The sequence below is a fragment of the Caretta caretta genome, chromosome 15, assembly GCF_965140235.1.
Source record: "Caretta caretta isolate rCarCar2 chromosome 15, rCarCar1.hap1, whole genome shotgun sequence".
Taxonomy (NCBI): domain Eukaryota; kingdom Metazoa; phylum Chordata; order Testudines; family Cheloniidae; genus Caretta; species Caretta caretta.
This window is the reverse complement of record NC_134220.1, coordinates 4,922,781-5,211,138: the sequence shown is the minus strand read 5'-3', so window position 1 is coordinate 5,211,138 and position 288,358 is coordinate 4,922,781. Positions and strand designations below refer to the sequence as shown.

General features: G+C 50.1%; 1 protein-coding gene across 1 annotated transcript; it reads left to right on the top strand.

Moving 5' to 3' along the window:
- The first annotated feature begins 81,303 nt into the window (after positions 1–81,303).
- On the top strand, positions 81,304–218,047 carry RTN4R (reticulon 4 receptor). The gene is made up of 2 exons (XM_048821420.2): positions 81,304–81,677; positions 216,009–218,047. The coding sequence occupies exons 1-2, from the start codon at positions 81,656–81,658 to the stop codon at positions 217,436–217,438; spliced, it is 1,452 nt and encodes a 483-aa protein (XP_048677377.1). The 5' UTR covers positions 81,304–81,655; the 3' UTR covers positions 217,439–218,047.
- Positions 218,048–288,358: the final 70,311 nt, after the last annotated feature.

Below are 288,358 nucleotides of genomic sequence, written 5' to 3'. Positions count from 1 at the left end.
CCTCACCTCTGGCCAGCAGGGCCCCTCTAGGGATGGGGCTCCCGCATCTGTGCTTCAAATGCCGAAAATGGGGCTAGAATAGCAGTGTGTTTGATAACACACACAACAGTCTGGAGCAGCTGCCCCTGGAGTTGGGGTGAGCCAGCCCAGGGCTAGGGGAACGAATGGCCAGCCCTACCACTCCTGCCTTCGCTAGTTTGTCCTCCCAGTGCACTGGCACCTGTCAGCATGGTCATTTCACAGGGGAGGACACTGAATGGCTCACCCCACTGCCAGCCAGGCCCAGATCCCCAGCCTCCTGCACAACAGGCCCTGCTGTGGGCCCTGAGAGCCTCCCCAGGAGAGGTGCTAACCCCTTGCGGATCGGTTACTCCTGCAAAATGGTCTCATGCCCCAGGTTTATACAGAAGGAAACATGCCCAGTATTAGGGCTAGCCCCAGAGTACAGATGGACAGAGAGGAAGGGGAGCCCTGGGCGGCAGCAGACTAGACCCTGGCTTGAGGAGACATGATGGGTAGCTCTAGTCCTGACTCAGACAATGACCTAGCTGAGTCTGGCCAAGTCTCTTGCACTGAGCCTCTGCTTCCCCATCTGCCTGGGGAGAGAACAGCTCGGGGTGGTGAGGTGCAGAGCTCTGAGCTAGCAGCCCTCTCCACAGGAGGCAGAATAAACCCTCTGCTTTGATCTACCTGTGTGGCCTTCCACAGAGCCCAAGGGCTCAATGGAGAATGAATATGGGGCAAAGAGCCATGAGCAGGTATTGGAGGGGGTGCAAGCAAAGTAGGGAGGGAAAAGGTACCCTGTCAAGAACAAGAAATTGACATAGGACCTTTGAATGCTGGGGGGAGGGCAGCGAGAGTGGGGTGTCTGCGGGGAATCTATATGTATTTAGCAAACAACCCCATGTTGGCTCGGTGAAATTATATTCCATATTCCTTATGAAAATATGCTTATGATATGAATCGGACATAACTGATATATACTTCATGCAAGATGGCTCTTGTAAGGTATCATTGGAAAGGGTTTTTAGATGGGGTAAGATCCAAGTTACCCGGGAAGGAATTTTCTGTAGTATCTGGCTGATGAATCTTGCCCATATGCTCAGGGTTTAGCTGATCGCCATATTTGGGGTCGGGAAGGAATTTTCCTCCAGGGCAGATTGGAAGGCCCTGGAGGTTTTTCGCCTTCCTCTGTAGCATGGGGCACGGGTCACTTGCTGGAGGATTCTCTGCTCCTTGAGGTCTTCAAACTACAATTTGGGGACTTCAATAGCACAGATATAGATGTGAGGTCTTTTTTAGGAGTGGTGGGTGAAATTCTGTGGCCTGCATTGTGCAGGAGGTCAGACTAGATGATCATAATGGTCCCTTCTGGCCTAAATATCTATGAATCTATGAAAGGTTCTGATTTACTGAATGTGATTATCCAATTTGTATACATATATCATTTCTGTATCTAGAGTTAGAAATATGGACTATGTAACAATTTCAACTGGGTGTGTATTGGGAAGACACCCACCAGAGGACAGGCCATCAGGAAGGAACAATAAAACCATGAAGATACTAATCTCTCTCCCTTCTGGGAAGTGTCTGGGGACATAACTGAGACACTGCTAGCTCAGGTGGTCTTGTTACTTGATACTAAACATTACCTGGGACTTCTTGTAACTTTCCACTGGAAGGGAAGGGGCAGGGGCAGTTTGAGAAACAAAGGATTCCTGCCTTATGTAAATCCTATTTAACAGTGGGGAGGAAGGCAAAGGGGACTCCTTCTCTCCATGGCCTGTCTACCCAAGAGGAAAGACCGCTGAAGCCACCTGAAGGGAAGGGGGTGGGTGGGAGGAGTCCAGACAGACAGACGTCCAGTCTGAAAAGGACTATAACTGGAACTCTGAACCACAGAAACTTTGCAACCTGCCTAGAATAACATTTGGGTGAGAATTTACATTTTGTAATGCATTTCTTAAGTATATTGAGCTTAGCTTGCACACTTTGGCTTATTTGCTCAGTAATCTGCTTTGTACTGTCTTATCTCCTATAGTCACTTAAAATTCACCTTTTCTAGTTAATAAAATTTGTTTTGTTTATTAATATCACCCAGTTTATGTAATTTCTAACTGGGGGGTGGGGAAGAAGTTGTGGATATTTCCCTCCACATTGAGGGAAGGGGCAAATTGTGTGTGCTTGGCTAGAAGAGGCTTGTGAGCCTAGCCCAGCAAGGCCAGGTAAAGGGGACCCAAGCTGACAGAATAGGCTGATTGAACAGGGGAGGCTCAGTTAAAGTCCAACACATCAGGTGACTCCCCAAAGGGCCCAAACCTGTCACAGGCTCCATCTCCAGGAACAGAGCTGCAGTGTCACTGGGTCTCTGCAGGCAGCCTAGGACCTAGGCACCGGAACCAGCAGCAAATAACCCCACACTGGTGCTGGGACTTGGCTCTCACTAAAGAGAAACACCTGGAGGTTCCAGCACTTGAGGCTCCGGCCCAGCCATGGCTTGGCAGACAGCACTGGATGCTCACACAGCACATCACACCAACACTCCGAGACCCAGCTTGGAAACGGCTCATCTCTCTCCCTCCCTCTCTGGTCTTTGCCCAAGCATGAGCGCCCCGGCTGGACACCCTGCCCCAAAAGCCACCCTGTGTAGAATTTCAGGAGCTAGAGACCACCCTACAACAGCACTGGCTAGAGCTCCAGGCTGGAGACATGTCTGTTCCATCACTCAGTCTCAGATTCTCCAGCCCGTGAAGAGCCTGGGAGGAGCTGTCTCAATCAATGGTGGAGCCAAGTTCCAGTGCAAGATGGATGCTCATGCTGATGTGATGCGATCACCCTGCAAGGCCAGTCCAAGAACACTGGCTGGTAGGAGGTAACCCTCTCCCAACTCCCCCCACTCTTGGCCCTCACTAAGGGGGTGCTCTGGTGCAGAGATGGGGTTCAGGATCTCACAGCTTGCCGCATGTGGCCTAGACACGCATAGCCTGTGTGATACATGAAGGGGGGTAGCTTCCTTTTATGGACACCCAGCCAGCCAGCCAGCCAGCTATAAAATCTAGGGGTTCCATTTCAACAACACAACACAAAACCGGCTCGAGCCCCCACCCAGTGACCTGGGACAAATATATACCACCCCCGCTGGGTGCCTCTAAGAGGCAATACTTCCCCTCTCGCAAGCACAGAGTCTGAGTGTAGCAAAAGCCTTTTAATAACAGAGAGAAACAATGTGTCATTATATTGGGGAAACACCACCAACAGGATTCATACCACAACGCATGAGCAAAACCCATCCCAAGCAAATTGGGCCCTGTCCTTTCCCTTCGGTTCTTGAGTCCAGCAACCCAAAAGTCACCCAAAGTCCCAAAAGTCCAACAACCCAAAAGTCTCTGTCCCTGGTCAATGCAGCCCCAGAGTTCGAAAGTTCAGCTGCAGAGTTTTACCTCCCAACCTGGGTGGAAATGGGAGGGTTAAGGGGCACCTTACATGGTCCAAAGCCAATTGCCCCACCTCTCCACAGGGCTCTGCTCCGCTCTACCAGACATCCCACAAATTGCTCTGCTTTGCCAGCCCCCACACATGAGCTGCTCCAGCCATCCCACAAACTGCTCCACTCCACCAGCTGTCCCATGGGCTGCTCCAGCCATCCCACAAACTGCTCTGCAATATATCTTCAGGCTCCCCCACTACTTACACAACACTCAGTGACTTCAGCTTGTAGTAGATGCACCATTAGCCTAAAGTGAATTCAGTTCAGCAGCCTATAACTAATTCCTAATAGAATCAAAATTAGCTCTGACATTCCACAATGGAGGAAGAAGGGGATGGGAATCTGGGAGGCAGTGACCATGAGTTGGTTGAGTTCAGGATCCTGATGCAGGGAAGAAAGGTAAGCAGCAGGATACAGACCCTGGACTTCAGGAAAGCAGACTTCGATTCCCTCAGGGAACGGATGGCCAGGATCTCCTGGGGGACTAACTTGAAGGGGAAAGGAGTCCAGGAGAGCTGGCTGTATTTCAAGGAATCCCTGTTGAGGTTACAGGGACAAACCATCCCAATGAGTCGAAAGAATAGTAAATATGGCAGGCGACCAGCTTGGCTTAATGGTGAAATCCTAGCGGATCTTAAACATAAAAAAGAAGCTTACAAGAAGTGGAAGGTTGGACATATGACCAGAGAAGAGTATAAAAATATTGCTCGGGCATGTAGGAATGATATCAGGAGGGCCAAATCGCACCTGGAGCTGCAGCTAGCGAGAGATGTCAAGAGTAACAAGAAGGGTTTCTTCAGGTATGTTGGCAACAAGAAGAAAGCCAAGGAAAGTGTGGGCCCCTTACTGAATGAGGGAGGCAACCTAGTGACAGAGGATGTGGAAAAAGCTAATGTACTCAATGCTTTCTTTGCCTCTGTCTTCACGAACAAGGTCAGCTCCCAGACTGCTGCGCTGGGCAACACAGCACGGGGAGTAGATGGCCAGCCCTCTGTGGAGAAAGAGGTGATTTGGGACTATTTAGAAAAGCTGGACGTGCACAAGTCCATGGGGCTGGATGCATTGCATCTGAGAGTGCTAAAGGAATTGGCGGCTGTGATTGCAGAGCCATTGGCCATTATCTTTGAAAACTCCTGGCGAACCGGGGAAGTCCCGGATGACTGGAAAAAGGCTAATGTAGTGCCAATCTTTAAAAAAGGGAAGAAGGAGGATCCTGGGAACTACAGGCCAGTCAGCCTCACCTCAGTCCCTGGAAAAATCATGGAGCAGGTCCTCAAGGAATCAATTCTGAAGCACTTAGAGGAGAGGAAAGTGATCAGGAACAGTCAGCATGGATTCACCAAGGGCAAGTCATGCCTGACTAATCTAATCGCCTTTTATGATGAGATTACTGGTTCTGTGGATGAAGGGAAAGCAGTGGATGTATTGTTTCTTGACTTTAGCAAAGCTTTTGACATGGTCTCCCACAGTATTCTTGCCAGCAAGTTAAAGAAGTATGGGCTGGATGAATGGACTATAAGGTGGATAGAAAGCTGGCTAGATTGTCGGGCTCAACGGGTAGTGATCAATGGCTCCATGTCTAGTTGGCAGCCGGTATCAAGTGGAGTGCCCCAAGGGTCGGTCCTGGGGCCGGTTTTGTTCAATATCTTCATAAATGATCTGGAGGATGGTGTGGATTGCACTCTCAGGAAATTTGTGGATGATACTAAACTAGGAGGAGTGATAGATATGGTGGCAGGTAGGGATAGGATACAGAGGGACCTAGACAAATTGGAGGATTGGGCCAAAAGAAATCTGAGGAGGTTCAACAAGGATAAGTGCAGGGTCCTGCACTTAGGAGAGAAGAATCCAATGCACCGCTACAGATTAGGGACCGAATGGCTAGGCAGCAGTTCTGCGGAAAAGGACCTAGGGGTGACAGTGGACGAGAAGCTGGATATGAGTCAACAGTGTGCCCTTGTTGCCAAGAAGGCCAATGGCATTTTGGGATGTATAAGTAGGGGCATAGCCAGCAGATCGAGGGACGTGATCGTTCCCCTCTATTCGACATTGGTGAGGCCTCATCTGGAGTACTGTGTCCAGTTTTGGGCCCCACACTACAAGAAGGATGTGGAGAAATTGGAGAGAGTCCAGCGAAGGGCAACAAAAATGATTAGGGGTCTGGAACACTTGACTTATGAGGAGAGGCTGAGGGAACTGGGATTGTTTAGTCTGCAGAAGAGAAGAATGAGGGGGGATTTGATAGCTGCTTTCAACTACCTGTGAGGTGGTTCCAAAGAGGATGGATGTAGACTGTTCTCAGTGGCAGCAAATGACAGAACAAGGAGTAATGGTCTCAAGTTGCAGTGGTGGAGGTTTAGATTGGATATTAGGAAAAACTTTTTCACTAAGAGGGTGGTGAAACACTGGAATGAGTTACCTAGGGAGGTGGTAGAATCTCCTTCCTTAGAGGTTTTTAAGGTCAGGCTTGACAAAGCCCTGGCTGGGATGATTTAACTGGGAATTGGTCCTGCTTCGAGCAGGGGTTTGGACTAGATGACCTTCAAGGGTCCCTTCCAACCCTGATATTCTATGATTAGCATGTAGTACCCTTATCAGAGAACCCATACCACCAGACAGCAAAACCTATCCCCAGCCTGTCTCAATTCATTGAGTTTTGGAACCCTACTTGCCTAGCAAGTACTACTTAGTTAATGGCGAGTCCCTCCATCATAACAAAAGGCCAAGTACAGTTCCACTGTCCTTGATTCCCATAATCAGGGTAATAACAATTTATTCTTCTTGCCCTAATAACAGAGAAATTGGGGATCCCACAGCAGCCAAAGTGACCATTTGGGCAGCTATGGGCTCATGCTAGGCGGGGTGGGTGTGCCTATGCAAATGAGATCAGCCCCTGAAGTTCTTTTCCACAACTTGTCACACCTCACCATCAGATGTCAGGGTGGAGCTCATCCTTACTCTGCTTACACCCATAAAGGGTTAACAAGCCCACTGGTAAAAGGAAAGGAGTGGGCACCTAACCAAAGGAGCCAATGGGAGGGCTAGAACTTTTTAAAATGGGGAAAAATCTTCCCTTTGTCTGTGTGTTATGGTTCTCTGGGGAAGAGGGGAACAGGGCAGCAGTTATGCTGTGAGAAGCTGAAGGCCAGACATGAAAATCATCAGATCATATCTAGAACTGCTTATTTAACAGCCCAGATATGTAAGTAGATCAGGAATGTTTAGAAAGACGTGATTAAGTTTATTTCTTTATGGCTTGTGGACTCCCCTGTGCTAATCCCAAATGCTTTTTATTTTGCTTGTAATCTTTAAGCTGGACGTCAAGAAGATTACTCTTGAGGTTTAATTTTTATAAGCGGGGGTTTTTAAATCTAGCAAAAGCCTAAGTTCCAGAGGTATTTTTTTCTTTTTCTTTTTAAACAAATTTACCTTTAAGAACAGAATTGGATTTTTGGTGTCCTAAGAGGTTTGTGCATATGTTGTTTAATTAGCTGGGGACAACAGCTAATTTCCTTTGTTTTCTTTCTCAGCTCTTCCCCGGAGGGAGGGGTGAAAGGGATTGAGGATACCCCACAAGGAGGAATTCCCAAGTGCTCCTTCCTGGGTCCAAAGGGTTTTTTGTACTTGGATGGTGGCAGCATCTACCCATCCAAGGCCAGAGAAAAGCTGTAACCTTGGGAGTTTAATACCAGCCTGGAGTGGCCAGTATTAATTTTTAAAATCCTTGCAGGACCCCACCTTCGACACTCGAAGTGCCAGAGAGGGGAATCAGCCTTGACAGCCTGTAACACCCTCACCCTGCCCTTCTGCTGTCAGAGCCCTGGGGTTCCTTCCCCCTTTCTAGGCCCAGCAGCCTAGTCTTGGCAGGGAGAGTCTGACAGGAGACAGGACTTGCACAGTAGAATGGGCTCCCCTAGGAGGCCAGCGCAAACCTCCTCACTTTCCACTCAAAGTGCCAGGCATGTTGCTCAGGCCTATCCTCTTGAACAAACATAGAGCAAAACGTGTGTTGCTAGAAGGACAAGAATTCCAGCACATGCTTCTCCCCTGAACAGAGAAACGCAGGGCAGCTAGTGTTTAATGCACTCCTGGAAGGCACTCAAACACTACTGCAATGAGGACAGTAGAAGACCCTGCCTAGAATAGAAGAGACCTGATTATTTCTGTGCTGCTTCACAGCTTCAGTCAATTCCAGCTACAGCAGCTGAGCTGAGCAGAGAAAGGCAGAACAGCAAGCATTTGTCTAGAAAAGGTAGGGAAGAATTCCATCCTTCTCCCAGTGTGGACTCATTAGCATGGGGCCAGGACTCAGGCAGACTTCACAGAGTATTGTCAAAGGGAGGACTAAAACAAACAGCCATTGTCTGAAATCCAGGCTAGCAGGCTGAAGCTGCAGGGGGCTTCTACAGGTGTCAGCAGCTCCATAAGTAATATCTCCCCCCACAAGGCTGCCAGGAGCTCATCTGCTCCCAGAGACCCATCATGCAGCCCTGCAGGCTCTTTAAGCAACCTCTAGGGCTGGGATTCCCAGTTGCAGATACATGAGAAAAGCCAAATCAAAGTCCCCCAGGCCCACCCACTACTTCAGGTCCCAGCCCAGGGACCTTAAGAAAGCAGCCAGGCACTGCCATATCCCTTTAACTAAACTGCTTTCCATTCCCTGGGCCACTTCCCCATGGCCCCAGCCTTCACCAATGCTTCACTTTCACCTCAGGGCTTTTCTGTGTTCAGACCAAGCAGCCAGCCAGGAGCTCTTTCTCACTGCCCTGGTCCCTGCCAGCACTGAGCTGTCCATGGTGCTTCAGCTCCCTTTGAGCAGCTCCTTGTATACAAGCTTCCAACCCTCTGATTGGCTAGTGCCTTACAGCCTCCCCCGACTGGCTGTTTCCAATGCAGCCACTCTAGCCCGCTTGGAGGACTTCTCTACTGCTCCATTCTGGGATGGGGGTGGTAGGATCCCGAGGCCTCCAGCAGGAGGCCTCTGGGCATGGTACATCCTGCCACAGTAACATTTTCAAAAGTGCCTAAAACCCACTGATGTAGAACATTTTACTGTTGTAACCCTTCTGTCTGTCAGCAGCATGAGCAAAAACCCACCCCAAGCAAATTGGGGCGTGTCCGTTCCCTTTGGTTCTTGAGTCCAGCAACCCAAAATCACCCAAAGTCCCAAAAGTCCAACAACCCAAAAGTCTCTGTCCCTGGTCAGGGCAGTCCCAGAGTTCAAAAGTTTATCTACAGAGTTTTACCTCCCAACCTGGGTGGAGACTGGGGTGTGTGTGTGGTTAAGGGGCACCTTACATGGTCCAAATCTGATGGCCCCACCTCTCCATGGGGCTCCGCTCTGCCAGCTGCCCCATGAGCTGCTCTAGGCATTCAACAAACTGCTCTGCTCCACCAGCCGCTCCGCTCGCCATCCCGCAAACTGCTCTACCATATATCTTGAGGCTCCCCCGCTACTTAACACAATACTCAGTGACTTCAGCTCTTAGTAAGTTTAGCTCTTTTGTGATTTCAGCTTGTAGTAGGGGAGCCTCAGTGCTGGTGCACCCTTAGCTCAAAGTGAATTCAGCTCAGCAGCCTGTAACTAGACTCCTAATGGAATCAAAATTAGCTCTGATATTCCACAGTGGAGAGAGGAGGCAGTGCAATTAGCATGTAAGGGCCTCACCCCGGGAAGGGGGGAGGGCATGCCACCAAACATTAATACCTTTTCCCAACCTCTCTCCATTCACAGAGTTTTGGAACCCATGTCCCTTGCCTAGCGAGTGCTACTTAGTTGATGGCGAGTCCCTCCATCATAACAAAAGCCCAAGTACAGTTCCACTGTCCTTGATTCCCATAATCAGGGTAATAACAATTTATTCTTCCTGCCCCAATAACAGAGACACTGGGGATCCCACAGCAGCCAAAGTGACCATTTGGGCAGCTATGGCCTCATTCTAGGTGGGGTGGGTGTGCCTATGCAAATGAGATCAGCCCCTGAAGTTCTTTTTCACGACTTGCCACACCTCACCACGAGGTGTCAGGGTGGAGCTCATCCTGACTCTACTACACTGTAAAGTTACACTGCTCAAGTTCCCACAGCAGGTCAGTGGCAGAGACGGGGTTATTAGAACCCAGGTCTCCTGACTGTGGGTCTGGTGCTATAGCCACTAGCCCAGATCCCTGGTTAACACAAGTGTTTCAGGCCAACTCAGGTTACGTGGCAGCTCAAAGGGAGAATTGGTCCTTAAAGTCTTTGTTCTACTAGGGGTCTGCCAGTGGCAACCAACAGCCAATACTGTATGTGAAGCATATGGTTAACATGGGGTGTGGTTAGAAGACAGGCTGCCACCTCCTGCACTAGCGGATATTCCCAGGTGGCCTGCAGGGATAGACTTAGGAAGGTTTCTCTGAGCGGTGACTGATGACTGAGGGGAGGGCTTCATCAGAGAGCACAAACTTTTGACCAGATGAAAAGGGCAGGGGTGGGGGGAAGTCTCTGGCCATTTTTGTCATTGGGGAATCTAGGAGCAGAGATGGATCTGGGGATTCTGGAACACTCTCATACAGAGCACATGTCTGACCTCAATTGATGTAGCAGTCAGGGACGTGGATAGTTCCTCATTGCTTTCCCCTGCCAATCAACATCAACTTTGTCATGTCCAGCTTGTGCTTAAACCTGGCACTCTTCCAGGGCCCATCTGTGCCAGACATTGCAGGAGCTCAACACCACACTCACCCCACCCCAGGCTGATACAGCTTGGTAGTGGAGATATTTGACACACGCAAAGTCAGGAATGCAACTGTAAGGTTTCCGGGGCAGTGCTAAATCTCCCTAGCCCATCCCACACTGTGTGGCATTATATACAGTCCATTGTATGTCCATTAAAAACAGTGCTGTGTGTGCAGTTAGGGTGTTTTGACACTGCAGGAACCATCCCCTCCGGTATTTCCTCGCTTTCAGCCTGTTTACATTCTCATGCTTTCACTTAATTTTATTTTCACGTCCTTCTGCTGTTGCTTTTGGCTCGGCATTAACATTGCACATGTGGGGAGAGCACTTCCCACTGCGCTGGAACAGGGACAATGGCTCATTGCAAGGAGATGACACAGCAGGAGCATTTTCAAGTGGCAGCCTCCACTAAGCATGGCCAGATCTGTGTGGGCACATCCAGACCTGCTCTTCCTCCTGGCAGGTGCAAACGCTAGTCTGTGTCTAATGCCTCTGTGCACACTTTTGATAGCCCAACACCTCTGCCCATGCAAGAGCTAGATTTCCACCAGCTCACACTGGTGCTGGACTGCTGACAGCGCACAGACTGGGATTGGAATGCTGACAACAGGTGAGCAGCTGTTTGCGCCAGATGAGTGCAGGCACAGGTGAGCACCAGAGGGGCTCATCAGAGGCCCTTCAACTGCAAGGTCAGAATCACACCAATGATGGGGTTAAAACCCAAATCGGTTCAAGCCCACAAGGCCAGTGCATCCCTCATTTCCAGGGCATGGGGTCTTTGGGCATGTGCAGTGAAGTAAAGCATCACCAGGCTGTCTCCAACGTGTGCTGAGCAATGGGCCTAGGAAAACTGCATGACGTCAGCAATAGCAGGCGCTTTCCATGCTTGGAACTTTGCCCTCAAAAGTTTCATCGAAACCCAGGAGCTGCCAGACGGGATCAGACCCACTGCCCTGCTAGCTTCTCATACCAGCCAGTGCTAGGTCGTTCAGAGGAAGGGGCAAGAAAGCCAGCCACCCATAGGGATGGTCCTTTTGCATTGAATTATCTGGGGGCTTTTTAAATTAAATAAAAAAAGAGAAAAAGATGAGGGAAGAAACCTCCCTTCTGACTCCTCAACCACCTTCTCTTTCCTTTCTGCTTTTTTTTACCTCTGTGTAGCCTCCAACTGGGTCCCCATCTCTCTCCTCAGCAGTCCTTCCCCTTGCTTACCTCCTTTGTTCCCCCATGTCAAGATAGAGTAGCATCATGTAGATATCACCTCTGCCATCCTAGCCAAGGCTCAGAGATGTTCCCCACCCCCAATCAGCTGCTCAGTGGTGAGTGGATATAGCTGTTCCTGCCAGGGTCTGTTCTGGGTCCAATATCAGTCAATATTTCCATTAGCAGCTCAGAGGATGGAGTTGAGTGCATGCGAATCAAATGCTTGGATGATAAAAAGCTGAGGGACTGGCAGGTACGTTGCAGGAGACTGTTATTATACACAGTAGGAGCCTAACAAAGGAGAGAAATGGGCTGAAATAACATCCACATTAACGAGGCCAATGAGTGGGGGCTGCAGGGGCACGTGTGAGCCTATGAGAGCATGTGTATGTGAGCAGGGAGGTTTGGGCTCTGGTTTCTCACTGGCACAGCTGGTTTTCTCTCATCTCATGCAGAGATAAAACCATATTAAAGCAAAGGATCTTCATTAGGTGGTGGTTCTTATAGTGTTAGGTTAGGGTTCCCCACCCTCTCGCCTCCACCCCACAGAGAGCAGCAGAGAATGCAGTCCCACAGCCAGGTTGCTGGGGGTGCCACCATATGGCACTGCGAGAAACACCATCCCGGCCTTAGACTTCAGGAGCAGCTGCTTCTGTATGCTCGTCCCACATCCCCCAGCAGAGGGCAGAGTTCACTATGGCGAATGACAGGCAAAGGCTGCAACCTTGACATATGCAAGACGTGTTTTTTTCACACCCCTGCCCGACTTACGGACAAAAGTGCTAGTGTAGACATAGTCTAATACATACTCAGAGCAGATTTCTCACCTAGCCCGTCCTTCAAACTGCTCCAGGAAGAAGTGAGGGTTGATTTGTTTTGGTACCTTCCCTTTCATTTTACAAGTCCAGCTACATCATGCTGATGGAAGTCACAACCCTCTCGCAAAGGACAGCACTTCTAATAAACGCACAATGCTTCAAGTGTAAGCTTATCCCCTGAAAGACCAAAGCTGTTAACTTGCTCAAGTGATCCACGAACAAGAAGCCAGGCAATAACAGAATGAATGAGTTTGTGTCAGGGTCAGTCAGTTTTCTAATGAATACCCAGGAAGCTGTAAGAATGCTAAACGGGGCTCATTTATGCAGTAAGAGGTCACTATTACATGCCCTACATTACATGAAGTCTGTAACAGGCAAACACCTCTGCCTGTTATGCATGAAGGAAAAGAGAACAGACACTGATGCCACTCACAGTATTATCACTCAATAGCTACGGAAAAGTTCTTTGAGAAAGAAATGATCAAAACTAATTAGCAAGTGAATCTTTCCATTCTGAGTCTAACAATGAACCATTTCCCCTAGATATTGGTATCATAGGCACTGACTCCGTGGGTGTCCCCAGGCTGGAGCACCCATGGGAAAAAATAGTGTGTGCTCAGCACCCGCTGGCAGTCCTCGGATCAGTTCCTCCCCTTCCCCACCAGCACCTCCTGCCCACCATGGCCCTGCCAATCAGTGCCTCCCCCTCCCTCCCAGTACCTCCCGTCCACTGCAATCAGCTGTTCAGTGGCATGCTGGAGGTGCTGGGGGGAGTGGGCAGAGCAAGGGTGGGGCACGCTCAGGGGAGGGGGCAAAATGGGACAGGAAGACGTGGGGCAGGGGTGGGGCTTTGGGGGCAGGGATGGGGTTGGGGCAGGGCAGAGCAGGGATTGAGCACTGCTGAGGAAAGTGGAAAGTTGGTGCCCCTGACTGGTATTTTGCTCTTCTATTTGCTCACCTTCAGCCACTCCCAAAAGAGTGCTCACCCTAAACCTCGCCCTGCTAGAGCGCCACCAAACACTTCCAGCATGTGCTCATTTCAAACCACTGACCCCAAGTGCTCCCCCTAAACGTCTCCCCCTAGGGCTCACTCACTTGAGTGCTCATCCTAAACCATGTCGTGCTCAGTTCTCCCTGAAACTACTCCCATTCCCCTGGAGTGCTCCCTGAAAATCCTCCCACCCACCCCAGGCTCTGCAAAAACCGCTAACTCTCCACCAAGAGCTCAATCTAAAACACACCTGAACTGATTCTCGTGTGAAACTGCTCCCCAGTAACCAGCTGCTCTCCCCTCCCTGTTGACTGTTAACCTTACAGAGTCTTATGCTAAACACTTCCCCTGAGTGCAAATCCTAACCTTCTCCGCATTGTGTACATCCCAAACTACACCCAATTCAGTGCTCACCCTATAACACTCTCCCAAATGTTCCCCATTCATTGCTCCTCCCTGAGTGCTGACTATAAACTGCAGTGGATCTCATCCCAATCTACTCCCCTGAATAGCCCCTTAGTGCTAACACTAAACTGTTCCCGCCAGATTGCCCAACCAAAGCTGTTCCCTTTATGTCCTAACCTTAAACTGCTCCTCCCTTGAGTGCTTGATGATAACCACCGCCTGAGTGGTCTTCAGAACCTGCTCCCTGAAGAGCACTCACTGGGAGCTGTCTAATATGCCTTGAATATATTCTTAACAGCTCTTAATTTCTTCTGGCTCCTAAAATACAAAAAAGCCACATGTGTTCCTTCATCAATGACAGTCAAGTTTGCACCTCTGTTTACACCAAGATAGGGCTTGCCTTGTACTGAACTTTACCTGGAAACTAAATACAATGGGAAAACAATTCCCATTGTAGAAGACATCTTGTCAAAGGAATCCCAATGTTGGCACTTCTATTTTGCCAGGAATGGAAACTGAGATGTCTAAATGAAATCTTCAAGCTATTGTTAGTCAAGAGTCTCATAATTTATAAATGTATGGAGCTTTCCTCTCTCCCTGAATCTCACTAGAAAGAAACAGTCTCACCCAAACCCCTTAAAAAGTGACAAAGCAACGTAACATCTTGTTTTCCTATGGTGAGTGCCCCATTGTGTCCTATGGGTTAATCAATTTGCAGAGACAGGTGTGGAAACTATAAGGCCTTGTCTATACTACACAATTAAGTCGACCTATGTTAGACTGATGTACAGCCACCACAGTACTTACTGCGGTTTTTCATGTTCACACTACCCTCCTTCTGCCAGTGGTGCATGTCCTCTCCTCTTGAGTGGGGCAGTGTGGGGGGCTGCGCAGGGCTCTGAGCTGGGACCCCGCTGCTCAGTGCTGACAGCCCAGGCTGTTGACTCCACGCAGAGCTCAGAGCCGACAGCTTGGGCTCTCAGCACTAGGCAGGGGAGCTGGCAGGAGATGTAAGTAATGCAGTGTCTACATGGACACTGCATCATCCTAACTATATTGACCTAAGACTATAGCGTGGAAGTAGAATCATTAGGCAGTGTAGTGCGGGACTTACATTGGAGGGAGCAAAGCTGTAATATAGACACTTAGGTCGATGTAAGCTGCCTTATGTCGACCTAACTCTGTAGTGTAGACTACTATGTTAAACTGGTTAAGAACAGCTGGCAGAGTGACCTATGGAAAGATGAAGGCTATATGGATCAGAATTTCCTAATCCCCTAATTTCAGTCTAAATTAGAAATTTATTTATCAGAAACACATCTCTTTATACATATGTAGCAGGCTTTGTACCTCATCTACCCATTAAGTCAGGGGGGTGGGAGGTAACCCCGCTTCTCTACACCTACTTCTGTTTTCTAACACCCCCTCCCCCAGTAGTCAGCACAGTGTAGCTGAATGGACAGGGTCTGTCTACTGCCTCTTCCCAAGTGGGGTAATGTAGCCTAGAGTTCCTTCAATGTTCCCCTATGGCAGCACAGACCAATGGCCAGAATCCACCTAATTCCCCCTCCCCTAGTGGGATAGCACAGCCTAGTGGCCAGAGTCAATAGTGCCACCTTTGGAGGCAAAACAGGGGGCCTAGTGGCTGGTGGCCATCTCAAGGGGGTGGCCCAGGCCCACCCAACTCCACCAGGCCCTGACCCAGGGCCCTGCCAGTGACAGAGCAGTCCACCACAGAGTCAATGGGGAATCCTACCAAAACATGCTGACCTCATAAGAGTGGGAGGTACCACTCCCTTACCCTCCCTGGGTCACTTCCTACCAGCTCTCCTGCAGCAATGGTCTATATGGTACCAGGGTCTCCAGGCTCCTCAGCACTAGACACTCCCTGGGGTTCTGATAGCAGCAGGCTTCTGGCTCTTCAGCTCTCACAGGTAAGCGCTGTAACAGCTCCTGGGCTGGAGCCCCTGCAGAGTGTTCTTCCTCCTCAGCAGTCAGCCCTGACTAAGCAGCTCTGCAGGCTTTTATACCTGACTTCCAGGTCGAGCATGCCCAGCAGAGCCTCAGGGGTGGGACTTTCTCTGCTAGGAGGGAAGGATTAACCCCCTCTGTACCTGTGTGGGGCCGATCCGCCCCGTCACAAGATGGATAATCCATCTTGTTTTTTCAACATGATGTCTCTTGTTCTTTTGAAAGTCCTGAGGAATGTGAAACAAAAGGTATTAGAGACAATCAAAGAATGTACAGAGTGTGTCCACTAAATTTAGAGGAATGAGAAAGGATTTTGTTTGTTTTTCTTTCTAAATGTTTGCTGCACTCTAGAAGTGATATGGATTGTATAGCTCATGGAGGAAAAATAACATTGAAAGATATCAGCTCCTAGCATGTGCCTAGCTCTCAAGTACTAAAATAAATTGCTTAAAAGGGAGAGAGTCCAAGTAACAGTCTGGCTTAATACAGAAATACAATCCTTGAAATGAATAAAACAGAAAAAGCCTCCGATAAAAATAAATGATTAAAGAAATTTGTTATACACCAACACCACCTACTGGATAGCAATAAATCAATCAATAAATATCAAAGAAAATGAGAGCAGATATCTGAGAGCTGTTGGCAAGTGTCCAATAGAAAACAAGAAGATTTCCCTCCTCCCCCGGTCCCTGAGCCTTCCCCCTACTGTTATGGGTGGCCATGGCAGATTGGAGCGGTTTGGGTCTGAGTTCTCAGTGTAGGGATTTAAAAGTGAGACAAGAAAGAAGGGGTGGATCTTCAAGGATTCAGGCAGCTGTAACCTGAAGGCCATTGGGTTTTCCAATTCTATAATCTTGAAGGAACCCAGGTATTGGCAGACTAGTTTTGCAGATGGGAGCTCGATTAAAGGTTCTGGACTGAGAGCCACACATTGTCCCCTACGTCCAGACTGGGGGAGCCCAGTGGTCGTGGTCTGCATGGTGTTTAAAAGTTTCTTTGGTGGACTGCAAGTGTTCTGTGAGCTCTTGGTGCACCAGGTGTAGCTGGGAGGCTAAATACACAGTGGCCAGCACTGGGGAACTTATGAGTAAGTCTCTGTTGCATAGGGGCAAGGTGGCCCTCAAGTGCTGAATTGCAGCATAGTTTCAATACCTGAAGCCTAGATTGTCCCACCAGAACATAAATACAACCCATGCAATAGCAGAGGCCATTCTGAAATTGGAATTCAGAGTCAGGCTGAGTTCCTGAATCATTCAGGATCTGGCAAATCTGGGTTGTGAACTGATTGCTGGGGAGTGGATTGAGGACATCAGACAGCTGTTGATATTCCCGTTGACAAAGTTAGACACCTTGAGCATGGTAGCAGAGGGCTCTTCACCAGGTTTGAGATATTCATCTTTGAGGGATAGGGCATTCACTTTCCCATTTCTTGTCCCTGGGTGATAGGTTACCACAAAGTCAAAGAGAGCGAAGAAGATGGACTGAGCATTTAGCCTTGGTTAAGGTATCTAGCAGTCCATAGGTATTCCAGGTTTTTGTGATCCGTCAGGATTTAGACCAGGAATTGGTCTTCTTCTAGGAACTCGCACCACTCTTTGAAAGTTGCCTTTATAGCCAGTAGCTCTTTGTCCCAAATATAATAATTCCTTTCTGCCAGGGTTAGCTTTTGAGAATAAAAGGCACTGGGGTGGCGCTGGTTGTGGGGACCTACATGTTGAGACAATACTGCACCTATGGCAAAATTCAAGGTGTCAGCCTTGATCATAAATGGTTTAGTGGGATCTGGGTGAATCAGGATTGGTCCTGTGGTGAATGTCCTCTTCAGTCAATCAAAGGCTGACTGAGCCTCTGTGGACCAAGCGAACAAGGCCCCCTTTTGCAGGAGCACCATTATGGGTGCAGCCAGGCTAGATGATCCTTTAATAAATTGCCTGTAGAAATTGGTGAACCCCAGGAATCACTGCACCTTGCATACTTACGTGGGTATGGCTCAGTTGGATATTGCTGCCACCTTGTGAAGGTCCATGATAAATCCCTCGGATGAGATGATATAACCCAAGAATTCCACCGTGTCTTTATTGAACTCTCATTTCTTGAGCTTCACATAGAAGTGATTCAGCTGGAGTCTCTCCAAAACTGTGCACATAGGATGACTGTGGAGGGCCTGACTATCAGAGAAAATGAAGATGTAGTCCAGGTAAATGACAACAAATTGGTCCAGCATGTCCCTAAAGATGTCATTTATGAAATGCTGGAAGGTCTCCAGGGCATTACACAATCTCTTTGCCCCACAGTGCGCCTCACAAACCATTCCTCCCAGTGTGTGCCTGAAAAACCACTGTCTCCCAGTGTGTCCAGCAGATATGCCACCTGCTAGCATGCCTATCATATACCACTGCCCTCCTTTGTGCCTGTTGAACCCCTAGAATGCCCATTATATACAACCCCCCAAGTGTGTTCCCAATACCCTTTCCAACCCTCATTGTGTGTTAATAACTTTTCCCCCCAGTATGCCCACTGAATACCGCTCCTCTCTAGGATTGCATCTCTGAGTGTTTCAAATACCACTTACCCCAGAATGTGCTTCGAAAACCACGTCCCCTTGAGTGTGCCTCGAATACCGCTCTTACATGCCTGTCGCATAGCACTGCCCTCATTGTGTTTCAATTCCATTTCACCCAGGGTGACCATCGAAAACCGTTCTCCCCGGTGTCCACCTTGAAAACCGCCCCCTGTGTGCGATTTGAATACCCTTCCCCACCATTGTGCGCCTTGAATACCCCTCCCTGCAGCATGTACTCAAAAACCACTCTACCCCAGAATTTGCCTTGAAAATAATTTCCCACAGAGTGTGCCTCAAAAACCGCCCTCACCAGTGTGTGCCTTGAATGCTGCTCCCTGCAGCATGCATCTTGAATATTGCCTCCTTCCCCAGTGTGCTCCTCGAATACCCATCCTCGCCTTCCCCCAGAGCGAGCCTCTAATACTGCTCCCCCCATGTGCCCATCAAACACCATGCCCCCAGAGTGCTGGTCACACACCTGAGTTGTTCTTGAATTCTGCTCTCCTCCAGAGTATGCCTCAGACAGCCTTCCCCACCACTGTGCACCTCAAACACTGCCGCCCCTGAGTGCCTTTTGAAACACATTTCCCCTAGAATGTGCCTTGAAAGCTTCTTTCTTTGAGTGCATCTTGAACACCACTTGCACCAGCCCCCTAGAGTGCCACTGAACACCATGTCACCCAGTGTGCCCATCAAATACCTGATCCCCCCTATTGCCCACTGAACCACTCTCCCCAGCTGTGCCCATGAAATACTGCTCCTCCCAGAGTGCACCTCGAATGTGGTCCCTCCACTGGGCCATCGAATACCGCTCATTGTGCACTGCTACTCCCTTAAATACTCACCCTCAACTTTTCCCCAAGGGTGCTCACTCTAACATTCTCCTGGAGCGATCACTCTAAACTATTTGCTTCTGAACTCTGACTTTAAAGACCACTCCTGCATGCACAGAGAGAGTCACTCCACAATGAATATTCACCGTAAACCACTTTCAACTGCATGCTGCCCCCAAACCACTGTCTTTTGATCCTTCACCGTTTCCCCCACTAAGTGCCCACCAGAACTGTTCCCCTCTGAGCCCTTAAGCCAGGGGTGGGCAAACTATGGCCCTCAGGCTGCATCCGGCTCTCCAGCCGTTTTAATCCGGCCCTCAAACTCCTGCTGAGGAGCAGGGTCTGGTGCTTGTCCTGCTCCGGCACTCCAGCCAGGCAGCAGGGTTGGGGGCCGCTCCACGCAGCTCCCAGAAGCAGCGGCATGTTCCCCCTCTCACTCCTATGCATAGGGGCAACCAGGGGGACTCTGCTCCGCACACTGCCCCTGCCCCAAGTGCCACCTCTGCAGCTCCCTTTGGCCACTTGAGGTTAGTGCCTTCCAGAGCCTGCATCCCTGAGCCACCCCCCACAACTCCCTGCCCCAGCCCTGATCCCCCTCCCACCCTCCAAACCTCTCAGTCCTGGCCCGGAGCACCCTCCTACACCCCAAACCCCTCATCCCCAGCCCCACCCCGGAGCCCGCACCCCCAGCCAGAGTCCTCACTCCCTCCCACACTCCAACCCCAATTTTGTGACCATTCATGACCCACCAAACAATTTCCATGCCCAGATGTGGCCCTCGGGCCAAAAAGTTTGCCCACCCCTGCCTTAAGCCATTCCCCTGGCTGCTCAGTGAAAACTATTCCCTAGTGCATGCTCACCCTAAACCACTCCTTCCCGAGAACTCACTTAAACCACTCTCCCCCACTAGTCACCCTAAACCAGTCTCTAAGTAGTGCTCACTCTAAGCTGCTCCCAGTTAGGGGCTCATCTGGAACATCCTCCTTTTGCATGCTTAGCCTGTACTCTTCCTCCAACTCATCAGGTAAAATCACCCTCCACTCTGCACTCACCCTAAGCAGCTCCAAAAGTGCTCACAGAAAGTGCTGCATTTTTGCCAGAGGGAGCATTGTGTGCTATCCAACTGGAATCTTTATTCAAGCAAATTCACACAAGGGAACAGCTCCACAGTCCTGCTAATTGCTATCTGCCCTCCCTGGTTCTTTTCTCTGCATCCTCTTGTGTTTGTTCCCATGTTTCTTTTATATATATTTATTTATATACAATTATTTCTTTTGGCTCTGTCCAATTTATTAGCATCCATAGTTCTACATGAGTTTCCCCCATTTGCTTTCTTGAAATCGGCAGAATTCAGTAAAATTTCAAGTTATCCTCAAATAAAAACAAAGGAGGGAGCTTTAAGTCAACTTCTATCCTCTTTTTTGTGTGGATCCATATGTTATTTGCTTATTTTCATGTTTCTATCTATCTATCTATCTATCTATCTATCTATCTATCTATCTATCTATCTGTCTAATTTTTTCCAGCCCCTAGCTTCAGAGTATCTAAATACTTCTCAAGAATAAAATGACAACAACATTCATTCATTCATGGAGGCTCTGAGCAAGTCTATGAAAGTGCATTCAATGCCTGTGTCACACTACATACACCAAAGCTAACATGAATGTTAACCAAAAGGGTTATTATTGTAACTCAGGTGCTTTGCTTCCCCCCAAAAATGCCATATTTGTCCACTCAGCTCACTGAGGAGGTTTTTCTTTAGCACTGGGTGAATCCAGCTTTTGGGGCGATTCACTGAGAATTGCGGGATTATTCTTTTCTTCCACTGGCACAGCTACAGTTCTCTGATCTCATCCACAAACACACAAATATATGAAAGCAGAGGTTCTCTCTTTCATTCCAGGTTTTTATACTGTGGGGTTAGAATTCCAAGTTGCCTTCTCAGAGAATAAATTTCATATCCAGGTTTCAGAAAATACTGGAAACATGAATATATTCCCCATGTGCCACTGAGAGTACCACTCCTGCTGTAGCCACTTATGGCTACTCTGACTTCACCCAGCAGTAGAGGGCAGAGTTCATTTTTTTTATCTTTAGTAATTAACTGGCCCCCACTATTTCAGTTAGTGAGCATCTCACAATCATTAATGGATTTAGCATCACAGCCCTCCTGTACAGCAGGGCAAGGCTATTATCCCCATTGAACAGGTGGGACCAGAAGCCCATAAACATTAATCAATTGCCCAAGGTCTCACAAGGAGCCTCTGGTGGAGGAGGGAATATAACCCAGGTCTCCAATGTCCCAGATTGGTGTCTCTAGCACTGATTCTGCTCTAGCACAGCTGGGGCTTACAGAAATCTCTTTTCAGGATGTCACCTTTTCAAAAAGAGAGCAAGACATTGGCGAGCTCAGAGGAGCGCAACAAGCTGGGGAAGGAAGAGCTAAGGGGAGAGAATGATGGAAAGAGAGGAACTGAAAAGAACAAAAGAAATAGAAAAGGAGGAAAGAAGCAGAGAAATAGAACTGGCTGCATGAAAGGTGAGTCAGCTAGAAATCAACAGGGGAGCTGAAGGTAGGGAAATATATAATAAATAGAAAAGATGAAAGAGGAACAAATTCATCTGTGAACCACTGTGAAAAGGATCAGCTGATGCCCCTGGAAAATTAGAAACGAATACAATGACATTTAAAATATAAATAATGAAATCTGAAGCATTTCTGTGTAGTTCTGAGACTTTCAGTTGCTTCTTTGTAGTAAAGTTATTTTCTTGAGGTCAGGATTTTTGTCTCCAAGCTCACCTGCTCCTGCTTCTTTTTAGTTGCCCAATGTCTGAAATTTTCATTTGTTTCTATGGCAAACATCTGTGATGTCACAAAGGGAGGGTAACCCAGGGAGGATGACCACAAGAGACAATGAGTCTTTATGAAAAAAATTATTCTCTTTTATTCTAATATCTCACATGATAAAGACCAAGGTAGTAGAAATACAGAGCATTTAATACCAAATCTATCAATTGATCTATCTAATCTCCGTCCATGTAGTATCAGAGTACCTCCCAAGTGTTTACATTTAAAAATAATAACAATTTCTCTCTTTCTCCTCCTTACCAGTCTGTAGGAGAAATGGGTTGATTAGTTTATTATTTGTATTTTGTATGTATGTGTGCATGTGAAGCACATGTTGGGGGAAAGCTAAGTTAAACAGATGAGTTTGCTTATGGTTCTGAATATGGTTCCGAGGTCATGGTTATATCTTGTGGCAGTGAGTTCCACAGTCTTGGCCCAGCTCCTGTGAAGATTCTGTATCCTTCACTCATAAGCCCCCCTGATTGGATGGCAATTTCATTGCCTCAGGGAAGTGGAACTGATCCTCTAGAGAATGTTTTTTTTCTAAAGTCTCCAAGTGACATGTGCATCCCTTTGACATTCTTTGGCCCAGTTCTCTAGGACTTAGTTGGTTTATCTGGCTTGATAAGTATACAGGTTATGCATATTAGCTGCAGGTAATGGTGGAAAGGCTGCAGAACACAAAGATTTGAGGAGAATATCTAGCCTTACAGCTTAATACTTCTTTCTCTCTATTCCTTAGCCAGGAGCATTGTGTGTCTTTCTGCTCCTCTGGGAGCAGCTAACCCACCATCACCAATCCCAAGAATTCAAAAAACATGAATCAGCCCTCTAAAAATCATGGCATTGGCTTACAATCATGAGATAAAAAAACAACAGCAAAAACCGTGGTAATTGGTTTTGTTTTTGGAAACAGTGATACATCCTGTTTCCACAATGAAGTTCCATCCCAAAGCCTCTGCTGGATGAAATCAACATGATTCTTGTCAGTTTCATGGCTGCCCATCTGCTGAATAGCAGCAGCTGAACTGTCAGATGGAAACCTGCCTGTGGTCTGTCAGAAGTTTTTTGAGCTCTCTGTGTTTTCACAGAACATTTCGGGTTTGGCAAATCAGAATTTCCCAACAAATTCCCGAGCAGCTGTACTCTTATGCCAGGACTCGACAGTTCTGAGCCCAGCTGGGGTCGTCAGGCTGGAAAGTAAGTGAAAGCTTCCTTTTTGGATGCCATTCTGGGTGCTGCTCTCCTGTTAGCTACTTGATTCCACTTCTAGCCCATGCCACTGCACTAAATAACTGTTTTCTCCTTTGTCAAGGAAGTCCCCTAAGTGCAGGAGCAGGTACCTGCATGGGATAATTCATTTCAATTATTATTAGTTCAATTAGCCTCAAACAAAAAAGTTATTTCCTGTAATTGTATGACTTTTCAATGGTATTTTCACTCCCAACTGTTAACTACTGGAAGTAAAAATTGCATTGGGGCAATATATTCATTACTCCTTTCCCTGGCAATGGTCAGGAAAAAATCCCTTATCGGCATAGTTGTAACAAGTACAAATGACATGTTGTGGTTCCTCCTGGCAGAGCCGTGCCAAGCTGAGGTGCCTGCTCAGGATTCAGGTGGCAGCAGGCAAATGGCACCTGACAGCATCAGAGATACTCACAGATTCGCAGAGCTAGTGTAGAAAAGTGCTAGGGGCCTGCAGCCTGCACATGGAGGTCACTGCAGGAGGACTGCTGGCATGCTGGACATGCGTCCCACACACGGCACTGTGCACTGCATGCAGTGGCAGAGACCAGCAGCCCTACTGTATGTACTATAAAAGCAGAGCAGGGTCATTAACTCCACAAGAGCAGGAGGTGTTATGTCACTTTGGGGCACTGTGGCTGTGTCTCTGGTGGACAACAACAGCCAGGTGAGGAGAGCTGATGTGGGGAGTTTTCTCAGAGTTGGCCACCTTCTGTCCCTCTGCTGCCAGCTGGAATGAAACTCTGCACTCTACACTAAGCAACCTCTGACTTATGAGGAGAGGCTGAGGGAACTGACTTATGAGGAGAGGCTGAGGGAACTGGGATTGTTTAGTCTGCAGAAGAGAAGAATGAGAGGGGATTTGATAGCTGCTTTCAACTACCTGAGAGGTGGTTCCAAAGAGGATGGTTCTAGACTATTCTCAGTGGTAGAAGAGGACAGGACAAGGAGTAATGGTCTCAAGTTGCAGTGGGGGAGGTTTAGGTTGGATATTAGGAAAAACTTCTTCACTAGGAGGGTGGTGAAACACTGGAATGCATTACCTAGGGAGGTGGTAGAATCTCCTTCCTTAGAAGTTTTTAAGGTCAGGCTTGACAAAGCCCTGGCTGGGATGATTTAATTGGGGATTGGTCCTGCTTTGAGCAGGGGGTTGGACTAGATGACCTCCTGAGGTCCCTTCTAACCCTGATATTCTATGATTCTATGATCATCAAGCCCAAGTGTTCAAAAATCACGATTTAATGCCCCAAACTCATGAGATTTTTAAAACTACCAAATATTGCTTCTTATTTTTTGCCTCCTGATATTGGAGCCTGCAGGGGTCACATTTTCAAGAGTTTGTCCCCCACCAGGAGGACTAGACACTTCCATTTTAAAATGGAAGCTGACATTCTCGTGGAATCACATGACTCCAGGAGCTGGGGCTTTACGAAAAACACAAATATGGTGAGACTCATGATAAAATCACAAGAGCTGGCGAGGCTGAGTTTCTGCTACCTGCACACCGGGGTGGTTTTGAATAGTTCCAGAAGCAGAGCTGTTTAGTGAGCTCAGCATGCAAATGAATGACACAATTGTGTGTTATCTGTTCTAAAATTCAGCTCACTCTTTGCAATGTTCAGTCTGCTGCAGCTGCTCAGATTTGCAATGCATAAACATGCTGTAGCAGTGGGAGGCAGGAGATTTTGGTAGCTGGGTTGGGGACAGCTGGGACTTTTTCACCTAGAATGTTAACCTCACCCACACTGCCTCAGTGAGCTGGAGAGGGGGCAATGCAGCAAGACGTATGGCCTAAAGCGAGGGATGCCAGGCACTGCCACTGAAGAGGGCACTGGGCCTGGGAGAGGGCAGGGGAACTACAGAAAGGATGGTGATTCTGTGGGGGGAGAAAAGCCCCAGGTGGGAGCAGGTTCAGAACACATGTTCCAGGGCACAGCTGGCAGACATGCTGAAGATTGAGTGAGAAGGGCCCAGTGGCCTCTGACTATCCCCCACTGTCACCAGGGTGTGCTGAGAACTGCAGATGCACAGAGAAGGACACAGATAACCTCAGTCCCACAGAGGCACAAACTTCCTGCCTTCCTGGCAGTCAGCTGCAGTGGGCCCCCTCTGCCTTGTTTGCAGCTGCTGCCCCTTCTGCTGGTCTCAGCATCACCTCCTCTGAGCCCAGTGCCCCTGCCTCTCCTAGACCCGTGTCCCTGCAGAGCAGCTCTGCTTTTGTTCTGGATTGCCAAGCCCTGTATGCTGGATTTACTGCCCTCCCAAAGAATGCTGATTGGCTGTTGTAGATGAATTAGCTCCACTGATCCCTTCAATGGCTCCAGACTTAATATCAAAAGGGCATTTTGTAAACATCTGCCGTAAATAGCCAGGTCCTCACAGCTCCTCACCCAGGGAGTGATTCCAAGAGCTTGGACAGGGCGCATAGGCCAGAGCGGGCTCATCGAGTCATGGAGCTGGCTGGTGCATTGTGGAACTCAGCAGAATATGGCACATCCTTAATGCCACACGCAACATTGCCTTGTGTTGGAACCACCTCCCTGGTCTGCTGGCGGGCGGGAGGCTGCCATGTCCAGATAAAGTACCTGTGTGCTAAGCAGCCAGGTGCTGCCTATTCTGTGTGGTATAGGTGGAAATTGCCTTTGGCGATCAAGGGAGAGTCTTGCCCCCTTTGGAGGTGGGGGCGGGGGTTGCGAGAAGGGTGGAGGACACCAGCTAGAAGAGCAGGAAAGCAGGTTGCAGATGGGCGTGGGACGAAGAGGCTCTGAGTGGACCAGTGTGGGGCGAAGAGCATGGGGGGCATGGGAGATGCAGGCGATGGGAAGAGGGGAGAGTATGGGAGGGGAGAATGTGGAGAGAAGGGTTGGGGAGTATTTATGAGCTGCTCCTCCTAGACAAGCTCAGAGTGCGGCTGATCAGCAGTGTCCTCGCTCTGGTCATCCCTCCCAGGCCTGCATCCAACTGGCTACATGAGGGATGTGCTCTGTCCAGGGAGGACACAAGCCACAGCTGTCTCGGACCACCAGCTCCCAGCGACCCCGTTGCATCACAGGCCACCCTCTGCCCCTGTTTCCCCAGAGTCAAGGACCATCCCCAAGGCTGCCTGTGCAGAAATAGCTAGACAGGCGACAGCTGCGGGAATGCCTAGCCAGCGTCGGGGAACAGATAGCTGGTGCCATGCTGGGGTAGCTGGAAGCAGAGATGATGCTGTTGTCTTGCTAAGGTATGAGTAATTGACGGGCCTGGATCAGGCTGGAAACTGAGAGCCCTGGCTGGCCAGATGAGAGGGGCCATCTTCCGAGTCCCCGTGGCCATTGCAGGGTTGACAGAGACATTCTGGTAGCTGAGGGGCTACCCCAGTGTTACCAGGGGCCACAGGTTGCCCTGCACTGCTGGGGGGACTGGTAGGCAAAAGGTGCCCCTGCCTTGGGGGGAGAGGAACATCCCAGGGAGCTGCATGGGGTTGAGTGACAATGGCCTAGACAGGGATATCTGGGCCTCAGCACCAGGCTGCACAGCTGAATACAGGCCCTGGATGGCTTTGAAGTGGCAATCGCTGAACCTGGACCTCTTAGTGTCAGAGGAGAGGCACTGTTTCTGTGAGAAGCCATGAAGGTGGATGGGGGGCAGGGCTGGCTGGGCCATTTGACTGGGGTTAGCCTGGCCCAGCCTCCTCAGAAACATGCTCTTCTATTAGCCTTTGTCAACGAGCCTTTCACAGCTTTCCTCACCAGTGTGTCCAGGTGTGGTGGACCTGCAGGGATATTTATAATTTCTGGGTCTTTCCCATTGGTGCAGCAGTGCTGGGCCCTCTTCCCCCACCATAGCCCCCCCGCCAAGCAAATAACTATGTGGGGGTTGCAAGGTTATTGGGGTACGGGGTCATGGTATTGCCATCCTTACTCTTGCGCTGCTACTGGTGGCAGCACTGTGTTCTGAGCTGGGCGGCCAGAGAGCGGCGGCTGCTGGCCGGGAGCCCAGCTCTGAAGGCAGAGCCGCTGCCAGCAGCAGCGCAGAAGGAAGGGTGGCGTGGTAGGGTATTGCCACCCTTCCTTCTGCATTGCTGCTGGTGGGGTGCTGCCTTCAGGGCTGGGCACCTGGCCAGCAGCCGCCGCTCTCCAGCCACCTGCTCTGAAGGCAGCGCAGAAGTAAGGGTGGCAACACCACGACCCTCCTGTGGTTGCCTTTTGGGTTGGGACCCCCAGTTTGAGAAACACCTGTGACGTCTGTATAGTGTAGGGTAAAAGTACACAAAAGACCAGATTTCATGGTTAGACCACACTTCATGGTCCGTGCTGCATTTTGCGTGACTGTGAATTTGGTAGGGCCCTACAAATAGTACAACTCATTCATCGCCACAAACCATTGTCGCCTTTCCTGGAACAGCTTTAATGGCAATATTCTCCAAGACACACGGTGCTGCACTGCGACTCCTGGGGCCTGGCTCCCCATCCCTTACTCCTGGCTTTTCCACTCTCCCACTGGGTGGCCCTGGGCCAGGCCCTCCCTCCCTTGCTGAGTCTGTTTCCTCTCCTGTCCTGTGTCTAGAAATGATGTAGAGTGTAAGTGCTTTGAAGAAGGGACTGCCCCTTACCCACTGTTTGTACAGCACAAGCCCAGCAGAGCCCCCGTCGTGGCTGGGGTCTCGAAGTGCTACCGTAATAGACATAAAAAATAAACCAGTTAGAACTTTGCTGTAAAATCAATGACTCAAAGTGTTGATGCCACATCTCAGTGTATCACATAACTATACAGCATATCACTGGATCACAGAGCACTGATTACATCTCAGTCCCCTGTACACAGCCTCTCACTATATCTCATGCAGTTATGGTTATCACCTTTAGGGCTTGTGGTTCTAGATTCGATGAAGGTTATTTTTACAGACACATTTTTTTCGTATGTTTCCCCCACCCCCATGAGAGACAAAATATGGAAAGTCAAGTGGCTTTCCAAAGCTGGTTATCTTCTCTCCTGCTGTGTCCTGTCCCCGTGACATTGTCTGTACCTCCACTGCTGGAGGCCTGCTCATCCTGTCTGCTCTGTCCATTCCCCATCTGTGCGGCACTTCTGTCACAGCATTCTCTTCCCTGCAGCTCGCTGCTGCTTGCAGCCTAGATGGTTAACACTGTACTTCACTGCAGAGTGATGCATTGGGTGCATATTGGGTCCATAACCCAAAGGTGAATTGACAGAAAACATCCTGTGGTAGGTGCTGTTGCTCCCAGCTCACGAGGCTCTGGTAACCCCCTGGAGTTTGGCTGGGTGGTCTGAGAAGCCTCTCTCAACTCTGTCTTTGATGACTGACAGTCTGGCTGAGTTTTCTGGGATTTGCTGATGATGCTCCATTAGTTCATAAATGGCTGCTTTGAAAAATACAAATGGAAAACAATACAGAGACTGAGGGCCTTGGGATTAGACGCTGCTTTTCAGGTGCTCTTTTTTGTTTTGTTCTGGTTTAAAGGTCAGGTGCAAGACCCGGTGATGATTCTGACGGAGGGGAAAGGTTAACAATCTGAATTCCTTTGTTAGAATTCATGTTGTTCTTTCGCTTTTCTCGGGAAATGGAGAACTTCCGAAGGCAGCGAACCCCACCCCCCAACTCATATCCACATCTAACCTGAACACTTGTGCATGGCTCCTCCGTGCCCAGTCCTGCAAAGTTCTCCTGGGTTTGGAGAAGAAACTATACCAGTATAGTTTAAGTGGTACTATAACATTGCCCAGGGGTGCCCAGGGTGTGAGTCATGTTGCTTCTATCTGTCCTTACTATGAAGCAGTCTTGTCTGTTTGTTATGGTTTGGCTCCCTGAAACCGCACCTCTAGCCCCACAAGCATTGGCTTCCCTGTCTCTGCTGACCTTGCCTTGACTGTGCAGGCTGGTGTTAGGTACACACCAATCCCCGAGTCCTCAGAGCTCTCCCTTTAGTATCCAGCCCCTGTCACTGGCCACTTATAGTAATGACCAGGTTAACTGTTCCCAAAGAGAACCCCGGCCAATGGGAGCTGCAGAACCGGCACTTGGGACAGGGGCAACATGCAGAGCCCCCTGGCTGCCCCAACATGTAGGAGCTGGAGCGGGACATGCTGCTGCTTCCAAGAGCCACGCGGAGCCACAGCAGGTAGAGAGCCTGCCTTAGCCCTGCTGCACCGCCGACCGGACATTTAATGGGCATTCTGGTCGAAAAACAGACACCCGCCAACCCTAAGTGGGATGCTGGGTGCAGTTAGTTTGTCAGGCCTGATGGCGCTGCTGACCCAGAACCCTTTGCCTGCTGGTATCAATGGGCCACTGGGTCATAGGTACCACAGCACAAGGCAGAGTCTGGTGCCTGTCATAACAGCTCGGTGAATGGGAGACCTCGACACTTGGTATTTCACAGCAGACACATGAGAGCCAAGGAGTGACAGGAACAGCAGTAGCTGAGCACCACCACTGTGCACCATCCAGCGCATTGTAGGGCACTGCCCGTAGGACCCTTACCACGAGCAGCTCACCTGCAGGATTTGGGGCAGGCTGGCGCATGGATCTAGGAGGCCTGTAAAACTATTTCCTTTCCTGGGTCTCTCCTCCCCTTTCCATGAGGATTTGCTTGTTTTGCGGTTTGATGAACAGGAAATGTATCTTTTAATAGCTCTTCGGTAAAGAGGCCCCATTGTTTCCCTGGCCAAAACTTCAATGAAAGCGGCTCCATACTTCCCCTGCATCATCCTTGTCAGATCAATACAGTCTGGGCATCGGAGTTCCTGGGTAAATGAATCCATACTTATTTATTTAACAGTCAGAGTGAAAATCATTCTGCCAGCTTGTAAAGTGGAAGGCCAGTCTCAGGGCCTGATGACCCTGACAATAACTATATTAGATAGTTAGCTAGATAGATAGATAGATACCCTTCTGTGTGGCTATGACATCATAGCAGAGTTCTGGGACAGGCAAGCACATTCATAAGATGTATCTTAATGGAATCTTTTCAAACTTCAGTGGTCCACCCAGGTTTTGGGTTTTTGATTTTATTGGAACCAGGGTCTCCAGTGGGTGTATATGTGAGATGGGGGAGCAGAGACTTAACAGCAGCAGATCGAGTGCCACAGCTGAAAATTGTCTTTTCTTTTCCTTCTTTAATTTTTAAAAAGAAAATTCCACACACACAAATCTCACATGAATGCAATGTCCAGGCTGAGAAATGAAGCACTCAAAAGCCAAGAGATGTAGAGTTGAAGCAGAAAGCTCCAGTGAGGTCTCTAACTGAGGTTTCTCTTTATACACTGTGTATTATTTGGCAGATAATACAATAAAGAACCCAAGCTGCAATGTCTGATGCAGTCTCACAGGAAGGACACACATTGGGGGCAATTCTGCACCCTGTTACACTGGTATCAATGCAGAGTTGCTGCCCTGGAGACAATGGAGTTACTCTGGATTTACATGGCTATAAATAAGAGCACGATACGGCCCCATTTTTGAACTGTGCTATACTACTAGGCTGATCCAATGCCCATTAAAATGACAGCTCCATTCCCACTGGTTTGTAAACCCCTGGTCTTCGGTTGGAGAGCTTGGGGCAGATTGTCAATGGTGAAAATAGGCCTTAGGCAGCCACTGACTTCCAATGGGAACTAGAAAAGGAGTACTTGTGGCACCTTAGAGACTAACCAATTTATTTGAGCATGAGCTTTCGTGAGCTACAGCTCACTTCATCAGATGCATACCGTGGAAACTGCAGCAGGCTTTATATACACACAGAGAATATGAAACAATACCTCCTCCCACCCCACTGTCCTGCTGGTAATAGCTTATCTAAAGTGATCAACAGGTGGGCCATTTCCAGCACAAATCCAGGTTTTCTCACCCTCCACCCCCCCACACAAATTCACTCTCCTGCTGGTGCTAGCCCTTCCAAAGTGACAACTCTTTACATAATCAAGTCGGGCTATTTCCTGCATAGATCCAGGTTTTCTCACCCCCCCCCCACCCCCATACACACACAAACTCACTCTCCTGCTGGTAATAGCTCATCTAAACTGACCACTCTCCAAGTTTAAATCCAAGTTAAACCAGAACATCGGGGGGGGGGGGGGTAGGAAAAAACAAGAGGAAACAGGCTACCTTGCATAATGACTTAGCCACTCCCAGTCTCTATTTAAGCCTAAATTAATAGTATCCAATTTGCAAATGAATTCCAATTCAGCAGTTTCTCGCTGGAGTCTGGATTTGAAGTTTTTTTGTTTTAAGATAGCGACCTTCATGTCTGTGATTGCGTGACCAGAGAGATTGAAGTGTTCTCCGACTGGTTTATGAATGTTATAATTCTTGACATCTGATTTGTGTCCATTTATTCTTTTACGTAGAGACTGTCCAGTTTGACCAATGTACATGGCAGAGGGGCATTGCTGGCACATGATGGCATATATCACATTGGTGGATGTGCAGGTGAACGAGCCTCTGATAGTGTGGCTGATGTTATTAGGCCCTGTGATGGTGTCCCCTGAATAGATATGTGGGCACAATTGGCAACGGGCTTTGTTGCAAGGATAAGTTCCTGGGTTAGTGGTTCTGTTGTGTGGTATGTGGTTGTTGGTGAGTATTTGCTTCAGGTTGCGGGGCTGTCTGTAGGCAAGGACTGGCCTGTCTCCCAAGACTTGTGAGAGTGTTGGGTCATCCTTTAGGATAGGTTGTAGATCCTTAATAATGCGTTGGAGGGGTTTTAGTTGGGGGCTGAAGGTGACCGCTAGTGGCGTTCTGTTATTTTCTTTGTTAGGCCTGTCCTGTAGTAGGTAACTTCTGGGAACTCTTCTGGCTCTATCAATCTGTTTCTTTACTTCTGCAGGTGGGTATTGTAGTTGTAAGAAAGCTTGACAGAGATCTTGTAGGTGTTTGTCTCTGTCTGAGGGGTTGGAGCAAATGCGGTTGTATCGCAGAGCTTGGCTGTAGACGATGGATCGTGTGGTGTGGTCAGGGTGAAAGCTGGAGGCATGCAGGTAGGAATAGCGGTCAGTAGGTTTCTGGTATAGGGTGGTGTTTATGTGGCCATTGTTTATTAGCACTGTAGTGTCCAGGAAGTGGATCTCTTGTGTGGACTGGACCAGACTGAGGTTGGTGGTGGGATGGAAATTGTTGAAATCATGGTGGAATTCCTCAAGGGCTTCTTTTCCATGGGTCCAGATGATGAAGATGTCATCAATATAGCGCAAGTAGAGTAGGGGCTTTAGGGGACGAGAGCTGAGGAAGCGTTGTTCTAAATCAGCCATAAAAATGTTGGCATACTGTGGGAACTAGGTGCTTACCTGCCTTTTGTGACATTGATCTGCCCACAGAGGAAAATCCACATGTAAATGCTTACAGCGTCATTAGATCGACACCACCTTTCTCTCAGGTGGCTGAGGGCCCTTGTCCTTACAGGCGTCCAAGTCCTGGCATCTTACAAACATGCCATTGGCCGAGCCCACAAAAAAATGCAGTGTCTCCATGAGCAGTGCCCCTTTGGGCTCAAAAGACTCCCAAGAGGCCAAGAAGGTGTTCAGGAGGTTACAAACCACACTGGAACTGGGAAAGCCTGGTCCAGAGGGGAAATGTCTGAGCAGTGTACACAGACCTGAGAACAGCTGCTGGGGAAACACCTGGCCATCTCCGCCTGCACAGCAGCAACAGGCTGGGGGGAATCATAGAATCATAGAATATAAGGGTTGGAAGGGACCCCAGAAGGTCATCTAGTCCAACCCCCTGCTCGAAGCAGGACCAATTCCCAGTTAAATCATCCCAGCCAGGGCTCCCAGCCAGGAGCCCAGAGACAAGGCCACCCGCAATGGACACCATATTGGCATCGCTTTGGGGGCCCTGCTCTGAATCAGCCCCTGGGTGTGGTTTGTCCCACCTCCTCTCCAGCCCCCAGACCTGCAGGTGCCCCTCATTGGGTGCGCACCTCAGGACAATGGGGGTCTAGGGTCTCCTCACCTCCCTGGGGCAGCACAGCTCACTCTGGGGCTGCAACCCCTGGCAGCAGCTGCCCTGATCTCCCTCCCCCCAGCACAGAAGTGGTCACCACGTGCAGATAGCTTGGTGCAGAGGGTCCAGGGCCTGCTAACCTGCCCACCCTCCAGGAGCAGGGGTGAGTGGGGATGTGGGAGGGGATTTGAGGTGGGGAGCTCAGGATTGTGGTGGGGAGCTGAGGCAGAGGGAGCCTGGACCCTCTGCGCTAAGCCATCAGCGCATCGAAGACCCACCAAAGCATCAGCCCTTGGACAGCTGATGGCTCAGTTTTGAGGTGCTGAGTTCCTACTTTGGTGCTAGGAACCTTAGTCACCAGTGTCAGGGAGCCCCTCACCCCAGGGTTTCCCTTAAACTAGGGGAATGCTTATTTAACTGGCTATGCTGGCTTTCCAGCGGCTTTGCATTGCGGGGGCTGGCCCCAGCTGTATAGGGGATGCAAAGATTTCCTCTCATATGTATTTATACACTGTGTATATTTAAACCCTGGCAAGCCCATCCTCTGCCTGTCTCCCGTGGCTCCCAAGGGAGGGAGGCTGCCAGGGCTCTCTGGACCCTGTCAAGTGTATGAAATGGCATTGGCTGCAGCCGTTGACACTGATGTCTGCCTATATTCATAGCTCCATAAAGCTATTTTATGGTGATGTAATAACCCTAAATATGGGGCATATTGGCAACAAAGTGTTAGCAATTCTAAGCGGTTTATCCATAGTGAAATAATGCCTCCCAGACATCAATAGAGGATCTTGACAGAGCCAAGAAAACAGCCACTTTTCAATATTTCTCCCCACTGCAGAGTCACCAAGTATCAATAGACCTATTGGAGCCCCTTGTGAATAAGACATAAATCGGTCAGGTTTTTTTTCCTGGGAACTAGCGCTTTATTATTAGCAAATTATAAAGCAGGAGCTAAGCTATTTGCTAACAAGTGCCGCTATCTGCAATTCTAATGGTGGTCCCTAGCTTCTTTTTCTCACACCCAGCTACAGCAAACACCTTTGGAGGAGTGATTAGCATCTCCTGGTGCTTGATACCCTGTACATTCTTCCAGTGCTGATGTTGAAAATAAGAGCTGCGATAGCTCCAGGCCTGGCAAAGGAGCTTACGGGAGAGCTGGGGGATGCACTTCATACAGAGAGCGGGGTCAGAGCAGTTTGACTTTCCACCAGCTTCCCTGAAAAAGGTGGAAACAATCCATTTTCATCGGTTCTTTTCGGCTCATTGTTATAAGAAGTGTGCAGGGAGAGCGAGGGGAGCCCGGAGCCAGATTCTGCTTCTCGTCGGCTGTCTCATTCTAGCATGGGGCTGGCAGACTGGTGCCAAAGATACCTTGGCACTGTTGAGGTGCCCAGATGAACACTTGCCCCCTTTGATTTACAGTCTAAAAATCCTTCCTGTCCTGCCAGGTGAATTCCCTTGAATGACGCTGAGTTCCTGAAATCTAGGAAGCATCCACAAGGAGTTACAAGCAGTTACAGGTGCTGCCCCTGCTGGGGTCTATGAGGTCACAACCCCATTCTGCTCTCAGAACCATTGTGATCAGAATGTCCCTTCTGGCCTTGGAGTCTATGCTTTAAATCCTGTTCGCCTCCTCCCCAGCTGCTAGGCAAAAGACCCACCTAAATCACAGGGAATAGACCACACCTTCCAGAAAACTAGGGATGCACAGGGATCTTAATGACAGCAAAAACTAAAAGAGTGCTACACAGAGGTGTGGTGTTTAAATGGATGGTGTCCCTTGAACCTCTATGTCTCAGTTAACCACCAGGGAAATGAAGGTCTGAGCCCCTACCGGAGAGCTGGAAAGCAGGCTCCATCATTCTCTGATGGCTCAGAGCCACAACGTGTAAAATCCTGAATGTAGGTGTTAATGACAGCTGTCAGTCAGGTTCAGAGACAGCGTACCAGGCAATTGTCTTAGTGAACAAACAATCAACGTACCCACAATCTGTACAGGAACACTACTGAACACCTTCGGAAGTAAACCCATCAAGGTCAGGCTTGACAAAGCCCTGGCTGCGATGATTTAGTTGGGGATGGGTCCTGCTTCGAGCAGGGGGTTGGACTAGATGACCTCCTGAGGTCCCTTCCAACCCTGATATTCTAGGAGTCTATGATCAGGCAGTACATGCAGTGGTGCTCTTTTTTACAGATTTGCTCATTGTGTTGCTGTTACATATATTTCAGAGCAAGGTTTCAAGCAAGCACATACACTTTTCTACTTTGGTGCACACACACAGATACATTTCCCCTCTGATCTCACAGCACAGATCTTAGTCTCTTTAGTGCAACCTCAAAATGTAGGTGCATAATCTGGATTCTCCAGAGTCTGAGGAGAATGACAGCCTCTCAATCTTCTCCAAACGCTCCCAAACCTTCTCAGCAAAACAAGATCCCCAACGTACGCATAGCCAATCAGGCTCTGAGTAGCTACTCTCTGTGCCCAATAGTTTCAGGCTCAGATGGTCTCTCTTTAGGGCAGCAACAGAAGCTGTCACCTGTGTACATTTCCAAGGGGGTCCTGAAAAGATCAGTTCTTCTCCTTACTCTATTTAATATTTTTATCAATGACATGGAAGAAAACATAAAATCATCACTGATAATGTTTTGCAGATAAGACAAAAATTGGGGGTGGGATAGATAGTGAAGAAGACAGGTCACCAACACAGAGTGATCTGGGTTACTTAGCAAACTGGTTGCAAGCAAACAATATGCATTTTAATACTGCTAATGTAAATGTATATATTCTGGAACAATGAATGATGGAGGACTCTGTTCTGGGAAGCAGTGATTCTGAGAACGATGTTGGGGATCATGGTGGATAATCAGGTGAACATAAACTCCCTGTGTGATGCTGTGGCCAAAAGAGCGAATGCAATCCTGGGATACATAAACAGGGAAAATCTCAAGCAGAAGTAGAGAGGTTATTTTACCTCAGTATTTGGCCCTACAGTCACCACTGCTGGAATCCGTTGTCCAGTTCTGGTGCCCACAAGTCAAGAAGGATGTTGGAGAGGGTTCAGAGAAGAGCCCTGAGAATGATTAAAGGATTAGAAAACCTCCCTTAAAGTGACAGACTCGAAGAGCTCAATCTATTTATCTTAACAAGGAGAAGGCTAAGGGGTGACTTGATCACAGTCTGTAAGTGATTTATAAGGAGAGGCTGAGGGAACTGGGATTATTTAGTCTGCAGAAGAGAAGAATGAGGGGGGATTTGATAGCAGCCTTCAACTACCTGAAAGGAGGATCCAAGGAGGATGGATCTAGACTGTTCTCAGTGGTAGCAGATGACAGAACAAGGAGTAATGGTCTCAAGTTGCAGTGGGGGAGGTTTAGGTTGGATATTAGGAAAAAGTTTTTCACTAGGAGGGTGGTGAAGCACTGCAATGGGTTACCTAGGGAGGTGGTGGAATCTCTTTCCTTTGAGGTTTTTAAGATCAGGCTTGACAAAGCCCTGGCTGGGATGATTTAGTTGGGGATTGGTCCTGCTTTGAGCAGGGGTTGGACTAGATGACCTCCTGAGGTCCCTTCAAACCCTGATATTTTATGATTATATGATTCTCAGTACTTACATGGAGAACAAATATTTAATAATGGGACTCTTCACTCTAGTAGAGGCAGATCTAACATGATCCAATGATAGGAATTTGAAGCTAGACAAATTCAGACTGGAAAGTAAGGCATACATTATTAGCAGAGAGGGTAATTAACCACTGGAACTACTTACCAAGGGTCATGGTAGATTCTCCATCACTAAGGATTTTAAAATCAAGATCCGATGTTTTTTCTAAAAGCTCTGCTCTAGCAAATATTTTGGGGAAGTTCTGTGGCCTGTGCTATACAGGTCAGACTAGAAGACCACAATGATCCTGTCTCACTTTGGAATCTATGAATCTTGCTTTGAAACCTGCTATGGAAAAGCAGGGCCGTTGGTATAACATAGGAAAGCACAGGTAGATGAGTGGTTAATCTGTAGCAGGGGGCACAGAAAGGTCCTAACAGTTTAGCCTTAGAGAAGCGATAGAAGCACGGGCTCCTACGATGCCAGGGGAGGCATCAGTTGTTCCTGGAGACTGATTTCTTGTGGTTTTTCAGCATATTTTCCCCTCTCTCTTCATTCTCAGTAATTGGCTGAACTGTTTTTGTCTCCTGCATCCTTCACAGAAGAGGCACACACTGCTGGTCCTGTGTGTGGACGCGCAGTCACCTGGTCTGAGAGTCCTTGTCTGAGTTAGGGAGATTGTACAGTAAATTCTCCTGGCTGCTAATACTGCTCCCCCTGGGCTTCTGTCAGCATTGCCAGGAGCTCTAGTGTAGATAGGTCTCTGTCTGGCCACTGTCCTCAGCACTGTGGTAGGGAGATTTGCTCTGAGAGGGTGTAACGACCTGGCACCCACCTCTCACGAGCACCCCCTGCTGGTTGGGTGTGTCTGCACTTCTCTCAGGTTATGGTGAGCCCTTCCGGCAGATTCTCTGGTGGTTTCTAGTGACTCAGCCCTCTGGCCGAGTCACACAGTCTGTACAGAACACAACTCAAACAGACCCTTCTGGGGTAGACAGTCCAACAGAAACCTATCGCAAGGCCTCTCAGTCTTTAAGCAGTGTCAGTCTTTACACAGTCCCAGCCCTGGTACCAAGCCATACCCCCAGGGTTTCCTCCCTGGAGGCAATGGTTTCACCCTCTCCAGGCTTTTCTGGGCCCAGATCTCCAGCAGGGCTACTAAGTAGTTCATATCCCCTTCTGGGGGGTTATTGGTGTCCAGTTGTAGACCACTTCCCCAAAGGCCTGGGGGGAGAGAGGACCCAGGTCCACACACTACCCTGAGTCCCGGCCCAGGGACCGTAAAAATAGCAGCCACACACCACCATGTTCCTTTAACTAAACTGCTTTCAGTTCCCTGGGCCACTTCCCCCCAGCCCCAGCCTTCAGCAAGGCTTCCCCCTTACTGTGGGGCTTTCCTGTATTCAGGCCCAGCAGCCAGCCAGGAGCTCTTCCTTGCTCCCCCAGTGCCTGCCAGCACTGAGCTGTCCGTAGTGCTGCAGTTCCGTTGGCCACCACCTGCATTCCTCTGGCTCCAGGAGGGGAGGAAAGGCCAGGCAAGGGCTAACGGAAGGGGAGGAGGAGCTGGGCAAGGGGCAACGGGAGGGGAGAAGGAGCTGGGGGAGGGGGGAACTGGAAAGGTTGGGGAGGGGCAGCAGGGCTGGGAGAGATGGTAGAAGTGAAGAAGTGTCCAGGAGACACCCTCTCCCCTCTGGTGAAGTACACATGGTGAAAGGTGTGTGTCTGTGTGTGTGGGGGGTCCCTGCTGTTAGGGCCCAGGTCCATGCTCCCTGGGTCCTTAACTTGTGCTCAAGCCTTGACTCTCTCAGGGTGAACTTGGCTGCAGACCACTCACATTCAGCATTTCCCCTCAAATCTGAAATATTACCGCCCGTGTTTGTAGGAGCCAACGGTTGCCTGAGCCCATCAGCTGACCATGACGCTCTACACAGGGTCCAGGCTGGCCTGATGCAGAGAGATGAGACCCATGTGTGCACAGTACAGATTCCTGCTGGCCTTACTCAGCTGAGCCATCCCCTGGCCTCCCTGAGTGGGCATGGCAGAGTTTGGCTCTCCCCAGCCCCAGTGCAAACCTTGAGATTCAGTGGCTTTTACTGGCTTCCCAGAGGTCCATCAGTGGGGCAGCTGTGCGAAGGGCTGCGAGCAGAGCAAAGCCCCAGTGTGGACAAAGCCTAGACTCTCTGAATCTCAGTGAAGGACACCACTCCCAGTGTGGCTTGAGGGGGAGGTTCTGTTGTGGATGGGTTTGGGTCTGTCTCCCTCTGATCAGTGATGGCAGAGACTCCAACTCCACTGCACCGTCTGCTAGGGCTGAATGTCCATGACACCACCCTGCACCCCAGCTAAAGCAATTTGCTCTGGGCCACGCTCACAGCTGAACAATCCCTCCCCTTACCCAGAGCTCAAGAACTGGCTCATGTTGCTTTCGTTTTCCAGGCAGAGGTCAGCACTGAGAGCCAGCACCGCCGGAGTATTATGGGCCTATTGGCATCCTATGGGTGTTAGAGTGCCAGCAAAGAGCTAGGAGCTAGCCTTGCACACTGAAGAGAGCATCTCCTGCCCTCTGTCTAGGGATGGACAGAGAGTGCAGTGAGCAGAGGTGAGTGAGGGGAAGGGGGATGGCCGTGGTGACATGGGGAGTGGAAGACTTGAGTGAAGGGTGAAAGCCATGGCTCTGTACTACATCCTCCTAGTGACATCCCAGCATGAACCCTCCCTCCACAGGAGCAGACCATGTTTGGACAGCTGCCTAGCCACCCTGCACCCAAGGCTGAGGCAAAGGGGCAGAGATGCAAGGTACAAGGGAAGACGAGAGGGAGCATCCCATTCTCTTAGCCGCACCTCCCCTCCAGTTCCCGCATGCCCGGCCCTGCCTCCCTCCCCATTCCCCCTCCCCCGGCCCCGCCTCTGTCCTGTTCCCCATCGCCCAGCCCCATCTCCCCTTTCTTTCTCCCTCACCCAGCTCCTGTACCCCCTCGCCCAGCCTCCCAGGGGAGAGTTGCAAGTTGCAAATCACTGCTTACTGCAGTTCACCCCATCTACATCAGGGGCCAGATTCTCCCCTGCCCAATCCTGGGTATTCCCTTCCACCAACGCAGGGTGAGATCAATGTGGTGTGAAACAACCACCCTGCTCTGGGAGCATCTGCTATCTGCCTTGCACAGGAGTAAAGGGAGAAACCAGGCCGGAGACAGGGCATGACAGAGTCAGTTCCTGGACAATTTCACAGTGACCTAGGGGCTGGAGTCCCCTGTGTGGACAAGGACTAAGGGATCTTTCCTTCTCATGTCTTAAATTGTCATATATCTACCTATCTTCCATCCATCCATCTCCATAAATATCCCTCCATCCCTCCATCCATCTATCCTCCTAAATATACCTCTGTTGAGCCATCTCACCCTGTATCTATCCATCCACCAGTCCATCCATCCCCATAAATATTCCTCTACCTATTGATCCATTCCTATATCTATCTTTCTAGCTAGCGAGGGTTGTCTAAACTAGAAAGTTTTACCAGCAAAAATTCTGCTGACAGGCCGCTCCCAACAGAGCTATTTCGGCGGGCTGCATTCCCATTTGGCTGGTGCAACGTGTCCTCCTAGCATCAGGTAGTACTGGCCAAAGATGGGTGGTGCTGTGAGGTGGGAATCTCCTCACATCACAGTCTGGTGCACAGCCTTGTGGGAAACATTTGTGGCACATTCTCTGTTCAGGGAATTGGGGTGTTTGGGGTCAAATTCCCACAATTCTCTCTGTTCCCTCCCATGAGTTACCCTTTTTTGCTCTGCTTTTTGAAAGATCCGCGGTTCTCTCTGGTCCATCCTATAATCTCTTTTTGGCAATGTTTTTCATTCTGTTGTCTCACCGCAAGAGACGTGGATGCTGAACAGACCAGTGGAGCATTTTAAAGACAGGGCATCTGATTATTCTGCAACCTTGTTCCACTGCCAAATGCCCTGGATTGAGGACACTGACTCCAGTTATGAGGCACTGGCAGGGGGCAGCAGCTCCCACATCAGAGCAGCCCCTGGCACTCTCACTGTAATGGAGGGTGCATGGGAGGCTCTAGATTTCACGTGGTCCACAGGGAGCAGCTTGTTGCATGCAGGAGCCCTGCAGGACACAGCACATTGTATTTCAGTTCTCAGCACTGCAGAATTAGGAATGCCATTATCTCTACCCCCGACCCTGAGATGAGGGTATGAAGGTAATTACAGAGGGACTCACACTACATCATCACCCCCAAGGTCTATTTGGTGCCAGAGATGCACTGAGGGGTGAGTGACCGGCCAGCCCCAACTGGATAATTGAGGTCACAAACACCAGCTGGGCAATGGGTAGCAATGCTCCTGTGACAGGTTTCAGTCGGTCCTCCGAGTCCCTATGGGGCGATGGAGAGCTATGGTCCCACTGGCAGGCCTTAGTCACACCTTTCGGATGCTGGGAAATTAGCGGGGAAGGTGTGCCGGCCGGAGGCTGCGGCGTGCCCCTCAGGCAGGGGAGTGCCAGCACGGGTTTGTAGTGCACAGTTCTGCTACCCAAGGCAGGCTGGCCAGGGTAGGGGAACTCAGGCCCACCCAACTCCACTGCGTTCCAGCCCAGGGCCCGGTCAGTGGCGGGAGCCGAAGGTCCGGCTGTTGGGTCAGCGGGGCCATCCGCGCCCGCTGACCAAACACACCCACCCCACGGTGCAGTTCTGCCCCTGAGCTACTTCCTACCCGGTCTCTCAAGCGGGTCTCTCCGGTCCCTCCAACTCGTCCGGGTATTCCGCTGCTGGCAGCTCCAGCTCCCCCTCTGTGTCGGACTCACGCTGGCCCGGGCTACAGCCGGGCCCCTCCAGGTCCTCTGGGTATTCAGCGGTTGGCAGTCCTGGTTGCCACAGGCTTTCCTCCTGGTCAGGTTCCTCCTTGCCCAGGGCCTCACCTGGGTCAGCAGCAGATCGCGAGGGAGCAGCCAGCAGCCTATGTCTGTCTCCCTCCCTGGTGCTCTCTTCACTGGGCAAAGGGCCCCGCCCTTTGTACTTCCTGTCCCACCCCTCCCCTTCCGGGGACTGGCGTAAGCTTGGTCTGGCCCCGCCCACTCAGGCTGAGAGGGTGGCTCTTTACCCTCTGGTTCAGAGGGGAGCCACCCTGGCTCCCTACATACCCCACCCCTCAAATCCAGCTCCTGATCTTCGGAGCTGGCATCCTCACCTTCTCCGAGGCGGGACAGAAAATCCGCAATGGCGTTGTCTCGTCCCGCCCGTTGGTGAATCGTGAAGGCATAGGGCTGCAGAGCGAGATACCACCGCATCAGCCTGGCATTATTGTCCTTCATCTTATTAAGCCACTTCAGGGGTGCGTGGTCCGTATCCAGTATAAAGGGGGCCCCGAGGATGTAGTAGCGGAGAGCATCAACTGCCCACTTAACTGCTAGGGTCTCTTTCTCCACAACGGAGTAGTTCCGTTCTCTGGGGAACAGCTTCCGACTGAGGTAAACAATTGGGTGTTCCTCCCCGTCCACCTCCTGCGAGAGGACCACCCCAAGCTCGACGTCTGAGGCATCAGTCTGAACAATAAAGTCACGATGAAAGTCAGGGCTGAAGAGTATTGGATCGCTACACAGCCGTTCTTTGATAGTTTGAAAGGCCGTCTCGCACTCGTTTGACCAATGCACCCGGCGGGGACTGTCCTTGGTCAAGAACTCCATTAGCGGGGCCGTAATGCTTGCAAAATGGGGTACAAACTGCCGGTAATAACCAGCTAAGCCCAAGAATTGACGCACTTGCCTCTTCGTGGTCGGCACCGGACATTCCTGGAGTGCTTAGACTTTCCCGATGAGGGGGCGGACCTGTCCCCAGCCCAAGGTGTACCCCAGGTAAGTGGTTTCCTCCTGCCCGATTCAGCATTTTTTGGATTGGCCGTAAACCCGGCTGTGCGGAGGTCCCGGAGGACTGCCGCTACTTGGTTAAGATGTTTCTCCCAGTTATTGCCATAGATGACCACATCGTCCAGGTAGGTTGCAGCGTACTTCGTGTGTGGTTGCAACACCCGGTCCATCAAACGCTGGAAGGTTGCTGGGGCCCCATGTAGGCCAAAAGGCATCCGGGTGAAATGGTATAACCCTGAAGGGGTGGCAAACGCGGTCTTCTCCTTGAACCTGGGATCCAAGGGGATCTGCCAGTACCCTTTGGTGAGATCTAAAGTGGTGATATAACAGGCCTCCCCGAGCCGGTCGAGGAGCTCATCAACGCGGGGCATCGGATAGGCGTCAAATTTTGAGATGGCATTTACCCTCCAGAAGTCAATGCAAAACCGCCGGCTTCCATCTGGCTTTGGTACGAGGACGACAGGGCTCCGCCACTCACTCTGGGAGTGCTCAATAACACCCAGATCCAACATCGCCTGGACTTCCTCCTCTACGGCCTCCCGCATTCACCTAGGCAATGGCTGGGTTGTCTCTCGGACCACCACCCCGGGTTCCGTCTGGATCACATGGTAGGTGAGCGTAGTCTGCCCGGGTTTCGTGGTGAACGTCTTGGGGAATGCCCTTACTAAGCAGAGTGCCTGTTCTTGCTGCTCAAGGGTGAGTGTCTCTGCTAGCTGGGGCTCACCATTATCCGACTCCTCGGGCGGTTGGGGCCCCAGTTCCGGTTTGGGGGGATATGGGGCAACTAGGAACCCTTCCCGGTCCTGCCAGGGTTTTAAGAGGTTTACATGATAAATCTGTTTTTCCTTACGGCAACCAGGTTGCCGAATCTCGTAGGAGACTGGCCTACCTGGCGGAGGACCTCATACGGACCCTGCCGGCGGGCAAAAAGCTTTGATTCCTCCGAGGGGAGCAGGAGGAGTACTTGGTCCCCTGGCCCAAATGATCGACCCTGGGCGCCCCGATTGTAGTGCTGCTCCTGGGCTCTTTGGGCTGTGTTTAAGTTCTCCCTTGCGAGCTCGCCCGCCCGCGCCAGCCGCCCCTGCAGTTGTAAGACGTATTGCAAGAGACCCTGTGTTGCGGCTGGGTTGTGTTCTCAAGTCTCCCTCAAGAGGTCCAACACCCCGCGGGGTCGCCGCCCATAGAGGGGCTTGAACGGGGAGAACTTCGTGGATGCCTGTGGGACTTCTCAAATTGCCAGTAGTAAAGGAGGGAGCAGCTGGTCCCACTGGCGGAGGTCCTGGGTGGGGAAACGCCGCAATATTCCCTTCAGGGTCCGGTTAAACCATTCAACCAATCCGTCAGTCTGGGGATGGTAGACCGAGGTCTGCAATTTCTTAATCCTCAATAGGGCACATACCTGGCGGAACAGCTTAGACATGAAGTTGGTCCCTTGATCAGTGAGTATCTCCCGTGGGAGGCCCACCCTTGCGAAGATCTTCACGAGCTCCGCAGCGATACTGCGGACGGTGATACTTCTTAAGGGGACAGCCTCGGGGAAGTGGGTGGCATAGTCCATCAGGATGAGGATGTATTGATGGCCCGCCTTACTTTTTGGAAAAGGCCCGACCAGGTCCATTGCTACCCGCTCAAATGGTACACCTACGACTGGTAACGGGACCAGGGGGCCTTCCGTACCCCTGCCGGGGCTGCATGTTGGCAAGGGTCTGCAAGGGCCTGCCCACAGCCCGAATCAACTAGACCCACCACGGGGACCCCGGCGACTTCCATGGGAGCTGTCAGTTTGGCCACGGAGGACAGATGGGCCCGTCGCTCCCCGGTGCACACCAGGCCAAAGTTGCAGTCCATTGCAGGACAGCCCCGTTGCAGATGACCATACTCGCCACATCGGAAACAAGGTCTTACCTCTGGGTGCGCCGGCCGCGTGGGGGCACCAGTGGGGCCGCAGAGTGGGCTGGTGCCAGGAGGTCGGGTTAAGCGTCCAGGGCTGGAGAGTAGTGTGGACTCAGGGCGTCGGGAAAACTCGGTCCTGCCGCCATCTGGTCATCGGGAACGGTGGAGTGCGTTTGTTTGGGAGGTGGGCCCCCTCCGTTCAAGTTTCTGTGCACTGGGCCCAGGGTTTGGGGGGCGGGCGGCCGGTCCTATCGGGGCCTGTCATAAATATAAAGGGAAGGGTAAACCCCTTTAAAATCCCTCCTGGCCAGAGGAAAAATCCTCTCACCTGTACAGGGTTAAGAAGCTAAAGGTAACCTCGCTGGCACCTGACCAAAATGACCAATGAGGAGACAAGATACTTTCAAAAGCTGGGAGGAGGGAGGGAAACAAAGGGTCTGTGTCTGTCTGTATGCTGCTTTTGCCGGGGATAGACCAGGAATGGAGTCTTAGAACTTTAGTAAGTAATCTAGCTAGGTATATGTTAGATTATGATTTCTTTAAATGGCTGAGAAAAGAACTGTGCTGAATAGAATGACTATTCCTGTCTGTGTGTCCTTTTTGTAACTTAAGGTTTTGCCTAGAGGGATTCTCTATGTTTTGAATCTAATTACCCTGTAAGGTATCTACCATCCTGATTTTACAGAGGTGATTTCTTTACTTCTATTAAAAGTCTTCTTGTAAGAAAACTGAATGCTTTTTCATTGTTCTCAGATCCAAGGGTTTGGGTCTTTGGTCACCTATGCAAATTGGTGAGGATTTTTACCAAACCTTCCCCAGGAAGTGGGGTGCAAGGGTTGGAAGGATTTGGGGGGGAAAGACGTGTCCAAACTACGTTTCCCAGTAAACCCAGTTAGAGTTTGGTGGTGGCAGTGGAGATCCAGGGACAAAGGATAAAATTAATTTGTACCTTGGGGAAGTTTTAACCTAAGCTGGTGAAAGTAAGCTTAGGAGGTTTTCATGCAGGTCCCCACATCTGTACCCTAGAGTTCAGAGTGGGGGAGGAACCTTGACAGGGCCTCTGCCTCGAGCAAGTCCTCCATAAGTGCGACGGCCGTGCTCAGACTTTGTGGCCGGTGTCGTAACACCCAAGCCCTCCCCTGGGGTGGGAGGATGTGCAAGAATTGTTCGAGGATGACCTGTTCAGTCACCTCAGCTGTGGTTTGACGCTCGGGTTGGAGCTATCGGGTACCTGCGTCCTTCAGTTCCTGGGCCACTGCCCAGGGTCTGGCGCCCGGTGGGTAGACCTTTTCCCGAAACCGTCACCGAAAAGTTTCCGGGGTAATGTCGAAGGCATCCAAGATAGCTATTTTCACTCGAGCATAAATGCAGGCCTCATCATCTGGGAGCCCATGGTAAGCCTTTTGGGCCAGCCCCATCAGATATGGGGCGAGGAGTGTCGCCCATTGGTCAGGCGCCCAACCAGCCACTGAGGCAACCTGCACGAAGGTCACTAGATAGGCCTTCGGGTCATCCTCAGGCCCCATCTTGGCCAGACGGATCGATGCGGCGGGAGGGGTCGGGGTGGCTGCCCGCTCCAGTTGAGCACCACCATGGCCTGCTCACAGGGTTGCAAGCTGCTGGAAGCATTGGGTTTGTTGTTCCTGGTGCTGGGCCCCCAGGGTTTGAAGCAACTGCTGCTGGTGGGTGCCCAGCTGCTGTATGAGTTGGTGCTGCTGCTGTTGCTGGCTCTCAGCCGGGAACTTGATAATCCTTTCCATCTTTCCAGTAGGGGAGCTTCAGAGGCCCCCTTGCACTAACCCCTTTCTGCAGGGATAGGGATCGCTTGCCCACATTCTCCACCACTTGTGACAGGTTTCAGTCAGTCCTCCGAGCCCCTAGGGGGCGATGGAGAGCTATGGTCCCACTGGCACACCTTAGTCACACCTTTTGGACGCTGGGGAATTAGCGGGGAAGGTGTGCCGGCCGGAGGCTGCGGCGCGCCCTCAGGCAGGGGAGCGCTGGCACGAGGCTGCGGCGCACAGTTCTGCTACCCAAGGCAGGCTGGCCAGGGTAGGGGAACTCAGGCCCACCCAACTCCACTGCGTTCCAGCCCAGGGCCCGGTCAGTGGCGGGAGCCGAAGGCCATCTGCACCCGCTGACCAAACACACCCACCCCACGGTGCAGTTCTGCCCCTGGGCTACTTCCTACCCGGTCTCTCAAGCGGGTCTCTCCGGTCCCTCCAGCTCGTCCGGGTATTCCGCTGCTGACAGCTCCAGCTCCCCCTCTGTGTCGGACTCACGCTGGCCTGGGCTACAGCCGGGCCCCTCCAGGTCCTCCGGGTATTCAGCGGCTGGCAGTCCTGGTTGCCACAGGCCTTCCTCCTGGTCAGGTTCCTCCTTGCCCAGGGCCTCACCTGGGTCAGCAGCAGGATCGCGAGGGAGCAGCCTGTGTCTGTCTCCCTCCCTGGTGCTCTCTTCACTGGGCAAAGGGTCCCGCCCTTTGTACTTCCTGTCCCACCCCTCCCCTTCCGGGGATTGGCATAAGCTTGGTCTGGCCCCGCCCACTCAGGCTGAGAGGGTGGCTGTTTACCCTCTGATTCGGAGGGGAGCCATCCTGGCTCCCTACAGCTCCCAACAGCACAGTCTGAGCAGAAGGGCCAAGGACTGAACAGCCCATGGTTCCGCTCTGCCCCCTAGAGATGGCACTGGGCAGTGCTCTGCCCCCTAGAGATGGCACAGGGCTGAGATGCAGTGGCTGGAGACAACCCGAGGGAAGCTACTGCCCCTGGGCACCCATTGTGTGAAGGGTTTGGTCTCCTGGCCTGTCAATCATAGAACCATAGTGTTAGAAGGGACTGCAGGGTCATCTAGTCTAACCCCCGGCCAAGATGCAGGTTTGTTGTGTCTAAACCTTCCTCTCACGTGGTCTTTACCAACGCTCTTCTCGGAGCGACTCAGAGAAGGGTTGTGGTTTTCTCCATGAACATTTTCAGGTTTTCATAGAAAAATTGAAACCTTGAAACCAGCTTTTGGTTTTTTGACAAACCCAAATAGTTGAATAGAAAACTACAGTATTTCTGTAAAAAATGTCAATGCCACCACAACCACCTCTGGGCCAGCTGGGCCTGTCCTCTCTCCGAGAGTCTGTTTCCCCAAATGCCCAGTACCGTGGGCACATTCCTAATGTGGCCTGCAATCCCCTTTGCTTTTTGTGCCTACATGGCTCCAGCCCTGCCCACCTCTAGCCCCATTTTTGCCCAGGCCAAAGGAGCAATGCTGAGTATATGCAGCAAGGATGCTCAGAGAGCTAAAATACAAATTCCGGCAGCTGCAAACAACCCAATCCATACTGCTGGAAAATCCCCAAAGCAGCATGCCCTCCGGCTGTTGCTCACCTTCCCTTCACAGTGCCCATGCCAAGGTCCCCTTCAGAGTACCCATGCCAAGATCCCCTCACCTCCTGGATTTAAATGCTGCCAGGTGTGTTCTAGTGACCAATATAAAAGTGAGTGCGTGCATCTGAAACCTGGCACCCAGCGCCATGAAATCAAGTGATTACAAATACTGCACTTTGAATTAACCAAAACAAATAGCAGAACAGTTAGTTCCCCATCCTATTCACCTCTGCTACTATGGGAAGGATCCACTGCAGTTCCCATTTTCACTGAATAGATGGTGCTAATAATTCCTACATGCACTGGGATATGCATGTGCGTATAGATGTGTGTGTGTCTGTACATCCAGCATACGTAAGGATAGAGTTATGGTTTGATCGGGATCATCTGTCCACGTTTCAAATTACTTTCCCCTACATTTCATTGTGTGTAATGCCCATGTCAGACCTAGCTCAGTATCCTGTCCATTGCTTTCATGTCTCTCCATTAAAGTCTGTGATAAAGGATCCATCATTCTGTGCCTCTGTAGCCTGCCTGGGATAAATCTAATGATATCTCTTTCTTTTGTGCTGGGCAAACAATGTCTCTCTTTTCTCTTTATTGATGCTCCTTTCCTCTTCTGGGGCAGAACGGCCATGCCACTAACAGCCCTGCAGCGCTGGGTTTTCTGTACTATCTCCCCACAGGTCTGGCCCATTGCTTTCCTGAAAGTTGTCCTGTACTTTGCTTTGAATGCAGCAGGGAGTCAGAATTCCGCCCACTGTTCCCTTCTATTCTTGGCCCTCGTTTCCCTCACCTCCCAACCAAAATCTGTTCATCTTCTGAAGCTGGTTTTTATTTTCTGACTGCGAGAAAGCTTCTCTTCTGCGGGGGCTGTGGTGCCATTGGCTTTCACACCTTGGAGTGGAGCAGCCCCTGCTTATGGCTCATCCCCCCCCCCCAACTTCAGAATTCAGTTCAAGCCTCTTGGTGTAGCTGGGATCCAGGGGGTCTCACAGCTGGTGCCTCTGAATGGAGACCACTTTGCATCTCCAGCAGCTGAAGTTTATTTCATTGAATTACTTGCTTTATGCTAGACTTGCTAAATTTATGGGGAGTTGTCCCTGGGGGATATTTATATGTATGTTTATCGCTCCCAATGCCTGTGAGAGCTTGTTTACGCTGCACACTCCACCCAGCTATTTGTCACCCCATCCAAACAAGGTGCAGAACAATTTCTCTGTCGAATAAACAGGAAGCGATTATTCATCTGCTGCATGAGCCTAATTGCAAACAGTTGTCATACAAAACATGCTCTCTCACCAAAATAATGGACAGTCTGCACAGTCCCACATGTCTTGGTCCAGACAGCTGAACAAAACCCTCCACTCCAGTTTTATTCCCTTTGGTTAAATAGCCATTTATTTGATGGGGCACCTAGTTTACTGAGGCAGCAGCAGGAGCTTAGTCATTCGCAGCCCAGAGAGAGCTCCCTAATCGCTGGAGAGGAGTGCAGCAGGAGAGGGCTTTGATTTGAGCAGCAGGGATGCAGCCACCAACAAACCAAGGCATGGTGTTAGCAAGGGCAGCCTGGCTCCCTGAGATTCCATGGGCCCGTCTGGAGCTCAGGTGCTGTGGGGATATCTTAACATGCTGTGAGATCTTGGGATGAAAGAGCCTATGGAAGAGCAAAGTATCAGCATCCTTATTTTTGCTTTTACAAGATGCTGGGGCAGAAGGGTGACAGGGAGTTTGGGGGTCAAGCAGCAGGGGGAGGGGAAGTTTGCCAGACAAACATGGATAGGCAAAGGAGACCACAAGATCTTCCCAGATCTGCCCTCTGTGCACAAACTTTCTTGGCCTTCATCCAAGAGCTGTATATTTCCTCCAGGATTAGCAATTTGATCACAGATGTCAGAGGTCCAAGACTGTAGCATGGCCCCAGCCTTTAGTACCTGCTTGGGAGCTATGGAGCCCTCTGGCCTCTCTTGTCTCCATGTTCAGAGAGGTGTTTGAAGAGTTACCTTTACATCCTACCCTGACCCTTTGGAGGTTTCTATAGCCTCAGAGTCCAGTTGTTCAGGAATGGCATTTTCTTGGGCCCTTGGTGAGCTTGAGGAGCCTAAGGAATGGGGCCATTATGGGCTGATGGCTTATTCCTCCGCAGCTTAACCCTCAGTGGCCAATTGTCAGGCCACAATGGCTAGCAACCATTATTCACTTGGAGGGGAAGATGCCATCCTGGCTGGGGTACATCTCCAAGGATAAGGATCTGGCTGCCTCCCTGCTGCCAAGAAAGGCAGGGAGTATGAGATATTCAGGAGATGAGAGCTCATCAAAAATGTTCTTTTTTCCATGGAAAATTTTGATTTTTCAGAGCAAATTCAAACACTGAAATTTCACCTGAAACCAAAAAATATTGACCAAAATCTGAAATACTTTGTTTTCAAAATGTTGCCACTGTGCCTCCTGGGGACTGCAGTTTGGGTTCCTCATGTTTCTGTTCTCCTCTGTGCCGTGCTTGCTCAACAGACTACATCTCCCATGATGCACCCTCTTTGCAAGGGGTGGCAGGGCGTCATGGAAATTCCTTGCCTCGATGCATCATGGGAGATGTAGTTCAACCGGGGAGCTCAGCCGACGAAGGAGAATGGGAACAGAAGGTACTCAATCTACAATTCCCATGAGGCACCACAGCAGCACTTTCACATCTAAATATTTCAGTTTTCTGGCATTCAGTTTTAGGATGAAAAATCATAATTTTCCTTGGAAAGCTGACACTTCACACATGCACACACACACACACACGCAAAATCATTTAAACAACTTGCCAATATTTTCTTGAAAAACAGTTTCAGTGGAAAACTTTTGACCAAGCCCAACATGTGAGCCTTTTGGACATGGAGCCTTGGTCCCTCACTGGGGTTAAACTACCCACAGCCGCACCCCACCCCCTAGCTAAGGAGTTCTGGACTTTCAGGGAAAGGGAATTAATCTGCTGTTGGAAGAATCCAATCTTTTTAACTGGAAAGGGGACATTGGAGGCCATGGGGTCAATGGCTGGATCTTCGAGTTTGCCCAGCCAGCTTTCTGGAAGAGGCCTGCTGAGGTGAGGCCTCACCAGCAGGCAGCCATTTGGTCTTCCCTTGGCTCTGGCTTTCCTCTCCCTGCAGGAAGGCAGGGTGGGGTGTCCTTATTATCATTTACTGTTTGTACCAGGACAGTGCTGGGGGCCCAATCACAAACCAGAGACTCAGTGTGCCAGGCATCATACCAAAGCACAACAGAACGATGCTCTCTGCCCCAAGGAGTTTACAATCCAATTTAAGCCCTGTGGGCTGAAGCCTGAGGAGATGGGAGCTCACTACTGACACCTGTTGGTGAATAGAGAGAAACCCAGACCAGCTCATGAACTCCAGGTGGGCAGGGGCTCCATTGGAAGGGGAGCTCTCTGCCAGCGACTGTGGGTGAGCAGCACATTGACTGAATGGGCCTCATTTGCAGGTCAGGTATGTGGCAGTTGGGGTATTTTTGGTTAAGTTTTGAGTTTGGGAGCAATAACATGTGACTAACCACGCTGGAAGATGAAGGAACAAGGGATTAGACACCAAATGTGCTGGGATCACTCTGACTGAGACTGCAGCCAGGCACAACTAGGAAAGGGACCCAGGAAAGAGAGGAGGCAAGGAGGGAAAGTCCCCGTTTCTGCTGAGACTGCTTCTCTGGTAGTGAGGAATTTGTCATGAGCCTTAGATGCTATGGATCCCTCTCCGAAGTGCTCAGCAGCTTTGAGGTGGCAGGTGGCGTTGGAGCAGCTGTGGGTTTGCTTGAAGCCACAGGAAGGGCTGTGGCCTACCTATGGGATTCTGGGGAAGGCCACAAGGTAGGGACTATTACAAAGACACCTCGGGGGTGGGAGTCTTGCCTCATAGGAGTTTATTAACTGCTGGCTTTCCCACGTTCATTCTGTGGGTCCCCCCTTTTTCCTCCCTCCTCTAATAAAGTTCTCTTTGTGTTAAGTCCCAGGACTCAGTGCTTGCAAGGGGGTGTAACAATGTTGGGGTTCATTAAATAACAAACCACTGAACGAGAAAGGAATAAAACTTTAAGAAAACCAATTGGAGAGTGTCGCTGGTCAACACAGCCATGTGGTGTTCCCAACCCCAGCCTTCAGGGCACATCTCCAAATTCCTATGTTCCCAATATTGTCCCTTATGAAGGAGCATCTCTAAATTATAATCTTCTACAAATGTAGCTGTAGATCCTCCCTCTTAAAGAAAAACAAATGAACTCATATATATGTAAACAGCTAACAACTATCTAATAACACATGCAGTTTTTGCTTCCCCCCCCCCCATTCTTAAGCTAGTCCAGCTTCTATCGTGCTTACCAAATACATGCAAAAGCCTCAATGCCTGGCGCTCCTTTTGCTTCTCTGGTGCCTCTTTTTGTCTCTGCTTTCAGTTGCAAACACAGGAGTTAACTTCAAAATGACTGCAGTTTCCTTTTTATTCAGCACTTCTGATACCATGTAACAATCTTGGGGTTCATTAAATAACAAACCAGTAAATGAGAAAGGAATAAAACTTTAAGAAAACAAACTGGAGAGTGTCTCTGGTGAACACAGCCATGTGGTGTTCCCAACCACAGCTTTCAGAGCACATCTCCAAATTCCTATGTTCATAATACTGTCCCTTATGAGGGAACATTTCTAAATTATAATATCCTACAAGCATATCTATGCAAGAAGGAAAGAATTGCCTATCAAGGGTACCCATTTCTGGGTGGGGACTCAAGCCGGTGTTAGTTAGGGATGTAGAAGGAACCCTTAGAAAATTGAACCTGGCCCATTTTGCTGCTGACAACACCTGGCAGAAGGGTTACACAAGATGAGATCCTGACACAAAACTGCTTCACTGGATGGTTTCGTTTCTTGTTTTTCCAGCACATCTTACCAGCGTTCTTAGAGGCTTGGGAATTTCTGCTAAGGAGTTTTATGGCTTTAACTGGAATCCTTTCCAAGTCCGTGTTAATGAATAATCTAAACGACTTCTGCTTTTCTCCTGTCCCCATTACTTTAGTTTTCTCTTTGTTCCTGATGAATTTGAGCCTATCTTTGTCCATGCCTAAAGCATTTCTGGCAGCTATTTCAGCCAGCCATGTACATGGTCAGGCTTTCCCATCCCTTAGCAGAATGGGCCTTAAGGATCTCATGAATTTGTACCCACAAGCCAACTACCTCTGTAGGAGTTAAAGTTCTCATTATACATATGGAGGTTCCTTATCAGTCTTTGGTGCCAGTTGTCTCCATTTGTGGTGCTGAAGGTAGCTTTCCTAGTGAGTATAACAATGGCTAGAGGAGCTAAATGTAGAGCTGGACAATTTTTTTTTTTGGGGGGGGGGGGGACCATAAATTTGCTACAAATGCAATTTTCAGGACATCAAAAACTAATTTGTGCTGAATTTGGCAAATAGTTTTGGCTGGAAAAAATGGGAAAAAATGGGAACATGTTGACATGGTTTGTTTCAGCCAAATCAAAATGAAATGTTTTGACTTTTTGTTTGGAAACGGTATTTCATTTAAAAATTTAGCTAACTTTTAAAAATGGTGAAAAACACCTGAAAAGGGGAAATAAAACAAAACAAAATTTGTTCCAGATCAGATGGAACCAATTATTTTTCTTTTTTCAGTTTGGCTCCAGAACCAAAAAATCAGTTCTTTCTTCACCTCTAGCTACAAGCGGCAAATCCACCTTTCACAGTTTCTCATTAAGACCAACGATTTTGTGTGTCATGCAGGCCATTGCAAAGTGGGTGTGACATACTCCAGTTCTGACCTGAAAGTATTTCACATCCATTTGTGCACTCATTTTGCACTAGTGTAAATGACATAGAAGGTGACTCAAGCCCAGATTTTTCATCTGACCAAACCATTGTATATGCCAGTGATATTTTGGAAGCCAGGTGATCTATGATAGCCGCTGGAGCTGGGTTGCCTTGTTGGGGTGTAAAAAAGGGGTGATTTCATAGAATCATAGAATCATAGAATATGAGGGTTGTAAGGGACCTCAGGAGGTCATCTAGTCCAACCCCATGCTCAAAGCAGGACCAATCCTCAACTAAATCATCCCAGCCAGGGCTTTGTCAAGCCTGACCTTAAAAACCTCAAAGGAAGGAGATTCCACCACCTCCCTAAGTAACGCATTCCAGTGCTTCACCACCCTCCTAGTAAAAAGAAAAGGAGTACTTGTGGCACCTTAGAGACTAACAAATTTATTTGAGCATAAGCTTTCGTGAGATACAACTCACTTCATCGGATGCATGTGAGCTTATGCTCAAATAAATTTGTTATTCTCTGAAGTGCCACAAGTACTCCTTTTCTTTTTGCGAATACAGACTAACACAGCTGCTACTCTGATACCCTCCTAGTGAAATAGTTTTTCCTAATATCCAACCTAGACCTCCCCCACTGCAACTTGAGACCATTGCTCCTTGTTCTGTCATCTGCTACCACTGAGAACAGTCTAGATTCATCCTCTTTGGAACCCCCTTTCACGTAGTTGAAAGCAGCTATCAAATCCCCCCTCAATCTTCTCTTCCGCAGACTAAACAATCCCAGTTCCCTCAGCCTCTCCTCATAAGTCATGTGTTCTAGTCCCCTAATAATTTTTGTTGCCCTCCGCTGGACTCTTTCCAATTTTTCCACATCCTTCTTGTAGTATGGGGCCCAAAAGTGGACACAGTACTCCAGATGAGGCCTCACCAATGTCGAATAGAGGGGAACAGTCACGTCCCTCGATCTGCTGGCAATGTCTCTACTTATACAGCCCAAAATGCCGTTAGCCTTCTTGGCAAAAAGGGCACACTGTTGACTCATATCCAACTTCTCATCCACTGTAACCCTTAGGTCTTTTTCCGCAGAACTGCTGCCTAGTCACTCAGCCCTGGTCTACACTAGGACTTTAGGTCGAATTTAGCAGCGTTAAATCGATGTAAACCTGCACCCATACACACAATGAAGCCCTTTATTTCGACTTAAAGGGCTCTTAAAATCGATTTCCTTACTCCACCCCTGACAAGTGGATTAGCGCTTAAATTGACGTTGCTGGCTCGAATTTGGGGTACTGTGGACACAATTCGATGGTATTGGCCTCCGGGAGCTATCCCAGAGTGCTCCATTGTGACCGCTCTGGACAGCACTCTCAACTCAGATGCACTGGCCAGGTAGACAGGAAAAGAACCGCGAACTTTTGAATCTCATTTCCTGTTTGGCCAGCGTGGCAAGCTGCAGGTGACCATGCAGAGCTCATCAGCACAGGTGACCATGATGGAGTCCCAGAATCGCAAAAGAACTCCAGCATGGACCGAACGGGAGGTACGGGATCTGATCGCTGTTTGGGGAGAGGAATCCGTGCTATCAGAACTCCGTTCCAGTTTTCAAAATGCCAAAACCTTTCTGAAAATCTCCCAGGGCATGAAGGACAGAGGCCATAACAGGGACCCGAAGCAGTGCCGCGTGAAACTGAAGGAGCTGAGGCAAGCCTACCAGAAAACCAGAGAGGCGAACAGCCGCTCTGGGTCAGAGCCCCAAACATGCCGCTTCTATGATGAGCTGCATGCCATTTTAGGGGGTTCAGCCACCACTACCCCAGCCGTGTTGTTTGACTCCTTCAATGGAGATGGAGGCAATACGGAAGCAGGTTTTGGGGACGAAGAAGATGATGATGAGGAGGAGGTTGTAGATAGCTCACAGCAAGCAAGCGGAGAAACCGGTTTTCCCGACAGCCAGGAACTGTTTCTCACCCTAGACCTGGAGCCAGTACCCCCTGAACCCACCCAAGGCTGCCTCCTGGACCCAGCAGGCAGAGAAGGGACCTCTGGTGAGTGTACCTTTTAAAATACTATACATGGTTTAAAAGCAAGCATGTGAAAGGATTACTTTGCCCTGGCATTTGCGGTTCTCCTAGATGTAGTCCTAAAGCCTTTGCAAAAGGTTTCTGGGGAGGGCAGCCTTATTGCGTCCTTCATGGTAGGACACTTTACCACTCCAGGCCTGTAACACGTACTCGGGAATCATTGTAGAACAAAGCATTGCAGTGTATGTTTGCTGGCATTCAAACAACATCCGTTCTTTATCTCTCTGTGTTATCCTCAGGAGAGTGAGATATAATTCATGGTCACCTGGTTGAAATAGAGTGCTTTTCTTCAGGGGACACTCAGAGGAGCCCATTCCTGCTGGGCTGTTTGCCTGTGGCTAAACAGAAATGTTCCCCGCTGTTAGCCACAGGGAGGGGGGAAGGTTGAGGGGGTAGTCACGCGGTGGGAGGAGGCAAAATGCGACCTTGTAACGAAAGCACATGTGCTATGTATGTAATGTTAACAGCAAGGTTTACCCTGAAAGAGTGTAGCCACTGTTTTATAAAATGTGTCTTTTTAAATACCGCTGTCCCTTTTTTTTCTCCACCAGCTGCATGTGTTTCAATGATCACAGGATCTTCTCCTTCCCAGAGGCTAGTGAAGCTTAGAAAGAAAAAAAAATGCACTCCTGATGAAATGTTCTCCGAGCTCATGCTGTCCTCCCACACTGACAGAGCACAGACGAATGCGTGGAGGTAAATAATGTCAGAGTGCAGGAAAGCACAAAATGACCGGGAGGAGAGGTGGCGGGCTGAAGAGAGTAAGTGGCGGGCTGAAGAGAGTAAGTGGCGGGCTGAAGACAGGGCTGAAGCTCAAATGTGGCAGCAGCGTGATGAGAGGAGGCAGGATTCAATGCTGAGGCTGCTGCAGGACCAAACCAGTATGCTCCAGTGTATGGTTGAGCTGCAGCAAAGGCAGCTGGAGCACAGACTGCCACTGCAGCCCCTCTGTAACCAACCGCCCTCCTCCCCAAGTTCCATAGCCTCCACACCCAGACGCCCAAGAACGCGGTGGGGGGGCCTCCGGCCAACCAGCCACTCCACCACAGAGGATTGCCCCAAAAAAAGAAGGCTGTCATTCAATAAATTTTAAAGTTGTAAACTTTTAAAGTGCTGTGCTTAAAGTGCTGTGTGGCATTTTCCTTCCCTCCTCCACCACCCCTCCTGGGCTACCTTGGTAGTCATCCCCCTATTTGTGTGATGAATGAATAAAGAATGTATGAATGTGAAGCAACAATGACTTTATTGCCTCTGCAAGCGGTGATTGAAGGGAGGAGGGGCGGGTGGTTAGCTTACAGGGAAGTAGAGTGAACCAAGGGGCGGGGGATTTCATCAAGGAGAAACAAACAGAACTTTCACACCGTAGCCTGGCCAGTCATGAAACTGGTTTTCAAAGCTTCTCTGATGCGTACCGCGCCCTCCTGTGCTCTTCTAACCGCCCTGGTGTCTGGCTGCGCGTAACCAGCAGCCAGGTGATTTGCCTCAACCTCCCACCCCGCCATAAACGTCTCCCCCTTACTTTCACAGATATTGTGGAGCACACAGCAAGCAGTAATAACAGTGGGAATATTGGTTTCGCTGAGGTCTAAGCGAGTCAGTAAACTGCGCCAGCGCGCCTTTAAACGTCCAAATGCACATTCTACCACCATTCTGCACTTGCTCAGCCTGTAGTTGAACAGCTCCTGACTACTGTCCAGGCTGCCTGTGTACGGCTTCATGAGCCATGGCATTAAGGGGTAGGCTGGGTCCCCAAGGATACATATAGGCATTTCAACATCCCCAACAGTTATTTTCTGGTCTGGGAATAAAGTCCCTTCCTGCAGCTTTTGAAACAGACCAGAGTTCCTGAAGATGCGAGCATCATGCACCTTTCCCGGCCATCCCACGTTGATGTTGGTGAAACGTCCCTTGTGATCCACCAGAGCTTGCAGCACTATCGAAAAGTACCCCTTGCGTTTTATGTACTCGGCGGCTTGGTGCTCCGGTGCCAAGATAGGGATATGGGTTCTGTCTATAGCCCCACCAAAGTTAGGGAATCCCATTGCAGCAAAGCCATCCACTATGACCTGCACATTTCCCAGGGTCACTACCCTTGATATCAGCAGATCTTTGATTGCGTGGGCTACTTGCATCACAGCAGCCCCCACAGTAGATTTGCCCACTCCAAATTGATTCCCAACTGACCGGTAGCTATCTGGCGTTGCAAGCTTCCACAGGGCTATCGCCACTCGCTTCTCAACTGTGAGGGCTGCTCTCATCTTGGTATTCATGCGCCTCAGGGCAGGGGAAAGCAAGTCACAAAGTTCCATGAAAGTGCCCTTACGCATGCGAAAGTTTCGCAGCCACTGGGAATCGTCCCAGGCCTGCAACACTATGTGGTCCCACCAGTCTGTGCTTGTTTCCCGAGCCCAGAATCGGCGTTCCACAGCATGAACCTGCCCCATTAGCACCATGATGCATGCATTGGCAGGGCCCATGCTTTCAGAGAAATCTGTGTCCATGTCCTGATCACTCACGTGACCGCGCTGACGTCGCCTCCTCGCCCAGTATCGCTTTGCCAGGTTCTGGTGCTGCATATACTGCTGGATAATGCGTGTGGTGTTTAATGTGCTCCTAATTGCCAAAGTGAGCTGAGCGGCCTCCATGCTTGCCTTGGTATGGCGTCCGCACAGAAAAAAGGCGCGGAACGATTGTCTGCCGTTGCTCTGACGGAGGGAGGGGCGACTGACGACATGGCTTACAGGGTTGGCTTCAGGGAGCTAAAATCAACAAAGGGGCTGTCTGTACATCAAGGAGTATTTCAGGCAGGACTTCACGGAGGGTTCCAATAAGAAATGGTGCACCTAAGTTATTGTCCTTATTGGAGCAAGGAGGTTAGCCTGGCCTCTGATTGATACATGGCTAGTTTTACCTCGCTGCACCTTCTCTGTGAGTGACTGCAGTGTGACCTAGAGGAATGAGTCCCCTAGACAGGGGAGGAGGCAAATGATTACAAAACAAATCTGGTCTATTTCTTGTTTTGACCCACTCCATCTATCTTTTACATCTTTGGCTGGCAGCAGACGGTGCAGAAGGACTGCATGCCATCCACATCTCATGGCTGCTTGGCAGAAGATGGTACAGTACGACTGCTAGCCATCCTCATCTCTTGCCTGCCTGGCAGAAGATGGTACAATACGACTACTAGCAATCCTCATCTCTTGCCTGCCTGGCAGAAGATGGTACAGTACGACTGCTAGCAGTCCGTATCGCCTGCCCGCTCACCATAAGACGGTTCAATAGGACTGACTGCAGGACTAAAGAGAATGACCTGGTCAAGTCACTCCAAATTTAGTCCCTGCGCCCATGTCTGCCCAGGCGCTCCCAGCTGACGTGGCCAGGAGCACCTCGGACACGACGAGGACGACTACCAGTCGTATTGCACCGTCTGCTGCCAGAAGGCAATGGGTTGCTGCTACTGTGCAGCAAAGCCGTACCGCATCTGCCAGCACCCAGGAGACATAGGGTGACGGTTACCTGAGCGGGCTCCATGCTTGCCGTGGTATGGCGTCTGCACAGGTAACTCAGGAAAAAAGGCGCGAAATGATTGTCTGCCCTTGCTTTCACGGAGGGAGGGAGGGAACGGGGGCCTGACGATACGTACCCAGAACCACCCGCGACAATGTTTTAGCCCCATCAGAGTGCTCCATTGTGACTGCTCTGGACAGCACTCTCAGATGCCCGATTGTTTGCCATTGCTCTGACGCCGGGAGGGGCGACTGAGGACACGGCTTACAGGGTTGGCTTCAGGGAGCTAAAATCAACAAAGGGGGTGGCTTTACATCAAGGAGTATTTCAGGCAGGACTTCACGGAGGGTTCCAATAAGAAATGGTGCACCTAAGTTATTGTCCTTATTGGAACAAGAAGGTTAGCCTGGCCTCTGATTGATACATGGCTAGATTTACCTCGCTGCAGTGACTGCAGTGTGACCTAGAAGAATGAGTCCCCTAGACAGGGGAGGGGGGGAAGCAAATGAGTACAAAACAAATCTGGTCTATTTCTTGTTTTGATCCACTCCATCTATCTTTTACATCTTTGGCTGGCAGCAGACGGTGCAGAAGGACTGCATGCCATCCACATCTCATGGCTGCTCGGCAGAAGATGGTACAGTACGACAGCTAGCAGTCCGTATTGCCTGCCTGCTCACCATAAGACGGTTCAATAGGACTGACTGCAGGACTAAAGAGAATGACCTGGTCAAGTCACTCCAAATTTAGTCCCTGCGCCCATGTCTGCCCAGGCGCTCCCAGCCGACGTGGCCAGGAGCACCTCGGACATGACGATGACGGCTACCAGTCGTACTGTACCTTCTGCTGCCACAAGGCAAGGGGTTGCTGCTACTGTGTAGCAATGCCGTACCGCGTCTGCCAGCACCCAGGAGACATAGGGTGACGGTTACCTGAGCGGGCTCCATGCTTGCCGTGGTATGGCGTCTGCACAGGTAACTCAGGAAAAAAGGCGCGAAATGATTGTCTGCCCTTGCTTTCACGGAGGGAGGGAGGGAACGGGGGCCTGACGATATGTACCCAGAACCACCCGCGACAATGTTTTAGCCCCATCAGGCATTGGGATCTCAACCCAGAATTCCAATGGGCAGCGGAGACTGCGGGAACTGTGGGATAGCTACCCACAGTGCAACGCTCCGGAAGTCGACTCTAGCCTCGGTACTGTGGAAGCGCTCCGCCGAGTTAATGCACTTAATGCACTTAGAGCATTTTCTGTGGGGACACACACACTCGAATATATAAAACCGATTTCTAAAAAACCGACTTCTATAAATTTGACCTTATTCCATAGTGTAGACATACCCTCAGTCCCTAGTCTGTAGTGGTGCATGGGATTTTTCCGTCCTAAGAGCAGGACTCTGCACTTGTCCTTGTTGAACCTCATCAGATTTCTTTTGGCCCAATCCTCTAATTTGTCTAGGTCCCTGTACCCTATCCCTATCCTCCAGCGTATCTACCACTCCTCCCAGTTTAGTGTCATCCGCAAAACATTCCAGTGTTTCACCACCCTCTTAGTGAAAAAGTTTTTCCTAATATCCAATCTAAACCTCCCCCACTGCAACTTGAGACCATTACTCCTCGTTCTGTCATCTGCTACCATTGAGAACAGTCTAGAGCCATCCTCTTTGGAACCCCCTTTCAGGTAGTTGAAAGCAGCTATCAAATCCCCCCTCATTCTTCTCTTCTGAAGGCTAAACAATCCCAGCTCCCTCAGCCTCTCCTCATAAGTCATGTGTTCTAGACCCCTAATCATTTTTGTTGCCCTTCGCTGGACTCTCTCCAATTTATCCACATCCTTCTTGTAGTGTGGGGCCCAAAACTGGACACAGTACTCCAGATGAGGCCTCACCAATGTCAAATAGAGGGGAACGATCACGTCCCTCGATCTGCTCGCTATGCCCCTACTTATACATCCCAAAATCATAGAATCATAGAATCATAGAATATAAGGGTTGGAAGGGACCCCAGAAGGTCATCTAGTCCAACCCCCTGCTCGAAGCAGGACCAATTCCCAGTTAAATCATCATTCCCAGTTAAATCATCAAAAATGCCATTGGCCTTCTTGGCAACAAGGGCACACTGCTGACTCATATCCAGCTTCTCGTCCACTGTCACCCCTAGGTCCTTTTCCGCAGAACTGCTGCCTAGCCATTCGGTCCCTAGTCTGTAGCGGTGCATTGGATTCTTCCATCCTAAGTGCAGGACTCTGCACTTATCCTTATTGAACCTCATCAGATTTCTTTTGGCCCAATCCTCCAATTTGTCTAGGTCCTTCTGTATCCTATCCCTGCCCTCCAGCGTATCTACCACTCCTCCCAGTTTAGTATCATCTGCAAATTTGCTGAGAGTGCAATCCACACCATCCTCCAGATCATTTATGAAGATATTGAACAAAACCGGCCCCAGGACCGACCCTTGGGGCACTCCACTTGATACCGGCTGCCAACTAGACATGGAGCCATTGATCACTACCCGTTGAGCCCAACAATCTAGCCAGCTTTCTATCCACCTTATAGTCCATTCATCCAGCCCATACTTCTTTAACTTTCTGGCAAGAATACTGTGGGAGACCGTATCAAAAGCTTTGCTAAAGTCAAGGAATAACACGTCCTCTGCTTTCCACAGAGCCAGTTATCTTGTCATAGAAGGCAATTAGATTAGTCAGGCATGACTTGCCTTCGCCCAGATTTGTTATTACGTTGATTAAACTGAGCCATTCAGCAAATCTACAAGGCTCTTTGTAGCTTTTGGTGGAGGCCAGGTTAGTTTGGCTCAATGACTGTCAGAACAGATCAGAGAATTGAGACCTGTTACGATCTGGCTGAAGGCTCCGTGCTAGGACGCCAACTGAGCTCCTCCTATGTCAGGGTACATCTGCAGCTGCTTGGAAATTGGACTTTCCGTGTAGTCCAACCAGAGAGCCTGGCCCCTAGAGGAGAACAGGGTGTAAGTCACCCAAACTACAATTTCCATGAGGCACTGCAGTAGCTCAGGGGGAGGTAGGTTGCTGTTCAACTAAACCAAAGGGAACCAGAATATTTCATTTGTATTTTCCCAAGGAAAATTTAAATTGTGCAGAAATTGCCTTTTCCATTGAAAAAAATACATTGATGGAAAATTCCCAACCAGCTCTACTGTCTTCATCAAGGCCTTCTAGCTGGAGTGCATAATGCTGCACCTGGATTTCTGGCCTCACATCTACAAAGCATTGTTCCTTCAGTGCTGAATCCTACTCAACGGTAGCCGATTCAGAGGACCTGCACTCAGTCACTCCTCAGCCTTATTCCCTAGCCCTCTCTGGGGTGGAGTCCCTGCTGTCTGGTCCCTGAAGTGGGATCCATTTCTAAATGTCTAACAGATTTCCCTGGAGGTTGGGAGGAGCCAATGGCTGGTTAAAGGGGGGAGGGTGCTCTGTGCCCTTCGTTCCTTAAGGTTGGCTCAAGGTGTATTCGCATGAGCCCACTGCATGGTGTTACTGCTTTGGATGATGCATAGCTCATCGGCAGGGCTCACTACTAAGAGGTGTTTCCTACTCACCTGTTTCGTTCTTTTAATCTTTCCTCATAACTGTGGCCCTTCAGCCCCTGGGCATTTTTCCTGCCCTCCCACAACATTCCTTCTTTGCCTCCATGCCCCCATGCACTAAATGCCCCTTTCCAGGGCTAGTCACTCCAGCACTGCACAAAGACAGGGGCACTCTTCTGTGACATGACACTTGTGCATCCTGCAGCCCCACGCTGCAATGGCCTCCTGGGTTGTGGTGTTGTCCTTGCCAATTTCTGTCTGAATTGCTGGGCTCTCAGGCCAGGGCTGCTGATGGAGAGCTGGGATTCGGCTTAGACAGTGCTCTCATTTTGCTATTTTTTGGCACATGCTCTCTAGGTCCCTGCTAGTTTCCCATCCTCCCTGCATTCCCAATGTTTCCCAGTTTAACCTCCTCTGGGAAGTACATTCATGTACAGATCCCCCTGCTCCATTAACGATCTAGATTAAATACAGCCAGTCATCACACAGAACCCTACAGAACCCCGCTTGCCCCCTGGCAGCTCCTTACTTTGCTGTTTACCATACCCAGCAGTTTATGCTCCTCGGCCAGTTTCTCTTCCATATGATGGTTCTCGTATCCAAGCCAACTGGAACTAGCTTTGCAAGTGAGATTGTGAGAGACTGAATCCAGCACTTCCCTGGAATCCAGACTGCATTCCACCCGCCCATTTTGTCCTTCTACCGAACAGTGATGGAGTCGGTCTCTGGAAACCCTCAGGCTGCTCCCCACTGGAGACTCCCCATTCCTCTTGAGGGGCTCAGAGAGGTAGTTCCTCTCTCCTATTGTTCTACAAAGACAAGGGGGTTGGCTTCCTAGCTGGTAATTACTAGGATCACTCTTTTCCCCTCTTGGGAAATTTGATTTTCACTGTCCTGCAGGAGAGGGAGAGAGTGAAAGCAGGGAAGGGAAAGCAGGCAGGCGGGAGATGGGGTTACAGGTTCCATAAGCACCTAGCAATGGGAACCACTCCAGCTTGTTCAGCAAAATCCTGTGCCTTAGATTCTTGCCGTGTTGTGTCTGTTGCCTGTCCAGAGGTTCAAGGGGGGTCCTTCCCGTATGTCCCTCCATAGAGTCCTGATTCAGCATTCAGGTGGCTAACACTGCACAGGCCTCACACAAAGTGGGCTTAGGACAGCGGGCTTGCAGTTACCATTCTCACTGTTGCCAGCCATGCAGAGCGCCTGACCAGGCACAGGTCTGCAGATGAGCAGGTGGAAGTGGTAAGCACAGGCCATTGTCTCATTGGGCTCCTGCCTCGTTCAAGCAAGAGGCCCCAACACCCCTGGGGACTTGCTGTAGGACACAAGGGAAAGAACTGAAGGATTCCCAGTTAAGATACAAGCAGGGTGAGTAATTTGAAATGAATCATTTATTTGGTGAATTTTGCCTCCCCCTGTTTACAGATCGGCTGGGAGCAGACTGCAGCCTTCTCACGTTGATTCATTATTGGGGACTATTTGCAGCCAATTCCTGGCCTCTAGTTCATTTGCTAACACTGTTGGGAGTGCGGAGTGTTTGGAAGCCGATCCTGATTGGCCAGGCGGTGGTCTCCTCTCCTCTCCAACTCGCCCCAGGCTGGATGAACATGGCTTCCCAAGTCGGGCTTTGGTGCAGATGCTCTGACTTCAGCAGTATGCCTCCGATGAAGTGAGCTGTAGCTCACGAAAGCTCATGCTCAAATAAATTAGGCAGTTTCCACGGTATGCATCCGATGAAGTGAGCTGTAGCTCACGAAAGCTCATGCTCAAATAAATTGGTTAGTCTCTAAGGTGCCACAAGTACTCCTTTCCTTCTGCTGCTGTTCTTCAGTAGTTGCTTCAAATGTGCTGCTCCTGGGTCCACTCTTGCCAGACTCAGTGATCGAATGGTCCCTTCTGGCCGTCCACTTTCTTAATCTATGAATGCAGGTGGAGGGTGAGCCCCCAAATGGAGCAGACACAGTTGGAGGGAGGGTTGGTAGACATTGTCTACCAGAGTCAGTGGAATGGTGGTACAAGCTTCGCCCAGTGACAGCTCAGACACATAAGGCTGGGGGGAGAGTAATTCCGCACTATCACCCACAGCAGAGGGGCTACAGGCCAAAAAATCCGCGTCCTGGATCCCAGAGGAACCCTCTGTGAATGGTGAGGGGGCCTGATGGGTCACCACAGCTGAGCCATCTGAGGTCTGCAAAGGAGCAGCAGCCTCAAGACTCTTGGCACAAGGATTCTGCCTGAATACCCGAGCAGCATGCCCCGCACTTGCCACTACCCGGGCCAGCTCCTTGGTGCTACATGCAGGAGACTTAGTCAGAAAGGCTCATTGGGCCATGAAGGCCCTGCCCTGCAGTGGGGTCAGTGTGGAACACAAGGAGACATTCCCAGCTCCCCTGCAACTGCTGCTGCACCCCTTTCTGGCAGGCAGCTCATGCAGCTTGTGGGCCAGAGCGCCATCCAGTACCCTTTGGGGCACCGTGCACTGGAGGGGCAGGGAGGGAGCTCTGCCCATGCTCCTCTAGGTAGGCTCTGCAGCTGTGCCCAGCTGTTATGCACCTGCATAGCCAGGAACAGGTTGGGCTGGAGTCTCAGTGGGCGTCAGGTGACGTGCTCCGGTGAAGCCGTCCCATCCTGATTCTCACCAGCTGGGACCCTGGATCTCCAGCACTAGAGCAGTTTTCCCAGTGAGACAAGCACCAGCCAAGGGAGTGTGAGGACACAGCTGATTGCCTGAGGCTATACGGCTCCTCTCTCCCACCAGCCCCTCTCTGTTCTCTCAGGTCAGATAAAGGGCAGGATCTTCCCCCTTTCTATGCATTGAGATGCTCCACCCTTTCCCCTACAGCCGGCCATGCCCCTCAGCTCACAGCACCTGTGTCGGTTGCTCCTGCTTTGGCTCCCACTGCATCTTAGTTTCGAACAAACCCAGAGTCTTGGAATGAATAGAAAGCCGCTGCCTCAGATGGAGGACTACACATGACCCCTAGTTTGGCTGGTAGGCCTGCACGGATTTGGGATTTGCTTCATCTGCTCAGTTCTGCTTCTCCGGCTGGAGCTGCTGGGTTTGCAGGATCACACTCCAGCTCTCCCATGCTCTGACTCAGTCTAGTCTGGCACAGCTCCTAGGAGCTGGAGCAATTTGAGGCAGTTGGCTGTGGGGTTCCTGGTGTCTCCTATAGTGGAGACACAATCTAGCACATGCATGGGAACTTAGACATTTCTGCTCACTCATGTTTTCAGGGCAGCACAGACTAATGGTGGCTCTGACCTGTCTCCAAACTCCCACTGAGTGAAAATCCTAATGCAACTCCATTAGCCAGCAGATTCACATACTGGACACCAGGATAAATCTGATGGTCCTTCCCATTTTGCCACCCCCACCCACCATGGGATGGGGGCAATTCCTGGCATGTTCCATTATTATGACATGTGGGAACTTTCTACTGTAGTAGAAGGGGAGAGTGATGTGCCAGACTGATGCGATCATTGAGATGATTTACAGGAGAGCCTCGTCCAAGATGACCCTACCTCTTGGGCCGAAGAAGCCCAAAATCTGAGAGAAAATCACAGAGCAGAAACTCCGAGGATCATTATTCGTCTTCCTAGGAGAGCTGCAGCCCTGGGAATGATCTGGCTGTGTAGGGAGGCTTATGTACAGGGTGCACTGAGAAGGGGAGCGCTTCTCTCTGTAGGCCTCATCTATTCAGCTGAGGGAGAACAAAGCCCTAGCCAGGCATGTCATGAAAATGGGAACAAAATGCCAAACAGCGGCGACCCAGGCAGCTGATGCTCTTTTCTAAACCAACATAATGATGCTAGAAAAGGCAGAGGGCCACAAACAGCATAGGCAGCGAATTGTGCAGGGACTTCCATGATTGGGAGAGGGAACAAGCACAGCCAGAGAGCAATCAATGTGATAACGTCACACACATGCATACACATGTGGTACGTGACACAACAGAGACACAGCCAATTCCCCAGCATGGTACCTCCTACTGCACACACTCTCGGCAGCTTGTTGACTGCCCTTGCCCTTTGTGGGCAGCTGGGACACCCATCAAGGCAAAGACCATTCCTGGGTCTCTCGAGAGCCAGGGGCCCCAGCAGTGCAGCTCTTTTGTCGGGCCTCTGCTGGGATCCTCACTTGGGGAGAAGACGACCCCCTCTGCTGCACTGTGACCCCCACGTTAATGTCCATTCCTTCTTCTTGCACCTTCCCCCTTTGCTCAGCGCCTGGCTGACAGCACTCAGGTGCTGGGCATGTGGGTGAATGTCCTGCATTTGTAGTGTCCTCTCTCTGTATCCGTGTGCTGCTCTTACAGTAGTTCACACACATGCCCTTGCACAGATTTGGTTTTGTTTCAAATATAAATGTATGTATTTTAGGTCTGTCAAGTGATTAAAAAAAATAATTGTGATTAATCGCACTGTTAAACAATAATAGAATGAGGTGAATTGAAAAATACCATTTCTTTTATCATTTCTACAGTGCAAATTATTTGTAATAAAAATAATAATATAAAGTAGCACGGTGCACTTTGTATTCTGTGTTGTAATAGAAATCAATATATTTGAAAATGTAGAAAAACATTCAAAAATATTTAATACATTTCAATTGGTATTCTATTGTTTAACAGGGCGATTAATCACAATTAATTTTTTTAATCACAGTTAATTTTTTTGAGTTAATCACTTGAGTTAACTGTGATTAATTGACAGCCCTAATGGTTTTCAGCCTGCTGGATATGGCCCATGTTGTGATCACCAGTTGAAGATTTATAGGGAAAGGAATGCGTGGCTCTTGCCCTCTCCAGGGGGACACTTGTTCACTTAACAGAGACACATGCATCCCTGTCTCCAGGAGGTTTGCATGAAGGATGCTCCCTTGCTTAAGCATGCTGTCCATTCTCCTTTTTCTGATATCTTGGAGCATGGTGCAGTGTATTTAGCTGTGCCAGTGTCAGGCCTTGGTTTTAGATATAGGACACCTTTTACTCCCTAAGGACCTTCTGTGTTCAGTGCAGTCTTTCAGAGGAGACACACACGCTGTGTTCTCTCATGTCCACTTGACTTTTGTTCTTTCTTGCTCTGTCATTCTCATACTCTAAAGTTAATTCTGAACGAAAGTGCAGAAGCCTTGGGCTCACTAGTGCCATTGTGACCGATAGTGAATGGCTGCTGTCTGTGCAGGAAGAACATAATGTATTTCCCATGCTGGCAGCTGCATCTCAAGGCATGGGATCAGATCTGCCTCTCCCCATGTGAAGGAGCTCTGGGTTCTTGTCTCAGTAGGAGAAGTTGGGAGAAAGCTGGTTTGGGGGCCCTACAGTAGCCATTGGCAGAACTGTCCCACGTTTCCTGGGGGCTGCTGGGGTTGCTGTTGGTCATTGATCTGCTAATGGCTGAGACAGAGAAATTCTGAGCTGCCCAGTGACTGGAGGGGAGGGCAGTCCATGGAACTGCCCAGGGACAGAGGAGAGTTCTCTTGCGGCAGGGAACTCTTTCTCTCAGGCCAAAGGGGGTACCCTCCCAATGTCAGCAAACAGTCTGTGTGCCAGGTGTGTCTGTGTGCCTGGCCCAGCTTGTCCAGCTGCAGCACGTGGCATAGACGGTAGGCAGCCGGCAGGCTCCTGCAGAGAGAAAGTACAAGTAGGACACGCTGGGGTAAAGTCTGCCCATCACCAAACACCTGCGAGTAGGGGTGCCACCTCTCCTGGTTCTTCCAGATGGTTCCTTTTTTCAGGTAGCTGTCCTTGGAAATCTGTACATCTTTGTGGGGCGTTAAAAGTCCTGTTTTTTTGGTCAGTCGGCCCAATGGCTCCCAGAGCCCAAGTGGCTTTTGTGGGGGGAGCTGTGGGGCCACACAGATGAGCAAGTGGGATGAAGGCGCTCAGGGCCTACAGCACCCAGTCACTGCCACACAGGTACAGGTTGCAGGGGTGATTGCCGGAGATGAGCAGGGTGGGTATGGCCGGTGCTGCATCCTGCTTGATGAAGTTAGTGCTTGGGACATGATCTGGGAGCTGGAACTTGTGGGGGTGGTGCCATCTCCTGGGGGTGGGTTGAGGAGATGGTGCCAAGGGTGGGGGGACGGATGTTCCCTGTGTTTTGTACACCAGAGCTGGGAACCCTACTTGGAAGCCCACTGATGTGCTGCCAGGATTCCAGCAGTCACAAAGCCACTTCCTTCAGCCTGCAGCCATGTCTGAGTGGATAACGTGCTTGCAGGCAGGAGGGGAAGGGACGATGGAGCATCTGCAGGGACCGTCCTTTTTCTCTGTGTTTGTACAGCACCTACAACAATAGGGTCCTGATTCATGATTGGGGCTCATGTAATACACATGAATAATAATCATGATAATAATTTATTTTCCCATTTAAACAATCACTCCTCCCTGGCTCTCTGCCTGGGTTCCCCTGCCATCTCTTGTGTTCAGGATCCTGACGCAGGGAAGAAAGGTAAGCAGCAGGATACGGACCCTGGACTTCAGGAAAGCAGACTTCGACTCCCTCAGGGAACGGATGGGTAGGATCCCCTGGGGGACTAACATGAAGGGGAAAGGAGTCCAGGATTGCTGGCTGTATTTCAAGGAATCCCTGTTGAGGTTACAGGGACAAACCATCCCAATGAGTCGAAAGAATAGTAAATATGGCAGGCGACCAGCTTGGTTAATGGTGAAATCCTAGCGGATCTTAAACATAAAAAAGAAGCTTACAAGAAGTGGAAGGTTGGACATATGACCAGGGAAGAGTATAAAAATATTGCTCGGGCATGTAGGAATCATATCAGGAGAGCCAAATCGCACCTGGAGCTGCAGCTAGCAAGAGATGTCAAGAGTAACAAGAAGGGTTTCTTCAGGTATGTTGGCAACAAGAAGAAAGCCAAGGAAAGTGTGGGCCCCTTAATGAATGAGGGAGGCAACCTAGTGACAGAGGATGTGGAAAAAGCTAATGTACTCAATGCTTTTTTTGCCTCTGTTTTCACTAACAAGGTCAGCTCCCAGACTGCTGCGCTGGGCATCACAAAATGGGGAAGAGATGGACAGCCCTCTGTGGAGACAGAGGTGGTTAAGGACTATTTAGAAAAGCTGGACGTGCACAAATCCATGGGGCCGGACGAGTTGCATCCGAGAGTGCTGAAGGAATTGGCGGCTGTGATTGCAGAGCCATTGGCCATTATTTTTGAAAACTCGTGGCGAACCGGGGAAGTCCCGGATGACTGGAAAAAGGCTAATGTAGTGCCAATCTTTAAAAAAGGGAAGAAGGAGGATCCTGGGAACTACAGGCCAGTCAGCCTCACCTCAGTCCCTGGAAAAATCATGGAGCAGGTCCTCAAAGAATCAATCCTGAAGCACTTGCATGAGAGGAAAGTGATCAGGAACAGCCAGCATGGATTCACCAAGGGAAGGTCATGCCTGACTAATCTAATCGCCTTTTATAATGAGATTACTGGTTCTGTGGATGAAGGGAAAGCAGTGGATGTATTGTTTCTTGACTTTAGCAAAGCTTTTGACACGGTCTCCCACAGTATTCTTGTCAGCAAGTTAAGGAAGTATGGGCTGGATGAATGCACTATAAGGCGGGTAGAAAGCTGGCTAGATTGTCGGGCTCAACAGGTAGTTATCAATGGCTCCATGTCTAGTTGGCAGCCGGTATCAAGTGGAGTGCCCCAAGGGTCGGTCCTGGGGCCGGTTTTGTTCAATATCTTCATAAATGATCTGGAGGATGGTGTGGATTGCACTCTCAGCAAATTTGCGGATGATACTAAACTGGGAGGAGAGGTAGATACGCTGGAGGGGAGGGATAGGATACAGAAGGACCTAGACAAATTGGAGGATTGGGCCAAAAAAAATCTGATGAGGTTCAATAAGGATAAGTGCAGGGTCCTGCACTTAGGATGGAAGAATCCAATGCACCGCTACAGACTAGGGACCGAATGGCTAGGCAGCAGTTCTGCGGAAAAGGACCTAGGGGTGACAGTGGACGAGAAGCTGGATATGAGTCAGCAGTGTGCCCTTGTTGCCAAGAAGGCCAATGGCATTTTGGGATGTATAAGTAGGGGCATAGCGAGCAGATCGAGGGACGTGATCGTTCCCCTCTATTCGACATTGGTGAGGCCTCATCTGGAGTACTGTGTCCAGTTTTAGGCCCCACACTACAAGAAGGATGTGGATAAATTGGAGAGAGTCCAGCGAAGGGCAACAAAAATGATTAGGGGTCTAGAACACATGACTTATGAGGAGAGGCTGAGGGAGCTGGGATTGTTTAGCCTGCAGAAGAGAAGAATGAGGGGGGATTTGATAGCTGCTTTCAACTACCTGAAAGGGGGTTCCAAAGAGGATGGCTCTAGACTGTTCTCAATGGTATCAGATGACAGAACGAGGAGCAATGGTCTCAAGCTGCAGTGGGGGAGGTTTAGATTGGATATTAGGAAAAACTTTTTCACTAAGAGGGTGGTGAAACACTGGAATGCGTTACCTAGGGAGGTGGTAGAATCTCCTTCCTTAGAGGTTTTTAAGGTCAGGCTTGACAAAGCCCTGGCTGGGATGATTTAACTGGGAATTGGTCCTGCTTCGAGCAGGAGGTTGGACTAGATGACCTTCTGGGGTCCCTTCCAACCCTGATATTCTATGATTCTATGATTCTATTCCTATCCCCAGGCAGTGCTCTGGGGCAGGGAGTATCTCTTTGTTCTGTGTTTGTGCAGCCCCTAGCACAATGTGGTCCTGGTCTGTGACTGGGACTCCGAGGGACTATGCCATATGATAATAAATAATAAGAGAAAGAGATTCACCACCTAAACAAAGAAGGAGGCAGCAGCATTTGGCGAACAGGCTTTGGGTCGAGTGTTTGCAGAAGTGTCTGGCGCGGTTCGCGGTGCTCCCAGAGAACGCACTGAAGGAGGGGAGCTGGGGATGCGCAGTGGGATGCCATAGGGTGCAAAGGCCCTGGCACAGATCGTTAGTAGGTGCAGAGAGAGGGTAAAACCCATGGGAGGTAGGGCAGGCAGCCCAGCCTTCCTATCACATTGATGGTGGAGCCTGGGGAAAGAATTTGGTCTCTTGCATCTGGTGTGGCTCCAAGACACAGCAGCAAACGTGTGACACTGACTAGAGTGGCACCACCCAGCTAGTGGAGACATGACTGAGGGAGGCCAGCTCTGTGTCCCTCTCTCTGCACCAGCCCCACGCATCTCCAGCATTGCAAACATGGTTCACACCAGAATGCCTCCCCCGGCGGGGATCCCCAGTCAGCTTGGCGGGGCTGAATGCTGCTAAGACTAGAAGGCCTGTGTCTGAAATGCTGCCACCTCCACTGGTCCCTCATATGCACCAGAGCCTCTCCTCGTCTACGAAAAAAGAGGAAGTAATCACTGGAAACCTTGCAAATAAAGCCCAGATTCCAAAGGAAAAGAATGGATCTAAGTGTGAAGGAGAATTAGGAAGACATGACCATATAATTATCCAGTCAAAGCAAAGTGTCTCCTGGAGATCAGAAGTGTTGGTTTTGTTCCCATCTGACAGCAGATGAGCTGCACAGGATTAGTCACAGGCTGACTGGCAGCCACCCCGGGTTTCCCAGGAGTCAGCCACGCAGCAGACTCCTTCCCATTCACCCATCTGCCGCCATATACAGCTCTCTTCCCACCTGCAGCACAGACAGAAGAGAGGATCTGCAATTAGCAATGAGCAAGTCTGGAGCACTCACGAGCTCAGGGGCCTTGGGAACAGGCAGGAGGGCTTTCCTAGCTTGCCAGTTCAAATTCAGCCAGGACATCAGTCACCAAAAGCGGCTGCCATCTGATGGCCATTTGGTGGCTTATGTGCACAGAGCGGTTGGGTCTCAGCCCATCCCTACTGGTGCAGGCATCGACGAGGAGATTCTGCTCCTGCAGCTACTGACACACTCTCTCCATTTCCAGATCTACCTTTCCGAATTAACAGCCAAACCCTGTCATAATATAAAGGGAAGGGTAACCACCTTTCTGTATACAGTGCTATAAAATCCCTCCTGGCCAGAGGCAAAACCCTTTCACCTGTAAAGGGTTAAGAAGCTCAGCTAACCTGGCTGGCACCTGACCCAAAGGACCAATAAGGGGACAAGATACTTTCAAATCTTGGGGGTGGGGGAGGAAGGCTCTTGTTTGTGCTCTTTGTTTATGTGGTTGTTCTCTCTTGGGACCTAGAGAGGCCAGACAGAAATCCATCTTCTCCAACCCATCCTAATCTAATCCAAGTCTCCAATATTGCAACCAGTATAGGTAAACCAGGCAAGGTGGATTAGTTTATCTTTTGTTTTATGTGAATTTTCCCTGTGTTAAGAAGGAGGTTTATTCCTGTTTTCTGTAACTTTAAGGTTTTGCCCAGAGGGGGATCCTCTGTGTTTTGAATCTGAATATCCTGTAAAGTATTTTGCATCCTGATTTTACATAGATGACTTGTAGCTTTCTTTTTTTTTTTAAATAAAATCCTTCTTTTAAGAACCGGACTGATTTTTCCATTGTTCCAAGATCCAGGGGTTTGGGTCTTTGAGGATTTTGTAACCAATTGGTTAGGATATTATTCTCAAGCCTCCCCAGGAAAGGGTGTGTGTAGGGCTTAGAGGGATATTTTGGGGGAAGATGTCTCCAAGTGGGCTCTTTCCCTGTTCTTTGTTTAAAACGCTTGGTGGTGGCAGCATACTGTTCAAGGACAAGGCAAAGTTTGTACCTTTGGGGAAGTTTTTAACCTAAGCTGGTAAGAATAAGCTTATGGGGTCTTTCATGCTGTTCCCCACATCTGTACCCTAGAGTTCAGAGTGGGGAAGGAATCCTGACAAACACCCACAGCTGAGTGCAGCCCATTGCCTTTCGGAGAGACCCTGCATTTGTCAGGTGTTGCGACTGTCACTCCTGGCATTAATTCCTTTGTTGATCACCTTTATCATCCTCAACCCACCCTCCCCCCAGGCCATACTGGCTTTGCTGCCGTTTTCCTGAAGGTAAGGTCTCCAGGAGTGATGTGCAAGCTTAGGCCAGTTTAAGTTGTGTCACTCAGGGATGTGAATAAGCCACCTCCTGAGTGATGTAAGTTACACCCACCTGAGCCTCCCACCAGCATAGCTACCGCCGCTGCATGAGGATTTCTTAAAAGGCACAACCCCAACCACCCACCACCCAATCGGGCTGTTCTTGCAAAGAGAGCAAGGGCTGAGTGGGCTGATCTTTCCTTCCATCCCTAGAGGAGATCTTCCAAGTCTGAGGGGAGGCATGGTGCGGCGCTGAGGGTGGGCAAATGCTCCTTGTCTCTGCCCATGCTGACCTTGTGCTGTGGACCGGTCAAAGCCCAATCCAGCACCTTTCTCCACCAGTAATATTCACCACCAACCCCCTCCATCATTGCCAGGGCCCCAATACCAGCATCGCCACAGAACCTACACCAAGGTGCAGGAGAAATCCCAGGCCAGGGGCCAGCTTTGTGCTCTGTCCTGCAGGGTGGACCAGGGGCAAAGGTGGGCTCAGTTCTCCCGCTGAGCTCTATGTGCTGAGACTCCATTAGCTCAGTTATATCTGGCCTCCATGGCATGAGGGGGAAAGGTTTATGGAACCAGTTAGATGAACTGAAAGGAACAAGCAGCCCTTCAATGCTCCTCACCTAGTCCCCTTTTCAAACGCAGGTCTTCCTTTGATTTTCTGGAGCGTATGCATTCCCCATCCTTTGAATGTATTTTCATCATCCCCTGAGCTGCTGGCTTTCATTTCCCACCACGTTTGAATTAGAGACCCAGGAGCTGTCTGTCTCCCAACTGTTTTAGAGGAAGTTGTGAACACTCCACAGCACCAGCAAGGGATGTGACCCAGATTTCAATAGCCCATTCACAGGAGCGGCAGACCTGGCCACCGGACTGTCTTCCAAATTCTACCCTTATGGATCAATAACCATTCTAGACACTGATTTATCACAGCAATCTGTAACCCACTAACCCCCCTTTTTGCCCTGTGACTGCAGATGTGTTATTACAAAATGTGTTAACTACTTATCATAGAATATTAGGGTTAGAAGGGACCTCAGGAGGTCATCTAGTCCAAGCCCCTGCTCAAAGCAGAGCCAATCTCCAATTTTTGCCCCAGAACCCTAAATGGCCCCCTCAAGGGTTGAACTCACAACCCTGGGTTTAGCAGGCCAATGCTCAAACCACTGAGCTATCCCTCACCCCCAGTTTATGCTAAACTATCTGTTCCACTTGGCCTTTAGCTGTGACACTGGGAGTATCTTTCCCAGCCCAGAAGAAGAGCTCTGTGTGGCTCGAAAGCTTGTCTCTCTGACTGACAGAAGTTGATCTAATAAAAGATTACCTCTACCTCCCCCACCTTGTCTCTCTGATCTCCTGGGACCAATAGAGCTACAAGGACTCTGCCTACATTCTAGAGATAGGCCTGAGCCAGCCCAGCTTCACATCTGGCCTGACCCCACAACAGACTGAGCTAAACCCTGGTGTCTGAGCACCCTGGAGCAGCTGTGTGGCATAGGCCGGTCTCTCAATAGCACAGGCCAGCTTGGCTCCTGCAAGTATATAACTCTCCAGGAAGGGCCTGCCTGTTCATAGGTATGCAAGGCAGGGGTGGGATAGAGGAGTCCCTGAAGTGTGCCCAGGTGTGCAACCCAGGTGGCATGAGTAGGGGTTGGAATGTGCACAGGGGTGAGGCAAGAAGGGGCCAGGCTGCATCCAGGTGTGCAAGGCTGGACAAAGATAGGAAGGAATGTGGGTGGGGTGTTCACTAAGGCTGGAGTGTGCACAGGTGTGCAAGGCAGCAGGCAGGGCAAAGGAGCTAGCCCTGCATCCTCTGTTGCACAAACGACTTGGAAGGGTGGGTGGGAGGCATGATCATATGTATGTGGCGGGGGAGGGGGAACAGGAGGAGCTCAAAAGGGAGGGGGGATGTGGGGAGCCAGAGTCAGGGGCTGTTGGGATGAGGCCAGACCAGAGAGCTAGGGGAAGGTTGGGTGAGAGAACCAGAGGGAGAGAGAGGGGCTAGGGGAGCCTGACTGGGGGGAAGATGGGTTTAAGAGGGGAAACTGATTTGACTGGGAGGAGTAGCAAGGGCTTGCCAGTGGAGGGTATGCAAATAAGGTCATGCATATTCATTGGGTTTGTTGCTTAACCCCCAGCGCCCACAGCCCTAGCTGATGTGGGAGGGCAGTGCCCTGTGTCCTGTGTGCTGAAGAGATCTGCCCCGGGGTGCTGGGGCTGCTGCATCCCGCTCTGCCATGGCCTGCGGCTAACAGCAGAGCACGTCTCCCGCCAGAGTGCGGAGCTGATTCCCCACCCAGCCAGCCTGGGCGCCAGCCCCTGACATGTGGGCGTGGGCAGGGCTTGCTCCAAAACTCTGGCGTGGGCACCCCCAGTGCAGCACCAAAACCAGCTGCCACACATGGGACTGAGGCTCTATGTAAATACGGTGGCAACGCCTCTTACATCTAGTAAATCTAAGCCCTCAGATTGGCTGCTGACCCATTTGCCTGCTTCTTGGGGCAGAATAACCAATCAGAGCTGCTGCAGGCTGAGCTCTCTCCCCTGCCCCTCTCTGCAGCAACTTGACACCATGAGCAATAGGGACAGGATGGTTCCTTTCCCCCTCTCCTGCACAGCACTTGCCTGGAAAGGGGCGGGAGGGAGGGAGGACCCTGTGTGTGTGTGTGTGTGTGAGTGTGAGTGTGAGTGTGAGAGAGAGAGAGAGAGAGAGAGAGAGAGCTGGACAGAATTAATTGCTGGGCAGGGTAGTGAGCATATCATCCAGTGCACTGCAACAGTGGTGTGGCCGGCTACTGAGAGATGGCCAGTGTGAGGGAATCCTGGGCTGGCAGAAAGCCATGGTAGCTGGCCTAGTGAGTAGTAAGGAGGCACATCAGGGTAGGAGGGAGTGGGGCTAGAGCGCACAGTGCTCCTCATGAGCCTGGGCCAGTGGTATGGTTAGTAGGGAACGGTCCCTGCTGGCCAAAGCAGTCCCAGCCAGGCTCGGGATTGCATGGGTCAGAGAGGTGGCATAACCACCATAGAATCATAGAATATCAGGGTTGGAAGGGACCTCAGGAGGTCATCTAGTCCAACCCTCTGCTCAAAGCAGGACCAATCCCCAACTAAATCATCCCAGCCAGGGCTTTGTCAAGCTTGACCTTAAAAACCTCAAAGCAAGGAGATTCACCACCCTCCTAGTGAAAAAGTTTTTCCTAATATCCAACCTAAACCTCCCCCACTGCAACTTGAGACCATTGCTCCTTGTTCTGTCATCTGCTACCACTGAGAACAGTCTAGATCCATCCTCTTTGGAACCCCCTTTCAGGTAGTTGAAAGCAGCTATCAAATCCCCCCTCATTCTTCTCTTCTGCAGACTAAACAATCCCAGTTCCCTCAGCCTTTCCTCATAAGTCATGTGTTCCAGTCCCCTAATCATTTTTGTTGCCCTTCGCTGGACTCTCTCCAATTTCTCCACATCCTTCTTGTAGTGTGGGGCCCAAAACTGGACACAGTACTCCAGATGAGGCCTCACCAATGTTGAATAGAGGGGAACGATCACGTCCCTTGATCTGCTGGCAATGCCCATGCTCAGCTCAGGCACTGCCAAGGGTTGAGCCCCGGGTGTCTTTTTCAAAACTCTGCTGCTGAGTGTAACGCGGCCAGCCTAACGTGAAGTCCTGGATCCCTGCCTTTGCAGCTACAGCAGAAGCTGGGACAGGCCCTATTTTGAATTCTTCAACCCAATTCTGGGAATTAAGACAATCAGTGTTTCACTGCACTCAGCACTCCTGTAGTTGGTAAATGTTAATGCTGATGACAACGAAGGAGAGAGAACAGGGGCTAAGACTCGGCAGTGTGGGATGAACAAGCTTCCCTCTGCCAACATGTGGCAATTCAGCCTCTCTGCTACTCCAGCCTTGGGCTCCCCACAGCGGCTCTGCCAATGCCCCTCAATCTTGACCCGCAGTCCCCCTGCCATTCCAGTTCTGCCAGTCCTTCTCAGTCTTTATCCAGGACATGCCTGGCCTGCATTGTTGGTCTGCCAATGCACATCATCTGCAACATTCCCTCCTACTCCAGTCTCCCTCTTCATCAGTGGGTGGCAGCACCACTTCCTGTGTCAGCTCTGACCCTCACCCCACGCTGCTCATGCTCCTCAATCCTGACTGGTAACAACCGCCTTCAGTTAAGCGACAGTAGCCTCTCTCAGGGGGCAATCGTCAGCTCCTAGCAGTGAGATGTATTCACCTGTGGAATAGTCTAGGGAGTGCCAGCACTGGGGACAAAGACTGGATGAAGTGCTAGAGAGTAGAGTGTGGAAACAGTCCTGCCTTTTCCGGGGCAGGGGATGGTGGAAATGGCTGGGGGCTGTAGGTTTTTACTATGTCCAACGTGGGGTACTCCATTCAGCCATGTGGTGGGTAGCAGATCATAAACGTGGCTAGTGACATTAGAAGAAGGGCAAATTCATGTCCCTCCTTACTTGAGCCAGATATCAGCAAAACTCTCGAGAAGTCACGGGCTGGATGACACAAGCATCGCCCTACCTGTGCTCTGCAGGCTGGGTGGGTCAGCCCAGAAGCCCATGTTCCCGCCATTCCTTTGGGTGTATTTCCATTTCTATACATCAGCATGGAATGCATGGCACATTTAGGGTTAGGTAAGGAGAGGTGCAACTGAGGCATGACGCTCCAGCCCAGCCCAGCTCATGGCTACCTAGAAGGAACTACGTGTGCCCCAGCACAGGAGGGTGACAGAGCAGTCAGGCTCCAAAAGAGAAGCACACTGTGTTCCGCTCTGGTTCCCCACCTGGAAACACTGTGGGCCTCGGCCAGCAGAAGCAGAACTAAATCCACATTGAGGCCCAACTGGCCCAGCCCCAGCAGCAGGGCACAGCTGACTCCACAGCACCCTGGGAGGGCAGGTGGGGGAAGCAGAGCTGAGATCATTGACCTGGAGCTGGGCCTGACGCTCTGTACTGGAGGAGAGCTGCCCCTGGGCTACCACTAAGGCCAGGTCGACACTAAAAAGTTAGGTCCACCCAATGACCTCACTCAGGGGTGTGGAAAACCCACCCCCCGAGCAATGGAGTTAAGCTAAATGTAGTAGAAAGAGAGAACCTGGGACCTGAGGCCTGGCATAAGAGGCCCGGTGTGAGGCCTGCACTAAAGTAGTGGTCAGGCCCTGCTAGCATGAAGCCAAGTTAGCAAAAGTCAGGCCGTGAGCAGAAGTCAGGCTCTGCCTGCTCGATCCCAGAACCTGGCCAGAACAGGGCTGGTGCTGCGGAGCCACACATGCTCCTGGGAAGTGCTGGGCACAGGGCACTCGGGGAAGCACAGTCTGTAAAACCCCGATACCAAGTATGGTACAAACACACTCCCCAAAGGCAACAGGGCCTCTCTGAAAGATAAGGTCAGGATGACAGTGCGATGACGAGAGGTGTTTCAATCATACCAACAGGTACAAGGCCAAGGGTGGTACCTGGCTACGTTTGTGTGGGTGTACAAAGAGGGCTCTCAGAGGGAGTGTCATTGGTCAGCCACGGGGGGAATGGAAAGTCCCGCCATTCATGGAGCAGAGTCAATTGACATGGGCAGTACTTGGAGCACATATCGGGTGCTAATACCGTGCTTCATCGACTATAAACCTAGCCAGGTGCCTTCGCTACTGAGCCAGATTTGTGGTCTTATTGGGTGGTTCATCTGAGGTCTGCTGCCGGCTACCTGCGTAGAGCTGGGAGAGCTCCCAGAGAGAACACACACATGCAACCAGCATCTGACAACACGGATTAACCCCCGGCCTAAACAGGACGAGGCTGGCAGAAGAATTCTTCCATTGTCCTAGCTACAGCAACAGGAGAACCCCTCCTCTCACACAAGGTTTACATTGAAGTGCTACACTGGCAGCAGCTGCACCAAGGGAGCAGTTTAAGTGCAGACACAGCTGAAAACTGGAATGACCAAGACGACACCAGTGTAGCTACATCACCTTAGCGATGCCGGCATAACCATGTGACCGAAGGGGTTTTTCCATCCGTGTAGGAACACCGCCTCCCCGAACAAGGGTCACTATGTGGATGAAAGCATTCTTCTGGTGACATAGCTGTGTCTCCACTAGAGGGCTGGTCAGCAGAGCTATGCTGGTCATGGCTGTGGTTTTTTCAAACCCCTGGCCGTTGTGCCTAGGTTGACTTAACATTTAAGTGTAGACCAGGCCAGACTCACTGGAGGGGTTTGTGAGGAGCCTGGAACTCCATCCGCTGGCCATCTGTTACCTGGAACGAGGGCACTGACCCAATCCCTGGCGTATTGGTTGGTGTTGCTCTATTTCTTAAAGGCAAACATATATGGGGTCCTTGTTTCTTTTGCCTGTGTTCCCCTTCCCCTCACCCCAGATAAAGATAGCTGTGGTTCCATGTTCCCAAAGGTCTCTGAGTGCTTGGGGTGGGGTGTGGTGGGAGGGAACCACCTGCTAGAGTGATCAAGTAGGTTACTCTTTAATGTCCCAGAGCCAGGCAATGTGGGGACTGGAGCCAGCAATTCTTTTGTTGTAGAACAGGCCCTCTAGAAACGCTGTGCCGACTAGCCCTGGTGGGCACCGCTGGCAGAAGGGGTACACAGCCAAGGGCTGGGGTAGGATATATACCCTGCAAGACCTCTAACTTAGGGGGCTAGGCAGGAGCTTGCTCTGGAATCCAGGTGTCTCATGACTTCCATTGCAGGGCCCGCTGCACCTTCCTGAGGGGCTTGCCTCTGGCAGAGACCAGAGATTGGGCTGGAGGGCCCCGGGGTCTGATCCAGAACGGCAGGTCCTGGGTCAGCAGGCGGCTCCGGGATCAATGAATGGAGGCACCTGCCTTGGCACAGCCAGGCGCTGGTTCCCATGAAACCACCCCTCATGGCGGGGCTGGCGATCGCCCTCTAGGGGCCAGCGCAGAGCCTGGGGAGCGGAGCCCCCTGCTGGCGGGGCAATGAGCTGGCTTCCTCACAGCACCGTCAACGGCACAGCCCCACCGCCGGCACGGAGAACCACCAGCAGGCCGCTGCTCCAGGGCCCCTCGGTGGCATCCCGGCCTGGCAGGGGCAGTGCGGGATGGGGAGAGCAGCCCGGCCGCCCCGGCCAGCTCCCTTTTGGGGCACCTTGTCATCAGCAACGAGCCCCCGGCCCCGCCGCCCCCAGTGGGCTGCCGCCTGCCCCCCAACCTCCAGGGCGCTCTACCCGGACCCCCGCCCCATGGAGCCCAGGAGCGACTGGGGCTCTGGTCGGACTCCTGCACAGCAAATCCGCCCTGCAGGCGGGCCGGGCTGGCCGCTGTGTCCCGTTATCCCCCTCCCCAAGTGCGCGGCCCGGGGTCCCCGCACGACCCCGCTTCGCTCCCCTCTGCCCCCTGCCCGTCCGGGGGGCAGGCCGCAGCCGCGGGACCCCAGTCCCCACCGCCGGGCGGCGCCCCCTGCCAGTCCCGTGCGCCCCCTCCGCTCCACGCTGCGCCCCGCTCTCGGAGCCGCCCCGCCCTGTCCCCCAGCCCCCTCTCCAGCCGGGAAATCCGAGCTCGGCTGATTCCTCCACGTCAAACCACATGATCCCATAAAACATTCAGCGCGCTGCAGCCCGCCCGGCAGCCCGCGTTCCCCTCCCGCGCCCCGCTCGGCTCCCAGGGACCCCGCGCCGCAGCTGCCTCTCCCCGCAAGGACCAGTGCGCGCAGCGGCGTCTGCTGCGCCCCAGCCGTGCGCCTTGGGGTGGGGAGCCGGCGCCTGGATGCTGACTCCGGCCCCGGAGCGGCTCATTCCCCCGCTGCGCGCCGGCTCAGGCGGCGGGAGAGCCCCCGCCCTGCGCTCGGCCTGAAGTTCGAAAGCGGACCTGCCCGCGCTGGCGAGGACTGTACCCCGGCGCCCGTTTGCCTGCCGAGCCGAGCCTGCCCCGACCCCTAAGATGAAGAGGGCGATCGCTGAAGGTAGGCGTGTCCCTTCCGCTGGGACCCCCGGCTTCAGCGCCAAGGGGAGGGCAGGGCTCCGGCAACTTCGCAGCCGGCAACTTCAGTCCCGTGGAGAGCGCGGAGTGGCCAGGACCCGCCTGCCTCCGATGTCAGGACATGGGATTGAGCCCGGGGACGCGCTGGGAGGCGATCGGGGCTCCCAGCCCCGGCAGTCCGAGCCGGGCTTACAGCCCAAGTTCCCGGGGGGTTCGGGAGCAGGGACCGGTGTGCTGAGGTGTTGGGGGCAGGCTGGCGCTAAGAAGGAGACCCTGTATTCCCCAAGGAGGGAGAAATTGGTGATGTGTGAGGGGCTCCCTGCTCTGCTCTCTCCCCCGGCACCTGGCTCAGCGCTTCTGTGCCATTGCGGAGTCCGAGCGCTGGTGTGAACAGCCTGGATCCAGAATCAACCGCTCCCCTCCCCCGCCGCTAGGTCAGAGACCAGAAGGTCATCGGGCTGTCTGGTGTGCCCAGCACCATCTGGGCACTGCCTTCTGAGCTGCCTCCAGCGGGGGTTGCGGGGCTTCCCGCCCCGACCTGGGGCAGCAGGAGTGGGAAGGAGGCTGCTGGGGGAAGCAGCAGTCTTTGCCTCCCAGGGGGGTCCGGTCTCGCTGATAAAAGTGGGACATCTGCTCTGCGCGCTGACCGCACCGAAGCGGATGGCAGGTGGGACGGGAAGCCAAGACATGGCTGTTAGGAAAACCGGGGAGCGAATCCCCAAGACCCGCCAGTGCCGGCGGAGGGCTCCGTGCTCAGCAGGGGTCAGCAGTGCCCTCTCCCGAGCGCCGGCGCTGAGAGAGAGGCAGCAGGTTCTCTGATCGACCCCACCAAACCTCGGCGCTTGGGCTGGGAACAAGAGCTCCAGAAAGGAGGGTTACATTGAAACACCAGGGGGAGGAAGGGCCTGGAGGGGGCAGCGGAGAAGCAGTGGGAGAGGAAGGGAAAGGTCAGTCACCAGCATCCCTGGCTCTGCCTACCGGGGAGGAGTGCGAATGGGAGGCGAGGAGTGGAACAAAGGGAAATCTCCAATGCAAGTTCTCCTGACTTGGCAAAGTTTGCGAATTCCCCCTTAAGGGGCTAGGGAGAGTGACAGGCCACTGAAAGCCAGATCAAAGAGACGGCGTGTGGCTGGGGCAGGGGGGCAGAAGGAAAGGAAGCAGTTCCCTGGCAGTTGTAGAGATGCAGGGAACCTGGAGTGAATGTGCAGGGGTGGGAGAAAGCCAGAGATTATTGAGGGTTAGGGGGTGTGCCAGACAAATACATCATTAACTAATTGTTCCTTTGGCCTACTTTGTCTCATTTAAATGTCCATTAGTCAACAGCAGTAAACTAGATGAAGGATAAAATGCCTGAGAACAAACCGTGGTGTGTAGGTTAGGAATTGAATTGGTCCTTCTGTGGGGAAGATCTGTGTGTAATAAGCATTCAGCGCTGCTGGCCTTTCAGAAAATCCCCATGAGCTGTTGCCACCCAAAGGAATAAAAGCTCGTTCCACAAGGAATAGCTCTGTTTGGTTTGCTCAGACAGTCCCAGTGGTATAATGGGCTACCTGGCACCTTGCGTGGCTGAACAGGGAGATGGCTGCCAGGAGCAGGCAGTGCCTGGGTAGTGGCTCATGCCACTAAGGGTAGTCAGTTTGTTCATCTCCAGTCACCTTGGGGTAAAACCTGAAAGACCTACACTTTGGAAAGTGTGCTCCCGTCCTGCAGGGTGCAGAGATGCCCACCGGCTCTGGGACATTGCCGACAACCCACAGGTTGCAATTTTTTTTAAATTAGAAGACATCAACCCATGTTAGAAAGCAAGTATTGCTGAGGGTGCCAGTCAAAGGGATCTGTGTGACACAGCTCTCTCTAATAACCCCTCTGTGTGTGCAGTCTCCACTGTGCTGTGTTGCTTCCTCCTTTCTGGGAGCGACCCCAGCATCACCTAGCATTGTTTCTTGGAGGGCACGGTGTTTGGTTTATTTGCAATGCTCTTGTGAGAGATCCCAGCTCCAATCCAAACAGCAATCAGCTTCTTCGGAGAGTTTGAACGGCATCTAGTTTTGAAACAGCCACTGTGCTCCTGCTTGGGAGCAGGTTGCCATGGTGGCTTTTGCTGAGGACCCTTAGGGGGCATTGGTGTTTCAGAAGTCACCTATTCCATAATGTATTACAGTCTTGTGCACAAATGTCCTTAGATCTGAATGGGTGCCTGTATCCTGAGCACTCTGTGGATTTGGCTCTGCGCACACTCCTGGCACTGATCCGGTGGTAACCTGTGGGTTTTCTGCCTGCCATTATATTGCAGGGAGCTGTCAGCGCACCGGGTGTGCTGTGCCCCAGTTACAGAGAGCACCACAGAGAGGTGGGGGCAGCAGAAGAACCCGAGTAGAACAGTGGCAGTACAGGGCATGCTCACTGCACTGTGGCCCCCCACGAGTGCCCAACAGTCATCAGCATCACGTGAAAAGCCAGGACATTCAATACAGGAAAGGTGCTACAGGATCTCTGTTCATACAGCATGGCAGGTGCACAGGGACTTTTAAAGGAGAGCCCTGGCCTGCTCCCGTGGGGTGCTGAATACCCTCAGATGCTGGTCCTAAATGTGAGTGGGGAAGATGACTGTGAAATGCCATGTGTACTTGAAGGACGTGCTCCCCAGGATCAGGCCCTGAGCGAGTGAACTGTGGGGCTCTGGCTGCCCCCACTGAGCCCAGACTGCCTTTCCCAGAGTTCACACCAGGGTTCCCAGGTACCTTCTAGGCTGGAAATACACTGCAGGGGCAGTTGGGTCAGTGAAGCTTTTCCTCTGCTGCCTTAGCTCACAGCAAGCCATTGTTAAAACCCCTTCCGTTTACAGCTCAGAGGGTCTGTCTGCCTATGAAATCCCCATTCGTCTCCAGGATTCCTCAGTGGGAAAACAGCTGTTTTAAAACCTTTATTCCCCCAAGAAACTAAGCCTGGAGAATACGTATTCATTGATGGAGGAGCTGAGCAGCATTTTATTGCTCTGACCAGGAGGTAACATTCGTCAACTCTTTATTTGACCCTTTATTGCTTTCAGGACAGTTTTTGTTACATAATTTATCAGGGAGATGGCATTTCAAAAGCCCCCCTCTTGGAACCTGTATCGTTTGGGCCATACTGGGATGGGATACCTAGAGTACAGAAGTTGTGATCGTAGGGTTCTGTGAGCCCCAGTGCTTTGGTGCTGCTCTCTGCCACGCTGGATTGTATCAGCACAGATGGTGTTGTGCCCCCGCTTGGTTTGGTGATGTTTTCTCACTCGGAGCGCTGGAAAAGGCTGTGCTAGAAATGATTTAATTAGATCTGGTGAGACAAAGAGCTGCTGTGACCCTCGTGAGCTCTCTAGCTCGTGAGCAGTGTGTTCCAGGGCTGCTTACCAATAAGATGCGACATGCCAGCCCCGTCTTCAAACTCTGCCACGTCCTCCGTTAATTACCTCCATGCCGCTCTCTGCTGCTCTGAGTTGGCATCAACTCGGAGCCTCACGGGACCCTATGCAGGAGAAGATTGTAGGCCCAAGTGTGTGGGAGGCTGGGACGGAGGGACAGGGCAGCTTGCAATGGAACTGAGATCCCTTCCCCTTTTAGAACGTGACACGCGTCCTGCTCAGCAGGACCAGCCAGGATCTGCAGACAAGTTAGAGTGGAAACGGCTGTCTGGCATTCATCCTTTGCATGTGTTCCTCCAGCTGAAATAAGGGCCAGGTTCCTGTGCAATCCTGGTGTAACTGCATTGACTTCATGGATTTACACCAGGGATGACTTTGGCTTCTAGGCAAAAACTGCCCCTCCAGTAGCATCTAGTTACTGTGAACCCCACAAAAGCCATAGGCTGGAGCTACTGGCAGTGAAGGGATGAATGGGAAGTTGGAGCTCTGGGGAGCAGGGCCCAAGGAACGCTCTGGTCGGGTGTGCATTCCTCGCCGTGTTGCTGCTGCTATTTGCTGTACTTGTGTATGTGGTGGCAGCACCAGGTCTGAGTGGCAAAGCGCAGGCAATCGCCCCTGCAAGCTGCCCCTGGCTGCATGTACATGTGCTCCCGAGGGAGCCTGGGCAGACTCCCGCCGCCTGCATCGGTGTGTGCTGCTTCCCGAAGAGCCACTTCTCGCTTGCAGAAAGTGCTGAGATGGAAGCACGGTGCTTGGAGCCTAGGTGAAGGTGTGGGCTGTTGCTGGCTGGACTGGAGGAGGCTTGGGAGCGTGGATGGAGCCAGCATCCCTAATGAAGAGACTAGAGCTCTGAGCCAGCATGAACACAATGTGCCTGGCTCCTGTGCCAGCTCCTCATTCTGCTGTACAGTGGCTTCTTTTCAAGAGGCTGTGAGTACAGCACAAGCACGCTATCCACACTGCACAGCAGACCAAAGGGGGGGGGGGGAGTCAGCTTAATTAGGTGTGTACTCGCTTCCCCCTGGATTTGAAATGCTTTCTGCTGCTGTTGCTTTCACTAAGACATATCTCTGAGAGCCAGGAGCCAAACTCCTCCTTTGCTGTTTCTAAAGGAGTTGATTTATCCGGGAGGCAGACCCTGCAGCAGGAATAGCCTGTGCCTCTCAGAGACGGTGCTGTAAGAAGCTGTGCGACCATACAGGGGCCTGTGAACGCTGGGAATTGCACGAAGGGCTTGAATGCACTTGAGATGCTGCAGCAGTGCTGGAGCATTTAGTGTAGACACAATCTCCACCGACAGGAGGGGTTCCCCGGTCTCCACCTCCCTGAGAGGCAGTAGCTATGTGGACAGAAGAATTCCCATTCCATCTACCTAGCGCTGCCTGCACCAGGGGTTAGCTCGGGGGTGGATTTTTTTCCATGTCTGCATGAAAGGCTTTGAGTGTGGGTGTTTGGAGCTGCATTCTGGGGCCGCCGCTGTCTGGTGGGGTTTGAGTGTATGGGGTTCTGGGGCTTCTCCAGGACAGACACCAGTGAGTGTGGGGCAAAGTGGCCTGCATTCTGCCCTCTGCAAATCCCAGTCTCCCCCCTTCAATGTTCACTGTTCCAGCTTTGGGAGGTACCAGCGGCCAAGGAGAGCCATGAAATGTTGGTCTGAAAAAATAAACAGTGTAAAGCAGGAAATGGCGAGTCTCAGAACATGCGTGTAAAAAAGTTGAGACTTAATACAGGCTCCCTCGCCACCCAGCTATGTCTGCAGTTGGGTCTTCTTATGTTTGCCTGAGTCCCCTGCACAAATTATATACCCTGAGCCCCTGGCTGACTGCTGCTCAACTCCAGTTCTGTGCTGGCCGTGGAATGCCATAGATTTCAGTACGTTTACCCTGGCCTAAAGCTGGAATAGCAGTGGATGAATGGAATCCAGTGTGTACAACGGCCATGTTGTGTGTGCAGTCTGCTGTGATGATGGGCACTCTGCGTCTACCTTAGCCAGACACAGTGTATGTGGGCATTCTGCACATGCTCAGACTGTTCATATCTGCTCCATTGTTAGAAGGGCACCAAGAGCTGGGCCTCCTACATCCTATTCTTAGCTTTGCCATTGACTCGTTGTGACTGTGTCCTTCCCCCGCACCCTCCCGTGCCTTAGTTTTTCCATCTTTAATTTGGGGATAATGGTGCTGACCTGTCTCCCCAAAGGCTCTCTGATGGGTTTGGAAGTCATAGGGCGAAGGGGGTGGAGATGACAAAGTAGCCTCTACTACTTATTCATATCTTAGTATTGGTTATTCCAAAGGAGAAACAGGCGTGTCTGTGCCTGGGGGCGGGAGGGTCCCTTCTTTAGCAGTGACATTCTAGTCCCAGGATTGGTGCTGTTTCAGCATCAGCTGTGTTCTGTTGCCTATGGTCTGTCCTTCTCAGAGCCCCAGGGCCTTACATTTCAGCTCTTGGGCTAAGCAAAAGTGTCACCAACTCTTGTGATATGGGATGGATTTCTTAAAGCCTGGGATGGATTTCTTAAAGCCTGAGCTCCTGGAGTCAGGGGATTTAGGTGGAAATCTCAGCTTCTATTAGAAAAAAAAATCAGTTTCTAGCCCTTGTGTTTTCTGAGAAAAGTGGGAAACGTGAGCCGAGTGTGAGCGAGAGGCTCAAGAACCAGAAGACAAATAGGGTGCCCTCAGATTTGATTTTTAAGTAGGTCTCATGGTGTTTTGGGGGCCTGGCTTGTGATTTTTGACAGTGTGGGGTTGGCTAAGCCAAAACCAGTGCTGGCCTTGTGCCAGGGAAATTAAATGGGATTTGGGTGGGGCGGGTGCTGAGCCAAAGCCCACTGGAACCAAAGGGGGGGTCTCCATCAGCTTCAGCGAGCGCTGTCTCAGGCCCCAAGGAGGACCTGGTAGGTGGCTTATTGCGGGGGTCACAGTGGAGGTACCTGCATGGGCCTGCTATAGTTATGGCCCTGTTCACTCCAGCGAGGCTCGGATGGGATCTGGGGCCGTGCCAGAGATGGGGGCAGCGGCTCAGTAGTCTCCCTGCTTGGGGTGTCACGGAGACTCTCCATCTCTTGTGGTCCTGCTGCGCATGAGGCACATTTGTTGCCAGGTAGGTCACTGCCCCAGCCAGCATGTTCCTCCATTTCACTGTTAATTGAAGCAGAATTGCTTGGCAAACAACCCAGAGTGGAAAAACCTGAGAAATGCCACAAACTTTGCTAATATTCCAACTGATCAGATACACTCACAAAACTCTGCTCCATTTTCTTTAATTCACATATTTCAGTGCAAGTTCACGACATTTCCTGGAATTTTCATCCCCCAGCTGCTCCTCCATCTAGTCCCCCCTCCGTCCCCGCCTGATGAAAGCTCAATAGTTTTTCCTTTCCTGAGACTAGCCTAGATGGATGTTTTAACCTCATTGCATCTTAACAATCACACTTTCCCTTTTACTCACATGCTGCTTCTCAAACTGGAAGCAAATGACTGTTTACACTTAATATTTAAAACTCATGTTTCCCTTGCTTCGCTGCATGGAAATTGCATTGAAAACACAGCAAGAATGTGGCCTTGAAGTAACTGATCAGTTATTATTGCTATTTATTACTTATATTGTGCCCTAGGTGTGTGTAGTACTCTTACAGAAAGAAATCGGCCCTTTAAATTTGCACTTGAAAATCACTTTCCTGGCTCGTGGAATTGTCTCTTGTATTCTGCTCTGTGGGGGAAATTGGTTAGCTCCTTTTTTGGTAAGAACAAAGGTTTTTTTGAGAACCATCTGGCTGCTGATTTCTTCTCCTGAAGCTGTGCAGTTTGCTGGGAGTTCATTTGCGTCTTTAGCTACTAAAGAGAAAGTAAAAGTGACTGATTAGTCTGAGACTGGGAGCATTCACATCAAAGTGGCAGATTTTGTGAGCCCTGTTTGGGAAAGTGTTTAAAACTGGTGTGTTTTCATTAGATTTTGAAGACTGGGTAGATTTGGGCTCTCAGCACTGCTGCACAGCCCTGGACTCCGCAGCCTGGGTGTTATTGTCGGAGTGAATTGTGTAGCTGTTCACGGTGGTGTGTGCTTACTTGATTATTTTAAATATTGATTTTAATTGTGTGTCTTTCTCAGGGCTGGGAGAAATGATGAGACCTGCATACAACGCACCCTGTGCATAATTCAGCAATGTGTGTGTGGATCAGGTGTGAGCTCAGCCTGATTTCAATGTGGCAGGGGATCTCTGGAGACCCTGAATTCAGCTCCCCACCCTTCTGTGCATCTAGGGGCCACTGCCGGGCTGCGGAGCAAGGTGTGAATTCAGCAGTCCAGTTTATGTGCCTCCGCAGACAAAAGGCAGCGCTGGAGACTGTAATAGGAAATATTGAGTTTAACAGGCTCTTTCTCTCTGCACATGTAAGTGATAGTTGAAAAGCTGCGGGGAACTTTATGCCTGGGATGTTTCCGTAGGCACCCAGCAGCTGAGAGGTTGCCTAGGGGTCTAGGAAGTTATAGTTTGGCTGTGGAGCACAAGTTGTGTCTCTCTGTAAGCATCTCCTTCCCCATGCAAGCGCAGTTTGGTGACTAGTGTTTTCCATGCCAATACACATGCTGTTAGCTTTGGCTTTACACTAGAGGGCTGTCTGTGCCTTTCCCTTTGGAGGGAACACGTTAGTCTGTGCACTCCGGATGGGTATGTCTGCAGTCTCCAAACAATTCAATAGCAGCCATTTGGTCAGGTGGGGAATGCTCAGAAAGCTTTTATTTCCCACTCGTGGAGTCTACTTGTGCTGCATACAAACAGCTCATCGCATTGGAGCTGTTTGTATGAAACCCCAGGGAGACCTTCATTTCTGTCCATTGGATCCCATTCTCTCCTGACCCACTGAGAAGGGATGGCTGCAGCCCGCACCCCATTCAGAGGAGCCAGGGGGCCTCTGGGTCAGTTTGGCCTCCCTCTCTTGTGTTCCCTGGAGCTTGGTGCCAATCCTGGGAACTGGGGAGCTGCAGGGCCCTCTTCTGAGCTGGGCTGCTGCTTGCCTGTCGCTGGGCTGCATGTCCCTACCTGCTGTGGAGTGGGGATCGGAGCACGGGAAGGTGGAGGGGCCTGTGTTCTGCCAATGGGCAGAGCCCTGGGGCACCAAGCCATTGAGAGCAGGGTGAGACGGAAGCTGCTGCTGGATAGCGGAGAAGAGAGGCTCCCTGCAGGGAGAACAGGCCTATCAAAAATCCGGGTGGGTGGTAGTGTCCTGTGCGGACTTGGGGCCTTCGCAAGCACAGGGGCTTACTCCTGAGACTGTGGGCACCGGGGAAGAATGGCCCTTGCTGGGGATGGGGTCTTTGTTTGAATAAGAGAGTGATGGGGCCTCAGAAAAGATAACAAACCTGCTATTGCTGCTCGCTAAGGGAGTTCTCCTGTAGCTGGCAGGGCAGAGGCTGGTGGCTTTGGAGCAGAAGGACACATGCTAGAGTCCGTGCGTGATTTATACTCATCATGTCTCTTGTCTGTCACACATAGCCCTACTACACAGGGATTATTCCCAGAGACAGTCCCCAGCCCGCCCCCCCTACAGCTGGCACGTCAGCTCTGCCTGCCCAGCCCCAGGCTGGAATTCGTTTGTAAAATGCATTTGACAAATCCCAAATCGTGACTGGCTTGTCTGCGGGGCGTGTGCGCCCAGCAGCAAACCTGGCTGGGTATCGCTCTCTGAGTCCAGTCAGGGTGGTATCCTCTGCAGAGCATTACGCGGCACGAGATCCCCTATGCTCAGCAAGAAAGAAATGAGCATGTAGGACCTACACAAATAAGAAAGCGGCCTTTACCTGCACAGCCAGTACAAAGATGTGGCCACATCCCATGCAGTTGCTTAGCGGCTTTCCTCACTACTGTGCTCTGCAGGGAGGGATGGGCAGGAAAATGGGCTTTGGTGGCTCCGGGGCCCCTCCCCGGGGATGCTGTGGGTCAGCACCATGTTGCCTCAAATGTGCTGCCGGCCCAAGGTGCCTCTGCCTGGGATGTCTGGGGCTTTAATCATAGAATCATAGAATCTCAGGGCTGGAAGGGACCTCAGGAGGTCATCTAGTCCCACCCCCTGCTCAAAGCAGGACCAATCCCCAACTAAATCATCCCAGCCAGGGCTTTGTCAAGCCTGACCTTAAAAATATCTAAGGAAGGAGATATTCCAGTGTTTCACCACCCTCCTAGTGAAAAAGTTTTTCCTAATATCCAATACCTTGGACCACTGAAAATCCTGGGCAAGCCATAAAAGAACCAAAGAATTTCTCCTAGACTCCAGACCAGGTTTAGAGTCTCTAGGCTGCAAAGGGCCACAAACCCGAATGAGGAGGGTAACGATTTATCGAGGCAGAGGGCCTTCCGAAGTCCCAGAGGCGTTTCCTCAATCTAGTAACCGATTAACTGTCACTGTCTGGGAGAGGGCAGGTTTCCTGCAGCCCCGGGCTTTGAGATGCCCAGGAAATGTGGAAGCATTATTGGAGGGCGCACCCTTCCCTCCACCCAGGTATGTAGCCCCGCAACACATGGCTCCAGCCACTTCTGGCACACTTGGAAGTGCACCTGTCAGTTCCTTGTCAGAGCCTGATTTAGCGAGAGCAATAACGTCTCCCCCTCCCCCTCTCTCAATTTGCAGCGAACATCTCCTGATGGGAGGGAGGAATTAATAACAGTAATTGCAGCACCTCGCAGTGCGGCGCACTCGTGCTAACCACACAAGCAATGATGGATTGTGGGAAACCGCTTGCAGGAACTGCTCTGGCACAAGGAAGTTGATGCGGAGATGGCCTATTAGCAGCCTCTCTCCATCCATCACTGTGGGTGGGCGCTTCGGGGAACACAGCACCTCTTTCTGCGGGGAGTCTTGGAAAGCCGCTTCGGCCGGCGGGTGTCCCTGGTAGCCTGCCAGGGCAGGGGGCAGCAGAAAGGTGCGCAGGGCAAGGAAGGGGAGCTGAGTGGGACCTATCCATGCTGTGAACCACCAGGCCGGGTGTTCTGCAGGGGCTTGGCTGTCTCCCAGCAGTGACTGGCACTGCCTTCCTGCTTCCCAGGGTGGGCTCTGCCCAGGCACTGGGCTTCTGAGGATTTGCTTCCAAAGAGCCCTGGAGAGTGTGTGTGTGTGTGGGGAGGGGCGGTGTTAGGTTCCCCTTCCCGCCCGCAGGCCAGAGGGAAGCTGGAGCTCTTGAGGGGCATTTCTGGGACTTGGGGAGTCTGTGGCCCTGCTATAGTATGGTGCTGCTCAGGCATTGCCTTGATCATTCAGCAACCCACCTGCAGGTGCCCAGGTGTTGCTCAGTTGCTGGGTCCTGGGTATTGACCTAGCTTCCTTCCCCATGCTCCGCCCAGCTGGGGAGCCCTGGCTCTGCGCCCCCTCCACCCCACCTGCCAAGTGGTGGGAGCTGTGAATTGGAAGGTCTGTGGAGGATGCCATTTGCTGCAGGTTGATAATTTGTCACTCCCTGATTTCACATCTCGAACACGATCTACACTAAACCCTGTCACGATGGGTGATCTGGGAGCAGCCTGGACTCGCCTCTGTACTGACTCCCTACCCCGTCCCTCTGCCTCCCCATCTCTGCTGGGCCCCTTGCTCCCGTCTGGCCCTGTCACCAAATCCAGTGGCACTGAGGCCAATTCTGGCATAGGGTGGTGTTGTACTTAAAGCCCCAGCTCCTGGAGTCCTGAGGTTCTGGGAAGATCTCCACTTGCATTTCAAAATGCAAAGTACATTTCTGCCCTCCCAGCTGTGGAGAAGAGCTGGAAAATGTGGCCCCTAAAGGCTTAAAACCCAGAACGCAAATAAACAATATTGTCTTCTCTGTGTAAAGGTGTTTTAAAAAAATCTCACACTCATGATTTTTGACGCATTGGGGTTGATGCTGCTGCCATGTCCTTGACTGACTGAAATGCAAGGCCTGGAAATTAGGCAGAAATTATCTGAGCAGCGTCCCCAGCCCCACTTTGGTCCCCATCGTCCAGGGAATGCTGGCCCTGACAGAGCTCCTGTCCTGTATGGAGTGGAGCCGCTCCCCAAAACCTGGCCGCATGGGCTCTGGGTGGGTCACAGCTGACTGCCTGTGTGTGGTGGGAATGTGGCTGTCTGGGCTCTGGTGTCCCTGCTGGAGGAGTGGGGTTGTCTCTGAATGCAGCTTGTGCCTTTTGGATTTAACCCAGGGATCAGCATGGCCGGAGAGAGATATCTGCACCAGCTGCTGAATAAATGACGCCAATCCTGCCCCTTGGTAGCCACCCAGGAGTGACTGGCTTTGCATGGACAGGTTCTTCCAGGGTGAAATGCTTTTCTTCGGCTAGGATTTATTTTTGGCTTTCCCAGTGCTTGGCTAGTCTTATAGTTAATGCGGGGATTCTAGCCCGTCAGCTGGGAGCTCCTGCCATGCTGCTGGGAGGTGGCCATCTCCCAGAGCATTTGCTAGGTCGTGGCCCATGGATTTGTTTGCCATAATTGTCTGGGTGTGTGTAACCCATGTGTGCCTGGAGAGAGGCAGTGCCCTGCTGGTAGAAAGAGATGTCTGTGTCTGCTTTGTGAGGGGGAAGAGGAGAGAGCTCTTTGCACCACACACACCACAAAGATGGGGAATTTGCTCTCTCTTTGGAGACGGATCCAGCCAGATCTGCAGGAGAGCAAGCTCTGTAGCGATTCAGGAGCAAATGCTGGGATAAGGACCAGCTAGGTGTCGTGCTGTGTGCACGCAGCTTGGCCCGGTGCTCACTGCATGAGTGTGAGGCATGGAATGCAGCCAGAGTAGAGGCTCTCTCCTCTCCTAGGCCAATGCCATGTCCCTGGGAGGTGGTGTGTTTCCGATGTAAATGCCCTGGGATGGTGTCTGGGCAGCTCCCCCGCTGCATTCTCGTTGCTCGCGCCACTGGGCATCTCTGTGGGGAACGTTGTTGTTATTCTGATGAATTTGGATCTCAGGGCTGGTCATAGGTGCAGCCTTGAGGCCACAGATCCAGAAATCTCTGGGAACATTCGGGATGGAGCTGTGCAAATTTCCCCACAGTGCAGCCCCAGTGCGCCTCCCCCCTGAGCATGAGGGAGCACATACCCTGTGGCAAGCAGCCCCAAGGGCCGTGTGGCCATGCACTGGCCTCCACTCCATGCCTGTGGGTGAGAGATGGAGTTTTGAAGCACATGCTGCTGTTTCAACACTAGCAGGTGGTGTGGTCTAGTGGGTAGAGCATGGGGGCTGGATGGCCTGGGTTCCAGGCCCAGCTCTGTCACTGACTTGCTGTCAGGCAGGTCATTTAGAGTCTGACAGGCAGAGGTTCTGAGAGCCTGCAGCTACCACTGAGTGGTGAGTGCTGAGCATCCCTGAAAAGGCAGGCCTGCAACCTCTGTTTCCCTGCTCTCTGTCTGTCAATGAGCTCACGTTACTCACCTGTCCATCTTCTGATTTAATGTGCATCAGGCCTCACCAGAGAGAGTGTGGGGGGCTGCTTACCCTAAACCTGCTATCTCCAGGTAGTAAAGATGAGACCTTACCAGAGACTGAGCATCGCAAAAACAGGAGCTGGAACAAATGGATTAATCAAAGACCCACAGGTCACCAGGCCCAGCTGGTCCAACTGAGCAGGCTGATGGGCCTTGAGAATGAGCAGCTAGAAAAAATATGCCATCTCTCCTTAAAATCAGCTGCTGTGCCAGAGGGCTGGAAGGCAGCGTGTGTTTGCCTGTCCTTTAAATGACAGGAACTAAGAGCAGCCCTGGGAATTAGGGCAGTGAGCTGGCTCTCTGCACTAGAGACACTGGGAAGCAATAATTAAAGACGGGTATAAAAACACTGGAATGATCCTGGTGTGATGGGAGTTAATGGTTTCTGCAAAGGAAAACCAGGCATCTCCAGTCTGCAGAATTCTTTGAGCATGTCATCAAAAGTAGGGCCAGAGGAGGAGTGGGTGATGTTTGGACTTTCTGAAGGCTTTTGCCAAGGTCCCCAACAAGGGGCTGTTAAGGTCATAGTTTCTGATCCATGACAAAATGTTACCTCTCACTCTGTCTGAGAGACAGAAAGCAGAGAGTAGGAATACAGAATTGTATATTCAATATGGCAGAACGTTAACATCGGGAGGCCTCAAGGATCAGTCCTGGGATTGGGGTTGATAATGGATTGATCGCTGATCTAGAAAGGGGTGTGAACTCTGAGGTGGCAAAACCCTGGTACACAGAACTCTGAGGTGGCAAAAAGCCTTTAGGTTAATCGAGAAGAGAGGAGGACTGTCAGAGGGAACTAAGCAAGGTTGGTAAATGGGCAACATAATGGCAGAGGAATTTCAGAGCTGATTGATGCAAAGCAGTGCGCACTGGATGGATTATTTTCATCTCCTTGTTCATATTGCTGGGTTTTAGATGGACTGTAACTCTGTGCCCTCCAAAGAAACCTCTGCTCATTGTGCACCAGCAGGCAGCATGTTAGTGGATCCAGAAAAGAACCCCGAGAAACCAGAATGCCTTCTTGTTCATTAATGGTACGCCATCCTTTGGGGGTATTTTGTGTACTTTTGGTCACCTGATCTCAAAATAGACACATCGCCCATCTTTGCTAAAATTATTCGAGTGAGGAAGAGAGTTCTCTGTGGAGAGACATCAGAAAACCTGGGACTGTTTGCTGCAGTAAGGCGATGAACAAGAGGGGACAGGAGGGCAGAGAATGCAATAATGAATGGCACAGAGAGGGTAGATCAGCCGCTTCCCCCAGTCAACACGGGGCATTCAGTGAAATCAAAAGGCAACACATTTAAAGCTGATAAAAAGTGATTACTTTAGGCGACACACAGCTAGCTTATGGAACTCATTGCCACAAGGTATCACTGAGGTCAAGAGCTCAGGGAGAATTGGAGGACTGAACACTTATATGACATGAGAACATCAACAGGTACCTTAGGTAGGAATAAAAATACCAAGGCTATAAACCCTGTGGCTTCAGGCATAGACCAGCCTATGGGCGAAGGGGTTAGGAGGGAATATCCTGCAAGGGCAGGTTGTTCCACAACGGGCCCCAGTGGCGTTTCTTGCCCCTTCCCCTGATGCATCCAGCCCTGGCCACTGTGAGAGATGGATACTGGACTAGAAGGTTCCCAGTCTGGTCTGGCCTGGCACAGCCTGTGTTGGTCTCTGGCAGGCAGGGATGCTGGGGGGATGAATGGTTAGTATTTGCCCTGTTATGCTCCGTAACCTTCGCTACCTTGGGGCAATAGTTTATTCCCCTCCAAACTAGGGGCCACTGTGGAGATTCTGACAGGTGCCGCTGGACAGCGTGTGCTGCGCGGGTGCTGCTCTCTCGAGCCATGGTGTAGCTTGTCAGGACACTACATGGAAACGTGCATGTTTAGCGTTGGGATTCGTTAGCGGCTTTGTTTGTGAGAAATGGGACTCATGGGTGGGCACTGGAGGCCGTTAGCCAGGGTGCACAGTGGCTTTGGAGGAGGCGTCAGCCTAGCACACAGCCAAGTAGTGCCAGGTGGCGGTATGAATCCATGGTGCCTCCATGCAGTGTGGGACAGCATGGTCCCTGGCAAATGGGCACTGCCCACCAGTCTGGGAGCCAAGTGCTGGCCCGGCCCCATGCTGCCTAGGCTCGCTGGCAGCAGTGGCCGGCGACAGACGTGAGGTGACGTGTGGAGTATGTTTCTCCAACTGGGGTTGGCTCCGGAGTGATGCTGCCATTAGATAACTGGGGGGAGGGGAGCCATTGTCCGTAGTGGCACATTTCACAGCAGCGAGAGCTGCTCACAGTGCCTGGACTGGATGCAAGAAGCCTCTTTCTTTCCCTTTACAACAGCACCCTTCTTACAGGGCTTGATCCACCATCAGCTGGAGTCAGCGGGAGCCTTTCCTCTGGCTCTAATGGGCTTCGGGCCTGGCCTTTAAAGAGTTAACAGCAATAGTAGATTCGTAGGTATTAAGGCCAGAAGGGACCACCATGACCCTCTCGACTGATCCCCTAGCTAGCCCAGCCCAGAAAGTAGCATGGGGGATTGGGTTCCGCCAGCTGCTCTCATGTGTGCCACTCAGTGCTCAAGAGAGACCGTCCCATAACAAACCAGCATGTTCAGGACAGTGCTAATGACAGACCCTCCCATAACAAGCCAGAGTGCAGCTTGCCTTTATGAACATCCCTAAAAATAGCACACCTGGATGCCCATGTGATGCGCTTTAGTAGGAAAATAGATTCATTTCCCAGCTCCGTGGGGAACGTTGTATACAGCAGAGAGTAAATAGTGGTTTTTTTTCAAGTGATAACTACTTTGGAGGTGCCCTTTCCAGTCATTTTCTTACACCCCCGTCTCCAGTAGGGCTGCGGAGGGCAGCACCCAGCCCTGATGATCTCTGGAGATGATCTCACCACATTGTATTTGCTTGGCTGCTAATTAAGAGACTGTTCAATCCCTGCTCTGTCCCCTGCAACTTCCTGTAAATGCAGATAAGAGCCATTACTAATCCATCACAAGGTGCATTAAAATCCCCTTAATTAATAAGTAGGAGACACTGAAATCTACAAGAGAGAGAGCAGCCAAGGGGAACGTGACATGGCTGGGCACTGAGATGCTCAAGCAACTGGCTGTGCTCCCTGCTGGGCCCAGGCACACCACAGGGGCGGCACCGCCGCGAAGGGAACCTCGGCTTGACTCTGCTTGGGGAAGCAGCTTGTCAAGGTTCCTTCCCCACTCTGAACTCTAGGGTACAGATCATAGAATCATAGAATCATAGAATATCAGGGTTGGAAGGGACCCCAGAAGGTCATCTAGTCCAACCCCCTGCTCGAAGCAGGACCAATTCCCAGTTAAATCATCCCAGCCAGGGCTTTGTCAAGCCTGACCTTAAAAACCTCTAAGGAAGGAGATTCTACCACCTCCCTAGGTAACGCATTCCAGTGTTTCACCACCCTCTTAGTGAAAAAGTTTTTCCTAATATCCAATCTAAACCTCCCCCACTGCAGCTTGAGACCATTACTCCTCGTTCTGTCATCTGCTACCATTGAGAACAGTCTAGAGCCATCCTCTTTGGAACCCCCTTTCAGGTAGTTGAAAGCAGCTATCAAATCCCCCCTCATTCTTCTCTTCTGCAGGCTAAACAATCCCAGCTCCCTCAGCCTCTCCTCAGAAGTCATGTGTTCCAGACCCTTAATCATTTTTGTTGCCCTTCGCTGGACTCTCTCCAATTTATCCACATCCTTCTTGAAGTGTGGGGCCCAAAACTGGACATAGTACTCCAGATGAGGCCTCACCAATGTCGAATAGAGGGGAACGATCACGTCCCTCGATCTGCTTGCTATGCCCCTACTTATACATCCCAAAATGCCATTGGCCTTCTTGGCAACAAGGGCACACTGCTGACTCATATCCAGCTTCTCGTCCACTGTCACCCCTAGGTCCTTTTCCGCAGAACTGCTGCCTAGCCATTCGGTCCCTAGTCTGTAGCTGTGCATTGGGTTCTTCCGTCCTAAGTGCAGGACCCTGCACTTATCCTTATTGAACCTCATCAGATTTCTTTTGGCCCAATCCTCCAATTTGTCTAGGTCCTTCTGTATCCTATCCCTCCCCTCCAGCGTATCTACCACTCCTCCCAGTTTAGTATCATCCGCAAATTTGCTGAGAGTGCAATCCACACCATCCTCCAGATCATTTATGTAGATATTGAACAAAACCGGCCCCAGGACCGACCCTTGGGGCAGTCCACTTGATACCGGCTGCCAACTAGACATGGAGCCATTGATAACTACCCGTTGAGCCCGACAATCTAGCCAGCTTTCTACCCACCTTGTATTGCATTCATCCAGCCCATACTTCCTTAACTTGCTGACAAGAATACTGTGGGAGACCGTGTCAAAAGCTTTGCTAAAGTCAAGAAACAATACATCCACTGCTTTCCCTTCATCCACAGAACCAGTAATCTCATCATAGAAGGCGATTAGATTAGTCAGGCATGACCTTCCCTTGGTGAATCCATGCTGGCTGTTCCTGATCACTTTCCTCTCATGCAAGTGCTTCAGGATTGATTCTTTGAGGACCTGCTCCATGATTTTTCCAGGGACTGAAGTGAGGCTGACTGGCCTGTAGTTCCCAGGATCCTCCTTCTTCCCTTTTTTAAAGATTGGCACTACATTAGCCTTTTTCCAGTCATCCGGGACTTCCCCGGTTCGCCACGAGTTTTCAAAGATAATGGCCAATGGCTCTGCAATCACAGCCGCCAGTTCCTTCAGCACTCTCGGATGCAACTCGTCCGGCCCCATGGACTTGTGCACGTCCAGCTTTTCTAAATAGTCCCTAACCAGCTCTATCTCCACAGAGGGCTGTCCATCTCTTCCCCATTTTGTGATGCCCAGCGTAGCAGTCTGGGAGCTGACCTTGTTAGTGAAAACAGAGGCAAAAAAAGCATTGAGTACATTAGCTTTTTCCACATCCTCTGTCACTAGTTTGCCTCCCTCATTCAGTAAGGGGCCCACACATACAGATGTGGGGACCTGCATGAAACCCCCTAAGCTTATTTTTACCAGCTTAGGTTAAAACTTCCCCAAGGTACAAACTATTTTACCTTTTGCCCTTGGACTTTACTGCTGCCACCACCAAGCGTCTAACAAATATATAACAGGGAAAGAGCCAGCTTGGAAACGTCTTTCCCCCCCAAATCCTCCCCAAACCCTTCACCCCCTTTCCTGGGGAAGGCTTGATAAAAATCCTCACCAATTTGCATAGGTGAACACAGACCCAAACTCTTGGATCTTAAGAACAATGAAAAAGCAATCGGGTTCTTAGAAGAAGAATTTTAATTGAAGAAAAAGTAAAGGAATCGCCTCTGTAAAATCAGGATGGTAAATACCTTACAGGGTAATCCGATTCAAAACATAGAGAGTCCCTCTAAGCAAAACCTTAAGTTACAAAAAGACACAAAAACAGGAATATACATTCCATTCAGCACAGCTTATTTTATCAGCCATTGAAAGAAAACAGAATCTAACAAATATCTAGCTAGATTACTTACTAAGTTCTAAGACTCCATTCCTGTTCTGTTCCTGGCAAAAGCATCACACAGACAGAGAGAACCTTTGTTTCTCCCCCACTCCAGCTTTGAAAGTATCTTGTCTCCTCATTGGTCATTTTGGTCAGGTGCCAGCGAGGTTATCCTAGCTTCTTAACCCTTTACAGGTGAAAGGGTTTTTCCTCTGGCCAGGAGGGATTTTAAAGGTGTTTACCCTTCCCTTTATATTTATGACACAGCTGCTCACGCAGCATGATATAAATGGCGAGTGTCAATGCCAGAGCCCTCTGATGTGCCCAGGGACCCTCTCCCCCTGGCTACCAGTCTGAGCCTAGCTGAGATGGCTGGAAGGATATGGGGGTTTTGAGCAGCTGCAAACCTGGCTAATGCATGGGGGTGGGAGGGGAGAGGTGGGATCTTCCAGGGAGGAGGCTTAGGGTATGCTCCTGGGGAAGGGAGTGGGAGGGGCTTCTGGGTTCCCGGGTCAGGGCGTGAGAAGCACTTCCTTTTGATTCCTCAGCATTCACCCCAAATTGCCGGGAAATCACTGACCAAAGCTTGAGCTGCCTCTGACTGCAAGGTCCCTGGATTGCAGCAGGTGTGTCCCTTCCCTGCATGCTGTACTGGCGATTCCCTGCCATCTTGGTGCTTCCACCAGTGTGAACCATTGTGACTGTGTCTAACCTGCACCCCCTGTGGAGGCAAACGTTGCTTCCATGCCGCCGCCGCCCCCCCCCGCCCGGTGCTCTCTGCAGGGCAGGCTGGGCTAGACGTGCCCATTTCCAAGGCACCCATGCAATAGCAGGCGCTGGGGACCTCTGCCAATGAAATAACGTGACCCCATTTTACTGAGGCTGCCTCTCTTCATCTCTTGGTGACCTTGGGTCTCATGTCTCCTCAAGCCCCGTCTCCCAGGCACCACAGGGAGCTGCAGGACTGGCCAGCATGTGCCTTTGTGATGCCTTGAAGTCCCCTGCCCTCGGGGGCGGGTCTGGAAGTGGCTGACATGGTTTATAATTCTGCTTTTCTTGCAATGTGACACTGTGGCCCATTGTAAAACATGTCTTGTCCAGGCTGCCTCTCCTTCCCCTGTTTCCCTCCCAAATTTATGTCAGCTAATGGCCGAGAAGGGGATGTGCATGGCAAGCGGCCGGGTGCTCGACTCACAAATTGGCCCGGCTAAAGGAAAGCTCCACACAAACAGGCAAAATCTGCATACTCCTCAGATGTTATCTTAAAGACCTGTCAGGCCCAGACAGATGGTTTCTATAATAGACTCCATTCTTCACCTGCTTAGTGGCAGAAATACTGATCTGCCTGACGTGGGCTGTGCCAGCCAACAGTGCACAGTTGTCTGTAATAAATCCAAGTCCCTTGGTGTCCTTATCTTGGCTGTCACATCCTCCTCCCCTTCCTCCACCTCCAGGTGCTGATCCCATTCCAAATCCCATTGTCAAGCTGTCCTGCAGTGGCTCAAGAGCACGGGTACCAACCTCAGGACAGAGTGTTAGGAACCAGTGCGCAGAACCCACATTGACTGTGAGTTCTGTACTTTGATTTCACCAACAAGTTATCAAGTGTGAACTCCTTGGGCCCCATAACAACCTAACCATGGAGTCACAGGCGGTCCTCCTTGGGCACTCCAGTCTCTTGTGCTACCTAGGGGAGCCTACCTTTGTGATAGCAGGTCCCTTCCACCAAGAATCACAACAATATTCAGGTTACTCCCAGTCCCAAAGACCAGTCACTTACCCAGGTCAATTGCACCTCAGCTCTCACACCAAAGACAATGCTTGTAGCCAATCCTGTAATAAGGTAGCTAAAGCTTTATTAATAGGAAAAGGAAACAAGAGAGTTATTTACAAGGTTAAAGCAGATAAACCTACACACACACAAGTTACAATCTTAAGTTTAAAAGCCTCTGTAATAAGTAAGCTCTGTATGTCCTTTAGGGCTAACCCAGGCCAAGCAGTGCGGATCTTTTGCTTATGCTTAGCAATCCTTGCCCCTTAGAGTCCAAACAGCATAAAAGAGACAGTTCCTCCTTGATAGGGCTTTTTATTCATTTCCCCCTTGTACTTGGAGTTGCAAATTCAGCTGTTGGGTGGAATTCCATTGCATGTCTCCTTTTTGTCAGGGGGCGGGAAGCAATCAACAGTCTTTTGTCCATTGATGTTCCACAATGGTTTGTCTGGTGTTTATGGGCCTTCTTTTGTTGGGCAGGAGATAACACCTCCAGCTGGAAACTAGTATTTCACCCTTGCTAATGCTTTTTCCCTGTCTGGTGATTTACAGTTAGAACAAACTTAAATATCACTGTATAACATGGGATACAGAGACTAATGCATGCAGCAATTTACAAGGCTTTCATAAAGTTTAAACATGAAACACGTGTTTATAACTCGAACCCCTATGTTAACAGCACTAACACCCAGGTGAGCCAGACTGGCTCCCGCTATCTATTTGTCCTTGTTCATTGGAGACCTAGGGGCCTTGGCATGAGCTGTCACCTGGTCCACCAGCATCACAGGCGCCACCCAGCCCCATCAGACAGAAGCCACGGGCTGAGTCCCGACAGCCTGGTGCTGTTACTCAGGACTCCATCTCTGTGGGAGTCAGTGGAGTTTTGCCTCAATCAGGACTTCACAGTTCGGCCTGATAATCTTTTGATCCTTCTCTCGCACCTTCCCCCCCCTCCCCCAAGCCTGTGATTGAAAATCACGAATGAGCTGACAGCACCCGCCCCAGTACAGTAGATCATTCTGCAGACAGATGGTTGAGCAGTTTGCTGAAGGCCAACTTTTTCCAGTTGGGCCCCACTTTCAGGTGACTCCATTTCTGGATGCCTGAGGGTCGCTAGCTGAGTCCCTAAAACTGGAGTCACCCAGATTTAGGATGGAATTGAAAATGTCAGCCTAAGCGATTTGCACAAGGTCCCTGAGAGAATCAGTGGCAGTGCTAGGAGATGAACCCAGGAGTCCTGGCCCTGGCTGTTTTGGGTGTGCTGCAGCCTGATTCTTTCTAAACTGAAACACAAGATGAAATGGATGGGACGCTTTGGGAGGGGCTGGCTGGTTTCTACTTGTACCCTCCAGAAAGGAGACGAGCGACACCAGAGCAGTCTGTTTTGGGATCGGCATGGGCTGTTTTGCATCACAGCCATTGGCAGGGTCTGGATTGTTAAGCCTGTTTATTTAGATAGCTCTGCTGACCCTCAGCCCCTGAACCCTTGCTAAGGTGACTGTGCCTTGTGCTAATTGTGAGCATCCCCGCCCTAGCAGGAGCCCTCTAACTTTGGGCCCATAGATTCAGAGGCCCCAGAAGGCTCTTAAGAAGGCCCCCAACCCCCTGCCATGCACACAACTTACCTGAGCAGTGAGGCAGTGCAATGTATCCTGAAGCTGAGATCTGGGACTGAGGCTCAGCCAAATCGCCCTGGTGCAGTCGTCTGTGATTTCCTCTTGTTTAGCTGATGACGGGGCTTGTCTCACAGTTAGTTATCTCTCACTTGATTGCTGCCTTGCAGCATGTCTCCTGGGGCCATCGCTCCTTGTTATGCACGCTGCGCCCCTTGCTGCGCACCTGGACAGCTGCTCTGCACAGCGGAGGCTGAATTACACTTCGAATTCCCTATTTGGAAAAGGCTGTGAAGTTCTTCATTCGCACCTGGCAGGGCATGGTGGGGCAGACAGTGAGATGTGGAGTTGGCCTGTCATGGCCCCCTACTCAAAGGGCTAGAATGCACTGCATGTGTGTCTCCCTGGATCTGCAGAAAAAGACCTGGGGATGACAGTGGACTAGAAGCTGGATATGAGTCAGCAGTGTGCCCTTGTTGCCAAGAAGGCTAATGGCGTATTGAGCTGTATTAGTAGGAGCATTGCCAGCAGATCGAGGGAAGTGATTGTTCCCCTTTATTCAGCACTGGTGAGGACACATCTGGAGTATTGCATCCAGTTTTGGTCCCCCCACTACAGTGAGGATGTGAACAAATTGGAGAGACTCCAGCGGAGGGCAACAAAAATGATTAGGGGGCTGGGGCACATGACTTATGAGGAGAGGCTGAGGGAACTGGGGTTATTTAATCTGCAGAAGAGACGAGTGAGGGGGGATTTGATAGCTGCTTTCAACTACCTAAAGGGGGTTCCAAAGAGGATGGAGCTTGGCTGTTCTCAGTGGTGGCAGATGACAGAACAAGGAGCAAAGGGGGCGGTCTAGGTTGGATATGAGGAAACACTCTTTCACTGGTGAAGCACTGGAATGGATCACCTAGGGAAGTGGTGGAATCTCCATCCTTAGAGGTTTTTAAGGCCCGGCTTGACAAAGCCTTGGCTGGGATGATTTACTTGGTGTCGGTCCTGCTTTTGAGCAGGGGATTGGACTAGATGACCTCCTGAGGTCTCTTCTAACCCTGATCTATGATTCTATGATCTCATGTAACTCCTCTCCAGGTGCTCTGAGCACAGCAGCCTCTCCACCCCGCCACCCCAAAGAGCATGCTGGCACTTCCGCAGGTCTTGATCCGTAACTGTGCACCCGAATCAGAGGGTGATTCCAGGGGCTGGGGCGATCTGCCTGCAAACCACCAGGGAAGGAAACCACGGTGATCAGCTTTCTCTGGCCCAGGTTTGTGCACAGGGTGAAGAGGGCCGGGCTTCTCTCCACTCTCCCTGGGACTGCTCCCAGGGGGCTGGGATCCTGTGGATGGTGATAGTCAGCTGTGAAAACTTTCTCTCTGCTCCCCAAGCAATGGAACATCTCCCCAACAGGATGCCCTGCCATAGCTATGGGCATCCCCTGTGCATCGCATCCCTGTCCTTTGCAGACCCTGTGCTGGGAGTTCCTGCCAGGACTTGCTCCCGTGAGTTCTGGTCCAGCGCCGAAGTACTTGCTCTGACTTGGCTCAGCCCGGGCTCCCTCAGTGCCTTCGGTTTCCCCCATAGTGGATGATTTGCTAAGCGCTGGCAGGGGATCCGTGCTGTGTGACGTGGGAGGGAGCACAGGGTTGCAGGCTCTGCTTGGAGGTGCTGAGGCACCCTCCAGTCTTGGTGAGGTCTCAGGGAGTTGTCTCTCTCCCCTGCTAAGTGTTGTTTGTTCCCAAAGCAGCTGACTGAGTGCATGTCAGCCATGAGAGCTTATTTTCTATCCCTGCACCTCCTCAGCATTGGCACCCCTCAGCTCCCAGTGCATGTGCTGCTGGGGACACCTCTCACCTGAGGGCTGCTCTGCTCTTCCCCTCCACCCCCGTGTCTGCATGGAAAGCAACAGCTGCCGGTGGTGAGGGGCTGGGGACCCGGGTGTGGTGCGAGGCAGGAACAGAGTTGCCTTCCTAACTGTGCTGCTACGCGGCAGTTTGGAGCAGAGGTTGATTGGCGTGAAAGGGGCTGTCCAGGCTCAGGGACAGGCTGCCACTGGTTGCAGCCTGCCCCTATTTGCAGCATCCCAGGGTGCTGGATGTGCGTTAGTGATGCATTAATAGACCCATCACCCAGCTGGGTAAAGCCATGAACAGGTCCATGTGGGCTGGAAACCCAGTAGCAGTGAGCCCTGCCATCAGTGGCTGGTGGCACCCTGCAGGGGAGCGGCGCTGTCCGATAGCTGGGGCAGACGAGGTGCCAGAGGCAAAGGCACAGAGCCCCTACAAGGACAGCCTTGCCCTCCCCTGGCTCCCCCAGAGTTGGCCGGGCAGGGAATGGGCCCTCCAGCCTACTCTGCAGAGGGACGCACCCTGGCATGATGCTGGAGGAAGGGGGTGTTTCCCCAAGGACATTCCACACAAAGGAATTGAAACAAGCAGGCTCCTGCAGAGCCCCTGGGCACCATGACAGAGGGCACCATGCCCACCCAGGGGTGGCAGAGCGACACTGTCAGCCCTTGCCCAGCAGCCCCTCAGTGCAGGAGGGAAACCTGCTCACTCACTGAAAGGAGGGTGGGGCTCTCCTCTGTGTGGGGGAGGAGCTGGATCTATGCAGGGCCAGAAGCTTTGCTCTGAATCACAGTGTACTCAAGCCTGCCCACTAGACACAATGCCTCAGCCCTCAGACTCCTGGGCCAGTCCAAGCAGCAGCCAAGGGATGGGCTCCCCTGAGCATGGCCAGGAATGGGTTAATACCTTCAGCTCTGGATCCACTCCCCCAGGACAGTGCCTCCGCCAATCCCTGCCTAGTTACAAACATACCCAAAAGCCTTGGGGTTTTTTTTTGTTTTTTTTACAAAAGTGTGTCCAGTTTTGGAAGCTGTCGAGCTCTGTCTCCCTCCCACCTGCCAGTCTCTTTATCATGCTGTATCATCTGGCTCTGTGAATGGTTTAGCTTTCAAGTGTTTGCATGATGAGGGTTAGTTCTATTTAAAATTTGCAGGCCCCATGCTATCCAGAAAGAGTTGGGGCTGCTTTCTGAGCAGCACCAGTGTTCACTATGAAAACTGACTGCAAAGAGTTACAAAGGGATCTCACAAACATGGGTGACTGGGCAACAAAATGGCAGATGACAGTGTTGATAAGTGCAAAGTAATGCACGTTGGAACACATAATCCCAACTATATGTACAAAATGATGAGGTCTAAACTAGCTGTTACCACTTAAGAAAGGGTCATTGTGGATAGTTCCCTGAAAATATCCGCTCAATGTGCAGTGGCAGTCAAAAAAGCGAACAGAATGTTAGGAACCTTTAGGAAAGGGATAGATAATAAGACCGAAAATGCCACTGCATAAATCCATGGGACACCCACACCTTGATTATTGCATGCAGTTCTGGTCACCCCATCTCAAAAAAGATATATTCTAACTGGAAAAGATACAGAGAAGGGCAATGCAAATGATGAGGGGGCTGGAACAGCTTCCATCCAAGGAGAGATTAAAAAGACTGGGACTGTTCATCTTAGAAGAGAGATGACGAGGGGGGGAAATGATTTAGGTCTATAAAACCATGACTGGGGTGGAGAAAGGAAATAGGGAAGTGTTGTTTACCCCTTCACATAACACAGGAACCAGGGGCCACCCAATGAAATTAATAGGCAGCAGGTTTAAAACAAACATAAGGTAATACTTCTTCACACACTGCACAATCAGGCTGTGGAACTCATTGCCAGGGGTTGTTGGGAAGGCCAAAAGTATAACTGGGTTAAAAAAAGAACTAGACCAGTTCGTGGAGGATAAGTCCACCAATGGCTATTAGCCAAGATGGTCAGGGACACAACCCCATGCTCTGGGTGCCCCTAAACCTCTGATTGCCAGAAGTTGGGACTGGATGAAGGGATGGTCATTTGATAATTGCCCTGTTCTGTTCAATGACTCTGAAGTATCTGGCTTCAGCTGCTGTCGGAAGACAGGATACTGGGCTAGATGGACCATTGGTCTGACCCAGTATGGCCGTTCCTATGTTCTTATTATTCTCCTAATTCCACTACTGATTGTTGTTACTTATTGATTACACTTGGTTGAGTCTCCCCTGCCTTCTCCCAGCACCTCCGGAGGGCAGGCTAGTCTGTGCATGGGATTTGAATTTGCCAACTGAGTGGCTCTTAGCTGACCTCAGGTCCATATGACAGTCAGAACCAGTAAGGAGACCCAGGAAAACTTTGATGCAGATGGATGGCTGAAGCTGTTTGTGTAGATGCTGCTGTTGGGTCTGAGTGTGGCTGTCAGATTCCCCACCTACCCCCAACCCTGGGGACTGGGTCAGCTTAGGAACAAGAGCAACCTATGCAGCTGGGCCTGCCACACCAGTCAGGACAGCAAGAATAGTTAAGGAGAAACTCCTCCAGCACTAACCCTCCGAGATGCATAGATTTCTGAGGCTAGAAGGGACCATTGTGATTATCTAGTCTGACCTCCTGTATAACACAGGGCAGAGAACAGCCCCACAGAAATTGCTACCACCGAGCTTTTAGAAAAAACAACCAACTTGATTTAGAAACTGTCAGTGATGGAGAAGCCACCACAACCCTTGGTAAATTGTTTCAATGGTTAATTACTCTCATAGTTAAAAATTTATGTCTTATATCCTATCTGATTTTGTCTAGCTTCAACTTCCAGTCATTGGATCATGTTACACCTTTCTCAACTAGACTGAAATTAACAAATTAAATATTTGTTCCCCATGAAGGTACTTACAGACTCTGATCAAGTCACCCCTGAGCCTTCTCTTTGTTAAGCTAAATAGATTGAGCTCTTTGAGTTTATCACTAAAGGCAGGTTTTCTAATCCTTTAATCATTCTCCTGGCTCTTCTCTGAGCCCTCTCCAATATATCAACATCCTTCTTGAACTGTGGGCACTGGAACTGTATTCAAGCAATGGTCTCACCAGTGTAAATACAGAGGTAAAATAACCTCTTTACTCTGACTCAAGATTTCCCAGTTTATGCATCTCAGGATCACATTAGCTCTTTTGGTCAGAGTTACACGGAAAGCTCATGTTCAGCTTTCTACAATGGCCCCAGATCTTTTTCAGAGTCCACGCTTTCCGAGATTGAGTCCCCCATCCTGTAACTACAGCCTGCATTCTTTGCTCCTGGATGTATACATTTATCCTTATTAAACCACATATTGTTTGCTTGCACCCAGTTTATAATGCTATCTAGATCGCTCTGTATCAGTGACCTGTCCTCTTCACTGTTTACCACTGCCCCAATTTTTGCGTCATCTGCAAACTTTATTAAGGATAATTTTTCTGCTTTCCTCCAGGTCATTGATAAATATGTTAAATAGTATTGGGCCAAGAACCAATCCCTGCAGGACTCCAGTGGAAACAGACCCACTTGATGATGATTCCCTGTTTACAGTTCCATTTTGGGACCCATCTGTTAACCAGTTTTTAATCCACTTATTTGTGCCATGTTAATTTTATATCATTCTAGTTTTTTAATCAAAATGTCATGCAGCACCAAGTATGTTAGGTCAATACTATTACCTTTATCATCCGAACTTGTAATATCATCAAAATAAGACGTCATTAGTTTGACAGGATCTATTTTCCGTAAACCCACATTGATTTTCATTAATTACATTACCCTCCTATAGTTCGTTATTTATCGAGTCTTGTATCATCTGCTCCTTATCCTGCCCTGGATCAATGTCAGGCTGACAGACCTATAATTACCCAGGTCATCTCATTTACTCTTTTTAAAAATTGGCACATTAGCTTTCATCCAGTCTTCTGGAACTTCCCCAGTGCTCCAAGTCTTATTGAAAATCAACATTAATGATCCAGCGAGTTCCTCACCCTTCTCTTTTAAAACTCTTGGATGCAAAGTTATCAGAACCTGTTCATTTAAAAATTGTCTGTCTTTAGTAGCTTCTTTTAACATCCTCCAGAGATACTAATGGAATGGAAAGAATGTTATTGTCACCTTATTATGAGACTACATCATCTGTTTTTCCCCCAAATACAGTACGGAAATATTTTTTGAACACCTCTGCCTTTTCTGCATTATTATCCATAATTCTACCATTTCCATCTAGTAATGGACCAATACCATCATCAGGATTATTTTTGTTCCCAATATATTACAAAAATATTCTTCTTATTGTCCGTAACTCTACTGGACATAGATTTCTCCTTGTGTTCCTTGGCTTCCCTTATCAGTTTTCTACAATTCCTAACTTCTGATTTATATTCATTACTATCAACTTCCCTTTTCTTCCATTTGTTATATATTGTTTGCTTTTAGTTTTTTACAGTTGCCTTCACTTCCACTCTGAAGCAGTTTTTTTTAAAAAAAACCTTACATTGTCTTCTTCCTCAGTTGTGGGATTGTGGCTTTTTGCACATCTAGTAAGGTGTTCTTAAATAATTCCCAGTTATCATTTTTTCTGATTATATTTTTTGTCCCAGCTGAGTTGGTTCATAATCTTTTTTAGCTTTGTGAAATTGGCCCTGTGTGTGTGTGTGTGTGTATATATATATATAATGTTACTGGTCTGGACAGTATTCTGCTTGCACATTATAAGTGTGATCAAGTCATGATCACTTGTACCTAAGCTACCATTCACTTTTAATTCTCTGATCAGTTCCTTTTTACCTGTTAGGACAAGGTCTAATACAGAATTCCACAGTGTTGGCTGCAACACTTTTTGAATTAAAAAATTGCCACCTGTAACGTTTAGAAATTCCAAGGTCATTTTAGTACTGGCAACCTTTGTGAGATGATGCACAAGCAAAATACCAAGCAGCTAAGTCAAAAGGCTGCTTTGCAGTCTCTGGACCTGGAGACTGCAACATTTCTCGCATCCTACTGTGCGGATCTCCCAGTGCTTACTGGCTTATAGCACAATTGCAATGTGATTTGGGTGTAAGAGTGAATACATTAACCCTTTGGCCTCTTCTACCACTCAGGCATAAGTGAGGCAGGAATGACACATGCTTCCCGTATTTGATCGGGACGCATACAGACCCGGAGCTGGAGGGAATTACGAGGATGCGTAGAACTGAAACAGAATTTCCTTTCCTCCTAAGTGGAGGCATTCCTTTGAAAAGAGCTTCCCCCATGCTGTGCTTTGGTGCCTAACACCTGACCTACTATTTCCTGTTTCTGGTGCCAGCTGCACAGCAAAGTGCCAGAGCAAGATTTCAAATATTACAATTTGAGGACAAAATGGGCCTTTTCATAATTGCCTTGCTTGTCTGGAGAACCCCCCAGTGTAGTTACTAGGAATTCAATATTGAAATTACTAGTTCCTACCCTCGGTGGACTAATTTTGCGGGCAGCAGAAGAATGAGGGAGTTAATGCACACTCTAATGAACGTCAGTCTTGTCTCATAATGAATAGGAATCACAGTTTGCTGCACATTGTAGGGAAATGAAAAGCAACCAAAGTTCAATTCACTTTTTTTTCCCGTTTGCAAGATAATACAGTGCCTGGCAGATGGGTACATTCATTTGTCAACGCTAAGGATTTTTATCTCGCACTGTACAAGTCAAAGTTTTCCTTCAGCTGAGCTTTGTTACGTTTTCTATACAAGCCAAGCGACAATGCAGTTTACAGAGCTGAATCCTTCTGACAGTAGAGTGCTTTCTCCCTCTTAGCAAACATCCAGACAATGCCAAGCAGAGATGACCAGTCCCTGCATAGTGTGTGGCTGCTGCTCACAGGCATGACTTTGCTTGCCGGATTTAGAGAGGTGTGTGTGTGTGTGTGGGGGGGGGCTCTTTTGTGCAATAAAATTCCTCTGAGGAAACACAACCCCCCATCCTACCCCCACACACGAAGGTGGTGTCCTTGTCCATTTGACCTGCTATCTTCATTGTCGGCAAGAGTCCCCCACCACCATGTGATGCCAAAGTGTTTGTTTGCAGTGCGAACTTTACATCTGACTGAGGCTGGGCTACTGTTATCTTTCTCTGGGCACTAGCAAAAGAGGCTGGGTGGCTGCATGGAGGGACAAGGGGGTGGATCAGAGGAGGCCAGGCTGTCCCATTGCAAGGGAGGGACATCAGTAAGGAGTGGGAGGAGACACAGTGCTGACCTACTTGTGTACTGGGCACTAGGGGAAGTAGGATGTTTAGACCCCCATCCAGATCTCCCTTCACCTATACTGGTTCCCCTCACCACATTCCTCTGCTTCCATCACTGAACTTCTCCATCCCTAAGTATGCATGATGTCCTCCTTCCATCTTCCCCCGGCCTGCCAGCAACCTCGATGTCAGGACTATGGTATTGAATGCCGGTCTGCTGGGTCCCTGAATGGCATCCCTAGTCTCTGCACCACGCCGTACGCTGAACCAGCACCCTGACCATCAGCCTCAGCGCTCACAGCCTAGGCTCTGACAGGCTGGACGGACAGAATTCTCATGGGACACGTGGGCTATATAAAGACCCCGACAGGAAGAGGAAGCTGTCTGAGCAACAGGACATTGCCTCTGGTTGCTGCCTAGCCCACCTTGCCTAGCCACCCTGGTGTAAACCTTACATTGCCCCCCTGCTGTGTTGCCTGACACTATGTCACTTGGACTTGCCTTGCTGACCTTGGTGCCCCATCTGCGCTCACCTCTCTCACCCACCGACCTGACCCCTTGCATTGGGACTGTTGGCTTCTGACCCCTGTTCAAACTCTGATCATTGTTCTGGGCTGCATCTGATAGTGACTGACTTCCTGGATACCCACCGCCTCGCATGCTTGACCACTGCCCTGCCCCCACCTGCCTCAGCCATCACACATGATGCACCTGCTGTTGGGGCAACTCCTCTTCCTCCTCACCAGCTGGAGGCTATTGCAGCCCAGGGACCGGATGCTGGGAGGTGAAGCCAAAGCCCAGCTGGCCAGGGCCTGCTGGTATCTGGCAGGCGCTGGGAGGGGCACGAGGGCACTGCAGGGTCCCGGGAGCAGCATGACTCAGAGGCTGTGCCAGTCTCTGACATGTTGGGCATGTGCACCATTCAGTGATGGGGGTGCTGGGTACAGCTGCCAGGACATGTCACCGCATTGTGCCCCTAGGAATCCAGCACTGCCCTGCTGACTGCTTCCAGGCAGCTTCAGCACCAGGGACAGCTCCAGCCCCTCATCTTGACCTTTTCCTGCAGTCTAATGAAGGGCACAGCAGCCCCTTGCCCGGGGCGCCAGGTGAGCCAGGCAGGGCTGTGGGGATTCTTAGGCTCCAGGGGCATGTGCCTCCTTCAGATTCCCACAACAAACCCCTGAATCGTGGCCCCACCCAGCTGAGGCACCACTGAACAGACCCTTAATGTGGAGGAGGGAGGGTGGGCCCATTTCTGTCTCCGAGCTCTGTGGGTCAGGAGTTGGCAGGATTGGCTGGGCCCGGAGCCCCGCGGAGAGTCTCTGGGGTGTTCAGAGTGTCTGCAGCATGTTCTCCACAGGGCTTGTCCTGGCTCTGTTCTCCTCAGAGCCCGCTCTTTGCTTGCTGTGCCTGGCAGCCCTACCAACTTCCTGCAGCTCTGGCACAGGCAGAACCTCCCTGGCCTTGGTCGGGTGGGCGGTGAACTCAGAGAGGGCCACAGGGTCAGGCCGTTTGACGTCATGGCGGCTCTGGCTGCACGGGGTGAGAGCAGCCCCTGTGGGCTGTGCTTCTGCCCACTGCATGTGTTGGCATATCCAGCACTGCCTGTTTCTCTGGGCTCTGCCTTCCTGCTGTAGCGACAGGCTGCCTATGCCTGCCCAGCTGTGTATGATGCAGTGCCCAAGCTCCACTGTGGGGTGAGGTGAGCACTTCTGCAAGAGAAGGCAGAGCTGAGGCCTTGGACCCAGGCCCCACTTATGAGCCCCTGAATGCACTTCTCTCCCACTGGCTGTGCTGGGAAACAAGGGATCTCAGCAGCTCCTGCTGCACCTCACAGAGCTTAGTCCTTCCCATGGGCCCTAGGGGTCAAACCCTGGGACCCACCTGCCCCTTCGTGTGGGCAAGTGTTATCCACTGAGTACAGGGGGCAGCGTCAAGCCCTGGCGCCGGCAGGGCTAAATGCCTGACGTTGCCCTTCAAAGAAAGATCCCCGGACCACTGCAGCCACTTGCTTCCTGCTGCCTGGGGGCCAGGGCCATTCCCCGACTACAGGGCAGCCCCTGACCTCCCCCAGTCCTTTCCTTGGAGGTTCTGCAAGTGAGGGGCAGGGGCATGGGGCACCCAAGGAAAGATTTTCAGTACAGTTTCTCTCCAGCGCAAATGAAAACTCCAGTCGAGCTGCAGCCGGCTTTCTGCCAGGGGAGTTTAAAGTTCCACTGTTTTTAAATATTTATTAACATGAAGATGTAGTTAGCACTTCAGCTGAGGATAATACAGGAGAGGTCTCTTTGTTGGAATGGAAGTTAGTGATGCTGAAAAGCCATTAAGCCTTAAATATAAACTATATTTAGTGCTCAGTAGCAACCTTAAATGTCCCTTTGTTGGCTGCTTTGCTTCTGGAAGGCTGCACGTCTGGTCGGGGATTAGTCACTGCTATCACTTCCCTGCACACGCTGGGCTACTTGCTAGCTTGGAGGTGGTGGTGAGCGGTTCCGAGGGAGGGGAAGCCCAGTTCAATGATTGCATCTCCAGGGCTGATTATCCCCTCGCGCTGTGCGAGCGGCACAGCAGCTCTCAAACAGCTCTGCTGGGGGTGGCAGGGCCTGCACTGTGCTGGTCACATTGGAGGTGCCACTCGGATCAATCCCCAAATGGCCGGATGCTCCTGCATCTCCCTTCTGGCTGCTTCCTGGACCTTTCCCAGCTCACAGTCCTTCCCATTCTTCATTCCCAGGCTTGTGCACGTTAGGCTGCCCCAATCGTAGTCTCCAGGATACAGGGCCTCTGGCACCCAGGATGGGCTGCGAAGCTGCTGGAGGTACTGAGATCCTGGGCTAAGGCAGGAGGATGCTAGTGAGGAGGGAAATCAAGGAAGGGACTCGACCCAATCACAGCCTGGCTTGGGTCAAGGTGTGGATCAAGATGCAGAAGATCCTTATGTTGTTTTCTGTGCTGGCTCCGCATTGCCTGGTTAGCTCGTGAGCCGTCAGGGCGCCTAGTAGTGCGGCTCTGTCTGGAGCAGCTCCCTGCCCTGTCTCTCATGGGGTGGGAGCAGCACACACTGAATTCCTCAAGGATTCCCCAAGCTGCCGGCTCGCCCTCAGGCCAGGCCGGGACAGCTCTGCCCCTCAGGCCCCATGGCTCCTGGGGAGAGGGGGCTTGGTCTCCTTGCTCTGTTTGATCCCTGACCTCTGCCAGGCTCCAGAGCCGGGGAGGCGGTGCTACCGGCCATGGCATAGTTTGTGCTATGAGACTGAGAGCCAGTGATATGCTGCAGGCCCGCTGGTTTCTGGACCGGGTCATCCTGCATCTGAGACAGGACCTGGTATATGAATCTGAATCCCCCACCCCTGATCCTGGGCGGGACAGGAGCCAATGCTGTGCCCACTCTAAGCTCCATATCCTGTGCCCCAGCCCACTGTTCCCATGTCTGTTTGAACCATTTGCCAAGGCCAACCTGGAATGCTGGGTAATAGTCACAGGGCCTGGGCCTGATCCTATTCTCCTGGCTCATCTGGCTCACACAGCAGCTGTGGGTGCATGGTGGGAATTGTTGGCTCAGCTCTTTGGCCTGTTCTGGATGGTCATAGCAACCCCCTGGCCTTAGTGCCAAGGACTGCAGCCCCTCCCCCAGCCCTTCCTTCTAGTCCCTCTGCCCATCCTGCCATGATGGCGCCACTGCTGAGAAAGGACGTGACAAAAGGGAGTCAATAGGGCTAGGAGGCCGTGTGCCCCTTGCCCCGCGTGCTCCTCACCCCCCGATCACTCTGGGTGCAGCTTGCCGCTCTCCCCCGCTCCGTGCAGGCTGTGGGGCACCTCCGGTGCTGCCCTGCACCACAGCAAGGCCTCTGAGCGGTGCTACTATGTACACACCTGCACCCGGCTCGCAGTGATGCCGTGCACTGCCCTGCTGACTGGCTTAAAGAGGCTCGCGGGCTCCTGTGCTCAGGCTCGGCACCTTCCGCAGTGTCATCTCCATGGAGCGTCACAAATTGCTGGGCCTGGGAGATCACAGGGCCCAGCTCCCTGATCAGTTGGCAGGCCCCGGGGGTTCACGGTCAGGCCACAGCTCCCTCCACCCAGTGCACTGCGAGCAGCCAGGCGTTCTCTGGGGACACCGGGATTGGCTCTGGCTGGCCAAGCCGCAGGTGGCCTCCTCTCCACTGGTGAGGTTAATGCCAATGGGGCAGGGCTGGGAGGCAGACCGGTCAAACAGGCTCAGAGCAGGCAGCATGCTGTGTTTGGAGCCAGACATTTTCTCTGGAAGCGCAGCTCCTTGCCCGCGTGCTCTGCTCGGGGCCGTGCTGCACACTCGGCTGCGGGGATGGGATCCAGACCACAGTCAGTGGGACTTTATGTAGCAAACTTCCATCACAAAGGAGAGTTTATATTTCGCTTTAGCACCAGCGTGAATAAAGATTGCAAATCAACGTCCCTCTCTGGTTGCTGAGAGTGGATTCACGAGGCAGGCTATATGGATTTTGTAGGCAATTAAATTTTACATAATAGAGTAACTAGACTGTACAAATTTAAAGAGCACCTGGAATACTCAGGCATATTCTGAAAAATCTAATCTCGTATTTCAGCTCTGGCCCATTAATCTGTCATGTTCCTTTCCTGAATTTCCTCTTCTATCAGCGCTGCAGCAGACGCAGGCAATTGGCTGGTAAATGCACACTTTCTCTGCCACGCGAAGCCCCCAGCCAGAGCTCTGTTATGCACACCTGCTCTCCCCCGAGGCCTGCTCCCATCCCACCTGCTGCCGTGTGAGAGCCTTCTCCTCTGCAGCCCCTGGCAGATCCTGCGTTTTTCTCTCCTTCATTGAAAGATGAGGGAGAGTCACATCTCAGACCCCTTCTCCCTTGGCCTGCACCTCCTAACTTCTCCCTCTTACTTCTAATTCATTCTTGAACTTGGCTCTGGCAGGCGTCTGGGGCTGCAGCCTGCGTGGGAGTTTTCCAGAGCTCTAAGCGGCTGGGGTGTCTGCTCAGGCCAGAGAGCAGCAGGCTGCTTCTGCCTCATTACTGGCCTCCTGGGGGCAGGAAGGTGCAGCCCAGCGGTGGTACTGCCTGGGGAGTAGCATGTGGGGTGTGGTTGGGTCCTGGGTGTGGATGGGAGGAGTGGGTGTGCGTCATCAAAGCAGAGATGGCAAAGGCCTATTGGATCCCATCCTGCCTTGCCATCCCTGCCGCTCGTGCTCCCTCATCCCACTCCCTGGTGCTCTGCCCCGGGGTAGTACAGCCCAGTTTGGCTCTGTGCACTCGGCTCTCTTTCCCCAGCCCTCCTCGGTGTACTTGGCGCAGGGAGTTGGAAGAAACTCCAGCTCATCTTTTCCAGAGCATGGCATTCCCGTATGTCAGCGCTCCCCAAGCCAGATACCCAGGCATGAGAGCTGCAGCGCAAATGGCCTTCTGCTGCAGAGAATCCGGCTTCTTTGCCTGGGCCTCTGTTCCCAGATTTGGGGCATGGAGGACTCTGATGTCAGCCATCGGCACGTTTAGATCCTGGGTAACGGGCCAGGGGTGGGTGGTTAATGTCAGGGGTCAGGAATCAGGGGCGAGGCTGTTTCTCTCTCGATGAGTGGACTGAGGGATTGTGATGCTTGGATCTGGGATGGCAGGGGTCCGGGGTTGGAGTCTGGGACAGGGATGCTTGCATCTTGGACATCTGGAGCGGAGCTCAGGGAATCTATTTTTTCTTTTGGTGAAAGAAGGGCTCAATTGGACCTTTAATTGGAAGCTCGTTGGGGCAGGGACTGTCTCTGCATTTGTCTGTAACAGCAGCTAGCATGGTGGAGCCAACACTGGCATCCCAGGGTGTGACTACAACACTAGTGATAATTAAAGTAGTACATCCTCTTTCAGGGTCTTGTGCAGCTCCCTCTGGAGCAGGGTATGGACTGGGAGTCCCTGCCCCATCTCTGCTCTGTATCCCCAGGCTCAGTGACAGTTGCACCTTGGCCCTCGCAGTCACCTATACCAGAAAGTTGAAGCCGTTTACAAACTGGTTTAGTGAAACAGTGCAAACCTTTGTGTAGACACACACACTCTCTCTCTATGATGGGAGTGGTTTATCTTGCTTTAGGTGAAGTCGGTGAAGAATCAACTTAAGCCAAATTGCTATGAGCCACTGGGAAATCAGAACCTTCCCCCCCACATGCTGGGGTTGCCTGGTTTAATGAAATCAGTTTAAAACACCCCTTCAGGACATGTGGATATTCCATCAATGGGGTTTGTTTGCTTAAAAGGCAGAAATTTAACTGTAGTGAACTTAAATTTCGTCCGCACAGTTTTGCATTAGTTCGGATTAACTGCCCAGCGTCCTGGGCAGATATCCCATGGTGCACTGTTCCACTGCTCTGCTCTGTGCTCTGTGTTTTGTCTTGGGCTGCATTGTGGGAAACCACCGGAAGCTACAGACATTTTGGGACTTGGGATGAAACGAACAAACTCCCACAATCGCTCTCCTGCCATTCCATTCATTTTGCCAGAGCCACTTCCAAACTGGCGTCAGGCAGCACGGAGGGCCCAGCGCTGAGCACTCTTATTGTGGCAGGGTGACACAGGTGCATTTGCAATCACACTGGCAGCTCGGCTGTTTCATGGGGCAGTTGATGCTGCAGTGGCCCAGCTAATGGAGGAGGAGCAGGAGAATGAAATTAAGCAGTCTGGAGAGCTTGTACCTGGGGGCACCTGTACTAGGTAGAGTGCTGCACTAGCAGTGACTGGTGGGACGGGCTGGTGCTGCAGAATTGGAATGACCAGCAGAGGCAGCAGAATCTCGGGATGACAAAGATCTTTGCTAGGAATCTGCACAGAGCTCATCCCGGATCTGCAGTGGCATCACACCAACGTGTGAGCTCCCCACAGCATGAAGAAGCGGGGGGATGTGGAAGCTTGCCACCCCGATACCTGTCAGTAGCTTAGCTAGCCTGTTTGGAGTGGGAGATCGAGTGTCCGAGCTGTTGTCACGGAGGTGTGTGCTGCCAGGCAATGCATAGAAGGTTGACAGCTTTGCATGGACGGGGTTCCCCAATTGTATAGGGGCTGTTGCTAGGACACAGGTGCCTATCCTTCACCTCCCACACCAGGGTAAAGACTTTACCGACAGGAAGGGTATATCTCCATGGTGCTTGGAAGGCCTGATTGATCCCTGTGGAGGATTCACCACTGTAATGTGGGGTGATCTCATCAGGTCCACGGTGCCAGGGTATGTGAACTCAGGCCTGTTTGCTGCAATGAGCCAGGGACCTCCTTAGATCACTGTGGACACTGATGGAGTTACGATTCCTCCTCTCATTCTGAGAGACCCAGCTGACCCTCTGCTTCCCTGGCTGAAGAACCCTTCCACTGGATGCTTGGACAGGAGCAAGGGTCGGTTTACCTCTGCCCTGAGTAGCTGCAGAACGTCAGCGGGGAATGATTTGGAAGGCTGAAAGGAAGGTGGCATTCTTGAATGAAAAGTCTGGCTGTTACCTATCATTGTGCATCGTGTGTTAAGTGCCTGCTGGATTTTGCACCACATCTGTGAGAGTGCAAGGGAGAAATCCTGGAGAATGGGGATAGAACCTGGAGAGACTTTCTCAAAATCATGGGTAACCAGGGAGGATGTCCCTGCAGCATAGCCCAGGTGGTCAAGGGAGTAGGGTCAGAGATGATCCTACTTTGATGCTGGGGTAGCTGTGGTGAATGAATGCTCTGTAAGCAGGGAAATGAATTTTAGTTGGCTTCCCATTTATGGGTTGAGCTATACCTTAATGAAGTTTGTCAGACAAGTGACAATACACAATGAACTAAAACCAGTTGAACAAGGAACCCAGTGCAAACTTATGAACATTGGGATTGAGGAGCACAGAGTCATGTATGTTGAGGCACTGGAAAGGGTTCTCCTGCTTCCTGTCCTGTGGAGTGGGAAGGACCTGTAATGCAGCTGATTGAAATGGGGGTCGCCCCAGCATGGTGTATTTTCCACACTTTGCAGGGCATTGGAATATTGGGGTGCAGAGCTTGACCTTTGCAGCAAAAGGTGCTTTAGCCCAGCCATTTGCTTCTGCAGTGTCTGCATCATGTCCCCATCCTGGGCCAGGCACTCCACTTCAATCTTTGGAGGCTGCTCCAGGAAACTTTCCCTCCACAGCTCTGCCTTCATGGCAAGCTAGTGGGGTGAACTGAATACATCGTGGAACAGATCTTCGCTAGCTTTTTTTCTTTTTTCTAAGATTTGACAGCATCTCTGCAGGTGCTGTCTTCCCTTATTCAGCTACAGGTGCTAAGGGAAATCAGAAGAAGACACAAGTACCTATGGTCCCACTCCATGTAGTCCCCCGCCAACAGTGATCAAATGTTTCTTTTCCCACTGTTCTGCAATGCCATTCTTCGGTTCCCATTCTGTGCTTCCCTTCAAAATGCTAAGAGGTTTTTCCAAAATAATTCCCCATGCTATAAGCCCCTCGTTCTTTATTGTGGGAGCTGAGTCAGTGTGTGGTGTGGGAAAGGGTTCTAGAGATACTTGTAAAGGGGTCTTGTTTGGGAGTTGTTGGGTGGTCACTTTCTGCGCATAGGGATGCGGGCTGCCCTTACATGGATGATGTAATGCAGAGGCGAGTCACCAGGAGACAGAGAAGAGTCCTGTTCAAAAATGCAAATGGGCAAACTGGGAAGATCTTCAGGGCTGCAACTGACCCTGGCAGTTTTCCCCCCAGCTGGTGCAGGACTCTCCGAGTAGCCCCGAGAGAGCTGCTCTGCCTTACAATCTTTACACCAAAACTGAGCACAGGCTTTGCCTTAAGTTCCCCTTTATGATTTCTACAGCTCAGCATAAACTGCCCTGCAAAACAAATTGCATTCTGTGGTAATGACTCTGTATCCAAACGCGGTCTGGTGCCTCCCAAGATCTCTGTGCTTTGACGTCTCTCTCTAGCCTGATTTGGAGCATTAACCTCATGAGCTGTAGATGTCTGTGAAAACTGAGTGCTCTTATCCACCGGGGGGCCAGGCCACCTCGGCTCATGCTGTCTGATTCTGGGGCAATGGGGAGGATGAGACCTGTGCAATGAACCCCATGGTGCCGGCATTCTGAGCCAAGTGCAGGTTGGGCCGTCCATGGTGGCTGGAGTGGGGAGGAAGGGGGCGTGTGGAACAGCTTGGTAAGGGCAGGAGGGGTCGGATGGGGAAAGGGGGGCTGGTGGTTCTGGGATTTGTGGAGTAGGAACCGCAGAGAAATAGAGGTGTGAAGTTTTCAGCCTATGTCACAGAGGCCACGTGCATCGTGCTGGGTGGGAGGCAGTTAAATGCCAAGGTGGTAGAGAGTACCACCTCCTCCTTCCCCCCCTCCACCCCGTCTCACCCCTGTACATGAACAAGGTGCTTATCTAGCAACTCTGAGATGGGTTCCCCATCGGCATTAAAGGGAGGGGGCTGCAATCCGCCCATATTGGCTGGAGATGAAGCTCATTGCCTGCTGCTGTCTGGATGTTTGCCATGAGTTGTGTCAGAGCTCTGAGGAAGGCAGCTTTGAATTTTAAGGATTGGAAGAGACCAGTCAGTTTGGAAGCGGAACAGCTGTGAGATGAGGATCCCCTGAGATCTTTGCTAACCACTGAGGGGCAATCCTGGTTTGGCCCTGCCCACTTTGTGCCCAAGGTGTCATACAGGGCTGCCCCCACAGCTGTTGTGCGTCGTCCTGTCCAACGGGTCTCACAGCTAATGTGTGCTGCCCTACAGCCTGCATTTCCCATTGCTTGTCCCTTTCCCCCTTGGAATACCCTGGACTGCTTCACTGCAGTATTTCTTTTTTACACCAATGCTGGAATGGGACAATGCACCATCCTATGAGCCCAGGCTGGAGGCACCAACTGGGAATAGCTATTGAAGTTAACCCTTTATAGTGTCTTTATTACCCCAATGTATATTGTTATGGGTTGGGCATAGCCCTTGCCCTTCATTTAAGATCGTTGTAAGAAAGAGGTAAGCTTTGTTATGGAACCAGGCTGCCCAAACAATAGACGCCTCCGCGCCAGTTACAGGCACATGTCACTCCTCAAGACAAAGACACAAGCCAGGCACATGTGGGTTGTGAGGTTTAACTGGCTATTGTTTTGTGAAGGTTTGTGTGGCTGTGAAAGAGAAGCAGGCAAGCCAGACATGTGAAAAGAGAACAAGCCCTGTCTAGGAATGTGGTCCTGAGAAAAGGATAGGGAGAGCGCTTTTGGGCTGAGTGCTGACTGGAAAGTGGCTTGGAACTGTGAGCAAAGATGCTGTCTTGTTGGACTCCTGCTGTGTTCAGGGAAACAGGACTTCGTATATTCTTTGTAAATAAAGAGGACTGCACCAAATACCTGACTCCATCATCAATTTCCCCTTTGAATGGCAATAACCCACAGTTCCCCAAATGTTTTGTGAACTGCTCAGATCCTAAAAAGGGTAACAGGATCATGCACACATTACTGGAGCAGACACGGCCGAAGTAGTTCTGAGATGCAGGATTCCCACAATGCTCTATCTCTTTCCTTTGACTCCCCTGGTGGGAGTCAGCCCAGCTCAGAGGATATGGCACAGGTTTACTGCAGGTGTGCTCCGTGGGAGGAGATCTGGTTACCCTCCAGTGATAGTGAATGGCAGGTTCCAGGAGACAGGGCAGGTGTGTCCTGATCCCCTCCCAATACTTCCAGCTACATGCTCTCCCATACTTCTCTCTGCTTCCTCACATGTTTCAAAACCTCCTCTCCTCCTTGGCTCAGCTGAGACCATCATAAAACTGACTCTGGGAGCTCATTTAAAATCCAGCTAGAGGGGAAATGGAAACAAATATTGACCTGTTTTTGTTTCCTTGTGTGAACAATCCAAGCTATTTCACTGATTTAAGCTCCCATCCTTGATTAGTGAAAAGATAGATTATTTTCACTTTGAATTGTTCAGAAACAAATAAAAGTCTGGGGTTTGGTAAGGTAATTTACTCCTTGCCGTTCTTGAAAGAATCAAACAATTGCAGAATCTGATACCTAACGCGAGCACTGCAGGTAGGGCTGTTGGTTTCTATGTGTGTATTTTTTGTTTGTGAGATGTGTTGGAGGGATCTACTTTTCAGAACAAAATGAACAAGAATTGAAAAGATTTTGAAAGCACTCTCTGGAGAGGTTTGAAAGTCTGAACATTTCTGAGATGTTTTAGAAATTCCGAGTTAACCCTGATCACTTTGTTTTTTTAAAAAAACAAACAAACCCAACAACCCAGCCCTGGCATTCTTTGTGAGGACTTCTGAAAGACTCCAGAATGCTCTGGCTGCTGAATAAATTATAAACACACTTCCTCTGGTAGGCCTGCCGTTCCAGGCAGCAGATCAAAAAGCAAATTAAATACTCTTTGGTGTAATTTCAAATGGAGCTAGTGGGTTCATTCGGAAGATTATGTATTCAAATTGTTTATCTTTTCTGTTAAGATACTGAGAGGGGAAAACGCTTTGGTTAAAAGTTTTGACTTGGGGTGGGTTGAAAGGGGAAAGCCGAGGAAGAGACGGGAGCGCCTCAGCCCTTTGCACTGATCTCCCGGGACTTGTGTTGGGTTGTTCCTGTATTGTGCTCTGGCTGCAAAATGCCCAGGAGATGATGTCTGCTCCACCCTAAGGCCATCGCTGCTTGGTAACAGGTTCTGGAGGTGAGCTCCCAAGGCGTGCTCCTTGCCGTGTGGCATGGGGCACATGGATATCCACTTACTTAAGGATATTTTACTCAGGCTGATCCAGTGTTTATAAGCTGCCCATCTAGGAGAGGGGGGACTGAGTATTTTGGACCAGGAGTGAGATCCTGACCCCAACTGATAATTTTGCCATCAACTTCGGTAGAGGCAGGATATCAGCTGCGAGTGCTCTGGTGGTCATGGGTGCAAGTCTGTTGGCTCCCAATTCTGGGTCTGCAGTGCAGTGTGGCCTGATCCCAGCCCACGGAGATCAACGGGAAAACTCTCATTGACTCCACAGACCCCCATCAGACCCACAGTGGAGCTGCTGCACAGTCAGAGGAGCTGTTCTGAAGACTGAGGGCCCATGGCTCTGGATGGCTCAGCTGGAAACTAGGCTCCATGAGTGCTGGAACTACGGATGCTGGGGAGGTGGGGTGGAGGGGCTGTCACACCCCCCTGGCTTGAAGTGGTGTCCATCATATCCAGGGTTTACAGCTTGGTTCAATGGATCTCAGCACCCCCTCTGTACAAATTGTTCCGGCTTCCCTCCCCCGCCCCCCACATTGGGATCCCAAACTATCTGCCAGAAAGAAAGAAACTGAAGGGACATCATGGTGTCTGTGCCTGGCCCCTGAGCCCTGCAGCACTCCAGGAGAGCTGGGTGGGAACCCCCCATCCCCAGGGAGCCGATGGCCTCTCCCCTAAAATGGGTTCTCGTGTCGTGAGCTGTTTGAGCAAAATTCCCCGTGTGGAATTTATGGCTCAGGGCTGCCCCACAATGAGCCGTAAAAGAGGAGTGCCCCTCCATTCCAGTCTGCAACCCCAGTGCCACGTACCTCATCCCACGCAGGGGAAGTGCAGGTAGGGTAACCAACTTTCTAATTGCTGACAAACAGACCCCTCTGCCCCACCTCCGCCCCCCAAGGCCCCACCCCTGCCCTGCCTCTTCCTCCAGGCCCCACACCCCACTCACTCATCTCCCTCCTCCCCCCATCACGTGCTGCTCTCCTTCCTCATCCTTCCTTGTAGCTAGATCCTCTTCACCTCCCCTGCCCCCACGCCCCGCGGGATCTGCTCTGGAGCTGACATGGCGTGGCTGCCTGCCCACTGAGATACAGGTAGGAGGTGACCTCAGCTGAGTGGGGGCTGGTGCGATTTGATGACCCGTCGCCTCCCCACACCTGCCCGCGGTAACCGGACTTTTGGTGTCCGGTTAGTACATCGGACACTGTCAAGTCCCCTTTTCGACTGGACTTTCTGGTTGAAAACCAGGCACATGGCAACTGTAAGTGGGGCTAGCACAGGGGGAGCATGGAGCAGTGCAGAGGCCAGTGCAGGGAAGTGCAGGGCCAGTACACAGCCCAGTGCAGGAGGCACGTGGGGGTGAGTGCAGTGGCCAATGGAGGGGGCATGTGGGTTTAGTACAGGGCCCAGCGCAGGGAATGTATGGGGCCCAGGGCAGGGAGTGTGTGGGCCTGGTGTTGGCCCTTGGTACTATGGTGAATTTCATCCTCTTGAGGAATTGCCAAGTGCACAGTAGCGGCCCTGTTTGCCTGAGAGCTGCCACAGCACTGGCTTTTAAGGCGCTAGGGCTGACCGTTTAGGGAGCCCTGGAGAATGAGGGACACTGGAGAAAGCCAAGCCTGAGCTGGCTCTAACTGGAGCCCGCTGTGCCACAGGCACTGGAGAGGAAAGGTGGTTTTATTGGACTGGCTCTGCATTCGGTTGTGTAAGGCTATAAGAGCACTTGATGTTGTAGAACAATCCAAACTGCACTTTATCTCTCATTCCTCTGGCTTCCTGCCTGCAAATTGGCTGCGTGATGTGTCAGTTTCACCCAGCTTTGGTCCCGGACATGAGTTATCAACTTGAGTTCAAAAAATGCTTTAAGTATATTTGAAACATTTAAAAAATCCTCTTGAATCTCCACAGCGAGCGCCGATACCGGAGAACGGTCAGAAATATTATAAATTGATCAGTGCTTCGCCTGAAAAAGAAGATGACTCCTTAACATCATTAAGTGGTGACCTTTAAAACTCATATTCTCCCTGCCAGCCAGAAACGACAGCGGAATGGAGCAGAGACGGATGGCGGTGGTGGGGAACAAAATCAATTGTTTGCCGAGATGTATGTGTGTGTGTTTTCAGTGGTGCACAGGTCCCTGGGCCGCTATTCGTTGCCTCTTGCAGCACATTTCTGTTTTACAGCAGAATAAACTCTGTTTGCTACCCAGGATGAAGTTTCAGTTGTATGTCATGTTTTACAAGGGGCTGACAGCCCCAGTGGCGGGGAGGGATGGTTCCCCAGCCCGAGCTCACGGCAGTGACTTTATTAGATTTTTCATGCAGAAACAGACGAGCAGGTTGTGTCCTGGTGGGTGTTCTGGTTGGGACGTTTGTCCAGTTGGTTTGCACCCTGCTTGCACCTTGCTGGGCCTCTCTGCTCTGTCTGGGTTATTGCCATGATGGGCACTAGGGGGCAGCACTAGACCTGGGGTCAGTGGTGCCAGCCCATGGCCCTAGAACCACAGCTGCTCAGGTGCTAACAGGCTGTGAATGGGCAAGGAGATGAGTCCCAGGTTCAGTCTCTCCATGGGTGGCCCTGGAATAACCATTTCCTCGACTTGAGCCCTCGTGTGGGGTGGAGGCCCTGGTGGCGTCACCCTGACTCCAGTGGTGTCTGGCCCGTTGTTCTCCACGGTGTTCTGCTCCTGATCACGTGACTCTAAAGAGCCCCATTCCTTAACATGCGTGGGCATGTCAGCACCCGTCATGCCTCAGGCACCAGGGGACCCACTCAAACAGCACTGGCTTCCTGGGTTAAACCCTCAGGATCCCGGCCTGGCCGTGCATCCCATGGCTGGGCCCTCACGCTGCTGGCCCTCATCCCCTATCCCCTGCTCCAGCCATGCACTGAGCGAGCATGTACTCCCCAGGGAGGCTTTGAGCTCCTCCGCACTGTATTGATGTAGGGACCGCGCTAGTGCCCCCATGGACTCTACGCCTGACTGATGCTTTGGGATGCAGCTGGTGGGGCGGGGGGCTCTGCACATTTGCCACCAGGGCTCTGGAAGTCCTTGCTCGCACCCCGGGACATGGCTGGCTCTCTTGTGCCTGGAAAGGGGAGACTTTCCCGGCGTGCTGTGAGCACCTGGCTGGCTGAGGCAGTGGTATGGTCCATGTGGCGCAGGGGGGTGGGGTGGCTTGGCAGCGCTGCACACCTCAGAGGGTCTCCAGGGAGCTGTGCAGAGGAGGGAGGAAAGAGGCTGCATGAAGTCTGGGCTGGACTTGGCTGTCACCGGGGGGACTGGTAGGGGTCTTTGAGGGTGAGGTGCCGACATCGGGCCTGATTCTGATCTTCCCCATTAATTGCACTGGGGTTACTCCTGATTTACATCAGCATCAGCTCAGAATCAGCCCCGCTGGACCAGACCCTGCTGCGTTACCACCATTTCAAACCTGGAGGAGCTCAGGGATTTCGGTGGAGCACCTCCAGATTTACACAGAGGGCAGAGCTTGGTCTCTGCTTTGATTTCTGCCACCTCCAGCTGTAGCAATCGCTAGGGGCCATCTGGCTGGGGACCCCACCTCCATCTGGGGCTAGCAGATGCCCCACAATGCACTTGTGCAATTATGCATGGAGGGAGGGGTCACTTGGTGACCCTGCTTGTCTTGTACGTAAGGTCAGTGTGTAACTAGAGGCCCAAATTCTGATCTGAGCCTCCCTGGGGTAGACCTGATGTGGCTCCGTTTGGTCCGCAGCACATCTCCATGGAAAGGCTCAGGACTCAGTTTGCTGCTGTCTTGGCTGCGCTCCAAGGGCTGCACTCTTTGTCCGCTCCAGCGTGCACCCTCCAAAGGGGAAAATGCTGTCAAGGAAGTGCAGGGAAGCAATGCATCTTCTTTACGACCTGCTTTATTTCTCCTTTGAACTTTCCAAGGCTGATGGAGAGGATCCCGTGTGCTGTGGTGCAAGAGACTGGCGCCACTGCAGAGGGAAATGTCACTTTGTCGTTGGTCCACTGGGCAGTCAATCATCCCTACCAAAGAGGAGGGAGCTGAGGCAGGGGAAGGAGTGTGGCTGCTTGAAGGAGAAGGGCTGGGAAAACCCCGGGACGGGGCAGCTGGGGGAAACAGGGGAACGGATGGGCATGTGCGCCAGAGCCTGGAGCTGCAGAATAAGCAGCACCCTAGATGCCCAGTTTGTCCAGTGGCCTGTGGGGCCATCTGGAGGGGTTCCAGACCCAGGCAGTTCCCTGCACTGAGAGATAGGAACGTGCCCGTAAGGTGGCCAGCTGGGAGCCCGCTGCCTGCTGCTCTTGCACTGCTGAGCTTGCGGGGAGTGCGCTGGCCAGCTGTGCTCGGGGTTAGGCACAGCCAGGAGCCCAGGGCTGAGTGAGCTCACCACTGCGGGAGGAGACGATGAGAACGGGGTCTGGGAAGAGGCAGGGCTGCCCCACCATGAGCCGTAAAAGAGGAGTGCCCCTCCATTCCAGTCTGCAACCCCAGTGCCACGTACCTCACCCCACGCCCCCTGCCCACCTGCCTCCCACCCCACGCCAAGTCTCTCTCCTCTGGAGTAATCCTCAAAGCATGTAGTCCTTGCTCAGACTGATGGGTGTCACATTTCTGCCCCCACAGGACCAATCCCATGCTGCTGCTGCTCTGGCATCCCCAGGAGCCACCTGCTTTCCCAATGGCTGTGGCCAGTTCCGCTCTCTGCCCCCCGCCCCAGGATGATGGCACATCATGCCCAGCCCCTATCATTGCCTGCCAGCTGCTTTGCTGCCTGTTGCCCACTTGGCCCCTGGGTGGAGGGGCCTGAAGGCAGAGCGCTTGCATTGTAGCTACAGAACTGTGTCTGCTCCCAACTTGGACTGCCTTTGGCTGAGCTCAGGCAGCCCTTAAAGCAGACAGTTACCCTCATTTATAGTCCCCAGATTTATGGAAGCCGTATATCAAGAAGGAGAGTAATAGCTTTGGTGTAACCCCCCTCCCAGAAGGGTCCCCAGCCTGGGAGTGGGTTGGAGCAGACACGTCCACAGGATCCTTTCTGGGACAGAGCCTCCTTAACTCTCTAGCTTCAAAGCAGCCGTGCAGGGTTATGCTGGGTCTGTTGTGGGGGGGATGGGATGCAGGGACAAGCGCTCACTCCACACACTGCACGGCAGGGGGATGGGTCTCCACAGCCTCACGCCTGGTCTGCAAGTCAACCCCAGCTGCAGTGCTCAGGGGTGTGAGAAATGCACGCCCCTGTGGATGGCGGTGAGCCAGCCGAACCCGCGGTGGAGACAGTGCTAGGCTGGCAGGAGAACTCGTCTGTCGACCGAGCTACCACCTCTCTGGGAGGTGGATTAACCACGGTGATGGGAGACCACCTACATAGTGTCTATGCTGAAAGTGTTCCATGGCACAGGTGTGCCATAGGAGCAGTTCTAGTGTAGACAGGACCTCAGTGTCTAGGCCAGGAGCAAAACGCTGGTGGGTTCTTCCAAGCTGCCCCAAGCTCTCCAAACCCTCGGCTCCCCCGACCTCAGGAGAAGAGGCTCCCTCCGCTTCCATCCTGGGGACCTTCCAGTCCCAGCCAGAGCAGTTGTGGTTCACCCTAGCTGTGCTGCAACACATCTGCCACCCCTTTGGGTGCAGTCAGCACAATGGATTGTGTTATCGCTGCAGTTCTCATCCCCAGGGCTCCGGCCAGGCTGAGCCTTGGGATCAGAGTTGGGCCCATCATGGATTTGTAGGGCCCGCTGGCAACTCTGCAAAATGACCAAGAATTGCTTTGGATTGAACAAAGCTTTAATTGGCCCAGAAATGAAACTTTCCCTTTGGATTGCAGGCAGTTTTAAACGTTTTAGAAATAGCATTCACGGACACTGGAAAGTGCTGAGGTGTTTGGCATTGGGAAGGGGAGAGGCTTGAGCTGGGAAACGTGGACAGGAGACATTATGATTGGTTGGATATTTCCATTTGTTTGTTTTGAGGTTTTTGTTGAAACAAATCAGAGAAATTGAGGCAGATTCACAGAGCCTCTCACCAGCTCTACATAGGCCTGGCTGGCCTGATTTCTCCCTGTCCCGGGGCCCAGCAGGCTGGGGGAACTGGTCTCTGAGCTTCCAGCTCTGTGCTTCCTAGTAATAATGGGCTCCGCTGGGCCCTGGGTGGCATGCCTGTGGCCCGGAAGCAGGAGGAAAGGCAGCTCCACCTACATCCCCCTATCTCAGGAGCACTTAAAGAGCCGTGTGCGCATAAAGCAGCGAGGTGCTGGGCCAGAGCCGCCAGGGGTCTGCTCCCTCCAGCCACGTTCTCCTATATGTCTCCAGCTGCTCTCGCCCGGCCTGTGGGTGCTGGGACCCCGTTCTCTCCCCAGGAGGCTTTAACTCTGTGTCCCCCTCCATCCAGCTGTGCTGAGGGGATGCTCTGCACAAACCCATTGTCCCAGCCGCACCCCGGGTTCTGCTCCTCCCCAATGTCCTGTAGGGCCACTCTGCTTGCGAGAGGGACCCAGAGCAGCTCTGCATGGGTCCTCTGCAGCGCCCCACCAGGAGGCCATCCAAGGCAGCGTCATGGCTGTCGCTGTTGTTCCCTCTGGTGTTTTCACTCTGGAGGGCCTAATTATTTTGTAGCTCAATGAGAACCCTCTGTGAGGCATGCACAAGAGTGCATGCCTCTGAGAGGATGTCAGCACCTGCACAGCCAGGACAGGGGGGCCGCGTCAGGCCAGGCTTCATGGCACAGCTCTGTCATGCCTGCCTGGGGACTCAGAGATTCCTAGATTCCCAGGCCAGAAGGGGCCACTGTGATCAGCTAATCTGACATCCTGTATCACACAGGACTGAGAGCTGCTCCCACGTAATTCCTAGAGCAGAGCTTTTACAATAACAGCCAGTCTCGAGTTTAAAATGGTCAACAATACAGAATCCACTGTGACCCCTGGGAAACTGGTGCAACGGTTCATTTCCCTCACTTTTAAAAAATTGCGTCTTATTTCCAGTCTGAATTTAGCTAGGTTTATCTTCCAGCCATTGGACCGTTCTCTGCTAGACTGAAGAGCCAATTATCAAAGATTTGTTCCGGTATAAGTACTATTGACTGTAATCAAATAATTCCTTAACCTTCTCTGTGCAAAGCTAAATAGATTGAGTTCTTTGAGTCTGTCACTATAAGGCAGGTTTTCTAATCCTTTAATCATTCTCATGGCTCTTCTTTGAACCCTCTCCAGTTTATCAACATCCTTCCTGAATTGTGGGCACCAGAACTGGACACGGGTTTCCAGCGGCAGTCGCGCCAGGGCCAAATACAGAGGAAAAATAACCTCTCTGCTCCTCCTCGAGATTGCAGTTTATGCACCCAGAGATCGCATTGCCCCTTTTGGCCAGAGCGTCGCACCAGGAGCTCATATTCAGCTGAGTATCCACCATGACCCCAAACTTTTTCACAGTCACTGCCTCCCAGGACAGAATCCCCCATCCTGTGAGTGTGGCCTACAGTCTTTGTTCCTCAAGGTACACGTTTACATTTAGCCATATTAAAACATATATTGCTTGTTTGCATCCAGTTTACTAACCAATCTAGATTGCTCTGTCTCAGTGCTCTTCATTATTTACCATGGCCTCAAGTTCTGTGTCATCTGCAAACTTGATCAGTGATGATTTTCATTTCCTTCCATGCCAGTGATAAAAATTGTAAATGGTGAAAGGTGGGACCTTACTAGAAATTCACTGGCATGATGACGATTCCCTGTTTACAATTGCATTTTGAGACTGATCAGTTAACCAGCTTTTAATCCATTTAGTTTGGCAGGGTGAATTTTCCATAAATCCATATTGATTGGCATTAATTACATTACCCTCCTCTAGTTCATTATTAATCAAGTCCTATATTGGGCACTCCATCTTGCTCAGGATCAATGTCAGACTGAAAGTAGATAATTACCCATGTCATCCTGGTTACCCTTTTAAAAACTGGCACATGATTAGCTTTCTTCCAGTCTCTGGAACTTCCCCAATTCTCCAAGACTTATCGCAAATCTGCATTAATGGTCCAGCAAGCTTTTCAGCCAGCTCTTTTAAAACTCTTGGATGCAAGTTCATAGAATCATAGAATCATAGAATATAAGGGTTGGAAGGGACCCCAGAAGGTCATCTAGTCCAACCCCCTGCTTGAAGCAGGACCAATTCCCAGTTAAATCATCCCAGTCAGGGCTTTGTCAAGCCTGACCTTAAAAACCTCTAAGGAAGGAGATTCTACCACCTCCCTAGGTAACGCATTCCAGTGTTTCACCACCCTCTTAGTGAAAAAGTTTTTCCTAATATCCAATCTAAACCTCCCCCACTGCAGCTTGAGACCATTACTCCTCATTCTGTCATCTGCTACCATTGAGAACAGTCTAGAGCCATCCTCTTTGGAACCCCCTTTCAGGTAGTTGAAAGCAGCTATCAAATCCCCCCTCATTCTTCTCTTCTGCAGGCTAAACAATCCCAGCTCCCTCAGCCTCTCCTCATAAGTCATGTGTTCCAGACCCCTAATCATTTTTGTTGCCCTTCGCTGGACTCTCTCCAATTTATCCACATCCTTCTTGAAGTGTGGGGCCCAAAACTGGACACAGTACTCCAGATGAGGCCTCACCAATGTCGAATAGAGGGGAACGATCACGTCCCTCGATCTGCTCGCTATGCCCCTACTTATACATCCCAAAATGCCATTGGCCTTCTTGGCAACAAGGGCACACTGCTGACTCATATCCAGCTTCTCGTCCACTGTCACCCCTAGGTCCTTTTCCACAGAACTGCTGCCTAGCCATTCGGTCCCTAGTCTGTAGCTGTGCATTGGGTTCTTCCGTCCTAAGTGCAGGACCCTGCACTTATCCTTATTGAACCTCATCAGATTTCTTTTGGCCCAATCCTCCAATTTGTCTAGGTCCTTCTGTATCCTATCCCTCCCCTCCAGCGTATCTACCACTCCTCCCAGTTTAGTATCATCCGCAAATTTGCTGAGAGTGGAATCCACACCATCCTCCAGATCATTTATGAAGATATTGAACAAAACCGGCCCCAGGACCGACCCTTGGGGCACTCCACTTGATACCGGCTGCCAACTAGACATGGAGCCATTGATAACTACCCGTTGAGCCCGACAATCTAGCCAGCTTTCTACCCACCTTATAGTGCATCTGGACCTGCTGATTTTAAATGTCCAGCTTTAGTAGCAGCTGTTTAACATCTTCCTGAAATACTAGTGGAACAGAAAAAGTGTCATCATCATTGGATGGTATGACTACATATGATCTGGCTTTTTCCTTAATATGGAATAGAAATATTTATTGAACACCTCTGCCTTTTCTACACCATTGATAATTCTATCATTTCCATCTTCTTTATACACTTAAAAACTCCTTCTGCCCGACGCAAAGGGAGTGCCACTCCCTGGAAATGCTGCCGAATGGGGTAGCCACTGGCTGTCTGGCAGCTGCTCAGCACCCCCTGCTGTTTCATGGTGGATATGCCAGCCGTGTCTGGCCCAAGCTGGTGGTGCTCGCCTGTCATTCCCATCTGATGGCTCCATGGTGGCCTGTCTGGGATCAGTTGATGTTCTTAATCCAGTGCCTAGTCACAGCAACCCCACTGGCAGAGGTGCCAGGGATATACTGGGATTGAACCCACTCTGTGCCATCCAGGGGGCATTGGGCAGAGAGATGGGCCTGGGGGCAGAGGGTTCTGTTCCCCTGTCCATACCTCAGACTCCATTCTGTGGTGCTGATGGTAGTGGGCTGGGGGGAGTCTCCGTCACTGTCAGTTTTAAAATCAAGGGTGGATTTTTTTAAATCTGCTCTGGCTGAAAGGGAATTATTGGGAGGCTGCTCTGCCCTGTGTGATACAGGGAGGTCAGTCAGGATAGTCCAAAGGTCCCTTCTGGCCTGGGAATCTGTCTGTGGGGGTTGCTCACGTTTGGAGCAGCTGCAGCACCCTGCAGCCTGACAGGCAGAACTGCTCCGATTGAGACTCCTGGAGCCAGCAGTCAGGACCCAATAAAGCAAAGTTGGGGAAAGAGACACTGTGGGAGTGAGCCAGGTGCTGAGGTGCTGAGCCACAGAGAGAGCCAGGCGCTGAGGGCGTCGTGCCACAGAGAGAGCCGGGCGCCGAGGGTGTCATGCCGCAGAGAGAGCTGGGCGCCGAGGGCATCGTGCTGCAGAGAGAGCCGGATGCCATGGAGAGCTGTGTAGCCGCAGCGGCGTGAGAGGTGGGAAGCCGCCAAGCATGTACCTAGGCTCTCAGATGGGATCGTAGTCACGCCGGCCAGCCCCTCCTGCCGCTGGTGTTGCCGTTGCTACAAACAGGTACGTTTAGCACCATTGCACGGTCTGGGCCAGCACGGGTACGTCCCCTCAGCTGCCATTATACCTCCTGCTCCAGCATCGATGGACCCCGAGTGGTGCTGTGCCCAGGCTCCTGACTCTGGGGGCCCTGCTCCCTGATGGCCCCCAGAGCCTAGAGGCAGGGCAGGCTGGAGCTATGTGCATCTGGCAAAGGGAGGAGAGGACTGTGGTGTTGGCTTGTGGTCGTGAGAGGAGCGGGCCCCTCCCCTCTTTTCGGGCTTATCTACACTACCTCTGAAGTCAATGTAACTGACTTTGCTCAGGGGGTGAAAAAAGACTTAAAGCACTGTCTACACTGCGCTTTGTGGGCGGGAGACGCTCTCCCTCTGACATCGCTTCCACCTCTCGCCGAGGTGGAGTGATGGCATCGGCTCCTATCGATGTCGTGCGGTGGGGAAGACAAGCCCTTTGTTCCAACATGTCTATAGCAGCCGGTGTTTTCCTGAATAAAGTCCAGGCTCGATGCTTTCTGCAAACTATCAGCTAGGGAGTGCCTTGGGTCCAGCTATTCCAGCCCGTAGAATCGGACCAGACTGCATTGGGAGAAGAAGGGATGATTGTAATCGGACTGCGGTGGTTTTTAAGGTCCCACCCCTTGCCCCCACCAGGGCTCTGCTAGAACTCACTGAGTAGCTGGCACCATGGCTGGGAGATCTTCTTCTTCTTTAGCTGTTCGATTGCTTGAGCAGTTACAAAAATTTCTCTTTAAAAATTCATGTTGTTCTGTACCATGTTAAATATTTATTTTTGAGGAACAATGCGAGCCCCTCTCCCCCTGCCTTGCTATGATCCCTATTTTGCATATGAAGTAATTAATAATTAAGTAGCCATATTTTATTTTGACTAGCAGATCAGATGGAGCAGCCGGCTGGGTGCTGTGTTGAGCCATGAATTTCAGAGAAGGGAGGGTGCAGGAATTCACCTTCATCTCCAGACAGAGAGAGGGCTGTTGCCGATCTGTTACTGCAGCTTGCCGGATGGGATCAGGAGGGCAGCGCTCATGACCCACGTCACCCTGGGAAGAAGATCTCAGAGATTCCTAGATCCCAAGGCCAGCAGGGACCATTGTCATCATCTAGCCTGACCTCCAGTACAGCATAGGCCAGAGAACTGCCCCAAAATAATTCCTAGAGCAGATCATTTAGAAGAACACCCAATCTTGATTTAAAAATTGTCAGTGATGGAGAATCCACCACAACCCTAGGTAAATTGTTCCAGTGGTTAATTACCCTCACTGTTATTAATTTGCACCTTATTTCCAGTCTGAATTTGTCTAGTTTCAACTTCCAGCCACTGGATCATGTTTAGCCTTGCTCTGCTAGATTGAAGAACCCATTATTAAATATTTGTTCCCCATTTAGGTATTTATAGACTGTGGTCAAGTCACCCCTTAACCTTCTCTTTGTTAAGATAAGTAGATTGAGCTCCTTGCGTCTGTCACTTTAAGGCAGCTTTTCTAATCCTTTAATCATTCTTGCGGCTCTTCTCTGAACCCTCTCCAATTTATCAACATCCTTCTTGAATTGTGGGCGTCAGAACTGGACGCAGTATTCCAGCAGTGGTCTCACCAGTGTCAAATACAGAGGTAAATTAACCTCTCTAGTCTGATTTGAGATTCCCCTGTTTATGCATCCCAGGATCACATCAGCTAGTTTGGTCCCAGCTCATGTTCAGCTGATTATCCACCCCCAAATCTTTCTGAGAGTCAGTGTTTCCCAGGGTAGAGTCCCCCAGCCTCTCAGAGTGGCCTATACTCTTTGTTCCTAGGTACAGTATATGCATTTACATTTAGCCATATTATAACTCAGATTGTTGGCTTGCACTTAGTTCCCCAAGTGCTCCAGCTCGCTCTGTATCAGTGACCTGTCCTCTTCACTATTTACCACTCCCCCCTCTCTGTTTTTGTGTCATCTGCAAACTGTGAGGATTCTTTCATGGCTTCCTCCCTATTTGTATCATCAAGGGGCATGGGTTTGCCCTACCATGGAACAGGCCACGAGACCCAGCCCCACCCCCAGAGAATCCCCAAGATCTGGGCAAGACCAGGACTATCTCTGTAGCCTCAGGCCATGTTATTCCTCTGCCTTATCAACTCTGCTGGGCTCCTGCTGAGGGGGGGAAAGAAGAGGTGACACTATCACTTGTCTAGGTACTGACACATAGAGAAGAGATCTGATGGGGGGGGGAGGGGGCTTGCAGCCTCACTGCCAAAGGCACAAAACGTTCCAATGGCTGAGAGTTAAAGTTAAACAAATTCAGGCTTGAAATAAGACACAATTTCCTAGCAGTGAGGGTGGTTAAACACTGGAACAGCTCACTGGGGAGGTGATGGACTCCATCGCTTGGAAGATTTAAAATGAGATTCAGTATCTTTCTAAGAGATTACTTTCATCCAGCTTCAGGGAGTAATTCTATGGCCTGTGGGTGGGCTCGGGCTGGCTGGCTGAGTTTCCGTCTGGCCTTGGAGTCTGTGAATCCCCCTGTTCATCCCCTCCCTTCCTGAGCCATGGGGAGCATGGGAAGATCTGCATTACCCTCAACATGCCCAGAACACTTGCAGCTCTGCATTAAGACAAGGGCTATAATCACTTCAAATCTCATGCTTCAGGTCTCCAACCAGTCGATTGCAGGGGTCAAGAAGAATTTTTCCCCTGAAGCATAATTGGCCAAATGTGGTCTGTATTTTGTTTTGCCTTCCCCAGAAACATCAGACATTGGGGACAAGTCATCAGGCGGGGTGGACAGATGCCGGGAGGTGATACAGAGACTCCCCTTTCTTAGATGCCTGGCTGGTGGGTCTTGCTCACCTGCTCAGGATCATACTGATCGCCAGCTATGGGGTCAGGAAGGAATCTTCCCCCAGGTCAGATTGGCAGGGACCTTGGGGGTGTTTCACCTTCCTCTGCAGCATGGAGCATGGATCACCTGCTGGGACCATCTGGGCATGTCTCACCTAGACAATTCCCTGCCTTCTGATAACATCTTGGTCTCTCCTGTTCACTGTCTGTGGCACATAACAGTTTAGTCTCCCGGGGACTGGCTAACCCAAGTTCTTGAGCTCAATGTAGGGGGATCTGGGTGAAATGCGATGGCCTGTGCTAGACTGGAGACCAGACAGGATGATCTAATGGCCCCTTCCAGCCTTTCCCCTCTGTGAAACTGTGTGAGGATGATGCACGTTCCCTCTCTGGTCCTGCCCAGCCAGTCCAGCCCTTTGCCTGGCTCTTCCTCACCTGCTGCTCCCCAGGCCAGTGGAGAGGCCTCGCATGGTTCAGGAGACTGTGATGGAGGGGGCTGACCCCATACTGCGTGGAGGGAGATCCACCCATGCCTGATTTCTTCCCATCTTTAGAGGGGGGAGGGTTCAAAGGTGCCCATGCTCCTCCCATTCTGCCCCTTGAGAGGTAAGTGAGGGCGCTAGGTAGGGAGCGTGGACATATCATCTAGGCAATATCCATATCCAATATCAATACGGTAGACATATGTCACATAAAAAGAAAAGGAGTACTTGTGGCACCTTAGAGACGAACAAATTTATTTGAGTATAAGCTTTCGTGAGCTACATGCATCCGATGAAGTGAGCTGTAGCTCACGAAAGCTTACGCTTAGATAAATTTGTTCATCTCTAAGGTGCCACAAGTACTCCTTTTCTTTTTGCGGATACAGAGTAACATGGCTGCTACTCTGAAACATGTCTAACATAGTAAGTTTAATACAATACAGGCTGTGAAACAAAACAAACACGCTGAAATGAGCCATTCTGACATTATGGAAATGAGTTAAAACAAATTGCTCTGAAATCTCCCCATCAAAAATGATGTCAAAATTGACACGTTCTCATGAACCAATTTGGTTTCGACAGACCTGCGTTTTCCAGTGGCAAACTGTTCCTTCCCAAATGAGCTTTACTTTTATGGCTCGAATGACAGACTGAAGGCACTGTGGGAGATCGGATACAGAGTCCCAGGAAATCTGTGTTGCCAAACTACTTCTAATTGACTGGGGTGAGGCATTGTCCTGGAGAGCGAGGATGCTCTGACGGATCTGTAGTAGAGGGTATGGTCACTGGCAGTGCCTGGAAATGGGGCGTGCTGTGTCTGGGGATAGGGTGTGAGGGGCACGCGGAGTGACTGGTACTTCTTATTTAACAGCTTCATTAGTGAGCTGGAGGAAGGAATAAACAACATGGTAATGAAATTCACAGATGGTGCTAAACTGGGAGGTGTTGCAAACAACAGGGAAAGTGGAGAAATAATTCAAAATGACTAGGAGAGTCTAGAAATTCATGCACAACACAATGGAGCGAGAGTCAGCTTACAAGCAAATGATACAAAACAAAGATGTTCAAGGACAGGGCCAGCCCTGGGTAGGAGTAACGAAAGGACCGTAGTGAGACGGTACAACAGCAAATTAGAGCTGAGTTGGTGGTACAGTGTGGAAACTGGACAAGCCAACAGCATTTGGGATCCCTGCATCGTGCAGCAGGGAAGGGCAGGCTGTGTCCACGTGGCTTTGGGGTGACCGCACTTGGAATCTTGCGTTATTTCTGGGCATGTTGTTACCCAAAATACACTGAAAAACAAGAGGAAAATACTTGCAGCTCGCCCCAGCGATGGTTGGTGTGTGTGTAACATTCAAAGTCTCCAGCTGTTTGAAGGGTGTAGGTGGCAAAGAGGAGGGTGACAGGAGGTGCTGCTCAGGAAGAGCAGAACTTGGAATCCTAGGGTGAAAGTGTGAAAGGCACGATTTGGGCTGAAATCAGGAGACTCCCTGGCAGGGGATGTGTCATCTGTTGAATTGTCTCCCCCGGAAGGGCTGGGACATCTAAACCCAGAGGTGACGGATAGTAGGGACTATAGTGTAGGCCCAGTCCTGCCCTCCTGCCAGGCGATGGGCCGGGTCTCTCACAGAGATGGCCTCCTCCCAGAGGAGCTTTGTAAAACTGCCGATGAAACAACGCCTCCCACACCCCATCTGGGCCACGGGAGACTGAGCAGGGGAGCCCTTGGAGCAGCATGTCTCCAGTTACCCTGGGACCAGGTGACACATTCCCCGCCCCCCCGGCCAGGGCCAGGCACAATCAGGTGCCCAGCCCATGCCTTGCTGGGACTCCCTCCATCCATCTGCCGCTGTGTCCTGGGAGAGGATGGTGGTCCATGCCCACTGTGGGACATTGCGGGCTCTCTGGGGTGAACTTCTGTCAGCTACCCCTGAATAGGGCCATCCCCTGCTCACCTCCCAGCTCTTGCCCTCCACTGTGATGGTCGTCAGCACTGCCACGACTCAGAACTGAGCCTGTTTTCCCACTGACCAGACTCCCCCAGCCCTCACTGACTCACAAGCAGGGGGTGCAGTGACTGGCAACGAAAGCAACTCCTGTGACGTCAGGCTGCAGGGTGGTCTGAGTGGGGGGAAGGCCTGTGGTGGGAGGATCGTTAATGCCTGTGAGGCTGCTGGGGAAGGGAAGCCTATGCAGAAGGTAGCTGCTCTCCCAGAGCGTGTCCCCTCAGGGTCTGGGTCGGCTGCGTGTCAGTTACTAGAGTTCAGTGTCAATATGCTGTAGTGGGGAACGCCTGGCTGGAGGCAGGCACCCCTGGGTGGGGTCTCTGCCCTGTGCTCTTCAGGGCTCAGACTGGAGGGTCACAATGGGCACTTCTGGGCTCCAAATGTGTGAAAGGGGTTGATTGTCCTTAGAGCCCACAAAGAGTCTGTGGCCCATCTCTCTGAGAGGTCTCCTGCCTCTCTGCTTCTACAGCTCTGGGTCTCCTGCTCTGAACGGCCGGGGCTTGCCAGGACTGTGTCCTGGGAAAGGCTGTGGAAGCCCACGGACTGAGATATCCTGAACACTGCAAGGCTTTTCTACTTTGCTGGGCTGTTTGGTGGGTTGAGGGGCCTGGGGCTGTATCTGGAGGAGGACAGGACCTGTATCTCTATCACCCAGCTGGCAGATTGGCGTGTCTGTAGGCTGGGAAGATCTAGGCTAGGTTTAGACTGTCCCACAAGGGCCCAGTATATCAATTAGTCTAACAGGCCAGACAATTTTACCCACTTGCTCCTGTCCTGAGCCCTGTAACATGTGTTTGGCAAAAGCATCTTCCTGAAAGGCAGCCAAGCTTGAGTTGAAGACATAAAGAGAAGGACAATGGACCACTTCCCTTGGTAGCTTGTTCCAATGTTAATCACCTGCACTATTAAACATGTGGGCCTGATTTCTAATTGGAATTTGTCTAGCTTCAGCTTTCAGACATCGGTTCTTGTTCTGCCTGCTCTGATGGATGGAAGAACCTGGTATTTTCTCCCCACTCAGATGCACTATACATTGTAATCAAGTCACCTCTTGATATTCTCTTGGATCAGATTATCAGGTGGCTCTCCTTTTTTCCAGCTCTTAGATCAGTTTCTGGCTCTTCTCAGCCCCTTCTCCACTGCAAACGGTGGATGGATTCAAATTATTCCCTGAGGTGCAGTAATGTGCAAACCCTGGGTGGTGGCAGCAAATGCCTCCCTGGGCTTGGGCATGGCAGGGTGGGCATGAGGGCAGTAACGATTCTTTACTAACTGGCTTATTGCTGTCCCTCAGCCAGGCCAGTGGGACTTCAGCTGTGACGCTTTCTGGCCATTGCATTTCGTAATAAGCAATTACTGGTTGAAGCCCTGCCCTGGCAGAACTGTGGGGCCGGGACACAGGGAGAGATGGGATTCGCTGTCTTGTGAAATGGAAAATGGATTTCTTTTCAGCTGAAGCTGGCTGGCCCAGTGCCAGTGAGCAGCCGCCTCCCCCCCAAACCTCCCCCACCATGCACACGGCGGCTGTGAGACGTGACTCACTCTCTTTCTTTTCTCAGTGGTTCAGTGCAGAGAATGGCTTTGCTGAGAGATGAGCTGGGGCGAGGAGCCGGGTTTATGGAGTCGGGAATGCAGTGTGAAATGGAATTGGGGTGGGGCGGGCTTTGTTCCAGCCACATTCCCTTGCCCCTCTCCCTGTGAGGCTGGCAGCCCATGCCCACAGCTCTGCAGATTTCCAGCCACTGCTACTGTCCCCGCTCAGCCACCCAGGGCCCTTGGTGAATTGATACTTGACGAGGATGATGACACTTAGCGCAGCTCCCGCATCTGCCACTTCACACACCATCACTCAGGCAGGCACTGATTTGCAGCTGAGGGACAGAGATTGTGTGACTTGCCCAAGGCCTTAGAGTGCACCAATGGCAAAGGCAGGACTAGAACTCCTTCTGCCTCCCACGAGTGAGTCCTGATGGCCATACGCCCTAGAGATACACAGGCCCCAAATTCACTCCATATCCCACTGCAAGTGGGTCTGGCCTGTTCTCAGGTGACTGAGCGAGAAGCCGGTGGAGGTTTCCTTTGGGGGAAAGAAGGGTTGTATTTTACTGTTGCAGTGACTTTAGACCCTGGTGGCATTCCGGGTTTGTGTATTGCAACGCAAACACCCACCATCAGGGAAGGGAACCTTGTCAGAAATGTCCCATTTGCACCGATTTCTTGGCACACACATCTTGAGCTGTCTCCAGCCCTTCCTGGAGCCTGCTGACCGAGGGCACACACAGAGTGATCTCTGCAGGTCAGCAAGGAGCACATCAGAATCCAGCGCTCTTCCTGAATGTGCAGAGCACCAAATCCTGCTCTTCCAGCCAGCTGCAGAAAAGACACTAGTGGGATCATATGGACTGGAGTCCTGGGTGGAATCATGGGCATGGGGTGACCCTGATTTGGCCTGATCGTCTCAGACTGCCATGTATTTTAGACCACTGTATTGTTGGACAAATCAGATCCCAAGGGGAATGCTGATCACTGTTTGGTCTGGGAGCTGAGCCTTCTGACCCCCCCGTCATAGAGCGTGAGGCTGTGATCTTGGGCTGCGGGTCAATATTTGGCCTGGAGTCCTGGCAGGAAAAGCCAGCTTGGTAGGAGGAAGCTGTGGGGCTGAGTCAGGGGCTGGCATTTGTCTCTCAGGCAGTGCAGTGCCCCAGCATGATGTTGGAGGAGCTTTGCTGCTAAACGTCGTCATGTTTACAGGATGCATGCAGTTAAAAATGCAACATGCTCTTGCTGGAAGGTTGCGACCTAACCCTCCTTTGTTTCTTACAGTCCAGAACGATGACACACAGGAACCGCAAACCAGAGAGAGACAGAGCAGGCTGCTCCCTCAGACAGCGAGGCCCAGCCCACCCCTTCTTACTCTAGGCTGTCTGCCTGCTGCTGGCCTGGCAGGTCCAGATCACACACTTCCCTACAGAGCCCCGCAGCCTGCAGACAGGACATGGAAGAATCCCTGAAATTTTAAGTGATAGCCTACAATTTTAAATGTGTTTTCAGTACAGCATAGAGATAGAATCATAGGACTGGAGGGGACCTCCAGAGGTCTTCTAGTCCAGTCCACTGCACGCATGGTAGGACTAAGTATTATCTAGATCATCCCTGTTTCTCACCACCCTTGTATCATGGCCTAGATAAAAGCCTGGTCCCTGGGAAATCAGCTTCCTAGAAATAAGCAATGGAAGGGACCTACTTAGTCACCTAATCTGTCCCCGGCCAAGACAGGGCAGATGTCACTGAAAATTAGAGACCAAGAAATAACCCTAAATAGCATCCGTGGAATGGCTGTTGTATGGTACTGGGGGCACGTATGGGGTCTGAGTGCAGCTGGCTCTGTGGGATGGCTCCAGAAATTGGAAGAGTGTCAGCGTGACTGGGTCTGTCGGGTGGTACCGGAGGTGGAGAGAGTGTGGCTGGCTCTGGGCTGTGGTGCCCCAGGGAGGGTGTGTCAGTGTGACTGGCTCGGCGGGATGGTAGCAGGGGTGGGGACTGGCTCGGTGGGAGGGTACCGGGGGTGGAAGTGTCAGTGTGACTGGCTCGGTGGGATGGTGGTGAGGGTGGGGACTGGCTCGGTGGGAGGGTACTGGGGGTGGAAGTATCAGTGTGACTGGCTCGGTGGGATGGTGGTGAGGGTGGGGACTGGCTCGGTGGGAGGGTACTGGGGGTGGAAGTGTCAGCGTGACTGGCTCGGTGGGATGGTGGTGAGGGTGGGGACTGGCTCGGTGGGAGGGTACTGGGGGTGGAAGTGTCAGCGTGACTGGCTCGGTGGGATGGTAGCAGGGGTGGGGACTGGCTTGGTGGGAGGGTACCGGGGGTGGAAGTGTCAGTGTGACTGGCTCGGTGGGATGGTGGTGAGGGTGGGGACTGGCTCGGTGGGAGGGTACTGGGGGTGGAAGTGTCAGCGTGACTGGCTCGGTGGGAGGGTACCGGGGGTGTAAGTGTCAGCGTGACTGGCTCGGTGGGATGGTAGCAGGGGTGGGGACTGGCTCGGTGGGAGGGTACCGGGGGTGGAAGTGTCAGTGTGACTGGCTCGGTGGGATGGTGGTGAGGGTGGGGACTGGCTCGGTGGGAGGGTACTGGGGGTGGAAGTGTCAGTGTGACTGGCTCGGTCACATGCACTCAGTATGACACTGGCTCTGCAGTGGTAGCGGGGCCATATGGCTGGCCCCTCAGGGGCAGCGGGGGTGGTGGGGTGTGGTGCTGTGTGCTGGGCATTATCAGGCTGTGGGGGTTATTTGATTGGGGTGTGGGGGGTTCCCTGACCATAGAAAAGGGACAGAATCAGGGTGTTTCCCCAGCAGAGTCCATCCCTCCCCCTCTTAGCCCTGCTCATGCTGCCCGTGCTGCTACCGCTGGAGGATGTGCGTAACGGCTCATATGGGCATGGCTCTGCCACAGCACTACAGAGGAATCTGCTGCTCTGATTGTCACCCGGCAACAACCCCGAGAGGATGACTGTGCACAGGGACCGTGCGAGGCCACAGCCAGGTCTCCCCGCTGGCAAGGACAGCTGGGGAGAGGCAGATTACAGCCTTGGAAGCTCTGGAACCCGCCCTGGCAGGAATGGGAGCCCCACCTACACCAAACAGGGACAGCATGGAGTGCTAGGCTGCTGACCACCAGGCGTGTGGGTCTGGGGAGGGGCTGCACTGATGGGTCAGGAAGCCATGCAGGAGGGCTGAGTGATTTGAGTTTTATAGACTCAGAGGTGTCCGTAGCCCTGAGGTACCTGCCTGCAAATGGGAGCCCAAGGGTAAATAGGCAGAACAACTGGTCCGCCTTACATGTCTCTGTGTCATCTGTGTGCACGTGCGCGTGTGGACGGTGTGGACATACAGTGTGTGTGTGTGTAACAGGCGTGCGTGCGCTGCTGCCTTGCACGCTCTCTCTCAGCGCTGCCGACCAGGCTGTCTTGCGGAAAGTGCCCTGATTCCGCTGACCATTGCACCCTTTGTTCCCGGAGTCCACTGAGTTCTGCAGGTTTCGCAGAAATTCTCCATTTCACTGCAAAAACGATGGCAGAGTGAAAACTCAGCATTTTCCCAGCACTCCGGTGGGGAACTGGGAATGGACCAGGAGCCTTTCTAACAGAGGTCAGCAACTCTCCACGCCTCTGGTTGTGTGGGGGGCCGGGCTCCCTGTGGAAGGCTTCCTGGGCTGCTTGGCTGATGTCCGGCTTCTATACGCGGAGCAGGATCCGGCTCAGCGGGCAGGCTGGCTCTGTCGTTAGCAGGCTGCTGGGAGGCTGAGCCTGGGCTGGGGGGCAGGAGACCCTGGCACGGCTACGGAGAAGGTTCTGACGGCCTGGCCAGCGCTGATGCTGCCAAAGCCTTTCTGGAGGGAGGCGGGGGGGCAACACTGAGGTGTGAATGTTAGCGTTACGTCACAGGCAGGGGATCTGAGGGCAGTGCGGGGGGCGGCGGTGTTGTTAATAAGTAATAGCCACAGAAAAGTGTGAACTGAGGCAGCCGTGAAGGCTGCGGTCTAAGCCCACGTGCGAGGACCAAGCGAGGAGCGGACATTCTCCTGGGGTATTGGCAGAGCGTGAAGTTTGCAGCCGAGCACTCACATGAGTATAGATGAGAAGGGGATTTGGGATCCAGGAGTGCAATCCTAGCTAACAGCCAATCCAGTTGCATAGCCCTGTCCTGCTGCGTTGGTAAGTTGCACAATCCCTCCAATCAGGGAACAGACCATGTGAATGTGAATCTTGGCCACTGATTTGCTTGTTCCTTGAAGAAATGCCCAGCCATGCCTGCCAGCAAATGCCCTAGAGATGGCAAGGCACCACGATCCCGTAACAATGGGGGCAGAGAAAGGCCATTGACAGACTCTCGGGCGCAGGACAGCGCTTGCAACCCAGATCCAGATGCAGGCACCAGAGCCAGTTATTTCGGCTCCAGATTACGGTGGAGACCCCTGGCAAAGGAATGGAAAATGCTGGTCATGGCTGCACCTCACTCTGTCCCGGGGTGGGGAGAAAAGGTGGGCAGGACAGGTGAGGGGAAGGCAGGGACCCTCGCAGGATTCCCGGTATGGCGAGCAGTGAGGCGGGCTGTTGCAGTGGTGGCCTCCAGTGACCCTAGGGACAGGTCAGAGCTGCAGGAGGCTGGGGGCTGGCCATGCAGAGCTGTGAGTTGAGGTAACATGCCCCTATCTCCCAGCAGCCCCATTCTGGATCGGGGCATTCTACCTGTGTAGCGTACAGACTGAGAGCACCAGCCCTCCCCTGCCCTGCGCCCCAGAGAGGGCTGCTGTGGGGAGCAATGAATACAGCCCCAGGACTACCCCCAGCAGCAATGGGTGTGCTTCCCCCCGCCTCTCTCCTGGCTTCATTCCCCTTCTCTCTGGCTCCTTCTCCTGCAGCCTCTGGCCCTGCTCCTCTTCTTTCCCTCACTGAGCAGGTTTCTCTCCACTCTTCATCAGATCCACTTCGTGGCCTGCTGCCCACCCATTGCCCTCTGGGATCCAGCCCCCCCATCTCTCTCCCCCACCTGGGGAAAGGACTACAGGGTTGACCTGGGGCCCCTCCTCCCCATACCTAGTGTTTCCTGTTATGCCCATTCCTTGCAGCAGGGTGGGGTGACAGTGCCCTCTGGCCTACCCAGGGCAGGCCAGGCTGGGGCTCCAGGGGCACCAAGAGAGGGGGATGTATCCCTAGCAGAGAGGTGTGGCCTGGCCTGGCACGGGCAGGGCTAGGGCTGGGTGCCAGTGAGCGAGAATGACCCTGCCTTCATGTCTTAGGTGGCCTGTTGGACTCTCCGGGGCCTGCGGGCAGGATTTGGCTCTTGGGAAGGCCCTGGTCACACGGTCCTGGGGGCGAGATGATGAAATGGAACGTGGGCAGTTTGAGCAGCTGTCTAGGATCCCCCTTTAGATGGCAGCCCCTGCTGCAGGGCCCCAGAGATGGATCTGACACATGCACTGGATTCAGGTGTGTCAGAACTGCCTGATATTCCAACCTGATCACGTGCGTGCGAAGAGAAGGAACTTAATGGGAGCTGGGATCCGTGCGTGCCAAATGAGGGGCATTCCCTGAGCCCCGCAGCTGGACAGAGGGGCCGGGCACTGCCCATGTGAGCCCCTTGACATCATGCCAGCATCTGCAGAAGGATGAGAGAAGCAGGGGGATCTGATTAGACCTTGCTCAGCAGATCTGGGAACGGGAGTGACACTGGAGAAATGGCTCATTCCCAGAACTGTTGGGGCTAATGTGCCCACGTGGGACAGGGGGACACAGGCTGAAATCTGCCAGATCCAGGCACTGGGTGCCATGCAGGTCTGCACCTGGCACCGTCTCCAGTGACCTTTCCCAGGTGCCCATTTTCCTGATTGGCTACCTGGTGTCTATGCCTAAGTTCCACACCCTGGCTGGCCAGTTGGCACCATTGGACGGCGGGATGGGGGATAGACTCACAGGAGAGTTCACTTTTGGTCGGTGCTGCACAGGTACCCTGTGGGCATCAGGGGACGCCGTGCCCATGGCATGGATCTGATCTGGAGGTGTCAGGGGCCCCAGGCTTATGGAAGGAGAGCTTAACTCACCAAAGCGCCATGTCGTGGCATCTTGGCCTCACCTCCCACTATCCACCCCCCATGATGCCAGTCTGCCCCACTGCAGGTGCCCACCGAATGGATCAACTTCCCAGTGGCTAGATAGGGAGCAGGGGGAGGCCAGGCTGCTGGTCTGGCCCCAGTGACCCTGCAGCCGTCACTGAGCAGGTCTGACATGTGGTCAAGCAGCTGCCAGGGACTCCAGTCTCATTCCTTGGGGATTGTTTCCTCTGTGAGGGGTCTTGGCAGAGATGGGAGAAAGGGAGCCACCATTAGCCAAGCCCAGCGAAGGGGACAGTGCTGGGAGGGTCGTGGCGCCCTTGGCGGACAGATGTGCTGCGGTGCTGCTGGTTCCCATTGAACAATAGAACATAGGGAATGTTTCCTTGTGACTGATGGGAAAGCCCACCCACCCTGTGCGAAGGGAAAGAGACACTCTGGGGGGTGTCGACAGGAGCCAGGATGGCACCGACTTAGCAATCTCCCCATTTCCTCGGAGGGGAGGCCAAGCCTCAGGGACTCTGCCCAGAAGCTGGAATCAACCTTGGCCTGTAGGGGGCGTGAGTGACCTGGCCCAGAGCGCAGGCACTAAACTCCCTACTGTGGCACTAGCAGCCAGGGGCACAGAGCCAGAGCCGTGGGGTGTCAGGTCCCCACAATGTACAGCATCCTCCATGGGCAACCCTCACCCAGCACAGACATCAGCTCTGCCAGGGCCAGGCCACACTGTGCTACTTGCCCTTCCTGCTGCTCTCTGGGTAGTCCAGGGAGAGAGGCAAGGCCTTGTGCTGGCTGGTTTGCAAAGGGGGCTTGGTTTGGTGAATACTGCAGGACTGATGGACTTCATGAAGAGCAGACAGGGCCCCGGCACAGACCCCAGGAGCCACATCCTCAGTGCACCTCAGGGGGTGGAACATCCAGTATTACAGGTCCTTGGGCACCATTTAGAGCAGCCTTGGGGCTGCTCTAGGTTGTGGTGGCTGCCCAGGGCCCTTGAAGGACTGTTCCAGCTGCTGGGGGTTGCTGAAGTATAGGGATGCTCTGTCACAGCTATGATCCTTGCCCTGGCCCCACAACACCACAAGATAGGTGTGAGTCAGGGGGGTATACGGAGCTACGGTACCAGCTAAATGCTCTGGGGTTTCCTTTGTGCAGCAGGACTCCTCTGGGGCCAGAGAACCTGCCTAGGGTTGGTTGCAACGTCCCAGCAGCCCAAAGCAGCTATAAGAGGGCTAACAATCTGGCCCTGAATCTGAAGGCTCCCCTGCTCCGTGTTCCGAGTGCAGCGACCCCTCCAGGAGGCGAAAGGGCCCTGCTCTCTGGGCAGATGCAGGTGAATTACAGAGGGCTGGTGGCACTCATGCCAGCCACCACGCGTGGGGAACGTCCACTTGCTCACCACCCAAGGGCACAGCACAGTGTGTGCTTACCCCGTGGCAGTGCATCCAGGAGCTGTCAGCTCCTCTGAGGCTCCAGGATGCTTCTGGTGCTTTCTTGGTCTGACTTTTCTTGGTCTCACTGGCCTTTCGCAGCACTGGTGGCTTTTAAGGGGTCCAGATACCTGGGGCTGGATCTTCGTCAGAATCTCGTGAGACCTGGAAGACTCTGGGAGTTGCCCACGCTGTGGGAGGTTTGCATGGGCCATGGTCTGATCTTGGTGACAGTGGGGTCCATGCAGAGTCACCCCATTCACGAGAGGCACTGCAGATTTACTTCAGGGTAGATCAGGGGTGGGCAAACTACGGCCCAGGGGCTGGATCTGGCCCATCAGGGCTTTGGATTGGGCCCGCGGGATTACCTCCTGTGGTGCCGCAGGCCCCGCGCCACAGTCAGAAGCGGCCGGCACCACGTCCTGGGGCTGCGGCGGGAGGGGGGGCAGAGGGCTCCGTGCATTGCTTTGCCTCCAGGCACCAGCCCCTGCAGCTCCCATTGGCTGGGAACGGGGAACCGCAGCCAATGGGAGCTTCGGGGGAGGTACCTGGACTTGCGGCAAAGGCAGCGCGCGGAACCCTGTGCCCTCCCCAACCAGGGGCTGTGGAGGGACGTGGGGCCAGCCGCTTCCCGGAGCAGCGTGGCTTGGCGTGGGGCCAGGGCAGGCAGGCAGGGAGCCTGTCCTGGCCGTGGAGCGCGCCCCTGCCACCCTGGAGCCGCATTAGGTAAGTGGCGCCGGGCCAGAGCCCAAACCCCTCCTACCCCCTGCCCCCCAACTCCCTGCCCTAAGCCCCCTGCCTGCAGCTCACACCCCTCCTACACCTCAATCCCCTGCCCTGAGCCTCCTGCTGCACCCCACACCCCTCCTGCACCCCAGCCCTCTGCCCTGAGCTCCCTCCCGCAGTCTGCACCCCTCCTGCACCCCTGCCCTGAGCCCCCTCCTGCAGTCCACACCCCTCCTGCACCCCAACCCCCTTCCCTGAGCCCTTTCATACACTCCACACCCCTCCTCTGCCCCAATCCCTTGCCCTGAGCCCGTTCCTGCACACCGCACCCCCTCCCACACCCCAACCCCCTGCCCCGGCCCTGCATACAATTTCCCCTCCCAGATGTGGCCCTTGGCCCAAAAAGTTTGCCCACCTCTGAGATAGATGGTCCCAGTGGACAGTTGGCATGCAGTGTTAATGGAAAATGCTCCCCATGGGCCGCAGGCCAGTGGGATAGAGAGGTATGGAAGAGAAGGGTACAGCATAGGGGCAAGCCCTACAGACGAGGATGGAACAGAGCTGTACACTGTAAAGGTGTATGGTCTCCCACAGTATTCTTGTCAGCAAGTTAAGGAAGTATGGGCTGGATGAATGCACTATAAGGTGGGTAGAAAGCTGGCTAGATTGTCGGGCTCAACGGGTAGTGATCAATGGCTCCATGTCTAGTTGGCAGCCGGTATCAAGTGGAGTGCCCCAAGGGTCGGTCCTGGGGCCGGTTTTGTTCAATATCTTCATAAATGATCTGGAGGATGGTGTGGATTGCACTCTCAGCAAATTTGCGGATGATACTAAACTGGGAGGAGTGGTAGATACGCTGGAGGGGAGGGATAGGATACAGAAGGACCTAGACAAATTGGAGGATTGGGCCAAAAGAAATCTGATGAGGCTCAATAAGGATAAGTGCAGGGTCCTGCACTTAGGATGGAAGAATCCAATGCACCGCTACAGACTAGGGGCCGAATGGCTAGGCAGCAGTTCTGCGGAAAAGGACCTAGGGGTGACAGTGGACGAGAAGCTGGATATGAGTCAGCAGTGTGCCCTTGTTGCCAAGAAGGCCAATGGCATTTTGGGATGTATAAGTAGGGGCATAGCGAGCAGATCGAGGGATGTGATCGTTCCCCTCTATTTGACATTGGTGAGGCCTCATCTGGAGTACTGTGTCCAGTTTTGGGCCCCACACTACAAGAAGGATGTGGATAAATTGGAGAGAGTCCAGCGAAGGACAACAAAAATGATTAGGGGTCTAGAACACATGACTTATGAGGAGAGGCTGAGGGAGCTGGGATTGTTTAGCCTGCAGAAGAGAAGAATGAGGGGGGATTTGATAGCTGCTTTCAACTACCTGAAAGGGGGTTCCAAAGAGGATGGCTCTAGACTGTTCTCAATGGTAGCAGATGACAGAACGAGGAGTAATGGTCTCAAGTTGCAGTGGGGGAGGTTTAGGTTGGATATTAGGAAAAACTTTTTCACTAAGAGGGTGGTGAAACACTGGAATGCGTTACCTAGGGAGGTGGTAGAATCTCTTTCCTTAGAGGTTTTTAAGGTCAGGCTTGACAAAGCCCTGGCTGGGATGATTTAACTGGGAATTGGTCCTGCTTCGAGCAGGGGGTTGGACTTGATGACCTTCAGGGGTCCCTTCCAACCCTGATATTCTATGATTCTATGATTCTATGAGTAGAGGCAGCCCCTACAGAGGCAGGCACAGCAGAAGTGTGTGGTCTAGGGTAGCAGTTTCCAAATTTTATTGGTTCACATTGCAGCTTCTTTAAAAAAATGGATGTTTGACATACCACATGCAGATTTCTTCTTTTTGTGCACATTTAATTTTCAGCTTTAGTACGATTAACTTAAGTATTTCCAGGCTCTGCAGTAAAATAAGTGCCCAAGAAGGCCTATAATGTTGGAGTCCAGCAGCCTTTACAAACAGTGCAGGGTTATGGGCAGCGCATCAGAAAGACGCACAAGGAAGTTGCCATTGCGCTGATTTTTCTTTCGTGTCACTCGGCCGAGGAGGAGCAACTGAAGACGGCATAAATGGCGTGATGTGTCTTGGTGAACTGCAGCCAGCGGCTTGGCTGTCTAACGTGTCTAATATAAGTTTGACATTCCTGCTAATTTGCATCTAGAGTGTTGGTGAACATGAGCCGAAGCTCGGTCTGCTGCCCTTGTATGTAACGTAAATCAAGGCAATACCCGACTTGGTGAGTGGCTCCCTGAGACAACAAAAGCGAGTGCTGTCCATGGGCAGTGTGTGTGTGTAAGTAAAAGGGTAAAAGGTCAGGGGGGTCTGGGTGGGGTGAAAGGACAGGGGCTCTGGGGTGTGTGTGAAATGATGGGGGGCTCTGGGGTGTGTGTAAAAGGACGGGGGCTCTGGGGTGTGTGTGAAAGGACAGGGGATTTGGGGGAGATGGTGAAAAGACGGGGGGCTCTGGGTGTGTGTGTGAACAGACGGGAGGTTCGGGGGGTGTAAGAGTCTGGGAGGCTCAGAGGCCAGCAGAGAGAAGTGGGGAGTCTCGTTGGAAGTGCTGCGGGTTTATGGGGGCACCAGGCAGCTTCAGCTCCAGCCCCTGGGTGCCTGCCATGCAGGGCAAACTTCCCAGGTGCTCCCCCTGCTGGGAGGAGAATCAAACTGCAGCCAGCGGGTGGTTCTGTGGCTGAGGACCCAGGAGCTCTTCCTAGTCCTGTGACCTGGCTTTTATCCCCTAGACCCAACCACTCCCCCACCCTGCAGCTTGCCAGTGGGGACAGGAAGTAGCTCGTGGCAGAGTCCTGCAGGGGCCAGGCTGCAGCTGCTGCAGGGCAGGGCGTGCAGAGGGAGCTCTCGCTCGGCAGCAGCTTCCCGAGGGGGTCTTTGATGTCAGTTTCCCCACGGCGCAGGTTTTGCAGCTGCTCAGAATGGCCCTGTATGCCGGCGAGTGATATGAAACTTCCCGAGTTCCCCTCAGGAGCTTGATGTGTGTGGCTCAGTGCAGGCGGGAGGCCAGGCCTGGGATGGCAGAACACATGTCTGCACAGAACACCATGCGCCACGAAATGGAGTGGCCAGGCTGGCGTGGTCGGCCAGTGTTATCCGCCATTTTGGCTGAAGGCAGCTTCTTGAGTCTTTCCCAGAATCCCTCAGGGCATGTGACCCTCTTGGAAACAGAGCCGGGGTTCTAGAGTTTGCAGCCTCTCATTTCCAACAAACTCACCCCAAATGACACAGGTGCCGCAGTTTGGGAACCCCTGCCCTAGTGTCTTCTGACCTGGGCCACAGCAGGAAGTGCACCCAGTTCTATGCTCCTGGTGCATAACTGTCCATTGACTCCTGAAATGTGCATCATGGCAACCGTGACCTGCCTTAGTTACACTAGATTTGGGTCCCGTTGTGCTGGGCACTGTACAGGGAGCTCACAGTGTGACGAGACAAGAGAGAGGAGGCAGGAAATTCTGTTCTCCCCACTGCACAGATGGGGACTGGAGCCCAGAGAGGTTCATGACTTGCACCAATTCACATACCCAGACTATGGGGGAGCAGGAAATGGTGTGTTACAGGCTAGGACCCTCCCCACTGGACTGCACTTCCTCCATGACAGACGTCTCTCCCTTGCTCACACTGATTGGAGGAGCATGGGACCTCCTCTCTGGAGGAGGCCAATGCACCCTTAGCTACCTCTGAAGTATCCTGTCATAAGGAGTGGCGAGACGATGTCTCCTCTGAATGCCCGCCCAACCCCCAGCTGCCAGGGCAGTCGGAGAACCTGGCAGAAGCTGCATCACAGGCAGGAGGGAGCAATGGTAGAGTCTGTGTTTTGGAAGAAACTTGGGCCTTGCAGAGATGCTCCCAAGGCCTAGAGCCCAGGCCAAGGCCAGCTGGAGCAACTGCTGTTGGGAACATGGCCCTGGCCCCACAGAGCTGCACGCCTCGGCCTGGCAACAATGAGTGTGGCAACAGCCAACTTGTAGGCTCCTAAAAAATCCCAGGAACACAGTGATTCCCAGAGCCGTAGTCAGGCACCCGGGCTCCCTGTACACAACAGCCGTCACGTTAGGCAGGGGCTGCATAAGCTAGCTAATGGGAGATGGGTTGGCTTAACCCCTGCCTCTCTGAGGGAGATACGGGCCTGGATCTGGCCTGCAGGGGGTCCGTGAATGGGAACCCCTCTCCTGGAGTCGGGTGGCTTAGGTGCCTAAACTGGTTCTGATTGGAATGAGTGAAGGGTCTGTCTTGCGCTACACAGAGCCTCTGGTGGTGGTGCCCAGCATATACCGTTTAGCCCAGTGGTCTGAGCACTCTCCTGGGATGTGGGAGACCCAGGTTCAGTTACCTCCTCTCTGCTTCAGGGGAGAAAACCACTGGGCTAAAAGTTATAAGGCGGGCATCACCACCGACTCCTCTGCCCAGAACTGAGTGGGCACGCACACACACAGGCTTTGCAGGCGAGATGGGTGTTCTGCCACCTGTCTTGCCCCAGCTCATGGATCACTCTGGGGCTGGGGGACCCAGGCTGGTGGACTCAGTGTTTCTGGGTTTACAATGGCTCTTACAGCCATGCTAATGCATCCACATGGCACTATGCAGACCTTCTGACTCGGGGCTGCAGCTTGACTCGTATCCAGACTGCGAAATGACAGGGCTTGTACCCAAGTCTCTGCAGGACTCAGGCTCTGACCCTCCCCACAGCAAGTACCTATGTCCTGAGTCCTTGCTGGCCCAAGTCAGGCTGATCTGTGTGTGGCCAGAAGGCAGGCTTGGGCTCAAACCCAAGTCGGGGTCCGGGCTTCGTGTGCTGTGTAGACATTCCCAAAGTGACTTGCCCAAGGTCATGCAGGGAGCCTGTGTCACAGCAGGGAACAGAACCCGGGACTCTGGCTGGCACAAACCAATGAGCATCCTGCCTCCCTTGGCATATTGTTTTTCCATGTGGTGCTCCCCCCACAGCTCCCTCTCCCCTCCCTCCCTGGTGTTTCCGCAGTGGTGGGGTGGGGTTGGCTAAAAGCAGAGTGTTCCCTGGCAGTCGCTGGCCCACAGCTCTCCGCAGCCACGGTTCTCCCCGTGGGAAAGGCCCCTCTTTAAATAGAAGTGCGAGTGCTTCTCTGGTTGTCGAGTGTTTCTGGGAGGAGCCGCACCAGGGCTTTTAGCGCTTGACCTTTCCCGCTCGGCTGCAGTTTCTGAGCATGTAGAGTGCCTGTGGCTGCTGGGCTGGCCTCACACGGCGTGTTCTCCCTGGGAGAGCCCGGGTGCTGTGTGAGGCCTCGCTGTACAAAACAGATGCCATCACGCTGGAAACACGCTCCTGACTGCGGTAGAGAGCTGGGGGCCGGCCGTGCTCCCATCAGCTGGGCCCTGTGCCCAGCCACTGCACAAGGCAGGCCCAGTCTGGGTATGGGCAGGGAGAGGGCAATGGACCGGAAGGGACAGGAAGAAGGGCAAGGCCAGGAGGCCAGAGCTTGGTCTTGTTACTGGGGTCACCCAGCTCTGCCGGGGTTATGTTCTGTCCCCACATCTGGCCTCAGAGTGAAAACCACTGAATCCTGGTAACACTACAGCAAAATGTACCACGCTGGCTTAGAGCGGGTGGGCGTGTCTCTCTAGCACCTGCCCATGGCAAATGTACCACGCTGGGTTAGAGCACATGGGGGTGTTCCTCTAGTCCCTGCCCATGGCAAGGATAGGAAATTACTACTTGCCCAAGGCAAGTAGGATTTTTCTGGAGCTGAAGTGGCTGAGCTTGTGCTGGAGGTCACTGCTCCGGCCCCCTGTCTGTGTCTCTGAGGGCCGTGGTTCATTACATAAATGTTTCCTATGGGTTATTATAAACCCCCACCAAAACTCCTGCCACAGTCAGTGTTTATAGGCATTGGCATTCGTTTCTGGGGAGGGCTGGCAAGCACTGGAGATCCACCCACAATGCACCGGGGGGAGCCTCACTGGAGATCCACTCACAATGCACTGTGGGAGTTTTCCTATTATAGTATTTGTATTCCAGTTGTGCTGGGTGCTGCACACACACACACACACACACACCCACCCCCCCCAGCAGGCCGTGCTGGGCCATCGCAGCCATCGCTCCCTGCTGGCAGCGATGCAGCTTGCTGTGTGCTGGCAGAGTCTGTGTTTGGAGAGAAAGTTGGCGCTTGCAGACAAGCACCCAGAGCCCTCTTCTGCCCTTGGAATCTATGAATTGGACAAAGCAGAATCCCTGCCCACGTTGCCCTACTGGCCAGCTCCCTCCTCCCCTTAACCAGACTCCATCACTTCCTGCCATCTCCTCTCCATGCCAGGCACCCGCTGTCCCGTTGAGCCCTAATGCGGTGCCACAGCCATCCAAACCGGTGAGAAACGGTTGCAGTGTGGAACCCCGGCCTTGCGCTGTGTGCCATGCTGCGACGCACAGGGTACCGTTACATCTCGCTTTAAAGTCTGTGCGAAAGGGTGTTTTCTCCCTGGGGGAAGGAAGTAAACTTGTTTCTCAAAACCGGAATGAGCTCTGCCCCCACAGCCATAAACACCACTGTCCACAAGTGCACAGCCGGGCTAGAACCCAGGTCCTGCAGAGCCCCAGCACAGACCTCTGCTAGTTAATTTACTGGGACACTTGCTCTGCTTTGTGTGATGCAGCCATTAGAAGAGGAGGGCTTAGCACAGAGTTTGACCGTGGGTTACATATAGGGTGACCAGACAGCAACTGTGAAAAAACAGGATGGGGGTGGGGAGGTAATAGGCGCCAATATAAGAAAAAGTCCCCCAAAATGGGACTGTCCCTTTAGAAATGGGACGGCTGGTCACCCTAGTTACATAACTAGTTGCTAGACAGCACTATCCTGTTGGTGAGCAGAAATCCCGGGCTCTATTCCTGGCTCTAGAAGAGAAACATGGTGTAGTGGTTAAAGAGGGACTAACCAAAGCACATATATTTGGCACATTCAGTCTGAAAGGCATTTGTGTGTAGCACTGCTGTATCGGAGAGAGGAGTTTTAGTCCCATTGCTGGCTGCTGTGACCTCCTATAAACTCTCCTTTAACTTCTTTGTGCCATATGAAGGCTGCTAGTTGGTTGCCTTCTTCAGGGTATGTCTACACTACGAAATTAGGTCGAATTTATAGAAGTCGGTTTTTTAGAAATCAGTTTTATGTATTCGAGTGTGTGTGTCCCCACAGAAAATGCTCTAAGTGCATTAAGTGCATTAACTCGGCGGGGTGTGTCCGCCGTACCGAGGCTAGCGTCGACTTCTGGAGCGTTGCACTGTGGGTAGCTATCCCACAGTTCCTGCAGTCTCCGCTGCCCATTTGAATTCTGGGTAGAAATCCCAATGCCTGATGGGGCTAAAACATTGTCCCAGGTGGTTCTGGGTACATGTCATCAGGCCCCCCTTCCCTCCCTCCCTCCCTCCGTGAAAGCAGCAGCAGACAATCGTTTCATGCCTTTTTTCTTGAGTTACCTGTGCAGACGCCATACCATGGCAAGCATGGAGCCCGCTCAGCTAACCGCCACTGTATGTCTCCTGGGTGCTGGCAGACGTGGTACTGCATTGCTACATAGCAGCGGCAACCCATTGCCTTGTGGCAGCAGACGGTACAATTAGGAGCACATTAAACACCACATGCATTATCCAGCAGTATATGCAGCACCAGAACCTGGCAGAGCGATACCGGGCGAGGAGGCGACGTCAGCGCGGTCACGTGAGTGATCAGGACATGGACACAGATTTCTCTGAAAGCATGGGCCCTGCCAATGCATGCATCATGGTGCTAATGGGGCAGGTTCATGCTGTGGAATGCTGATTCTGGGCTCGGGAAACAAGCACAGACTGGTGGGACCGCATAGTGTTGCAGGTCTGGGACGATTCCCAGTGGCTGCGAAACTTACACATGCGTAAGGGCACTTTCATGGAACTTTGTGACTTGCTTTCCCCTGCCCTGAAGTGCATGAATACCAAGATGAGAGCAGCCCTCACAGTTGAGAAGCGAGTGGTGATAGCCCTGTGGAAGCTTGCAATGCCAGACAGCTACCGGTCAGTTGGGAATCAATTTGGAGTGGGCAAATCTACTGTGGGGGCTGCTGTGATGCAGGTAGCCCATGCAATCAAAGATCTGCTGATATCAAGGGTAGTGACCCTGGGAAATGTGTAGATCATAGTGGATGGCTTTGCTGCAGTGGGATTCCCTAACTGTGGTGGGGCCATAGATGGAAGCCATATCCCTATCTTGGCACCGGAGCACCAAGCTGGCGAGTACATAAACCGCAAGGGGTACTTTTCAATTGTGCTGCAAGCTCTGGTGGATCACAAGGGACATTTCACCAACATCAACGTGGGATGGCCGGGAAAGGTACATGACGCTCGCATCTTCAGGAACTCTGGTCTGTTTCAAAAGCTGCAGGAAGGGACTTTATTCCCAGACCAGAAAATAACTGTTGGGGACATTGAAATGCCTATATGTATCCTTGGGGACCCAGCCTACCCCTTAATGCCATGGTTCATGAAGCTGTACACAGGCAGCCTGGACAGTAGTCAGGAGCTGTTCAACTACAGGCTGAGCAAGTGCAGAATGGTGGTAGAATGTGCATTTGGACGTTTAAAGGTACGCTGGCGCAGTTTACTGACTCGCTTAGACCTCAGCGAAATCAATATTCCCACTGTTATTACTGCTTGCTGTGTGCTCCACAATATCTGTGAGAGTAAGGGGGAGACGTTTATGGTGGGGTGGGAGGTTGAGGCAAATCCCCTGGCTGCTGGTTACGCGCAGCCAGACACCAGGGTGGTTAGAAGAGCACAGGAGGGCGCGGTACGCATCAGAGAAGCTTTGAAAACCAGTTTCATGACTGGCCAGGCTATGGTGTGAAAGTTCTGTTTGTTTCTCCTTGATGAAACCCCCCGCCCCTTGGTTCACTCTACTTCCCTGTAAGCTAACCAACCTCCCCTCCTCCCTTCGATCACTGCTTGCAGAGGCAATAAAGCTTCACATTCATGCATTCTTTATTCATTCATCACACAAATAGGGGGATGACTACCAAGGTAGCCCAGGAGGGGTGGTGGAGGAGGGAAGGAAAATGCCACACAGCACTTTAAAAGTTTACAACTTTAAAATTTATTGAATGCCAGCCTTCTGTTTTTTGGGCAATCCTCTGTGGCAGAGTGGCTGGTTGGCCGGAGGCCCCCCACCGCGTTCTTGGGCATCTGGGTGTGGAGGCAATGGAACTCGGGGAGGAGGGCGGTTGGTTACACAGGGGCTGTAGTGGCAGTCTGTGCTCCAGCTGCCTTTGCTGCAGCTCAACCATACACTGGAGCATACTGGTTTGAATCTCCAGCAGCCTCAGTATTGAATCCTGCCTCCTCTCATCATGCTGCCACCACACTTGGCCTTCAGCCCTGTCTTCAGCCCGCCACTTACTCCCTTCAGCCTGCCACCTCTCCTCCCGGTCATTTTGTGCTTTCCTGCACTCTGACATTATTTGCCTCCATGCATTTGTCTGTGCTCTGTCAGTGTGGGAGGATAGCATGAGCTCAGAGAACATTTCATCACAAGTGCGTTTTTTTTTCTTTCTAATTTTCACTAGCCTCTGGGAAGGAGAAGATCCTGTGATCATTGAAACACATGCAGCTGGTGGAGAAAAAAAAAGGGACAGCGGTATTTAAAAAGACACATTTTATAAAACAGTGGCTACAGTCTTTCAGGGTAAACCTTGCTGTTAACATTACATACATAGCACGAGTGCTTTCGTTACCAGGTCGCATTTTGCCTCCCCCCACCGCGTGGCCAACCCCTCAACCCTCCCCCCTCCCCGTGGCTAACAGCGGGGAACATTTCTGTTCAGCCACAGGCAAACAGCCCAGCAGGAACAGGCACCTCTGAGTGTCCCCTGAAGAAAAGCACTCTATTTCAACCAGGTGACCATGAATGATATCTCACTCTCCTGAGGATAACACAGAGAGATAAAGAACGGATGTTGTCTGAACGCCAGCAAACATACACTGTAATGCTTTGTTGTACAATGATTCCCGAGTACGTGTTACTGGGCTGGAGTGGTAAAGTGTCCTACCATGGAGGACGCTATAAGGCTGCCCTCCCCAGAAACCTTTTGCAAAGGCTTTGGGAATACATCCAGGAGAGCTGCGAATGCCAGGGGAAATAAATCCTTTCACATGCTTGCTTTTAAACCATGTATGGTATTTTAAAAGGTACACTCACCGGAGGTCCCTTCTCCGCCTGCCGGGTCCAGTAGGCAGCCTTGGCGGGGTTCGGGGGGTACTGGCTCCAGGTCCAGGGTGAGAAACAGTTCCTGGCTGTCGGGAAAACCAGTTTCTCCGCTTGCTTGCTGTGAGCTATCTACAACCTCATCATCATCATCATCTTCTTCGTCCCCAAAACCTGCTTCTGTGTTGCCTCCATATCCATTGAAGGAGTCAAACAACACGGCTGGGGTAGTGGTGGCTGAACCCCCTAAAATGGCATGCAGCTCATCATAGAAGTGGCATGTTTGGGGCTCTGACCCGGAGCGGCCGTTGGCCTCTCTGGTTTTCTGGTAGGCTTGCCTCAGCTCCTTAAGTTTCACGTGGCACTGCTTTGGGTCCTTGTTATGGCCTCTGTCCTTCATGCCCTGGGAGATTTTGACAAAGGTTTTGGCATTTCGAAAACTGGAACAGAGTTCTGATAGCACGGATTCCTCTCCCCATACAGCGATCAGATCCCGTACCTCCTGTTCGGTCCATGCTGGAGCTCTTTTGCGATTCTGGGACTCCATCATGGTCACCTCTGCTGATGAGCTCTGCATGGTCACCTCTGCTGATGAGCTCTGCATGGTCACCTGCAGCTTGCCACGCTGGCCAAACAGGAAATGAGATTCAAAAGTTCGCGGTTCTTTTCCTGTCTACCTGGCCAGTGCATCTGAGTTGAGAGTGCTGTCCAGAGCGGTCACAATGGAGCACTCTGGTATAGCTCCCAGAGGCCAATACCGTCAAATTGTGTCCACAGTACCCCAAATTCGACCCGGCAAGGCTGATTTAAGTGCTAATCCACTTATCAGGGGTGGAGTAAGGAAATCGATTTTAAGAGCCCTTTAAGTCGAAATAAACACACAATCGTGTGGACGGGTGCAGGTTTACATCGATTTAATGCTGCTAAATTCGACCTAAAGTCCTAGTGTAGACTAGGGCTCAGGTTGGGTTATGAAGCCACGGCCAGTAATAAAGGCTGTGATGTGCATAAAACTCAGGGTGTGCACTAATTGCAGTTTACAAAATAAGTCATTTATTTAAATCACGACCCTTGTATTTAAATTGATTTTTTAAAATTTAAATCAGATTTTTAATTTCCACGTTGCCAGTTCTTTACTTCCTTCCTGCTTCACAGTCTTCAATTGCTAAAGTGGGTGTTTTGTACTTTGTTTTTGAATTGGTTCCTAACTGTTAGTAGAACATCAGATTTTACACAGAGAGTTTTTTCTAAGGCATTCCATACTTCAAATGCTTATCTGTGCTGAAAAAGACCTCGTTAACATCCCAACTGTGAGAACAGCACAAACTCAGATGCAAAATTGATAAGCAAAGAGGTATCTTTGCAACCAACCCCGCCCTCTGAGATATTGAACGGCTTCACTTGCCTCACAGAAACGGAAATGCTTTGACCAGAGTGTGCTCCTCCATTAGAATTTGCAGTATGAAGTCACTGGGACTTGTGCTTCTGTCAAGGCTGATTCTCCACTCTGGCACTTCGAGTGCAGAAGGTGGGGGCCTGCAAGGATTTTAAAAATTAATACTTGCCAATCCAGGCTTGTATTAAACTCCCAAGGTTACAGCTTTTCTCTGACCCTGGCTGGGTAGATGCTGCAATAGCAAAAAATCCTTGGGACCCAGGAAGGCACACTTGGGAATTCCTTCCTGTGGGGTACCTTCAAGCCCTTTCACCCCCACTCTGGGGAAGAGCTGAGAAAGAAAACAAAGGAAATTAGCTGTTGCCACCAGCTAATCAAACAACATGCACAAACCTCTTAGGACAACAAAAATCCAATCCTGTTCTTCAAAAAGGTAAATTTTATTAAAAACAAAAAGAAAGGAAATATATCTGGAACTTAGGCTTTTGCTAGATTTTAAATGAGCAATTCCAAAAATTAAGTAACCAAAATAGCTTTCTTGGGGGTTCAGCTTAAAGGTTACAAGCAAACAAAAGCATCTGGGGTTAGCACAGAGGAGTCCACTAGCCATAAGAAAAAACAGAAATAAACCTAATTGCGTCTTTCTAAACATTCCTGATCGACTTACACATGTGGGGGTTCCAAATAAATAGTTCTAGGTACGATCTGGTGATCTATGATCTATGATCAGACTTGGCTTAAAGCTTCTCACAGAATAACTGCTCCTTGTTACCCTCTTTCCCGGAGAACAATGACAGAGACAAAGACGAAGTCTTTTCCCCCATTTTAAAAAGTTCTAGTCTTCCCATTGGCTCTTTTAGTCAGGTTCCCACTCCCTTTCCTTTACCCTGTGGGACTTTTTAACCCTTTTCAGGTAAAGCAAGCAGAGAACAGCCACCAACAGGGACTTTATAGCTAACTGGCTGGTTGATTTCAGAGTAGCAGCTGTGTTAGTCTGTATCCGCAAAAAGAAAAGGAGGACTTGTGGCACCTTAGAGACTAACAAATTTATTTGAGCATAAGCTTTCGTAGCTCACGAAAGCTTATGCTCAAATAAATTTGTTAGTCTCTAAGGTGCCACAAGTCCTCCTTTTCTTTTGGCTGGCTGGGTGTTCACAAAAGGGAGCTAGCTCCTCCCCCGCCCCTCCATTTATCACAGTTTCTAAGTCATTTAGATGCTTTTCACAATCCCAAATTTAGGAGCCTAAATCTGGGTGGATGAGCCTAGCTTTAGGCTGCAATTGTTGAACGCTTTGGGTTGTGTGTTAAAGAAGTTCACAACAACTTTGCTAATGTGTTGAAAGCCTGGTTCACTTCTCATTGTTATCGCGGAATTGATTTTGGTTTGATGTGACAAAGATTTTATGCCACCGGGAGAGAAAATTTTGAATCAAAATATAACGGGAGTCCCTGATGCTGAACCCTGTGGCTGTTCATGTGAGTGACGCTGCAGAGCGGCTTAAAGGTCTGCAGAATTCGGGCCTTTGTTTGCTGGATGTGGGGATTTTTGCAGTGTTGTAAAATTCCAATAAGACGCCATCACAGGAGTGACAGTTGAAAAAAGCACAACATGCCGCGCCCCCGGCATTTATAGTTCACTTCACTGAATAATATAAATTGACATCAGTTCACATGAGCTCATCTATTGGATGAACTTTAGAAGTCAGCTGCCCAAGCCTGACACCCGGGGTTTGAAATTAGAGTTTCCCTTCTCCTAGGGGAGCTGTCTGCCGAGGATTTAGTTGGGGATTGGTCCTGCTTTGAGCAGGGGGTTGGGCTAGATGACCTCCTGAGGTCCCTTCCAACCCTGATATTCTATGATTCTATGATTCTACTGAACCCCACCTGAAAGACTTATTTTAAGATGGTCTTTATTCAACTCCTCATCCTCATCATAGGGACCATGTGGCATTTTTAGAAGTAGCTGCAGCACCAGCCATGCCACCACGCCCTGATAAGAGATGCCACCAGGGATCCATGATTGCTTATTGGATATTCACAGCTCTCCAGCATCTGCAGGATGTTCACCATTCTGTCACCTGGGGACACCTGGGGAAAAGGGCAAATATAGTGCCCGTCTATAAAAAGGGAAATAAGGACAACCCGGGGAATTACAGATCAGTCAGCTTAACTTCTGTACCCGGAAAGAAAATGGAGCAAATAATGAAGCAATAAACTTTCAAACATCTAGAAGATAATTGTCAGTATGGATTTGTCAAGAACAAATCTTGTCAAACCAACCTGATAGCTTTCTTTGACAGGGTCAGAAGACTTGTGGATTGGGGGAAACGGTAGATGTGGTATATCTTGACTTTAGTGAGGCTTTTGATACTGTCTTGCATGACCTTCTCATAAACAAGCTAGGGAAATGCAACCTAGATGGAGCTACTATAAGGCGGGTTCAAAACTGGTTGGAAAACGATTCCCAGAGAGTAGTTATCAGTGGTTCACAGTCATGCTGGAAGGGCATAACGAGTGGGGTCCTGCAGGGATTGGTTCTGGGTCTGGTTCTGTTCAATACTGTATCTTCATCAATGATTTAGATAATGGCATATAGAAAGGACACTTATAAAGTTTGCAAATGATACCAAGCTGGGAGGAGTTGCAAGTGCTTTGGAGGATAGGATTATAATTCAAAATTATCTGGACAAACTGGAGAAATAGTCTGAAATAAATAGGGTGAAATTCAATAAGGACAAATTCAAAGTACTCCATTTAGGAAGGAACAATCAGTTGCACACATACAAAATGGGAAATGATTGCCTCGGAAGGAGTACTGTGGAAAGGGATCTGAGGGTCATAGTGGATCACAAGCTAAATATGAGTCAACAGTGTAATATTGTTGCAAAAAAAGCGAACATCATTCTGGGATGTATTAGCATGAATGTTGTTAGCAAGACACAAGAAGAAATTCTTCCGCTCTACTCTGCACTGATTTGGCCTCAACTGGAGTATTGTGTCCAGTTCTGGGTGTCACGTTTCTGGAGATATTTGGATAAATTGGAGAAAGTGCAGAGAAGAGCAACAAAAATGATTAAAGGTCTAGAAAACATGATCTATGAGGAAAGATTGAAAAAATTGGGTTTGTTTAATCTGGAGAAGAGAAGACTGAGAGGGGACATGATAACAGTTTTCAAGTACAAAAAAGGTTGTTACAAGGAGGAGGGAGAAGAATTATTCTTCTTAACCTCTGAGGATAGGAGAAGAAGCAATGGGCTTAAATTGAAGCTAGGACGCTTTAGGTTGAACATTAGGAAAAACTTCCTGTCAGAGTGGTTAAGCACTGGAATAAATTGCCTAGGGAGGTTATGAAATCTCCATCACTGGAGGTTTTTATGAGCAGGTTGGGATGGTCTAGATAATACTTAGTCCTGCCAGGAGTGCAGAGGACTGGACTAGATGACCTCTTGAGGTCCCTTCCAGGCCTATGATTCTATGGCATGCCTTAAGGGAGCTGGTCGTTCCTTCACTGCATCAGCCGTTGCTGACCATGGTGCCCTCCTGTTTGATACCTAGCATTAGACCAAAGCTGCGTGGTGCAAATGGCAGGAGCTGACCCCAATTCTCTGTGATAAAAAGGATGCTAATCAAGTTAAGAGGGAGAGTGTATAAAACTATCATTTGATTCATCCTGACGCATGGAACAGAGATGTGACCAGCCACAGGAAAGGAAATCCGTGCACGCCCCACCACGGACATGAAGGTGTGCAGATGCTCAGATGGTTGGGCATGCTGTGACAGGAAAGGAAATGGGGTTGTGAGGGGCCTGATGCCTCTTGCCCCAGCTGAAGACAAGTTGAGGGAGCCTCGGCCCTGCTGGTATGGAAATGTCCAGCGGAGACCTGCGTGTTCTCTTGGGAGGATGGCCCTTGCAATGGTTGTGAAGGGAAGATGATCAAGGGAAGGCCAAACACCACCTTGGATCGGATATCAGTGGACCTGCTGGCCTTGGGATCTAGGAATCCATGAAAAACCCAGACCAGCCCCAGTACATGGTTTCCGATGGCATCAGATGGGATGGTCCCTCAGAACGCTCTCCATCTCCTTCAGTCCTAGTGCAGCCCATGTCCCCCACTATTCCAGCCATGGGCTCCCTGCCACAGCTTTGCTGGCACCCCTCAAACCTGAGCCACAGCCCCCTCCTACTCTTCCAGCCCTGAGCTCTGCTGATTTTTCTCCCTCCTGACCCCCCCAAGCCCCCCGCCCCGCTCTTCCAGTCTTGAGCTCCCCCCTCACAGCTCTGTCAAAGCCCTCAATCCTGCCCCAGCTATTCCAAGTTGGGGCAACCCCCCAGCTCAACTAATACCTATCCTGCAGGTCCCCCTCCGATTCCAAGTCGAGGGACGCAAGTACTGAGCACATGCAGCTCGCTCTGGAACAGGCTCTGCACGGTGCTCTGCAGGAGGCACCCACAGCCCTTGGGAAAAGCCCAAACTTGTCCCTTGGCAGAGATGGGGCAGAGGTTTCCCCCTGGGGCTGCACAGGCCGAGCTTGGCGGGTGTGCGAGCAGGTGGGAGGGGCCAGCACTGGAAACAGCTGTATGTGCCATTGCCTAGAGATGCCAGGGCATTGCAGACACCTTCTTGGAAGAGCCTGGAGCCTGTCTGTGTGGCAGATTTAGATGCTTGCGTGGGTGAGGGACGCTGCTTGGCAGTGGAGGCAGGAGCAGGGAAAGCAGCAAATCACTGAGCTGCGCTTGGCGAAAGGTCATCAGGGAGGATTTACAGCCAGGCACTGTGCCATGGGGGCTCATCAGCATTCTTGGTCAGCGCTAGGTGCAGGGCAGGAGTGGGATGCCCAGGCTCCCTGCTGTGTGTGTGCATGTTTGGACTTCAGCGTAGAGCAGTCTCTACCTTCTCTCCTCTGGATACCCACGTGACACACCGTGCACAGGCAGAGGGCCCTGGGGAATGTCCCTGGGTTTACCAGGGACTGGGGCAGAGCCTCCATGCAGGGCCCAGACTCCCTGGGGATGGGCGTCTGGCACAGTCCAACAGTCACCGGGGGCGAGCACGGTGGGACAGCTGTGAGGAACCTCCCTCTGGCCGAGTGACTCAGAGCTGCTTGCGGTCGTTGCTCTGTGTGGATGGGCAGCCTGTGCCGGGAGGATGGGGGCCCTGTGGTGAGCCCCATGGGGAGGACTGGACTGCTACTCGCTGCTCTCATACACTAACTCTGCGTGTGCGTGGATGTGAGGGTGTGCAGTATATGGGGCTGTGTGTGTGTGTGTGTGTGTGTGTGCACGTGCTTGCCACAAACTCCCCCAAGATGAAGAGGGCCATGGGCATCAGCACCCTGGCAGGGCTTGATCCTGCTCCCATTGACTCCCGCTTAGCTGGGAGTCTCCATCGCCGAGAACCCTGCCCAGGAGGTGCCCCTGGGGCTTTGCACTGAGGGGTGCTTGGCAGAAGAACTGGTTCTTTCCATTCTGGCAGTTTTAGGGCTGGATGCTGTGAGGCATGGAGCTTGCCCCACTCCCCTGGATTCCATTGGGTTTGGGGGTGAGCAGTCCCTAGCCGGAGGAATAGCCTGCCCCCTGGGAAGAGGACATTTCTCTCTTATGTTACATAATGAATGCTGGACAATGCATTCTGCATCCTACATACCCACCCTAAGAGCTGCCCGCTTGGCACCAAGTACCATCCTAGGACGACAGTGGCTTTGTGCCACATGCTGACTTCCCAGCAGCCTAGTTTCACGCACACGTGCAGCGTAAGACAATGGGAGCGTACTCACGCACACGTGCAGCGTAAAACGATGGGAGCGTATTCACGCACACGTGCAGCGTAAGACGATGGGAGCGTACTCACGCACACGTGCAGCGTAAAACGATGGGAGCGTATTCACATACACGTGCAGCGTAAGACGATGGGAGCGTACTCACGCACACGTGCAGCGTAAGACGATGGGAGCGTACTCACGCACACGTGCAGCGTAAGACGATGGGAGCGTATTCACGCACACGTGCAGCGTAAGACGATGGGAGCGTACTCACGCACACGTGCAGCGTAAGACGATGGGAGCGTACTCACGCACACGTGCAGCGTAAAACGATGGGAGCGTATTCACGCACACGTGCAGCGTAAAACGATGGGAGCGTATTCACGCACACGTGCAGCGTAAGATGATGGGAGCGTACTCACGCACACGTGCAGCGTAAGACGATGGAAGCGTATTCACGCACACGTGCAGCGTAAGACGATGGGAGCGTACTCACGCACACGTGCAGCGTAAGACAATGGGAGCGTATTCACGCACACGTGCAGCGTAAGACGATGGGAGCGTATTCACGCACACGTGCAGCGTAAGATGATGGGAGCGTACTCACGCACACGTGCAGCGTAAGACGATGGGAGCGTATTCACGCACACGTGCAGCGTAAGACGATGGGAGCATACTCACGCACATGTGCAGCGTAAGACGATGGAAGCGTATTCACGCACACGTGCAGCGTAAGACGATGGGAGCGTACTCACGCACATGTGCAGCATAAAACGATGGGAGCGTATTCACGCACACGTGCAGCGTAAGACGATGGGAGCGTACTCACGCACACGTGCAGCATAAGACGATGGGAGCGTATTCACGCACACGTGCAGCGTAAGACGATGGGAGCGTACTCACGCACACGTGCAGCGTAAGACGATGGGAGCGTACTCACGCACATGTGCAGCGTAAGACGATGGGAGCGTACTCACGCACATGTGCAGCGTAAAACGATAGGAGCGTATTCACGCACACGTGCAGCGTAAGACGATGGGAGCGTATTCACGCACACGTGCAGCGTAAGACGATGGGAGCGTATTCACGCACACGTGCAGCGTAAGACGATGGGAGCGTATTCACGCACACGTGCAGCGTAAGACAATGGGAGCGTACTCACGCACATGTGCAGCGTAAGACGATGGGAGCGTACTCATGCTAATAAGGGACAGCAGCAGCACTCTCTACTTTGCGTTTGTTAAGAAGTTTGTTTCCGTCCATGATCCCAAAATGAAATTAAAAGGCTCTGTTTACCTTGCTGAATTATCGTCTGCTCCAGCAGGTAAAGCAGTTCGGCAGAGAATTAATGGACCCGGGCACAGATTGGTGTTGAAAATATTTGCATATTTTCCCACCAGAGGATTTGTCTGAAATGAGCTGGAATCTTGGGATTTTGTGTTTAAATAAAATATCATCCCAAGTTTAAACCAGCCACCCACCCACGCTGCTGAAACACGGTGGACCCAAAAGGAGAGATTTCACATTTGAAATAGCAGAGTTTCATGGTTTTCTGCAGTAGATTCAACAGTAATTTTACAGCAGCGTGGCATTTGGATGTTGCTTAAAGATTCAGGACATGGAATGGGTCAGAATGGCAAATCAGACCTAAAGTGAAAGAAAGGTGATCCCGTGTGTTCTGGGGTCTGGATTCCTGCCCAGGATTTGGGAATGTATCTCTCCCCATTCCCCCACTCCCCCAAGGCATCAAATTGTGTTCTGCAGTGTAACTCAGTGCAGAATTGAGCCCCCGTATCTACCTCTGAGTACTGAAAGTGGCTCTGGCACTTCTAAAATTTGTAGCCCAGGAAAAGGAAGATATGATCTAAAGTAATGTAGCAAAACCAGCCTTTGCATCTCAAAATTACTGTTTCGGACTGCCCAAATGCAGCTTGAAAACAACTAGTGTCTGCTCCAGTCGATGATTCACGTGCCTATTTGCAAACAATTCAAATGCAGTAAATTGAGAGGAAACAGAAATCAGGCTCCTAAGTGAAGCTGCATAAATCCAGTAAATGATTGATGAGAAAAGCCTTTTTTAAAGGCATGCCGCTTTCTGTCTCCAGTGCTGAGACAGAGAATAATGGAGCCTTCACTTATTTGGGCCAGGCAGAATGGAGAGAGTTGGCAGTGACCTCTGATCTCTGCTCAAGGTCACAGTCACAGCTTGTTCTCCTCACTGAGATGTTACCGGGATGAGATGTCCTAAAAGAGAGATGTTAACCCTGGAGCTGATGAGCATCAGAAAGCAAGGGACACAGAAAAGGCCTGGAACACAGCACTGGGCTCTTAGAACCACTGCCGGAGCCAAAAGAATGTGACTCGCCAGGAAGAAAGTGCACTTTGCAAAGAAGGCCCCATCCTGCAAGAGGTTCAGCGCTCCAAGCTCCCAGGCAGTCCTGCACACTACATAGGATCAGGGCCACGGGCCAAATCCATCAGGAGCGGTGCACTTGCACTTCTTATTGACTTCTAGGGCAAAGCAGAGGTGAGTGTTTGGCCTGACGTGTACAGGTGCAAGGTGTGGAACGGCCATAGTGACCAAAAGAGACAGCTGGGTGTGTCACATGAAGGGACGTGTCCCCTTGTCCAGGGCCAGGGCAGCATTGCCCTCTTGTCTCCAGACAGAAATCCTGGGACCTCCTGGCTCTGAGAAGACCCCACGGAGCAGGGAGCACAGTCCATTCTGCATGGACAACAATACACAAGGGCCTCATTGTGATGGGCTGAAACACTCCAGCCCATCAGAGCCACTGGTCACCAGGGACGTGTCTCCATGAGCCACTTTCATCCATGGATTGGGTAGGTACCCCATCACTTGGTGTCTTTCCATTGTCCACAAGCTTGGAGCGAGCTCTACCCCAAGTGCTGAGTGGGATGCAGGACTGCTGGGGCGGGGTCTCTGCTGATGCTCAGGACCTGCAAGGGGACGTGCTCCTGACCCTTGACACCCTGCTGCTGAGTGTGGCAGAAATGGACAGACGGACACGTGGCTATTTTTCCTCCTCAGTCTCTCAAGGATAAAGGAGTCAGAGATGTGGATTCGGCCCCTTGCTGCTCCTCACTGGCCTTTGCTTCACGGCTGTGATGCTCACAGTGATTTTGGCTTGCCTGGGCTTCAGGAGACTTGGCTTCCTCGGCTGCTTGAAGACCTTTGCTGGGCCTGCCAGAGGGGAGGAGTAGCGGGGAGGGGAGTGGGGAGGCCCCTGCTCGGCATGCGCCTGTGAGGCTGACAGGCAGCTCCAGGAACAGTCTCGCCATTTTGTCGGGTTTGCTCTCTTGCAGGGCTCGCAGAATTACTCAGCGAAGAGACATTTGTCAATTTGCATAATTAAAGCGCTGCAAACTCATCCGGGTTCGCAGCTCCCCGCTCCAGCTCCCCCTGGACACGTTGCTTCTCACCCACAAATAATTTATCAGCAGCACCATTTCAAACTGGCCCTGGGTCTGTTGTGTTTGGGCTAGATTTCCATTTGCCTTGCACAAACGGCATGCCTTGAGGGCAACAGGGGATGGCTCTGTTTTCTACGGACCCTCCTTTCACTCTGTTCTGGCATGTAAGAGCTAAGGGGTTGCTGCTTGAAATGGCCAGGCTGCGCATTGAGAACAAGCCAAAGGCAGCACATATATCTGTAGAACTCCCTGCCACAGGAGGGTGGGTAACTTCATGCCCCCTTTTGTAGCTGGGCCATCTCCTGCCTGCAGGTGTTGGCTGCAGGAGTGTCTCAGTGTGTCTCTGGCATGGGGCAGCCCCTTCTGCTGGAAATGGCCCATCTTGATTATCACTACAAAAGGTCCCCCCCCACCCTACTCTCCTGCTGGTAATAGCTCACCTTACCTGATCATTCTCATTACAGTGTGTATGGTAAAGGCTCGTTCACCTGCACATCTACCAATGTGATCTATGCCATCATGTGCCAGCAATGCCCCTCTGCCATGTACATTGGCCAAACTGGACAGTTTCTACGTAAAAGAATAAATGGACACAAATCAGATGTCAAGAATTATAACATTCAAAAACCAGTCGGAGAACACTTCAATCTCTTTGGTCACTTGATTACAGACCTAAAAGTGGCAATTCTTCAACAAAAAACTTCAAAAACAGACTCCAAGGAGAGACTGCTGAATTGGAATTAATTTGCAAACTGGATACAATTAACTTAGGCTTGAATAGAGACTGGGAGTGGATGGGTCATTACACAAAGTCAAACTATTTCCCCATGTTTATTTCTCCCCCCCTCCACACACTGTTCCTCAGATATTCTTGTTAACTGCTGGAAATGGCCCACCTTGATTATCACTACAAAAGGTTCTCCCCCCACCCCCTCCCCACTCTCCTGCTGGTAAAAGCTCACCTTACCTGATCACTCTCGTTACAGTGTGTATGGTAACACCCATTGTTTCATGTTCTCTGTGTATATAAATCTCCCCACTGTATTTTTCACTGCATGCATCTGATGAAGTGAGCTGTAGCTCATGAAAGCTTATGCTCAAATAAATTTGTTAGTCTCTAAGGTGCCACAAGTCCTCCTTTTCTTTCTGCAGGCCAGGAACGTGACTTCAGCAAGGACTCAGTCTGGGGCTCTGCAACTGGCAGCTTCTCCTGGTCTCTTCCAGAGGACTTGCTCGTATCATGGGTTTCAGAGAATAGCCTGTGCCCAGCAGCACAGGGCCGCTTGGACACATCCATTTCCCCCCCGCCCAAGTAAGGATGTTTAGAGCCCTGTCCAAGCGACAAGGGGCACTGCAGTTACTGGCCACGCTCCTTCCTGGGCTCACGGGCTGGAGTGGTGACTGCACAGGGAGGTGGCGTATTAATCCTGGGCTGGACTTCTGTAGGGATGGGGTACTTCCCCTTGGTGCCATGAGGATTAGTGTCCCTGTGGAGCCCTGCTCCACACTGCACAGTTCAAGGGATCAGCCCTGCATGCGGGCAGCTCAGAGCTGCACTGCCCAGGGAGTGCCCCAGGACGGGCACTCCCTGAGCTGCCAGCATATAGTGAGTGTGGTGGCCATGCACGGAGGAGATTAACTCTGTTCTTGATCCTGGGGGGTAGCTTGTGTCTCCAGGAGCTCTGTGGTTCAGGGGCACAGAGTCTGCAGCTGGAACTGTACTCTGAGGGGTGTGCCAAGGGGAAAGGACCCTCTGCACACATTCAGGAGCTGGCACAATCTGCTCACTGAGAGCTCTGCCTCGCTCCCTGCCCCCAGACAAAAGAGACAGCCCCAAGCACTCCTCTCCCACGCTTGCTGTGATGGGACTGGGCTCAACCTTCACACAGGAGAGCCCTGGGCCCAGTTGCAGGAGCAGTGCCCTGGTCATGATCTCAGCTCCACCTAGGGGCAGTGTGCTGGGCAGGGGACATTTTGGGCTCCTCTTGCATCAGATGCTCCTTGATCCTGGGGTGAGCGCACATCAAAACCAGCACTTGCCAGGAGCCTGATGTTCCTACCCATGGGACATAGATAACAATGATGGGGAAAGGGTGGTAGGTATGTAGGTAGGTAGGTAGGTAGGTAGGTATATAGATTGGATTGGATTAGATGATGGGTGTGTATGGGGTTGGATGGATGGATACACAGAGGGGTGTTTATGGGCGTGGATAGACAGATGGATATATAAATAGCTGGGTGTGTATGAGGATGAATGGATAATAGATAGGGGGTGTGCATGAGGATGGATAGACAGATAGAGGGGTGTGTATGGGGATAGATAGATAAACAGAGGGATGGTGGTGGATAGATAGATGGGTGTGGATGGGGATGGATAGATAGATTAGGTAGATGGGTGTGTATGATGGGTAGATGGATAGAGGTGTGTGTATAGGGATGAATAGATGATAGATAGATAGAGGGGTGTGCATGAGGATGGATAGATAGATAAACAGAGGGGTGTGTGTAGGGGTGGATAGATAGATTAGATAGATGGGTGTGTATGATGGGTAGATGGATAGAGGTGTGTGTATAGGGGTGAATAGATGATACATAGAAGGGTGTGTATGGGGATGGATAGATAGATAAACCAGAGTGTTGTGTATAGGTGTGGGTGGATAGATGGGTAGATAGATGGATGGGGATGGGGATGGATAGATAGATAAACAGAGGGGTGTGTTTGGGGATAGATGATAGATATTTCTCAGGTATCGCATCCCTTGCAGTTGCACAGTATCTGTTGATAAAATCCCATCTCAGAGAAATACAAACCTTTGTACTGCAAATGCCCTTCAGATTGGCTCTTGTAGGTTCCCTTTTTTTAAATTCATTTTATATTTTCCAAAGAGTGTTTGTTTGCCTTCCCAGCGCAGACCCACAGCCAGCCCCTCTCTGACAAGCAGGGAAAGTAACGCTTCTAATTTCTCCTTTGCAAACCTTTTAAAACCCCCGCAAATTCAGAACATTGCAAGCACTTGCATAATCCCGAGGCAGCTAATGATTTACCTGCTGTCTGAATCTTCAGAGGCAGAGCTGCTGTACAACAGCCCAGGCAGACTCCATGATTTCATGCTACACTGGATGGTTTTAGTGACTACAGGCAGATCCAGCTGGTTCCTGATATTTGTCTGTGAAGCACAAAGCAGGGTTGCAAGGATGGGTTGAAGAGAAAAGGATTAAAAGAACAATAATGGGCCAGATCCCCAGCTACTGTGAATGGATGTACTTCCATAGAAGCCAAAGGGCTATGCTGCTTTACACCAGGCAGGGATCTGGCCCAGTATGTATGGGTTGGCTAAGCAGTGACTCGGGGGAATACCCCAAGGAGGGTGAGGGATGGCGTCGGGTGGGATGTGATAGCATTATTGCCCTGAACGGTAGAATGTCCTCGACCCCTGTCAGTCTGGCATGTTTCAGCAACTTTTTAAAAGTGCCTAGATTTGTTTGTGCCTAGTCTCTGGGGTTCGCTACCTTTTCAGTAACGCTTCCCTCCAGAGCTGGGAATAAAGCCCTGGATTCCTGATTCCCAGGTTCTCCTTCCATTGACAAATAGTCATGGAGGCCACTGACAAAGTGTGTTGCAGACATACACGCTTCCACTCACGCAGGTGGCTGATCCACACACAGGATAACAGCTTTGGATAACAGGATAACATCCTTTAGTTCCCATGGTAGAAGCCTTCTCTGTGACTAGAAAGGCCCTGTAGGTAGATCCTGCCGATAGCTAGGGTGGGGGTCCATGTGGTGCCGCATGATGGGATGTCTGCTTTAAACAAAAATAGGAAATTTCATGCAACAGTTAGAAACAAGTTGCAGTTGGCACTAGGGTGCCAACTGTCTAATTGCACAGACCCAAACACCCTTGCCCCACCCTTGCCCCGCCCCTGCCTCACCCCTTCTCTGAGATCCCACCCCTGCTCACTCCATCCCCCTCCCTCTGTCTCTCACTGTCCTCCAGCCTCACTCAAATTCACTGGGCTGGGGCAGGAGGTTGAGGTGCAGGTGGGGCTGCAGGCTCTGGGCTGGGGTGTGGGGCCGAGGGGTTCGGAGTGTAGGAGGGGGCGCTGGGCTGAGCCCTAGCTGGAATGATTTAGTTGGGGTTGGTCCTGTTTTGAACTGGGGGTTGGACTAGATGACCTCCTGAGGTCTCTTCCAACCCTGATATTCTATGATTCTAGATAATACTTAGTCCTGCCTTGAGTGCAGAGGACTGGACTAGATACCTCTTGAGGTCCCTTCCAGTTCTATGACGCTATGATTCTATGTTGGTCGAGACAGTATCGTAGTGTACATGCAGAGGGGGACAGCCTTAAGTCTGCACAGCCACTGTGGTTCTGGTGCTTGCTAACAGAGGCTGGGCTTTGCAACCTAGATGGCAGCTGTTTTGTGTCGAATGGAAGCCCCGTTTATTCCTGTGAGCCCTGTGCTCACACCCAGAGGCGCGAACGCCGTGCTCATCCGAAGGTGCGATCTCACAGGCGGGCGTGAAACCCACACGTGTGGTTCCCATCTCACATCCCCTTTAGTTGAATCAGTGGGTGTGAGAGGTGGTGCAATGCTGTTGGGGGCTGGCTGTTGTGAAAACCCCTCTGCTAAGTCTTTTCACAATAGGATGGCAGTGCGAATGTTCATCTGGTTTTGAAGAGCCTGCTGCTGCTGATGTATTATTTATACAGCAGGAAATTAGACTCTGAGGAATGAAGTATTCTTCATATAAGCTTTTGCTAATTCTGTCAATTAAGGATGCACAGGCTGTTGGGTCCCTGGTTGGGGAGAGCTGCAGAGGCAGAGCAAGTAGCCTCTGGCCATTGCTCTGATGTGTGACATAGATGGTCACCTCCTGGAGCAGCACGACAGCCATTTCAGCACGAGCAAAAGGATCCGGGTCCCTGAATGCAGCCAGTCTGGTCAGGCCCTGAAGTCTTTGCCCACAGAAGCTCTTGGTGACATCAGTGGGAGGGGCTCAGATGCGAGATCAAGGCCACAAAGAGAGACGGAAGGAAGGATGTTCTGCACTGGAAGAGAAATATTAAACCCAGAATGTGCCGCTTCCCATTGTTACATTTTGCAATGAAATCTGGTGCATTTCATTATTAGCAAATGGCTGCCAAAGCCAGGAGACTATTGTTATGAGCTGGGGTTGTTTACTCCCTAATTAATGTTGTAATTCTTCATGTGTTCCCAGTGCAGTTCTTGAGCAAATGAGATGGAATGTAATTAATACAAGAAGCAACTTTCCCTCTTCACTGTCTTTCTCAAATAACTGTAATGGGAAAGTGTCTTCACCGGCCATGAAATGGGGTGAAAAGGGACATTTTAACACAACCGTCAAATGGGGCTTTCTCAGAGCTGTGAAATGGGGTGTTCTCACATGGCTGTGAATCAGGGTTTTCTAAGAACCATGAAATGGGGAATTCTCAGAATTGTGTAATGGGTTGTTCCCAGAACCCTGCAATGGGTCCTGATCAGAGCCGTGAAATGGGGGGTTCTCAGAGCTCTGAAATGGGGGGTTCTCATGCAGCTGTGTTTCAGGGGTGTTCTCAGAGCTGTGAAACGGGGCATTCTCACTGAACCGTGAAATACCGTGTTTCCACAGAACCAGGAATTACTGCGTTCTTCTCGAGCTGTGAAATCTGTTTTTGGCGAGTTGTGTGGAGTACATTCACACATAGCTGTGAAACAGCAGTGGAAGTTGGACAGGAAGGGGGTTAGATGATGGAGTTGCCAAAGATGCACAAGGCTTTTGTAGATTCAAGAAGAAATATGATAGATACAGGAAGAGCTGAGCGCCATTCCCACCCACAGCAGCATTCACTTTGAGTTACACTTGCCTACGTGTTGTGGGAGAGGTGAGCCTGCACATGTACATTTCCCAAAGGGGTCCCTTGATTTTTTCCTGTCTCCTAAGATCTGAATATACTGACTTCTAACCTCCCAGAGCATCCACTCTGAGGACAGACTAAGGGACATAGTCTTGGTGCTGAGGCACAGAATTTTTCCTAAATAACAAAGGGATTAGTCCCCACCGTGAGTGCAGTGATGGAGGTAAGCTCAGACAGAGGTAAGCTCCTTGGATGCATGATCCCCTGCGAGGCAGAGCGGTCTGTAACCCATTTTTAGGCTGTTTCCAAGTCCTTCTGATTAGGGTGGCCCAAACCTCTTCATTGCTAGCACAGGTCCATTTTGCTGATGCCTCTGGTGCCAACACAATGGAGGCTGGAGTGGAAAATACCCTCATCCTACTTCTGTGGAGTTCATTCTGGTGACCTGCCATAAGTAATACTAACTCTTGGCACTTCCATCAGGCGTTATCATCCCTGGATGTCTCGAGGAGCAGGCCAGGGCATTATCCCCATTGCGTCACAGATGGGGATCAAGGCCCAGGGAAGCGACTTGACTGAGGTCACCCGGCAGGTTCAGTCAGGTGGCTAATGGCTAGTTGTGTGAATGACCCACTCTGCTATGCTGCCTCCACAGAACAGAACTGCTCCGCGATTCCCACCTTGGTGCAACGTTCGTTAGCCCCATTAGCTGTGCTGCTGCATTTGAGGGCAAAGGTCTCTGACCATCCCTGGGTGTGAATGTGGCAACCAAAGAGTGCGGTGCCCTTGCTGATCAACATCCAAATAATCCAACAGCTCCATTCAATGCTGGGCTTGTGCTTCCAGTGCAGCGAGGTTACCGCACAAAACCAGGAGCTGGTTAGATCCCAAGGAAGGCGCTTTGCAGAGAGTGACCTGTGGTGGTTAAACAAGACTGTTCTCATCAGAGCTGCTGCCCTCAGACATGGCCTCCATTCTTCCCGTTTGCAGTGAGAGACGCTGCCTGTGCGTCTCTGCCTCACATCGCTCCTGTTATTTCAGATCCAGCCCCAAACTGCAGGGACTTGGTTGCCAGTCCAGATGTTGTCCATAGAGGATCTGATTCCCTGCACAAGCTGACCACTGTGTCTTAGGCCATGTCCACACTCAAAAGGGTTCACTGGCACAGATGTACCAGTAGAAATATCATAGAATAGAATAGAATATTAGGATCAGAAGAGACCTCAGGAGGTCACCTAGTCCAACCTCCTGCTCAAAGCAGGACCAACCCCAACTATATCCTGGCAGACTCCTTAGTGGAGCTGTGGCTTATCCTGGCAAGAGTTCTCTTCCCTGTATAATTTAAACATGTTCCCCAAATGGAGTAAGTTGTCCTGGCAAAAGGCCTGTTTTGCCTGTCGAACTGCATCTACACTAGGGCTTTTGCTGGCATAGCTATGTCGGTCACAGAGGTGTGTGTGTGAATTGTCTGACACAGGTTTACGGGTACGAGTTTCTCGTATAGACCAGGCCTTGGAAGCAGCTCTTCAGTACGGGTGGAATCCACTCCTGCAGCGTGCCAGCACCAGGCTGAAGTGCCACTCAAATCCCACTCAAACCATAGGCCTTGTGCTGACTCTCTGCACAGGGTAAATGTCCCCCTCTAGCCTTGGGGTTCCCTCCCCTCTCAGCAGCCTGGCTGGCAGCCCCTGAAGTTGGCAGCAGCTGAAGCTGTCTAGAGGCCTGTGTGAAGTGAGTTGTGGATCTCAGGACAGGACATGGGTGTCCATCTGGGCAGAGAAGCCAAAAAGCGAGTGAGCCATGGAGCCCAAGCTGTCTCCTTCCCCCCTGAAATGGGTTTCCTAGGTCAGAGTGGGCAGAAGGAGCTGGGTGGGGAAGTTTGCCCTGTATCTGCTGATGCAGCATCTCCTCTGTGGTAGTCAAGGTCCCTGAGGCCCTCGGTCTAGCTCCTTCAATCAACACTCTGTTTGCTCAAACTGGTTTGGAGAGGCAATCAGGAGCTGGCAGGATGTGGCAGGGAGCGGGGCATCGCTGAGATCGGTTTAGCTGCCCATCAAATAATGGCCCCCAGACAGTTGACAGCAAACGCTAGTACCAAGTGCACTGGGCGGTCCCTGGCTCCCCTCTCTACGGCACGAGGACCTGCTCCCGCATGCTCATCCCTCTTCAGCCCAAACTGTTGGTTATTTCATGCTTCCCCGGGGGTGCTCAGGCCTTTGACGGCTCCTTGATGAAGATGCTGAGTGCCAGGCGTGCCCGCCCACCCGCTGCTGCATTTTGCCAAGGAAGCCAGCTGCGCTTGGCTGCAATCCCTGAGCCTCCCTGCTCTGTGCTGGAGTTTGCAAACCTGCCCTGTCTTTCACTGGCAGCTGTGGATGCTGTTGCAATGCCAAAGGCTTTTTGGGCTTCTTTTGACACAGCCAAAGGGCCGCCTGGCACTGGGCTGGGGGTGGGAAGTGATGCTTCCTCTTTTCTGCATAGCTGCATGTTATGGCTATTGCCATGGACTGGAATGGAAAGGCAGGGGAATAGCAGCAGGCTACCGGCCTCTAATATTTATGGGAAACTGGGAACTCCTGGAGGGAAGGTGCCCAATCCAGCTTGACGCTGCCATGTATCAATGGAGGTGAGTCACTCTGGTTAACGCTGGGGTCAGCAAGAGCAGAATCCAGCCCCAGAGTGCAGCTTGATCATTCTGCGGCTCTGATTTCATTGGGTAACTAGGCCTGGCGACTGGCATTCTGTCTCTGTATTCCCCAATGAGCTCCGCTCACTGGATCCACCCCTCACTTCTGCGCCGGTCCCTCCTCTGTTGCTCGGTGTTGCCAGCCCTCAGGATTTTATTGAGAGTCACCTGATATTTGGTCTTTTTGTTGAAGCCCCAGCTCCAGGAGTCATGGGATTTTAAGTCAGTTTTTAGAACCTTGTGGTTGTGGGGAAAGCTGGGATAATTGGCCCCAAAGATTCACACTCCAAAAGTTATAAAAAAAAAAGGGATGCTCATGATTTTGGGGGCCTGACTGCTGGCCCCTGGGAGTTGGTAATAGTACAGCGGCCTGTGTTGTCGGAACTGGAAGTGGGAGTTCTCCTCCCCTATGTGCATGTCTGGGCTTCTTGTAGCTGCTGGCAGTGCCGTCCGTGCTTGAGCCTCATACACTGGTAGCCAGCTGTGGCACCTGCTGTCCTGCTGCACAGAGCAAAGCTGGGGTATGCCCAGCTGGCAGAGAGGTGCAGGGAGCGGTTGGTCTGCAGTACCCAGCACTGCCCTCTGCGGGACAGAATAGGTCAGAGTGGCCCATATGTAGCGCTGCTGACAGATTGTTTTATCTTGTGCATAGAACCTGAATCCTGCTGGTAGCCAATAGTTCTCCTTTAACTCCCTGGGCACCGATGATCCTGGGTTCTCTTCTTTATGCGGTAAATCTGCAGTTTCACTGGTGGCCGAGACCTGCAGCAGCTTCCCGTCCACTTCAAAATCCAGGACTAAATCTCCTTCCAGGAGCCAAATTCTGCTTTCACGTACTCCATCTTTACACTGTGTAACTGGCCCTGACTCTGACAGATGCTCCGTGCACAAGGCAGCTGGTGCAGCTCCAGCTGCTGCTCAGTGCTCCAGAATCTGAGCTTTCATTAAAACATTATGTTCTTGGCCCTTCTGCTCCTGAGCCCAGGGTAGCTGATGTAGTGATGGCTTTAGAGACAGATAGTCTGAAACAATAGCTCTAGCAGTGGAAACTGCCCCATTCTTGAAAACCAGTATTAACTCTGAAACCTAATAACAGCAATATATCTGTGTTAACAGTTTCACTGCTGATTGGTTTAGCAGAAACACCAAGCTATTCTGCTTGTCCCCCAATCCCAAACTGCCTCCCATGCCTCTCCATGTGCCAGAAGCCCCAGCTGCTCCCTCCACTGGCTGCCAAAACCTAGATATTTCCCCCTGACAATATCCACAATGCATCTGTCAGAGCACCGTCCCCCGGTGGTGCTGGAACAATTTGTATAGTGGGGGGGTGCTGAGAGCCATTGAACCAAACTGTAAACCCTGGATATGATGGAAACCACTTCCTAGCCAGGGGGTGCGGCAGTCCCCCCAGCACCCTTGGTTCCAGCCCCTCTGCTGTCCCCTGGGCCGTATGATATCTGTCCCTGCACCATTGGATGCAGTACTCTTGGCCATAGCTAGAAGTGCTGTCCCTTCCAGCACATCTCTGCCTGCTGGAGCTCAGGACTTGCTAATTACAGGCTGCACCTTCTGAACCCACCACAACTCAGCCCTGATTGTCTGAATAGGCTGACCCTGAGAACAGTCCAGCTGCCCCATAGCACACATGGCCAGAGAGCAGCACGTCCTCCCTCCCTTAACAGCATCACACTTCCCCAGCCCCTTGAACCACACCTGAAACCTACCAGCTGATAAACAGTGACCGAATCAGCTCTGGTCTGCAACGACTTCAGCTCATTTATTGAGTGAGGGAGTGAAAGGCAGCTGGCAGGCTCTCCCTGGCAGCCTCTTCCTGCTTTGAAGAAGCTCATGAATTATAAACTGTACAGGGCATTAGGCTTCTGTCTGCCCTTCATGCCTATGGAGAGATAAAGGGTTTCTTTTCAGCACTAGTGAATGCCATGCCTGAGCCCCTCCATCTGAAAACGCTGGGTTTGCTATGGGAACCGGGCCTCCCAATCCGACGGTTCTCCAGTCCTTGGCTTGAGAAGAGTGAGCGGCAAAGATTTCTGAGCTGGAAACAATGAATCTGAGAGCGACAGACAGGGACTTGTGCAAACCCAGAGTCACGTCTCTGACTTCATTGGAGTCATTCTTGATTTATATGGGGGAACTGAGAGCAGAATTGGTAGAGACACAGAAAAAGAAGAGCAGAGAAGCAGAAACTCTGTTTTTCTTTTCTTTTCTTTTCTTTTCTTTTCTTTTCTTTTCTTTTCTTTTCTTTTCTTTTCGTTCCCCCATCCCTCCCAGCCCTCCAGATAGAACTGTTTGGTGACACATGTCATAATGTTTCCAGGGAGGCTGTACATTCTTGTAACAAAAATAACTCTGCAGACAGTCGCTGCTGTTAGAAGTTTCCTTTTGCTTTTTTGCTGAACGATCTGGCTGGTTCCTACATGGGATACTCATCCAAACTGCCTGTGTCCCACCACTCGCCAAAACGGTAAAGACAGCAAGCTCACTGAACCCACTACAGACTATTTATTAATGCATTTATTTATCTCCCAGGAGCCCCAGTACCGGACCAGGACCCCATTGTGTCAGGCGCTGTACAAACACAGAACAAAATGCTGGTCTCTGCCCCAGAAACAGACACTCTGGGAACTGACACAATCAGTGGCTGAACTCGCCAAATGGAATCGAATGGAAGTGTCTTGTAAATGACATGCTATCTCCATCCCAAAAGGCCCAGGGGTGGAGAGGCCTTGGATGACCCAATGTCAGTGACTATTTCTTTGCCCCTCCTCCTGGATGAGATTTAGTGGCACATCTGACCGTGGGAAGACCAGTATTCCTGGCCTTGCGTTCCCTGCAAAGCCCTGGATCACAGCTGGTTCAGCCTCCCCCCCCACCCCCGGCCCCCGCCCCTGCCCTATCCCTCCTGTAATCAAATTTGGCCTTTTTATAATGTCATTGTTTCTGTAATGGCAAGAAAAGGCAGTTTCCTTCTGATGGACTTGGAGTCAGGGAACTTCTGATTCGAGTGGTTTAGGCTGGAGCGTGCTGGCGGGGACAGCATACAAGAAGGCTCCTGAGCTGCAGAAGCTGCTCTTCAACCTCACAGCTTTGGTTGTGCCTAGAATCACAAATGCTGTAATTAGTTCCTCCCTGCAATGAGCTGGGGAATAGCCGCTGTTCATGGCGTTTTCTTTTGTGAAGGGGAAGCCTAGCCAGTGGGCAGGCAGCTTGTTATATTCCAGAGTATCCGCGGAGGAGGCTGCGGAGAAGTGGGGGTTGCATAACCCACTCACAGTCAGCTCATTGAATCTGAAACCTGGGCTGCCATAAGCCTATTTGTGCCACATTATCATTCATGGCTCACAAATGCTGGGGTAGCCGGAGTGTGGCTGGGACGAACAGTCAGGAACTGCAGGGTCTGAGTCGTGAGCAGAACTGGGGCGAATGGAGAGCAGCAGGTCTTTTCTGGACAAAAGGAAATTGGAAAAGAAGGTGGCAGTTAACACGCATCGGGTCGTCCAATGAAGGCCGTGTGAGTGACACAGGTAGTGCCGTCACTCAGGTAGCCATGGCTTGGCTGAAGAGGATTTGGGCACTAAAGTGTGAACAGTTTTGTGCTGCTCTCTTGCAGTCAGAGGCAGGCTCCCTGCCTGCCCCCCTTCTCTCTCTTCCAGATCTCTGGTCACCAGGAACCTGAGCACCTGACCAACTCCCCTGTGCTGAAGAGCTGGGCTACTACTCCATTGCAAAGTTGGGCCCTGGAACCAGAGCAGCTACATGACTTATCCAAGGAGCCACTGGAAGAGCAGGGACTTGACCCCAGCTCTCCTGAGTCCCAGCCTAGTGCTCTGACAGTTGAACGATCCTTCCTCACTTCTAAGGTCGCCACTGGAATTGGTGGCCTGGGTGTGTGTGCATAGTCCTGTGTGTGCAATTCCTGTGCTATAGGCCCCTGTGTCACTGACACGCACTGTGGACAAGCCACAGGCACTGGGATGTGCTTTGCCAAACGACTTTAGATAAAAAGTTCTGTAGAAACCTGGGCTCATTCACACCCTCTGGAAAGCTCCGAGTCCAGGGCTACATCGTTCAGCCATGCGGGGCTGCTCTAGAGGAAAGCACGAGCAGCTGTAATCTACCCTTCCCTGGCTGGTGCAGCCAGAGATGCTAGCCCAGCAGAGGAGGAGAGGGGAAGTGCATGTGTTAATCAGCTCTGGGGGCTGTGTGCTGGCTGGTTTTTCCCTGCTAGCTGTTCCTGTTGGAGGGAAGGAGTTGGGCCGGGAGCTATGGCTTTTGCAGTTGGGTTTGCAGGGGGATTGGTGTGACGTGGCAGCCGAGTGACGATGAGGAACAGCAGCAGGCCAGGAGGGCACAGGCATCTCCGTCACGTGCCCGGCAGGAAGCGAGGTGCTGCACAGTGAGCTGGGATGGGGGAAGCCATTGGGGACTTGCCCACGCAGATTACGCAGCTTTGGCTTCCTGCCTTCGCTTCGGAGAGAATGAGCAGTGCAGCAGAAATCTGCAGAGACTGCGGGGCATGAGCTTAACGGGCGTGTGATCAGACCCGGTGCTTGCTGGTGCGGCCAGCCCTGCTAAATGCAGGGCCATCACAAGCTTTGAAGCAAGGCCTTTGCAGGAGGGAGAGACGACAGGCTAATGCAATTCATGGTGAGTGGTGGGGGGACCCCTCTAGACATGGCTTAGAGCCTCTGGCCAGCACGTCTCAATCACCCCTTCCTCTAGGCTCCCCACTTCTCCTCCCCAAGCCATTCGGGCACCAGCCTCTTATCTCCCCTTGAAAGATAACGCTGGGGTTCTGCTGCTTTGAATGGTCACCTGGAGTCTGGGGTCCTCATTCCCATTGGGCAGGAGACTGAGATTCAGGACCCCCAAATTGTAAAGGGGCGATCCCTGGTGGGAGCTGAGACAGCCACGAGCTGGAGGCTGGGCCCGTTTCCTGACATGCTGGCATCCTCTCAGCCCCTAGCTGCATGTTGGCGCTGCGTGACAGGCGGAGTTGTTTTCAGAGTCGCTCCACTTTAGGAGGCAGCTCTGTGACGAAGCCGAGCCCCCATCTGCACTCCTGAAACCGAGATCTTCCAGCACTGGACATGGAAAGGTGAGTGCGGGAGCCACAGCCCAGCAGCTATGGCCCTCCCTGGGATATGGGAGACCCAGAACTGAATCCTTACTCAGCCCCAGGCCTGAAACCCAGATGTCCCCTCTGCCAGGCAACTGTCCAAGTCACCTGGCCATTCTGGTACGGGCATCGCTCTCAGTCCCCCACTGGAGCTGTTCCACTTTGTCTAAGTAGTGAATATTCATTGGGAGAGATTGACTGCATAGGCTGGAGTGCTAGAGCAGAGCCTCAGATTTGGGTCTCCTGTATCTCCAGGGGGTGCTCCAATCACCAGGCTATTTGGGGGCAGAAGGGGGTATCTTGCCAGTATTTTTGCCAGCAAGTTAAAGAAGTATGGATTGGGTGAATGGACTAGAAGGTGGATAGAAAGCTGGCTAGATTGTCGGGCTCAACAGATAGTGATCAACAATTCACTGTCTAGTTGGCAGCCAGTATCAACGGAGTGCCCCAGGGGTCAGTCCTGGGGCTGGTTTTGTTCAATATCTTCATTAATGATCTGGATGATGGGATGGATTGCACCCTCAGCAAGTACGAAGATGACACTAAGCTGGGGGGAGAGGTAGATGTGATGGAGGGTAGGGATAGGGTCCAGAGTGACCTAGACAAATTGGAGGATGGGCCAAAAGAAATCTGATGAGGTTCAAAAAGGACAAGTACAGAGTCCTGCACTTAGGAAGGAAGAATCCCATGCACTGTTACAGGCTGGTGACCGACTGGCTAAGCAGCAGTTCTGCAGAAAAGGACCTGGGGAGTACAGAAGCTGGATATGAGTCAGCAGTGTGCCCTCGTTGCCAAGAAGGCCAACGGCATATTGGGCTGTATTAGTAGGAGCATTGCCAGCAGATCAAGGGAAGTGATTATTCCCCTCTATTCGGCACTGGTGAGGCCATATCTGGAGTATTGTGTCCAGTTTTGGTCCCCCCACTGTAGAAGGGATGTGGACAAATTCAAGAGAGTCTAGTGGAGGGCAACGAAAATGATTAGGGGGCTGGGGCACATGACTTACGAGGAAAGGCTGAGGGAACTGGGGTTATTTAGTCTGCAGAAGAGACGAGTGAGGGGGGATTTGATAGCAGCCTTCAACTACCAGAAGGGGGGTTTCAAAGAGGATGGAGCTCGGCTGTTCTCAGTGGTAGCAGATGACAGAACAAGAAGCAATGGTTGCAGTGGGGGAGGTCTAGGTTGGATATTAGGAAACACTATTTCACTAGGAGGGTGGCAAAGCACTGGAATGGGTTACCTAGGGAGGTGGTTGAATCTCCATCCTTAGACGTCTTTAAGGCCCGGCTTGACAAAGCCCTGGCTGGGATGATTTAGTTGGCGTTGGTCCTGCTTTGAGCACGGGATTGGACTAGATGACCTCCTGAGGTCTCTTCCAACCCTAATCTTCTATGATTCTATGATCTTGCTCTCTCTTGTTCTGACCAGAAATCCCATCCTGGACCTGAGAAACTTGCCCAGGAAACTTTCATTAAAACCAACGCTTTCCCACATCAAGTTTGATGAATGGGCATTTTCAGTCTAGCGGCTGGAGCTGGCACTGCCTGCTGAGCACAGGGTGGGGTGCCCATTGACTGGGGGCAGGTCTGCGCTGAAGCTGGAGGGGTCATTCCCAGCCCGGGGGGGGATGGACACGAACTAGCTTTGATGGAGCTAGTGTGCTAAAAATACCACAGTAGCTGCAGCAGCAAGGATGGGAACTCAGGCTAGCTGCTGAATACCATCCCATGTGAGACCCTAGGTGCTCTAACCACCAGGCTGTATGGGGAGAGGGGGTTTCTACACGGTGGCTAGCCCCTCCCGTTGACACAGCCACACTGCTGTGTAGCTCAATCAGAGCTAGCACAGGTACGTCTATCCCAGCCGGCTACATTGCGGCTACACATGCAACCGCAGTGTAGAAGTACACATCAAAGGTGTTAGGGTGTGGGGACTGGGCTGTCTGTCTCTAGGGGTTAGGTTCTCCCTTCAGAGGGTTTACCATTCCTTTCAGCCTTTGCAACGAGCTTCATAACCAGCCTCTCACTCATTCGCCTAGAGGAGCAGGGGGTTCCCAGGCTAGTCCAACTCAAGCTGCTCCATTTCCAGATAACTACAGGGAGCTCCAGGAAGGGCAGAAAGTTCCTTAGCAAGCATCTGTGACAATGCCAGGCCCTGGTTTACAGTTATCTCCCTGTGGGTTTGTCCAAATGATCCATTCAGAGGGGAGCAACGTGGGGCGGAGTATGAAACCATGTGGGAACTTGGGAACTCTGATGTTTGGTTTCTCTTTTTGGCAGAGAGAGATTTTCCCTTGTCCCCGCAAATTAGAAATAACCCAGAATTTAACTGAAAACAAAATCTTTGTTGCCTTCCACTGGGACTCGGTATATATGCAGCCTGGCCATTCCTGGCTGCTGAGTCCATGTTCTGATCTATAAACTAGGGACGATCGAACCTATTAAGATGATAGATGAGCAAACCCTCAGTGACCAAGGGGAATATGCTGTCTACATGGAGCTGACGGGGATAAACACCAGGAAGTGATAAGAATTACTTGGGGTTAAGCTAGATGCTATGAATGGCACAAGGTGATAAAACAAGAAATCATGGGACGTGGGGGAACCAAGGTACAGTAGAATAAAATGAAAGGACCCTTCCCGACAGTGAGTTGCATTAGACCGCTAGACGGTTCTATTGACACAGTAGACAATGCCATGTAAAGACCCATCCTTCACTGGCTGTGGATGGTCTAATGGACTGTGCTACCTCTAAAGTCCATGGTGCTAGGGAAAGTTAGAATAACCCTCCTCCCCCAGAGTTTTTATACCTGTTGGGACCCTGTTCCAGACTTGTCTGAGCCTCTTGAGGCTGGAGATTGGGCTTTTTTGTGAGATTCCCAGTGCTTCCTGCTTCTGCTGGCATGGAGATGCGGTAGGAGAGGCCTTTCTTGTTGAGGTGCTTCCAGTTCTGGGAGCCAGGCAGTGCAAAGGCCGAGAGAAATGGGGAAATAATCCTGGAAAATGTGAATCAGGTTTGTGAAACCTCAGGAGAGGTTTGTCCCCCCGTTTGGCAGGAGCTTTGTGACATGGGGGGTTCACTTTATCCAAATCTCATTCCTAGTAAACCTGCATTGCCAATCAGAATTGTGAGATTGGTTTAAAAAACTCATTCGATTAAAAAAAAATCTTGGATTCTTTTTGTTTGTTTTCTGATTTCTGAGCCTTTAGGCTCATGGTTTCAAGCTTTTCGTTGCAACCTAGATTGCTAGAGACTGACTTTAAAAACAATGAAAGCTGAGTTAAATAAATCACTCCAGGAGCTGGGGCTTTAAGAAGAGCACCAAATATTGTGAGACTTGCAATGAAATCATGAGCGATGGCAACACGGATACAGAGCCAGGCCTCAGAAGCTTACCCTGCTTTGTCAGAGACTCGTTGCCTGTCATGAGCTAAACCCGTGGAAAGAGAGAGGTGATCCGAGTGGCCCACACTGAAAGTTAAGGCAACACATTTGTCACTGGACTGATCCACTGATTCCAATATTCTGCAGTGGTGGTGAGTGACAGTTCTGTAATCTCACTCTGGGAAGTCACTGCACAGGTCATATTCTGTCAAGGCGAATGTGGGTGATGTTTTGACTTTCTGGTTCTAGCTTCTTCTAGTTTAAAAGCATTTCAGAGTTATCTTCTCATGTGCTTTCTTGGTAATGCTAGTGTCAGGGGGGTCAATATAAAACCTCAGTTCTCCCTTTAAATATTTCCTCTGTGAGCAAAAAGAATGATACAGATTCCAAAGCGGTGCTGGGATGTTTGCAGGGCACAGGGCCTATGGGACGAGGGCACACAGGTCTGCAGGGCAGAAGAAGGTGCAATAGCATTAAGGCTTCCCAGGTTTTCCTCTCACCCAGAAGAGCAGGGGGAGTTACTCTGTTCCCCAAGAAATAGCTGCATTTTTCCAGGCAAAATCAGCTTGGCTTTTCCTCCCACATTCCTGACCTCTACAGCCCCTTTAACGTTGTTCCTCTGTCTCCATTGAAACTGACACGGCTAATTGAATGAACGTGCTTTTCTTCTCTCCTCCTGATCGTTGATGACGGTGTCTAATAAGTCTGGCTCTCACATTCATCCCAGCAGCTCCTGACAACACAACCCCCTCCACTTACTGCATCTCCCGTTAGCATTGTGCTTTAGTTCACATTATCCAGCCATATTTCTGTCCACATGACAGCGGTTCCAGCCAACCTTGTCTGAATTCATGCATCGAGTACAATTTCAGGAGACACTGGATTGAATGTTTTAATAAAATCGAATCTAATCCATCTATCATCTTTTAACATAGCCATTGCCACTGTGTCTGAGTAGAAATGGATTTGTGTAGCACAAACATTCAGTCTGAAAGGCAGGATTTTCCACTTTTTCCTTGTGAGGATCAGGGGCTGGGCGTGAGGCAAAGGGTTTTTGTGCATTTAAGGATTTGGAGTGGTTCTCTGGAGACCATTTGTCTGGGATCACTTGTTCTTTAGAAGCAGCATAAGCCCAGCCAGTCGCCTCACCCTCAAACAATTCACCCATTCCCCTATTTGTTTAAGACTCCAGTCCCAAATTTCCCTTACTTTTAGCCCCCTCAGTGCACTACTTTTCTCTTCCTCCTTTGCATTTGTCTCTCTTCTGCCTGGCACTGGCCTCTTCTCTTCCCCACTTTCTGTCCAATGTGGGCGTGAGAGCTATCTCCCTGGTAGTCCATGCCACCTTAGATTTCTTCTCCATCATTGACTTTCCTGAGCTTGTGATTAGAGCAGAGGACCGAACAGCAGGAGAATGGCTGTAATTCTTAGCTGTGCCACAGATTTCCTGTGTGAGCTTAGGAGAGTCTCTTCGATTGCTCTGTGCCTCAGTTTCCCCATCTGTATCCTAGAAATAATGTTATTTTCCTCTCTTAATTAATTCATGAGACCCTGAGGTGGAAGGTGCTAGACAAGGATATAGCGCATCCTTGCTCACAACTCCTTGTAAAACCTCCCTTTTCGCCTTTGCCTCTAGCCTGTTAACGTCCTTCTCCGGCTTCTGTGACTGGTCATTAACTTGGTGAACGCTAGGAACTCTCCAAGCTCAGCTGTGTTGTGTGACTTACCTAGTGCAGGGTGGGGCCTTCGGAGAGACAAATCTGGAACTGCCCCTTGCGAGAAAGTTCTAGTGGGCACTAGCCTGTCCTAGAAATGCTGCGAGAGTCTCCCTACAGTCTGCAGCATTTTAGTTGTCCCTACAGAACCCCTTGGAGCTCATTCTTATTACACTCTGTAGGGCACCGAGGATGGGTCCACTTGCCCTGAAATGACCCATCCTCCTCTTCCTTCTCTAGAGAGCATGCCTCTAACCCCCAATTGCCTGCACCCAGTACAGAGCCCCTGGGATCACTGGCAGTGCCCTCCCTAAGCCCACAGTGGGCAGGTGGGGAACTCCAGGCTCCCTGGCCTGCTGCTGCATACCACCTGCCCTTGATGCTTCCAGGGCTCAGCACTTAGGGAGGAGGTGTTTATAAGAAGAAGTGGGGCCAGTTGGGCTTTACTGCACACAGTGATCTTGAACTGGACCAGTAGCCAGCAACGCCTCTAGTCTATCCACAGCGAATCTCCCCACAGGGACCTTCCACATCCAGGATTAGCCAGCCCCTGGATGATAGTCTCTGGGGACCAGCTAGGATCACAAGGGCTCAGAGACAGGCCCTCCCTTCAGCAGGATTTAAAGCCATTAGGAGAGAGGAGAAAGCAATAGCTGTTGGATTTTAACATGAGCTAATGTCGAGCTATGCATTTGGGAGCTGAGATCTCCTAAGGTGACCTCTAGGCTGCTGGGTAACAGAGCTGGAAGGTTCTGATAATGAAAGGCATTTCTGAGAGCAGCATCCTGAGGATGGGAGGGGGGGTGCATTGTGCTGGCTCAGCAGTGGAGGCCATCAGGATTCTAGGCTGCATCAAAAGCATTCTAGAAACAAAAGCAGGTGTTTTCCCAGTGCACAGGCCATGAAGTGCCCCCAGCAAGAGCGCTCTTTTGCACTGCCTTAGAGAGAAGATTGCTCCAGGCGTGAGCACTAAACCTCCCTAGAGATGTGCAAATTCTGGGGAAAGTCCAGAACAACCGACGGAAGCAAAGGAGGGCATTCTGAGAATGGGCTGTAGCAGTGGGAGGAGAAAAGGTAATTTCTTGGAGGTTATTGCAGCATATACATGCCTAAAAGGGGCTCGTACAGACGTGGGTGGGAATCTGTTGACACTGAGGGTGTGTCTGCACTCCAAGCTGAAGGAGTAATTCCCAGTCTGAAGAGACATACCCATGCTAGCTCTGATTGAACTCCTGCTAATCCTATTCTGAATCCTGCTGTGCTCAGTGATGTCTTGGGGCAGTGAGTTACACAGGTTAATTAGGTGTTTGGTAATAAAATGTCCTTTTTGTAATCTGAAAAATGTTACCTTGTTTGACTCTTTCAATTACTTGATTTTTACTAGCACTAAAATGGCAAGGGGCACTTACTCTTCCTGCAAGTGCTGATTCTGCCTCCTAAAATCCCAGCAATAGGGAACACTTAAACAGCGTGACTTCCCTGTGCATTTTCCAAAAGGCAAGAGCAACATGAAAGTTTCCCTTAATAGCATGGAGGGTTTCTGCTGCACTGGAAATGCCATGTGAGGACTGGCAAAGCGACCACGGGGCACACAGCTTAATGGGTTGCTGCCAGCTCGGGACCAGGAAGTGAATTTTGTTTTCGGCAAACAGCTCTCAATAGTTTGGTTCTTTTCATTAAATAATCAGATCCAACAGGGGGTGAATTCCTGGCAAATTGGTGCCACCCACAAGTGATGCCTTCAACCATCATGAAAAGGCAGCAACATGGCAACAATATGCCCTCCGACTTGGATGATCTTTAACCAATGACACTTTGGATCAGTAACTAATCTCTGTTGTTCTAAAAGAGAGATAATAGCCTTCGGGCATCAGGAACCAGCTCCTAGAGAAAGCACAAGGAACCTCTGGAGGAGTCAATGCTAAGAAAATGTTTACTCCTCTGTGAAACCGGCCAGAGCACTAGAGCAAGCTGCCAAAGGACAATATGGATCCTGTCCCTGCAGATGTCCCTGTCTGCCACTAGACACCATCAATCCAGAATGGTTTATAGGTAATGACTTGAGCCCTGCCAAGGCTCTGTCTCATCTGCTCCTCCTCCCAGGAGCTCAGTGCAAGATATTTTAAAAACCTGGCCAAAGAGCTCTCCAAATGTTGATTCTAATTGTTAATAAATCCTAGAAAACTGGAGATATTCCAGAGGACTAGGTGAAAGCCAAGGTCATGCCACCATTTAAAAATAGCAAGTGGACTGACCCAGGTAATTATCTGCTAGTTAGCCTGACATCAATCCTGAGCAAAACAAAAATACCAGAAGGGCTTAACAAATACAAACTAAAGGATGGAATTATAGCAAATACCAGTCAGCATAGTTTCATGGAAAATAGGTCTCAAACAAACCTGAGATTTTTCTTTGATGAGGTTAAAGATGCTTTATTTGTTATTTTCTATTGAGATTGCCCCTACAAGTCCAGGACCCTACTGCAGGAGTGATGGAAGCTCCCTAAAAGTGTTGGGGGGCCACCAGTGCCAAATCATGGCCCTGTCCCTCCCCACAATGCCCCTTCCCCTGAGGACTTGCCCTCACGCCGCCCCCTCTCCACAAACCCCTGCCCTCATGCTGTCCCTTCCCCCAAGCCCCCTCCCCTATGCAGCCCCTTTTCCCCAAACCCCTACCCTTGCGCCACCTATTCCCCCTGAGAACCTCCCCCTCGCACTGCCTCTTCCCCCTAAAACCCTGCCCCTGCATTTGCTCCTCTCCACCCCCTCCCCCCATTGCTTGCCCTTATGGCTGGTAAAAAGTGATGGGGCCATGGCCCCCTGGTCCCCTCGTTCCAGTGCCTCTAGCACTATGTGCTGTTCAAACACAGAACAAAATGATGGTCCCTGCTATATTTGTGTATTTGTAATATATTGAGATTTCTGTAAGGTGTTTCACTTAGTGCAGCATGACACTTGATTAAAAATTAGCACTATACAAAATCCTTGTAGCTAAATGAATTAAAAACTGGCTAACTGAGATCTCAAAGCGTAATTGTTTATGAGGAATCATCACCGAGTCAGGGGTTTCTAGTGAGGTCCCACAGGATCGGTTCTCAACCCAACATTATTCCATATTCTATGAACAGTCTGGAAGCCAATATAAACCCATTGCTGGTAATGTTTGCAGATGACACAAAGATTGTTGATACATAATGGAGACAGGTCACCAATACAGAGCAATCTGTTAAACTGGTGACAATCAAACAACCTGCATTTTAATACAGCGAAATGCCAGGTCATCCACCTTGGAACAAAGAATATAGGCCACACTTAGAAGCTGGGGAACTATATTGTGGAAAACAGTGACTCTGAAAAGGACTTAGGGGCCACAGTGAATAACCAAATGAACATGAGCTCTCAGTGCCATGCTGTGGCAAAAAGGATGAACATGATCCTTGGATGTGTAAACAGGGGAATCTAAGGTATGAGGAGGGAGGTGATTTTAATCCTGATTAGAGAGCTAGAAGGCTCTAATCTAGTAGACAAAATCCTAACAAAATCCAAATACTGGAAGTTGAACCTAGATTTATTCAAACAGGAAATACGGTGCAAATTTGTAACAATGAGGGTAAGTAACTGGTGGAACAGATTATCAAGGGATATGGTAAGCATTCCATCAACTGGAGTGAGTCTTTTAATCAAGACTGGGTATACTTCCAAGAGATATGCTGCAGCTCAACCAGAAATTACAGACTTGGTGCATGAATCACTGGGTGATATCATAGAATCATAGAATCATAGAATATAAGGGTTGGAAGGGACCCCAGAAGGTCATCTAGTCCAACCCCCTGCTCGAAGCAGGACCAATTCCCAGTTAAATCATCCCAGCCAGGGCTTTGTCAAGCCTGACCTTAAAAACCTCTAAGGAAGGAGATTCTACCACCTCCCTAGGTAACGCATTCCAGTGTTTCACCACCCTCTTAGTGAAAAAGTTTTTCCTAATATCCAATCTAAACCTCCCCCACTGTAGCTTGAGACCATTACTCCTCGTTCTGTCATCTGCTACCATTGAGAACAGTCTAGAGCCATCCTCTTTGGAACCCCCTTTCAGGTAGTTGAAAGCAGCTATCAAATCCCCCCTCATTCTTCTCTTCTGCAGGCTAAACAATCCCAGCTCCCTCAGCCTCTCCTCATAAGTCATGTGTTCCAGACCCCTAATCATTTTTGTTGCCCTTCGCTGGACTCTCTCCAATTTATCCACATCCTTCTTGAAGTGTGGGGCCCAAAACTGGACACAGTACTCCAGATGAGGCCTCACCAATGTCGAATAGAGGGGAACGATCACGTCCCTCGAATATAGAATCATAGAATATCAGGGTTGGAAGAGACCACAGGAGGTCATCTAGTCCAACCCCCTGCTCAAAGCAGGACCAACAACAACTAAAATCTTCCCAGCCAGGGCTATGTCAAGCCAGGCCTTAAAAACCTTTAAGGATGGAGATTCTACCACCTCCCTAGGTAACCCATTCCAGTGCTTCACCACCCTCCTAGTGAAATAGTGTTTCCTAATATCCAACCTAGACCTTCCCCACTGCAACTTGAAACCATTGCTTCTTGTTCTGTCATCTGCCACCACTGAGAACAGCCTAGCTCCATTCTCTTTGGAACACCCCCCTTCAGGTAGTTGAAGGCTGCTATAAAACCCCCCCTCACTCTGCTCTTCTGCAGACTAAATAACTCCAGTTCCCTCAGTCTCTCCTCGTAAATCATGTACCCTAGCCCCCTAATTATGTCCATTGCCCTCCGCTGGACTCTTTCCAATTTGTCCACATCCCTTCTGTACTGCGGGGCCCAAAACTGGATACAATACTCCAGGTGTGGCCTCACCAGTGCCAAATAGAGGGGAATAATCACTTCCCTTGATCTGCTGGCAATGCTCCTACTAGTACAGCCCAATATGCCGTTGGCCTTCTTGGCAACGAGGGCACACTGCTGACTCATATCCAGCTTCTAGTCCACTTAATCCCCAGGTCCTTTTCTGCAAAACTGCTGCTTTGCCAATTGGTCCCCAGCCCGTAGCAGTGCATGGGATTCTTCCTTCCTAAGTGCAGGGCTCTGCACTTGTCCTTGTTGAACCTCATCAGATTTCTTTTGGCCCAATCCTCTAATTTGTCTAGGTCACTCTGGACCCTATCCCTACCCTCCATCGTATCTTCCTCTCACCCCTGCTTAGTGTCATTTGTGAACTTGCTGAGGGTGCAATTAATCCCATCATCCAGATCATTAATAAAGATGTTGAACAAAACCGGCCCCAGGACCGACCCCTGGAGCACTCTGCTTGATACTAGCTGCCAACTGGACATCGAGCCGTTGATCACTACCCATTGAGCCCAACAATCTAGCCAGCTTTCTATCCACCTTCTAGTCCATTCATCCAATCCATACTTTTTTAACTTGGTGGCAAGAATACTGTGGGAGACCATGTCAAAAGGGGAGGGATAACTCAGTGCTTTGAGCATTGGCCTGCTAAACCCAGGGTTGTGAGTTCAATTCTTGAGGGGGCCATTTAGGGATCTGGGGCAAAAATTGGGGATTGGTCCTGCTTTGAGCAGGGGGTTGGACTAGATGACCTCCTGAGGTCCCTTCCAACCCTGATATTCTATGAAAAGCATATTCTTTGCCCTGTGTTATATAGGTCAGATTAGATGATCATAATGGTCTCTTCTGGCCTTAAAATATAGGACTCAATTAATTGTTCCTTCCATACAGTATATTCTGCAGGGCTTTATCAGTCTAGAGCCTTGTATCGGCTGGGGATTGGAAGCTTTTCCCCAGTGCTATCTTGCTGGTTTCCATGTGAGCAGGAAGGTGTATTATTAGCATCCCATTGTATTCATGTTTAGTTTGGCTTCACAGAGTCTGCACATCTTAGGGAAATACGTTTACAGAGTTGTGGATGTCTCGTTTCATATCTGGCGAGAGAGGATGAGGGAGCTGCATAGCACAGTCAAGTGTGTCGAATGCTGAAATTGCATAGGAGACAATGCTGACATCCGATAAGGGGCAGCAGCATTCAGATTTACACGCGTATTAGCACTCAGCCCTGGTTTTTAGCTGGGAATAAGAGAACATACCCTGCACATCATGGAATGTATACTGGGGAGCTGGGGAATGAACAGCTGTGAGGGCACAGGGAGCGATGGCAGGGCATTGTGGGAAAAACGATGATGGGGAAGACACAGGCTTACTGGGGAAGGAAGCTGCTGGGCTGATTTCCTTCTCCTTGGGATTCTCTCTGGTGGATGGGGCTGGATTCTCTGGTGGATGGTGAAACCAGGAGTGCTTTGAGAGATATCCTGTGACTCCACCTTCCCCTAGCTCACAAATCATGAGTCAGACCCCCCCACCAGCCCCAAATCATGAAATTACCAAAAAATCCTGTTGTAGTTGGTCTTTTGACTTGTTAATGCCCCTCTATCCTCTGCCAGTGCACATGCGAGAGCGTCAGGCTGAAAAGTCAACCTTGAATGCACACAGCCTCTCTCCCTGACTGCTTGGATGGAGACTCCAGTTAGCCTCCTGCTTGCCCCTGAGAAAGGGCAGCCGCTATCCATTTCCTCGCACTGGCCTGATTCTCGCCCCTCCTCGTCTATTTCCTGTGACAAAAGAAGGGCTGGATGGTAGTTTGAGAATCACTGACCTAATTAATGCATCATGAGTCACACTTGCACACAGAACTTCTATTCCTGTTACGGGTGGGTGTGTTACTGATACTTTAAACTTGCATCAGTCATTCAGATAAAAACTATATGGGATGGTTTAACCTTTTAAGCAACACTTCCTTGACTCCCCCCCCACCCTTCTTTATCTCAGACTGAGCAGCATGCCCCCACCCCACTCCTTGCCTGCCTCCCCCTGCTCTGGGCCTCCCTCCACTCCTCCTCCCCTGTCGTGCCTCCCGGCCTTCCTCCACTTGCTTCCCCTCTCCTCTCCTACGTCCCCCACTCCGAACCCCCTCCCTCCCCCTGCCCTCCACTCTCCTGAGACCCCCTAAATCTGCCTCCTTTTGCTCCCCCAGTTTCCTACTCCCCCAACTCTCCAATCCCTGTTGCAGTGTCTCTGCTGCCCCACAGTCCCTGTGTCCTGCCCAGCCCCTGACCCATAAACTGGCAGCCATGTTGCCTGTGGCCCTGGCTTCAGTCTCACTGAGAACGGTGGCGGGCGTCGGCCAACTTTATTAAGGGCAGCCTCGCTTCCCCGTGCAGATAGATTGTAGGGAAATGGCCACCATCTGCCGGCTTCAGCTCCATTGAAGAGCTGGTGGCCATTTTATAAGGGACAATTTGCGAGTTGGCACCTTTCATCATGTTTTCATGAGACAGGGAAACGCCTCCCCGAAATCACAAGCATCACGATGGAACCACCAGAGTTGGCCACACTGCTCGTACCACGGCTCCACCATCTCCCAGAGCTTGGCTTTGCCACCTGGGCCTAGGGTGAGCAGCTCTTTCCCGCCTGCCCGTCGTGTGCTTGCCCTTGCTGCCCTGGGTTACTAGGCAAGTGAGCCACCTCCAGCCCCATAGGTTGGTGCTGCAGCCTGTCCAGCTTTAGATGCACTTTTACAAACCAGGGTGCTGAGGTCAGATATATTTGTGGCTCCCTTCCCAGGGGCGCCATTTAGTGGGGGCAAGAGTGGGGCTCCTGCCGACCCACCCCCCAAGTTTCATTCAGGATCTCTGCTGGGGTGCATGTCCTAACCCTAACCACAGGCAGAGCTCTTAACTGCCCTGCAGCCTGAGTAGTAGAAGGTGAGTTCATCAGAGGAGAGCTGCTGGTCCCAGCTTGTGCCCTGGGGCAGGGAGTCAGCATTTTGTCTGCAAACAGAGGCAGGGTGATTCAGATAAGAAAGGGCTGGTAATTAAATTAAGGACCTGGAAGTCCTTAGATGAGCCTGTAAAACAGGAATCCCTCTGTGGGGACAGAGAGGGGGGAATGTTGACAAAAGAAGCAGGGGACTCAGAAGAAATACAGCCAAGCCCTCTGAGCCAAAGTTACACTCAAAGAAGAGGGAGATGGGAGGGGTCCTGGAAGGCAGATATAATAGGTCAGGGGAGTCTCTGCCTCCCCCGGTGCTGCCGTGGCTGCTGGACCTCCGGTTGCGGGGTTTGGTGCTGACGTTTTTGCTTTATTATGCCCCATGCAGGTTGTGGGGCGGCTGAGGATGGACATACCACCTCCTCAGCCACCCCAGAACCTGCACGCGGCATATCAAAAGTGTCTTCTAACAGATGCTTTTCCCCCGGGTGGGTTGGGTCCGGGGAGGGGAGGGGAGGCACTGTGAGGCTTTGGCCAGCCCGGGGCTCCTCCATCCGAGGGGGTGGGGGGCACTCCGGGCTGCTGGTGGGGGGTTGCTCCATGCTGCAGTTAGTCTGGGGTTCCTCCAGGCAGGTGGGTGGGGGTGGGGGAGGTTTGGGCTTCGGCAGGCCCTGGGCTCCTGCAGCCGAGGGGTGGGGGCACTCCGGGCTTCTCTGGGCAGGGAGGACTTGTGGCTCTGGCTGTGGGGGAGGCAGGGGACCTTGGGGCTCCGGCCATGGGGAGGATGCGGGTGGAAGGGGCACAGCCGGGGGCTAGCCTCCCCAAAGGTGGTCTCCACTTGCCGCCCATGGGAGGAGGACAGGTGAAAAGAAGGAGACAAAGCCAGGGGAAGGCTAGCGGTGGTACAGAGAAGTTCCCACTCTACCTGTGGTACTTATGTGACCCCATCACACTAGTATCTGAGCAACTCACAGTGTCTAACCGATTTCTCCTCGCAGCCCCTCTGAGGAAGAGCAGGGCTGTTATCCCCATTGTACAGATGGGACACTGAGGCACACAAAGACTAAAGGCCAGATTTTCAAAGGTATTCTGAAGTACTTCAAGGAGAGGAAAGTGATCAGGAACAGTCAGCATGGATTCACCAAAGGCAAGTCATGCCTGACCAACCTGATTGCCTTCTATGATGAGATCACTGGCTCTGTGGATGAGGGGAAAGCGGTGGACGTGTTGTTCCTTGACTTTAGCAAAGCTTTTGATACGGTCTCCCACAGCATTCTTGCCAGCAAGTTAAAGAAGTATGGGCTGGATGAATGGACTATAAGGTGGATAGAAAGCTGGCTAGATTGTCGGGCTCAGCAGGTAGTGATCAATGGCTCCATATCTAGTTGACAGCCTGTATCAAGCGGAGTGCCCCAAGGATCGGTCCTGAGGCTGGTTTTGTTCAATATCTTCATTAATGATCTGGAGGATGGTGTGGATTGCACCCTCAGCAAGTTTGCAGATGACACTAAACTAGGAGGAGAGGTAGATACGCTGGAGGGTAGGGATAGGATACAGAGGGGCCTAGACAAATTAGAGGATTGGGCCAAAAGAAATCTGATGAGGTTCAACAAGGGACAAGTGCAGAGTCCTGCACTTAGGACAGAAGAATCCCATGCACCGCTACAGACTAGGGACTGAATGGCTCGGCAGCAGTTCTGCAGAAAAGGACCTTGGAGTTACAGTGGACGGGAAGGTGGATATGAGTCAACAGTGTGCCCTTGTTGCCAAGAAGGCTAACAGCATTTTGGGCTGTGTAAGTAGGAGCATTGCCAGCAGATCGAAGGACGTGATCATTCCCCTCTATTCGGCATTGGTGAGGCCTCATCTGGAGTACTGTGTCCAGTTTTGGGCCCCACACTACAAGAAGGATGTGGAAAAATTGGAAAGAGTCCAGCGGAGGGCAACAAAAATGAGGGCTGGAGCACATGACTTATGAGAAGAGGCTGAGGGAACTGGGATTATTTAGTCTGCAGAAGAAAAGAATGAGGGGGGATTTGATAGCTGCTTTCAGCTACCTGAAAGTGGGTTCCAAAAAGGATGGATCTAGACTATTCTTAGTGGTAGCAGATGACAGAACAAGGAGTAATTGCAAGTTGCAGTGGGGGAGGTTTAGGTTGGATATTAGGAAAAACTTTTTCACTAAGAGGGTGGTGAAGCACTGGAATGGGTTACCTAGGGAGGTGGTGGAATCTCCTTCCTTAGAGGTTTTTAAGGTCAGGCTTGACAAAGCCCTGGCTGGGATGATTTAGTTAGGGATTGGTCCTGCTTTGAGCAGGGGGTTGGACTAGATGACCTCCTGAGGTCCCTTGCAACCCTAGTGGGATTTTCAAACGTGCCCAGAAGGTCAGGTGCTTTGTAAACCCCACTAGATGCCTAGTTGCATCTTTGGGTGCCTTTAAAAAACTCTGTCCCTATGATAAGGTACCAGCCGTCAGACAGCAAGTCCATGGAGGTCATAGAACCCAGGTCTCTAAGGGGTCAAATGTAATTTTAGAAACAACTCGAGATTGCCCACACAAACCAGCAAATATATTTCCATTGTTAACAATAAAAATGTATCGATGGGCAGAGTAAGAAAAATGCTGCTTGAGAAGTCAGAGTTTGAGTTAAGGGATATTTACTCTGTATAGTTTAGCGAGTGATGTGGACAAATTGTGTTTTAATGGTTATAAAGCCTTAACTCTGTGAATCTCAACATCCATGGTCATTAAATAATTTCCGTCTGACCCCCCCATCATTTCCCACGAGTGTGAAAATCTAAATAGATAAAAATAAAAGAAAATGCTTAAAACTCATAATTTTGCTCAACTGTGAAAATTTCAGTCTTCAGGAATGGAAAAAAAATTGTTTAAAAATAAACATTGACGTTATCTGTCAAAATTATACAAAATTAAAAAATGGAGTTCTGCCAAGCCCAGTAATAGGAGACATGCAGTGTGATCTGCGTCTGCAAGAAGCGGCTCTGGCCATTGGAAACGTGCCTGTTTTCAGACTCAGTCCCCCCAGAGTGATGCTAGGTGGTTCTTGTGCTTCAGGGGCTGCAGTGGGGGTTCAGCTGGTGGGACTCATCACTCCGGGGCCGTGCTGAGCCAGTGAGCATCCTGGAGCACGGGGCGACTGCGCTGCGGGAAGGGCCAGGATCCTAGCTTCTTGTGATAATTCAGGATAATCCACTGTGTTGTATTGAAGAGCAAAGGACCTGTTAACTCTCATATCTGGGCCAGATCCCAGCTCAGTGATTCCATTCTATCTTCCTATGCTCCACCTGCAGTGTCATGGAAACATTAATCTTCATGGGACACTCCTTGCTGGGCCATGTTGTTGATGCGGGATCACTGCTGGGTTCCAGAAGTGGCTGATTTGGGATATGTATCCCTAGGGATTCTAGAATTGTGGATTCAGGCTGTAGAGCACTTTGTATGAGAGTGTTTTGGAGGAGATGATTATTGTTAACTGTCATTGTCTTGGCACAGGGCAAACACGGTGCTTCTCTAGGGTAGTGGAGTTTCTCCCACTCCCTGCACTACTTTAGATACTGGTCATTCAGGACCTAAACAGTTTGTTTCTATGCAGGACAGTGACACACTGTAGCAGTGACCTCACACTGAAGGCCTGAATGAGAGCTCTAGGACACTCCAGGCAGAATGATACAGCATGAGCTCCTGGAGGTATTGTGCTACCACAGCACTATGTTGCCTACTTGCTTTTGCTAAGCACAAGGATGTACTGAGCCCTGTGAGGGGGATGTAAGAAAGGAGAGAGGCTCCTGGCTCCCTTTTCTCCCAATTGCACAACCATGCGCGAGGCCCAGTTTTGTAATGACCCTTTAACTCTTAAAGCTAAATAGGGTGGTTCGTGCCACTGAGAGCTAATGTTTCAGGCTGTCTCCAGACTCAGGAAGATGTTACTGCATTGATCACATTTTAAGGTTTTCTGTGCAGCTGAGATCTGGGAACATTTTTGTGTGAAGGAAAGCTGAGATTCTGGAGCATGATTCTTTGGGAAGAAGAGGTGGTTTTCTACAGCAAATTCCATAGCCACAGAATGTGGCTTTCTCATTCCCTGCCCAGAATAGGGAAATATGAGCTGAACTGGTGGTGGTGGTGTTGTTATCCTCATAGGGGGGAGCTGAGCCCTAGTGACATTAAGTTGCCTGACACTTTTCATAATGGAAAGATTCCTTCAACCTTTTCTTAGAGAAGCTTTCACTTTTCCATGGTTTGCAGAAGGCTTCTGAAATTTGTCAGGGGAAAAGCCCTCAGGCTAGAGAACGGCCTTTTTTGATCCCCATAAAATTCCTTATAGATTTACTGAAATATCAGCTGTTAAAAAATCACCATTTCCTTAGGGAAATGCTTACAGCCTACCAACATAATAACTAAACAAAAGCATTCCAAGTCTGGACTGCCACTACTGTCAAAGTACTAGGAACTCCTGAGGGTCACTGGAGTAGTTAGGGGGAAATAGAGCCAGCCTGGGTAACTCCTAGCAGAACTAACACATGGCCCCAGCAAGCTGTGATTCCCCTCTGAGATAACAGCTGTTTACTACTATTAGCTAATCACTTAGCTCAAGTTGTAGTAGTCTATGTTGAAGGTTTCGGGTTCAAACCCTGCTAACATTTCATGATGGGGGGTAGAAGTAAGAAATTTTGCTTTAAAGAATCAATTTAAACCTTGTTTTGTATTTTTACAGTTAATTATCTTAAGGAAAGGTTGATTCGTATTGCTGGTATAATTTGATACTTCTTTTTGCTAACCGTTTATTTAAGCAATTACATTGCTTAACATACATTTATTCAGATTCTTCATTTTTACATTGTTATTATGTTGGAAAGTGGGGAATGTTGCATTTCTTATTTACAAGGTGATGATTAATGCTTTACTTTGATTTGTGTCCAGCTGCATTTGGATGGAATTTGGAATTCAATTAAAAATGCACAAACACAGCATTTTAAAATTGTTTTTATTAGCTAAATAAATCTACCTTAAATGTGCTGGATACATAAAAAAAGAAAGTTTATCAAAACATGTTTTGCATTGAAACCTAACTGATATATGAAACACAGGAAATGTGATCTGTAGTTAGTGCATTGAACTGATTGTTTCTGGTCACCATGTGTCCGTTGAAATTGTAGAACTAGTGAATCTCATGCTGTCACACTTAGATTTTATTTATAGACTGGAAGAGGCAAACAAGCTTTCCTAACTCTCAATCAGTTTCTTAACTTTGAATGAACTAGTCATTGAACTGAACTAACTGAATAAACTGAAATGGAGAAAATATTCCCTCTACACCTGCAGAAGAAGCTACTGCTGTTGAATGCTGGTTTATCCCTTCAACATACTCTTAGCCAGCAACTTCCACCAGTTCAGTGCTTTGACTTTATTTAAAACTTTGGCAGCAAACGTATGCCACTTGAATATTATTATTCTTCATTTAATTTAAATTATTTTAACGTTTATGGTAAGTTTAAGTCCTCATGTATGTTGTCATAATTTTAATTTTATTTAAATAGGTTTATTTTAAAAGAAAAAATGTATTTAATTTAAATTTTAAACAATCTAACTTAAATAAAACAACAGATTTTGAATTTAATTTTTTTTAAATCATTGATTTTTATCCACCCTGGTTGCACACCATAGAACTTGTGTTTACCTTTTTTCCTTAAAAATACCCCCCCTAAGATATTAAATACCAAATATAAAACTTAAAAGAATGTTATTGAGGTTGCAAAGTTGAGCACTCAAAAGGAAGGAAATGCCAGCTTTACAGTTGCCTATTCATCTTGCGCATATACATTGTGGACCAATCTTTAATTACATGATCATCTATTATTTTTTCCACAGGATCACGCCTCATTCAGTGCACAAGGTAGATGTACAAGGAGACAGAATTAAGGTTGCGCTGATGGACTGGCATTTCCTAACGTTTCAGTGCTTGACTTTGCAAACCAAATAACATTCTTTTAACATAGTTTTCAAGTATGTCTTCTTTATTAATGTATATTATGGTACCACCAAGGTCCCATTCATAGATTCTAAGGTCAGCGGGGACCACTGTGATTATCTAGTCTGACCTCCTAGATCACGCAGGCCAGAGACTTGCCCCAAAATAATTCCTAGAGCACAGCTTTTAGAAACACTTCCCATCTTGATTTAAAAATTGTTAGCAATGGGGAATCCACCACAACCCTTGGCAAATTAAATTGCTCCAGTTGTTAATTACTCTCTCAGTTAAAAATGTACATCTTATTTTCAGTCTGACTTTCTCTAACTTTAGCTTCCAGCCACTGGATTGGGTTAGAGCTCATTATTAAATATTTGTTCCCCATGTAGATACTTATAGGCTGCAATCAGGCCACCCCTCTTTGTTAAGCTAAATTGTACCGGCTCTCTACACACATGCAGCCCTGAAGGTTGATAGAGACGGAGCTCAAAGGGTTGGCTCAGCATGTAGCACTTAAGTGTGTAGCTAATATGGGGTTATAAGTACCCTGGACACAAATTGGATCTGTTCTCTTCCCACCAGCTGGGGGTGCATGGTTCCCATTAGCAGTCATGGGGGATGCTTCTCCCCCATTGGGGTGTGGTAATAAGGTTGATTCTCCCCGAATGCTCCTATCAGGTTATATGGTACTGTTCCCCACTCCATGTGGATGTAATTTCTGGGCAGTGTAATTACTAGCATGAGACTAGCCCCTCCCCCCCCCCCCCCAACTTGTACCCCATTAACCTACCAGCACATATTCAACCTAAAACACATAATCCCTGCTCCCCTCAAAATCCTTCCGCCTCAGTCAAAAATAGGGGATAAACTGACATTACTTTGCAAAATGGGCTTAAAAGCCATAGGGTGAATTTCAAACAATAGCAATTTACAGCTGGGAATTAAGTCACTCTCCTCACGCCATATGCTATAAACAAAAGTAAAGTGCTGTTTGCATCAGCAAAAGGTTTTGTATTATAAAGTAGCCCCTTTATGTCCACCCAGGAGTGAATTCAAATGATTATTGACCCTCCGCTATAGTAAAGCTGCATTATAATATCTCCAAATCAATAGAGACAAGAGGAAAGCAGGAGGGAAAGGTTCTGGCTTTGCAAACTACAGAAAATTGCATTTTGCTTTGGCATCTTAGAAAGTTTGCAAAGTGTCTATTAGAGGCCCCAGGAGCCTTTTCTTTCTAATTGCTGTGTTTGACAATGCAATCGCACCTGGGACTAGCAGAAAGGCAGCTAATGGACCCACTTTAATTGCTTCCCAGTTCCATGAGTCATAACACTTGTAAGAAGACAAAGGGGAAGTGCTGCAGTTTGACTGGAGGAGGTTTCTGGCTTTAAAGAAAGCTCAGGAGGAACAAATGCAAAACTCCAAGCCAAGCTCTTGGAAGGAGTGAAGGTGCCAGGTGCTGAGTTTTCTTTTTATCTTTTGCTTTTGACTGGAACTGTGTTTTAAACCAGTAAAATTTTAATCATGATCTGGAAGGGAGAAGGGAATAGTCTCTCCTGCAGCTGGAAATCAATCTCACCCTGAGGGTCTTTACCTCCACAGGGATGGGTGGCGATTGAAACAGCGGTAGAGGTGGTGTGCCTGGTCTGGGAGTGGGGCTTTGGCTGGGGCTCTGTGTTGAAGTGCAGTGGTTGATCCTTCTGTAGCAGCTGGGGAGCATGCTGGGTGTGTGGAGGAGTCTGCTGTCTCCTTTCTCCCAATCTGTGGGACAGAATCCAGGGCCATCAGACTGGACGGATATGGGGCCCTGTGGTGAACTGGAACCCACAGCTGGGCTTGCAATGCAGAAATCTGGGAAAACGAGTTCTAAATGTGCCAGTCAGGCACCGCCGTAGCTGGGCCCCTGCTCTTCCTCCCCAGGCCCATCCCTTTGGTTACCTGCCTTCTCTTGTTCAGGTGGCAACATCAGGGGCTATGCCCCACCAGTGACCTCTCAGCTGGGTGCTGGCAGGGTCCACCCTGTGGACTCTGACTCCCAGAGTGGTGTAGCCGGCAGTGTCCTGCAGGGTTGCGGGCCCTCTGCATACAGAGAAGGGAATGGGCTGGTTAACAGACACACAGCCAAGGCCTTGCTCCGGTCTGGGGCATGGGCAGGTGTCTGGTTTTCAATCAGAAAGTCCTATTGAAAAGGGGACTTGACCATATTCAGTCAGATCTACTGACCGGACACCCAAAGTCCAGTTAGCATGGGTGGGAGATGGGGAGGTGCCGAGCCGTCACCTGTGCCAGCCCCTACTCAACTGGGGCTGCCTTCTACCTGTGTCAGGCCGGGGAGTGGGGAAAGAGCAGCGACCAAATGCAGGAAGGGGAGAAGAGGAGCAAATTGGGGTGTGGCCTCAGGAGAAGAGGCAGGGCAGGGGCGGGTCCTTGGGGGAAGGGGTGGGGCTGCGGGGGAGGTTCTGGCACTCCTGCTGGAGTATCCGGTTTTTAAATATTACAAAGTTGGCAACCCTATGAGCAGGCTATGACACCAGGCCTCCTTTTAACTCACAGAAGTAAAATCCCCCAAGCACTTGTTCTCTCAGCAACTAACATCACCTAAGGGGCTCAATCCTAAGGGATTCTGAGCACCAACCACTCCCATTGGGGCCTCCAAGAGTTGCAGATGCTCAGCCCTTCCCATGATTGGGCCCCTTTATTCAGGCTCAATTAACCTTGTTCATAGGTTTGAGAGGTTGCAGGCCACTGTCCTGGCTGGTATATGTGACATCCCTGCTGTATCTGTGCTTTGTTCGTACAGGCTGAGCTTTGAAGCTCTGATTCTTTCTTCTCTGCTTTTTCTCGGGGTAATCGGAGGCAGCAGGGTGTGAATGGTGATGGACAGAATACAACATGCTGTCCAGGCCACAAAGACACGGCTGTTGTTCCCCCAGGCTGGGTCTCCATTATCTGTCAGCTCCCAAGGTGGGGAAACTAGAAAGCAGGGCAGGGAGGAGATGAGAGAAAAAGAAGGAGGAGAGGAAGATGGAGGGAGGGACAGGGAGGGAAAGAAGGAAAGGCAGATGGCGGAGGCCGTACATATATACAAACGGAAACACATGCACACACACTGTCCACCTACGCACACACCCCTAGTACACACCCACACACACTGTCTGAAACAGCTCTTAAAATCCCCCCCAAATCCTCCCCATTCCCTCCTTTCTCAGCCTCTTCGGAAGTGCTACCATCCTGCCTGTTACTCAGGCTGGTAGCCTGGGTGTCATCTTCGACACCGACCTCTGTCTAGCGCCTCCCATCCAGGATATGTCTAAATCTTGCCCGTTCTTGCTGCAGAACAGCTGTGAGATTCTGTCCATCCCCACTGCTAAAATCCTCATCCAAACGCTCGTCATCTCACCCCTCCATTACTGCACCGTCCTCCTCTCTGTTCTCGACCAATGCCGTCTTGCCTGACTCACGCCCATTCAGGACATTGCTGCGGTCTCCTAGTTTATTGCTTTGGCCGTGTCAGCTCCCTCCTCTCTGTTGCATCAAATATATGCTGCCTATCTCTACTTTGATTGCCCTTCACAGCCTATCCCCACCTCCCTGTCATCTATCGTTCGCTGTCCAGATGTTGACTCCCACCTCCAAACAGTCAGAGATGTTAGTCTCCATCACCCACTTGCTGCATTTTCAAAGAAGCATCTACATGCTTTCTCTCCGGCGGCCACTCATGTTTGGGAGGAGCTCCCCACAAAGATCCCCAAAGCTACCTCACTGTCCCTCCTTAACACTTGCTTTTGCTGTGATGCCTGCAACAGACTTGTCAAAGGTTAGGCCCCTGGTGTGCAGAGACCACTGCCCATCATGCTGAGCAATTTCCATTGTTTCCTTGTGTTCCCCTGTCTGTCTGTATCCACCTCTTGTTTTAGCCCTGGTCTACACTAGGACTTTAGGTCGAATTTAGCAGCGTTAAATCGATGTAAACCTACACCCATCCACACGATGAAGCCCTTTATTTCGACTTAAAGGGCTCTTAAAATCGATTTCCGTATTCCACCCCTAACAAGTGGATTAGCGCTTAAATTGGCCTTGCCGGGTCGAATTTGGGGTACTGTGGACACAATTTGACGGTATTGGCCTCCGGGAGCTATCCCAGAGTGCTCCATTGTGACCGCTCTGGACAGCACTCTCAACTCAGATGCACGGGCCAGGTAGACAGGAAAAGAACTGCGAACTTTTGAATCTCATTTCCTGTTTGGCCAGCATGGCAAGCTGCAGGTGACCATGCAGAGCTCATCAGCAGAGGTGACCATGATGGAGTCCCAGAATCGCAAAAGAGCTCCAGCATGGACCGAACGGGAGATACGGGATCTGGTCGCTGTATGGGGAGAGGAATCCGTGCTACCAGTTTTCGAAATGCCAAAACCTTTGTCAAAATCTCCCAGGGCATGAAGGACAGAGGCCATAACAGGGATCCGAAGCAGTGCCGTGTGAAAATTAAGGAGCTGAGGCAAGCCTACCAGAAAACCAGAGGGGCGAACGGCCACTCCAGGTCAGAGCCCCAAACATGCCGCTTCTATGATGAGCTGCATGCCATTTTAGGGGGTTCAGCCACCACTACCCCAGCCGTGTTGTTTGACTCCTTCAATGGAGATGGAGGCAAAATGGAAGCAGGTTTTGGGGACGAAGATGATGATGATGATGATGATGAGGCTGTAGATAGCTCACAGCAAGCAAGTGGAGAAACCGGTTTTCCCGACAGCCAGGAACTGTTTCTCACCCTGGACCTGGAGCCAGTACCCCCCAAACCCACCCAAGGCTGCCTCCTTTACCCGGCAGGCAGAGAAGGGACCTCCAGTGAGTGTACCTTTTAAAAGCGTGGTTTAAAAGCAAGCATGTGAAAGGATTAATTTGCCCTGGCATTCGCGGCTCTCCTGGATGTACTCCCAAAGCCTTTGAAAAAGGTTTCTGGGGAGGGCAGCCTTATTGCGTCCTTCATGGTAGGACACTTTACCACTCCAGGCCAGTAATACGTACTCGGGAATCATTGAACAACAAAGCATTGCAGTGTATGTTTGCTGGCGTTCAAACAACATCCGTTCTTTATCTCTCTGTGTTATCCTCAGGAGAGTGAGATATCATTCATGGTCTCCTGGTTGAAATAGGGTGCTTTTCTTCAGGGGACATTCAGAGGAGCCCGTTCCTGCTGAGCTGTTTGCCTGCGGCTGAACAGAAATGTTCCCCGCTGTTAGCCACAGGGAGGGGTGAGGGTTGAGGGGGTAGCCACGTGGTGGGGGGAGGCAAAATGCGACCTGGTAACGAAAGCACTCGTGCTATGTATGTAATGTTAACAGCAAGGTTTACCCTGAAAGACTGTAGCCACTGTTTTATAAAATGTGTCTTTTTAAATACCGCTGTCCCTTTTTTTTTTCCTCCACCAGCTGCATGTGTTTCAATGATCACAGGATCTTCTCCTTCCCAGAGGCTAGTGAAGATTAGAAAGAAAAAAAAATGCACTCGTGATGAAATGTTCTCTGAGCTGATGCTGTCCTCCCACACTGACAGAGCACAGATGAATGCGTGGAGGCAAATAATGTCAGAGTGCAGGAAAGCACAAAATGACCGGGAGGAGAGGTGGCGGGCTGAAGAGAGTAAGTGGCGGGCTGAAGCTCAAATGTGGTGGCAGCGTGATGAGAGGAGGCAGGATTCAATGCTGAGGCTGCTGGAGGATCAAACCAGTATGCTCCAGTGTATGGCTGAGCTGCAGCAAAGGCAGCTGGAGCACAGACTGCCACTGCAGCCCCTCTGTAACCAACCGCCCTCCTCCCCAAGTTCCATAGCCTCCTCACCCAGACGCCCAAGAACACGGTGGGGGGGCCTCCGGCCAAGCAGCCACTCCACCACAGAGGATTGCCCAAAAAAAAAGAAGGCTGGCATTCAATAAATTTTAAAGTTGTAAACTTTTAAAGTGCCGTGTGGCATTTTCCTTCCCTCCTCCACCACCCCTCCTGGGCTTCCTTGGTAGTCGTCTCCCTATTTGTGTGATGAATGAATAAAGAATGCATGAATGTGAAGCAACAATGACTTTATTGCCTCTGCAAGCGGTGATCGAAGGGAGGAGGGGAGGGTGGTTAGCTTACAGGGAAGTAGAGTGAACCAAGGGGCGGGGGGTTTCATCAAGGAGAAACAAACAGAACTTTCACACCATAGCCTGGCCAGTCATGAAACTGGTTTTCAAAGCTTCTCTGATGCGTACCGTGCCCTCCTGTGCTCTTCTAACCGCCCTGGTGTCTGGCTGCGCGTAACCAGCAGCCAGGTGATTTGCCTCAACCGCCCACCCCACCATAAACGTCTCCCCCTTACTCTCAGAGATATTGTGGAGCACACAGCAAGCAGTAATAACAGTGGGAATATTGGTTTCGCTGAGGTCTAAGCGAGTCAGTAAACTGCGCCAGCGCGCCTTTAAACGTCCAAATGCACATTCTACCACCATTCTGCACTTGCTCAGCCTGTAGTTGAACAGCTCCTGACTACTGTCCAGGCTGCCTGTGTACAGCCTCATGAGCAATGGCATTAAGGGGTAGGCTGGGTCCCCAAGGATACATATAGGCATTTCAACGTCCCCAACAGTTATTTTCTGGTCTGGGAATAAAGTCCCTTCCTGCAGCTTTTGAAACAGACCAGAGTTCCTGAAGATGCAAGCGTTATGTACCTTTCCCGGCCATCCCACATTGATGTTGGTGAAACGTCCCTTGTGATCCACCAGAGCTTGCAGCACTATTGAAAAGTACCCCTTGCGGTTTATGTACTCGCCAGCTTGGTGCTCCGGTGCCAAGATAGGGATATGGGTTCCGTCTATGGCCCCACCACAGTTAGGGAATCCCATTGCAGCAAAGCCATCCACTATGATCTACACATTTCCCAGGGTCACTACCCTTGATATCAGCAGATCTTTGATTGCATGGGCTACCTGCATCACAGCAGCCCCCATAGTAGATTTGCCCACTCCAAATTGATTCCCAACTGACCGGTAGCTATCTGGCGTTGCAAGCTTCCACAGGGCTATCGCCACTTGCTTCTCAACTGTAAGGGCTGCTCTGATCTTGGTATTCATGCGCTTCAGGGCAGGAGAAAACAAGTCACAAAGTTCCATGAAAGTGCCCTTACGCATGTGAAAGTTTCGCAGCCACTGGAAATCATCCCAGACCTGCAACACTATGCGGTCCCACCAGTCTGTGCTTGTTTCCCGAGCCCAGAATCGGCATTCCACAGCATGAACCTGCCCCATTAGCACCATGATGCATGCATTGGCAGGGCCCATGCTTTCAGAGAAATCTGTGTCCAAGTCCTGATCACTCACGCGACCGCGCTGACGTCGCCTCCTCGCCCGGTATCGCTCTGCCAGGTTCTGGTGCTGCATATACTGCTGGATAATGCGTGTGGTGTTTAATGTGCTCCTAATTGCCAAAGTGAGCTGAGCGGCCTCCATGCTTGCCTTGGTATGGCGTTCGCACAGAAAAAAGGCGCGGAATGATTGTCTGCCGTTGCTCTGATGGAGGGAGGGGCGACTGATGACATGGCTTACAGGGTTGGCTTCAGGGAGCTAAAATCAACAAAGGGAGTGGCTTTACATCAAGGAGTATTTCAGGCAGGACTTCACGGAGGGTTCCAATAAGAAATGGTGCACCTAAGTTATTGTTCTTATTGGAACAAGGAGGTTAGTCTGGCCTCTGATTGATACATGGCTAGATTTACCTCGCTGCACCTTCCCTGTGAGTGACTGCAGTGTGACCTAGAGGAATGAGTCCCCTAGACGGGGGAAGGGGGGGAATCAAATCTGGTCTATTTCTTGTTTTGATCCACTCCATCTATCTTTTACATCTTTGGCTGGCAGCAGACGGTGCAGAAGGACTGCATGCCATCCACATCTCATGGCTGCCCGGCAGAAGATGATGCAATAGGACTGCTAGCAATCCATATCGCCTGCCTGCTCACCATAAGACAGTTCAATAGGACTGACTGCAGGACTAAAGAGAATGACCTGGTCAAGTCACTCCAAATTTAGTCCCTGCGCCCATGTCTGCCCAGGCGCTCCCGGCCAACGTGGCCAGGAGCACCTCAGACATGACGATGACGGCTACCAGTCGTACTGTACCGTCTGCTGCCACAAGGCAAGGGGTTGATGCTGCTGTGTAGCAATGCAGTACCACGTCTGCCAGCACCCAGGAGACATAGGGTGACGGTTACCTGAGCAGGCTCCTTGCTTGCCGTGGTATGGCGTCTGCACAGGTAACTCAGGAAAAAAGGCGTGAAACGATTGTCTGCCCTTGCTTTCACGGAGGGAGGGAGGGACTGGGGGCCTGACAATATGTACCCAGAATCACCCGCGACAATGTTTTAGCCCCATCAGACATTGGGATCTCAACCCAGAATTCCAATGGGCAGCGGAGACTGCGGGAACTGTGGGATAGCTATCCACAGTGCAACGCTCCAGAAGTCGACTCTAGCCTCGGTACTGTGGAAGCGCTCCACCGAGTTAATGCACTTAGAGCATTTTCTGTGGGGACACACACACTCGAATATATAAAACCAATTTCTAAAAAACCGACTTCTATAAATTCGACCTAATTCCGTAGTGTAGACATACCCTTAGACTGTTAGCTCCTTGGGGCAGCGACTGTCTTTCTATTCTGTTTGTACAGTGCCCGACACAGTGGGGCCTAGGTCATGACTGTGCTCCAAGGGGCTACCTCAGTACAAATACTACTGCTACTACTAAACATAGCACACTTGCCAACACACACTCACAAACACACCCACCTACTACACACACATGCACACTGACAAATGCACATACACAAACGCTCTATCCTACACACAGAAAAACACACATACCTCTTACATACTATCATGCACAGGTACACTCAGAAACACACACCCCACATGACACACACCTGGAAACACACTAGCCTACACACTTGCACACAGCTGCATTGTCCGGCCCCAGCTTTCAAAAATAATGAGTCAGGTTCCAAAAATCGTAACATTTAAAACTAAATAATCCCCGTTCTGTCGATTTGCCTTCTGAGCATCTAGGGGCCATGTTTCCCTAGTTTTCTTCTCAGCCAAAAGGGCTAGAAACTTTTTTTTTAAACTTACTTTTTTTTAGTGGAAACACAAGATCTCACCTCAGTCCAAGAGCTGGGGCTTTAAGGAAGAAATCAAATATTGCGAGGCGTGTGATCAGATCACAAACGGTGGCAGAGACAAACATCCACACGCTTCCTACACATGTCGTCCACCCACAATCACACACAAATCCCCACACACCTACTACCCACACACAATCAAAAACACGCACATGTCTTTTAAACAGATCCCGGCTCCATGTTCCAGCTCCCAGTCAAAGCCCCGCCCATAGGCTGCGACACTGGGAGGGGGGTGTTTTTTCCAGAGAAAATGCCATGGCAGCGGGGGCAGAGGGGATGACATGCAGAGACAAAGGCGCATCTTAGGGGAGCTCCTGGTCTTCCTGGGGTGGATCGTCCCTGGGACCTGGGCTGGGGTGGCAAGTGCAGTGCACGTTCAAGGACTGACATAGCTGCTGTGCCCTCAGAGTGGGGGCTGGGAGGAGAGCGAGTGCCCCTACCCCACTGAACCAGGGTTGCCAGCCCTCCAGGGCTATCCTGGAGTCTCCAGGAATTAAAGCTGAATCTTTAATTAAAGATGATGTCATGGGACAAAGCCTCCAGGAATACGGCCAACCAAAATTGGCAGCCCTACGCTGAACTCTTCCATTGCTGGGGGCTGCAGCACTGGCGTGGACCTCAGCAGCCTATCCTGGGTCCCTCTCTGATGGCTGGGGAAGACAGTCAGGCTCCTGGTGACCGGCGCAGCTAAGTGTCAATGAGCCCTGTGAGCACAGGGCCCAGCCCAACAAAGGGAAACAAATTGGAAGCGAGAAAAGGCTTGGGAGACCATTGACAGGAGCTGTCTGTGGTGAAATGAGCTTATCTGAGCCACTTGCTAGCACCGAGCTCACTAATTAAAAGCCAGAGCAGCAGAGAGGCTTGTGCCGCCTGGAATTACTTCCCGTCTGCTGCTTCTCTAGCAGCCAGGAATCAGAGCCACTGACAGGCTGCCAGCAGCAGAAGCAAGACCTGTCACCTTCCTTCTGCTCCTGTGGGCTGGGAAGAAACACTGCCACACCTCTGGCTCCGTAGGCCAAGAGATTGGGGCTAGGCCGGAGCAGACAGCCAGCAGCTGTGTCCACCACCAGGGACCTGCGGGGCCCTCACTGCACAACGGTACAAAACACCTGAATGGACAGTACTGAAAGCAGGTGACATAGCTCTGAGGATGGGGATGGGGATGCGGGGGGGCGGGGCGTATATTGACATGCCATCCCGATCCCTTGTGCACAGGAGGAGGGGTATATTCACAAGCATTCCCGGCCCGGCCCCTGTCTAAAATCTGCCGTCTGCATTGGTTACGTTGTGCCTCCCTCCCATACTGGCAGGGCACCTGTGATGCATCCAGGGAGACGTTCGATTTGCTCCCAGGTAGGTTTTAGGCCCTGCACTATTGTAAATGCCGGTGAGGAAGAGCTGGAAGCAGCCCTGATTTCCCAGGCAATACGTATAGCTGGATGCTGTGTTACAATGGAGCGGATGCTGTTGTGGTGCTGACTGAATTCCACCACTCGAGCGCCATCCCTGACCCCCTGATGCTATGAATCACGATGCTGAAGAAACCTCCAGAAAAACATATGTCCTTTCCTGCAATTTTTCTTTCTTAGCGGGAGAGGAATCGTGCTGGCCAGAGAGATGCCGGGATTGTTTTAATTTCCCAGGAGGCTCCTCCTGGTGTGACACCTCCCCGGCAGGAGACTTCAGTTGCCTTGTGTTACTTTACTCCATACAATGGGAAAGGATGTGTCAAAACATGACAAGCCAGCCAGAATGTGTCATAATACTGAGCTCAACATGCAACCTTCCAGGGAGGCACAGCAGATAATAATATCAGACTCATATTATCCCAATGTGCTGGGTCGGTGTCATCTCCCAAGTGAAATATGATGTATAGGAATCTCATGTCTGTGTGGGAATATTGGATCAGCTACCGATTTATTAGCTGTGCCGAGTGAATTCTTATGACAGGAGTAAAGCATGTGTCTTGGTTTCCAGCCTTTTATCACGTGAAAGAGACTCTTCCCCCTCAGCCACTTTGATACCTTTGTCGTTGCTTCAGTAAACAGTTTGGTGGAATTTCCATATGATTTATGCTCTTATCATCTGAGTTTGAAGTTGCTACTTAGACTCAGAGATGAGGAGATTGCATTAGATACAGTATCAGCTTTCAGGCTTGCCTGTGAAATGCATTCCGCCATTCGAGAGCGGTGTTTTGATTCCACTGCACATATGTTGGCTGGAACTACCAGGACTCTCTCTGTGTCTTGCTAATTTGTCCAGTTTTGTGTCAGTGTCTTGGTCTGCCCGACTCTCTGATCTCTACTCTCAAGCTACTACTTTAAATTTAGCTATAAAGAGGCATTAAAATGCATGACCAACATTTCCGGTTTCTTCACAAAGACCAAACCTGCCCTAGAAACGAACACAGAAAGATGCTCTTTGTCCCTTCGCTCCAGATGCTGTGATGAGCTGGAAAGGAGACACGTGACACAGAAAGGAACACGATCACGTGGCCCAAATGGCACGGGGCATTTCACAAAGGGGCATGTGCTGCTTTCAGATCATGGCTCAGCAGATTAGTTAGAGGGACCACCTTCATTCCATGGCAGCGAATTACTAGGAGGGCCCTGTTAAAAATGCCTTCCCCGGTTCCTCAGGCTAGTCTCAGCCTGTAGTTCTCGCTAGTGTAATGGGCCCAGGGTAAGATGCATCTTTTGCTGTGAGCGGTGGTGCACTGCAATGTCTCCCTGTGGGTTTCTGGGTTACGGAGAGAGGAGAACTCACTGGATCTGTTGCCTGTAGTGTGCCTCGTTTCACTACCAGGCATGCACCCGGTACCAGGTTTACAATGGCGCCATGGTGCCGGCCCCACACTCAGAAAGGGCCCTGGTGCCGGACCATGGCACTGCCCCTTCCCCCCTCCACTTGTGCTCTGCCCTAAGGCCCTGCCCCCACTTGGCCCCTTCCCCCTGAGGCCCTGCCCATCTCTTGCTCCTCTCCACCCTCTCACCCCCTGCTTGCTCCTCTCTGCTCCCTCCCTCTGTGCAAGTGGCAAGGCAGGGCCTTGTGGGGAAGATGCCAAGCAGGAGACAGGCTTTGGGGGGGGGCAAGGGAGGGGCCACGGTCCAGGTGCCAGGGCCCATGAAAGATTAATCTGATCATGCATGCACCTCAAAAGTCACCCAGCTTGCATTGTGAGTTTTTTGCTAATGCGTATTTGGGGCTGGGCCCTGTGAGAGCTGACTGCTCTCAGCTCTCACCAGTTTCAGTGAGAGTTGAAAGCACACAAGCCCAGATCCTCAAAGGTATTTAGGCATGTAACTCCCATTTGAGGGTCTGGGCCCCAGCACCTTGTGGGGTTGGGCTCTGGGAAGGAGTGGGGCTGAGATTCAGCATGCAAATGTGTTGCCATTTCACACAAAGCACAAATGAAAGATTCTCCTGTGATGGGTTTCAGAGTAACAGCCGTGTTAGTCTGTATTCGCAAAAAGAAAAGGAGTACTTGTGGCACCTTAGAGACTAACCAATTTATTTGAGCATAAGCTTTCGTCCAATGAAGTGAGCTGTAGCTCACAAAAGCTTATGCTCAAATAAATTGGTTAGTCTCTAAGGTGCCACAAGTACTCCTTTTCTCCTGTGATGCAAACTCTCAGGGGTCCTTGAATCTGGCTGGGCACAACCTCCCCCCAGCACAGTGTCACCCTCTGGCAAAAATAAGCCATACCCCGCTGCTCTTTCAGAGGTACTCCATGGACTTCCTTGGAGAAAAGGGAAGGCCAAGGTATGAGATCACACAGCACTTGGCTACAAAATGGTCAGTATTAGAAGAGGCAGAAATGAAGCCCAATGCCCTAGTGTCTCTCTATAAACATGCTTGTCTTGTCAGTTCTTCTGAGAGTTGGATACAATCATTTCCTGCAGAACAAAGGGGTTAGTGCAGAGAGACAGCTGATGGAAAGGCACAAGAAGAGATGCTAGTTCACATTTCTGTACGTTCATGTACCTGCTTGGGGGGGTTGGGGGGGGGCTGGGGGAGGGCTGGGATAGCAGAGGGTGCAGCATGGCTTGTGGTGTGCCGGACTAAGAGGAACTAAAAGGGTAACACCGGCACAATGCAACCCATGCCTGCCTACTGCACCCTCTGCCATCCCAGCCCTGGGCCACTCTTGAGCAGAGGGCTTGTCTTCATGTACAGCAATGCAGCCAGCATAGTGCTATCCCACCAATATAACACTGTCTACACGGGAGTTAGGTTAGTGTAACTACATCACTCAGGGGTGTGGATTTGTCACCCCCTTGAGCGTCGTCGTTATACTGATATAGGGCTGTAGCGTAGACCTGGTCCTAGTGTTGAATAGTGCTTAATGGGGTGGTGATTCTGCCATGGAAAGAAATGCCCCAAGGGAGTAAGGCTATTTACTACTTTGGGGTAGGGACTGTCTCTGTGTTAGGACATTTATCCAGAACCTCCCTCCACTTCCTGATCATCACAACACACAATGCAATACCACACTATGCAGAAATGATATGAACACTAATTTCCACTTGTGGCCTAACTCTGAGGCCTCCCAAATGTGAAAGACTGATGCAGTATTCAGACTCTCTCTCCACGCGTACATTGATTTTAACTATTGTGTTGAGTGGCAGAAGAGTTTTAATTCTTTATTGTAATTGTTTGGCTGCCTGGCACATGCTGCTTGCGAATACCACGTGGTTAATGCAATGCACTTGCAAAGGTGAATTTCAGCCTAATACATGAGTTGCAGAGAAAAATGCTCTCCTGTAACTGACTCTAATTTACTTTCTATTTTTGTTGTCCTTTAGGAAGCAAACTGCTGATTTTGGTGCTTTGCTTGAACATCCAGTTGGAAGTGGAATCTTGCCCTGGGGCGTGTGTATGCTACAGTGAACCCAAGATCACAATAAGCTGTCAGCAGCAGGGACTGACAGTAATCCCCACTGAGATCCCCATTCAGACCCAACGCATCTTCCTGCACAACAACAAGATAACCCTAGTGAGGTCCACCAGCTTCAGTTCCTGCCGCAACATGACTATCCTTTGGATCCATTCCAACAACATCAGCCTCATCGAGTCCAGGGCATTTTATGGGCTTGACAAACTGGAGGAATTAGACCTCAGTGACAATGTGAACTTGAAGTTCATCAATCCTACCACTTTCCAGGGTCTCATTCACCTTCACACCTTACACTTGGATCGCTGTGGGCTCCTGGAGCTACCCACAGGGCTTTTCCGAGGGTTGTTCTCCTTGCAGCATCTCTACCTTCAGGATAATAACCTGCAGAACCTGCTGGATGACACTTTCCTAGATCTTGCAAATCTCACCTATCTGTTTTTGCATGGTAATAAAATTAAGAGCTTATCAGAGAATGTCTTTCGTGGGCTGATCAACCTGGATCGGCTCCTGTTGCACCAGAACAGAGTCAGCCTGGTTCACCGCAGGTCTTTTCATGACCTTGGGAAAGTGATGACCTTGTATCTGTTCAATAACAACTTGACGGTGCTCTCTGGAGAAACAATGGCTCCCTTAGTGTCCCTCCAATACCTTCGTTTAAATGGCAACCAGTGGATCTGTGACTGTCAGGCTCAGTCCCTCTGGAATTGGTTTAAACAGTTTAAAGGATCTTCATCAGAGCTGGAGTGCCATCTGCCCGCTAACTTGGCAGGGAGAGACCTCAAAAGACTGCAGAGCAGCGACTTGGAAGGATGTGTCGACTCTTTCAATCAGATAAGAACAAGTGTTTTTAGTACTAAGACCAGATCTGGCAAACTGCCAACCACCGACTCCCCACTAAATTCCCGGGACGGCTCCCAGAAGTGCTGCCAACCGGAAACTGATAAATCCTTTATTTATGAAGCCAAGGGTAAGGCGGGTCCATCTTCACACAGCAGCCGGCCGTCCCCCAACAACCCTTTCAAAGATAAGGAGAACATGTCCAAAATAAAGTACATCGAAACGGACCCTTCCAAAAATGGGAGCAACAAGCAGATAAACGACTCCCCTTTTGGGACCTTCCCCAGCGTTGTAGACCCTCCATTGACCAAGTTGAAACCAGAATTCCTAGCTCCCATTCAACCCTCCACAGTCCCAACCAAAAAGAGGCAGGGGTGCTCTAAAAAAAACAAGTCGAAGGCCCAGTGCCGCCTCACCCAGCAAGGAAACAGCTCCACATTACATTCAAGCCTGAGTCTTTTGCTTCCCCTCTTGGTGTGGAGCTTACTGTTGCTCTGCTAAAAGCATCTCTTTCCCTTGGTCAATGACACATTAACACCAGAATTTTGCTGACCTCCATAAATGTTGCAAGAGTGAAGCAAACTGCTATACACCCCGAGAAAGCTTTGTTACACAAAAGTTAACTGGATGCCTTTATAAAAAAAAAAAAAAAAGACAAAACCAAGATGTACATAATTTATTTGTCCTGAAACCTGTGAGTTATTATACCTTTGGTCTTTGAAACTGCACTTACTCACATAGCAGCTTTTGCTAAAGCAGATGGTAAAGAAATATAATTTACACACACACATAAAACAAAACAAAACAAAAGAGTATGTAAGAAAATGCTCCTGAAAGAATTTTTAAAATTTGTTTGTAACTTGAACTCATACTGAACGGCGTTGCAAGTTCCCATTTGCAGAGGTGATGCATTTGATGCTACTTTACTCCTATGTTTATGAATATTGCAGTTTTACTGTGTTCATTTCCGTCATGCCATGTTTATGGGCAGCATTTGTTGAAGAATGCTGCCTTTTCCTTCACTGAGATTGCAGTATATATAGATATGCATTTTATTTTACTTGTGTACAAGTATACAAAAAATATAAAATAAAGATTTCTTTTTCCTAAGCTGTCGTCATCCACAAGAGGTGAAGCATGCTGGTTAATTGAAAAGCTTGGAAAATAAAAGGGGCTCAGATCTTCCCATTTAACTCTCAGGCCTGGGAGGTAGCGTCCAATATCTAATGTGAAGTCAATAAATGAGATGTACTTTGCACCATTATGCAGTCTTTAATTGGCATCAACAAAGGATTTCCTTGAATTAAACATGCTGAGCTAATGCTCCAGCTTCCCTTCCCACCTGTCCTACAGCTTCCCCCAACATCTCATGCATATTTCAAGATGCTCAGAATAGCTGAAAATATTAACCCAGCCCCCTCCAAGCCAAATGTTCCAAACTCTTTGGTGTAGGAATGGTGACTAAGCAATCCTGAGTGCTCACAGGAGTCACAAGGTGCATTTTTCTTTAGGCCTGTACAAATTACTGAATCCAACCCTGTGATTAAGGAATCTGCCTGCTAATACTCGGGAAGTGTTTCCAGAGCAATGCTGTGTTCACATTTGGGTGTGTCAACCAGGAAACATAGCCCCAGACAGGCTGTTGCTAGGCAATAAACATGGCCTTGTGGCCAAGCAATGGCTAGGTATCAAGGAGATCTGGGTGGCCTGCCCAGGAGGTCTGGAGGAATTCACTTCATTAGCCCTGCAGCTCACTTTCCCATCTGTACAATGGGGATAATGCACCCTTGTGTTATGAAGATAAATACATTGCTGTCTGTGAGGTGCTCAGATACCATGGTGATGGGCCCATAAAGTACCTTGGATAGAAATCCGTATGTTTCTTTTGTATTAAAAACAGACCTGTCTCTTGAATCCCAGGTTATTCCAGAGCTGTGGGGGAAATCATTAGAAGATGGATTGCTTTTCCCCATAAAGTGGCTAGGTTTCCTCTGTGATCTGTAACTTCCTCAGTGAGAGGGTGAAGTCATTTGTATATTTGCACCTAAGCCTGATTTGTAACATGCAGGTGGCACGTAATGACTTGACCTTTGCCTCTTTATTCTGTGCGAGTCATAGGGCCTTCACCACTGCCTTCCATTTTTGGCAGTCCCTTGCTGCAGTCTTAGCTTCTTCCCATGTAATTCTGATAGCTTTCAGTTCTGCTTTGGTTACGTGTTTTCCATCATCTTTGGTCTGCCCACTGCCCTTGTCCTGGAGATTACAGGCCTAGGCCTGCTGAGAAAACCAAAAGCAAAAGGAATCAACGCACCAGAACCACCCATAACATTTTTCTGGGCTTGACAGAGAAGAGGTCTGACACTTCACATACCTTGGCAGCACCGTAAGCAAAGCAGGTGGGACAGGCAAAGACACGAAAGCCAGACTAGCGAAAGCCAGACATGCCTTTGTAACCCTAAAGCCGAGCCGGAGTAACAGAAACCTGGCCCTCCGAAGTAAACTTTGAATATTTAACACCATTGTAAAATCTGTCTTACCATATGGTACCGAAACTTGGAGACTTATTAAAATCTTACTAACTAAACTTCAAATTTTTAGAAGCAGCTCCCTTAGACAAATCCTCAACATCAGAGGTCCAGAAAAAATTCACAGATGAAGAGCTATGGAGGAGGATGGATAGGACAGAAAATTATGGAATGAAACTGAAGCTAGCTAGCTGACACATGGAGGAAAGAACCAAATACTATAACAAGACAGGTACTGGCATGCAAAACTTTGGTCTAATTCTGGCTCAGATACCATGGCGATGGGTTGGGTTTGGTGCAGGGCTGGCTGGCTGGGTGGCATTGGTGGTCTGTGATATACAGGAGATCAGGTTCGATGACAGGGTGGTCCCTTCTGACCTTAAAGTCTATTACTCCATTGTTAGACTCTGAGCAGGTGGGTTTCACAGACAAATATTTGCCATAGTAGAGCAAAAATGTCTGCACTGATGCACCAACGACATCCAAGTTCAAAACACACTCCACTCTGGATCCACATCTAAACCTCTTGAGTGGCCTGTGTCTCTGAACTGGGCCAAAACTGAATCCCACATCTGACCCCCCTGAATGTCAAGGTCATGCCAATCCAGCCCCGATCCCTGGCACACCCCAAGAGGCAGAAGCCCTAAGCCTGGCACCTCCTGTGGGGCTGAAGCCCTGGGGCTCCAGGAAATATTCGGTGAGAATTTAAGCCCTGTCTATGGCCTGCAGTGGAGTGGGCTGAGAGAAGCTTTGGGAGAACAATGCTGAAAAGGGGGGAAAAATATGTGGTGGTGGCGGGGAGAGGCACCCAGATACCACAGTGATGGGCACAGCGTTATAGATTAGCATAGATGTTCCAAAGTTGTTTCGATTCTGGGTAAGCAAGTTTAAGTTAAGGATCAAGACCCCATTATCCAATGCATAGTCACCAAATGCTGCTATAACCCTCCCATCCCAGCACATGGGTTTGGGTTCAGGGCCCTGCTTTGCTTCCTGGGGCTTGGAGTGATTGTGCTCAGTTTCTGTCACTCGTTGCTGTATTCTCCTTTCTGCACCTGGGTCTCACCTCGCCTGGGAGGGCCAAGGGGCAGATGGTGGGACAGGGATGGGACTAGAGCAGGGGTGGGGGGAGATAGCCAGGAAGGCAGGGGGTGGCGGAGGATAGGGGAGGAGAAGGGGCAGGAGGTGCTTTCGCTGTGTATTGGTGATGTTGATATATAACAGCAGCTGGCCCATCCTTAATGCCTCTCATCCGAGGATCTCAAAGCCCTCCACAAAGATGCACCAATAAACCCTGTCAACCCCATAGGCAGGGCAGAATTTCTAACCCCAGTTTACAGCATCACAGCGGCTAGGTGAGTTGCTTAAGTTCACATGGGGAATCAGTGGCAGAGTTAGGACCAGCACCCTGCCCCTCACTTCCTCACCTGACAGCCACTGTTGTCAGGGGCTCCTGGTCTGGCCTTGGGTTGCCCTGCAGTTGGGTTCTTGTGACAGGCTTGAGAAGGGTGGCAGGGTGACACAACAGTGTATTTAAATTCCAAAATATAACCAGCCTCCCCTTAAGCCCGTAGGATCCTGCATGCGGCATTCCCAGCCAGCGCAGCATCTGTCCTCAGTTGGAGGCCCTAGGCCCACCATGGCACAGGGCCCCCAGGTCTCCAACACCATAGCCCTCCCTGCCTTGGAGTGGCAGGGGCAGCAACATGGAGGGCAGGAATGCAGTTGTGGCGCTATGTAGCTCGTGATTTTATGGCCTGCCTGGAGATCATGGAATTAGCCCAATGATGGGACTTTCCAAACGAGGTGTGTAGGGGGGATGGCAGCAGGGATTCCTGCTTCAGCCGCCTGCTGGTGAACAAATTCTGGCATTGGGCTGCTCCAGCTGCTCACGGGCACTAGCGTCTCATCTGGCTGGCCAGTGGGGAGAAGGGGGCAGAGCTCACAACATGCAGCATTTAGGCTCCCCTCTCCGGCCTGCCCCACAGTGACCCCCGGCAGCCATGTGTGCTACTGGTTTGGACACATGGTGTCTAAAGCCAGCCTTTCATGTCCTGATCCTGTAAGGTTTGCAGTGCCCTGAGCACCCAGTGACGTCACTGGCTGCTCAGCGCATCACAGGATCAGGCCCTTCAATCACAGAGGCCCAGTGGCATTATGGCCCTGAAAGCAAGGACAAGGGACACAGCACAACGCTTGGAAAAAACCACGGGCAAGAAGAGAGTGTAATGATGGGTAGGGCCTGTCACCAGAGCAGTGAAGTGTGACTTTGCTGAAGCTGGACTCCTAGGGTTGCCAACTTTCTAATCGCACATAATCGAACACCCTAGCCCCGCCCCTTCCCCAAGGCCCCGCCCCCACTCACTACATTCCCCTCCTTCGGTGGATCACTCTCCCCCACCCTCACTCACTTTCACTGGGCTGGGGAAGGGGCTTAGGGTGCAGGAGGGAGTGAGGGCTCTAACTGTGGGTGCAGGGTGGGAATCTGGGAGCTGCGGTGGGGCGAATTTAAATCAGCTTTATTAACCTTGTGGACACTCTCATTCATGGGCGTCATGTAAAACTCCCTTTTTGGTAGGCTAGCCCCCTCCCAGCCCCGCCCCTTCCACTCGAGGCCCCGCCGTTACCCTGCTACTTCTATCCCCCCTTGCCGGCTGGAGCCCCAACCCCTCTGCCCCCACGATGGCCGGAGGAGCCCTGGCAGAACTGCCCCACCCCAACCCCCGGTCCAGGGTGGCCCAAGCACTGCCCTGACCCCTAGTCTGGGTCACTCCCTCCCTTATAACTTTTAGCCCAGTGGTTAGGGCACTCACCTGCCATCTGAGAGACCCCCTCCCCCTTTTATATCCCCACTCTGCCTTAGAAGGAGAGGAATTTGAGAAGGGCTCTGCTACCTCTCAAATGAGGGTTCTAACTCCTAGGCTCTGGGGTATTCTTGTGGGTCCCCCTCGGTCTCTCCTGATGAAGCTGACCCACTGTGGCTGAATAATGAAAGAGTCATTGGAGCAGGAGACTGGATCCGGGTCTGGCACATCCGTGGGGAGTGCACAAACCACCAGGGTATAGATTTGCGCTCTCTCTCCCCACCAGGGACCAGATTAAAGAGTCAGTTGGGCCAGTATTTAGAGCACTCACCTAAAAGGTGGCAGGTCCCTCTTTCAATTCCTTCTCTGGAGGAGTGGGGACTTGAACCAGCGTTCTCTCCCAGCCTAGGTGAGTGCCCTGACCAGTAAGCTAAATGTTACAACAGAGAGCCTCTTCCTTACCCCCAGGCTTCTTGCAAACAACGCCTTAGGCACCCAACCCCAGAGAGGCTTCATGGCTGTGAATTGCTGGCAGAGGTCAGTGCCTATGTCTGTCAGAAGGACAGGATTTAACACACATCCCTGTCACGGGATCTCCTTTGGGCTACTCCCCACCTGGCCTGCTGGCTTTTGTGGATCGCGCTCTGTGGTGTCTCTGTCTCCCCATTCATTGCACAGGGCATCAGAGATGGCAGCATGTTACCTGATGCTGAGCATTGCCACACCCTTGGCTTAGATCACAGTAGTCCCCACAGCAATCAGATTCACAAACACTACTGCGCAGAGTTCCCCTTTATGATCTCGGCGGCAGGACAGGGCTCTTCCTGTGCACATGGCTGTAGCATCCCGAGGGGACCTAGTTCTTCCTTTCTTTCTTGATCCCATTCATGGACCCACCTTCCTTCTTGAATTCCAGCACACATGCCCTTCCTCTTGGCTAACAGGATTTCATTCACAGGCTCCCCTTATTGCATGGACCGGCACTCTGGTTTGGCTAACGTCAGAGGCCCAGATGAGCAGGGGGTTGCTTGTCAGGCCTCATGGGAGTCCCCTGTTAATAGAAAGAAAAGGAGTACTTGTGGCACCTTAGAGACTAACCAATTTATTTGAGCATAAGCTTTCGTGAGCTACAGCTCACTTCATCGGATGCATACTGTGGAAACTGCAGAAGACATTATATACACAGAGACCATGAAACAATACCTCCTCCCATCCCACTTTCCTGCTGGTAATAGCTTATCTAAAGTGATCACTCTCCTTACAATGTGTATGATAATCAAGTTGGGCCATTTCCAGCCCAAATCCAGGTTTTCTCACCCTCCGCCCCCCCCCCCCCCCCCCCCACACACACAAACTCACTCTCCTGCTGGTAATAGCTTATCCAAAGTGACCACTCTCCTTACAATGTGTATGAAAATCAAGGTGGGCCATTTCCAGCATGCATCCGATGAAGTGAGCTGTAGCTCATGAAAGCTTATGCTCAAATAAATTGGTTAGTCTCTAAGGTGCCACAAGTCCTCCTTTTCTTTTTGCGAATACAGACTAACACGGCTGTTACTCTGAACCCTGTTAATAGAGACAGCCTGGGATCTCAGGGAGGAGACTGCCAGACTATGTTTAGTCCTTTTCTTCACCTTGAAATGTGAATGGATCCAACTCAATATCCTCCACTGTGTGCTGAGCTGAAGGGGACAGGCCATTCGGTTGCCCCCCAAAACACATGGATGTCTTGTGGAAACCCACATGCTACCTGTGAGGTGCAAGCTAAAGATGGCCCTCCCTGAGCAGGGCCACCATCCGCAGCACACTGCTGTGCCTGCTGGGGTGAGCACAGTGCACAGGACTTACTGACCTCACAGACGGTGGTGCCATGGGCCTGCTCTAAAGTCCAATAGCTGGGCTGGGACAAAGCTGGCAGCTGCTGCACACTGAGGCTGCTGCTGCATCAGACATGCACCTGCCTTTGCTGCAGCTGCTGCTCCAAGGGGAACTCAGCTAAAGGCCCATGGGGAGGCAGCTCCAGCTGCTTGTGAGAGGTTGGAAAGAAAGCAGAGCCCAGCTGCTTTGGTTGCACTGAGTGGAAATCCTGTAGCTGCTGCAACCTCCTCTCTCAGCCTGTACAGCCCCAGCTCTGAATGGGAAAGGCAGCTCTCTCCCACGGCTCCTCCCCAGAGCCAGGTGACACCCACAGCCCTGTCAGACCCCCGCACACATCAGTAGCACAGCCAAGCCCAAGTGCTCCAGATTCTTATGTCAGGCCCCAAAATACTGTGAGTAGTTCTGGCTGAACAATGGCCTTTTCAGGGTGCTGCCAATTCTGAAACACACATAAAATTGTCTTGGGTCGAACCAAATAAGTTGACCAAACATCAAGTTGGGGCAAAATGAAACTTTTTGATTTGCCCCAGCTTGACATTTTCTTTTTGATTCTGGTGCTTTCAGAAAAGCAAAGGTCTAGCTTCCCAAAACACAGGGCGTGAAGAACTTCCACAGCACTTTCCTGCCCGTGGTCAGGGTACTCTCCAGGGAGGTGAGAGACCAGGCGCAGTGCGCCCACCCCGCATAGAGAGTTGAAGCTAAGTCTTCCACACTGTAGGAAAATGCCTAATGCACAGGGCTACGGGCTATTCTCGGGCGCTCTCTCATCTTGAAGCTGTTCTCTTTTGTACAAATAGTTTGCTAGTCTTTGGAGCAGGGACTCGAACTCAGGTCTCCCAGCACTGAGGGGAGTGCCCGGCCCACCAGGCTATAGGGTCATTCCTACGTACTCTCCCTGCCCAGGGATTATTCATTGTCATCACGAACGACTGTGAATTGCTGCTGTGGATGACAGTGGGTAGTTGGCACGGGGAAGGGGCAGGAGTGAGGCAGAATGGTGGGGACGGGAAGGCAGAAGCCATGTCCCTGTCCCTTACAAGGTGGGAGGTGAAAGGCTGCCGCTGGGTTCCTTGTGCTCCTCTATCCCCACACCCATCCTGTGAGAATGGTGTTGGCTCCGGAGAAGAGGGGGGAGGGCTCTGCCTGCTTCTTGCAGAAAGTCTGATTGGCTGCTCTTCTCCAGGAGGCGGGGCAGTGTGGAAGACAGCCAATCCGAGTGGGATTCCCCCAGGCAGAGCTGAAAGCTGTGAGCAGGCTGAAGGTTTTTGGGCTCGTGGCCAGGTAGCTCCAGGCCCTGCAGAAATCAAGGGACTGGTGAGGAACTCATGAGCATTGACAGCACAGCCCCTGGCGTGGGCAATGCCAGCCCTGCTGTAGGGCAGGGGTACTAGCCCTTTGGAGCCTGACCCCGCTCCTGTCACTGTGAGCAGGAAACAAAGCTCAGTTTCTTCGTGTGTATCACTCACCCTCGTTACACATCCCCGTGAAGAGCCCCAGGGGCCCATCCTGCATGGAGCCCCCAGCGCACCACAGCAGATCTGAGCAGCTGCTGTACAGCCAGAGGCCACGGGACAATACGCTCATCACGTTGGTCTGCAGGATGGCACCTGCCACTGCGGCTGCTACGGGGAGCCTCAGCTGCTGAGGGGCTCCATGAGGAGCTCAGGAGGGGGAGCCATGCTAGGGGCAGGCTGGGTGTGGAGCGGTGTTTGGGAGCAATGCAGCACTATAGGAGGTTTTTTGGGGGAGTGTTTACTCAGGGATTGTCACTAGCTGGAGTAGGAGCTTTCATGGGTGCCTCTGGGCTGAGAGTGACCCAAACGCTGGAGCTTTATGAAGATTTCACAGCCTTTGGAGGAGTATTTTTTAAAGCTATCTTTGCCTCTGTCATGCTGGAAGCAGAGGGGCAGCGATACTGGACTGTACCACAGCTCCGCCAGGCCTGGTGTCCCACCAGCCTGGATGCTTCCAAGGACAGCACCTTCCCCATCCCAGAATGCACCTGGCCAACTGCATTGCTGAGCATGGTGGAGATTTTCTATCCTGACCCCCATAGCGATCAGCTTCTGCTCAGGAGCAAGAGAGCAGATTAGCCGAGTCTTAGCATGGTGAGCTCCAGGTATTATTTTCTTGGTCATAACATTATTCTTCCTCTTTCAACCAGCTCAGTGGTGCCCAATCTTGTGGCACAGGAGGGCCACATAACCTAAGCAGAGCCTTGTGTGGGCCATATGGAGTCTACCTATGTTAAAAAGATTGAAAGTCACCTGTACTGATTTATGTTTTAATTTCCACTTGTTTAGTGTATATTTTGAGAGGGTGTTTCTATGTCCACTATGGTCCAACTACACACTTGTGTAAACTAAAGTGATGTAAACATGATGACAAAACGCTAATGAATCAGTCATTAGTATATTGTGTTGAAGTAGGCTGCGGGCCTTATTATACGCTGTGGTAAGCTGTGTATGGACATACATTGGGCACTTCTAACTAGATCATTCAGTTGTCATGGCAAAGTGCTTCAATAGTCCCAGGATGCCTGTGGGTAGGACAATGCTGGAGCTCTCTTGCAGACTCAGGCTATCCCACCTATCGATTTCTCTGGCCCATCACTCGAGCAGTTCCCAAGTGTAGATGAACTCAGCCTCCCAACAGCCGTTGACGGAGTATCATCTCCCCTTTGAACAGGGGACCTGTGGCAAAGCGACCAAGGGTAGAATGTTGAGAAGGGCTTAGCACCCACAATCAGGGCCAGACTTTGAAGTCAGCACACTGGGTGCTGAGCTGTATTTACAATCTTGTTGTGGGTGATGAGAGTGTGAAAATCTGGCCTGGGGTGACCTGTTCAAGGTGACAGAAGAAATGTATGGCAGAGCCAAGAACTTAATGAAGATCTCCTGGGTGTCAAGTCAGTACCTTAGCCATAAAAACACAATTTTATCACTTGGCTTGGAGAGGATGGATAAACTTTGGATTATTGCCTGAACATTTGGGTCCTTATAAGGAAGGGCAGCAAGGTCTAGTGGCTGCAACACAGGCCAGACAATCAGGCATTCCTGAGTTCCCATCCCAGTTCTGGCACTTCCAGAATGTATGACCTTGGACATGTCACTTGACCCCATCTCAGTTCTCCCATTTATAAAAGGAAGTTAATGTCATTCTTTGCACTGCTCTCCAAATGCGTTGAGGTGCCTCCATTGCTAGGTCAGGGCTAGGATGTGGGAGTGTTCATTGATTTCGTTGGAACAAAGCCCCCGGAATAGCCTGATTGATGACTCCTATTTGGCTGCCACTTGTTAAATAAGGCCCACGCACCTCTTCTTTTGCCCCCTGGTATTTCCATTCACACTCCAACATCAGCAGCAGCAGGAGCGGCTGCTCCCATGGAATATTTATAAGCTGTTCGCAGAAATGTCAAGAAGAGCCAGTGGTTATATTAACACACACTCGGAGCAGCAGGCTTGGAAAGTTATCTTCTGTGATTTTTAGTCACAGCGCTGTATATAATGGTTACAATTGCTTACAAATCCTGGTGACATTTTGTTGTTTCTTGACAAACAGCCGATCAGCAGCTTGACACCCAGACAGGAATCTATCACTTTTACTAGTTCATTAACTGTGTTCATCCTCCTCTCTTCCACAGTGCAGAATTAAGGCTGGAATACCTGTAAGGCACAGTCCCTTTATGCATAACAATTAGAGGCTGCTTCTGAACACAAAACAAGATGCAGCAGTATAGGATCATAAACATGCTCACCATTCTATTATCTCACACATTTACATGAGTTTCAAGTTGACTTCAAGATGCCGGGATTAAATGTTCTGCATTGCTTTGGGCAGTAAAAGTTTAAATTTTAAAAATTTCCCCAAGCGGATTTGTTACAGTAAAAACTTCTCTCATGCTAGCTGGTGTTTAACTCCTGAGACCATCTCCCCATCACAGGTAGACTCCAACTTCGCCTGGAAGGGGGTGGGGCTCAGGTATTCTCAAGCCAGTCTGGGGGTGTCACAGATACGAGTGAATTGGATATTTCTAGAGATGGATGACTGACTGAAGCAATAAGACTGCACCCCACTGTTAGCGGTTTTCCCTTCAGCAGACAGAAAGCAGAAGACCAGAAGACCAAAGTTCAGGCAATGCGATCTTTACTGGGGTTAATCAAGCAAGCATATCATAGCTTTGCACATCGGTAGAGACCTTTTCCCTTTGTCCCTGTTCCTCCCTCCTCCTTCTTGCCCCTGGTCCCACCCCTTACAACTTACGGTCATGGTCCGGTTTGGAGGGTCTTGGGTCTGGGGGTTTCGGTACCACCCCTTTTCATAGAATCATAGAATATCAGGGTTCGAAGAGACCTCAGGAGGTCATCTAGTCCAACCCCCTGCTCAAAGCAGGACCAATCCCAACTAAATCATCCCAGTCAGGGCTTTGTCAAGCTGAGCCTTAAAAACCTCTAAGAATGGAGATTCCACCACCTCCCTCGGGAACCTATTCCAGTGCTTCACCATCTTCCTGGTGAAATAGTGTTTCCTCATATCCAACCTACACCTCTCCCACTGCAACTTGAGACCATTGCTCCTTGTTCTGTCATCTGCCACCACTGAGAACAGCCGAGCTCCATCCTCTTTGGAACCCCCCTTCAGGTAGTTGAAGGCTGCTATCAAATCCCCCCTCACTCCTCTCTTCTGCAGACTAAAGAAGCCCAGTTCCCGCAGCCTCTCTTCATAAGTCATGTGCCCCAGCCCCCTAATAATTTTTGTGGCTCACTGCTGGACTTTCTCCAATTTGTCCACATCCTTTGTGTAGTGGGGGCCCAAAACTGGACACAATACTCCAGATGAGGCCTCACCAGTGCCAAATAGAGGGAAAAAATCAGTTCCCTTGATCTGCTGGCAATGGACCTACTAGTGCAGCCCAATATGCCATTAGCCTTCTTGGCAACAAAGGCACACTGTTGACTCACATCCAGCTTCTCGTCCACTGTAATCCCCAGGTCCTTTCCTGCATAACTGCCGCTTAGCCAGTTGGTCCCCAGCCTGTAGCAGTGCATGGAATTCTTCCATCCTAAGTGCAGGACTCTGCACTTGTCCTTGTTGAACCTCATCAGATTTATTTTGGCCCAATCCTCCAATTTGTCTAGATCACTCTGGACCCTATTCCTACCGTCCAGTGTATCTATCTCTCCCCCCCCAGTGTAGTGTCATCTGCTAACTTGTTGAGGGTGCAATCCATCCCATCATCCAGATCATTAATGAAGATGTTGAACAAAACTGGCCCCAGGACTGACCCATAGGGCACTCTGCTTGATACCAGCTGCCAACTACACATCAAGCCTTTGATCACTACCCATTGAGCCTGACGATCTATCCACCTTTCTATCCACCTTCTAGTCCATTCATCCAAGCCATACTTTTTTAACTTGCTGGCAAGAATACTGTGGGAGACCATATCCAAAGCTTTGCTAAAGTCAAGGTATATTATGTCCACCGCTTTCCCCATATCCACAGAGCCAGGTATCTCATCATATAAGGCAATCAGGTTGGTCAGGCATGACTTGCCCTTGCTGAATCCTGATCACCTTCCTCTCCTCAAAGTGCTTCAAAATGGATTCTTTGAGGACCTGCTCCATGATTTTTCCCGGGACTGAGGTGAGGCTGTAGTTCCCCGGATTTTCCTTCTTCCCTGTTTTAAAGATTGGCACGATATTTGCCTTTTTCCAATGATCTCTGACCTCCCCCAATCACCATGAGTTTTCAAAGATAATGGCCAATGGCTCTGCAATCACATCTGCCAACTCCCTCAGCACCCTTGGATGCAGTGCATCCAACCCCATGGACTTGTGCATGTCCAGCTTTCCTAAATAGTCCTTTACCTGTTCTTTCACTACTGACGACTGCTCACCTGTTCCCATACTGTGCAGCCCAGGGCAGCAGTCTGGGAGCTTTGTCTGTGAAGACTGAGGCAAAAAATTCACTGAGTACTTCAGCTTTTTCCACATCGTTTGTCACTAGGTTTCCTCCCCCATTCAGTAAGGGTCCCACACTTTCCCTAACCTTCTTCTTGTTGCTAACATACCTGTAGAAACCCTTCTTTTTACCCTTCACATCTCTCGCTAGCTACAACTCCAGTTGTTCTGTAGCCTTCCTGATTACACTCCAGCATGCTTGAGCAATATTTTTATACTCCTCCTTAGTCATCTGTCCAAGTTTCCACTTCTTGTAAGCTTCCTTTTTGTATTTAAGCTCACCGAAGATTCTCTGTTAAGCCAAGCTGGTTGCCTGCCATATTTGCTATTCTTTCCACACATCAGAGAGGGGGAGGGAGTGAGGTTGTGTAATGGCCAAGGCCAGGCTTTTCTTTGGCTTTTAGTGTTTCTTATACCTTCTCCCCACATCCTCCTTGCCCCTCGCAACTGGTTGCTTGACCTTATCTCAGGAGAGGAGTTGAGGCAGGACTGTCCTTCAGGTGTACGCTCATATATTACACTTCCACTATACCCAGCAACACTTCCTTATCTTTTCTCATTGTACTAAAAGCCACAACTGATTGTGGGAAATGCAACACTCAGTGTCTTTTCGCTTTTTTCACACATATTAGTAAGGATATAAAAGTATCAAAAATCAAACCCGAAATTCTCTCTGAGACCAACAAATAGGCTAATGTACTAAGTCCCACTCCCAATCCCTCATCCACAACAAACCAAATGTCTTTTTGGTATATGAAAAGTTTGGTTAATTTCACTCAATATTTGTTCAGGGGTTGTTTTATTTTCTGGAGATTCCTGCACTTTCCAGATTCTGGTATGGATTGGAAGAACAAGAAACAATTAAGATGGAGGATCTCCTGGGTCCGCTGGCCTGCCCAGAAGTAAGAGGTCTTGGCAATCTTTGAGAAATCTTTTTCTTTCAGCTTTACAGCCTGAAGAGGTGGGGAAAAATTCAAATATGGTTCCGAGAAGCATCTAAATTCCGAGGTGCTTATCCAAACTGAACCTCTGGGCCTGAAATCTGAAGAAGAGCTCTATGTAAGCTTGAAAGCATTTCTCTCTCCCCAACTGAAGTTGGTCCAATAAAAGATATTACCTCCCTCAGCTTGTCTCTCTAATATCTTGGCACTAGCATGGCTACAACACCACTGCCTACCTCTGGGTCTGCTGTTATTCTCTCAGCACATTTCCGTATTTCCACCAGGGGCTACAGCTTTTTGCAGCTGCAAGAGAGAATTTTAACTCACTGAGCAAATTTGTGATTTTGCCACAGAAAGGAACTCACCCCCGTCACCTGGGACATGGTTATTAGAGGGAAGAGTTTGTCCTTTTCCTCTCAAAGCCGCCGGCCATGGCCATGAAATGCTTGAGGCAGGAGCAAAGCCTCATCAAGACCAATCTGTATAAGTCCCATATTTCCCCATCTTTATTCGTGCCATTATACAGCTGAAAGCAAGCTGAGGTCAGAGCTTTGGGAATGGACAACCTCTCACCACAGACCTGTATGGGAAACTGTACAGAGGAAAGGGATTGACAGAATGCAAAGAAAATCTTTGGGCCTGAAGCTTTTCTTGCTGCTCTAAGGGCTGGAGCTCAGATGTCCACAGTGCCATGGATGTGAGTCCTGCTAGAGGTAGAAGACTTTGTGGTCTGGAAATGTGGGGGAATGGATTTACTCAAGGCTTCCATCCTCCTATTTCCTTTCAGAGGACCAGCCAATGTCACGAAAGGCAATGGATAAAATACAACCCATTGGACACCCACCTCCTGAGGACAAGCTGAGGAGCCTTGAGGCTATTCCGAGTACAGTTGGGCAACACTGTTCAGCAGAAATCTTTCTTTTTCCTCTGAAGAATGCAGGCTTGGGTCAAACAAAACATTTCACCAGTTCATGGTAATTCCGAAAAATTTTTCAGTCAAAACCAAAATTAAGAAAAAAAATTAGAAATGTTAGAACAAATTGCCGCTATCCAAACAAACTCCCTGGTTTTTAGGACTACGCTCCCGAGGGGAGGTAGGTGATGTTCTCAGAGATGAGGACGAGCTGCCTTCTTTTCTCCAGTAGCCCAGTGGTTAAGGAATCACCGTGGGATGTGGGAGACCTAGGTTTGAATCACTGCTCTGGAGAAGGGACTTGAAGTCTCCAATGGGCATGCCTTGACCACCAGCCTGTAGGATAATCTAGTGAAGGGCTTGCTCAGTCTCCCCTGTTGAAGCAGTTCCACTGTGTATAAAGTACTGGAGTAGTCACTGGGCCAGAGAATGAGTAAGAATGATTCCAAAACCTGGCAGTTAGGGCACCAAACAGGGAACACCTTGGTTCCAGTCCTTGTGACAATGACTGGGGCCTGGGGTCATGATGGGCACCTGCCCAGTGGGGAATGGGGACAGACTGGGCACCTGCCTGTCACAGATTTATAGGGTCTGTTCTATGCCTCTCTGTGTTCTCAGCAGCAACCTTAAAACATAGTCTGTTCACACAGCTCCTCCATCTGTCTCTTGCTCCTACCATGCTGAGTTCACATGCTCAACCTGCCTTGGCAACAATTAATATTCGGTCATCAGAGCTCCCACTCTGGATCCTCCTTTCCTGTGTGCTGATTCTATTCAGATCTTGGTGGAATCTTCATACCATCCCAACCAGGCTTAGGGCGATCCTATTTTCCCAAAGGGAAAACGGGACACTGCACGGGGCTGGTGCAAGCTCCCTCCCCCCAACCCCAGCCCTCCCTGCTTCCTGCCAGCATGGACTGAGGTTCCCCTTCTTTCTCCCCCATGCATGAGGCTGGCACGATGTCCCCACCTCCTACTACTCTTCCGCACGGAGCCAGCCTGAGGCCCTCCTCTATCTCCTGCATGCAGGGCTGGCCCAAGACCCCCTGCCGCCCACCTGAGTGAGGCTGGCCGCTCTCCTGAACCCACAGTTCCTCTATGCCCTGACCCCACTTTTTTGGCAAAACCATGCATTTGTCCTGTTTGCTCTTGCCAAATGATGATCAGTTGGCAATAACAAATGGGACAAATGCCCAGTTTTGACAAAGAAAAAAACGTTGGGTCGGCCAGGACAGGGCTTAAAAAAGGGTCCGTCCCAGCCAAAACGGGACATTTGGCCACCCTAACCAGGCTACTTGACTCTTGGCCTTCTTCCCTAGGAGGAGTCAATGCATTTGTACCCAGTGGATGGCAATGCATTTCTAGGGGGTGGGTAAATTGAAGCACACACATGGATCATAAAAATATACCCCAAATTCCCACACTGATCACACTGCTCTACTGGGGAATGGGGCCACACTGGTTAACAGGATGGTTGGCTCTCTAGGGAATCGAGACCTCTATGCAACTCAGTAGTCAGAGCTGAGTAGTGAAGAGTGAGGGTAGGGTAGGGACAACACTGCCTCTCCCACATCATTCTCGTCAAGACCAGTTGCAGGAGTGTTGTTCCAGCCTAATGGTTGCTCTGACATCACCATGCCACTTACCCCTATATCAGGAACAAGTGTGATGGGACCAAGCCCATTACCTGTGCCTTCATCACCTACAAATGTGACATCACTATGCCACCTGCACCTACTGTCACACCTGGTATTGTGACATCACCATGGCAGCTGTATTCCTGAGGGCATAGCTTAGCACCCTCTTAGCAATTGCGGAGATACCCAACGTGCAAGGATGTGCTTTCCTTTCCTGACATGTTTATTTATTGTAATGACACTTAGCCAAGCTGCATGAGCAAATCTCCCTGTGCCGACTTTGCTGCTGTAACATTTGGAGGCTTTGGAATAAACTCATCATGCTGGGTGCTGTACAGATATATAATAAATGAAAGTCCCTGCCCCAAAGAGCTTACTATCAAACAGTGACTGTGCAACACCTTTACCTGGAGGTTTTAAAGGGAGGCTGGATAGCCATCTGTTTTGAATGGTTTAGACACAAGAAATCCTGCATCTTGGCAGGGAGTTAGACTAGATGACCCTTGCAGTCCCTTCTAACTATATGGTTTTACGATTCCATGATTCTACCTTCCCTACACTGAATTTAATCTGCCACAATTTTGCCCCATTGCCTGATTTATCTGGGTGCTTCTGCAATTCTTAGAAGTCTTCTCTAGTTTTGACTAAATAATTTTGTGTCATCTTCACATTTTGCCACCTCCCTGCTAACCCTCTGTCCCAGACCATTATGGCTGTATGAGTTTAGCTGTCCAAATTGAGATGAAGGTGTTAAATGGTGTCCACACTGGTGTTAAGAGGGATTTTCAGGCACATTAAGCTAGCTCCATTGGGTTAACATGATGGGAAGGAGGACTTTTTTCCTAGTCTGGGCAAGGCCTAATACATTTGTTAAAGCTTTGGTCCTAATATGGACTTAGAGGCACCTGCTGCTACCCTCCTTACATGATGAAATTGACCATTTTTACCTCCTCTTTATTTTCATTCTTGTAACCAATTTCTGAACCTCACCAGAAATTTTCCTTTCACCCTGTGGCTATTTCCAGGCTACAATACACTCTCGTGGGGGACTTTGTACAGTGCCAACAAACAACATCCAAACGTCTACTTTTCCCACTCTTTTATAAACAATCTCATATAATTGGGGAAGATTGGAGAAGGGTGATTTCCATGACAGAAGCCATGCCTGTTTGTCCTCATCATACTATGAGCATCCAGATTTTTATAACTCTCTCATTATTTATTTTTTCAGCTGATTTTCCTGGTGTAGCGGTAAGGTTCTCTGGACTGTAATTCACAGGCTCATCCTAAGTGCTCTTTTGAACGATAGGTACAACACTGGATAACCTCCTGCCCTGTAGTAGAAGAGCTGATTGCATATTACTGTGGTAGCAGCCCAGCCACTGGATTTGTAAATCCCTTCAGAACTCTTGAATGGAGCTGTCTAATTGATCAGTTTGTTCCAGCTCCTCCTGTTTTGTCATAACTTTCTAAAGTAGCTTTGTCAAGGGCAAGGACGATATCCTAGTATCCTCTGGGATGAAGAGCTATCCAGATAAACCATTTAGCTTCCCTGCAATGTCCTTATTCTCCTTCATTGCTCCCTGTCTGATAAAGCTGGTGCTTAGTTACCATAGACAGATCTCTGCCTCAGAGGGATGTAAATATCAAAGGAGATTTTTAAACTCATGCATACAGTCTTGTCTATGTGCTGAGAATTCAGATTACCTCAGTGTTTACATTTAAATATAGCTAGACCAGGTTTTGGTAAATGTACCTCAGGACCTACCATAGCTAGACGCCAATTCATTCTATCTAATCAAAATGGAAACCATGGATTCTCAATATTTTGATGAGATAACACTTTTATTTCATGAAATATCACACCTTGAAACTGTCACTGGTCCAGGACTGAATGTAGCCAATGTAATTTTAAATTCCTGTTTTTATATGCCCTATCCTTGCAGTGAAGAAGCTTGTTTGGAAGGTCAACATACTGAGGATCTTCCAGACCAATGGGTGAGTCAATCTGAGAGCCGACTGAAATGCCCTGCCAGTTCCCTCTCCTCTGTATCAAGGGAGCTCTGACTCAAGTGCACCAGCCCAGCTCAGCTGTGGCAATACCATGTCAGGAGAGAGGCCTTTGTCAGGTAGGCTGGTCCTAGGCCATTCAGCAAACGATCAGCTGTGTTCAGCACTAGCTGAATGGTGCTGAAATACAGCCACTCATAGAGCCCATTGTAGCTGCACAGTCTAGGGATGACAAAGGCATGGAGTGTGGTAGCAAGGTCCATCCACGTCCAGGAGTAAAGGCTACAGTCTCCTTGCTACAGCCTCAGAGGTTTCTGGTCTGGTACAGTCTCAGACAAATCCTTTGACCACTTCCATATTTCACCCACACAGCAAGAAAGAAGATTTAAAGGTTGACTTCTGAACCTGAAATAATCACTAATTCTTGTTGCCAAGAAGGCCAATGGCATTTTGGGATGTATAAGTAGGGGCATAGCGAGCAGATCGAGGGACGTGATCGTTCCCCTCTATTCGACATTGGTGAGGCCTCATCTGGAGTACTGTGTCCAGTTTTGGGCCCCACACTTCAAGAAGGATGTGGATAAATTGGAGAGAGTGCAGCGAAGGGCAACAAAAATGATTAGGGGACTGGAACACATGAGTTATGAGGAGAGGCTGAGGGAGCTGGGATTGTTTAGCCTGCAGAAGAGAAGAATGAGGGGGGATTTGATAGCTGCTTTCAACTACCTGAAAGGGGGTTCCAAAGAGGATGGCTCTAGACTGTTCTCAATGGTAGCAGATGACAGAACGAGGAGTAATGGTCTCAAGCTGCAGTGGGGGAGGTTTAGATTGGATATTAGGAAAAACTTTTTCACTAAGAGGGTGGTGAAACACTGGAATGCGTTACCTAGGGAGGTGGTAGAATCTCCTTCTTTAGAGGTTTTTAAGGTCAGGCTTGACAGAGCCCTGGCTGGGATGATTTAACTGGGAATTGGTCCTGCTTTTGAGCAGGGGGTTGGACTAGATGACCTTCTGGGGTCCCTTCCAACCCTGATATTCTATGATTCTATGATTCTATGAAAGACACTGCATTGACCTCTGTGAGCTGGCTGAGATGGAAACATAAACCTGGGGGTTAACAGCTGGCTGCTTGACCCTCAGCTCATGTCTCCTTGCCATTCCTCCTGATGCAACTATGCATGGTCTGCCTATATTGTGGTGAGGCAGGCACAGGTGTGAGTGAGAGCCAGGCTGACAACAGCTGAGTGCTACCTGAGGACAGTGCTGAGCTGGGACCTGAAAAACCGGAATAATCAATCAAAACTCCTAAGGCAACGTTAATTCAGTGCTTACTCCACTCCCTTTGCATGGCCATAATACCTTGCTGCCTTCCTTCTCCATGCAGACACCAACTCTGCAGATCAGGGGAACACCTGGGAGTTCTTAATCAGACAGCCGCAAGCCCACATCAGGTGAGAGGGCTGTAATGACCCTCTACAAGCATTTGACAGATATAAACACTGAAGGCACAGAGAAACTGTTTGATCCAAAGAGGTGTAAGTAGATAGCATGGACAGAGAGGGAGCAAAGGAGCATTTAGGGTGGATATAAAATTCCTAGCACTGAGGCCTATTGGACAGGTGAATAATCTCCCAAAGGAAGGGGGGACATTTTGTTGCTTGAGACATCTGAAGGCCAGGCCTGGAGAATGTACTGCAGGGAACAATAATGAACGAGACCCTGAACAAGATGGGATGTGGAATAGCAATGATTAATTTGTGCCAGGGCTTGCCAGAGCTGATCCCCAGCACCTCTAGGCGTGGTAGTTCATAGCCCCAGCACCACTGGGCTTGTCACATCAGTTATGAAAGTTAAAAAAAAATGCTTGATTCCTGGCACCTAATTGCTTGAGCCCCAGCACCTCTTTCATTGCAAATTAAGCACTGTGGAGTAGCAACAAGATATACATCAGTGTGCTACCAGAATGGTCCTTCAACATGCCCTTAGGCTTAGATCTAGTGACCTTTGGTCACTAGAGCTAACAGAAAACCAGACCTGCTGTTCCACTGGACTTTAGCAAAGCTTTTGACACGGTCTCCCACAGTATTCTTGCCAGCAAGTTAAAGAAGTATGGGCTGGATGAATGGACTACAAGGTGGATAGAAAGTTGGCTAGATTGTCGGGCTCAGTGGGTAGTGATCAATGGCTCCATGTCTATTGGCAGCCGGTATCAAGTGGAGTGCCCCAAGGGTCGGTCCTGGGGCCGGTTTTGTTCAATATCTTCAAAAATGATCTGGAGGATGGTGTGGATTGCACCCTCAGCAAGTTTGCAGATGACACTAAACTGGGAGGAGAGGTAGATACGCTGGAGGGTAGGGATAGGATACAGAGGGCCCTAGACAAATTAGAGGATTGGGCCAAAAGAAATCTGATGAGGTTCAACAAGGACAAGTGCAGAGTCCTGCATTTAGGACGGAAGAATCCAATGCACTGCTACAGACTAGGGACCGAATGGCTCAGCAGAAAAGGACCTAGGGGTTACAGTGGACGAGAAGCTGGATGAGTCAACAGTGTGCCCTTGTTGCCAAGAAAGCCAATGGCATTTTGAGATGTATACGTAGGGGCATTGCCAGCAGATCGAGGGACGTGATCGTTTCCCTCTATTCGACATTCGTGAGGCCTCATCTGGAGTACTGTGTCCAATTTTGGGCCCCACACTACAAGAAGGATGTGGAAAAATTGGAAAACGTCCAGCGGAGGGCAACAAAAATGATTAGGGGACTGGAACACATGACTTATGAGGAGAGGCTGAGGGAACTGGGATTGTTTAGTCCGCGGAAGAGAAGAATGAGGGGGGATTTGATAGCTGCTTTCAACTACCTGAAAGGTGGTTCCAAAGGGGATGGATCTAGACTGTTCTCAGTGGTAGCAGATGACAGAACAAGGAGCAATGGTCTCAAGTTGCAGTGGGGGAGGTTTAGGTTGGATATTAGGAAAAACACTGGAATGCGTTACCTAGGGAGGTGGTGGAATCTCCTTCCTTAGATATTTTTAAGGTCAGGCTTGACAAAGCCCTGGCTGGGATGATTTAGTTGGGGATTGGTCCTGCTTTGAGCAGGGGGTTGGACTAGATGACCTCCTGTGGTCCCTCCCAACCCTGATATTCTATGATTCTATGGTATTTCCAACAGTTCAAAATTTGCTTTTGTTTTTAGAAAAGAAAAACATGATTAGAATATCAGGGTTGGAAGGGACCTCAGGAGGTCATCTAGTCCAACCCCCTGCTCAAAGCAGGACCAATCCCCAATTTTTGCCCCAGATCCTAAATGGCCCCCTCAAGGATTGAACTCACAACCCTGGGTTTAGCAGGCCAATGCTCAAACCACCAAGCTATCCCTCCCCCAAATTGATCTGAACTGGAACAAAACAAAACAAAATTCAAAATTTCCTGTGGAATGAAATTTTTAATTTTTGTTGTTTCGGGTCAATCAAAATGTTGCAGACCAATTTTGACTTTTTGATTTGATATAACATTTTAATTTATAATAGCAAATGTTGGAATGAAAAGTAATTTCCAAACAAAAAATTGAAATGTTCCATTTTGACCTTATTGAAAGGTCTCATTTCATTTTTTTAGAAACAAAATTTAATTTTTCTGACATAAAAATGTTCTGTCTGAAAATTTTCAACCAGCTGTTAGTGTTCGCTGAGCTGAGAAGTGTGAAAATAGCCACCAAATGAACAACCTGACATGTCTTTTTCCTGCTAGCATGAAGCTCCTTAAAGTTACACATAATTAAAAGAATCAATTTAAAGCCAGTTTTTCAAGCTTTTATCCAACATATTCCTCCAGGAACAGAGCCATGTATGAATGTTCTGAGGGACGTTCATCCATTGCAATTTACGTTCATTTGTTGTTATGTTTGGACGTACATTTGATTTGTTTTTAAGTTGTATTGGATGTCTGAGCTCCTTCCCCACTTCCATGCCCCCAAGGACAAAGTAATGCAGGCTCTCAGTTCAGATGTTAGAACATGATGGTAATAGAAAGAGGCCAGAAGGGCACAAAGGGTGTCTACACAGCCAGGAAAAACGGGGGGAGAGGGGTAGCTCAGTGGTTTGAGCATTGGCCTGCTAAACCCAGGGTTGTGAGCTCAATCCTTGAGGGGGCCATTTAGGGATCTGGGGCAAAAATTGGAGATTGGTCCTGCTTTGAGCAGGGGGTTGGACTAGATGACCTCCTGAGGTCCCTTCCAACCCTGATATTATCTGATTCTATGGGCTTGGGCTACAGCCCGAGCTCTGAGACCTTCCCACCCTGCACAGCCCGTGCTGCTGCTGCCTGAGCCCAGAAATCTACACAGCAATGAAACAGCCCCACAGCCCAATCCCCATGAGCCCAAGTTGGCTGGCGTGGGCCAGCTGCGGGTGTCTAGTTGCTGTGTAGACTGTACCCCCTGTGCAGGTTGAACTGGCCCTTCCCTCACACTACATGGGTATCTAAGGGACTTCTATACCCTGATCACCACAGCATCTGAGAGCTTTGCAGTCCGTAATGTATTTCTCCATACTGTGCCCCCTGCGCAGCAGGACAGTGCTATCGACCCCAGTTTACAGATGGGGAACTGAGACCCATGAAGACTGCAGCCTGGGTGCGCACAAGGAATTAGGCCTTGTGATGCTCAGTGCCTCAACATCTCACATTCAGGCCCCTGGAAAATCACTGCAACTCACGAAGCCTGAGTTAGGCCCTGTACAATGGGCCAGGTGAGCTAAGCACCTCAGACTGCCGTCACCAAAAGCTGTCCGGCTGGGTGGGGAGCTGCCTAAACTAGCCCCTGGGAGAGGACTAAGAGAAGAGTTATGAGGGAGATGCTGTCTCTGTCGTCACCAAAGGGACATGATGTGGCAGGCATGCTTAGAAAGCACCTACCAGATTGGGTCTTGCAGGCAGCCAAATGCCTGTCTTCCCCTGGTTTGTGAATCGCACTGGGGCTTAGGTGGGAGACAGGTGCCCAGATGCCCACAGGGAGGAAGCAGGGTGCATGCCCAGAGGCAGAAACACAGTCATGAAGAGAAATTGTACTGCCAACACTGGGCACATCGTGAGTTTAGGTGCCTACAGAGTTCAGCGGGAGTTTTGGGCATATTTAAAGAGAGGAAAATCCTTAAACTCATTAAGCAAGTTCCCTCTGGGATAACTCCAGGTTGCATTGGGGAATTTAACCCATTGTGTAAAACTGGGAACAAAGAAAAGGAAATGGTGAAAGTTTATTACAATCCCTGTGGTCCCTGCCCCCATTTGCCTTTATATAGTATTGTGGGGGTGTTAGGGATTTCCTCTGCTTTGCAGAACTAAGGTCCCAGCTGGGCCCCAGTAGGAGTGGGTACATAACTGTGAGATCACCAGAAAGGGCCACACTGGCCAGCCAGTAACTGGGGTACCCCTGCCACCAATGGCTAGGTCTTGCTCTGTGTCAAATCTCTTTTGGGGCCTGAGTGAACAGCGTTGCTGGAAGAAGAGGCGTGCTTGTGCTGATGCAATAATCCCCCCTGAAAAGGAAACATCCTGAGGCCTGTGTATTTACTATGTCTGACTAGCAGGTACTCGAATCCTTGACATGGCTGTGTAATGGATTGAGCGTGTTCCCGTATCGAACCTTTGCTGAAGGAAAGCCATCATTTCAGGAGGAGCTGGAGCGTTCCCTAGGAAGCCCTAATGACTCACCGGCATGCATACAGCAGGACAATTACAGCTGAAAATACAAGTGAGCCTCCAACCTGCCAGATGTTTGTGGAATAAATATCTCACACCTGACCCTGACACCATACAAATATGCACCTGCTTATGCAGGGGGCTGATACGGAGAGCCACTCTCTAGAGTTGGCTGTTTCTAGGAAAGCCCCGTCTAACCAGATTGAAGAGCTGAGATTGACAGGCTGGCAGAGGCTGCAGTCGTAGCAGCCACCATGGTGTCGTTCTATAGGCCTGGCCATTGTAGTACTGGGGACTGTACCTTCAAGGGCTGAGCTTTCCAGGCAGACATTCTGGGTGGGTGCTGCTGGTATGCAGACAGATGGAACTGGACACAGAATAGAGCAGGTCTCTTGCAAGCATCTTATGCACTGAGTGATCGTGGAATGCTCAGCAGGCTGTAGCATTCCATGATCGCTTAGTGCATAAGGTGTTTGCAAGAGACCTGCTTTGTTCTGTGCCCAGATGCATCTGGCTGTGCATAGCAACTTTCTGTCTGGGACACTCTGCCCTCAAAGGCACAGTCAAACGGTGTGATCACTGAACACTGCATTGTGTAAAGAGAAAGTAAGGCTATGTCTACACTTACAATGCATAGTTAATCCACCTCCCCAAGAGGCATTAGCTCGGTTGATGGAAGACTTCTTCTGCTGATCTAGCACTGTCTACGCTGGAGGTTAAGCTGGCATAGCTGAGTCACTCAGGTGTTCTCTTTCCAGTGTGGACCAGCCTTAAGAAAATACCCAGAGTGGACAAGGAGAGCCCTTAAAAGCCCCACCTGAGCTGAAACTGGCTGTAAATGTGGAAAACAATTGGAGAAGGTTTAAAGAGCCCTTCACTCTGTATCTGCAAGCACTGGGGGCCAGCAGACAGGAGGATGGTCACAAGGTTGCTTTATCCCTGACAATAGCTGGTCCTGAAGCACTTGATGAGTTTAACCATTTTCAGTTAACACAGGCACAGAGATGCAAGGAGCTCTGCACTCCATGGAAAAATGAGACAGAGGAGAGAGATGCTTTTAAACAGAGAGTACAAGAGAAGGTGAGACCATAAAAGAGTTTGTGATTGATCTAGGGCTGAACATCCAATCTTGCAGGTTTTTTTTGGAGAACTGTGGGGGGCTAAATGATGGGGAACAACATAGAGAGAATCTACCAAGAGACTTGGAATTAACCTGTGACAAAACAGTTTGCCAAGAAACGGAAGTCACGCAGTCCAGAATGAAACAAACAGAGGGTGGACAGTGCTCGGACACTGTGGACATGAGAGAGAATCCAAAATACGGTAAGAAATGAATCCTGAGGCAGAAAAGCAGGCTGGGATCAAAGTTGGAGTCTAGCCAAAATAGCACATGGAGCTGCACACTGCAGCAACCAGCCCAAGCCAAGGCAATGCCCGACATGTGGGAAAAGATACACCAAATGCAGTATTCAGAGGAACAGCCGTGTTAGTCTGTATTTGCAAAAAGAAAAGGAGTACTTGTGGCACCTTAGAGACTAACCAATTTATTTGAGCATGAGCTTTCGTGAGCTACAGCTCACTTCATCGGATGCATACCGTGGAAACTACAGCAGACTTTATATACACACAGAGAATATGAAACAATACCTCCTCCCACCCCACTGTCCTGCTGGTAATAGCTTATCTAAAGTGATCAACAGGTGAGCCATTTCCAGCACAATCCAGAAAACCTGGATTTGTGCTGGAAATGGCCCACCTGTTGATCACTTTAGATAAGCTATTACCAGCAGGACAGTGGGGTGGGAGGAGGTATTGTTTCATATTCTCTGTGTGTACATAAAGTCTGCTGTAGTTTCCACGGTATGCATCCGATGAAGTGAGCTGTAGCTCACGAAAGCTCATGCTCAAATAAATTGGTTAGTCTCTAAGGTGCCACAAGTACTCCTTTTCTTTTTGCAAATGCAGTAGGTTCCATTTCTATGCAGGAGTTTGCAAGCCCAGCTGAGTATGCACAGCAAGGACAGGGAGGGTGAGGACAGCACCACTCACTCAGAGGAATTCTCCACAGGAGCAATGGGCAGTGTAGCAGCAGATGATGAGACAGTTGCCCTGAAAGCAAATGGGGCCTGTATTAGTTTGAAGTTGGACACCAGTGCACAAGCCAGTATGTCACTAAAACAATGGTTATTAGCACTGGGGAAAAAGCCACAGGTATTGGGGGGCAAGTGGGTAAAACTCAAGGCTTACAGTGGTGAGCGGATTCCCACTAAGGGAGTGTGTGAACTACATGTATGGCTAAATAACAGATGGGAAAAGCTGCAATTTGTAATAGCAGCAGGGAAAAGAGCCCCCGTTATTGGGTTAGAAGGGTGTCAAGCTCTGGGTCTCGTCAAGGAGGTGCACTCACTGGAGGAGCAGGGGCCCAGAACATTGGAGGAAGAGTTTGAGGACGTCTTCCAGGAGATAGGGAAGCAGTTACCAGAGTACAGGATAGAGAATGAAGGGCTCAACCACCCCCACAATTCACATCCCTAGGAAAATTCCCCTAGCACTATGGCAGAGGCTAAAAGAAGAACAGGAAAGGATCATTGCAGGCTTAACCAGGAGATCTTCAATGATCTAAAAATCAAAAAAGAGTCCTACAAAAAGTGGACAGTAGGTCAAATTACAAAGGATGAATATAAACAAATAACACAAGTATGTAGGGAGAAAATTAGAAAGGCCAAGGCACAAAACAAGATCAAACTAGCTAGAGACATAAAGAGTAACAAGAAAACATTCTACGAATACATTAGAAGGAAGAGGAAGACTAAGCACAGTGTAGGCCTGTTACTCAACAACGGGGGTGGGGTGGGGAATAATAACAGAAAATGTGGAAATGGCAGAGGTGCTTAATGACTTTGTTTCGGTTTTCACCAAGAAGGTTGTTGGTGGTTGGACGTCAAACATAGTGAATGCCAGTGAAAATGAGGTAGGATCAGAAGAGGCTAAAATAGGGAAACAAGAAGTTAAAAATTACGTGGACAAATTAGATGTCTTCAAGTCACCAGGGCCTGATCAAATGCATCCTAGAATACACAAGGAGCTGACTGAGGAGATATCTGAGCCATTAGCAATTACCTTTGAGAAATCATGGAAGACAGGAGATCTTCCAGAAGACTGGAAAAGGGCATAGTGCCAATCTATAAAAAGGGAAATAAGGACAATCCAGGGAATTACAGACCGGTCATCTTAACTTCTGTACCTGGAAAGATAATGGAGCAAATAATTAAGCAGTCAATTTGCAAACATCTAGAAGATAATAAGGTGATAAGTAACAGTCAACATGGATTTGTCAAAAACAAATCATGTCAAACCAACCTCATAGCTTTCTTTGACAGGGTAACAAGCCTTGTAGATAGGGGAGAAGCGGTAGACGTGGTATATCTTGATTTTAGTAAAGCTTTTGATACTGTCTCGCATGACCTTCTCATAAACAAACGAGGGAAATGCAGCCTAGATGGAGCTACTATAAGGAAGGTTCAAAACTGGTTGGAAAACCATTCCCAGAGAGTAATTATTAGTGGTTCACAGTCAAGCTGGAAGAGCAAAATGATTGGGGTCCCACAGGGAACGGTTCTAGGTCCGGTTCTGTTCAATATCTGCATTAATGATTTAGATAATGGTATACAGAGTACACTTAAAGAAAAGGAGTACTTGTGGCACCTTAGAGACTAACCAATTTATTTGAGCATAAGCTTTCGTGAGCTACAGCTCACTTCATCGGATGCATACTGTGGAAAATACAGAAGATGTTTTTATACACACAGACCAGGAAAAAATGGGTGTTTATCACTACAAAAGGTTTTCTCTCCTCCCACCCCACTCTCCTGTTGGTAATAGCTTATCTAAAGTGATCACTCTTCTTACAATGTGTATGATAATCAAGGTGGGCCATTTCCAGCACAAATCCAGGTTTTCTCCCCACCCTCTCCAACAAACCCACTCTCCTATTGGTAATAGCTTATCTAAAGTGATCACTCTCCTTACAATGTGTGTGATAATCAAGGTGGGCCATTTCCAGCACAAATCCAGGGTTTAACAAGAACGTCTGAGGAACAGGGGGGAGGCATAGGAAAAAACAACGGGAAATAGGTTGCATAATGACTTAGCCACTCCCAGTCTCTATTCAAGCCTAAGTTAATTGTATCCAATTTGCAAATGAATTCCAATTCAGCAATCTCTCGTTGGAGTCTGGTTTTGAAGTTTTTCTGTTGTAATATCGCAACTTTCATGTCTGTAATTGCGTGACCAGAGAGATTGAAGTGTTCTCCGACTGGTTTACGAATGTTATAATTCTTGACATCTGATTTGTGTCCATTTATTCTTTTACGTAGAGACTGTCCAGTTTGACCAATGTACATGGCAGAGGGGCACTGCTGGCACATGATGGCATATATCACATTGGTAGATGTGCAGGTGAACGAGCCTCTGATAGTGTGGCTGATGTTATTAGGCCCTGTGATGGTGTCCCTTGAATAGATATGTGGGCACAGTTGGCAACGGGCTTTGTTGCAAGGATAGGTTCCTGGGTTAGTGGTTCTGTTGTGTGGTATGTGGTTGCTGGTGAGTATTTGCTTCAGGTTGGGGGGATGTCTGTAGGCAAGGACTGGCCTGTCTCCCAAGATTTGTGAGAGTGTTGGGTCATCCTTTAGGATAGGTTGTAGATCCTTGATAATGCGTTGGAGGGGTTTTAGTTGGGGGGCTGAAGGTGACGGCTAGTGGCGTTCTGTTATTTTCTTTGTTAGGCCTGTCCTGTAGTAGGTGACTTCTGGGAACTCTTCTGGCTCTATCAATATGTTTCTTCACTTCCGCAGGTGGGTATTGTAGTTGTAAGAATGCTTGATAGAGCTCTTGTAGGTGTTTGTCTCTGTCTGAGGGGTTGGAGCAAATGCAGTTGTATCGCAGAGCTTGGCTGTAGACAATGGATCGTGTGGTGTCGTCAGGGTGAAAGCTGGAGGCATGTAGGTAGGAATAGTGGTCAGTAGGTTTCCGGTATAGGGTGGTGTTTATGTGACCATCATTTATTAGCACTGTAGTGTCCAGGAAGTGGATCTCTTGTGTGGACTTGACCAGGCTGAGGTTGATGGTGGGATGGAAATTGTTGAAATCATGGTGGAATTCCTCAAGGGCTTCTTTTCCATGGGTCCAGATGATGAAGATGTCATGAATATAGCGCAAGTAGAGTAGGGGCGTTAGGGGACGAGAGCTGAGGAAGCGTTGTTCTAAGTCAGCCATAAAAATGTTGGCATACTGTGGGGCCATGCAGGTACCCATAGCAGTGCCACTGATTTGAAGATATACATTGTCCCCAAATGTAAAATAGTTATGGGTAAGGACAAAGTCACAAAGTTCAGCCACCAGGTTAGCCGTGACATTATCGGGGATAGTGTTCTTGATGGCTTATAGTCCATCTTTGAGTGGAATGTTGGTGCAGAAGGCTTCTATATCCATAGTGGCCAGGATGGTGTTATCAGGAAGATCACGGATGGATTGTAGTTTCCTCAGGAAGTCAGTGGTGTGTCTAAGGTAGCTGGGAGTGTTGGTAGTGTAGGGCCTGAGGAGAGAATCTACATAGCCAGACAATCCTGCTGTCAGGGTGCCAATGCCTGAGATGATGGGGCGCCCAGGATTTCCAGGTTTATGGATCTTGGGTAGTAGACAGACTATCCCAGGTCGGGGTTCCAGGGGTGTGTCTGTGCGGATTTGATCTTGTGCTTTTTCAGGGAGTTTCTTGAGCAAATGCTGTAGTTTCTTTTTGTAACTCTCAGTGAGATCAGAGTTTGCAGATGATACCAAGCTGGGAAGGGTTGTAAGTGCTTTGGAGGATAGGATTAAAATTCAAAATGATCTGGACCAACTGAAGAAATGGTCTAAAGTAAATAGGGTGAAATTCAAGAAGGACAAATGCAACCATTTAGGAAGGAACAATCAATTGCACACTGTTAGGGGGCTTATTCCTTCACCCACTTACTTCCCTGGTCCTTCTCGCATGAACAGAGAGCAACAATACCCGAAGTCCAAAGGTGCAAACAATTTGATGTTTATTGGGGTGAACTTCCAGCAAGCATGATTCCAGTTTCCTTCCTTAGTATCCTCCTTCCCAGCTCTGACACCACAGAGCCTTACACCTATGTCCCTGTTCCCATTCCTACCCTTAGCCAAACATGATTCCAACTTCCTTACGCCCATTCCCTGTTCCCATTTCCCCCTTTAGCAAAACGTGATTCCAATTTTCTTACCCCCATTCCCTGCTCCCATTTCCCTCACCCTCACCCTCCCACCCACACCCTTCCTCATTGACTACAGATTATATAGTAAAACTTGAGTTCTGCTTAGCTATACCTTAACCAATCATTTTCCTGAAATTTAACTAACCAATCCTAACATATTGTAACATGATTATGTAACCAATTATATCCCACCACCTTAATTAGTTTACACCCAGCAAAATTAATTATACAGCAGACAGGAACAATCACAGAACCAGAGAGATTATACAGACAAACAATAGGAAAGTGGGAAGTATAATGACAAAACAATACAGAAGTGAGGATTTCACATCCCAGCTATTGATAAGTGAGTTCTTGCCAGACAGGATGCTATCAAACTAAGTTTCCTTTTACATTTTCTAGGCACTTCCCTTTCTCTGGAGGTGACAGGAATACAATCCTGTCCTGATAGTGCCTAACAGCCCAATAGCACCTTATTTCAATATGACTACTTTGGAATGTGAGGATGTGACCGTTCGCTTCCTAGCTTATGGCTGCCTCTGCTGCTTAGCCAAAGGCTTTAGCCTAAGAACAGGGCCTCAGACTGTCACAGTAAGAGAAGGCCCTTACACCAGCAGACAGTGATTTTGATTCTTTCTTTTATACCTCTAGAACTAGCCAAGTGATAAGAATACACCTAAATTCTTAAAGTACAGGCCTTTGCAGACTGGCCTGAATATCTTTATCCTAACACACACAAACAAAATGGGAAATTATTGCCTAGGAAGGAGTACTGCGGAAAGGGATTTGGGGGTCATAATGGACCACAGGCTAAATATGAGTAAATAGTGTAAAGCTGTTGCAAAAAAAGCGAACATCGTTCTGGGATGTATTAGCAGGAGTGTTGTTAGCAAGACACAAGAAGAAATTCTTCCGCTCTACTCTGCACTGATTAGGCCTCAACTGGAGTATTGTGTCCAGTTCTAGGTGCCACATTTCAGGAAAGATGTGGACAAATTGGAGAAAGTTAAACAAAAATGATTAAAGGTCCAGAAAGGGGAAGATTGAAAAAAATGGGTTTGTTTAGTCTGGAGAAGAGAAGACTGAGAGGGGACATGGTAACATAAAAGGTTGTTACAAGAAGGAGGGAGAAGAATTGTTCTTCTTAACCTCTGAGGATAGGACAAGAAGCAATGGACTTAAATTTCAGCAAGGGCGGTTTAGATTAGACATTAGGAAAAACTTCCTAACTGTCAGAGTGGTTAAGCACTGGAATAAATTGCCTAGGGAGGTTGTGGAATCTCCATCATTGGGGATTTTTAAGAGTAGGTTAGACAAACACCTGTCACGGATGGTCTAGAGATAATACTTAGTCTTGCTGTGAGTGCAGGGGCCTGGACTAGATGACCTCTCGAGGTCCCTTCCAGTTCTATGATTCCATGATTAGCCAACTACCATGTCACTCTGTCCTGTCCCATTCCTGGGCAGTTCAGTGCTCCCTTCCCGCCCACTGCCCCGGTGCTGACTCATCCTGTAGACTGGACAGCTTCTTTCCTCTCTCTGGCCCTGCAGTGTGTGTTGAGTCACCCTACGCTCCTCATGGACTACTCGCACTCTCAGCATTGATGGTTACTGTTGTTCCCAGAACTGTGTTTAGAAGACACCTGTCCAAGAAGGCAACTCACCTCCTTGCCAGCCCATCAGTGCTGCCCAGGCCCAGAGAGCTACCGGGAGGATAAAGCTCCTGGTAAATGGAATGCTGGATGCTGCATGGATTATTGGCAGATCACCTGGCCTATAGCATTAACAACGCTCTCACACCTCATCCTGTCTGTTCCTAGTTAATGCACAGTGTGGGCCTGAGTGTGGCTGCCATGCACCGTAGCATGGGCAGTTTGGCCTACTGGTCAGAGCCAGAGTCAAGGTCCAGGAGTCAGAGCCAAGGTCAAAGCTGGAATCAGACAGTGGAGTATGGCAGGAACAGGACTTGAGCCAGGAACAAGGCAGGCACAGGAGGGATCTCAGATGCAGGCATAGGTGCTGAGGAGCCCCTGGCTGAGTATGACTGGAGGACTTAGGAGCAGTCCTAGCAATGCTACTCAGCCAATCAGGCCATCTGATGGCCTAGGGGCTTGAGCTCATCGCTAGCTGGCCCCAGGCCCAGCTGCCCCAAGGCCCAGCTGCCAGCCCTCACTCCTGACAGTGACCTGGGTAGGCTCTTCCCCTGCACCCCCCCCCCCCGAGCTCACTGCTCATGGAAGCAGGTGTCTCAGGAAGACCCAGAATTATTCTGAGAGCCCTTGATGACCTAGAGGAGACCCAGGAACCACAGGCGGGGGAAGGGGATAGTTGCCTTTGCCCCAAAAACCAGTCTTGCTTTGCAGCAGGGAGTGTATGCAGATGTTTCCCGTGGCCCCGAGGAGAGGGGTCAGAGAATTCCAGCTGTGCACTGATCTCTGGAGCAAGCCATTCGGCTGGGTCAGAGCCAGCAGAGCGGGCTAGGGGAGAGCTGGCCATGAAGCTGCATTTTATCCACTGACAAAATGAACATTCTGTTGGTTCATGGGAAACGGAGAAGTGTGTTTGAGCTGATACCCAAATGCTGAGTGTGTTTCTCCTGCACCTCTCCGGACTGCTCCAATTGGTCCCATCCTGCCTGATCTTCCGTGGAACCCAACCTGGACTCTCGGGGCAACCCAGAGAAAACCTTGGGGCAGTGACACTTTGGTCAGAGGGCCGAGACTGGATCCAGTTTGGGGCCATTTCTCCCATCCAGCCCTCTCCCCAGGGAAGGAGAACTCCATTAGCTATGCTGTAAGGACTGACTGGCCTGGGCGGGAATCGGCTCCAGGTGCTGCATGACTTGGCAAAGAGCAGCTTGGAACAGTCGAGTTTGACCTAGAAAAACCTCTTAATGTGTTTTTCATTTTGCAAGAGGCAATGGTCTTATCTAATCAAATCCCACATCCTTCAGCAGCAGAGCCCCTGCAGCCAAGTTAACTCAATTAGTAAATTATCAGGACGAGCTATTTAGAGGCAACATTGTAATGGCTTTAGCAAGAGGAGGGTAATAAAGCAGAGGGCACTAATAGACTGTGATGGGATAAGGACCGTCCCTCTCTACCCCATGGGGCCTTTGCACAGGGACTGGGCTGCATTGCGCCAGCATTGGGATGGAGTCCTCCCCTGAATTTTCTGCCTGTCTAGGTTTCTCTGCCATGCGCGTCATCATAGGAACCAACTCCATGGGTCCTCTGGGGCTACAGCATCCACAGGGGAGAAAACGGTGGCATTCAGCACCTATTAGCCACCGCTGTTTGAAGGGGCCACCAATCAGCTGTTTGGTGGCATTTGGGAGGTGCTTGGGGGAGGGTGAAGTGCAGCAGGGGGCCTCAGGGAAGGGGTGGAGTGGGGGCGGAGCACCCACTGGGAAACAGAAAAGTCAACGCCTATGCTCGTCATCATAGCATGGGAGCAACTCCCACATTTCAAAACAATTGTGGCTTTTAAACAATCTGCTAATAAGTCTCTCCCCAAGATGCCCCCAGGCTTTGTGTTAGATTGTGGGCAAGCCATGCCCAGGAAGACATGGAGCTGGGCTCATTCTTACCTGCTTCAGCAGCAAGCTCCAGAGCCGAGGGCGTGCTGCCAAGAACACGGTGTCCCCTACACTCACCAGCCTCACCTGGGTGTGGTCAAACTCCTTGGCTGGTGTGGAATGTAGCTAGCTTGGGGTGAGCAGAGCTGTACAAGCAGAGGTGCTTCCTTGGGTACCATGGGCCAGTCCCAGAAGGGCTTTCAGTAGGGAGCAGAGCACCGGTGCACTGGTAACATGGGGCCTGCGTTGCTGTGCTGAGGGGCTGTTGCATTCTGAACTAACTGGTGCTTTTTCATGTCTAGATAGGATACAGTGAACTCACCAAGTCTAGCAAATGCAGAGTCTCTGGTGCAAGTGAGATGAGAATCTAGTGCACAGTGTCAAGAGAAAAGTGGTTGTCACTGGTGCCTCTGGTTTACTCAGCTGCCAGGCCAGTTTGTGTGGCCTCACAAACACACCCCCGGATGTTAGCTGTCACCAAGATGTGTTATGATTCTTTTCTTGCAAAGTAACACAGGATCACAGCAAAAGGGGGCTTCCCACAGCCATCACTCCTCAGCCCAGGCTCACACTCTGAGTGCCCCCTTGCTTCCTGTTCCTTCCACTTATATCCTCCCCATTATCTCATTAGCCCAGTGATTACCACCCAGGTGCTCATAATCCCACAATGGAAACTATAATTGGCATCAATTAAGCCTGGACTCTTCCCAGTTTCAGCAAACCCCATGCCTAGGGTGCTACTCACAGCACCCTGTCACAGAATGTGTAGATATAACATTATACCATATATAACATTATATTGCTCTTCTATAGCAAATTTCCTCCATAGAAGTCAGCACTTTACCAATCCCCAGGCACAGAGAGGGGAAGTGACTGGTCCCAGCTCACCCTGCGGGCTAGAGGCAAAGCTGAGACTAGACCCCAACTCTACCTACAGCCTGTGACCTGCTAGGCCACATGTATCCATAATCTAACTTGTCACTTGCATAACTAATAATGTCTCAGGTCACTAAAACTGAAAAAAAAAAAAGTGACAATCAAATGTGCTTTTCATCATTGATGCTGTTTCTTTTGTTGCATATCCCTTGGAAAGTGAAATTAGACTGGTCCGGGACACTTGCTGGTTATAGTGAAGGATAGATTCTTGTGGATTCTCATGCAGCAGCAAAAAATCATCAGGTTCGGGTTTCCAACACTGCAAGCATCATCCACTCCAAACATCTGTGGCTTTACGCTAAATCAGAAAATTCCATACACAAATAAAGTTATATTAAAAGAATGTTACTAAGTTTACAAAGTCAAGCAATGCCAGATTTATGGTAGTCTGAATCTTCATTCAGCCCCTTGTGTGCATGCATTATTATACAGCTTCTAATTACACATCACTCTATTTTTCCCCTGGGACCCCTGCCTTATTCACTACGCAGGAGGGAGGGGTGCTCAATGATGAGACAGCTGTTCTGTATTTCTTTTTAGAGTCACTACATGCTGTATGGCCCCTCCCTCGTTTCCTGCACATCATTCAAACCCTGCTGTGAATATGGGATTCTTCATTTCCTTTTCCCCAGTGCTCATCACTATAGTATCTGATTGGGTCACAATTATTAATGAATTTCTTTTCCCATCTCAGCAGGGATTCTCGGCCCCTTGGAACTGAAACCTGTGTATATTCCACTCTTCAGATGCCTTCACTTCTGACCCTAGTGCCCCTTCTGTTGCCCATCCTTCTTCTCACTTCTTTTCTGTACGCAGCTTAACACTGGAGTTGGTCCTGACAGCAAAGCCCCACCTCTGCTGCTCATTACCTACTCACCCCCCGGGGACAGTTCAGCCCCCCTCATAAGTGGCCTCAGGGCTGCTCCAACTTCTACTCAGATAGTCAGCTCTTTGTGTTTATACAACGCCTGCCACAATGGGGTCCTGGTCTGTGGCTAGGGCTCCCAGGTGCTATGAAAATACCAGTAATAAATACCTACCGAAATATCTCGATGTTAAGTAATTACATGGCCCCCGTTTATGGCAGTAACATAGTGCCTCATAATCTTTAATGTGTTTATCCTGTGATACAGCATAGCCAGAGGGCAGCAGGAGAGGGTTCGAAGGGAGCCTTATTCCCTGTAGAGGGAAGAAAGTTTGCTATAGATTAATTAAAGCACCTGAAGCCAATTAAAACACCTGAAGCCAATTAGAGCACCTGAAGCCAGTCATCTGATAAAACCCCCCTGCTCCAATCAGACAAGGGAAGGAGTTGAAGCGGAGTGGATTGGCGTTGGAGCAGAGAGCAGTTTGGAGGAGTCGAAGCAGAGTGGACTGGTGTTGGAGCACAGAGCAGTTTGGAGGAGTCGAAGCGGAGTGGATTGGTGTTGGAGCAGAGAGCAGTTTGTAGGAGTCGAAGCGGAGTGGATTGGTGTTGGAGCAGAGAGCAGTTTGGAGGAGTCGAAGCGGAGTGGATTGGTGTTGGAGCACAGAGCAGTTTGGAGGAGTTGAAGCGGAGTGGATTGGTGTTGGAGCACAGAGCAGTTTGGAGGAGTCGAAGCAGAGTGGATTGGTGTTGGAGCAGAGAGCAGTTTGGAGGAGTTGAAGCGGAGTGGATTGGTGTTGGAGCACAGAGCAGTTTGGAGGAGTCGAAGCAGAGTGGATTGGTGTTGGAGCACAGAGCAGTTTGGAGGAGTCGAAGCGGAGTGGATTGGTGTTGGAGCAGAGAGCAGTTTGGAGGAGTCGAAGCGGAGTGGATTGGTGTTGGAGCACAGAGCAGTTTGGAGGAGTTGAAGCGGAGTGGATTGGTGTTGGAGCAGAGAGCAGTTTGGAGGAGTCGAAGCGGAGTGGATTGGTGTTGGAGCACAGAGCAGTTTGGAGGAGTCGAAGCAGAGTGGATTGGTGTTGGAGCACAGAGCAGTTTGGAGGAGTCGAAGCAGAGTGGATTGGTGTTGGAGCACAGAGCAGTTTGGAGGAGTCGAAGCAGAGTGGATTGGTGTTGGAGCACAGAGCAGTTTGGAGGAGTTGAAGCGGAGTGGATTGGTGTTGGAGCAGAGAGCAGTTTGGAGGAGTCGAAGCGGAGTGGATTGGTGTTGGAGCAGAGAGCAGTTTGGAGGAGTTGAAGCGGAGTGGATTGGTGTTGGAGCACAGAGTAGTTTGGAGGAGTCGAAGCGGAGTGGATTGGTGTTGGAGCACAGAGTAGTTTGGAGGAGTCGAAGCAGAGTGGATTGGTGTTGGAGCACAGAGCAGTTTGGAGGAGTCGAAGCAGAGTGGATTGGTGTTGGAGCACAGAGCAGTTTGGAGGAGTCGAAGCAGAGTGGATTGGTGTTGGAGCACAGAGCAGTTTGGAGGAGTCGAAGCAGAGTGGATTGGTGTTGGAGCACAGAGCAGTTTGGAGGAGTCGAAGCGGAGTGGATTGGTGTTGGAGCACAGAGCAGTTTGGAGGAGTCGAAGCGGAGTGGATTGGTGTTGGAGCACAGAGTAGTTTGGAGGAGTCGAAGCAGAGTGGATTGGTGTTGGAGCACAGAGCAGTTTGGAGGAGTCGAAGCGGAGTGGATTGGTGTTGGAGCAGAGAGCAGTTTGGAGGAGTCGAAGCGGAGTGGATTGGTGTTGGAGCACAGAGCAGTTTGGAGGAGTCGAAGCAGAGTGGACTGGTGTTGGAGCACAGAGCAGTTTGGAGGAGTTGAAGCGGAGTGGATTGGTGTTGGAGCAGAGAGCAGTTTGGAGGGAAGCAGAGGAGAGTTTGGAGAAGTGCTGCGGTGGGCTAAGAAGACCAAGACCCTAGGTAAAGGGACACCTGGTTTGTGCAGAGGGAGAGCAGGAAGCCCCACAAGCTGAAGGGCAGGAGAGGGAAGTAGCCCAGGGGAAGGAACCGCTAGTTCAAGCGGTTTACTGCTGTCCCTAGGGCCCCTGGGCTGGGACCTGGAGTAGAGGGTGGGCTCTGGTCCCTCCCTCTCCACTCCCCTCCTCTAGGACACTAGTGGGGCAGTTAATACCCCAGTTCAAGGGCGAGAAACGGTGCCCTGAACCCTCCCCAAGAAGAGAAAGTGCAAGACCCATCAAAGTAGTGCTGGCAATTTGCCACAATCCTCACACCAAGCCTGTGTGGTAGGGCAGTGCTGTTGTGCCCATATTACAGATGGGGAACTGAATCATACAGAGCAGGAGCAGCAGAAACTCCCTAAATGTGTGGGGGCCACTGGTGCCCAAACTGGGGCCCTGGTCCCCTGTGCCTCCTCTTCCCCTGAGGCCCTGCTCCCACACCACTTCTTCCCCCCAAGATCCCACCTCCGTTCACTCCTCTCTGCCCCCTCCCCCCTGTTGCTTGTCCTTTCAGCCACTAAGAAGTGATGGGGCCATACTCCCCCAGACTCCCCTGCCCTGATACAGAGATACTAGGGGTAACATTTTCTAAAGCACCTCAGTGATTTAGGAGCTTAAGTCCTATTTTCAAAATGACTTAGGGTCAGATTTTCAGAGGTGTTTAGGGAATTTCAAAAGTGCCTAGGTGCCTAATTCCCATTACTATCACCAGGCTCCCCATCAAGCTGGAGATGGTTTCCATGAAGAAAGGCCTTCTGACCAAAATGAGGGGGTTTTTTGGTGGAAAATGTTCATTTTGGTCAAAATTTGCCAGGTTTTTGATGAAACTGAAAACTTTTCGGCAAAACTCCTCCATTTTTATTTTAAAAAAATCAGTTTTGAAAACTGAAAATTGTTACAGAAACCGGGTTCACGGGAACTGGAGAGGGATGTGTGTGGGGTGGGGAGAATGACAAATGTTCAACATTTCCAGGGGAAAAAACACTTGGCAATTTTCAGGCATCTCTACATCGAGGTCCCAGAGGCAGAAAGAACCGGAGCCAGCATAGTGGGGCTAAGAGTTCGAGGATGCTCGTGAACAAGAGGATATTGTTACAACTGATGAAAGGAATTAAGATTCAACAAGTAAAACCTGACAATCTTGAGAAGCAAGAGAGGAGAAGGAGGCTTGGGTTAATTAGCCTCCCGATAGTGCTGGAGGCCACAAGAACGGCAGAGCTTTGTGAAGGAATTAATTAGAGGTTTGTTTGAAGCTTGGCGTGGTACTATAAAGCTCCCCATTGAAGGCGCCTATCGTATCCCGGCACATCACACGGCGCCTGGACTGGTGCCAAGACCTCGCACAGCTCAATGTTTGTGCCTTTAAACAGTCAACAAACTGGAGGGGGGATTAATTAGAGCTCGGCCCAGCTGAGCCCATGTGTGAAAGCCACGGAAAAGGGAATGGATATGCCAGATGTTCCCCTCGGCATCTGTGAGAGCTGTGGGGCCAACAGCGGCAGGTCTAGGGGGCAGCACAGGAGGGGTGGGTGGGGCCTGGGGAGTAGGCTGCACAGGGGCAGGGTGAAGAGCAACCCATCTCCATGATGCCCTTCCCCACTCTGTAATGTTGCAGGGATTCCCAGGATAAGATCCATTGCCCCCAAGGGTGGGCATGGGGAAAGTGGCAGCTAGGGGCACTGCAAGAGCCAGGAACAGGAGAGGCAGGACCCCTGACCCTCACTGTACAGGTAGTCAGCGTTTGTCCAGACTTTACTGCTCTGGGAGGAGTCACTAGATGGTGTAATTACCCACAGGCTTACAAGTGCTTGTTCTTGGTGTACCAGCACAGCAGAGGCTTGGAAGAGGGGCTGGATTCCTTGAGTGAGGCAAATTGAGCTGAATGTTGGTAGCATCCAAGCTATTGAATATCAAGAGAACTTAACTCTTGAGGGATTCTATGATGATTGTTCTATAGGAGCGAAGGCCTGGTACCTGCACAGAGACAGAGACCTGTACATGGTACCTGCACAGAGTAAGAGACAGGCCTTGCCTCAGTGGATAAAACAGACCAAAGGTGGGAGAAAGGAAGTGTTGTTTTTCCTAGTTTGGAGATGAGAAATTAAGTGACTCGATCAAGATCACATTGCAAGCCTGTGGCAGAGCCAGGAGTTGAACCCAGACTCAGAGAGCAGAGCCTGAATGACAAAAATAGGCTTCTTCTAGCCATGATAGTCTACCTGGGTTTCTGTAAGGGGGAGCTGGGGGTGGGGGGAGGTGTGTGTGTGTCTGCTAAACCCAGGGTTGTGAGCTCAATCCTTGAGGGGCCCATTTAGGGATCTGGGGCAAAAATTGGGGATTGGTCCTGCTTTGAGCAGGGGGTTGGACTACAACCTCCTGAGGTCCCTTCCAACCCTGCTATTCTATGGTCTGTGGAGATTGCACTGAGGATACAAAGAAATGCCACGAGGGATTAAGCTCAGGTACTGAGAGTCATCCCAACAGGGCTGGGTCAAAGAAGGGGATTCAGTAAATGTTCTGGTTTGTGTCTACAGAGAAAGAAATCCTTCATGCTGACAGGGGACAGGAATATGCTCAGTTTAAGAGAAGGGCCGCTGGGATGTGTAAAACATGGTGCTGGGTACTTGAAAGTCAGGTCTGTTACAGCACAGGGAAAATCATGTAGCCTGAGCTACAGGGATGTGGTGAGAGAAATATGGGACAAGTATCATTAATTACACAAGGGTTTGTCAAGATGGTGTTAGCGAGACATGGTTGAAACTTTTCAGAAGAAATTCTTTTCCCTTAGAACAGTGGTTCTCAACCTATTTATCATTGTGGTCTGCATTTGTGACCCCCAATGTGTTACCTGGGCCTCAGGAGAACCACAGAGCCCCCATCCCCGACTACCTCCCTCACAGATCCCTGTGCCCAGTGCCTCTCCCCAGAGACCCCTTCACAGAGTGGGGCCAGGAGCAGAGCCCTGGATGTGGGGCCAGGTGGCAGCCCTGACCCTGGACTCAGCTGCACAGGGCCAAGTGGCAGGGCGGCAGCCCGCTGCCGACTCCACAGGGCCGGCCAGCCACTAGTCCTGGACCCAACCCTGGACCCCTGCCGCCAGCCCCAGATCCAACCCCGGACCCCTGCCACGCGTGGCCAGCCAGCAGCCCTGACCCAAGCAGCCCTGATGCCCGCCATATGGGGCTGGCTGGCAGCCCTGACTCTAGACCTGACTCCGCCATGCGGCCCAGTGGCCTTTAGCACACAGCTGAGCTGCAGCTCTGTGCTAATTGGGCCATGTGTGGGCTGTGGGTCACCAGTTGAGAACTGCTGCCTCAGAAAATAGGGTTTCATTGAAAATGAATTTTTTGGGAGGAAGAATTTCATTCTCCGCTATTGATTTTTAATTTTCTGGAAAAAAATAAATGCAAAGTTTTGGTAAGACAATTCAGAAATGTTGATTATTTTTTTTCATATTGAAATGATGGGATTTCCCCCACTTTCTGATACTTCCACAATGTGGGAAAGATGGGGAGGGGTGGAGAACCCACTTGTGCTCGCTTGGTGTTTCTGCAACTTCTGCCAATCAGAAAAGAGTCCGAACGTGTTGAACATGTTCCTTTCTCTCTGATGGCATTAACACTAAAATGTGAAAGTTATTTTTAAGAGTGAAAAGTGAGTTTTCCCCACCTCCATTTTTCCATGTTTTCCAACTGGAAAAAGCTGGGAAATGTAGGAAAGTGTGTGTGTTGGAGGGAACACTTTCAAAATGTTGCATGGGAAAACTGAAATTTCCCAACAGGATAATTTCAAAAGGGTGTTTTTCTTAATCATTATGGAAGATCCAGGTGGAACTTCATGGAGATGAACCCAAGAGGCTCCACAGAAAGTACTTTAAGCATCTATCCACTATAGCAGGGTGCCCTATATTCCGTGATTATGCAGCCAAGGAAATTGCCATGCAACCACCCCTTACTGCGAATCATGTTCCAGAATTTTCATCTGAAAAATCTCTCTCTAATAGTTATGAAAACAAACTTGGAATGATGAAATGAGCGTAACCTCTGCCATGATATTTGCTTGAGTCTGCAGACAGCCTGAAACAACCGCTCCAAAAGATCTGCCCCATGCATCTCATGGAGCGTTTACCCTGAAACTTAAGGATGACAATTTAAATGTCAACTTGTTTCCATTTTTTTCACTGATGATCAGTTTAGCAGGCACATGCAGCTAATTTCTTTATGCCATGATCTCAAACCATATCCCACATCTCTCAAGAGCTGTAAGTCCCCTTTTACCATCTATACCATTGGCAAACCCTCCAGCTTCCCCCCACAAGCTGTGACTCTGTTCCGCATACTTAATACAAAAACCTGCTGAATATTGAAACCTGAAGCGCAGAGGAAATGGAATGTGATATAAAAATGAACAATGCAAGGAGCAGTAAGTGCCCTGCTGGGGGACTCATGTTTGCACAGAACCACCCCACAGTCTGCAGCCTGCTGCTTTAGAGGGCTGCTCATGGTAGGGGACTTGCTCCAGGACTGGACTGTAGCTTGCTGGAAAAGCACACAGGTCCAGTGCTGAACTAATATCCATGCTCTCCCTGGGTTTGGGCCCTCTTTAGCTTCACACTTTTAATTTAGCCAGCAAGCATTTTCAAACTGACACCCTTTCCCTGGCTTTTGCAATTAATGTCTGTAGAGGGGAGTGGAGTGTTTCCCTGACAAAGGGAGCTGATTTTCTCCATGCTGAACAAAAGAGAGAGAAAGAAAGAGAGATTCTTGCTGAGGGAGCTACTCTGGGCTGGTAAGTAAATGCAGGCAAATGTTGTCCCTGTTGTAAATCTTGCTAGATAAATGTGTGGTAAGGCACTAAAAAACTAGCACAAAGTATTAAATATTCATCATTTCTACCTATTTGCTGACATCCTGAGTCCCCATCAGAAATGGAAGTGCATGAAATTAGGGAATCAGGGATTGTGGCATAATATATACTCTCCATATCTACTAATGGTGTGATGAAATTATGTAAACAACTCCAGCTAGCATCACACATCACCCCATAAGGTTTTCTTTGGTCATTTCCAGGAAAAGGATATTTTTGTGAAGCAATTTTACAGTTATTAGGATAAACTTCCGAAAATGACATTCGAAGTAACGTTACTAAGTAGACTGGGTAACACACGCAGCACTTAGTCAAACGACTGGATGAAGCTTTTGAGTTCATTCGAGAATGCTAAAATGGCAGAAGCTGGGAAGTAATGGGGAAAGGTGATCTGGACCTGAATTGCAGAAAGTATACATAAAAATGGAAATAAAGAGCAGCTAGTGATACAAAATAGCTCCTTGGATCTGTTACTGCCAAAGTGTGATGTGCTATTGGTCTCATATAATGGTATTTTATGTGTCATGCAGTGAATACTGAGGAGGAATGAAGGAAAATATGTATTTTACAAATGAGAGAGACGGTGTCTCAGCATTGGCAGCAGAAAATATGTTTAGGGTCTGCTCAGCTTGTTGCTAAAAGTGATCTAATGTTTCATGCGAAACAAGAAAAGCTTCCAATGGTGTGTGTCTGGTGATGAGAAATGATGAGTCTAATACCTGCTGAAATAACTTCCGAGCCAACCCCGGGACGGCTGGATGAATTGTACACTATGCAGACATGTATCACTGCACGAATAAAACAATGAGATAATAAGGAAGTGTTATTGATGGAGATTATTTCTCTCCTTACTTGATCATAACAATTTCCTCTCAACATAGAAATGAATTCTAGTTGGTAATGTGGTCTCTGGGAGTTGTATTTATGCTGTTTATTGGCATCAAGAACTTATTACTTTGCATAAATTATTCATGTGAATTAGACACGCTTGTGAGGCTCAGATTATTTGTGTCTGGACGGCAAGGTGGTGGGGTATTCTGTAGTTTCACTGCAAAAAAAATCTTTTAAAAGAAAAAAACAGATTGATCTCTGAAGGTGAGAGAATCCAAATCAGCTCCGGAGATACAAATGCAGCTCCAGAATCATAATGGGTCTTTTGGAGCATCATGAATTCCTCATGTTCCAAGAACACCAGAGCTCCTGGTTACGCTCAGATGGCTTCAGCCTTTGGCGCTAAGCAAGTTGTGCAAAAGTATCTCGTTGACTAGCTTGCCACAAGGATTTGATAGACATGCTGTGCAATGAGACATACAATGCACTGAAGAGTCTGAATCCTGACCAATAGGAGGAAGATCAAACAAAAGGGAAGTGATTAGAAGAGTCACTTGGGATGAAATGGTCCATGAGATGTCATAACAGCCAATCTCCTAGGAAACATGGACATTACTGTCAGGAGGGGAAGCACTGGAGAGACCGGTCACTGGGGCAGGTCCTTCCTCATGGTCAGCTGAGCATTTTGCCCCTCCAGCTGGGAGGAGAAAGGAAGAAAGTGGACTTTAACAGGACTCTGTAAACCGAACTCTTTTCTGTACCTGTTGGGTGTGTGGTCGGTGCTGATGCTCGTCTCTAAGACTCTTGCTAAGACCCTTGCTGTTCCACTACAACAGGAGTGGCCCAGTCCACAAGCTAAGCTCCAATATGGAGTTCAGCCAGGTGGCCCACAACTGGCCTCATTCATGGTAGATTCTCTACCACTTGCAGTCATTAAGGCAACTGCTCTAGTTCAAACAGGAGTGATGGGCTGGATGCTGGAGTCACTAGGTGGAGTTCTCTGGCCAGCATTAAACAGGACATCAGACTAGAGGATCATAATGGTTCCTTCTGGCCTGAGAATTCATGGAGCTATACATTTGTAATAGGGAAGTACAAACCATGGAGACCCCAGCATGCAGTGCTTCATATTGATTAGACGCCATCCAGACACGAGCAACCTGGAGAGTTAGGGTTTGTCTACACTGCAATTAAAGACCTGCGGCTGGCCCATATCAGCTGAGTTGGGCTTGGGTTATGGGGCGGTTTAACTGAGATGTAGACATTCATACATGCTGGAGCCTGGGCTCTACGACCCTCCCCATCTCAGAGCCCAGACTCCAGCCCGAGCATCTACACTACCATGAAACACCCCCTTATCCCGAGCCCCTTCGCCTGAGTCAGCTCACATGGGCCAGCCATGGGTCTTTAATTGCAGTGTAGACATACCCTTAGAGGCACAGTTATTCTCTGGAATCCCATCCACAGTTACTCCTCAGCTCACTCTTATTTCCCCCAGAGTATCTGCCATATACTGAGAAGCTGGCTGTGGCAATGTCAGTCAACTTTCCTTTCTTAAATGAAAAGTCAAACATGATCCAGGCAGGAGCTGGCCCATCAGATGCTCCACCCCAATGTGTGCTTTGTGTATGAAATGTTCCAAAGGACCAAGACAGTCACGGAGAGGGCATGGTCTAAAGTTTAGAAGACGAGTTTTAATATCAGGTTCTAATCCTGACTGCCACTGTCCTATTGTGTGACCTTGGGTGAATCATTTAGCATCTGTTCAGGGGTGATATTATTTGCAGATTTACTTACCGATTTTAGTCCCACACAACATTATAAATAAAAAATTAGTGCTATACAAATGCGATGTGTCCCACAAATTATTTTAAACTGACTAACTGATCGATCTGAAAAAGTAATTGTAAACGGGAAAACTGGGGTTCCGCAGGGATCTGTTTTTGGCTCAATGCTATTCACTATAATTATTAATGATCTGAAAGAAAACATAAAATCATTGCAGGTAAAGTATGCAGATGACATGAACATTGGTGTAGTGGTAAATAGTCCTGGGGACAGCTCAGTTACATAGAGCAATCTGGATCCTTTGGTAAGATGGGTTCATTTAAACAACATGCATCTTGCTACAGCCAAATGCTGGGTCATAAATCATGGAACAAAGAATGTAGGTCACACTGCCAAGATGGGAGACAGGATCTTGGAATGCAGTGACTTAGGGGAAAAGCTAGATAACCAACTGAACCTTTGCTTTCAGTGGGATGACGTTGCTAAGCGGGCGAACACAATTCTTGGATACATCAGGAGATCATTGCTGAATACTGTGTGGTGAAACACTGGAATGCGTTACCTAGGGAGGTGGTAGAATCTCCTTCCTTAGAAGTTTTTAAGGTCAAGCTTGACAAAGCCCTGGCTGGGATGATTTAATTGGGGATTGGTCCTGCTTTGAGCAGGGGGTTGGACTAGATGACCTCCTGAGGTCCCTTGCAACCCTGATATTCTATGATTCCAGTTTTGGGGTCCACCCTTCAGGCTGTAGACAAGCTGGAAAGGTTCAGAAAAGAGCTACAAGAATGATTGAAGGTTTGGAAAACCTGCCTTATCACGAGAGACTGAGGGAGATCAATCTATCAAAGTGAAGTTGAAGAGTTGACTTGGGCATGGGCTCTAAGTACCCACATGGGGAGACATTATGGAGGAAGTATTTAAAACCAACTAACAAAAGCCTTGGGACTGGCCATACCTCGGGGGAAAGGTGCTTCCCCACCTCTTACCCCTGCCTGGTTTGCATTAAGAACATTTCCCTGCTCTCTGCTTTCCACGTGGCAGGTAGGTTAGCAGATGCATTATATACACACCTCCTTTGTGGGTTTCTTCCCTCGTTGTCTGCAGGTGTGAATATACCCCATGCCCCAAAGGAAGGAGTAACCTCTGAATGAGCTGCTATCTGGCTCTGGGGTTGCTGTGGTTCAGTCTAAGCGTGGGCTTAGGAGAGCAATTGCCCTTTACTGGGCTGAGCTTGCAATGTATTTGTTTGTATGTTCTATTGATTGCTCTAATTTAGGGGCATTAATCTGGTGAAGAAAGAGGCAGCAGCATGTGTAGAGCTGGCCCCTAGTGCATCCATTGCAAAATAATCAAGTTATACTCGCCCGAAGGTCTCTAAGAAACTATAAACATGTAATGATCAACAGCTCCAGACTCAGCCCTGATTAGATCACCCATGTAATAAGCCTAATTGGAAATTGCCCAATAAAGAATGGACCGGTCTAAAGCCGAGCCTTCATAGGGCTTGTGTCTGATACTCGGGGCTTACTTGTCCTCCTAAAAACAGTAGCACCATGCAGCCAGGTTTGCATTTGTTTTTTCTTGCTAACCTCTGCATCAAAGCACATGCTTCTCTGAATCTGCAGACCATGGAAGTTCCCTAAGTTGTAGCCACATCCCTCCTTCGCTGAAGAGAAAGGAATGCAAGAAATAATGAATTTTACTGCTTCCTAGAAAATCACTTGTTTTGCTGGCCCCTGAAAGATATGAGCTGGCAATAGTGTGTTTGTGCAGTTGGGGCAGCTCAGATATCTCTCCTCCTCTAGCTAGTTTGCAAAGCTCTCAGATTGTCATGAGCGTGTCACGGTGGATTTCCGTGCTGGGATTCCTTCTGCCCCGCACTTCATGCTGCACATTGGGATCCACCCAGCAGAATCTGGCCTGCACTCTAGTTCTGAGATGGTGGGAAATGTTGTGGTAACTGGGCCTAAAAATGTACCCTAATTGTGAGCTCGATTACGAAAAGTGAGTGAAAGTTCGTCAGTTGTCACAAGGATCTGTTATAAGGAATTGTTTAGGAAAAGGTGTGAGAAGGAGGTGGAAGGACTGAATTAATTTAAACAGAAAGGGTTTGACTGATACCACTCAAGGATTGTGTTATGATTGTGATTCGTAAACAAGAGGAGGCAAGGATGAATGAATTAACTAAAATTGTTGTGTTGGAAATAAAGCCTATTGCTGGACATCATAATGAGGAGATGGGCTATTCCCCCCCCCCCATCCCTCCCTGTTGGGGTTCTTAAAAGGAAAAGAATTTGGGAGGAAATCGGCAGAAGAAACAGCTGTCTGCCAACAACCACTGCAGTGAGTTTTGTCCTCATGGCTGCTACCCCCACCATTTCGCGAGACCCGGGGCCTTCTACATCCTAATCCTGATCAGGAAACGCAAACAGAACACCTGGAAGGAGTATTCTTACTGGAAAGGCACAGATTTTTGCTAGGACCATTCCTGTTTCTTAAAACCTTCCATTTCCATGCATTTAAGTTTTCTGCTCTGTAACCACTCAAAGGTCAATGGACTCTGTATGTGTGTTTGGGGAAATGTGATCCATATCCAAATCTAGTCCATTTCAGTTTGAGGTAGTCCATGCAGTCCATCAGTGATGAAATCACTGGTCCCAAGTACAATTGGGGTTTGAACTTTTGTATAGAAATGTGCCAGGGTGGGGAGGAGGAAGGCTGGGGAGTTCTGCATCTTTGCAAGCAGTCGTAACAGGGTAAGCCATGTGGAAGCTAATGCAGCATCCTGTTGATTCTCTCATGAATTCTGACCCAATCCTGGGTGCTGATAGGTGCAAACTTTTGCTGAAGAATGAACTCCAGAGAGGTAATCAGTCACATTGCAGGGAAGGACATATTTTCCAGAGCCACCTGAGTAGCTGACCAGCCCACTCCATTCATAGATGTGCCATTCAGTCACTAGAGGTTCGAATACTTTGGTTGCATACATAGCTGCATAGTTTCCCACCCTCAGCTTGGAATTATATCTCTTTACCAACCGGGCACCTCAAGAACAGTGATATCCTCCAAAATGTGAGAGGCCTGAAAGGATAGAAAAAGCAAGGACACTGTCCGCTCCCTCCCTCCCTCCCCCAGCCCGAGCAGTTATGCAACTTTGTAAACCAAAAGCAGCTTCAAATTTTTAACTCACCATTGTCTCTGCACTTCTGTAACCGCAGTTCTTCAGGTTGTGTCCAGGGAGACTCCGTCGACTAAAGCTGCGCGCTCACAATATATTGAAATTCAGTTTTGAAATTTAACATTTTCAAAATACATAAAAGGTTGTTACAAGGAGGAGGGAGAAAAATTGTTCTTCTTGACCTCTGAGGATTGGACAAGAAGCAATGGGTTTAAATTGCAGCAAGGGAAGTTTAGGTTGGAAATTAGGGAAAACTTCCTAACTGTCAGGGTGGTTAAGGACTGGAATAAATTGCCTAGGGAGGTTGTGGAATCATCATTGGAGATTTTTAAGAGCAGGTTAGACAAACACCTGTGAGGGATGGTCTAAATAATACTTAGTCCTGCTGTGAGTGCAGGGGACTGGACTAGATGACCTCTTGAGGTCCCTTCCATTCCTATGAATCTATGATTCCATGTCCTTGAAATTCCACAAGAATGATTTCTGGGCTCCTACACTGAGCTATTTGAGACAGTAACCTTCTGCATCTTGCCCTATTGCAGGCCTCCCAACCTCTACTGGCTGATGGACCTCCACAGCTCGACCCCAGTGCCGTACAAACTTGGCCCAATGGACCTTCATGGGCTGTTCCAAGAGGAGGTATTTCCGTGATGAGCTGATGACTGAGGTTCTGGAGAGGGCCAACAAGCAGGTCCAGCACCAGAAACACAGGACAGGGTTTCAATGTGGGAGGAGGAGGACAGAGATCAGCAGAGAGAACTGTTTGAGCATCTCATCTCAGTCATGGCTGCAAGAGTACCAGTTCCTGCTGCCTCTCCGTGACCACGGCCCGATTCCCCTGTGACATACCTTCAGCCCAGAAATCACTTGGCAAACTCTATGGCTGAGTGGCCCATGCAATCGGGCCCCATGGACATCTGGGCAAGACAACTTAGCCCCATGCAGTCCTCTATCTTGACGCCCTTTCCTGTGGATGCCTCCACTGCCCTCCCCAGGTGCCAAGTGCATGTGAAACTGGGAAAGGGAAAGGACAATGTGGGTCCTGGGGAAGTGCAGTGGTAGGGGGGGTTTCTGTCTTGTTTGGACTTGATGCACTTTCATTTGTTCATTTTGGAATGGTTCTGTTGTAACTGGTGTTTGGGTGTTGCAATGGCAGCTGGCCTGCCTGGCAGTGGGTGACAGTTGTACTGTTTTAACACATTTACAAATAAAGCTTTTTGCATCATTAAGAAAGTTAATTGCTACCACTGCATCTCATCATACAATCACCATTTGAAATAAGAAAGCGAAACTCATGATCCGGAACAATTAGGAATTAATACACAAACACTATTCCTCTCTGTGGTTAGGTACAGCAATCCACACTTCAGTCACACCATTATATGAATCCATACTGTGAACTGTTCCCCATGCCACCCCATTTCATAAGTTGTTGTGTCATTCATAAGTACATTGCACAGCAATCAAGCCCCCACCTCTCCTCAAGCACTGAACCCCCCCCCCCGCATCAACTAGCCCTCGCCCACAAGCACATTCAGAAAGGTACTATTCTCCCTAATGCAAGTCCAGAACGAGGGATCACAAAACATCCCTGACTGCTGTTGCCTGGGCACAGCCAGCTCCAGGGCTGGTAGGTGCCCTTTCAGGCTGAGCGTACCGATTCAGCAGCCCCTCACTTTCATAGATCCATTCAGGGGCCAATAGCTCACCTCTGGCTTCACACAGATTGTGAGGAGCACAGCAAGCCACAGGGATGTGGACAGCACTGATGACACTGGTATCCAAACGGGTCTGTAGACATCGCCAGCAGGATTTCAATCTCCCAAAAGGATATTCAACTACTGTTCTACACCTGCTAAGAGTGTAATTTAACCTTCTTTTGCTAGGGCCTCTGAAATCCAGGTATGGTTTCATAAGCCAAGGCAAAAGGGGGTATACGGGGTCCCCCAGAATAATGGTGGGGACAGTAACTCCATTTATAACAATGCCATTGTGTGGGAATAGTGTTCCAGCTTGTTCATGAATGTAGAGTCCTGAATGGCAAAAAACCTTGGCATCATGAACTTTCCCAATGCATCCATGTTGACATTCATAAATCTACCTCTGTGGTCTATGAAGGCCTTCATACCAATGGAGCTCACGAAAGCTTATGCTCAAATAAATTGGTTAGTCTCTAAGGTGCCACAAGTATTCCTTTTCTTTTATTAATAAAGATGTTAAACAACAATGGACCCAGAATAGATCCATCTGGAACCCCACTTGAGACCTCCCTCCAATCTGATATCATTCCATTAATGGTTACTCTTTGTTTGCGGTTGTTTACCCAATTATGTATCCACTTAATGGTAGTTCCACCAAGCCCACATTTCTCCAGATTACTTAGCACAATGTCATGTGGGACTGTGTCAAAAACCTTGTTGAAGTCCAGGTATATTGTATTCACCGCATTCCCCTATCCACCAAACCAGTTACCCTGTCAAAGAAGGAAATCAAGCTGGTTTGGCATGATTTGTTCTTGGTAAATCCATACCGGCTGCTCGTGATCATCCCTTCATCCTCCAGGTATTTGCAAATTGAATGTTTTATCCATTGCTCTCGTTGCTTCCCAGGTATCGAGGTCTGGCTGACTGGTCTATAGTTCCCTGGCTCCTCCTTTTCCCCTTTTTAAAGATAGGTACCGCATTAGTCCTTCTCCAGTCTTCCAGGACCAATTCTGTCATCCATGAGTTTGCAAATATTATTGCCAGTGGCTCTGAGATTTCTTCAACTAATTCCTTCAGTACCCTGGGGTGAACAGCATCTGGCTCTGTTGACTTGAATTCATTCAGATTAGTCAGAAGATCTCTGACGTGTTCTTTACTTATTCTGATCTGCATCCCTTCCCCTTTATTGTCTGTGGTCACTTTGGTAGTCATTTGGTCTCATGTTATTTTCTGCCTTCCTAACATCTTTCGTTACCAGGTCACCTTCTCCACTGAGCAGCGGACCTACCCCATCCTGGATCTTTCTTTTTTGTCTGACCTATCTGTCTGACTAGTTATCTCTAACATTCCTTGCCAGTTGTAATGCATTTTTGCCTTGGCTTTCCTCATTTTGTCCCTGCACACTCTTGCTATTCCCATGTATCCTTCCTTGGTGACATGCCCCTCCTTCCATTCCCTGTATGCATCCCTTTTGGTTTTAAGGTAGCTAAAAAGCTCCTTGTACAGCCACATTGGCCTCCTGTAGTTCTTCTTATCTTTCCTCTGCATTGGAATAGCTGGATGTTGAGCCTCTAGTATTATATTTTGTTGGAACTGCCAGCCCCCTTTGACTCCTTTTCTTTCTAATTGGCCTTTCTATGGGACCTTGCCTACTATTTCTCTGAATTGGTTGAAATCATAGAATATCAGGGTTGGAAGGGACCTCAGGAGGCCATCTAGTCCAATCCCCTGCTCAAAGCAGGACCAATCCCCATTTTTGCCCCAGATCCCTAAATGGCCCCCTCAAGGATTGAACTCACAACCCTGGGTTTAGCAGGCCAATGCTCAAACCACTGAGCTACCCCTCCCCACCAAAAGAAATCTGCCTTTCTTAACTCCAGTGTCTTTCTGAAGTCTGTTGCTGTTGCTGAAGTCCAGTGTCCTTGTTTTTCTGTTCTCAGGTCCTCCTTTCCTAGAATCTTGAATTCTATCAGGTCATGATCACTTCCTCCCAAGTTCCCACCTACCTTCACATTCGCAGCTAATTCATTCCTGTTGGTCAACACCAAATCCAAAATGGATGACCCCCTTGTTGTTTCTTCAACTTTCTGAATCATAAAGGTCTCCCCTACACATGCTATGAACTTGCAGGACAGGTCTCAGCCCCCCAAAACAAACATCAGCTTAAAAAAAAAAGATTCTTGATGTTTTTCCCCTTTCCAGCAACTCCAATGACAGAACAGATTTATCTCCAGCTTCAAAGGAAATTCACCTCTGGGATGAGACCTTCCTACTCTGAGCATGTGTAAACCAGGGAGAATTAGCAGAGTGTCTGCTTCCTGGGCACCATTCCACAGATATAGAGGTTCACTCAACTGCTTCAAAAAAGAGGAGCAAACTTCTCCTTCCCAGAGACAAAAGCTGCTGACTTAAGAGGAGCCATCTTTAAATGGTGTATTCCCTACAGCCTGCGGCTGGGGCCATTACACAGCTCAGTTCTCAAGGAGAAGGCTCTCTGAAGGGAGTCTTGCATTCCAGCCTTGTCTGCATTACGGACATTTGTATCATCCAAATCTCTAATACACAGGTGCTGCTCCTGGCCAGCAGGATCTGGTAACACACTGCAACAAGCTTTGGGTAAGCCCTGTTTTGCACTGGGGCAGTACATTCACATTAGGGACTTGCACCAATGTGACTGCCTAGATGTGGTGATACCAGGCCCATGCAGGCAGGGCCGTAGGCCCAATCAGATGGTGAATTCCACTAACAGCACCCTGGCCCATCCCCTGCAATCGTGAACCTGGACTTCATCAGCAAGTAGCTGCTGTGGTGAGATTTGGACTGTCTCCCTGATCTCCAGGCTGGTATGACATTTACTCTGCCCTTTGTGCGCACACTTACCATACAGCTTTCAGTTACATACACTGTTATTTCAGCAAGTCCCTGGCCACACTGACCACGCTGGTCAGGCCTTGTCTACACTGGCAGAAGCGTGTATATAGGGGTAGATACATGACACTGTGGTGTGCAGCTACACGGGGCAGTGAAAGGCTCTGGCAGGGGGAAGGCAGAAGGAAAAGGCTCTGGCAGTAACATTCCCACCATGTGGGACATTCCAGTATTTCCGGGAATGGCCTGGGCCTGCCCCTGCCCGTGTGACCCCGATGTCTGTCGGCATAACGTTGGACACACGGTACATGTGAGGTCATGCCCCATGGGGGTTGCTATTTCAAAGCTCGCGTTGCTCTGCCCCGCCAGTGTCACCTTGTGTGCGAGGTCTCACCGGTGGGGCGCTCTTCAAAATGGTGTCTCCCCCCCCCCAATATCAGGCATAACCACATCTGGTTTTGTCTGAGTACCGGACGGGGGACGAACCCTAGAAAAGCAGGACTGTCCAGTTTAATAGCCAACGAGTGGCCTGCCTAGCCAGTAGTGAGGAAAGGCTCTGGTGGGGGGAGCAGTGGGGAAAGGATCCAGCTGCTGGACACGACATTGCTAACATTAGCAGTGTAGACATGGGAGGCACTGCTTGGGCATGTGGAGGGCTGTGTAGGGAATATACCCAATGGTTTTGACCTGTCTTCACCTTGTTCGCCTAAGCAGTGCCTCCCCATCTATGTTACTATTTAGAGCTGTGCTGGGAGGGAGGCATGCCGTGTATGTACTCTACACACTGCTGTGTGTGTTGACATAGTCTTCGAGAGCATGCTGGGGAATCTGCTGCTGCAGCACCCCCTCCACTGTGGCACTTTCCTCAGAGAGGGGGAAGGTTGAAAGACTAGGCCTGGGGTTTTAATAGCCAGGCTTGTTCCTTCTAGTTTCAATCTCGAGAATCATTTTTCCTTATTAAACATTAATGAAAACCCTGGGCAGTGACAATCCATCCAATCCCAGCCTGGCGTGGCTGTAACGCGGCTCCCTACTTGTCCTCCTGCTAACACTTGGATTGCTTCCTGTTCCACCTCTCCTGACTGCCCACGTGATCGAGAGCACAGGGCTGGGGTTCCCTGTCAGCAGAGCAGGCAGGAATTATCTCCATGCAAAGCAGCGCAGACAGATTTTTCTCTTTAGCTCTCAGAAATAGATATAGCAAACTCCCCTAATACGCTTTATTAATGGCTACAAACTTCATTTGCTGTTCACCAGCGTGACATGGCCTCATGGCTCAGACAATTGCCTTGGGGCACAGGGAGCTTGCAGACACTGGAGAAGGATTCCAGTCTGGGATTGAGGAGAGATGCTCTTACAGGTCATCTGGGTCCCACTTGAGAAAGACCCTGCCCTTGGACTTTGGGAGAACTTTAGAAGCATAAGAGTGAGTAGGAGATAAGTCCGATGTGATGTAGCAACTCTCAGATTGGATTGCCTATCTAAGGAGGGGTTAGTATCCAATCAAAGCTACCAACCCACCCAGGTATGCCATCTCCAAACAGGAAATAAACATTTCTTTTGAGAGCAGAAACCCTCCTTCCCCACATCCTTTTCTATTTTTGCAGATCCCACTACACTACTGGGTTCTAGCTGGATGGAGTTGCTAGTCACAGGAAGGATGTCAGCAAGAATATGCAGGAGAAGAGCTGGGCCTCCTTCCAAGCATGTGTGTATTTGCAAGGTGCTCATGGAAGCTTTGGGTGAACATTTTTGCTCCTTGACCCAGGGGCTTTCCCAGTTGTGCTCTCTGCAGTGTTTTTCCACTGGGGCTCCTAGATGCTATGGTAATACAATTATACGGTATACAGTGCGGGGGACACATGTTCACTGTATACTGCACCTCTGCTGACCATGACTCCTGGTGAACACCCAGAACGTACCTGCCAGGTGCAGTATCTTGTTAGTAAGCCCAGCACAGGGCCCAGCCAGCAGCAATAGCTAGCGCAGGAGCACTCCCTGGGATTGGCAGGTTGGCTGCCTAGCTTTGTAACAGACATGTGGGGCTTCACCATTTTCAATATCAATCCACCTCACCAACGCTTTTAATCGCTAGCAATATGAACATTTACCACTTGCTCTTCTGGCATGCCAGCCCTTCCTTCTCCCAGTACAAAGTTACATTGTCCTGATAGCGCTTGGTACATAGCACAGGTCTGGGTTGCTCCCAAATGAACTTTATTTTCCCTTAGACCCAGCCTCACTGCAAAACCATTAGGACAGCATGAAACTGTCAGCATTTTGTTGGGAACACTGGCCGGCAACAATTTCCTCCAGCCAGATTCTTCCTTCCCCCCTTTTCATGGCTGAGGGGAGACGAGGACAGTTTTGCTATCAGAAGATACCAAATTAAGGAGTAAGCAAACAATGCCATTGATTTAAAGGAAGCCTCCAATGTGATGTATAGAAAAACCATAGGGGTGAGGGGTCAGTGTTTCTAAATGGGTTTGTTATAGGTTTCCTCCCCCTTAGAGTCCTAGGAATATGGACAGCCTCTGGTACCAAGGGAGCCGTCCCAATGACGGTCTGAAACGCTCTCAAACATTTCCCATGGTATTCACAGAAAGCAGGCCAGTGTGGAGTGGGATGGAGGCTTTGTAGGCATTTCCCCAGGATGACCTCAACAGCTCATGCATATTGTACCCATCACAAAGTCGCAGCGATCAAACATTTATAACCCACCATTAGGTAGTGTCTATACAGAACAGTGTCATTCACAGCCACAGTTACAGCAGAAGCATCTCCCATGCTGGCTCAGCTAATACATATGTATTCCAATAACTAATACTTTGAATATGGAAGGGCTGCCAAACCACCTGCCTAGGTACAATTCAACCATATAAGACTTTCATCATCCACTTTGAAAACCCAAGAGAGAAGAAGGAAGGCTAGTAATGGGATACAGACTGAGGCTACTTGATGTTCTCTGGAGAAAGCAAATATTTCAAAGGCAAATTGAACTGCAATTTTTGTGATGTGCTATGTGCTAAAGTAGGAGATGGAGAAGACATTTTAAATAAGTAGGGCTGGATGAAATTAACCCATTTCAACTGTTTTTTGATGGAAAATTGGGGTTTCTGCTAAGCAAAAATGTTCACAAAAAGTGTCAAGTTTTCAACAAAACTGGTAGGCTAACCACTTCAGGGTTTTTGATGAAAAGCCAAAATATTCTGCAGAAAATTTCAGCAAAAACAAATCTTTCTTCATTTGTGTCAATTTTTCTATGCAAAATATGGATTTTCCAAACAACTCTAGAAATAATCTTCCTCTTACAGCTGTGACTCTGGTGGTTGCATTATTATGAGGGGCAGTTGAAAATTTTCCATTAAAACTTTTTTCAATGAAAAATTGGGTTTTTGAGTAAAACAAAATGTTTTGCAAAGTGTCTATTTCTGTAGAAATTGTAAGTTTTCTTTGCAAACTTTTCAGAGAAAACCCAAAACTCTTGGGGGTTTTTTGATGAAAAATCAAAATGTGGATGAGACAAAAAGCCCATTTGCTGACCAGCTCTAGAAATAAACTTCCGGTTACTTCTATTTCCCTTCTGATTGCATTATTATTATTTATTAATATTTGTGTTGCAATAGATCCCAGTTTGTTTTGCCCCAACTCAGACCAGGGCCCCATTGTGCTAGGCATGGTACAAAACATAGAAAGACACAGTCTTAGTCTAGAGGAGATCACAATTTCATACATGACTTGACAAGTAAGTGTCACCAACAGTTGGCTGGAAGGGGAGATGGAGATCGAGGGCAGCAGTGCTAAGACCTCATGGTTGCAAAGATCACTCATGTTCATGGCTTCCTCAGTTACTGGCCAGGATTTGGGGTTGGTTGGCTTGTCTGTTTTGATGGTTGCTTCAGGCGAAGCTGCTGTTAGTTGCCCAATTTCTTCCAGACACCACAGCAAAGGGGATCCAAAGGAGTTGAGAGTAGAATCATAGAACTGTAGAACTGAAAGGGACATCAATAGGTCATCTAGTCCAGTCCCCTGCACCAAAGCAGGACTAAGTAATAGCTAGTCCATTCCAGATAGGTGTTTTTCTAACCAACAGTGACCTTGAGGATCAGTTGAAGGGGGGCGCTCCATCCATCTGCAAAGGGCATATGGAATCATGTGCAAAGATGGATGTGGGAAAACAGGCCAAATGTTTGGTTGAGGCTGGTCGGACTCCTGGGACAGAGGGGCAAAGTAACAATGGAAGCAGAGACAAGCACACACAATAAGACGGATCAGAGAGGGAAAGAGCCTTAAAGGTTGGACCAAGGAGCTTGGCAAACACAGAGGCCGTGAAGAGACTGACATGGTCAGAGGGACTGGGGAGGGAGCTGTGTTTTGTATGGTGTGGGGAAGAGGAAAGCTGAAGGGTGGGAGGAGAGGTTGAGCATCCACAGCTCCCATTGACGCCAATGGACACTTGGCCCCCCAGCACCTGGACCTGAGCTCACAGGGTCAGAACAAAAGTGCGGGTGCCATCCCACACTGCAGCTGCATCATGGTCCATATGGCACCGGAGGGAGGAAACCTCACCTACTAAATCCCTTCAGGTCTCAGTGAGCGTAGGCGTCTTAATGAATATGATTAGAATTTCACACCTTGGCCGGGAACCTCAAAATAAACCTCTCTGCTTTGCAGCATGTCAGGAACTCTGTGTCGTGCCACCGAAGGCGATAATGCCTGCTAGAGGAGATGAGGGGAGTGGAGGGGAGGCAGAAAATAGATTCCAGAGCCGGCCTCCTATCTGTGTCTCTCAAGCCTTTTGCTTTGCTTTGATTGTTGGGCTCTGATGGTGCCAGGGAGGGCTGTTTTTCGTCCAGCATTCAGCAGGCAGGAAGAGAATTCCCCACGGGATGAAGAGAAACAGAATTACAATTTCTGACTCAGTGCCTGCAGTCAACTTAGCAGCCTGCTGCTTGTTAGAGACAAAAAGCATCTGGCTGGGGCTGGTCCCCTGGGAGGCCTGTGCCCTGCCTCTCTTGGTAAAAAGGCACCGCAGCAAACAACAGCAACAATACGACTTGGGAGGGAAGGGAGTTCAGTCCAACTAGTGACTTGGGCAGTGAATTTCAGTCCAGCTCAGCTACTAAACAAAGCAATGGGAAGTTTCTAATGGGGCTTAATGAAGCCAAGAAAAAGTGTTGTCCCTCTGATTCAAAGGGGCTTCCAGTTACAGGGGAAACGCTAAGCTTCCATTACAAAATGAACACAAAAAATGCCTGCCTGACAATCCTTAGCACTTAGTTAGCGCTTTATGACTTCAAAGTACTCTACAATCAGGAGCCAATGAAGCTGCACACCACCTCAGAACGGCAGAGAACACCTAGCATTGCCTCCATTTCACAGGTACGGGACACTGAGGCACAGAGAGGTCACAGGCACAGGGGTCGCCCACGGTCATGCAGTGATCAGTAGCAGAGCTCGTGACTCCTTCCTCTAGCCCATGCTACCTCTCTCGAGCCACGTGCCCAGGGAAGACAGGCAGCAGTTTCCTGTACAGCATCATGTTTTAGTGCCAACTGTCTGCAAACCTGGTTCTCTGTCACTTAGGTGCTGGGTGCAGGTTTCTGAGCAATGCCTGCTATAGTCAGCGGGGGTGGGGTCCTGGGTCCACCAAATCTCAGAGCTCCTTACAAGACGCATCACCTGCATCTCCATCCTAAGGCACTTGCCGGACTGTTCATGTCAATTTGCAATAAGCCACGGGGCACAAGGGAAGTTCCAGAGGACTGGACAAAAGCTCCTGGTGTGCCAATATTTAAAAAGGGCACCCGAGATGATGCAGGTAATTAGAGGCCTGTCAGCCTGACTTTGGTCCTGGGAAAAATAATGGAGCAGTTAATACAGGACTCGATTAATGAAGAATTAAATGGCAATCATCATGGGTTCATGGGAAATAGATCCTGTCACATTAACTTCATTTTTTTTAATGAGATTACATATTTGGTTGATAAAGGTAATAGTCTTGATGTAATACACTTAGACTTCTGTAAGGCGTTTGCCTTGGAACTGCACGACATTCTGATTAAGAATCTAGATTGATGCAAAATCAAATAGCAGATGGAGTAAAACTGGTTTGCTGACAGGTCTCAAAATGTATTTGAAAATGGGCAATAATCATCAAGCCAGTGTGTTTCTAGTAGGGTCCCGCATTGTTAGGGTCTGGGTCTTGGCCCTACGCTATTGAACATTTTTATCAGACACCTGGAAGAAAACATAAAATTATCCCTGCTAAGGTTTTCAGATGACAGAAAGATTGGGGGAATGGTAAATCATGAAGAGGTCACTAATACAGAGCAATCTGGAACACTTGGTAAGCAGGGTACAAGCAAACAATATGAATTTTAATGTGGCAAATGTACATCTTTAGGAACAAAGAATGTGGGCCATACTTACAGGAGGGGGACTCTATCCTGGAAAGCAGTGACTCTGGAAAACACTTGAGGATCATGGTGGATAATCAGCTGAACATGAGCTCCCAGTGTAACACTGTGGCCAAAGGGGCTAATGTGATCCTTACATGTATAAACAAGAAAATCTCAAGTAGGAATAAGGAGGTTCTGTTATCTCTGTATTTGGCACTAGTGTGACCACCACTGGAATACTGATGTTGATAAAATTGGAGAGGGTTTAGAGAAGAGCCACGAGAATGATCAAAAGACTGGAAATAGTGATAGACTCAAGGAGCTCAATCTATTTAACTTAATAAAGAGAAGTTTAAGTGGTGATTTGTTCACAGTCTCTAAGTATCTGCACTGGAAAGAAAAAATTGATAACTGGCTCAACAGTCTAGCAGACAAATGTCTAATATGATACAATGGCTGTAAGTTGAATCTAGACAAATTCAGACTGACATTAAGGCATAAATATTTAACAGTGAGGGCAATTAACCACTGGACCAATTTACTAAGGGTCGTGGTGGAGCCACCGTTGCAGGTAATTTTTAAATCAAGACTGGATGTTTTTCTGAAATATCTGCACTAGTCCAAACGGAGAATATTCTGGGACAGATCTCTGGCCTATGCTATCAGACTTGATGGTCACAATGGTCCCTTCTGGCCTTGTAATCTGTGAATCCCCACCTCCTGGATTCCTTCATCTTAGTCTTGCCACTGTGCACAGGACTGGACTTAATAACTCATTGAGGTTCCTCTCAGTCGACATTTCTATTATTCTCTCCTCTGCCACCTGTCCTGCTCCTGCTCCAACGAACTCATAGAATCATAGAATCATAGAATATCAGGGTTGGAAGGGACCTCAGGAGGTCATCTAGTCCAACCCCCTGCTCAAAGCAGGACCAATCCCCAATTAAATCATCCCAGCCAGGGCTTTGTCAAGCCTGACCTTAAAAACTTCTAAGGAAGGAGATTCCACCACCTCCCTAGGTAACGCATTCCAGTGTTTCATCACCCTCCTAGTGAAAAAGTTTTTCCTAATATCCAACCTAAACCTCCCCCACTGAAACTTGAGACCATTACTCCTTGTCCTGTCCTCTTCTACCACTGAGAATAGTCTAGAACCATCCTCTCTGGAACCACCTCCCAGGTAGTTGAAAGCAGCTATCAAATCTCCCCTTATTCTTCTCTTCTGCAGACTAAACAATCCCAGTTCCCTCAGCCTCTCCTCATAAGTCATGTGTTCCAGACCCCTAATCATTTTTGTTGCCCTTTGCTGGACTCTCTCCGATTTATCCACATCCTTCTTGTAGTGCGGGGCCCAAAACTGGACACAGTACTCCAGATGAGGCCTCACCAATGTCGAATAGAGGGGGACAATCACGTCCCTCGATCTGCTCGCTATGCCCCTACTTATACATCCCAAAATGCCATTGGCTTCTTGGCAACAAGCGCACACTGCTGACTCATATCCAGCTTCTTGTCCACTGTCACCCCTAGGTCCTTTTCCGCAGAACTGCTGCCTAGCCATTTGGTCCCTAGTCTGTAGCTGTGCATTGGGTTCTTCTGTCCTAAGTGCAGGACCCTGCACTTATCCTTATTGAACCTCATCAGATTTCTTTTGGCCCAATCCCCCAATTTGTCTAGGTCCCTCTGTATCCTATCCCTGCCCTCCCGCGTATCTACCACTCCTCCCAGTTTAGTATCATCCGCAAATTTGCTGAGAGTGCAATCCACACCATCCTCCAGATCATTTATGAAGATATTGAACAAAACCGGCCCCAGGACTGACCCCTGGGGCACTCCACTTGACACCGGCTGCCAACTAGACATGGAGCCATTGATCACTACCCGTTGAGCCCGACAATCTAGCCAACTTTCTACCCACCTTATAGTGCATTCATCCAGCCCATACTTCTTTAACTTGCTGACAAGAATACTGTGGGAGACCATGTCAAAAGCTTTGCTAAAGTCAAGAAACAATACATCCACCACTTTCCCTTCATCCACAGAACCAGTAATCTCATCATAGTAGGCGATTAGATTAGTCAGGCATGACCTTCCCTTGGTGAATCCATGCTGACTGTTCCTGATCACTTTCCTCTCATGTAAGTGCTTCAGGATTGATTCTTTGAGGACCTGCTCCATGATTTTTCCGGGGACTGAGGTGAGGCTGACTGGCCTGTAGTTCCCACGATCCTCCTTCTTCCCTTTTTTAAAGATGGGCACTACATTAGCCTTTTTCCAGTCATCCGGGACTTCCCCCATTCGCCACGAGTTTTCAAAGATAATGGCCAATGGCTCTGCAATCACAGCCGCCAATTCCTTTAGCACTCTTGGATGCAACTCGTCCAGCCCCATGGATTTGTGCAGTCCAGCTTTTCTAAATAGTCCCTAACCACCTCTTTCTCCACAGAGGGCTGGCCATCTATTCCCCATGTTGTGATGCCCAGCGCAGCAGTCTGGGAGCTGACCTTGTTAGTGAAGACAGAGGCAAAAAAAGCATTGAGTACATTAGCTTTTTCCACATCCTCTGTCACTACGTTGCCTCCCTCATTCAGTAAGGGGCCCATGCTTTCCTTGGCTCTCTTCTTGTTGCCAACATATCTGAAGAAACCCTTCTTGTTACTCTTGACATCTCTCGCTAGCTGCAGCTCCAGGTGCGATTTGGCCCTCCTGATAACATTCCTACATGCCCGAGCAATATTTTTATACTCTTCCCTGGTCATATGTCCAACCTTCCACTTCTTGTAAGCTTCTTTTTTATGTTTAAGATCCGCTAGGATTTCACCATTAAGCCAAGCTGGTCGCCTGCCATATTTACTATTCTTTCTACACATCGGGATGGTTTGTCCCTGTAACCTCAACAGGGATTCCTTGAAATACAGCCAGCTCTCCTGGACTCCTTTCCCCTTCATGTTAGTCCCCCAGGGGATCCTACCCATCCGTTCCCTGAGGGAGTCGAAGTCTGCTTTCCTGAAGTCCAGGGTCTGTATCCTGCTGCTTATCTTTCTTCCCTGCGTCAGGATCCTGAACTCAACCAACTCATGGTCACTGCCTCCCAGATTCCCATCCACTTTTGCTTCCCCTACTAATTCTTCCAGGTTTGTGAGCAGCAGGTCAAGAAAAGCTCCCCCCATAGTTGGCTCCTCCAGCACTTGCACCAGGAAATTGTCCCCTACGCTTTCCCAAAACTTCCTGGATTGTCTGTGCACTGCTGTATTGCTCTCCCAGCAGATATCAGGAAAATTAAAGTCACCCATGAGAACCAGGGCGTGCGATCTAGTAGCTTCTGCGAGCTGCCGGAAGAAAGCCTCATCCACCTCATCCACATAGTCCGGTGGTCTATAGCAGACTCCCACCACTACATCACTCTTGTTGGTCACACTTCTAAACTTAATCCAGAGACACTCAGGTTTTTCTGCAGTTTCGTACCGGAGCTCTGAGCAGTCATACTGCTCCCTTATATACAGTGCTATTCCCCCACCTTTTCTGCCCTGCCTGTCCTTCCTGAACAGTTTATAACCATCAATGACAGTACTCTAGTCATGTGAGTTATCCCACCAAGTCTCTGTTATTCCAATCACATCATAATTCCTTGACATCACCAGGACCTCCAGTTCTCCCTGCTTGTTTCCAAGGCTTTGTGCATTCGTATATAAGCACTTGAGATAACCTGCTGATCGCCCCTCATTCTCAGTACTCCTAGTTGTTCTCCTCCCACTGGCCCTTGGCTACTCATGAGATCGCTGCCCTGCTGAGCCACTTCAGAGGCAGGGGCTAGTTCCTGAGTTTCCTGCCTTAAATTGCCCCTTGGTACTTGTGATGTCAGCTTCTGTTGCTAGGGAAACACAGATAGCTGACATCATGTTGTGAAGCCCTGATATTCAGCCATTTGGGTCTAAAACATCCCAATTTATCTTGAGCACTTCATGTTCCTCACACCAGCCTCACAGGAGGACTTGGCAAAAACAGGGGACTGACCCCACAATGAGAAGGCAACAAAACCCATCCCAATCCCAACCCATCCCAACAGGCAGCCGTTAGACTCCATAGCTCAGGAATATTTAAGGCCTAAAGACCTGATGTCTTCCTGACAGGGCTGGGGAATCTGCCCCTTTACTTCTGCTGACACTCCGGTCTATCTTCCCACCGAGGCAAACTTGCTTCTGTGATAGATGGTCCCTTACACCAAAAAATCACAACAACATTCAGGTTACTCCCAAAGGACCAGTCACTTACCCCAGATCAGTTGTACCTCAGATCCCACACCAAAGACAATGCTTGTAGCCAATTCTGTAATAAACTAACTAAAGATTTATTAACTAAGAAAAGAAATAAGAGTTATTTACACGGTTAGATCAGGTACACATACACCCACAAATCAGTCACAGTCTCAGATTTCAAAGACAATAGAAGCTGCTGTATTACACAAACTCTATATGTCCTTTAGCACTAACCCAGACTAAACAGCTGGGGATCTCTTGCTTATGCTAAGCCCTGGTCTACACTATGAGTTTAGGTCGAATTTAGCAGCATTAGATCGGTTTAGCCCTGCACCCATCCGCACTACGAAGCCATTTTTGTCAACTTAAAAGTCTCTTAAAATCGATTTCTGTACTCTTCCCCGACGAGGGGATTAGTCCTGAAATTGACATCGCTGGGTCGAATTAGGGGTAGTGTGTATGCAACCTGACAGTATTGGCCTCCAGGAGCTATCCCAGAGTGCTCCATTGTGACCGCTCTGGACAGCACTTTCAACTCAGATGCACTAGCCAGGTACACAGGAAAAGCCCCGAGAACTTTTGAATTCCATTTCCTGTTTGGCCAGAGTGGTGAGCTCATCGGCAGAGGTGACCATGCAGTCCCAGAATTGCAAAAGAGCTCCAGCATGGACCAAATGGGAGGTACTGGATCTGATCGCTGTATAGGGAGATGAATCCGTGCTATCAGAACTCCATTCCAAAAGACAAAATGCCAAAATATTTGCAAAAATCTCCAAGGGCATGATGGACAGAGGCTACAACAGGGACCCTCAGCAGTGCCACATGAAACTTACGGAGCTTAGGCAAGCCTACCAAAAAACCAAAGAGGCCAACCGCCACTCCGGGTCAGAGCCCCAGACATGTCACTTCTATGATAAGTTGCTTGCAATTCTAGGGGATGCCCCTACCACTACCCCACCCCTGTCTGTGGACACCCTGCAAGGCATGAGTTTCATGCAACAGAGATGAGGATTTTGGGGACGAGGAGAGTGATATCATTCATGGTCACCTGGTTGAAATAGGGGAATTTTATTAAGGGGACATTCAGAGGTGGCCATTCCTGCTGGGCTGTTTGCTTGTGGCTGAAAAGAAATCATCCCCGCTGTTAGCCACGCGGTGGGGCGGGGGGCGTTCATGGTGAGCTGTTCGCATTTGGCTGGCAGGGATCTTCCCTGATACTAGTCACACGGTGGGGAGAGGGCTGAAGCGATCATCCCAGAGAATTGGGTGTGTGTAGTTGGGTTTGTGCTGCACGTTAACCCGAAAACCGCAGCCCCTCCTTTTAAATGGCTAACCCAATGGGTGCTTGGTATGGGACAGGAGGACGCTGCTGTTTGAAACCATTCCCACATGTTATGAAGGTTGAAGAAGCTGAAAGACTGTGGCTTACCGTGGCTACCTGCAAGCCGAATTCTGTTGCCCGTCCCTGCATGTGTGATCTCCCACACCAAACTGGCAGGCCCTCAATATAAGATGCAAAATACGACCTTGTACCGAAAGCACATGTGCTATAGTATTGTTAATAGCTTGGTTCACCGTGAAAGAGTCTACCCATTGTTCTCTAAAATGTGTCTTTTTAACTACTACTCTCCCTTTTTTTCCTCCCGCAGATGCAAATGTTTCAACGCTCCCCCTATCATCTCCGTCCCAGAGGCTAGCGCAGATAAGAAGGCAAAAAGCCGCATTCATGATGAAATGTTCTCTGAGCTCATGCAGTCCTCCTACACTGAAAGAGCTCAGCAGAATGTGTGGAGGCAAACAATGGCAGAGTCCAGGAAAGCAGAAAATGAACGCGAGGACAGGAGGGACGAGCAAGATGAGAGGTGGCGGGAGCAAGATGAGAGGTGGTGTCAGTGTGATGAGAGGAGGCAGAAGGCAATGCTGAGGCTACGGGGGGATCAAACTGACATGCTCTGGCATCTGGTGGAGCTGCAGGAAAGGCAGGAGGAGCACAGACAGCCGCTGCAGCCCCTGTGTAACTGCCCGCCCTCCTCCCCAAGTTCCATAGCCTCCTCACCCAGATGCCCAAGAACGCAGGGGGGGGGGAGGGCCCTCTGGGCACCCAACCACTCCACTGCCCAAGCAACAGAAGGCTGGCATTCAATAAGATTTGAAGTGCAGTGTGGCCTTGTCCTTCCCTCCTCCACCACCCCACCCGGTGCTTTCCTCCTCCCCCACCCCTCCTGGGCTACTTTGGCCCTTTGGCTAAGTTATCCCCCTGTTTGTGTGACGAATTAATAAAGAATGCATGATTTTGAAACAACAATGACTTTATTGCCTCTGCAAGCGGTGATCGAAGAGGAGAGGGTAGTTGGCTTACAGGGAAGTAGAGTGAACCAAGGGGGCGGGTTTTTATCAAGGAGAAACTAACAGAACTGTCACATCATAGCCTGGCCAGTCGTGAAACTGCGTGTAATCAGCAGCTAGGCAATTTGCCTCCATCTCCCACCCCACCATAAACATCTCCCCCTTACTCTCACAGATATTGTGGAGCACACAGCAAGCAGCAATAACAATGGGAATATTGGTTTTGCTGAGGTCTAACTGAATCAGTAAACTGTGCCAGAGAGCTTTTAAATGTCCAAATGCACATTCTACCACCATTCTGCACTTGCTCAGCCTATAGCTGAACAGTTGAACAGCTCCTTACTACTGTCCAGGGTGCTCTTCAGGGCAGGGGAAAGCAAGTCACAAAGTTCCATGAAACTGCCCTTATGCATGCAAAAGTTTCGCAGCCACTGGGAATCATCCCAGACCTGCAACACTATGTGGTCCCACCAGTCTGTGCTTGTTTCCTGGGCCCAGAATCGGCATTCCACGCCATGAACCTGCCCCATTGCCACCAGGATGTCTAAATTGCCAGGGCCCAGCTTTGAGAGAAGTCTGTGTCCATGTCCTCATCACTCTCGTTACCGCACTGCCGTTGCCTCCTTGCCTGCTTTTGCAGGTTCTGGTTCTGCACATACTGCAGGATACAATGCTCATAACTGGTGCGGTGATCTGAGTGGGCTCCATGCTTGCCGTGGTATGGCATCTTCAGGAGAGCAGGAGATCAGAGTTGCAGCGGAAGCGGTGGCTGATGACGGATGCCACAAGAATAGATATTTATAGGGAACAACGAGAGGACCTGTGAGGTGGATTCATGAGAGCAAGAGAGCAGAGTTGCAGCGGAAGCGGTGGAGGATGACGATTAGCGCTGCGCACATTTCCCAAAAAAGAACATATGTACCCAGGAGCCCGTGACAGACAACATGGGGAAATTCGCTATTGAGACAATAGCAGCAGAGCAGAGTTGCAGCGGAAGCAGTGTATGATGGTGGTTAGCAGTTCTACTGCACCGTCTGCTGCCAGCAGCACTCAGGACACAACAGCGGCGGTGTTGGTGAGCTGAGCTGAGCGGGCTGCATGCTTGCCATGGTATGGCGTCTGCTCAGAAAAAAGGCGCAAAACGATTGTCTGCCATTGCTTTCATGGAGGGAGGGGCGACAGATGACATGTATCCAAAACCACCCACGACAATGTTTTTGCCCCATCAGGCATTGGGAGCTTAACCTGGTATTCCAATGGGCGGTGGAGACTGCAGGAACTGTGGGATAGCTACCCACAGTGCACCACTCTGTAAGTTGATGCTAGCCATGGTAGTGAGGATGCATATCGCCGACTCAATGCACTTAATATGGACATATGCAATTGACTGTATAAAATTAATTTCTAAAAACTGACTTCTATAATATCGACCTAATTTCGTAGTGTAGACATACCCTTAGAAATCTGGCCCTCGCCCTGAATCCCAAGCAGCATAGAGATAACAATTTCTTCTTGACAAGGATTTTTATTCCTTTCCCCCAGAGTTCAACATAACTCGCATCAACTAAAGTTTATAGTGTAGACATGGCCTCAAACCTCTCTATTCAAGTGTGAAAATTCCCCACCCATTTAGGCGTGGTCTACACTTAAAACTTAGGTCAACATAACGATGGCACTCAGGGGTATGAAAAATCCACACTCCTGAGTGCTGTAGCTATGCCAACCTAACCCCAGACGCAGCTAGGTCAATGGAAGAATACTGCCATCAACCTAGCTACTATTGCTCAGGGATGTGGATTTCCTGCCATGATGGAAAAATCGATTCTGTGACTGTAGTCTGCATCCACACCATAGGGTTACAGAGGCATAGCTACAGAGCCATAGTGTAAACATGGCCCTGTTCTTTTCTTTATACCTACTGAGAGGAAGTTGTACAGTAGGGTGAATTTAGCCATCACATTATTTTCTGTCATTTGAGTTCATCCTTTATTTATCAGTTGTCTTAGATTCATAGAGTTTAAGACCATCAGGGACCATCAGATCATCTAGTAGTCTGACCTCTTATATAACACAGAGAGAATTTAATCCAGTTACTCCTGTATGGAGCCCTACAACTTGTGTTTGACTAAAACATCTCTTCCAAACAGGCAGCCAGTCTTGGTCTGAAGACTCCACAAGAATCCACCATTTCCCTTGGTAGTTATTTCAGTGATTAATCACCTTCCGTGTTAAAAATGTGTGCTGTGTTTCTAACTGGAATCTGTCTGGCTTCAGCTTCCAGCCACTGGTTCTTGTTCTGCCTGTCTCCGCTACGGTAAAGAGCTTTTTAGTTCCTAGTATTTTCTCCCCGTGAAGGTCCTTAGACAGTGCAATCAAGTTGTTAGGAAATAGATATTCAGGCCTGTCTGTAAAGGCCTATACTCTAAGAACTTAGGTGTATTCTTATCACTTGGCTAGTGATAGAGGTATAAAAGAAAGAATCAAAATCACTGTCTGCTGGTGTAAGGGCCTTCTCTTACTGTGACAGTTTGTGGCCCTGTGCTTAGGCTCAGGCCTTTGGCTAAGCAGCAGAGGCAGCCATAAGCTGGGAAGCGAACAGTCACATCCTCACATTCCAAACTAGTCACATTGAAATAAGGTGCTATGGGGCTGTTAGGCACTATCAGGACAGGATTGTATTCCTATCACCTCCAGAGAAAGGGAAGTGCCTAGAAAATGTAAAAGGAAACTTAGTTTGATAGCATCCTGTCTGGCAAGAACTCACTTATCAATAGCTGGGATGTGAAATCCTCACTTCTGTATTGTCTTGTCATTATGGTTCCCACTTTGCTGTTGTTTGTCTGTGTAATCTCTGTCTGGTTCTGTGATTGTTCCTGTCTGCTGTATAATTAATTTTGCTGGGTGTAAACTAATTAAGGTGGTGGGATATAATTGGTTACATAATCATGTTACAATATGTTAGGATTGGTTAGTTAAATTTCAGGAAAATGATTGGTTAAGGTATAGCTAAGCAGAACTCAAGTTTTACTATATAATCTGTAGTCAATGAGGAAGTGACTGGGCGTGGGTGGGGGTGGGCATGTGGGTGTGTGAGATGGGAACAGGGAATGGGGGTAAGAAAATTGGAATCATGTTTTGCTAAAGGGGGAGATGGGAACAGGGAATGGGGGTAAGAAAATTGGAATCATGTTTTGCTAAAGGGGGAAATGGGAATGGGAGTAAGGAAGTTGGAATCATGTTTGGCTAAGGGTAGGAATGGGAACAGGGACACAGGTGTAAGGCTCTGTGGTGTCAGAGCTGGGAAGGAGGATACTAAGGAAGGAAACTGGAATCATGCTTGCTGGAAGTTCACCCCAATAAACATCGAATTGTTTGCACCTTTGGACTTCGGGTATTGTTGCTCTCTGTTCATGTGAGAAGGACCAGGGAAGTAAGTGGGTGAAGGAATAAGCCCTCTAACACAAGTCACCTCTCAATCTTCTTTTTGATAAGCTAAAAAGACTGAGCTCTTTAAGTCTCTCGCTCGAAGGCATTTTCTCCAGTTCTCTAATAATTGTTGTGACTTTTTTCTGCACCCTGTCCAATTTTTCAATATCCTTTTTAAAATGTGGCCAATCCTTATTTTGCGCTGAGTTTTCCTCTGTCCCTGGATTTATTTTTGTGGTTTCTTTTTACTCTGGGTGACAATAAAACTTTTACCTAGTATTCCTCCAAGTTTTTCTTACTGCTGTCTATTTTCTTCTCATTTTACTTCTCCTCACTTATGATACTTCAGGTCTTTCATTAACTCTTAATAATCATCATCATCATCATCTTATAATTACACAAGCCCTCTCTCTCTAGAGCCCAATAGAAATTTACACCAATACACTGTACGGGCTACATAAAGGAATTCCTTTACCTTGCAGGGTGCAATGCACCCATGTTTCTGAGAGTTCAGCTGCTCCACACCAGTTTATGGCAAGAAGAGGAAAAGAATCTGGTATCCCAGTGAAACTGCAGGGGGATTGAAGACAGGGAGATTGTCGTTCAAACTGAAATATGGCCAGGACACTAGGGTTAACATGCCAGATCTTGTCTAAAGGGTCATGGAAGCTGGAAGGATCACAAGCGATCAGCTGCTCAGGTTACATCTCATCCAAATGACTGCCCCTCCAGCAGCACGTCACCTCCTAGCATCACACAGGGATGTCACAGTCTCAGTATTGACTCAATGGGAAAAGCACCATCTAGTGACTCCCCCATTGGCATTTTCTGCTGCTCACGGCCTTTCCTTGGAGGTCTCCCCTCCCACTATTGGCTTAGTCTGGTCTTGCTTATCTTGATCACAGCATAATAGGTTATGGATGCAGGCTAGGCGGTGCTGGCTTAAAGCTTCTGGGCTGTACCTACATCACACCTCAACCCAGGAGTCCCTTAACATGAGGTCCCTTAATTTCCCAAACTGGGCTTTTTGAGATCTGGTGCCCTTGACATCTGGCTGCCGTCTTATTTTCACTGAGCTCATGGGCCCTTGCTCCAGGATTTCCCTTAAATTCCTGCTCCAAGATTAGCAATCAGTTACGAATCCCAATTCACCATTGCCCTCAGCCCTGTGAGTCAGGAAGAGGTTCTCCCTATAGTTCAATGTGTCCGTCTATCCCTGGCTGTAGGCGTCACCCAGAAGATCCCTCACCAGGGCTCTCGTCTGATCAGTTCAATGCCAGTCTGCTTTCTCCCCTGCCCCCTGACCTGTGGCCTGGAGTGCTTAGATGCCCTTGTTCATTCACTCAGCCTTGGCTGGGGCCAGGCTTGGAGAACTTTTCTGTCTGTGATTAATCCCATCGCTGGTGAAATACGTCTGGCAGCAAGGAGCTTTCAACTGGCTCCATCTTGATAAGCTGCACCCCAAGCTCCCCTCAGACTAGGGACAGCTCCAATGGCAGGGGGAGCCCCCGGCCTGCCTAGCTTGTCTAGGGGAGCTGCATCCCCTCACAGTCTAAGGGCATTCCCTCTCATGAGAACCCCAAGGGCTCCAAGGTGCACTGCACCCTATGGCCTGGAGCCATCTCTGCCACCTGCCTCTCAGGAGTCCTTCTGTCTCTCTCCTAGCCAGCAAGGGCATCTCACAGAGCCCAGTGAGTGATCTGTTTGCTCCCCTGCTCCCTTTCCTCCACGCACATCCAAGTTTG

Coding starts and splice junctions, on each gene's coding strand:
- RTN4R (XM_048821420.2), top strand. CDS start 81,656: ATGAAGAGGGCGATCGCTGAAG. Junction 81,678..216,008: donor GAAGAGGGCGATCGCTGAAG/GTAGGCGTGTCC, acceptor GTTGTCCTTTAG/GAAGCAAACTGCTGATTTTG.